General features: G+C 44.0%; 28 protein-coding genes and 2 long non-coding RNA genes across 50 annotated transcripts; 14 read left to right on the top strand and 16 right to left on the bottom strand.

Moving 5' to 3' along the window:
* Positions 1 to 6,141: 6,141 nt before the first annotated feature.
* On the bottom strand, positions 6,142 to 8,432 carry LOC6903247 (uncharacterized). Its single transcript, XM_002132910.3, has 3 exons — positions 8,189 to 8,432; positions 7,993 to 8,129; positions 6,142 to 7,936 (listed from the first exon to the last, which is right to left on the bottom strand). The coding sequence occupies exons 1-3, from the start codon at positions 8,308 to 8,310 to the stop codon at positions 6,216 to 6,218; spliced, it is 1,980 nt and encodes a 659-aa protein (XP_002132946.3). The 5' UTR covers positions 8,311 to 8,432; the 3' UTR covers positions 6,142 to 6,215.
* A 221-nt stretch (positions 8,433 to 8,653) lies between these two features.
* Positions 8,654 to 76,990, bottom strand: fipi (factor of interpulse interval). The gene is made up of 7 exons (XM_001357037.4): positions 76,550 to 76,990; positions 12,383 to 12,577; positions 11,741 to 11,851; positions 11,510 to 11,650; positions 11,252 to 11,404; positions 10,139 to 10,633; positions 8,654 to 10,079 (listed from the first exon to the last, which is right to left on the bottom strand). The coding sequence occupies exons 1-7, from the start codon at positions 76,590 to 76,592 to the stop codon at positions 9,859 to 9,861; spliced, it is 1,359 nt and encodes a 452-aa protein (XP_001357073.3). The 5' UTR covers positions 76,593 to 76,990; the 3' UTR covers positions 8,654 to 9,858.
* A 2,126-nt stretch (positions 76,991 to 79,116) lies between these two features.
* Positions 79,117 to 80,937, top strand: LOC4817686 (U2 small nuclear ribonucleoprotein auxiliary factor 35 kDa subunit-related protein 2). 2 transcript variants are annotated; one of them, XM_001357035.4, is made up of 4 exons: positions 79,117 to 80,010; positions 80,072 to 80,175; positions 80,290 to 80,446; positions 80,503 to 80,937. In XM_001357035.4, the coding sequence occupies exons 1-4, from the start codon at positions 79,184 to 79,186 to the stop codon at positions 80,915 to 80,917; spliced, it is 1,503 nt and encodes a 500-aa protein (XP_001357071.4). In that variant the 5' UTR covers positions 79,117 to 79,183; the 3' UTR covers positions 80,918 to 80,937. The 2 variants fall into 2 exon arrangements, with proteins under 2 accessions (XP_001357071.4, XP_015036444.2); XM_015180958.2 differs by lacking the exon at positions 80,503 to 80,937 and having other exon boundaries at positions 80,072 to 80,200; positions 80,320 to 80,446.
* Positions 80,938 to 86,785, bottom strand: slf (C-type lectin domain-containing protein slf). The gene is made up of 3 exons (XM_001357036.4): positions 86,656 to 86,785; positions 84,248 to 84,383; positions 80,938 to 81,984 (listed from the first exon to the last, which is right to left on the bottom strand). The coding sequence occupies exons 2-3, from the start codon at positions 84,381 to 84,383 to the stop codon at positions 81,422 to 81,424; spliced, it is 699 nt and encodes a 232-aa protein (XP_001357072.3). The 5' UTR covers positions 86,656 to 86,785; the 3' UTR covers positions 80,938 to 81,421.
* A 13,511-nt stretch (positions 86,786 to 100,296) lies between these two features.
* BicD (protein bicaudal D) lies at positions 100,297 to 132,350 on the bottom strand. 3 transcript variants are annotated; one of them, XR_004469262.1, is made up of 8 exons: positions 117,638 to 118,692; positions 104,209 to 104,574; positions 104,005 to 104,142; positions 103,096 to 103,943; positions 102,814 to 103,031; positions 102,497 to 102,751; positions 102,144 to 102,434; positions 100,297 to 101,944 (listed from the first exon to the last, which is right to left on the bottom strand). XR_004469262.1 is itself a non-coding variant. In XM_033380158.1 (8 exons), exons 2-8 carry the CDS (start codon positions 104,389 to 104,391, stop codon positions 101,827 to 101,829), a joined length of 1,935 nt encoding a protein of 644 aa, XP_033236049.1. In that variant the 5' UTR covers positions 104,392 to 104,574; positions 132,156 to 132,350; the 3' UTR covers positions 100,297 to 101,826. The 3 variants fall into 3 exon arrangements, 2 of the variants coding, with proteins under 2 accessions (XP_033236049.1, XP_002132942.3); XM_033380158.1 differs by lacking the exon at positions 117,638 to 118,692 and adding an exon at positions 132,156 to 132,350 and having other exon boundaries at positions 102,260 to 102,434; XM_002132906.3 differs by having other exon boundaries at positions 102,260 to 102,434.
* Positions 105,326 to 111,958, top strand: Ugt317A1 (UDP-glycosyltransferase family 317 member A1). Of its 2 annotated transcripts, none has more exons than XM_015180959.2 (4): positions 105,326 to 105,442; positions 110,236 to 110,385; positions 110,440 to 110,527; positions 110,596 to 111,958. In XM_015180959.2, the coding sequence occupies exons 1-4, from the start codon at positions 105,341 to 105,343 to the stop codon at positions 111,930 to 111,932; spliced, it is 1,677 nt and encodes a 558-aa protein (XP_015036445.2). In that variant the 5' UTR covers positions 105,326 to 105,340; the 3' UTR covers positions 111,933 to 111,958. The 2 variants fall into 2 exon arrangements, with proteins under 2 accessions (XP_015036445.2, XP_002132943.3); XM_002132907.3 differs by lacking the exon at positions 105,326 to 105,442 and adding an exon at positions 109,924 to 110,087.
* Positions 115,821 to 117,541, top strand: LOC26534127 (uncharacterized). 4 transcript variants are annotated; one of them, XR_004469265.1, is made up of 3 exons: positions 115,821 to 115,959; positions 116,531 to 116,790; positions 116,966 to 117,541. It is a non-coding gene; the product is annotated as an uncharacterized lncRNA (long non-coding RNA). The 4 variants fall into 4 exon arrangements; XR_004469264.1 differs by lacking the exon at positions 115,821 to 115,959 and having other exon boundaries at positions 116,130 to 116,790; positions 116,966 to 117,203; positions 117,287 to 117,541; XR_004469266.1 differs by lacking the exon at positions 115,821 to 115,959 and having other exon boundaries at positions 116,119 to 116,790; positions 116,962 to 117,541.
* On the top strand, positions 121,440 to 124,600 carry LOC117184074 (zinc finger protein 501-like). 2 transcript variants are annotated; one of them, XM_033380170.1, is made up of 3 exons: positions 121,440 to 121,522; positions 121,607 to 122,622; positions 123,416 to 123,543. In XM_033380170.1, exon 2 carries the CDS (start codon positions 121,611 to 121,613, stop codon positions 122,589 to 122,591), a length of 981 nt encoding a protein of 326 aa, XP_033236061.1. In that variant the 5' UTR covers positions 121,440 to 121,522; positions 121,607 to 121,610; the 3' UTR covers positions 122,592 to 122,622; positions 123,416 to 123,543. The 2 variants fall into 2 exon arrangements, with proteins under 2 accessions (XP_033236061.1, XP_033236060.1); XM_033380169.1 differs by lacking the exons at positions 121,440 to 121,522; positions 121,607 to 122,622 and adding an exon at positions 123,215 to 123,345 and having other exon boundaries at positions 123,416 to 124,600.
* Positions 122,986 to 134,239, top strand: LOC6903241 (zinc finger protein 239-like). The gene is made up of 3 exons (XM_033379901.1): positions 122,986 to 123,056; positions 123,200 to 123,284; positions 133,012 to 134,239. Exons 1-3 carry the CDS (start codon positions 122,986 to 122,988, stop codon positions 133,987 to 133,989), a joined length of 1,134 nt encoding a protein of 377 aa, XP_033235792.1. The 3' UTR covers positions 133,990 to 134,239.
* LOC26533837 (gastrula zinc finger protein XlCGF52.1-like) lies at positions 125,153 to 130,068 on the top strand. 3 transcript variants are annotated; one of them, XM_033380160.1, is made up of 4 exons: positions 125,153 to 125,293; positions 125,364 to 127,442; positions 127,498 to 128,093; positions 128,175 to 128,291. In XM_033380160.1, the coding sequence occupies exon 2, from the start codon at positions 125,379 to 125,381 to the stop codon at positions 126,672 to 126,674; it is 1,296 nt and encodes a 431-aa protein (XP_033236051.1). In that variant the 5' UTR covers positions 125,153 to 125,293; positions 125,364 to 125,378; the 3' UTR covers positions 126,675 to 127,442; positions 127,498 to 128,093; positions 128,175 to 128,291. The 3 variants fall into 3 exon arrangements, with proteins under 3 accessions (XP_033236051.1, XP_033236050.1, XP_015036443.2); XM_033380159.1 differs by lacking the exon at positions 125,153 to 125,293 and having other exon boundaries at positions 126,676 to 127,442; positions 128,175 to 130,068; XM_015180957.2 differs by lacking the exon at positions 125,153 to 125,293 and having other exon boundaries at positions 126,676 to 127,442; positions 128,164 to 130,068.
* LOC117184073 (gastrula zinc finger protein XlCGF52.1-like) lies at positions 130,529 to 132,118 on the top strand. The gene is made up of 2 exons (XM_033380164.1): positions 130,529 to 130,639; positions 130,693 to 132,118. Coding segments are annotated over exons 1-2 (1,218 nt in total). The 5' UTR covers positions 130,529 to 130,637; the 3' UTR covers positions 131,909 to 132,118.
* LOC6903239 (zinc finger protein 239-like) lies at positions 132,430 to 142,912 on the top strand. Of its 4 annotated transcripts, none has more exons than XM_033380167.1 (2): positions 132,430 to 132,620; positions 140,408 to 142,912. In XM_033380167.1, the coding sequence occupies exon 2, from the start codon at positions 140,412 to 140,414 to the stop codon at positions 141,534 to 141,536; it is 1,125 nt and encodes a 374-aa protein (XP_033236058.1). In that variant the 5' UTR covers positions 132,430 to 132,620; positions 140,408 to 140,411; the 3' UTR covers positions 141,537 to 142,912. The 4 variants fall into 4 exon arrangements, with proteins under 4 accessions (XP_033236058.1, XP_033236059.1, XP_033236057.1 ...); XM_033380168.1 differs by lacking the exon at positions 132,430 to 132,620 and adding an exon at positions 140,187 to 140,323 and having other exon boundaries at positions 140,392 to 142,912; XM_033380166.1 differs by lacking the exon at positions 132,430 to 132,620 and adding an exon at positions 140,199 to 140,323.
* Positions 135,123 to 139,572, top strand: LOC6903240 (gastrula zinc finger protein XlCGF57.1-like). Of its 3 annotated transcripts, none has more exons than XM_033380163.1 (3): positions 135,123 to 135,230; positions 135,312 to 135,428; positions 137,944 to 139,572. In XM_033380163.1, the coding sequence occupies exon 3, from the start codon at positions 137,949 to 137,951 to the stop codon at positions 139,242 to 139,244; it is 1,296 nt and encodes a 431-aa protein (XP_033236054.1). In that variant the 5' UTR covers positions 135,123 to 135,230; positions 135,312 to 135,428; positions 137,944 to 137,948; the 3' UTR covers positions 139,245 to 139,572. The 3 variants fall into 3 exon arrangements, with proteins under 3 accessions (XP_033236054.1, XP_033236052.1, XP_033236053.1); XM_033380161.1 differs by having other exon boundaries at positions 135,312 to 135,616; XM_033380162.1 differs by lacking the exons at positions 135,123 to 135,230; positions 135,312 to 135,428 and adding an exon at positions 137,561 to 137,847.
* Positions 142,785 to 145,503, top strand: cass (apoptosis inhibitor cassowary). The gene is made up of 7 exons (XM_001357034.4): positions 142,785 to 142,982; positions 143,090 to 143,251; positions 143,322 to 143,855; positions 143,919 to 144,119; positions 144,185 to 144,387; positions 144,455 to 144,641; positions 144,709 to 145,503. The coding sequence occupies exons 1-7, from the start codon at positions 142,914 to 142,916 to the stop codon at positions 144,943 to 144,945; spliced, it is 1,593 nt and encodes a 530-aa protein (XP_001357070.1). The 5' UTR covers positions 142,785 to 142,913; the 3' UTR covers positions 144,946 to 145,503.
* A 587-nt stretch (positions 145,504 to 146,090) lies between these two features.
* Sgt (small glutamine-rich tetratricopeptide containing protein) lies at positions 146,091 to 147,339 on the bottom strand. The gene has a single exon (XM_001357033.4). The coding sequence runs from the start codon at positions 147,229 to 147,231 to the stop codon at positions 146,167 to 146,169; it is 1,065 nt and encodes a 354-aa protein (XP_001357069.2). The 5' UTR covers positions 147,232 to 147,339; the 3' UTR covers positions 146,091 to 146,166.
* A 2,283-nt stretch (positions 147,340 to 149,622) lies between these two features.
* Positions 149,623 to 152,279, bottom strand: fws (four way stop). 2 transcript variants are annotated; one of them, XM_001357032.4, is made up of 4 exons: positions 152,183 to 152,279; positions 151,456 to 152,121; positions 150,319 to 151,401; positions 149,684 to 150,262 (listed from the first exon to the last, which is right to left on the bottom strand). In XM_001357032.4, the coding sequence occupies exons 2-4, from the start codon at positions 152,059 to 152,061 to the stop codon at positions 149,684 to 149,686; spliced, it is 2,268 nt and encodes a 755-aa protein (XP_001357068.2). In that variant the 5' UTR covers positions 152,062 to 152,121; positions 152,183 to 152,279. The 2 variants fall into 2 exon arrangements, with proteins under 2 accessions (XP_033236046.1, XP_001357068.2); XM_033380155.1 differs by lacking the exon at positions 152,183 to 152,279 and having other exon boundaries at positions 149,623 to 150,262; positions 151,456 to 152,061.
* On the top strand, positions 152,220 to 152,858 carry Lamtor3 (Late endosomal/lysosomal adaptor, MAPK and MTOR activator 3). Its single transcript, XM_001357031.4, has 2 exons — positions 152,220 to 152,363; positions 152,433 to 152,858. Exons 1-2 carry the CDS (start codon positions 152,320 to 152,322, stop codon positions 152,773 to 152,775), a joined length of 387 nt encoding a protein of 128 aa, XP_001357067.2. The 5' UTR covers positions 152,220 to 152,319; the 3' UTR covers positions 152,776 to 152,858.
* Positions 152,803 to 154,899, bottom strand: GCS2beta (glucosidase 2 subunit beta). The gene is made up of 2 exons (XM_001357030.4): positions 153,775 to 154,899; positions 152,803 to 153,703 (listed from the first exon to the last, which is right to left on the bottom strand). Exons 1-2 carry the CDS (start codon positions 154,790 to 154,792, stop codon positions 153,066 to 153,068), a joined length of 1,656 nt encoding a protein of 551 aa, XP_001357066.3. The 5' UTR covers positions 154,793 to 154,899; the 3' UTR covers positions 152,803 to 153,065.
* A 605-nt stretch (positions 154,900 to 155,504) lies between these two features.
* On the top strand, positions 155,505 to 157,435 carry LOC4817679 (mitochondrial inner membrane protease ATP23 homolog). 2 transcript variants are annotated; one of them, XM_033380156.1, is made up of 3 exons: positions 155,505 to 156,266; positions 156,336 to 157,265; positions 157,334 to 157,435. In XM_033380156.1, exons 1-2 carry the CDS (start codon positions 155,601 to 155,603, stop codon positions 156,534 to 156,536), a joined length of 867 nt encoding a protein of 288 aa, XP_033236047.1. In that variant the 5' UTR covers positions 155,505 to 155,600; the 3' UTR covers positions 156,537 to 157,265; positions 157,334 to 157,435. The 2 variants fall into 2 exon arrangements, with proteins under 2 accessions (XP_033236047.1, XP_033236048.1); XM_033380157.1 differs by having other exon boundaries at positions 157,314 to 157,435.
* A 411-nt stretch (positions 157,436 to 157,846) lies between these two features.
* Positions 157,847 to 169,783, bottom strand: qua (villin like protein quail). Of its 2 annotated transcripts, none has more exons than XM_001357028.4 (7): positions 169,568 to 169,783; positions 160,748 to 160,957; positions 160,488 to 160,690; positions 159,513 to 160,425; positions 158,426 to 159,445; positions 158,172 to 158,372; positions 157,847 to 158,108 (listed from the first exon to the last, which is right to left on the bottom strand). In XM_001357028.4, exons 1-7 carry the CDS (start codon positions 169,592 to 169,594, stop codon positions 157,995 to 157,997), a joined length of 2,688 nt encoding a protein of 895 aa, XP_001357064.3. In that variant the 5' UTR covers positions 169,595 to 169,783; the 3' UTR covers positions 157,847 to 157,994. The 2 variants fall into 2 exon arrangements, with proteins under 2 accessions (XP_001357064.3, XP_015036437.2); XM_015180951.2 differs by lacking the exon at positions 169,568 to 169,783 and adding an exon at positions 163,636 to 164,194.
* Positions 169,784 to 170,378: 595 nt separating this feature from the next.
* On the top strand, positions 170,379 to 198,751 carry Dhc36C (Dynein heavy chain at 36C). 3 transcript variants are annotated; one of them, XM_015180950.2, is made up of 26 exons: positions 170,379 to 170,572; positions 174,241 to 174,784; positions 174,841 to 175,065; positions 177,242 to 177,404; positions 177,473 to 177,706; positions 177,766 to 179,345; positions 179,423 to 179,545; positions 179,802 to 179,955; positions 180,034 to 181,329; positions 181,388 to 181,834; positions 181,890 to 182,003; positions 182,065 to 183,578; positions 183,659 to 184,445; positions 184,518 to 184,700; positions 184,775 to 185,121; positions 185,185 to 186,024; positions 186,087 to 186,452; positions 190,081 to 190,368; positions 190,431 to 190,846; positions 190,908 to 191,086; positions 192,114 to 193,490; positions 193,656 to 193,664; positions 193,745 to 193,762; positions 193,848 to 194,220; positions 197,849 to 198,000; positions 198,139 to 198,751. In XM_015180950.2, the coding sequence occupies exons 2-26, from the start codon at positions 174,249 to 174,251 to the stop codon at positions 198,643 to 198,645; spliced, it is 12,228 nt and encodes a 4,075-aa protein (XP_015036436.2). In that variant the 5' UTR covers positions 170,379 to 170,572; positions 174,241 to 174,248; the 3' UTR covers positions 198,646 to 198,751. The 3 variants fall into 3 exon arrangements, with proteins under 3 accessions (XP_015036436.2, XP_033236043.1, XP_033236044.1); XM_033380152.1 differs by lacking the exon at positions 170,379 to 170,572 and adding an exon at positions 173,860 to 173,987; XM_033380153.1 differs by lacking the exons at positions 170,379 to 170,572; positions 193,656 to 193,664; positions 193,745 to 193,762 and adding an exon at positions 173,860 to 173,987 and having other exon boundaries at positions 193,971 to 194,220; positions 198,139 to 198,749.
* Positions 171,031 to 172,346, bottom strand: LOC4817677 (uncharacterized). The gene has a single exon (XM_001357027.4). The coding sequence runs from the start codon at positions 171,901 to 171,903 to the stop codon at positions 171,160 to 171,162; it is 744 nt and encodes a 247-aa protein (XP_001357063.3). The 5' UTR covers positions 171,904 to 172,346; the 3' UTR covers positions 171,031 to 171,159.
* On the bottom strand, positions 172,475 to 174,111 carry mEFTs (elongation factor Ts, mitochondrial). The gene is made up of 3 exons (XM_001357026.4): positions 173,532 to 174,111; positions 173,210 to 173,458; positions 172,475 to 173,142 (listed from the first exon to the last, which is right to left on the bottom strand). Exons 1-3 carry the CDS (start codon positions 173,703 to 173,705, stop codon positions 172,612 to 172,614), a joined length of 954 nt encoding a protein of 317 aa, XP_001357062.2. The 5' UTR covers positions 173,706 to 174,111; the 3' UTR covers positions 172,475 to 172,611.
* On the bottom strand, positions 194,222 to 197,794 carry LOC117183167 (uncharacterized). Its single transcript, XM_015180948.2, has 3 exons — positions 197,360 to 197,794; positions 197,044 to 197,281; positions 194,222 to 196,985 (listed from the first exon to the last, which is right to left on the bottom strand). The coding sequence occupies exons 1-3, from the start codon at positions 197,628 to 197,630 to the stop codon at positions 194,291 to 194,293; spliced, it is 3,204 nt and encodes a 1,067-aa protein (XP_015036434.2). The 5' UTR covers positions 197,631 to 197,794; the 3' UTR covers positions 194,222 to 194,290.
* On the bottom strand, positions 198,738 to 202,122 carry LOC6903237 (cilia- and flagella-associated protein 91-like). Its single transcript, XM_002132900.3, has 3 exons — positions 201,706 to 202,122; positions 201,411 to 201,648; positions 198,738 to 201,348 (listed from the first exon to the last, which is right to left on the bottom strand). Exons 1-3 carry the CDS (start codon positions 201,992 to 201,994, stop codon positions 198,858 to 198,860), a joined length of 3,018 nt encoding a protein of 1,005 aa, XP_002132936.2. The 5' UTR covers positions 201,995 to 202,122; the 3' UTR covers positions 198,738 to 198,857.
* Positions 202,123 to 203,259: 1,137 nt separating this feature from the next.
* On the bottom strand, positions 203,260 to 206,093 carry LOC117184072 (cilia- and flagella-associated protein 91-like). Its single transcript, XM_033380154.1, has 3 exons — positions 205,930 to 206,093; positions 205,635 to 205,872; positions 203,260 to 205,572 (listed from the first exon to the last, which is right to left on the bottom strand). The coding sequence occupies exons 1-3, from the start codon at positions 205,997 to 205,999 to the stop codon at positions 203,580 to 203,582; spliced, it is 2,301 nt and encodes a 766-aa protein (XP_033236045.1). The 5' UTR covers positions 206,000 to 206,093; the 3' UTR covers positions 203,260 to 203,579.
* A 605-nt stretch (positions 206,094 to 206,698) lies between these two features.
* LOC6903236 (cilia- and flagella-associated protein 91-like) lies at positions 206,699 to 210,190 on the bottom strand. The gene is made up of 3 exons (XM_002132899.3): positions 209,844 to 210,190; positions 209,530 to 209,770; positions 206,699 to 209,457 (listed from the first exon to the last, which is right to left on the bottom strand). Exons 1-3 carry the CDS (start codon positions 210,097 to 210,099, stop codon positions 206,760 to 206,762), a joined length of 3,195 nt encoding a protein of 1,064 aa, XP_002132935.2. The 5' UTR covers positions 210,100 to 210,190; the 3' UTR covers positions 206,699 to 206,759.
* A 19,394-nt stretch (positions 210,191 to 229,584) lies between these two features.
* Positions 229,585 to 229,984, top strand: LOC117184188 (uncharacterized). The gene is made up of 2 exons (XR_004469433.1): positions 229,585 to 229,684; positions 229,738 to 229,984. It is a non-coding gene; the product is annotated as an uncharacterized lncRNA (long non-coding RNA).
* Positions 229,985 to 232,587: 2,603 nt separating this feature from the next.
* LOC4817672 (casein kinase I-like) lies at positions 232,588 to 234,073 on the bottom strand. Its single transcript, XM_001357024.4, has one exon. The coding sequence runs from the start codon at positions 233,922 to 233,924 to the stop codon at positions 232,800 to 232,802; it is 1,125 nt and encodes a 374-aa protein (XP_001357060.2). The 5' UTR covers positions 233,925 to 234,073; the 3' UTR covers positions 232,588 to 232,799.
* A 974-nt stretch (positions 234,074 to 235,047) lies between these two features.
* Positions 235,048 to 236,031, bottom strand: LOC6903235 (casein kinase I-like). The gene has a single exon (XM_002132898.2). It carries the CDS (start codon positions 236,029 to 236,031, stop codon positions 235,048 to 235,050), a length of 984 nt encoding a protein of 327 aa, XP_002132934.2.
* Positions 236,032 to 243,793: the final 7,762 nt, after the last annotated feature.

The raw sequence follows: 243,793 nt of genomic DNA, 5'->3' as shown, positions 1-243,793 counted from the left end.
AATCTTCAGAAGGCTATATCTCAGATAAACAGGGCCAGATCGATGAAGGACCAACTCTGCCAGGATCGTGACGATCCAAACGGTCGAACGGCATCAAAATCTCGACTACGAAAATGAGGCCAATTTTTGTCAAATTTAATGATGGTTACATCATGATTTTTTGCGAAAATCGTGAATAATTGTAAGTCCTTTTGTCCGATGGCAGTCGATTGGCAGGACTTTCCCCATTACGGAAAGACATGCCACTCGCCGATCGGCAAATAAATAGCCCAGATATAGCCTCAGAAGGATCCAGGATTTGAATGATATGCAATCCTAATCTTCAGAAGGCTATATCTCAGATAAATAGGGCCAGATCGATGAAGGACCAACTCTGCCAGGATCGTGACGATCCAAACGGTCGAACGGCATCAAAATCTCGACTACGAAAATGAGGCCGATTTTTGTCAAATTTAATGATGGTTACATCATGATTTTTTGCGAAAATAGTGAAAAAATGTTTGTCCTTTTTTCCGATGGCAGTCGATTGGCAGGACTTTCCCCATTACGGAAAGACATGCCACTCCCCGATCGGCCCATAAATAGCCCAGATATAGCCTCAGAAGAAACCAGGATTTTAATGATATGCAATCCTAATCTTCAGAAGGCTATATCTCAGATAAATAGGGCCAAATCGATGAAGGACCAACTCTGCCAGGATCGTGACGATCCAAACGGTCGAACGGCATCAAAATCTCGACTACGAAAATGAGGCCGATTTTTGTCAAATTTAATGATGGTTACATCATGATTTTTTGCGAAAATCGTGAAAAAATGTTTGTCCTTTTTTCCGATGGCAGTCGATTGGCAGGACTTTCCCCATTACGGAAAGACATGCCACTCCCCGATCGGCAAATAAATAGCAAAGATATAGCGTACTGAATAATCTAGGATTTGAATGATATGCAATCCTAATCTTCAGAAGGCTATATCTCAGATAAACAGGGCCAGATCGATGAAGGACCAACTCTGCCAGGATCGCGACGATCCAAACGGTCGAACGGCATCAAAATCTCGACTACGAAAATGAGGCCAATTTTTGTCAAATTTAATGATGGTTATACATCATGATTTTTTGCGAAAATCGTGAAAAAATGTTTGTCCTTTTTTCCGATGGCAGTCGATTGGCAGGACTTTCCCCATTACGGAAAGACATGCCACTCCCCGATCGGCCCATAAATAGCCCAGATATAGCCTCAGAAGAAACCAGGATTTTAATGATATGCAATCCTAATCTTCAGAAGGCTATATCTCAGATAAACAGGGCCAGATCGATGAAGGACCAACTCTGCCAGGATCGTGACGATCCAAACTGTCGAACGGCATCAAAATCTCGACTACGAAAATGAGGCCGATTTTTGTCAAATTTAATGATGGTTACATCATGATTTTTTGCGAAAATCGTGAAAAAATGTTTGTCCTTTTTTCCGATGGCAGTCGATTGGCAGGACTTTCCCCATTACGGAAAGACATGCCACTCTCCGATCGGCAAATAAATAGCAAAGATATAGCGTACTGAAGAATCCAGGATTTGAATGATATGCAATCCTAATCTTCAGAAGGCTATATCTCAGATAAACAGGGCCAGATCGATAAGGGCCAACTCTGCCAGGATCGTGACGATCCAAACTGTCGAACGGCATCAAAATCTCGACTACGAAAATGAGGCCGATTTTTGTCAAATTTATGATTTTTTGCGAAAATCGTGAATAATTGTATGTCCTTTTTTCCGATGGCAGTCGATTGGCAGGACTTTCCCCATTACGGAAAGACATGCCACTCCCCGATCGGCAAATAAATAGCAAAGATATAGCGTACTGAAGAATCCAGGATTTGAATGATGTGCAATCCTAATCTTCAGAAGGCTATATCTCAGATAAACAGGGCCAGATCGATAAGGGCCAACTCTGCCAGGATCGTGACGATCCAAACTGTCGAACGGCATCAAAATCTCGACTACGAAAATGAGGCCGATTTTTGTCAAATTTATGATTTTTTGCGAAAATCGTGAAAAAATGTATGTCCTTTTTTCCGATGGCAGTCGATTGGCAGGACTCTCCCCATTACGAAAAGACATTCCACTCCCCGATCGGCCCATAAATAGCCCAGATATAGCCTCAGAAGAATCCAGGATTTGAATGATATGCAATCCTAATCTTCAGAAGGCTATATCTCAGATAAACAGGGCCAGATCGATGAAGGACCAACTCTGCCAGGATCGTGACGATCCAAACTGTCGAACGGCATCAAAATCTCGACTACGAAAATGAGGCCGATTTTTGTCAAATTTAATGATGGTTACATCATGATTTTTTGCGAAAATCGTGAAAAAATGTATGTCCTTTTTCCGATGGCAGTCGATTGGCAGGACTCTCCCCATTACGAAAAGACATGCCACTCCCCGATCGGCCCATAAATAGCCCAGATATAGCCTCAGAAGAATCCAGGATTTGAATGATATGCAATCCTAATCTTCAGAAGGCTATATCTCAGATAAACAGGGCCAGATCGATGAAGGACCAACTCTGCCAGGATCGTGACGATCCAAACTGTCGAACGGCATCAAAATCTCGACTACGAAAATGAGGCCGATTTTTAATGATGGTTACATCATGAATTTTTGCGAAAATCGTGAAAAAATGTTATCCTTTTTTCCGATGGCAGTCGATTGGCAGGACTCTCCCCATTACGGAAAGACATGACACTCCCCGATCGGCAAATAAATAGCCCAGATATAGCCTCAGAAGGATCCAGGATTTGAATGATATGCAATCCTAATCTTCAGAAGGCTATATCTCAGATAAATAGGGCCACATCGATGAGGGACCAACTCTGCCGTTTAATGGGACGTTTTATGGGCAAAAACGTGAAATTTCAGGGCGTTTAAGGGCACCCTGTGTTCGAAAAAATGTGCCTTATTTAATTGAATCCTTATCAAGGATCAAGAGCATTTACTAAGATCAAAAATATTTTGTTTTCTCTGCTATTTGTGAACCGATGTGGGCGTGCCACGCCTTTTTGTAATCGCTATAGTTTCCCCGATAAAGGATACAGCAAGGATGATTTTTGAATAGCTTTATTATTCGAAACTTATCTTAGTATAAATATCAAATATACAAAATTCTCGTATTTATATATAAACCTAACACCAACGAGATCTACCTAGAGTCTAGTATACCGCGTAGCCCCTCCTTGGTGACCTTGGTCGAAGTCCTTAATGTCGACGGCAAGGTCGAGGAATGATGGCTTGTTAGGTTCGGATCTTGCAATGCGCTTCTGTCCTGCTGGGATAAAATTCTGGGATGTTGTCTGCTAAAATCAGGTACGACTCGACATAAGTCCTCTGTGAAGTCATTACGCGTCTTGAAGCTGAAGCCCAGCGGTTTATTTGGCGGCGTATGAATGGGCGTCATGACTGACTCATGATGACTCGACAGTCAGTGATTATATTCATATTTTCTAAAACTGTTAAATTTTTTTGCGTTCAATCAGATCTGATTCAGACTCGGCAATCTGTTGGGTATAGACTCTATAGTTACGGATATTCTTCAAAATTTTGGGAGCCCCCGATTTTCGTCGTTTGTGCGGGCGGAAGAGGGCGTAGTGCACGAGTAATTGTGTGATTTAACAGGAAGTCTAAATAGCTCTAGCCCTTTTAGTCTCAAGAGATATAGGCGCTAATCGGGACGGAAAGACATACAAACATAGCTATATAGACTCGGCTATTGATATTGTTAAAGAATATATATACTTAATGGGGTCATAAACGCTTCCTTCTGGATCCACACGTCCAGTTTCACCACTACTCTAACATACCCCTTTACTCACTTCGAGTTTTGGGTAACTGGCATGGGTATCGGATAAAAATATGTATGACTGGAGGCGAAAACTAAGTATTTAAGGCTAGGAATGTTGACTGCGGCATATGCAACAAATTTCCTTGTTTTCCTTTCCTTTAATTTCCATATTTTCTTTCTTTTCTATATCTTGACTGTTTATGGACCGATCGGTGGCGTGGCATGTCATTTTGGGATCGAGAGAGTCCTGCCAATCGGCTGGCATCAGACAAAACAGACGTCCAGAGGACGCCGATCGTTTGGAAGCAGTAAGGATATTGCCTGTTGCCATTTCTCATCCGATCAGGATCTGTGCTGATTTACCAGCCAGATGGCATAGTTCTGTATCCATTTGAACAACGACCTTTAAAGAAGGTCGGGTATTTCCCACACATTACTTTAATTCGAAGTTGCACCGTCGACTGAAAAATTTCAGCATTAACTATTTACAAAAACTTGTAGGAAGTATAAAATACAAAAGTATGCTGACAATAAATATGGTACGTAACATATTATTTAAATTATTTCAGTTTAAACAATTAGTCAAGGAATCATTGAACTTTGACAATAAAGTCTATTTTTCTTTTTCCGCTCACACTTGATTTCAATTTAAAGGCCAGCCCATATGCGGGTGAAAGATGTTGAGTGTTGCACTATCGATAAGCCAAATGAAACGACGATGACGAAAAATAAAAAAAAAAAGAGAAAAAGAAATGGAAAGAGAAAAGGCGGCCGCCGACATGGAAATTGCATTGCCCGAATGGACAGCGCCAGTTGCTGATGTCCTCTCGAGTGGCTTTAGATGGCGGATGGGAAAATAAACTGGTGCCAAGCGTCGATTTGGTCTGAAAGCCTGCGCGGTGCCTGACCTGAGCTAGCCATTCGTTTGGATTCAATTGCCCTTTTATACCCCATCTGTGTCGGTCGGAGGTGGAGTGCCAGGGTATATCCCAACGGGATTGTGCTCAAAATTACCTTCCTTCTTATAGTAGGTACGGGTAGAGAGAATGAGAACACAAGAGTTTGTTCTGTTCAATTTACAGATTTCATTCTAATAACCGTTAGTTTGTGGCTTTAAGCTGCTGCAATTTGTCAGCTTTTTGTATATGAGAATCTCTTTGCTTCGCCACGTACTCATACCGTGGACATACACACACAGACCAACGACCAGTCGTCACATGGCAATCCGTTAAAACCCCCTGCCACTGCTCGCTCTCGCTCTCGATTGCCGCCTGCTGGTGTTTTTTCGCGGCAGATAGGTTTTTCTATTCCCTTTGTAATGGCCAGAGATGGTTTAAAGAGGTCGTTGTCGGCAGAGTCACAAAAAAAAAAATATTCGGACTTTAAAACGATAACTTACGGAACTTCACAAGAAGCGGACTGACTGGGAGATATAAAGACTGGACCCTTAAAACAACACTTTAAAAAATGTTAGCCATTCAGTGAACGAATAGAACATAAAACATTAGAAAGCATTAGCAGAGATACTTAATCTTATGAAATCGCCTCGCTAATACCCCACTATCCGTAACAGACGATCCGCTTGTTAAATTCAATCTTAGCTGATGTTCTGGCAATATAAAACAATTTTCCAAAATGTGTGCATGTGCGTGGAATTAAGAAGCGGGCAGATTGTTTTGAACCGCGCCTATTTTCAGACTAAATAACGTAAGCGTCTATTGTTGATGGTTCATTGTGATGCGAATGGTAAATGCGGATTGCAATTCAGCTGCTGATGAGACGCATCCATGGCTATGTCTATGTGTATGACTGGTAAATAGGAACGGGCACAGAGAAAATATTTAACGCGTGGTCTGGCAATAAAAGTCAGTGCGCACAATATGCCATCGGAGCCACAGATGCATCCGAATCAGCAGCCGTCGTTTGGAATTCATCTGATTTATGCGGCTGTCAGCAAAGGCAGCGGATACAGACATATGCGGGTCTTCGGTTGAGCCCAGTTGACGTGGCTGATTGACAAACCGCTGTTTGCCAAAATGAAGAGTTTGACATGCGGTCGGGCGGCCTAGAGGTCTGGTGGTGCGGTGCAACAAATCAAAAATTGCTGTTATTCGACGGCAGACACTGACAAAGGTGAGGCAGTCAATATTGCCACTTGGTTTGATTGCATTTGTGGTGATGTATCTAGGAGGTGCAGATATTCCAGTTATTGAACTCTCTGCTAACCATGCAACACGGCTATTATGAATTGTACTTAGGTAAACCCTTTACACTACTACAACTTAACAATTACTAGAGATGCATGTACTGCTGGAATCATTTAATCTTTAGTTTTTTAGTCCTTCAGGTATCCGTCTCCACAATACCCTCGTTCTCCCTCTATCGCCTCACGTCTGAGTACTCGAAAGCGATGCCCAGGGGACGCTTTCTTGGCTTGAGTGTGTTTCGCAAATCGACCACACTTAATGTCAATGTCTGTTCGAAGACACCCAGCTTGATGGCCTCCTCGATGCCTTCATCGGTTACCAAGAAACAGCCCAGGACCTTATCGTGGATCATGTCATGAACTCTCACGTGGTAGACATTATCGCACCGCAGCAAAACCGACATCAAAACCTCACTGAAACTGAGGCCGCCAATCAGCTCGATAAGCTCGCGGTGAAAACTGTTCAGAATTGGTAGATTCTTGTCCTTACAGAACACGCAATGACTCGATGAACGATCCTTAAGTTTCGAGTTTTTCTGATTTGACATTTTCTTTAGCTCAGCTGGCCTCTTTGCATCCATTTGCTTGTCCTGAAACTCCCGATTGAGCGATTTGACATTGGCGATGAGGGAATCCATATGATTGCGTATATCGAATATCTTCGTGATGTTCAATCTATCCAATTTCTTGTTCAGCTCGAACAGCTGCTTGGATATGGCAGATATTAACCCAAATTCGGAAGGATGCCTCTCGGGATCCGCCTGTGTGGGATATGAGCACGAGGGCTGTAAAAACTGGGAATCGAGACGGGACTTGTCTTGGATTTTCCCCTTGATATCGATTCGTTTAAACCACTTATGTTTGGTCTTTGATGGGGAATAGCTGCGAGGATCAATTACTGTATTCTTTGGCCTGGGTAGCTCCTTGGATATTGCAGATATTAACCCAAATTCGGAAGGATGTCTCTCGGAATTTGCCTGTGTGGGATATGAGCACGAGGGCTGTGAAAACTGGGAATCGAGACGGGACTTTTCTTGGCTTTTCCCCTTGATATCGATTCGTTTAAACCACTTATGTTTGGCCTTTGATGGGGAATAGCTGCGAGGATCAATTACTGTATTCTTCGGCTCGGGTAGCTGCTTCGATATTGCAGATATTAACCCAAGATCAAAGGAATAACTCTCGTGATCTGCCCGTATGGGATATGAGCAGGAAGAATCCTGAAGGTTCTCCGTCTGTAAATACGGTTGCACAAATTGGGAATCGAAAGGGGCTTTTTCTGGTTTTTTCCCCTTAATATCGATTCTTTTATACCACTTCGGTTTGGCCTTAAATGCGGAATGGACGGGACGATCAATTACTGTACTCTTCGGCTTGGGGCCATTCTTCAAGTGTGGCCCTGGACCTCCTTTCCCCGCGGCCACTACTATAATAGGTCTTTTGGGCAAATGGCAACGGGTAAATGATTTTTCTTTCTGACTAAAAGTGTGGGTTTTAGATGGTAGAGTGAACGTACAGTGCGAACAGTTCGAGGATTCAGATATCGACTCTAGCAGTGGCACTGCTCTCCATTGAGTCACTGAATCCGGATGTGGCTCTTCGAAAAATTTGCGAACGGGCTTTGCTGCAGAATTTGATTCAAAATGGCCACAGTTTTTTTCTGGTTCCGGATAAAAACTTGGCTGATGCTGGGGCTTGGCAGGTACATCGGTCTTGTATGGCGATATGACTGTGTCCTGCGTTGTATTTGAGCTCGGATTACTATTGCTGGATGCGCCACCGAATATACGTGGAGGGTTGACTTTATGTGTTTCTTTTTTCGTAACTGCTGAAGACGATAAATCCTCTACGCGCTTCAATACTGCATTGTATCGATTATAGATTGCTTCAGAAACTGTAAACAAGCTTTTTAGAAACTCTTTCAAAGTTTTGGCTTTGTATCTAGCTTACCCGAGACAGACCCTGAACCATATCTGTATTGTTTATCAATGTCTCTGTTGCAGGTATTTACCTTCCTCTCGTCATGGCCACCGTGTTCAGCCACCTTAAATCCTTTGGAATTGTCAGGTTTTGTTGCACAGCGGTCACTGAATGAAGAAAAAGGGATAGTTGCGATTATAACGCCTAAGACGTATGACAGTCACACCTTTCATGAAGCTTCAGCCAATCTGAATGGTATTTACTATGCTTTTTGACTTTATTTTCATTCGGAACGCTTAAACAATGAATTCCCATTGATTTTTTAAAAGGATTGTCGACGATTAGCATTGTTTGCAAATTTGGGAAAATACCAACAATTTTTAGCACACAATTTGTCAAATGGATACCTGAAACTATTCAAAACGAAAGAGAAACAGTACACAGAAACAATTTGAAATGTAGAAACAGGCAGATCCGATGATAGTTTAAGTGGCTAGAAATTAAGTCTTCTAAATAAAAGGCTATTCAAAGTGAACATACATACATAGTATATATATGTAAATAAGCATCCAATAAAACCCATCGATCCAGCTAACACACTCTTTCAATATTTATACTCACCTCATTGCCCACCTTACCTTTGTAATGCAGAATATTTTATATTATTGCCGCAATATGCACATGAACAACGTTTATGCTTGGTATCCATAATAACTTTTATTTCGGCTCACACACAACTGTCAAAAGAAAACCACAAAATATTTAATCTTTGGCTAGGTTACATTCGTCTTACACTCCTCTTGAAGTGTTGTATCTCATAAAGGTTGAACTTTTTTACCCAAATTGTAGTTTGTAATATATATTCGTGTATGGTATACGGTCATTTGGCATCCCCTTTTATTGTGAGATACGTATTTCTTTATATAAATTTATGTTTTCTTTGAAATGGTCATGTAGAAATGTTGGCCTTGGCTTCGGAACATTAAAAAAGAGAGGAGGGTATATGTAATACGAAAATTCAAATGCTTTTTAAGCTCTTTTATGCTCTTATTTATTGTTTGATGCGCTCACACGTTTCTTTTGAAAGAGATTTTGTGGTGATAGTTTACTATTTATGATCTTTAGAGGAAGATTTTAAACGATTTATCTTCTTTATATAGATTATGAGTGTTCTTAAGTTGAAATGTTTATCGGAATTTTTGTATCAGTTTCTCTTAAATACATATGTAGAATATATTATGTTTTTTTGGCAACTTTTGAAATAGATCTTTTCGGTTTGGCAACTTTATTGATTAAATCTTTATGATTTGGCAACAAAACATCTTGTGGGCGCCAGGGCCTAAGCTCAACAACGAATAATTTTAGTTTTGGATAATTATTCAGCTAAGATTTATTTTCTGATTTGCATACCGAAAAAAGTTGAGCAAACGTTATGATAGAGGCTTCAGTTGGTACTTTTTTGGGAAGCTTGAACAGCTTCTGGCCCACTGTATCGCAAATCTTAAGTTGCAGTTTGGTATTCCAGTTAAGCACTATGAGGATTTGTTTAAATATAAATATTCCTATGTGTTTTGCATAAATATTTATCCTTTTCAACTATAGTCATAATCCTTAAGAAAGTTCAAAGCTAATGAGAGAGTCGTTCTAAACTTAACATAACATTGGTTTTTGGGTTGTATCAACAGTGGAATAAACCAAGAACTTAGACCAAGCAAATCAGACAGAAATGTGCCCACACGGACACGCCTTAAAGCTAAACAAAGCACATGGGGGTTAAGGGCTCGCCACGGTTCCGCTAGGTGCATCACCCGTCGAAATTCATACGTCATACATCGGCCATCATCCGTCATCCGTCATCTCTCATCCATTATCCGTCATCCGCCTGCAGATACAGATTCAATATCCCAGCCGTAGTGTCAGACACATCAAAGCCATCAAACCGAAGCACAGAGATGTGGATTGGGGCAGCGGGTGCGCCGAAGACACGCGCGGCTCCAGTGACAGCGTCTTGTACTTCTCTACTTTGGTAAAGTCACTAAAGCCGGCAAGGTTCCGGGACGCGGCCCTCATCAGGTAATAGGTGTCGGGTTCCAGGTTGGTAATGAGGAAAGTGGCACCTGTCGGGCGAAACGAAGCGTGTGACAGGCATTATGGTGAGGGTACTCGTATCACTTACCCTCTTCGAAGGGGAAGTCCTTGCGCCTGGCATTGGTCCACTTGCCCGCATCCGACTTGAACTCCAGCTCGGACATGTACTCGATCCGGAAGCCGTTCACCTCCATGGGTCCGCGGTCCTCGGGTCCACGCGGGGCACTAACATCCACATCGAAGGTGTTCGAGTTGAAGCCGCGTAGCTGGAACGTGATGGGCGATGGGGGCTTCTCGCCCTGCTCTAGGCGTTTTGTCCGCTCGATGCTGCCCAGATGATTGGTGGCCCGGCAGCGATAGTTGTCAAATACACTGGCGTTCAGCACATGGACGGTCAACCGGGACCAGTAGTGGTCTCCCTCGATCGTGTAGAGCCGCTCGTTGCTGTGCAGTCGCTTCTGCTTCCGATGCCACGTGAAGGTGGCCGGCGGCTCTGCCTGGGCCTCACACATGATGGACGCCGTCCCGTTGATGTACGCATACTGCATGCTCACGAACTGTTTGTGCGTCCAAAATGGTTTGTCTGTGCGGAATCAATTATAGCTTGTTTTAATTAAATTTCACCCACAATTCTGCAGTAAGCAGAACAGAAGCCGAGCTCCGTTGCAACGAGCCTGAGGTCTACGTCTACTGCAGTGGGGATGAGGTCTGCTGACAGCTGACAAGTGACGCTCCCGCTCAAAGGTATGGCAGGAAAATGGAAAAATCATGTGCGCCAACCATAAATCACGGTCTCGCTGCGGGGTTCGAGCTTTTTGGCCAAGTTAAGCCATTAGCTGCATGTGTGCCACGCCCCCACTGACCAGGGCAGACAGACCTCCCAGCGAACATCAGCATTCATCAAAAAGCGGCTCTAAGCGAATGTAATTCCAGCATTTTTCGTGCTCAAAAACTATTTACCGCCCAATGCGCCGCATACAAAGCGCACACACAAATTTTATATCCATCATCCCACAGAAAAGAAATCGCATGACGCTCAAGTAATTCCACTGCAACCCCCAAAATATTGCACACTGGGACAAGATGGCGGTGAAAATTCGTGCAACATATGAAGGTACAGCTTTCCTTCCGATCTCATGATCGCCTGGTGCTGGTCCCAGAGTGCCATTGGTCTTGTTTGGAAATCATAAATCACACTCACGTTCGATTTTCATCAAAACTGTGCGCTCCTGCATATCGGAAGCAATCGAATTCACTTGGTATGCCCGGCACGTGTACTCGCCGGTGTCACTCTGTGTTACCTTGTTGATGAGCAAACCATCGGCCAGGATGCGATACTTGGAGCCATCTGCCGCTGCAGGGGGAAATGGAAAATGGGCGAAATGGAGGGAGGGAAAATTGAACGTTTGGTATTTGGGGTCGTGTAAAATGCAAAGCTCATTATCGTCGGCCAACTCACTATCCACACTAATGGGCTGCCCATTGAAATGCCAGGTGATATTTGGCTGCGGTTCTCCCTTCACCTCGCACAATATAGTCTTGTCCTTGTCGCCCTCTTTTACGGTTATCACGCTGACGTTCTCCGTGAACGTAATTTTCTCTGTGTTCGGGGCAAGAAAACAATGCAATATTAATGACTGCCCCACCAGTTCCGACTGTGGTCGCCCCTGTGGACGATTCCAGCACTTACGATATACAATCAAATCGAAGGATTTACTATGCAGACGACCCTCAGCAGCTTCGCAGCTCCAATTGCCCTTGTCCGCCAGTGCGATGTGGGCGAAAACGATTTTCAATTGTTCTGTGTGGCAGAGAAGAAAAGCAGGAAAGTAAAAAAGGACCAAATTGTGTATAGAGTATATGTTGGAAAAAGGTTAAATGGGGCTCGAAAAACAAAGGCCAAAGCCCGAATGCGTAGAGTAAAAAAAATTGGAATGAATTGCTTAAGAGACGACGAGAGGATACCCATTGCTGATCGAATTTGAATATCTCTTAACTGGAAAGCACCACTGTCAGATAAGTGAGAATGCTACAAAATGGGTATATAGATCTTTAATACATATTTTGAAGTGGTTTTGAAGAGGATATTTCACTAATTTATTTTGGAATACTTTAGTCCCCTTTTTGTTTCCCACTGGACTTCATGAATTCCCTTTTGGGTTCGAGAATTCAGATGGAAAGAATGTAGTTGGGGAATTGCAATTAATTGCGTTTGTTGTGCTTGTGGCATTGTTTACTCTTGCCCTCCGTCCATCTGGCGCACCTGCCTTTAGTGCTTTGCTCGATTTTATCTATCCAGCACCCCACTTGGGGTTCTGACCCCGATTCTCACCTGGCGATGTTTGCTCAATGTGGATGCGTCCTTTGTGCTCTCGTATAATTTCCCCTTTTGGCGATTTCCAATGCAGCTTTACGTCCGGATCGGGGCTCCGGCACTGCACAATGAGGGATTCGTTTGTGTAGCGCACAACGCTATGCTCCGCCGGACTCAGCGACAGGCTCTCATGGTGATTGCCCAAGACGACAGCTGCAAGAAGAGATACGGAAAGCGACAAAGGTTTAAAGACTGGGTATACTCTAGTTAATAGCTTGTTAATTGCAGTGGATGGGAAGGGTCGGGGTGGGGTGGATCGGGGTGTCTGCAGCGCGTAAAATGGGAATTGAAAAGTTAAGGCCAAGTTTTTCCGTTGGCAATGGCTGCCATTGCCACTGCAATCGCATTTGCATAACAACGAAAACAGTGCAGCCGTGCGTTTTATTTTCTTAACAACTCAAACAGTTTTTCCTGCCATTACGCTCACACATTTCCTTTGAAAAGAATTGTCAATATTAAGAACAAAGAGAGACAACCCATGATTGCAAGACCATCTTTAAATATGTGCATGTGGATTTTTCTCAAATTTCAAGAAACTTTCTATCATATATTATGAGGCAGCTCAGCCGCTTGTGAATATTTTTTAATTTATTCGCCGTGCCATTTATGTCGGGACTCGTTCCGTTCCAAAATGGCTTTTAGCATGCCTCACAGCCTGTTATTCGGGCCACACAGCAAACTGCACTCAACGGATGCAAATTCCTGCCGTGGCCCGTGCTTTCTACTTTCACTTCATGTTTGCGCCTTGGCAAAAATGTTCATTGAAATTTATCACAAGAAACAGCAATTTCATTTTGCCAATTCATGTCAATCTGTGGAGGAAAATGGGAAAACGGGCTGCAGTCTGTAGACAGAAAAACAGAAACAGAAGGAGTGGGAATGGGAATGGAAAAGGGGTTGGGAAATCAACCATCTCCAAACTTCGGCTACGACCGGATACCTCTGCAGCCCTGTGGGTATTCTGGTAAAATGTATAGATGCAAAAATTTCTTGCATACTTTTTAATAAAGTTTGTTGCATGCCCCAAAGTGGCAAAGAACGAATAAAACACACAAACTGCGAAACACTCCCCGAGTCGGAGTGAGGGAAACATGATTGCATCGTTCATTTCGTTGGCAAAACTTTTCCATTGCCTTTTTTCTGCTTTGCAAATTTTATTGGCAACAGTATGGACATATTGAAATTATGCAGCTACATACATATATAATGAAATACATATATACCCCATTACATGCAGCTAGCAAAAAGGAGCCACAAGAACCCACAGCATGGCCCAAAGTGAGAGCCATCTAAGTGGAATATTATGAACAATGTAGCTAAAGCAAAGGCGAGGGCAATTACGCTCAAACTGCAAGAACTTCATTCATATTAATTAGCAGTTCTGACGCTTTCTGTATTGAAAAATTGGAAGTCGGGGAAAATATAGGCAAAGTTGGGTAAGATGAAAGTTTTGAAACAATTTGATAGCCTTTTAGTGATTTATAAAATAGAGAAGGGTTAGAAAGTTGTACATACAAGAAGAGGATTGATAGACCCTGACTATCAATAGCAAAAATATCTCGCTCTACGACTCACTCATTGCATTCCACAAGTCTCGTTTTAGTTTTCCCGTATAGTTCAAGTTCACATCTTTTAACATCAGTTGACATACTCGTATACATTAAGCCCTAATGTCTTCATATAACAACACTCTGGTTGTTTCTGAAGCCCAGAAAATAAAGGAAAATCAATGCCGACATCAGCTAAAGTTGCCAAACAATGGGTAAACATTACTTTTTATCGCGCTCTTGGCACTCCTCATACGAGTATGGCACCGCAGATACACCTCTGATACGAGTACACCTATGTGCTATATAGTTATGGGGGCGATACAAATATTTGCATTGTTTGCCTTCACCTGCAGACGCCAGTGCCAGTGTCACTGACTGATGCATCTGTCTCTCTGCCCGTGCTGTCGCTCTGGTTTGGGCTCCTGTTGCTGCTCCCTGTCAGCGGATCCGCTATCTGCTGCTGGGGAGGCGACGGCACAACACCCGTCATAAAATTTCATGTACAAACCAAAGTCACGGCACATGCGAGCTTAATGACAGGGCCACAAAAAGACCGAGAGCACGAGGAAGCGAGAGCTGGAGTAAGCGCGAAAATAAATGTAAAGCATTGCCAAATGTGAGAAAAACAAATAGTTAGCGGTAAATGGCATTACCAGGGCCAGCCACAGGAGCAAAATGAAATTATCTGCCTCGCTCTTGGCATTGTTCAGCGGCCTTTATAAATGCATTATGCCAGGTACTCGTGTGCACTGCCAGAGCCAACGAATGTGAGTGGAAAGAAAAATAGCAGGGAAGAACGGAGAATGATTTGGGATTGGGATGGCGAAGATAGGAATACCCTTAAAAATGTAGTTGTATTATTCCGAAAACGTAGAGATCATCAGTTTTACAAAAAATTTCTGTAGAAAGTCTACAGAAAGACAGATTTATGACAAATATACAAATGTTTGCCGGAATGCTTTCTTCTCTTCATTAGTTCCAAAAAAAGTATGCATACCCTTTGTAAAGGCACTCAAAAAATCGTATGCAGCTATGGAGTGGTACAAGATGGAGCTGTTGAGCGGTAGCACGTGCAAGCTGCCAAAAAGTGCAACCAAGCATGCAACGCGTGGGCGACGTCCTGTGAACTGACGTGTGATGCCAACTGGTCCAGCCAGGACCCCCTTTAGGGGAGGTGGCAGCGTCAGGACCAAGGGTGCGTTGTCCCCCCTTTAGGTGATGTTGGAGCGTGTTAACCTGGAAATTTCGTTATGTGGAATTCATTATATGTTTCGCATTCCTGCGTGCCAGTTTATTTTCATTTGCCAGCTTTAGTCTCAACAATGCCCTGTACATACATACATTTCTCGCTTTTAAAATATTTTTAAAATATTTAAACGAATTATGGCTTATTGAGCCATGGCCGCAAATTTTTAACAACAAATGCGGAAAATGCGGCATAAAAAACTTTTTGTTTCCTCTCAATAATATGAAAGTCTCAATGAAAATCCGTAGAAATTTTATAATTTTCTGTTGCAGAGTGAAATGCAAAAACTTGTGACATCATTTGACATTTAGTACTGCTGCACGGTCCCAGCCCCGCCCCGGCCCGGCTAGCAAATCAAGCTCGAACTGTATTCATTTGTTTTTAAATTATTCAGCATGGATTTTAATGAAATTTGGCCATTCTTCAAGGCGAGCTGGCAATTCAATTTCCATTAGTTCGACGGCAAACTTTTTAATTATTTTCCGATGCCTAACGGCGGAGGATGGGGTCGGTACGGCATAAACTTTTTGTTCGTTGGGAAATGCTGCAAGCTTTCCTTTTTGTGCGACAATTTTTGTTTTGCATTTACTCCGGCAAAAAAGTTTGTTATTATTTTTGGATTTTTTCCTTTACATTGCCAGTGCGCACGCATGCTCTCAACTTCAATAAAAAAGTTTTAATTTTCCAGTTGTAATAGAGAAAGCAATAACCACGCATCCATTCTGAGTGTATTAGCATGTGAACGAGTGTGCATGTGGGTATTTGAGAGCGCATGTGAGTGCATGTATTTGAGTGTGTGAGTGTTTTAATGTCAGCATAAACGCACATGAAGCGCACTTAACCTGAATTATGCGCGGCTTTGCTCAGACACGCACAGAGGAAGTCCCGCTTGTGTCGCATTCTGGTCATAGCTTGTATTTTCCATTCCCCTTCTGGCCACCATTACGTAAGCCACAGGAGGGGGCTACAGTCATGTGAATGAGATACCCAGTACTCAGTCAGGCCTTTTCTTTCCGTTAGGCAAACACACAGTTCTAGATCCTTAGATGTGCTCTTGATGCACGAAGGTGTGCTATGCGCATTTTTCAAAAGCCGTTTGTCGTTGATCCAAGACCTTCAAGCCACCCTCTGACTGTTACATACATGTCCAGAGATTCAATATACCTTTTTACTCCACATGTACTGGATAGAAAAAACGGGGCAAATAAAAATGCTCGACACTCGAGCATGCAAATAATTGCAGCATTTGTATGAGCTTAACCCATTTCTGTCAGTGGATTGTACCTCCTACATCCCCCGCCCGATACCCATTGGCTGTTGGGAGGGTGTAGAAAATTTGCCCGTAAAGTTTGGGAAATGAGGTAAAGTTTTTATCAAAAGCCAGACACAGACGAACTGCCAACAGATCAACATTTTCCATTTTTAATTTCAATTGAAAAACAACCCGTTAACTGCATACCGGAGCAATAACCTGGTTACTAGCTACCTGGTACACATAAAAAGTGTAGTTTTCAGAATTATATTTTATCCACATTCAGATCCAGTGGTTTGACATCTCCAAGTAGGGAATTTATGCGAAACGCACACAAAGGGTCTAAGGAGTGCCCAGTAGCTGCACTGGAACAGAGCACGTAATGCCAAAACATACATAAATCATCACCGCGTCTCCGCATAAGAATATATTTCCGCTATAAAATGGACGTTTCCGCATTTTCGGAGCATCGTCGGTGCAACGTTGGAGCTTGGCACAAAACAGGAAGTCAGCTTCGGTTTTTGGTTCTGGGTTTTTGGATCCTCCTTTTGCAGGAGGTGGCTTTTGTGGCCAGCGGAAATGCAGGTGGGGTTCCCTCGGAATTGCTCCAGTTGCAGGAGCTGCTCGATTTGTGGGTGCTTCGTTATGTCTGTTTCCCAGAGATGCCTTTTTAATAGTTTTGCAGCTGACACAAATTTGGTTGGTACTTGCGCACTCCCAGTTTTTGTTTTAGTTCAGCAATTAATTCTTTTTCCAGCTGCAGTTAGTTCATAAATTTTCCATTATGTGAGTGCGCGCCGGAAAATACATTTATGCGTTTTTAAATGCTTGGCAGCATATAATTCTCTCGGCACTCTCCACTCCCGACTGGCTTTTGAGGAAGCTGCTGCATATAAATTTGCAACTGTCTGGCGATAAGAACTGAAAGGGAAGGAGTCTGACTCCTGGACTGCTGGACTACTGGTCCAGTCCTACTTTTACTCCTACTGCTTGTTCTTTTTCTAGAACTGCCACTGGTTCGGTTCTGCCTTCAACTCATTCATCAAAAGTGTGCGCCTTTGACTTTTGAAACAAAAGTTTGACAAACTTTGCTTTCTACTTCTGAGGAGGACACGGAATCGAGCCGGCGGGGGAAGCAGACAATTTAAAATGACGTTGTCGCACAGCTCCATAAAACTTTGGGCTACTTAAATATTTTAAACATTTTATAGATAAATCTGCGAACAGTGGATCAGTGTCAGTTGCGATTGCGATTTGTGTCAGAAATATAAAATATTCCCCCAGTGCTCCCGCAGGCCAAGCGGAAACAGATAAATTGGCACGAGTCCTGAAGCTTTTTGGTGTATTTTAGGGATGTGTCAACAAGAAAATAAGTTGGATGGATTATACGAGAATTCATTTCGGGGCTTCGAAGTTGATTAAAATATTGCTGAGAACTGTAAAGCAATCTTTAAATGAGAGGCAGCAAACCTTTGAAGGAAATAAAAGCCCAATACCATTGTGCCTTTGCCATTGTTCGCCGAAATTACCAACATTAGTTACAATAAATGACAATTTTAAGCGAAGTATTCACATACACAAAAGAATGCAGAACAAATAAATCCCAGGTTTTTACAAAGAAAACAATAATATAAACCATTATTCATAGCTCATATCTTCACATTTATCAAAACAACTTTTTTTTCCTTCCTTTTGTTATTCATTTCCACTCATTCCGGACACTCGGACCACTGTGACATTTCCCATTTTCACTTTTCCATCGTCCCCCGGTGAAGTTGAATACATTATTACTTGTTCTCCGGGTGTGTCCATCGCTTAGATCATTTGTTAGGCAAATTTGCGGAAAGTTGCAACATGACAGGCGTCGCATTAATCATGGACCATCAAATCGTTGTAATCGAGGTATCAAGTGTCGGGACGGGGCTAATTGTGTAAGGTGAGATACGTGGCACAGAAACGAAAAGAAACTACACCAAAGGTGGTTCTTTTTAGACTGCCACGCTCTGCCGCACCTTCATGAAGTTGTAATTGAAACTGTTCCGTGCACATTGCGTATACGCAGCGTGTTACGCGCCACAAGAGCACAAGCGCCCTGACATTGCGATGCTGTAAAAATAAAAATCAAATTTCGCCTCCTCTACTGTTCAAGTTGCTGGCATGCAATTTTTAGTTAAAACTTTGTCTCGTGTCGCTGCTTAAAATTAAAATCCAACTGAGGGGCAACAAAAACGGCTACAGGATGTCCCTTTGGGAATTTGTATACCCTTCGAACAGGGTATAATAAGCGTGAAGTTCTCATCTGACTGAACGTATAGATAGATTTACTTCTCATAAGCATGAAATCCCTGGAAGATCTATGCCTTCTTCTTAGAAATCAAAGACTCAATGATTATGACAGCAAATAATATGTGTAGCTGCTACACGGTACTGCCACGATAGATCCATAAGAGTATCTATAGATACGGCTCCCGAATCTAGCCTCCCATTCTTTTTCTTATTTTGGGGCTGCTTTTCAGTCTTTTGCTAACAACTTTGCTGCTTGCACTTTGTCGTAAAAATAAAGTTTTATACACGTATACGCGAGTTGCTTTTTCTATTGTATTACTTACTTGATGCCATTGTGCATGGAGTAGCTACGTGTGTGCCACTTCTTCTGCTTCCTACATGCCACATTACAGCACAATAACAGAAACAACTGGCCCCAACCATGGGTAAGCTTTTGTGGCCCTGCCCCGCCTTTAGTGTCTTCATTTTTAGTGCGCTATAAGAAAAACTTGTCAGTTTTGTGGATCCAGATCCACTCGAATTGTTTTCGTTATGCCAACAAATTGCGGAACATTTGTGCGGACAACCAAGGACTTAACTGGGGGCATGGCCTCATAATAAGCGCAGGAACAGGAAATGGAATGTCAATGCATTCAGCGTTTATTGCTTATCTTATTGCTTTCAAAAAAGCGGATATTGAACTGTAGATAAAAGATGTGTGATTATGTCCGTATTTAAATTTGCAAAACTAATGTAATAAATAGATAAACAAATTTTTGAATGCTAAGATAACATGCTCGTCAGGTTTATTAATGGTCCACTCAGAATATTCCACTTGAATCTCAGAATAAGTGAAATTTTGTTCTTTGTGTACACATATTCATGCATGTAAGCATTTAATACATGTTGCTCGCAGTACTAGCATACTCGTATATGTGTTTCTTGTGCTTGAACGTAAGCCCCCTAATTTGTGTAATATGGACTGTAGTTAACGCCAAAGTAAACCGGCAATACTGCTAATTGAATTTCAATTTGACCAAACAAAGGACACGCCCATTTCTTTATAGCCCACAATTCCGGTGAGTCCCTCTCCCTGCCTTCAGTGCGCCCTTCAGAGTCAGGGACGTGGAGAAATTCCTGGCTCATGGACGATTAACTCGCTTAGGAACCTGAGCCGTGGCACTTAGTTGCATTTTTCATTAGCATGCAGGCGGAGGCACTTTTAATCCGGCCCAACAACAATACGGCATGGGGTGCTATAAATTTGCCTGCGAGCATGAGGAACGCAAATTGCTTTCCAAGTTTCTAAGAATTGTTGCGGGTGCAGATAGCTGAGGTGCTCGGCAAAAAGTCTCCCGCTGACTGGCTGACTGGCCTCGCTGCAATTTATATCCGGCATCGTTGCAGCTTGAGTTGCGGCCCACAATTAATGCGCTTTTAATTAAACTTAAGTGTGCATTTCGCAATTGCAAAATTTCCTCCAACTATTTTAACTTCGTGGAATCTGTAGGCGTAGAGTGGGAGTCTCTCTTAACCCCTAAAATAGTTTACTGAAGTGGAGACCTTTTTTTGGAGTGGAGTATGGCTTGCATCGTCTAATAGAGGCTTCAAGGGGCTTTTATTTTGATGAAATTTCAACCTATGATGTGGAAAGGGAAATTAAATTAAATTTACCTTTCCGCGGCACAATGACATCAGGGGGAGGCAATTGTGAAATTTATTTAGCGATTTATTAAAGATATTAATTTAATCCACAACTCTCTCTTTAACCATGATTAACATACACTCTGCAGAGTCTATTCCATTAATTTATGCTCCAAACTATTAGAATCTCAACCAAAACAGGATGTTTCCACTCGCATACAGAATGTGTGCCCCGCTAAGAGTATATCTAAGCTTTTAACGGTCTGTGGCTGTTACGAGTATGAACAGCCAAAGCCAACATAAAGAGTGTAACAAATTGAATTTTTCATACCAGCAGTAAACTCTCTCGCACACACCTTGACACAGGGAGAATCTATGGCCGAAACACACACTCTGGCATATAGAGAGAAGCTCTGGCTAACCACACACTTAACAAGTTTTTGTGCAGCGGAAAAGCGGGAAAGCGGAAGCTGGCATATTGAAAAATGCGACAATATTTTCCACCGCCAACTAGAGTCAGCTCCCAGGCATTGGCAATGAGGTGGGCCGTGGCTGTGGGTGGGTGAGGTGTGGTGTGGAGTGGAGTGGCGTGGGTGTAAGGGGGTAAGGTTAAGCTTATGCCTTAACACTATCTAAAGCAGATGAGCGAGTGGAAATGTTGTTGGGCCACGGTGCGAAGAGATTGCGCATGCTGGGAACCTTTAATTTGCGAGCGCCGTGCGCTACAGGATATTCGAAGGATATGCACCCTTTCTATATATATGTATTTATATAAATTTCCGTGCAAACCCTTGGTGGCTCCTGTCCATGCGGTTCATTAGGGACGGGCCTGTAGACAGCACAAAAGAAAAAGGAAGCAAAGCCTTTGATGACTTCAGGGTATATTTCAGCGCACTGCCAGGCGTATACGTAGACGTAGACTAGGACCAGGACCAGAACATCGACCACAACCAGGACCGGATCACCCAGCGGCTCTGCTGGTCCTCAAGCTGCAGCTAATTACAGCGCCATAATGAGTGCCACTATTACCAGGTAAGCAGCGTGAAGTGAAGTGAAGTGGAGTTGAGTGTGAAAGAGCCATTAAAAACAATTTACTGACGGAGAAATCCCTTAAATTATGTAAATATGTGTGGCGAGAACTTAAAATTTGTGTTCATAAATTGTACCGGCTGCAGAGATACTCGCACATCATTTTTGATGAAAAAATGCATGTTGATGAGTGAATAAAATGCTGCTTTTTTGCGTGTCCACATATTGACTGACAAGCGAGGTTATCAACGCTAAAGGATACATTTTTGTAATGAAAATCGCAGTTTCCCTTTTTTAATTGGTTATCGAGACTCTATTTAAATACAAAAAATATTGCAAAATGCTATAATATCACCAATGCTCGTATTTAAAATATTATTTGCTTTCCCAGAAATACAGCATGTAAGCTCGTATCGATCTGATAAACATGTTTTCTCTTTAACATAGAGTTCATATTTATTGGAAAAACGTTTAATTGCAGGTCGATATAATAATATTTAATATACAAGTGTGTTAAATGGTCGGAAATGTTTAAAAATATATGAAATGCTCAATTTTGATAGATTTAAGAGCCGCAATATACTCAGTTCAATGTGTTTCCGCTTCAACATAGTTATAGACGTTGATGCTCGTACACTTGATCAAACTTTTCCAACATTCGAAATACTTGACTTAAACCAACTTGCGTCCAAAGCATCTGTCATACAAATTTGTTTTTCCTTTGATGATGCTTTCACATTTATTGCAAGCTCAAAAGTTATTTACCATTTATTTGACACAAACTTCATCTCAAGTTGTACTCTTTTCACTTCGGCTTGCATTGAATTTCCTTTTGGTGGGAACTCTTTTCTCCACTTTTCTCTACTTTTCTCCACTTTCCGTAATGTATAGCAAATGCACTTTCCTCTGATTTACAGCGTGAATGGCATGACTTTCCAAATAAACGGTTACCGATTCGTCTTGATCATGGTCTCTGATTTAAAAATGAAAATGCACTGCACTCCGGCAATCCTTCTCCGGATAAAAAGGATGCTGTTGCATTAACTGGAAGTCGCTTGTCGCTCATTTCAAATCGAGCCAACAAATGCACACAAATTCACATCTCATCGCCCGAGCGGCACGACCTTTTTCGTGTTCTTTTTTGTGGGGGAAGCCCCCAACCGCATGGATGGGGTCCCGGATCGGGGGCCATATGTCTTGTTGTGTGTGCGGTGGGCGAGGGACTTAAGTAATTCATTACTTTTGTCATGCATTGTCATGCATGTTTGCCACGCTTTCTTTCATTCCTTCCCTCTTTTTTTCGTGTGTTGTGCTTGGCTGGCGTTGAATTTTTATAGAATGTATCGTGGCTGGCAGGTTTGCTCCGGTTCTTTAGCCCTGTCTGGGGCCCTGTTATGGCTGGGGGCTGGGCTGCACTGACTGCTGTTGCAATTTGTATGCAAAATTGTTTTACAAATTGAGCAAGAAAGATGGCGTAAGCAGAAGGCATACACTCACACACGTGCAGACCCTCAGTCGCACAAAGGAGTCAGGCAAACAAACAAGCAGCACGTTGACTGCCAAGACAGCCATAGACAGTTGCATTTCACTTTTCGTTGTTGCTTTTCTATAAATTTTTGAATTTCAGCATTTTCCAACGCACATGACACACTTGTGCACGGAGAAGGATGCTCTACTTTTGCTCCATTCAGCTCTTCTCTCAGGTGAGAGCAAGTGGCGGAGCTTCACAATGTAACGACAGAATATTTGCATAATTAATCGAGTTTATTTTTAATTTATGCCAAACAAAAGGCCAACTGATTACAACACACAAATATTTGCGTATTTATTTGCGCTGATTACTGGATTATTGTAAAAGTTACAAATAAAAGAAGATTAATTACAATTTAACGAAAGCCTCCGGGTCAAAGGCAGACAGCCCGGATTTGGGCCATCGCTCATTGTTTTCGCCTCGCGGTCGGTTGCGCAATCACACCGCATAATCATTAAAGCCCGAATGCCCCTCACGACCCCTGGCTATTTTTACAAGTTTTTCTCCTTGCCATCATCTCCTGTGGGGGTAAACTTTTTAAGCCTCCATGCTGTTGCTTGTGAGCCACTCTTCAAAGTGTAGCAGAGCAGGTGTTGGCGTTAAAAAAAATACAAGTGCAGGTAAATAATCCCTACAAGAGTAGGGAGTAAAGTTTGACGAAGGTAAGCGCTGGAAAGTGTACCACAATTTTGTATTCCCATGTTTAAATCGCTTCACGGGGCAAGACGATATTGAAAGGTTTATATAGAAAGTGTTCTGCTTAAGCTAAAGACTTATAGTTCCTAGCGATGTCACGATTGAGAGGAGAGACATATGGTTTCATAAGCCGTAGCTACCCGGTAGATGGCTTGAATAGGTTCTCAGAGGTTCGGGAAATCAATGAGCAGGACTCACATGTGATTTATCCCGTTTATCTTAAAACATCAGAGAGCGAACTGCTTTACCATAAAATTTGACACTTTCAAAGATAGACAATCAAACTTCCCCGACTAACCCATGAGTTAATATCTACTATTTAAACATTATGAACTAATCCACTTTGATGCCGTTGCTGAAAAAATACACATAAACTTTCCAAAGAGAATAATAGAAAAAGCCACTAATTTGAGGTTTAGCTCCCTGATCCACATTCTTGCTGCACAAAGCGATGGATTGTGGTTCGGTTTGCGGTCATCTAAATTATAATTAAAATATAAATATGGCTTGAGTGCTTACATATTTGCAGAGCTCTTGTCCCAGCAATTTGCGTATTCAAATATTGACTCAAGTTGCTCCAAGGAGATTGGGATTGGGCCAAAGACTACTTTGTAAGTTTTATCAGCAGTGTCGCAGCAATTTGTGTGCCTGGCCGGCCGGCCACTTTTCGGATTCGAATTGTTCAGCGTTCAGTGTCCAATGTTCGAGTGGAGACCCGCATGTCCTTCATTTGTTTGTTGGCCAAAGTCCACTCGACGACAACTGGGCCCCAGGATGGGATGGCGATGCAGAAGAGCAGAAGCCTGGGGAACTGGTGTGGTGGAATCTGGTCCATTGAACGAACTTTTCCAAAAGTGGAATTGCATTTGCTTTGCTTGAAAAACTATTATAACTTTGGCCACGACGCCTGCCCCATGCAAGAGTTTCAGTTCATCCAACTATGAAAGTACTTTATGTGAGCTAACAAAAATATTTCTTTTATTGAGTTTCGCCAGAGCCTGCATCAGCGGCAGCCAGAACCCCGGACCAGAGCTTCAGAAGGAAAGTCAAGTCCTCGATTTTAGGCTGAGTGGATCTGTCCGGGAGCCCCTGCCCAACAGCAGTAGAAGCAGCAGCAGGAGCAGCAGCCACTTGAATGCCGTCCCAAAACTTTTGTTCTCAAAGCGAAGCAACAGAGGGCCAAGTCTCCAGTTTCCCGCCAAGTGCCATTGTTGGCCAAGTCGAAGACAAGTTGATACTGAATGGGGCCCCAGTTGGTTGGTTATATGATATATGCCATTTTAGAGCTACAACGAAACCGTTTTATTTACTTAAATTAAGTTCTGCTACACACAAAAGGCATTAATGGCTTAAACTAAAAGAAATATTATGAAAGAGAAGTGCGTTTCGTAATCGAATCCAATTTGCCCTTGCTTCAACAGAGTGATGGTTGATTAAATTATTAAGAGCATATATTGTAAATCCTTTCCACACTTTAAAACTCCCTACCGCTCCTTTGATGTGCCCATCCATGTGTTCCACCAACTTGTTTATCAAATAACTCGTGCAGCATTCAAATGCAATTATGTCAATTCGTTTTATGGCCAGTTTGTGCAGGCAGAAAACTATAAAATTTGATTTATTAACTACACAAATTAACCGCAAGTATCTGCTCGTAAATTTTGAAACAGCATTTTTATGCAAATTGCCCACTGATGCGACATAAATTGTGCAACATTTGCATTTAAAATGTCACGGCAAAACTATAACTTTAAAGTTATACATTAGCCAGGCAAATAAACCTGTTCAGGGGCCCTTCCTTTCGCCACGACCTACGAGTAAGAGGTCCGGACAAAAACCCATCATATGTAATTATCCTGTGCGCTTTTCGGGTGTCCAGAGGTATATTGAATTTTTGGAAAGGCATGTTACAGAAGGAACAAAGGCTCTATGTATGTTCTCTATGTCTATAAAGTAACACATTTAGGCCCTTCGACTTGAAATTTGTATAAAAGTTGATATACTAAGATTAATACTAATTGCATCAATCTATTAACAGGGCTTTCATTTTAAGAGGTAATTTTTGACTAAAAATTCAGTGATTTGCTTTGTTTTCCACATCAAAATGCTAGTACCGGGTATCTCTGAGTCGTAATGTCAACTGTAGCGCTTGTTTTTAGTAGTTTGTGGCATACACGATAAACACACACGCAAACAAGCCGCAGACTGTGGCATATGGTCGGTGTTTTTGTGTGTATTTTGTGTGTCGTTGTGTGTAGTTCTTGTTGCTTTCCTGATGTAATATTCGTTGCTGTTTCTGTTGTTGCTGCTGGTTATTGTTTGTTGCGCTAGTTTTGTGGTCGCGCTTTGTTTTGGATCAGACAATGCAATTGCAAAAACCATTTCGAAAAATGTTGCTTACGCAACACACGCTCCCAGTCCCATTCCCAGTTTAAGCTCCAGCTCTATTCCTATCCCCAGCTCAGACATTGTTCCACTCCCACCCAGCTCCCAGCTGTAGTGCCCTCTCTATGCTGCAGCTCCCACCTATTGTTGCAGCGCCTGTAGTTGGGCAACAAAAAATGCATTCCTATGCAACGTCAGCGCCAGCCAAGTTTTAATTACGTAAAATATTTTTGCGTAGCCTCGATCTCGCTCTCTCTAATCAACTTAAAAGCCGGGAAATAACAGCACCTCAGTCCCTAGCGAAATTGCAATTCGGCAACATGGTCAGAAATGTTGCAGTACGGGGAAATGCGTTTTGCAACTCTCGCGCATCTCCTGCAGCGGCAACACTTCAAAAGACCCAAGCCCTGGCCAGTAGCTTAAAAAAGTCAGACAGCAGTGCAGCCAGGGGAGTCTAATAATTGCAACATACTTTGGGGCAAGGCAGTTAGCTTGTCAGTCAGTCAGTCAGTCAGTCAGTGTTTCATTCACTGAGTTCCTCAGTCACAGAGTCCCTCAATCAGTTGTTGCACTCTGACACGGTATTCAGCTATTGCTCTGGAGTTTCCAGGGAGAACAAGAATACTGTTCTTGCAGGAAGTAGATTTTCCATAGATGACTCTTTCATTTTGCTATTATTATATGTTTTTCATTCAGTCATTACCTATTTCTTACAGCATCCTACTATTCAGGGCATCTAAAAGTCTGCCTGTGGCACAAGGCTGTTTCCCTTTTTGGTTTGTTGTTATGTAATTACTTGCTGAGTGGCGTACGCAAACTGTTTGAGCTGTTGCCAGAGTTGCCGATGCGACAACCACAGCAGCAGCAGCAGCAGGAGGACCAGTAGCAGGAGCAGCGCAGACAGAGAAACAGGAGTCCTAAGTGCTTTTTGACATGCAACTACATACTTACATGTGCATTTATGAATCCATTGGTGTACTCGTAATCGTGTGCTGGTCCGTAGGTGGGAACATTTATTAACATGCATGTGGCAAGAGAGGCAGCATAAGCAGTAGCAGCAGCAGTAAAAGCAATTTAGTTTACTGCAAATGTTAGCCGGCGGCTACAATGTTCTGCTGCCCTCAGCATTTTAGCTGATTCATGGCTAAACGTTTTGCGGCAAACAGTGCGTATGATTGATATCGCCCGGGAGTCAGGCAGCCAGGCGGCCAGCTCAGTGCTAACTAGCAAGTAGTGTACGAAAATTGAATTCACAACTTACAGAGGAAATTCTGTGGCCACTCAACTGCTTGGATCCATTAATAGTCGAGTCGAGTCGAGTCGAGTCCTGGCCCCACACTTGAGGGAGCAGGGCAAACAAAGTAGATACAACCAAAGAGATACACTAGCCGACATAAATCACAAGTCACCTAGGGTCGCTTGTGGGCTGTTATTTTGGCCAGCAATTGTTAATCAACTGCCGACATGACAGGCACGAATTATGCGAGAGCACGACGACACGCTGTCAGACCCAGGGCCAAGTCCGAGTCGAGAAGCCAACATTTTGCTCAACAATGCCACTCAGGTGGAGATGCTCATCCAACGTCCTGCGACATGTTTGCTAATCTGTTGCGTGAATGGAATTTATTATCTTCGAGCCGAAGAGCAGGCTATTGATCAACCCAGACTTCTGGCCGGAAACCCATTTTGTGATCAGCGAAACGGAACGAAATGTTTTCAATCGAATTAAATTTTCATAAATTGTGACATTTGCCAATGAGCACACAAAAGTCAATGCAATTATGTGCAAATTGCATTTTATTTGATTGGATTTGAATAGATTCGATGCCCTGATTGGATTATGCAAATGTTACCTGTAAATGGCATAAGCACACAACTAATGGCAGTACGCTGACAAAAGTTCGAGCACAACTTTCCCGTGCCAGGTGTGGGTCTGGTCTCCTTTTCGCAACTGGCAGTGAAACGATTGAGCAGAAGCTATTCTTTTCGCTGCTTTTTAATCAATACAACTTTAAGGCCACCCAATGGATTTGTGCATCAGACAAACTTTTCCGTTCTGTTCGGCATCTGTCGGTACTTCCAAATTGAATTCGTGCACATTTGGGAATTTTCGGCAAAGAACCTCAAAGCATAGACTGGTGCTCAGCAGAGGATACTCTCGTACATATGTTTTAGTTGATTTGGTTCTTGGGGATTTATTGGGGATTTTAAGAGTGGTTTCAATTACAGCTTACCTCATGAATGCTTTGGAAATGGTAGCAATAAGAACTTCAAAGAGGAATTTAAAACTCATAGAGAATGCGGAATAAGGTAGCCACATAGCACACAGAACTTTAATGTGTGGATATTATTCTGCTAGTATGTCTAAATGTGACCCCAAAACATTACGTATTTATGGAAATGATTCCCCTCCAACCTGCCATAATAATGCTGCTATGTTCCATTAACCAGTCAGCGGCATTTTCATTTTCAATTAGCACACGGCTTTGATGGCCGCATTATGCTCGGGCGTGTGCGTCTGCATTTTATCCATATGTGCCAAACAAAATTTCGAGTGCAATTACAATTTCAATTGGGGCCGCATTTGCAATCACACAATATTTCGGATGCTTTTTAGGACCCACGATTGTCGGATGTCGAGCCATCTAATTGCTAAATAGTTTCCTGTTTGTGAAATAATCAACGCGCTGCCCTTTTAAATAAATCATTTGACAAAGGATTTGGCGAGGCCTGCGTGTAGTTTGTTATTCGTACGAATAAACACCATATGCGGTACACCGCAGTCGCTAATTGAAGTTTCGCCCAGACACCCGGTTCGTATGCGTAATGCTGTTCATCGTGTGAATAATGTCCGTGGGCCGGTACTAAAGGGCATTGACATTCACGGGGAATGACATTCATGGTTTTACGGTTCGAAATTAAAGGTGTTTGTTGGCACGAAATGGGGAGACATACTTACTATCAGCAAATCACTTTCAAGACCTTGATCTTCCACGTCGGATGCCTGTACCATGGATAACACTCGGAATTTCTTCGCTTAGAAAAACTGGTAAAAATCAACGAAATTTCAGTGAAAAACTGTACAAGACAAAACTATATTTCAATAAAAGCCATTTCCAATTCTGAAATTAAATTCTGAGAACTGCCTGCACACATCAAAAAAGTAACTTTCTCTCATTCCTTTGATTGCTTTCATTTAGTCGGAACTTAGTTGAAACTCAGCTCTGTGACAAGCTAAATTGTGCATGTACTCGTACTCGTGCATGTTCTCGTATGTACATGCATGGGAAACTAACTTGCCTGAAAATGGCTCCACTGATGCCTGCAATTGTCACTACAACTGGCTGCCTCTAATTGCAGTTTGGCTGCAGTTCTTACTCTGCCATTCGCATAGCATCAACTTGACACAATTCGGCAAGCTCTATGCCTTTTTGCAATTTAGAATGTCCTGGCTAATGTCGGCCTGTTCCCTGGGAGCGTTGCTTTGTTCATGGGATATGACATGTCATGGGTCACACATAAAGAGAGAGTAGTAGTTGTCATCTGGGTTTGTCATTAGCTCAAGAGAACATATCATGGGGAATTTATGTAAACTGCATGTCAAATGGGGAGCGATTTGTCGCTTGAAAACGAAACAGGAAACTTGTGAACTACAAGGAAATTGCTGCTATTAGAGTTTTAAGAAATTGATTTCCAACAAAAAATTCAATTCCAGTAGACATGTGGGTGAAATATGGAATGGTGTACACAAACTGGACTTGAAAAAGCTTGGACTTGAAAATGTCACAAAAAACGTTTATTAAGGTATTTTGGTTTGTTTATTCAATGGTAAAATATTATTATCCGCTCGCTGTGGCACTTACTCCGGCCTTAAAGCAATACATTTTTCATTGACATATTTCTCATATTTTTCATTAGCTCATTCATTTACATATGTCTACCAAAAACAATTGAATTGAATTTGCCTATCGATGTATCTAGAGGGAATCTTCCCTCCTTCCATCAGTTGGTTACAATAATTGATTGCTTTTTTTGGGAGAGGACTATATTCTGCCAGAGGGAAAAGACACATACATATTTCATTCGTCTGACATTCTCGTATTGCCGCCAAAAACTCCACTCTACTCAGACTCCGTACTTTGTGGTTCCCTACTAATTGGTCACTTGCCGTTCTCTGATTTATGTGTTCTTGCTAGCCGGCAATTTGTCCGGGTGTCCAGCATTTCGGCAAATATTGTCTTCCCAGACAGCAGAGAAAATATCATTTTGTTTTTTTGCAGGAAAATAATTTTTGAAAACTTTTCATACACAGCCCTAGTGTCGAGAACTGACAAAAGCAGGACCAGCCCAACACCGACATCGATAGCAGGATACCAGAGACCAGAGCCCAGGGCCCCAGGAAGGAGACCAATGCGTAACACTTGGGCCAAACAAACTTGTTTACACATTTTTGGTTGCTCAATTTCTACTGTCAACAGGCAAGCCAACGACAGCACTCCAACAACCAGAACCAGAACCAGAACCATAGCTGGACCCAATCTCATTCCATTTCTTCCAACCAGCAAGTTGTTTGTCCTTGTTGCCCTTGCCGGTCTGTGGGTGGTGGCAGCAACAGCCTCTTGGCCTTCTCCAAGTTACTGTGGCACTCTCTTTTCTCTCTTTGTTGCCAGTGCACTCAGCAGCAATTGGTCTACCGTTTAAGCAGAAGAATGCACTAAAAATAATTCACGCTCGAAGCTTGCCAAAGGGGGGCAACCTCCTTGACCATGTGCCAGATCCAGAGGATTCGGTTCCGTTCCTGTTACTGCTGCCTTGGCCGCATGCAAATGAGCTCCCGGCACGACTTTGCCCTGCTTTATGGCCTGATGCAGTTTCTTTTTTTACGAGTGCAGTGCTAAATTACAGTCGCGCATTAAGGCTAATCCATTGCAATGATGACGTTTAGTGGCCCCGGCGACAGTTGTGAGAAGTTTTTATGTCCCATAAAAATGCCACTGCACAGTGGGTGCCACTTGGCATTATACATATAGTAGAAAGAACACTACTTAAACGTTACTTTATTTTCACATCATAGCTACATATAACTCTTTATATACCTCTGCCAGTCCGAAAAATGCAACGTGTATTTATTACCTAGTGTGATTTTAAAAATATAACCTTTTATGTTTACCGTATCCTGCAATTTTCTATGCTTCGTCCCACTGTCTCTACTTTTTACTGGTTAGATCCTGTCAGACCACATTAAATCCAAAATCCCAGAGCGATTTATCTTTCTGAAAGTTAAGTAAAAAATGACTCCAAATAATAATTATACCAGCTTTAACTGAATGTTGTGCGGTATCAGAATCGTGACACTTCTTTCAGATTTGCACTTTTTCTATTTGGCTTGATTTCATTCCACTGTTGCTGCTTTTTACTGGCTGGATGACGGCAGTCTTGTGCTAATTTCGATTTAATTTTATTTCAGCTTATATTTTTTATAGTCCACAACTTGGGTTGCAGTCGTGCAGGCGTTTGCCCTCACTGCAGACCCGCCTCGGCCCACTCCTCCTCCTCCTTCTCCACCCAGACCACGAACTCATACTCGTACGAATATGCCATGCATTTAGATGAACATTTTCTGGTGTGCGAGAGTTTTTGCTATTCCATTCAATTACGGAGCCAGGCATGACCTGGTATGCCTATGTCTTATCGTCGGAGTCGGAGTCGGTGGGATGTGTGAGACCCAGGCTTTTATGCCTGACTGGAGCCTGTCACATTTGCTTATGCCTTGGCTTAGGTCAAATTATGTTTGACTATAAACGGCATGCGAAATTTTCGGACAAAGCCCAGGGCACATCAATTTTAATCAAAGGCCCCGAACGTGCTCTGCATGCCCAAGCGAGGATGGGAAGGCAGGTCCAATTCCCTGATAAAGGCCTCATCATATCGTCGCATCAGGCGCAAAAGTTTGCAGCTCGGACAACACTTTTGAGAAGCCAAAGTGTAGCAGTAAATCAAAGCTAAGCCTCCAGCGTTGATGACCGTTCAACGTCACTTGAACGGGAAATAGAAGAAAGAATCGGGCGGTCAGAGGATGGGCCCAAAGGAGGGCAATGAGAGGGAGCTGTCTCACCCATTCTCGGGAATTGCATCTGTTTGCGAACTTTGAACTTGCACTGGCAGCGCCCAGCACCAGCTTAACCCTTTAATGCCTTTATCAGCTTTCACATTTCACTGGGCGGGCTCCAGTAGAGAGGTTGTTGGGTTATTATACCCTTGAAGAGGGTATATACAAACCTCTAAGGAATGAATAACTATTGCCGCCAAGATCGGATTACTTAAACATGCGAGCCATGTAAATGGCCTAGATGATAGATAAAAACTTGCATTATTCTCTAGATATTCCACAATTAAATGCATTTCTACATAGTGCAATCCAATTGAATCTAAACGGAAACATAGCCCGGAAGGGTATCTACTTTGTCATCCCCTGCAGCTATCCTCTCTCTCTCTCTCTCTCTTGTTTTGCCCTGTCTTGCCTCGAGCTCCGGCGATTGAACACTTTTTTCTCATCCTCCCGGGGGCTGGGCACTTGACCGCTGAAATCCCTTTTCCTAGACCAGACATTTGGTGAGCTTCCTTTGAGTGGCGCCTGCAAGGGCAAATCAATGTCGCTTCGGCTTTAGGGTTTTGCCAGGAAACTGTTGCCTCTTAAGAAGTGAACCGAATATTTCGGACTTTGTGTTGCATAATCATCATTCCATTTGGATGGCAAGCTCTACCAATTTGTCATCACGCCATCACTCACTCGTCCTGTAAGGCAAACCTACCGACTAGGGCTTAGCCCCTTGTGCTGTCCTCGCCCCATTACCTTACTATGACTTCTTTGCGCCTGTCGCGTGGTTCTCGGAACAATGTGTCCCGTCTAATCCTTTTGTGCGACTATCATTACCAGCTGCAACATAGTTGTGGTTATGCTTGACGAACCAGCACCGGCCTTCGCTAAGCAGCTTAGTCTTCGCTCCCTTCTGGCCCTGGCCACAACTTTGTCTCAATTTCAGCAATTGACATTCTGTTTCCGGTCGCCGCTTTAATATTTATAAGCTCACGGACAGGACTTCAAAGCCAACTGTCACTGTCTGACATTGACATTTAAATCGAGTGAAACCATACTTTATTCGGCCAGCAATCTGTCAATGTCCCCAAGGGCAGGCTGTTTAACAAATGTTTCTTTTTCCCCATCGCTACTTATTATGATAACTAATAGTGTGCTTGGGGTCATTTGGGTAGGCCGTTAGCAACTAAATCACACACAAAATGTGTTGGCCATTTGAATTCATGCATAAATATGCAGTAATGGACAGGACGAGTAGTTAGAACTCACCCAGAACTATATCGAATAAATATTTAAAGTAAGATTCACTTTAAATGAAATCAAACGTCTTTTTTAACAACACAATGTCCCTTAAACAAATCCTCCCGCCGCAGCCAGGCATGTCTCTAAATTTAAGTTAACTTTTCAGGCATCCCAAAAATATACACTGTGGTATGGCCGTTTAAGGGATCCGAACTGTTTGTTTATATAACGGACAAACCGCAAAAACCATCGAATTTGGCAAAATGTCAGAATGCGGTTTTTGCCACTAAACTTTCCGTATTTGCAGCCAAGGCAAAAGTTCAAAGGGCTGCGGTGAATGGATAAGTTTGTTAGCCATACAGAAAAAAAAAACATTGACAAGGACGCAGAGCAGAGGAGGATGCTGGCTGGTACTGGTGCTGGTCTTGGTGTTGGTGCTGGCTGAAAAGTTGCGCCAGCAAACATGTGTTGCAATGAGTTATAGTTTTCTTAGCCCTCACCGAAAATCAATAAACCAGGAGTTGCAGTAGTGGCAGACACAAGAGTGGAAGCCTGAGTAGGGGCAGAACCTTCCTCTGGATCAGGACTTGCAGTAACAGTTTCCCATCCCGTACTCGTAATTTTCGAGAAGTCCAAACCAATTGCATTTCCGTTTGGCTGACACAAGCAGCTCCCAGGAGCTGCCCCTTCGCATGTGTTTGTGCGTGTGTGTGTGTGCTAATCGTTGCATATCAGTTACGCGTTGCACGTTCCGTTCCTGCCTTTTGCCGCCATCTTTTTTCTGCAGGTTGCAGGTTGCAGGTTGCATCTGCTTATTGCCACATAAATCAACCAATATGCTAGACAGAGTTGCATGCCAAAAAAGGCATGACTCTGCGTGGATATGTGTGTGTGTGTGTGTGTGTGTGACTGTCATGCCCCCTCCCCACCTGGAAGGATATTCCGACTCCGCAGACTCCAGACGAAGCAGGGCACGTGTTCCATCTCATTCGTAATATAAGTGGAATTCTGTCTGTTCCATCATTGGGCCCCTTAACCCCTCGTCTTAGCAATATCCCCTTTTCAAGCTTCATCTTCCAAAAACATATGAAAACGAATGAACTATAAATCCTATAAAAAGTCGCAATCACTTAATAGTTTCCTCCTTCAAATTTCCAGTGACAGCAACGTTTGTGGAAGACAATGGAAGCGAGGTATCAATTTGTCAAATTTTTTAATGAATTATCTGTTATGCAATCTTCAAGGGAATTATCTGACAGCATAGGACCCAACAAAAAACAAAAAAAAAACAAAACGCATAAACAAAGTTTCGCTTGCACACACACCCCCTCTGGCAAACACAGCCGAAGGGAGGGAGAGCATCACTCATGACAGACAGTAGTCGCATATATCCGTACATCAAACCAACTCGGCGTCACCGACACGGAAGTTGCCTTTGTATTTCCGGTTGTCTCACTGACGACGTCGCCATTGCCTCTGCTCTGCCCCTGCCTCGACGTCGTCGCCTGTTTGTCGCCTGTCACACATTCACCCAACTTTCTCACAGATACGCTTACATACAGTTGCAGAAATACTCGTACAAATGTCTGCAATTTGCTGGCGTTCGCAGCAAATGAGATGCCAAAATAGTTGCGTTTATGGTTAACATTTGGGAGGTAAATGAGTTTTGCCCATCCACTTGATGTTTCAGCCCGAGTTTCGGGTCTGTTCTGCACTTTCGGTTTAATTGTGGAGCTTTTGTGTGACATTTGCCAAAAAACGTTTGCACAGATCCCAGTGCCATTCGCTGGTGATTAAATTTTAAGTTTATGGCTTCATTTTTCCCCAGTCACCTCCGGGTGTGGAGCAGCTCACTAATTGAAATTGCTTTTTCGAAAGCATTTTAGGCATGCAGATACAAAGATGTCGTCATTTGGGACCACCAGCCCTTGGCATCAAATTAACTGATTATAATTTTTGGGGTCGAGCAGAGGAGCTCAAAACTGTCGCCGTTTGGCATGCCTGTCTGTGGCCTGCGTCCTGAGTCCTCTGCCATGCCATGCGAGTCCCTCGACAAATTTAGTTTGCCGCGCGGCCAAATTGAAAATCTGTTTGGGAAAACTAAATTGCTGTATAAATAGTTTAGTCGAGCTACAGCTGTGACCCACAAAGCCTGCCTTCCGTACCCGTACCCGTACCCGTACCCTTACCCGTACCCGCACCCCTGCCCAGAGCGTAGCTTATTAATCACCGCAGCCATGTTGATAGCCCACGGCTGCCAAATGGAGCATCCATCCAGCTATCTATTGGTGCCCTCCAATCCTTCCAACCATGCAGTGTGCATTAGATTTTAATTGCACGTAATTCAACATGACTTGCTGCTGATGCGGGCTTCGGATGTGATGCTGCTCCTGACGCTGAGGAAAGCCGCATGTGCAATGGAATGTTGAATGCAGCAAGCTGCAATCGCCAGCGACAAGCGCTGTGGCAGCGGATTTATTACTAAGGAAATGTGATTGACGTCAAGCACTTGGCATGGGTAATGTGCCACAAAATGAAAAGATTTTCTACCGCATCCTATCACACACAGATACAGACACACACACAGAACAAATGAAACGTGCATGGCAATAAAAGCTATCAATAACTCTGCTCTAGATGTCAATTGATGGAAGGAACTCGAGGCATTCAACTACAAATGCTGGCAGAGACCGGCAAACGACGAGTCATATGGCTCTGTGCAGAGAGTAAGCCAAGTGAAATCTGTTTTATAGGGTAACGTTATGCCAATCAATTACAAAGTGGGAAAAGAAGTAAGCATGTCATCGTGCCGATAGAATAACAAATTGAAGTTCAAACAAGCTACGAGTCTTTGTTTAACTTTGTGGAATTCCTGGCTTCAATGAATACCAATCTGGCTCAAACTCAATTTAGCTCTATACAAACACATGGGCCATTTTATGGCAATCAAATAATATACAGAAAATTTACAAAAATATCAAAATGGTGGTTCATTCCAAACAAACCCAAATACCAGCACAAGCCAGAAGACTCAAGCACTATAAATATAAGCCTTCATGGGAGCCTTAAAGTCCAAAAACTAATTTTTATATCAACTTTAAAGCACCATAACAGCAACAACAGCTATTAGAGCTCGTAAAAAACTTTCCTCTAGCGAGCTGCTTGCAAAAATTCTGTTCGACACAAAGCCATGAATGGGCCAAGCAGTTTGACAGCTGCTGATGGATATGGGAGAGAGCTGCAAACAGGACTATAACTATCCGTGTTGCTGGTACTTTCGCCTGCTACAACTTTAATGCTGGGGGAACGGGTGCGGCACAAGAGCGAAATCAATACTGGATCCTGGATCATGGTCCTCGTCCTCGTCCCGCTGCTAAACATCCCTGAGCAACACATAGAACCCGATAACAGGGCGCGAGATTTATTCCCAGCCAGGCCGGCAAAAGAATGGCTGCAGTAAAAATTGGCAGTGACAAGGAGCAGTATACGAGGTGGAAGCTGCCAGTGGCACGGTTTCTGTGGCAGTGGCAACAACTGGTGGCGCCACGAAACTGCGACGCCATTTGTCTGCCGAAATAGGAAGCAACACACATACACAGAAAATAAGAGAAGGAAAACCGTCTGGGCGTGACCTAGAAAAATAAAGTTGAGGAAACTTCAGGACTGGGGAAAGGAGAGTGTCTGCTGGAGAATGGGTAAAGGACGATGTCCGGGAAGGTTCCTTGAGGAGTGGGCATCGGAGGAAGCCTCATGCGTGTGCGGCTATAATGAATTGATTTATTAGCATTCAATTTTTGCAGTCTATAATTAGTTTTTGCTTGTGCAAATTGATTGAGCGTTCGATTGATGGTGAACGCATTCATTAAAGCCAACTGCCGTGGCCGCGTAATGTTTATAATTTAATTAGTTTTCATTGAAGCCAATTTACGCAGGAATCGACAACTGTTTCCAATGTGCCCTGGCATGTCTTTGGTTTGTGAGTGAGAAATCAATTTTAATTAATTCTGATTAAAAGCATTTTAACACCAGATGTGTGCAACCGCCATTAAGCCATTCACAAGAGTTCTTTTGATGCACATTAAATTGGTTTATTACCATGTATATTTAAGGACTTTTTGCGGGAAATCGTGGAGATCCATAAATTACATTCGAGATAAATCGAATTATCTTTTGGAAGTTAACTTTATTGAGTTTGAATTTAGTTTATGTTCAAATTCATCCCACAAATTTATTGCATAAGAGATCATTAATTGTGTTTCAGTGTGTGCTCTCATTCAATGATTTAAGGGATTTTTGTCCATTAGGCCAATTCAAATAAAAACCAATTTTAACATTTAAGGCCCTACTTTTTCAAGGTCCTGTTTGCCCCGATGAGGAAAAGCGATGTCATCTAGGGCGAACTCTTATGAGACTGTCCAAAGAAAGATTCAAATTTGGAGTACTTTGAAAAGCCATTTTGCTTTCTTTGTTCTTTTTTATTCCAATTCCAAAATTCCCTTTTTTCATAAATCTCTTTTAATTTGTATATTTTATCAAGCATCTCGTTCAGTCGTTATTCAAAGCCCCCATTTAAGCAATGCCCTCACAGGACTTCCCTTTAAATATGTTATAATTTTAGCTGCATGACTCCATTGCGTTATTATTGATTTCCCATGGCTGCCAAAAGTTCTATAGAGGCTAGCCTCTTCAATGCCAGGAGGAGGTTGAGGGTCGCCTGGCGCCGTCTGGTCGCGGCGCTCCGTGAAGAGCAGAAAACAAATTGTAACCTTAACAGAAGAGGTGGTCGTTTCACCCCCAGAGCCCAGACAATAGACAGACAGGGACGTTCATTACGAGAGACGAAGCGTAGGAAAAACAAACAAGTTTTCCTTTGGCGACGGCGGCAGTCCTGCAGATAAAGCATAAAAGCTTTGCCAGCTTATTCTTTCGAAAAGGAAAATTGAACGCAGGAATAGGAATGGGTATTGGGGTTCATAGTGCCCTTCGGGAGGTACGAACCCAAGTTGAAAGGTCGAACCGCATTTGGCCAAGACAATTCTCGTGCGCGACATGTTGGGCGTCATAATATTGCTAACACAATGGGCAGGATTAAGTGGGTCCAAAGTGCAGTGGGCCTGTGCCTGTGGCCAGGCCGTCTGCCGTTATTGTCCTTTGTCATTGCAGTCCCCGCCTCAGGCTGTTGCTTGTTTGTTGCGCTTTTGTGTCCACAACAACAGCAACAGCCCGGGCAAGAGGCAACAGTGGCAACTGCAAGTCCTTGTACGAGGAAATGGCGACATGTGTTTGCCTTGTTCATTCTAGTGGTTTCGAGAAGTGACGACCCGCCAGAAGCGTGCAAGTCCCTTCCGTCGACTTTCAATACCGCTTTGCTTCTATATATTAATGCGCTTTGCAGTGATTCTCTGCCTGATTCGCATTCCAATTGCAAAGTAAATGCCTTAATGTGCTTATCCTTTTAGCAACGGTTGGGCATTCGCTTAGAGTTTTGCCCTCCACTCTACATTCTCCACTATGCCGTTTTAACATTTTCCTCTTTAGTCTTGTTTTTTTCTCGCCGGCTGTGCAAATATTGTCCCTATCGCAGTCGTTTCGGTGTAACAATAATTTGAATTTGTTGTGGCACAGTGGAAGTGAGACCTGAGAAGGGCATTTAACTTAAAGCTTAACTAAAATTAACTTCAAGCTAAAAATAGATCCGTGGTTTAATTTTAAATTTTTCCAAAGTTATACTTTATGTACTTATATATATAAATTGAGAAGAACCTTCGAAATATACTATGATACTCTTGTTCTCGTTCATCCTTTTGGCACTCGTTTCAAACTGGTTCACTCTTTTGTTTTCCACTTTTATCATTCCCCTTTCTTTATTTTCCCTTTTGTAATACAACTCTTCTTAGTCTTAGTCCTATTCTTCCTCTCCGTTGCCACACTTTCCTGAGAAAGTCTTATTCTTTGTTTCTCCCTCTCTGGTCATCCTGCATTTAATCTGCTTTTAATCTTCTTCCATCAGTTGTTATTTTGCTGTCAAATTCAATTTATACTTTCAACTCTTCCGCACATTTTTCAGGATAAGTTTCCCCTAATGAATATATGTAAGTATGATTCACCGCAAAAGTTTGCTCATTAGCATAATATCTCAAGGAGCAAGTTAGCATCGATAATAAGTATCCATTGAACCACAGTGCAGATACTCCGACAGTTCCACAGTTGCGAGGTAGGATAGGCACTTATGGACCGGCATGGCATGTTTGTCTGGAATTCTCGTGTATATAGGCAGCGACTAAAATCCCGTCAATTTTCTCATTCTCACGCGTCACCGACCGATTTGGGATCCGATTGGGGTTTCAGGGGCCCCGTGTGAGTGTGTACAAGGAGCCAGTGAACCATTCAGCTGTCAAATATTTGCACTGTTGTTAAATTCCATCAATGGCTTGTCACACCGGAGTGACACACGTCACTGGCAGCTATACTTCTTCCCAAACGTTTTAAAACCATACCCTCCGTTAACTCATACATATGTACATACATCCGCATACCATTCGAAACTATGCTAATTAACAAGCAATTAAGACAGCATGGAAATTTATTTTCAAAACACAGCTGTGGTGCGCAGATGATGAGCATTACGGACAACTATGGCAAGCAGAACTTTGCAGCGCCAGCCACAAAATGGAGGGCGGGTGACTTCCGCCCTGGCATTCCCTTATCGTCTAAGTGGCCGCCCACTTTGGCCATGGCAGAGAGCAAAAGTTTGGCTTATATGTATGTATGTATATACTATATAGCGAAGGGAATGGCGGAGTCGATGCCGAACGCCATTGTTTATTTAAGCCAATATCCGTTATTTAAGTTGAGCTTCCTTCCGCCCGACGTTTTGTTGTTGGAGTTGTCAGCTGTTTGTTCGGCTTTTGTTTGAAATATTTAGCGCTGGTGGAAAAGCAAATAGCAAAGAGAGCCTAGCCTCTATTTGGACAAAAGTTCAACAGACACAACAACCATATGGCCCCGACGGCTCGACTGTGGACAAAGTTTGGCCAAAAGGAAGTGTGAACTTTGCTGCCATTATATAAAGTTAGCTCCAAAGGAAACTCAAAGAGGACATGGCACTAAATTGGCGCCCCAAAATCCTTGACAAATTCGCCAACATTTGACCGCAAATTAGTGCAATTGAATAAGGGACGCAAAAAGAACAAATTATTCCACAAACATTTTAAAATATTAAAAACACACTTACCGAAGCTAACAAAAACAATGCAATTATTTTTGAAACACAAAAACAGAGTAAATCGTCAACGGTGGCGTGGAATATGGAATAAACTTTCTAAATTTCAAGCAGGCCATATATAATACGTCAGGTATTAACTAGATTCATATTTCATGTTCATTCCCAACCGGATATTCAAGCGTGCAACATCGAAAATATTTATAAAATATATTCAGCAAAAAGTATTTTCAACATGCCCCCAAAACGTAAGATGACGAAGATGGTTAGTATTAATGAAGACAGTCAGTCGGAGCTCACCACAGACTCGGACGAATCTTGTACTGCTGTAGAAGGGAATAAAAAACGAAGGCGATCTTGCAGCAGCTCCGACGACTTAGACCAGATGGCATGTACTTCAGAATCGTCCATAAGCATGCCACTACAGGCTAAACGGCGCAGGACAGCCGCAGTCAAGCGGAGGCCGCAAACCTCCTCGGATAGTGACGATTACTCGATCGAATCTATCCACAGGACCCCAAAACGGACGGGAGGAGGGAGACCCAAAAAAGACGTTAAGAAAGCCCTCCCAAAGCGGAAGACTTCTGTTAACAAACGCTTGCCATCGAAAAGTGCTGGGGCCCCATGTAGCACCAAAAAGGAACCATCTCCATCATCGAAGTCTAAACCGAAGCAGCCAACAAACCGTTCATCCAAATCGTGCAAGCCCATATCAAATCAATCTGGAAAGGAAACCATGCCGAAACCGGGAAAAACTGAAATGCCAAATGATAAGGCCGGAGCGCAGAAAGCAGCAAAAACTGAACCAGAAAAGAAATTCCGTTTCTGGCCATGGAGCCAACAGGAGTCAACTCAGAACAACGAAATGCTTTCCGATGAACCCGTCGCGACCATATTGATGGACGGTGCTCATCTCAGTGAGGCGAAGCCCATGACAGAAAATGATATGCCCGAGATGACAGGCGAAGAAGCGGCCATGAAGCTGGATGTAATGAATCCAGAGAAAGCAGACTTAATGCATCCGGAGATGACTGAAGATGACGAGACAGAGGCCCTACCCGTAGACAACAAAAATTAACGATTCTCGACAGAACACTGGTGAAAAAGTTCAAAATTGTACAGTTTTCTTTGGAGTGAGTTTCCTCCTGCTAATAATTTGTCTCTCAAAATCGAAAATTTTGAAATTTATAAGTTCTCTGGAAGTGTGTAATTTGTAGCTGTTGTATTTTTGTCAAGTTCAAAATTGTGAAATATGTATTGTCTTTGGAAAATTGGAAGTTGCATTTCAGACTAAATATTCGACTTTAAATTTGCATTTGTTTTTATTTACCCATAGAGAGAAACCGCCTTAGTCCATTCATAACTAATAATTAATTAACAAATTATTAAATTAATACAATAATCCGCTATCACTGTGGGATCACTTCAGTTCAAACACTTCAAAAATTCGGTTGATTTACGCACATGTCCAGATTAAGCTTCAACTTCGACAGTAGAATGTCATTTGTTCAAGGCGAACACTGACCAACTTTAGCACGTATTCAGCACTTTCGACCTTTGGCCGAATTGCATAATAAACACGCTGCCAGGCTGCCAAGCAGCCAGGCAGCCCATTATGTAGCAGCAGACTGCAGATGGCCAAAAACTTTGCCGTTGCCTGGATTTCCCGGATCCTGGCGGTGGTACCGTGGGTCAACATGTTTTGGCTAATTAATGTCAAAAGCCGTTGCGAAAGATAACTTGCCGTGCTAGACCGCCCACACCAACACACACCAACTCCCCTGTTCATGAGCAGGCAATTGAAATTTAAAGCCGGAAGTTTATTGTTGCAACAATAGAGCCTGCTTGGCAGCGGATGCACCACCATCTCTGTCGTGTCCAGAGAACGGACAACGCTCGGCCAGAACTAGTTCTCGCTGGGCATTGTACAGAACTTTTTGTCCGTAAATAAATCCCTTCGAGTATAAATGAAATGCAAACTTTTTTCCGGTAAGCTGACGTTCTAATTGTTGCCAGCTCCTGTTGTTCCAGGTTATCTGCCCCCAACTGCTTCTTTCTTTCGGCTCTTCATTACAATACCCTGTAGCTGTTGAAAATAAGGGTATGTTTCATTCCCTTAAGAGGTGCTTAAGAGCAAGCAGGTGCTAGTGCCACCTTGATCGATAGATGGTGTTTCAAGAACCTTCGCAATCGAAAATGTATTGAATACGGACCTTCCAGCATAGCGTAAATTTCTTTTAGGTAAAAGCGTACGCCATTGTCCTATGAAGGCGCATTCGGAGGTTTACCCCGCGATATCTCGGAGTCGATTCACTCAAGTGGTGTATTCCCTCTTGTTCGCATTAGTTTTCATTTTCTTTCCTAAATTATTTAGAACGAATTTGCCCAGTTCTTACTCTCAGAGCACCTTTAAATTGAAATCCTAATGAGCCAACCACTTGAAAGTGCTTGAAAATTAAATGGAAAATGCGCTGCATTGGCAATGCTCGGCATTTACTTGTCCGTGCCAGCATAATTGCGCTTAAAATCGTTTAAGTGTTTTATAATCCGCCCTTATTTTTTTTCTCTCTGTGGCCGCTTTAAACGACGTGGCATCCATCCACGGCGGCACCCTGGCAGCGGACCAGTAAAAACACCAAAATGGCTTTTTAAAGCGTTTGCCAGGACAGATCCCTTCAGTCGTTGGCTGTTCCAAAGAGGGTGTTTGTGTGTGTGTGTGTGTGTGTGCGTGTATTCGCTTGTGTTGGTCAGTTAAGGCTCTTTTGGACGCACATTCACATCCAGAAAGCCACACGTAGAGACACATGTGTGTGAGCCATTAAAAGCGGAGAACATTTTTGCACGCCGTTTGCGGATTGCTGGCGCTTTTCTTTGTGGCCACCAGCACCGCATTGGTGTGCTTCGGCTTTGAATACGGCCGTGGATCCCGCTGTGCATCCCTCTGCCACGGTGATTTGCCAGTGGTGCAGCAGCCATGCAAGTGGGTTAATTACGATGGGGGTCTGGTCTGGCGAGCAAAGGGATCCAAGAAAATTAGCCAACTTGAAAGAGATGTGTAAATTCCAGGTAATTAATTCAATTACATTTCTTTGACAGCGTATGCCTTTCGTGCTATGAAAACGGAGATTAAATCAAAATTATTAAAAACAAAGTAACTTCCCTCTTCTGGTCAAATTCTTTGACATTGCAATATCGTTGCACCTGAGAGGCTCCCACTTGACTCCCTTTCGCCTGGTGCATCTCAACACCTATAAGACCCCCCACAAAAACCGAAGCAAGAACTGAATTTAATTTATTTATTCATGGGCTGCATAAACACATATACTTGTGCAACCTTTGAATTTCCGCTCCATATACACATAACTTTGGGTCCAATTGAGGTCACAATTGTGTGAGAAATCCGTCTGCGGACCCAAATACATACGAGTATACTATACAATTTCTCCACTACTTCCAGGAGACCGCAGCGGTAGGGCGCACCTGGCTGGGAAACCACTTGAAGAGGCCACCACTTGCTGGATTTCAAAAAAAAAGTTCCACACTTACCCCAGAACTTAAGATACTCAAGTGCACACATACACACAGACAGGCCCACATGCATATAGATACAGAGTTGCGGATTGCGGATTGCGGATTCATATGCAAATACAGGGCCTGGGCGCTGGAAAGCCACTTAGGGGGCTGTATCTCCTGTATCTCCTTCCGGCACGGCCCCGGATACCTTTGGCTTTTTATGCATAGTACGTACCTGCAGGAGACAAACAACAAATAAACATAAGTAATAATGTCGAGCTTCTCTGGTTAGTCACATGAATATGAATGGAGTTTCTTCTGGTTTCCCCTTTTTTCTGGCTTTGGCTGGGAATTATGCTTATTTAAATGTCAAGCAAATAGACAATCGGGCAGGAGGACTGCCACCTTCTAGTCGGCTCCATTTTTACGCAGGGAGTTATGCAACTGAAACTGTCGACAACTTCCCCATGTAGCCCTCGCACTCGAGTTCTGTGAGGCGTTTGTAGAGCGCTTAAATCTTTTGAAAATATCTAAATTGTTCTCTATGGCTTTTGTGTCAGCTGTCTCAACCATACAATGCATGTGTGCGAATCAGTGTGTGTGTTTTTGTGTACATGTGTCTATGTGTGTGTGCGTGACATGCATTATGCTGTTTTTGACTTTGCCACAAACTACGTAAAAATGTCTTTCCCATTTGTCTCGTATGCCTGTGAAATGAACTTCATTGTAAGCCGCTCCGGGGATTTGCTGTGACAAATGAATTTATAGTTCTCCGATTCCCCAGCTCCTCTGACTGCCCCTGGACAAAGCTGGAAAGCCGCAACGCTGCGAATCTCTGAATGCTGGAAATCTAATTCATCTTTCAAATTAGCAACGTATTTTTCTGTATAATCTGAGGACATACTGTTAGTAGGGTGTATATGACATGGGTTAAAAATGTATGAAAGAGAAAATATTATATATTATCTCTAGTGACTCCCTTGAAACTATTCGATGATCTTATTACAGGGTATCAATCCACCAAGCCTTTTATAAAGATGATTCGTTCTTGGTTTTTGTTAAGCCCCCAACCGACAATGCTCTTTTGTGCACATGTGACATGAAGCCCCAAAAGTGGCATAAATAAAATTTCATAGCATACTTTTTTGCGCTGCCAGATCCACAGTCACACACACGGAGACGGAGGCCCCGCCAACCCTATCCGTCATCTATAGCTGGCCCCCCAACTAAAATATCCTTTTATGTATACATATATCATTCACATTCTGTTTTATCCCCGAAAGCTTTTGGCTGCTGCTGCTGCTACTGCACTGGCGTCTATGGCATTGGCTCAGAGTCATTAGACTGATGGCCTGCATGGGGCCCTTTAAATTTGTCAAAGGCAAGGGTTTCAGAGAGAGAGGCAGAGAGATCGGTAGGAGAGACTTTAATCATATTTATCAAAGGGTATGTAAGGGCCTGACTGACAGCTGTTTGTGGTTGCAAGGCTCGTGGTCAAATAGCCTGTTGCACCCGCCTGATGAGGGAATGTATGACATTGCCCCATCCTGCTAATCTAATAACTTGCCTAACAAACCACAGAGACAGAGCAAGACCAGTCTGCCATACAAAATCCAAGCTCGAAGCACCAGGGTGCGGTTATGTCAGACGACCAACTATTCAACTATCCAACATATCCGAACTCCAACCTCCACCCAGCCCACGACTCACCACTTCAACCATTGCATCTGAGTGTGGAAGCACTCCATTTCAATATGCCCTTAAACAGGGTATCCCATTTTTGACTAGTCGTTTGCAATACCTACTCCATAAGAATATTATATGTTCTTGATCAGTCTCTCGACTTCAAGTGCAAATATGTCGCTGAATCTTGCGGCAATTCCATAGAAATGATAGCTCAACAAGGGTATCCAATCCTTCGGTTTCCGAATAGGTTTCACTTCCATCCTTTCTTGTTGTGGTTAATTTTGTAAGAGACAGCCCTGTTGATGTTGCGTGCACTTGCGGTAGCTCTAAGATTTGATTGCAAGTGTAATTCAAGCACGCTCGGCTGCCCAGTTGCTATTTTGCTGGTTCAACCCGTAGTCTCCTTTCATTTCGCTTGACTGACTGCCAAATTTCATGTAGAGCTCGCCTGCATTTGTTTTAAAATTAAAGTGCAGTGCAGCAGAAGACAGAAGCATCAGAAAGCAGCTGCATCAGGAGCTGTCTTTGTTCTCTCCTGCACAGGAGTATCTCTATTCCGCAGGACCAGAGGACCTCCTGCACAGGGGTATTCCCCATTTCCAGGGACCATGGGGCGCCTCCTCGTCCGTGTTTTGGGATGTGTCTGAGTTATGTGCCGCAGCTAGTGCTGATTAAGCAGAGCATCGCAGCGCCGCGGGCATTCGGACTGCGGGCGGTGCGGAATGGATGCCCCCGTGTTTGCTTTCCTCCTATTGAATGGAGCCCCTAAGTATGCTTTGTGTTCCCTCGGAAATATATGAACATTGTAATGTTCAAGAGAAAACGAAGCTGAGAGCACTGGAGCCAGTGGAGAGGACCCTAGAAGCTGAGTGGCAAGGAGCAACACAAAGAAATTGAGGTGCCAGGAATTCTTGAAAAAAAACAAACAAAGTTTCTCTGTCTCTGTTGAAAATATATTCACTGGGCACAAAACACGACAAGGTTTCAGTAAATGCCAGCTAGATTTTCAAAGTGTGCGGGGTTCAATACCAGAACCGTATACATGTATGTACATATATATTTAAGAACCGTTCAATAATCATAAAATAAACATTCTTTGATATATGTAAACCGAATATTTTTTGCATAAAATTGAAATTTTTTAAGTTATTACAAATACAATTAGCACACACAATAAATCAAAAAATACTGATTTAAATGTATCGCGCAAAGTGTTAATTATAGAAAAGCTTACTCAAATTTGCATCAACAAAATAATTGCTATTTAAAGGATTATTAACATTATGCAAAATGCTATCTCTACTTTTTCAAACAAAACTACTTTCGCGAATATTAAGCTTTGACACTTTACCTGACAAAATCATTTAATTAGATAATATTCTAGTAGAATTCATTGAATATTTACATATGTCAAATCCATGGCAGACTGCCCACAAAGAGCGTTTATTTAATTAACAAACAATATAGATTAAAAACAAATATTTGCAAAAAAAAAAATTTAATTAAAATTAGATTATATAGAAAATACTTATCCAAACATTGTATTTGTACATTAACCCCATTTAAAACACTGGTAATGTTTTGAGCTTAGCATTTTTATTGGATGCAATTGGTGGTGTTGCCATAAAAATGGAAACCACATGAATAAATAACTAATTGGGCTTACAATGTCATTAACAATAAACGACCACAGGGCGAGAAAAAAGAGGCGAATATACGTAGTGCGAACAATAAATAATTAAACGGACTGGTGAACCTAAATTCTGTGTAGCTCTGTGTACGACTAAATTTCAGTTGCATGTTTTGCTAGTACCTAGTAATCGGAGAGAATAAAGGTGTATTTGAAACGTTTAAATGTGTATAAGAGGCAGACAAGTTCCTGTGTTCGACATAGTTATTTTTGCCATCTACTTGATTTGCATTACCCTCACACAGGGAGTATCTTTCAGTCGTAATACCCACCATAACGTTCTTAGTTGTTTTGCGGCTGTTAATGTTAATTAATTTCAACTAAGCGGCTTATGCATATAAATAGCGAATGGCAAATGGAATACATAGCAGGCAGAACAGCAAATGACATTGAAGCTCTTTGGAAAGCCGACAAGATAATTATTAGTTATTTAAACATCTCTTGTTGCATGTTTAATGCAAATCCGCTGCGATTCGTGTAAGGCATGGCGCTAACAAATGACAAGAGAATTGCAGTGCCCAGAGGCTTAAATTGATTGGTTTTCCAATCCCTCCCTCCGCGATGGCATCACATGACAGAACAATAAATACATAAAGGCATGAATCATTTAATTGCCTGACCCCGATGCAACGTTTTGATACTGAAACAATGAGAGAAACATGATTTTTCTAGGAATTCGCCGGACAAAAGATCGAAGGCTTTAAGCTCTGTGCCTGCATCGCCGCTTCCTGCTATTTTTCCCCCAACCAACTTGGGATAAATCAGGGACCAAACCAAAGCAATAAATAATAAATCAGCGCTAACAATTTGCACAGCATGCGCTGCTTTGTTCAGCTGCTGCTGCTTCCACGGGGAAGTGCCCCGCTGATAACTCGAAACCGAGCAACGGGCAACGGGTACCGCGTACCGCGAATCGCGGAGTCGCGGAATAAGGAATGCGGAATGTGGAATGCGGAGTGGACTCGATTTTGCCATTCATGAAAATTATGCATCGAGATGAAAAATAATGAAATTAATTGCTCGGAAAACAGACAGGGAGCAAAACACTGCGCACTGCCACCAATGTGAAGCTCCTCTGAAATGGACTGAGCGGGGTGGAGGGTTTTAAAAAGAAAATGGAAAGCAACTAAACAGAAGGTCACTCAGGCAAACACGCAAACCGAACACAAAATCTGAAGCTGTGGGTATTTTCCCTATCCAGGAAAGCGATCAAGCCGTGCGCCGCTGAAACCTGAATTTTTGCTTCGTTTCCCCTTTAAAAGGAGATTCAAGTTTACTTGTGAATTGTAAAAACCCTCAAATACAGATAGGAATCAGCTTATCAACAGAAAAGGTGTAGGTTCTTCCCATTTATTTGTATGAAAGAATCAAAATTTCCCCATTACAGTCCATGAAATTGCCGCCACTAATAGCTTAAGTGAAAAATGCTGTAAACACATCAAAATTCTGAATTGCTGAAGCATTCACCCAAATGCAATTTGTTTGCTCAAATCAGAACTGTGGAAAGGCCCTGGCTGCCAGCTCCCACCCGGCGAAAAGCCCGTCAGTCGTTAATCAAAGTTAAAATGCGTTAAACAAGCGAAACAAAATGCACATTTCGACGACTTCGCAACTGGAAGGCACTGCCCAGCCTTGGGTGGTGACTGTGCTGGTGGGTTGGGGGGCTGTGTCCCGAGTGCTGATAGTGTGCATTGCATTCGACTTCCGCTTCCTTTGCTGCAGCAGCAGCCGAAGCAGCGATGCCTTTCCGCTGGCATGGCCACGGCGATCTCAGCTATGCATTTCCCTCGACGTTTGCATGTTTGCAAAATTTAGCAGGCGACGCGTTATAAACAAAGTTTATTACAACGACGGGCCTGGCATCGGCTCAGGATTTGGTTTTGGGTGTGTGCTTTGGATCCCTCTACACATAGAATTGAGTTTGGGTTCTGGGTTCTGGGTACTGGGTTCTGGGTTCTGGGTAATGGTCGTGGCATTGTTGCAGACACACTCGGGCACTTGAGGCGCATAACTTGTCGAAAACTTTATGCGCGCCACGTTGCTGCTGACAAAATGGCGACGGCTCGACAATGTTGTCCTTTGATATGCACTTCGTGACCCCAATTACGGACACGTCCCAAACCAGTGGCAGTTCCAGCCATCCCTCGCACACACCTCCCCATACCATATCCATCCCATTGCAGGGCACTTGCATTGCAGCCACATGGTCTGCTCATCCAGCTATTAAACCAATCGTCTGGCAATTTGTCAAACCCAAAACTATGCAACTTCAATAAGGAAATTGAAGTCGGACAAATTGGCATCGTTTGCAATGCCGTAAAATGTTGGAATGTATGAGAGATGGAAATGGAGCCTGTGAAGTATAATCAAATGAATTACTTCTTGAGCAATGTAATTAAGTGCACTTATGCTGTATTTATAACTATTTTAAGTCAGTTTTGAATTGTGTGATATGTGTTAATGATAGCTGATAGCTTTGTGTGCTACGAAGATGTACATCTTTCCATGCCCCTTCCATTGGTTTCCGTTTTTCCTCGTTCTTTCCATTTTATTGCTTTCTAGAGCCCGCTTACCATACAAGCTAAAGACCTAAGTAAGTACATTTAATAGATTTCCTTTGGCCTTAAGTTTCGATTTTATTGGCAGCTTCGAGGATGCTTTTCCGCCGTTTTATTAACGAAATTGCTACTCTGATCTTGCTCAAACGGGGCGTAGTCCTAAGGAGCTCATCGCTTTGATTGCATCAAGGTTTTTCGTCTCCTGCTTTCCAGCTTCTGAAGCTCGCTTTCTTTCCAATAGAATTTGATTAAATGCTGTCTATTGATTTTGTAGCCCAAAGCCGCCCACAAAAGTCACAGCAGAAAAAAAGCCAGCGAAGAGGAGAGAAAACTTTCAAACTACTATGTATTTTAATTAGAATTTGCAGCCGGATGTTGTCGACGTCGACGTCGATTCTCTGATGAGACTGTCAGTCAGGCAGAAGCGCAAGATATTTAAATTAGTATATATCTGTTTTATGCCTGGCTAATAGTGCGTGTACCGACGAGTATCGGTTGCTAAACAGCATTATAGCAAAGCTAATTGCTACGAGTCTGGCCCAGACAACATGACGTATACGTGATACGTGCGCTCATTTAATGAATTTAATTAAGTGGATCACAAAAGCGGCATATCAGCAGCTATATAGCAGAATATAGCTAAGCATTACTCTCAGCAAAAGTTTCGTGCATGTGTGTGTCCTTCTAAATGGCAACTTGGGGGTCCTTTGCAGTTTAGCGAAACTTCCACTCCCTTCCGTTTATTCGCCGCTCATCTTAATTCTGTTCGTTAAAAGTTCCTAAAAGTTTACTTTTTAGCGTCTGTTGGGTTCTGTTTGTGCTCGAGCGACAGACCAGGGACAGGGACATGCCATGCACTTGGCACATTGCCTACAACATGAATCCTTGACAATTTTTCAGCTTCTTTCAAGTTTTTCGTATTTAATGAAATTCCGAAAAATATCTCTAATTAAAACTACATACATATGGCTTTCCTAAATGCCATTTTTCCGCATGAACAACTAAACGCCCGATAGTTGAGATTACGACTATAAGATACCTAATATTCTTTATCAGAATATATCAGCAACAACGAGTCTTGGAATCACTCGAATAGAGGAGTCTACAATTAAAGGTAATTTTAGTTGGCAAAGATACTCTATTGGCTCTATTTCTGCGGTAGCTGCCTTGTTGCCAACATTTCCTCAGACACAACATACTCCTATCCCACTAGTACCGGGTATAAAAAGTGCAATTAGTGCTTCGAGTATTGGCCAAGTTGCGCATTTCTGTTAGATGTCTTTTCTAAACTTTATGACGGGTGTCATCTGGCTTTGGTAAGCTGTTGCCAAGTAAGAAAAAAGAAACGATTAGTCAATGAACAATAGCCAACTGAAGCATGAAATATGTCCAAGAAATGTACAACCTTTTGTTTTTCTTCCTTCACTTGTGATATTTTATTCAGAAAATTTGTTTTCTCGTACAAATTGCCATAAATTGCATAGCTGTATTAATTTACAATTCAAAGAATTCCTGTCGGTCTTTTCATTATCAAAAGATGCACAAATGCCACAGAAACTACTCCCTGGGGACATAACCCAGTTCCGTGTCAAGTTTCCATGCGAAACTCTCGGCAAGAGTTACGCAATTTCCTGCACGCATTTGGTTGGATCTGAAGCTGAGACGGAGGCTAAGAAGGAGTCTGAGGCAGGAGATAGAGCCTGAACTGTATCTGGAATGCCACATCCTGATTCGGATCCCGGCCTCCTCATGCCATAAAGCTGCACAAAAGTACTATTTATGCAAAAAAGAACGAGGCAAAAATTTATGGCTACCCTGGCGCACTTCCTTCCAGAGGAAACCGAAGAGTGGTTCCGTCTTATCAGGAACTTGGCAACTGCAACGCTTTGGCACACACAACGCATATTTTCGGCTCGCATGGGTTCGATATTGAAAGCGCATTAAGCAAAACTCGGTCGCACTTAACTAAGCCGATTTTGACATGTGGAAAATATTCAAATAGAGGCAGGCAGGCCGGCAAGCAGGAGACTCAAAGGAGGCCCGAACGAAAACCCAAACGAAAATTGCAATTGCAATAAAATGGCTAAACGCACTTGAGCGTAATTGCAGTAGAGCCATGAAGACCCTCGTGTGAGAGCGTTCCCCACTCCTCCCCAGAGGCAATAAGCCCAGCCAAGTGTGGCATGGCAAAATGCATTTTGCAATAAAATATGCGTACCAATTTAAATGAAAAGTCTGCCTCGGCAACAATATAATTTGGAGCAACAGCAGCAGCATCCCCAATGCCTCGACTCTCGAGTGCAGACTTAAAGTGTTGGCCAGGCTCTGGCTCTTGGCAAATGCACAGATTTCGCCGGGCTGCATAAATTGAGGCTGGCTGTGGTTTTTGGCTTATCTCCTTAAGCCTTCGATGTCCCCATTCCCATCCACATCCACTCCCAGGGAACCGGAAACTGGGAAGAATGTGCCATGTCTGTGTTGTGTTTGTCACTTGGGCTGAGGATACGGATGGTAGGACCATATACGAGGCGCTAAATGGCCACTTCCAAGAGCAACAGTAAAGATTGCCAGCGGCCCAAGGATCACAACATACGAGAGGGATTTTAATGTGGCCTTAAATTAGCCCTAAAGCCAAGTACTAAAGGGTCCGAATATCTTTGTCAGATGCACGTAACTTTACCCGCTGCCAGGCATGTACAGGATGCGATAGGCAGCGGAATGGGTTCCGCAGTATTCCGTTTATAACAGGTGTATGGCAAGCGTCGTGTAAACATACACAAATAACAAACAAATCAACAAATTATAATTTAAATAATATCTGCTAATAGCTTATAGTGTCAATAAAATAATTAATGGTATAATAGTTAATTAAAATTATATTCCGCTTTCTGGAGCTGACATTCAACTCATTTTTGTTTACCTGTCAAAATTATTTAATTCGAGTATTGTCTAGTCGAATGCGTAGAATATGTGCATTAATTGGGAAATTGGAAATGAGATCATATAGAAAAATTAGACTATAGTTAGTGAATGGTGTAGTTTAAGAGGAAACCACTGGACTAACTAACTAATTGGGCTTCAAAAAGGGTAAGAAGGAGGAGAAAATCTCATCCTTATCCTAATATATTTCAATTAAAAATAGTTATTAGGTTCCACTTTCCTAGAAATAACTTAAAGCTTTGCTTTTAAATGTGGCAAAAGGAAAAGTCGTACAAGAGAAAACATGATTTTGCATATTTGATGTGCCTGAGAGCTCTTGTCGTCCGTGTACCGAAAAAAAACCCCACTGTAAATATAAACACATTTAATTTTTTTTTAATTTTCCAAACGAATACACATTTTTGAGGCTGGCAAAATAAGCAGGGCAGATGGCTGCTCTGGCTCCTGGTGCTGGTGCTGCTACTAGCTTCGCTAGGCACATGTCGCAACCGGCTCGGAGGCTTTTTGGCCGGGAAGTGGCAGGCAGTGTAGCAACCACAAACACGGTGCGGCACGGTCCCGGCCACAGCATCAGCCACGCACAGACTCGACACAACTGAAGCGACATGTGCCACTGAGAGAGAGAAACAGAAACAGAAAGAGAGAGAGCGGGAGCGGGAGCGGGAGAGGGAGAGGGACAGAGCTCTGTGCACTGCAGAAGGAAAACATATTGTTAATGGAGTCGAGCATGTGAAACAACAAACAGGACGAACCGTTCTCGTCCTGCCACTGCCGCAAAAATGTTTGCCACAAGTGCACCGAAATCGAATCGGCAGTGGGTTTCACCAGGAGAATATGGGGAAGACTAAGCTTTAATTACTCTGATCACCGTGGTGTTGGTAATACAAAAATTAATTGAAATTATATCAAAATGTATGCCTAGTTTTCGTGCGATTCGCTTTCAAAATGAAATAAGTTGCTGTCAAGCTGCTGTCGGTTCCTTTCTTTTCAGAATTTCAGAATAAACGATTCGTGTTTGTTCTCAGGAAGCATCGATAAAAAAACAAAACCTGTAACAGGAGCTTTAAGTAAAAGTTTCCTTTCCACAATAAGGAGTGTCAGCATCATCCTTTCAACTTTTTTAACATTAATAAGCATTTAATTGACGCTTTCAGAGAGCTAAGAAAAAGTTAAACAAAAGTTTAAGGTGTACTCACGTGCCTCATCATTTACACGGCCTCTGCCGGCAAGGCCTCCGAGGTGCGTCTGTCAGTTGCCAAAAAGTTTGCCTCTTAAGCTACGTGCCAACGAAGGACCCGGCGCCATTTTAAATACTTGTACACACTTCCCCCATTTTCTAAGCGGCTTTCGGATGGTATGGGTACTTCGAAAACAATAACCATCACTTGAGAGTCTGACACAAACTGACAAGCCCCTAAATCTACATTCATTTAACAGCCATTGCGTACATATACGTAGATCGCTACGTATACATAGTAGGAATAGAGATAGAGTTAGAGTTGCCTGAGCTCCTCGTTATCCTTCTGCAGTGAGATTTGCATGCATTTGAATGAGGACTGTGCTTTATTTTTCATGCCACGTAAACACTTGATAAAATTCGCATAAATTTCTATCAATGTTGGATTCGATTTGACTTTACATCAGACCGAGCTGGAGCCCGCGGTAAAAGCCGCTTGGCCCATTTAACTGCGCCGCGATTCGAGCGCAAAAATCGCGTTTAGTCGGAAAACAAGCTAAAAATAAAATAAATAAAACGGCATTCCAAACAGAGATAGTACCCGTATGCATGTGTGTCAGTGGCTGGAGCCAGAGCAAGTTTTGCCGACAAAAATTGAAAATATTTCCTTAAAAATACCCTCACAAAGCACGGAAGGTGTGTGGAATATGACATGTTATGTAATTAGAAAGAATGTCTAGTTTGTGGAGTAAGCATCTCCAATAATCGTGCTTCTATGTAGCGATTTTTTCTGCTTTAAGTATAAACAATTTGACCTAGAAAGGTAAGTATTTCTTCGGAAAGGGCATCCACATTTCTGTTGGTTTTTTTTACAAAAGCCTTTGTTCGTATTTTTGTAGTTTTGATAAGGCCAACAGCAACTTTCAATGCAGATAGTGTGGAAATATTTTATTGCCTTTGGCAAAAGTGAACAGGAATGTGTTTTAGTTATATTTTTATATTTTATTTTTCAACATTCAATACGAAATGAAAGACACGGCGCAGGAATGTTTTGCTTGCAACAATGAAATGTTTTTACAAATATTTTGTGGTTATGGGAACGATACAGTTTTCAGCCTAACGTGAATCTGCAAGTTGGTTCAGATGGTTTTCCGAAAAATATACATTAGCTAAAGGATTAAATGTATAAAGAATAATTTTCAAATCCTAAGCAATTTCCGATCCCTTGGATTCGTTCGAAAACTCTGCCGGCATCTATTTTCCTATGTGGGTTGCACCTATGTATCTTCTCATCCGTGAATTTATGGCTACAGTTTTTATTTTGTTTAATATTTTTAGTCAGGCTCAGGTGCTTTACGCTGCGGCTTGTTGGCATCAATAAAAATAAATCTACCGCATTTACACCGCCTGGCTGGCTTTTGCATATTTTATTTTAGCCGTTGGATTGCGTTTTGTTTTGGGGCCATGCACGAAATTTTTTCCCGGTGACTATTGATTTTTTGTTGTTGTTTGGAAGCGGCTAGTTCCTGGGTTTCCTGCCGTGGCTGCACCTCTGAGATAGAGCCTAAAACGCATTTGTCGGCAAATGGCTGAATGGGGGTTTGGGCCAGCTGCTAAGCCACTTTGTGCAGCATGCAGCATGGCAGGGGCAGTGGCCTGGGCAAAGGCAATACCTATGGCACCGGAAATGCAATAAAAACGAAAGCCGTGCGCACAAACAAACCGTAAAAACCGCATAGAACATGGGGACTGCCCGCTATTTCGTTCCCAGTACACCACAGGAGAGTGCTCTCTGCAAATATTTACCTGTACAATCAAATTTAAACCAGGAGGCACACTCCAGGCGGCATGCTGAGGAATTACCAGTCTAAATATTTTAGGCAATTAGTGGGACAGCACACAGGGGACAGCAGTCGCAGGTACGACTCTTACAAAGAAAAGTCCTTAGCGAAACGGAATAGGAAAGAGAGTGCTTAGTAGTGGGGCTGAGGAGCACCAGGGCTGTCACAAACTTGCTTCATTTGCATGGGATACTGACACTGGCCCCGGCCCTGTCTGTGCCGCATTCTATTCGGAGTGGGGATGCACTCGAGACCTGGGAAAACTTTACCAATATATCAGATGCTTGAAAACATAAACAATGCAATAACAAAAGGATCCTTAGTGCCCCACCCAGCCCATCCTTATATGTATGCTAAGTAACAGTGGGATTTCGGTGATTCTAAGCCAGACCAAATGGTATGCCGGAAAGGTACCAGTGAATCATTTGGGGAATATTTAATTACACAAGAATGTGAATCCAACTGTTAATTTGTTAGATGATCAATAAACTGTATTATATTTGGGAACATCTAGATTACTTTTTACTTCATTTCATTCCCTTAATATCCCACACCACTGTGCTATCCGATATATGGCTTTTGCAACTTCAGCAGACACGCCTCCCTGCATATTTTCTCGCTCTTCGTGCTACGCAAATGAATGGGGAACTCTTTCAACTTTCAACTTTGCCTGGGAGGAGGAGGCGGAGGAGGAGGCAGACAATGTGCGAGTGTGTCTAATAATGCAGAGTTGTAGGTGTGCAGTGTTTTTGCGTAATTAAATGAGAATGCAAATGGTAGGGAAAATGAAAATTAAGTGAGTGCTAAGGCGACGCATAAGCCATTAAGTGAACGCGAAGCCATCATGTAAATGCCGGTCCTTGCCCTAATGGCTGGCACTTTAATTGAACCCGGAATGGCAATAGTGTAATGGATAATGGGGGGGCGAACGAACCGAACCGAACCGCGCCCAGATACGGCACATCACGACAGATACTTTGACCCAAGTTAGATACGTGTGTATCTATGTTTGTGCAGTATCATAACCTCTGTCAGCTCATTTGCAGCATTTGTTGCAGGCAATGTGGCACTGGCAGTCGCATGGAAGGGAAGTGAATGGCGGCGAACGCCATTAGCCGCAGCGTCGACAGCTCCACAACAAGTTGACAAAGCGTTGCGTATGCGCCGGGTGGAACAACCGACTATTTCCAAGCTGTTGCACATTTTCGAGCTCGCTAAGCAGCAACACCTTATTGGCCACATGCCACTCTCGTCTTAACCATCCCCTCTCGCTCCCCTGGAAACCATTGTTGCGGCAACAGTGGATATCCTATTGCACTCCCACGCTTATCCTGTCCTTACCTGTATATAACGCAATGTATCTGAGGTGTTAGGGTTTGCTCCATTTAAACTTAAATTGGGCTTAAAGTTGGACAGTCTTTCGAAGCTGAGAGATAATAAGATGGATGCATCTTCAGGGATACGTCCCCAGCCTGCGTGTCTCATTTTATAATCCCTTTCACTATTACTTTCAGATGCACTCATCTCTGATAACTCAACTGCATCTCTCAGCGAGACTCTTTCCTTGCGAGTATATTTTTTTGTTATATGGTGAACAGTAAGCAGCTTTTGACAATTTGTTGAGTCCGTTGGCTGCTTTTGCATCTGCTTTGCCATTTTCTATACTGCATTCTCTACGCCCTAGTGTTGTGGCTGCTGTTTGCATAAATACATTTAAATAGCCCGAGAGCAATATGTTACGTATACGCAATGTTGTGCGAAAGCTGCTTTCCATTGTTGTACAGTGCTGTGCTGTGGTTGGCCCCGCCCAGCCATGCATATTTTTAAGCTGCTCGACTTTAATAATGGTTTTTGGTCAGTAGCCCTGGCCACAAGCTTGATGGTTTTGTGAATGGGCCAGGACGCCGCAAGCTCCCAGCTCCCCCAGCTCCCTTCCGGCTGCAGCCAGAGACAGAGACAGAGGCAGAGAGACAGAAGCAGCTCCGTGCCCCGCTCGTCCCGCTCGCCTCTGTCTTAATGAAGTGGCATGCAAAATGGCCCCCAGCCGGAGCCAGGGCCGGAAGTTTGGCATTACCTGCAGACCCGCAAGACCCTGCAGGCCTGCACTCAGTGATGCAATGCAATGCAAGGCAATGCGCAAGTTATTTACTACCCATAAACCTGAATAAATACCAGAGAGCCTTGGAGTTTCTTTGAGTTCATTAGTGTTACTCGAGCTACGCATACTTTGTGGTCTGACAATGGCTCTGACTGCTGGCCGCCCCCGAGAATCTAGTTTCGAATGCAAATGAAATGCAAAGATTCTAATTTCAATGAATGTGGCAGGGGGAAAATGCCTTGGCAAAAAATGCAACTCATTTTTAATATCCTGCGGCGTGCAGATGTCGACAGCAAACGTGGCAAAAAGACGGCGGAAATTAAAACTCAATATTCGAGTGATTGCGCCGGGCAAAGAGGAATTGTTTGAACCATTCCCATTGCCATTGCCATTGCCATTGACTATTTGACTTGGACCACACAAAAGTGCGCAATTGAGGCGGCAAATCAAATGAAATCCAACGGAACGAAACGAAACGAATCGAAAGGAGTCGAAACGTGCCACGGCGCATACACACGCATCTCTCCTTCGAAAAATCCAACTCAAACAGTGCTCTAGACTTTAGGATGAAACCCTGCCATAGCTGCAGACGTGCAATTTTCACAGACGTTCTACCAAATTGTTTGATTTTGGCCAAGTGCAGCTGCGTCTCCCTCTCCGGCATTTTGCTATCTTTTGCCATTGCCGTTTGCTAAATGTTAATGCCATTTCAATTGCTCCCCTCACGCCTCTGTGTGGCCTTTTCTCTCCATCAGCATCGCCATCTCTGTTGCTGACAGACAACTTATTTCGCACTAGGATACGCTTTCTAAACATTAATACCATGGTTTTTAAATGGGGTTTGATGCTAGAGTAGTGTGGGAAGATAATCGCCTAATCCTCATATGTTTTTGGTAAGCAAATATTAAATTGTATCTTGAGTGTCCTCTTATAGATGTCTGTCTGCGTACAACCACTTTGGAAAGAGTATTCCATCTTCAGCTTGTACCCCAAACTTTAATCTCTCATCCTATTAATTCTTTTTCTTTCCTTTTCCAGGCACAATTCAGAGCCAAGTGCAGTGCGCATATCGCATATCCCGTTTGTGGGACACTTTTATATGTTTGCCGAGAGCTCTGCGGCCTGGATAGTCAACCGGAGTCGGAGATGCTCAAGGCTGTGTCTGGAGTGCCTGGAGTGGCTTCAGGAATGGATTTGACTTGGCTACCCTTTTGGGGCTGATGAAATTGCTTCATAATTTGCACATAACCATTTCATAACGTTCTCATTTGCCATTTCCCATTTTCCATTTGCCAACCGAATGTGTGCAGCAACCACATGAGATGATGAGATTCTAATAAAGCTGTCCACAGCCGGGTCAGCACATTCCGAAACCAGGTGAATGTGGCATGGCAATGCGGTGCTATCTGAGCATGTGGAGGAAATAATAATATGAAATATAATGCATCTGATTGTATCAGCAGAGGGGATTGCATAAGCAAACTAAAATTTAACTCTGATGAAAGCTATAATTTGCAATTTCCATAATTTGCCAGCGGACTTATCCAAATTGACTTCTGATTATGGTTTATTTGCCATTAGCTAAACCAATTTCTTAGCTTCATAAGTACTATATTTCTGGCAGATATTGTGGAGCAACTTCAATATTGGCTACACGCCCGCTGGCATTTGCAATTTGGTGAAACAGTTTAAAGGAAAGGAAAGGAAAAGGCGAAAAATTTCACTCGATTAGAATGACGCGCACGTCCGAAGCGGAGCGCATTGATTGATAGACTGACTAAATGGCTTGAATGGCTGATTGATTGACTACCACTCACATACGTCCACACGTACACACGTACGCGCGTACACACTCACAGAATCCGCTTATTCCACTGAAACAGCGACGATAGATACTCTCTGGAAAACGTTTAGACGGATGATTAAATTCCTATCGAAGTTGTACTCTTTGGAATGCAATTGGATCTACAGTTTAAAGGTTCCGCACAAACCCCACTGGATACAACTCTATCCTGAGCTCTAATCTCTGGAAGCCATCACAAAGGGTATACACCTTCGGATCTGGCCTTTTCCGGAACCTACAATTGCTTTTCCATCGAGCATTCATTTGTTCCCTGTGTGATTTGTTTTAGGCCGAATTGCATAAAGCATTCGCAATTGCGAGGCTTGTGCCCGGACCTGGAAGCCAGTTAAACCTTATTTATATTCATTTCAGACACGCCCACACACGCACTCTGCTGCTTGTCGGCCAGGGCAGACCATGACGGCGCTAGGCCGCATTCAGGCCAATAATGAGCCCCATAGACAGCAACAACAAATTAGCCAGCTTTGGCGGAATGAGGGCCCATATCAAATAGAGCCATGACCAAGTCGAGCTGAGCCCGGTCATAACCGCAGCTGATTACAGCCCTAGAATATGGCCCCAAGTCAGGGGCTCATGCATAACACAAACTTGATTAAGATGCCGGTGCCGGTGCCAGTCCGAGTTGTCAGACGCCATTCGTCAGGCAGACTCCATTGCAGTGGGCGATGGGGTGAGGTGTCAGTGTCAGCGATGCATAAATAAATCAGACATATTGCAGCCGCCAGCCATCGGCACATTGTCATTGTGGGCCATGCGGCTCCTGCTACGGGTCCTGCGGGTCCTCTGGTCCCGTACCCAACTTGGTGACCACATTTTATTGACAGCTCCAACAGTGGCATCAGTGGCAAGGCAGGGGCACAGGTGTCGCCAAATGGGTTCATTATATCCATGCAGACAGTATGATCATTTCAACCCAATCATCAGGTCTTTGCAATTCTATATCTCCATCAAAAACCTTGAGGCTATAGTTTATATATACACGTATGGGAGCAAGGGCCTATACTACCCTTCTTGTGATTATTTCGCAGTGCACTTTCATTTGCATGTTAACATCGTATATGTTGGTAATGCTCGCGAGGACAACCATTTAGGTCTCCACAGCTGGCTCTGGCAACTGGCAACTGGCAACTGGAACTTGAATCGTGCCTTCTCCAATTGCTGACGCGTTGATTGCTTTGAAGGCGAAATGCGATGGCAGGCAACTAATTAAAAAGTTATCCGAGAACTGGCACGCCTTTAACTTTGGCCAAAGTAATTAAAGTTCGCGCGGCGCCAAAGCCCAATGTGTGTTGCATGAGTCTCAGTGTGTGTATGTATCTGTGTGTTGCACGGTATGTCTGGGTGGTGCATGAGTTTCGGGGGGTGTATGTGTGCCTTACGCGGAGTCAACTCAACTTAAGCGCAGTTACATTTCACACCTGCGCGTGTAAATTTGCCGCGAAAGACCCCCACGCGTAAAAAGTTAACACACAAAAGTTGAGAAAGGGAGTTAACGAACAAAAAAGAATTAAGCCATTTTTTATTGCGTAACCTTTAGGCGCAGGCAGCTACAAAATGAAACTTTCACAGTGCTCGCATATGAGTTGTGCAGGATTTTAATTGTTATTTATTTATTATTTAATTACTCCAGAATTATTCTTTCTTTGCTGAGTAATCACGATGTTGAAACGCAGAAAATGCTAGCAAAAGGCGACTACTTTCTGTACACAGAAAATTAACATATGAATACTGAAAATAAACAGATTCAATATTTAAGAGCTCCACCTCCTTGTATCCACCATAACCCACACACAAAACTCCCCCATTTTTATTAGGGATAATAGGAATAAATACCGCATTGCAAGGAATCAGAAGTCAGAGTTACATGGGACCCTTTTGGCTAAGCCGGTTAGGATTTCAAGAGAAATATTTTTCCATGTAGACAGATACCCATCGAAACAAATCCTTCTTGTCCCGGCATTCATGCACAAGAGGTGTGGTTGTGCTTCCGTTGATTTAAATCTTGGAAATGTATCCGATTTGTTGCCCATATAGCATTTCACTTAGATATGCAAATGTGGTCTGTATTATTTACTAATTAAAACATAATTAGTTGTCCAAAGTTGTGCATAATTACATGACAATATCCGCTGAATGCCTCATCCATACAGTCCATTCAGCATGTCCACCGGAGGCTGAAGTCTTGCCAGCAAATGGCAGCGAAAACATGTCAAGCTGTTGGGGCATTATTAATGAAGACGGTCTCCACCTTGGGGGATTTATGGCCACTTGGCCGTGTCCCTATTGCCATTTGAGCTTAATTAATTTTGTGTCTTGGCTAGTCGCTGGAATAAGCGGATTATAGAGCTGATCAAAGGTGCCCTGCAGCTCAGAGACAACAATATCCTCGAATCCTCTTTCGCCACCCTATAATGTCTTTGTTGGAAAAGATATTGTGATCCTGCCATTAAACAGCGGGATTTTTTATAAGAAAGTTCAATATTTATCCCACCTTCTATACGTCTCCTTGGACATTTTTTTTATGGCCAAGACGTTTTTATGCGCCAAAGTCTTTGTTTAACAATCAATTTCACTCGCAGTGGCCATTGTCTAGACCCTGGACTATCGCAGCGCTCTATTAGCGGTGCAGTGAACTCTGTCGGGCCACTTTCCCAGTAATTACTGTCATCAGGCTGGATAATGACATTAGGGGCTGGGACTTTGACTGGGCGGCAACAAAGTTGCCCAAAGGCGGCTAATGAGCCACCGACAGAATGTCCCTTTCGATAACTTGTTGAAACATCAAAGGGATCTATCTCCAGGCAGCAGCTGCGGCTCACAAAATGCTAATAATTGGGGCCGAGATTAGTGTTATTATGCGGAACAAAGCTGGAACACGTTTTGTTTGTGCTCCTTTTATGGGAAGCACAGAAATTGGCGACAGCCAGAGACATGTTTGATTATGTGTGCCAAACTTCGGTCGAGACATTAATTAACGAAATTTAGAACCCAGTAAAACTAGCGGAGATTATCCATGGAAGAGAACTCCCAACTTAAATCTGTATAATTACAAAAGCTGTTCAATAAGAGCAGATTTAATCGAATGTTTTCTTTAAATAGGAAAAGTGAATTATTGGCTCTGCAGTTGCCATAACTCCTCTGAGTGCTCCGCCACCTCGCACTCCTTATCCAGAGCAGCTCTCTCGGGAATTGGTTGAGCGCGACAGGAAGCGGCGACACGGCTACCGCCGCTGCTGCAAATGCAGCAGTAGTTGTTGGACCACGCTGCGTATGATTAACAATTTAAGCGTGTGCATATTTCACTTGGCCCGGGACCGGGACCGGTCCGGGACCCACGCATTCGGGCAGAGTGAAAATTGCATGCATAGACAATGACGAATGGGGGGGGGGGCCTTAAAGCGGATGATACATCCTTTATGTTGGAAATGCTTTAAGTGCACTCTTTCAGGAGCAGTGTTTCTCCTGCTCTCCTGCTCTCCTGATGTCCTGCTGTGCGAGAAAGCCGACCCGGCATTGTAGTGCATTTCGGCAACACTTTTATAAAGCAACGGGCATTAAGCAAAGGACATGTGCCCCGGAGCCGAGAGGCACAAAAGCGAGACAGGATGCCGGCCAGAGATGGAAAGGCTCTTGACGTGACCAGCAGAACCAACATCAGAGCCACCACCACCAGCACCTCCACCGCTGGACGTTACGCAACGAGCACTTTTAAGTGAGTTGTCACGATGGTGCCTGGCCAAACAAAGCGCGTCTCACCTAAGCACCGAATGCCTAGACTCGGACCCGCACCCTTACCCATGCCCAAACACATACCAATTGTTCTTCGAGGGACCTGCAGCTGGTGCAGTACTACCACCTGCTATGCCTGATTGACGTGCACATGGATGGAGGACGTGCAGGACATGCATAGACTGGAGCACGGTTGCCTAATAGCCGGTGACGGTCGCCCCTTGTAGGACAACGACAAGGCAGCAAATGCAGGGAACAAGTGCAACAAGCGCTTCAATCATCAATCCATGCAACACTTCACAAGCACCCTCTGCAGACCTTCTCTTTATGAACGAAAAAGTGGGTCTAAAGGCTACCTCCTGCGTTCTGCCTTCGACTGGTCCGACACATTAAACGCATTTGCTGTGGATGTTGTTTCGGCTTCTCCTCTTTCGGGTGCCTCTCGGATGTTGTTCTGCATTATTAAGAGTCACTTATTGATAGAGCAGCTACAGCAGCAACAGCAGCAGCACCAGGGACCAAATGTCCTTCACAGACACTTATTTCGACTCGCATTTGCCAAATGGAAGCTGTTAGTGCGAACAATTTGCAAAGGAAAACATTTTACGATTATTAACAGCAGTGCGACAGCATGCAAATGATGGCAGGAATGGAATGGGAATTGGGATAAGTTAGCTGAAGGAGTGACATCGAACGAAATGGTTACTGCAGCTTTCATTCTGAGAAGCGAGACGAAAGAAGAGGCAAGCCACAAAAGATAGATGGGAAATCAGACTTGATAATAGGTTAAGTCCTGGAAAACTAATAGACGTAGATTCAAAGATAGATGATAAGAAATATGCACCACTGACACTGTTCAAATACAAGCTTGATTAGCTTTCCACTCAGACAAAAGAACTGATACCTGACTAGACCACTCTTCAATCCAGCCCAAGAAACCATATGCCAAATAGTTACATAAATCATGCATTAGAGCCTACAATAAGCTGCTCGACACCAAATCGAGGAAGGTAAGGTAAAACAAACTACTTTCCGTCTGGCAAACTGTTGACCTTTCTGAGCCATTAACAGATCAGGCCTGAGCCTGCGCCAGGCACCTCGAGTGGCCATCGTGGATGGGAGTCGCCTCCTGATAAGTAGCCAGTTCATTAGACCAAATGGAACAAACACACGATACTCATACACTCTGCATAATGTGCAAGATTAAGTGAGTCGTGGGAGCTGGCAGTGCATTAGAGATTCAAGTATAATGCCACTAATTGCATATCTTGATGTTTCATGTTTGATTTTGAGAGTGTGCTAGAACTCGTAAGTATGATTGATTTGGGCTGGGACTGGGATTGCTCCTGGAGTGGACTGGTGGAGTGCTGGAGTGGTGGAGTTTACCTGCTGCTGGATGCGGACTCGTACTCGAACTCGGACCTTAACTAGGTTAAGTCACGCAGCCTGAGACTCATTACAAAGTCACGATGCAAACTGGGCCAACTTGGACTTATGGACTTATTCAGGGCGCAACAACTGAAGCAACAACATCTATCAGAGGACTAGTACCAGAAGCAACAGCAGAGCAAAAGTAATTTTATTATCAAATCCAACTTTAACAACTGCAACAAACCTTGGCCCCTTGGCCCCTTGGCTCCTCTTTCTGTGCCGCTCTACCTCTCTATCGTACTGCTGCACCTCTATTTCTCTCTCTGGGCCCAACTTGTTATTTGGCTTGTAAGTTACAAAGTCTTGTTCGTGTCCTCGGGGTAATAAAACAAAACTTTGTGTTGAAAATGAAAATGTACAACGAGCAAACGAACAAACGAATGCGCCAGCCAGCCCAACGCAAGGCTGCAGTTCTATTTCCGTTTCCGTTCTGGCCGTTCGGCCCCGGCTGTAAGTGCAAATGACAGGCGGGCCAAAGGATTAGTGGGGAATGTAAATGTAAATTCTATTTGCAAAGGTTCTCCGTTTCATCTGTCTGTTTGCAGTTGTCTAATTACGAGTTGCCTAATTTCCATAATACGAAAGCCAGAAGCTCTTAGCAAATGGCAAAACAACCTTGACCAACACTATTAGGCTTTGTTCTTCCCCGAAAAACTTCTCAGCATCCCATTCCAGGAAACACTAGACAAAAGCACAAGACATTGTTATGTAGGTGGGATGTTAACTGGGATAAGACATCTCAAAGTAATGTTTATTTGCCACAGATACACCAAAGAGCTACTTTCGGTAATGAATTTTGATTCTAAAAGAACGTCCTCGCACATGAAACTATCTTTTAAAGGTAAACTTAGCTAGGGTGGGATGTTTTTTCTTTAGACAATTAAAGTATTTTGTAGTAAAACCAAAGGACAAATTACATTTCTGATAAATGTAGCTGAAGATAATCCACGAAACTTGCAAGCTTTATGGCATCTTTTGACCCGGGCAGGATGTGCTTTTCCACAGCTTAAGAGATAATTAGCAATCTGTCATCCGGTTATAAGTCATACAAAATCTTCCTGGTCGGAAAAGATACATATATCCAAGCTGAGAGCAGAGTGCGGCCCGTTTTCCCACCAAATCTTAGCCCTCTCCTGTGTGTAAGCGTCTGTGGGGGGCCAGGTAAGATAAACGCTTTGCCATTGCCATTGCCACTGCCAGAGCTACCAGCTCTTATCTGCCAGGCCATTTACTACGACTTGCACTTCCTCTGCCAGTTTCGCCACTCCACTCCACTCCACTCCAACCCACTCCAGTCCTTTTTCTAGTCAGTATCCACTCTCTTCTGAAGCCGAGGCGTTTTCCCATTTCACAGCTTATTGTTATTCAACAGCCAAAAGTTTTTTCCTCTGCTAGCAAAAGTCATAAGAAGTTTGAAAGGTTTTTCCCTCAACTCGTTTTGGCGCTGCTGCGTTACTCACTAGAGCTCTCGGCTGCTGCGACGCCTCAATAGTTTTATGAGCTGCCGGGGCGGACTCGGTCTCCCACTCGCACTCACACTGCGGCTCCGGCTCGGGCTCGAAGTTAAATGCATTTTTAAATTGCAGCGAAATTGATCTTTAGTGGTGCGAAAGTAGTGTGAGAGTGGCAGAGCAGAGATGGTAGGGCTCTGGCAACGTGTAGCCATCAAAATCCGCTTTGCTTTCCTCAAGCAGCTATTAAGGCAAGGACCTGGCAAGTGCCATATAAATCGAGTGCATTTATTTTTTGAAATCCGTAAAGGACACGAGATGAGCATGTGTGTGCACTCAAAGAAAAACTACCTGCCGGTCTTCAGGTAGAAAAAGAGCTTAAGTAATACACGGCTGAGTAATTATTACATTCCGACGTCGATTCATATATTTATTTGCCTCAGTGTGCGCACATATGTTTTCATTAAATGGTAAATCCTTAACCAGAAAAAGGAAATATGTTATGCCGTCTCCCCATTTCTTGGAGTGCTTTTCCGATGCCTGTTCCAGTTTCCATTGCTCATACGCCATGTAAACACACAGTGGCAACAATAAGTCATAATGATGGCAGCACCACAAGGAACGGCAAGCGGCAGACAGGAAGAGAGTGCTGTAATTGCAGCACGCACTCCTTTGGCATCCTTCGATGCATTTGTCATGGCATTTATTAACTGTTCACGTGCAACTAACAAATGATATTTTCCTCCCTTTGCCTTAGCTCTGCAGCTTTTCCTCATCGGTTGTTTGACTCTGGTTCTGCGTCTGGGTCTGGCTCTCGGTCTGGTTCTGGTTCTGGTCTGGCAGTTAGACGCGTCACATTGGCAGGGAAGAATTAAGCAAGCATTCAGCATTCCCTTCGTGACAGCATCTTTTTGACAAATTGAATTTGCCCGGGGACGTGCTGTTGTTTCATGGCATGGCCACGCTCCATTTACTGCTCCTCCGCTCCGCTCGCTCCTACTCCTGCCGCCGCTCTTGTTGCTGATGCATTGATGATGCCTGACTTGAGTTGGCTCGGAACCCTGCAGTTGCGGCTAAGTCAGACCCTAGACCAAACCTCTCTCCTGGCGTGTGCTCTGAAACTTTTCAATTACATTAGGTTCTCCAGTCGATGTCTGGGGTAGGAGCAGGACGATGAGGTAGAGAAACCTAGGAGCAGGTCCTCAAGAGCACTACGATGAGGAGGAGCAGCACCGGAAACAGCAGCAACATGTGCACGGAGGCGCCTCGCTGACAAGTCATTAAAAGTGACAAATTGCAGGAGGGCGTGGCCGAAAGTCGTTGCCAAAGTTTGGACCACATTTAATTAGACTAAACTTTTCGGTCCATTCGCAGGCTAATGCAATTCATTAAATATTTAATGCCCCAGACCACAACTTTGTTGGCCATGGCCAGCAAACAAGTGCACTTATGGTTATGACATGCAGGACCCCAAATGGCTTTTCTCCATGGGGGTTATCCTTTGACTTTGTATAAAGTTGCTTCCTTTTTGCATAAAATATCACCATTTATTGCTGGTATTTTGTATTAACACACACAAGCACAAACAAAAGGTGCGAAAAATAACGAGATCGTGCCTTAAACGAGCCTTTCAAGTGCTCCCCTCCGGCTATAATTCAGCTTCAGTTTACAGAGAATTACACATACGACCCATTATCCCTCAAGGAACAGTGGGTTTCCGTGTACTCGTACAAGTAGTTCCCTAATTGGATAAGGGGCTCGAATGCTTCAGAGTTACCATTTTATTATCCATTATTTACTGCACGGCTTTCTGGATATTCTGGGAGCTTGTTTTGATATTTAGGGAAATGCTTTCCCACCAAAACCCAGACCACTGTGCAGACAAAGCAATTTACAATGACTGCGGGCGGGTTCCTTACGACTTTGTCATTACAAGGCACCAATGGACATCACTCCACTCCCAATCCTGGTCCTTGTACTGGTCCTGGCAAAGTCAAGCCGGTTGTGGTAAATGGCAACTGTCAGGCGGTGGTCCAGCGGCTTCGTATTTACTGATTGATAGACTTCAGCTCAATAAATTCAATTGTCAGTGGTGCGGTACTGCTGCAGCTGCTGCTGTTCCCCAGCAAAGGCTGGACCCTCTCTCTCGTATGGGGCTTACGCCCACCCACCCGGGGCCAGTAGATTTATACGCTGTCTACCGCCTGTCCCTATGTAGGCACTCTCTGACCGCTTTTTTTGACGACAAATTGGTAAGTTTCATGACTTTCCGAGCTCGTTATATAAAGCGCACATATGACAAGCAATTTGTGTTTATTGCGTGGCCATAAAGACTTTGTCATACTCCAGAGATGGCTTATGGCTGGGAGCAACAACAATAGTCAGGAAGAGGGGAAGAGAGACACCATTAGAGGTAACACAGACACACATTCTGACGGACTCACACCCACACATTCGTGAGCAACAAATGCGCCACACGATTTGGTCTATCATTAAAGGTTCATAACGTTTTTTTCCTCTTAGGGCATGACGCCCCTTAGGTGGTGGGGCATATATGTAAGAGCTAAGGATGTTCCCAGAATAGCTCGATTCTCGAAAAGTATTGGGTTTTCACATGCTTTGGGCAGGTTAAATTCCAAAACCGATTCGAACTTCGGCGTCTACATTGTGTATTCCATACACTAAAGGGTATCATAGTATCTACCCCTAAAGAAAATTCCATTCTTTTGCAGCCTAGCTGCCTCACTTGATTAATATGCAATTTCAGGATAGCAGAGTCGCCATTAACGCACACAGACTCGTGCGAGTGGAGCTAAAACCGCTAACCCGCCCATATGTGCGTATACAATTGCATGCCACTGTTCTAGGTGAGTGCTGTGTGGCAGGAGCATTTGACTCTCTCTATCTCTCTCTTCTTTGTCGAGCGGAAAAACACACTGGTGCAAAAACAAAGGGATAATTTAAACTCTGTCATAAACTAGGTTGGCATCACTGCCACACTGGCCCAGAGATGTAGATGCACAACCTCCCACTCAAACACACACCCTCACACACACACAGAGAGTGGAAAAGGACACCGTCTGGCTGCCTTCTTTATAATAACTGTCGGTCGGTCGGTCGGTTTGGAGTTTTTCTTCATCAGCTTTTGTTGCTGTTTCTCCATTTTTTTGCGCTTTATTTCCTTTCAGTTTTTTTCCACATTTTCTCTTCTTTTTTTCCAGACAATACGCGCATTTATTTCATTCAGTTTTTTCGCCTTCTTTTGCATACATGCCTGTGGGGGTGTCATGTGGGCGTGCCTCGGCCGGGTCAGGCGGCATTATGTGGTGCATTTTTTATGAGTCGCTCTGCCTTTTATCACATATGCATACACATGCCCGTAAGTACAGGCCCCATCCCAAGCCCCACTCCCGTCTTTCATTGCCGGAGAATCGCAGCCGCCACATAAATTGGCCGCAGAGTATAAAATACTTTTTTTCGCATCTACCGACGGAAAACGTAAAACGTAAAACGTTTCTGATGAAAGACTTTTGGTAAATTATACTTAAAAAGGTTTACTCTGGGGGTTACTATGGCTGGGTTCTTCCCTTTGCTGTGGAATATTTAACTGCCAGGAAACCAAGTAGCCTATTAATACTTAGTTTCTGTCATATACATATCTGTACATAAAGCGTATATAAACGCAGGGACATAAACAATAATTGTTTATGTTACACATTCCCTTTCCACAGCAACAAGATCTGCCTCTTGAGCGCTGATCTGCTAGCTGCCCAAACTGCTGATCAGGCATTTCCCCAAAAATCAGGCAGAACCCAAACGCACTGATACTGCTGCTGTGTGTTTTTTAACGCTGATCATGCATTTCACTTCATAGGATGAATGGGAGAACTCTCGGTCTCCGATAAACATAGGCACAATATCAATAAAAATTCATATTCAACCCTTTTAAGCGAATTAATTAGTTTTTATAATGGATTAACTACAAAAATATTGCAAACATAACATAACACAAAATATGCATAATTTCCAGTACTCCAATTCATTCCTTAATAAATACCATCAACATTATTAAACATAATAATTAAATAAATAAAATGCATGAAATACTCATATGTACATATGTATATGCAAAATAAATACAAGAAAAAAAGCGTTTTCCCATTATAGTAAACCTTTTCCGGAGCAGAATTTCCTCACTTTTCTCTTGCCGCTCTGGGATTATTGATCTCCAACAAATTGTGTCGTCAAACAACAACGACCACAATGTATCCACATTTAGGTATTTGCCGAGGGAGCATTTTGCTTCAATTTGTTGACACATTTTTAATTCATTTTTTAATGTTTTCCATGTTAAACGAATAAATCCCCGCCAAGGCAAATGGGTTAAAACAAAAGGCGGCACAAACAACAAATAAAACCAATGTCAGGCCGTGCCATAAAATAGTTGGTTCGGACACAGCGATTAAATTGCGGACTCCCAGTCCCCCACCATCGGCATCGCCTGAGCGCCGAATACGAGTATTTATTTTCCTTTTATTTCTTTTGATTGAAAACACACACAAATCGATTATTATTAACGATTTTTTGCCAATACTTTTTTGCAGTGCCACTGCCAAGGTCTGTGCCCCGATGGCCAATTCATTTCGATATCCAGGCATAAACATCAATTAAGTGCGCCTGAAAAATTGGCATGTATTTTAAATGGGCTGTTCTTGTCGGAGCAATAGATACGGATGTATGCAGATATTTTTTTAAACATTTAATTAAATTACCCACACAATCACCCACACATACATACTCGTAGTACAGTGCATTCAATAGGTGTACAATTTCTGGCTTTTTTTGAGGGACTTTAACCCCAGGCCGTGGCGCCGCTTGACTGACGTTGCCTCACTGACCAACGGCGTGGTTCTCATTCATATGTACACATGAGATGTGTGGCTCTACCAGTAATTCCCCCACGGGGTCAGAGGTTAATTGATGATAAATTCACCATGTGTGAGTGAGCCACACAAATTGAACCATCGCCGCCCCCTTTCTCCGTAGCGAAAGAACTGAGAAATAAGCTGAAAAGGCATTTAATTAATGAGCAATTGATTAAATCATAAACAAAGCAGCGCACGGACACCCCAGCGACACCAAATCACCCAGTCACACAATCATACAATCTAAATTGAATACTCAACAATGTCATGGCATTTTCACTTCTTTTTTCCCGTTCTATCTGCATTTTCTTTTCGCTTTTCCCCCGACATTGTCTCTCTCTCTCTGTCTCTGTTTCTCTGACAAGTGCAATGATTTCTGGACATGCCACATCAAATGGACGTCGACGTTTGACTCTCGGTGCGTTGTAATTGTTGCCGCAATTTGTTGAAATGTCAGAGTGCCTGCCACTCCGGACTGTGCTGCACTCGAACTTGTCAGGCCCCCACATTCCACCAGGGGGACTGGATAATGAATGGGACTATGACGGTGACGGTGACGGTGCTAGTGACGGTGACGCTAACTGTTAATATAGTGCAATGGTTACTCTTACGGGGCACGATACTCTGGGCTTTAGTTTTATTATGCCAGAGGCAGTAACTTGTCTGGGTGTTTGGCTGCAAACAAGGGTCGAAGTGGATCTACTTATGATGGTAATTCCAGCAGACTTTAAGTGCGGATATACTCGTACTTTTTATGGTCTTAAGTGGATAGATAGGTGTGGCAAGAGAATCTAGAGCAGGCTCTGTAAACTGTGAACTAGATACCCTTTGAATATATATAGAAAAACTCACTCTCATTAAATCCTATTCTTCTTATGAATATTCTAATGGAAAATCTTTCAATTGATATCATTGAAGAGGTCGTAGCTCTCTCAGTTCCAGCAGAGATGTCACGAGCAGCAAGCTCGTAAGATGCTTAAATATTAAGATTGGCCTCTGGCCCTCTGGGGCTATCTGTACACCTATTAAGTATTCAGAAAGTATCTCTCGGTGGAAACGCTCGTTCTGCGTGGCACCATAGATAAGAGGATGTGCTGTGCAGAGGCGGGAAATGGGAAATGGGGCGACACCTCGTGGTGTCACTTCCACACTCAGATGCACGATGCACGGCCCGACACCTGACAGCCACTCAGCAGCGAGTGCTTGTCGGATTTTAAAAATAATAACAAAAACGAACGGAAAATGTCAAAAAAAACAACAAAAACAACAAGAATGGAAAGCAAAAATCATGCATGCAAAATGAAAGCGAAACGGAAAATGGGAAAACATGACTGGCGCTGTGTGGGAAAGGGGTGGAGGAAAACAGTAGCAAAAGCTACCAAGGATGACAGGACACTTTTGAATGTGTCAGTTAAATGAAAAGCCACACACCCAGCCGCACAGAACAATGGCTAGTTCTTTAAGATGGCCTTCCAGACGGAAAATTATTATTATTATTATGATTTAAAGCAGATCTTTGCCAACGCAAACAGGTAAGGTATAGGTATGTCTATATTGTAAAGCATTCATAAGAACGATGGATCTGCAAGGGTATCTGAAGCTTCGACCTCCGAAACTATTATTTCTTCCTTGTCTTGTATTTTTTGGGTCTCCCGCTGCTACTAGAGAGCCGGAAAACCCGAAAAACTTAAGAGATGTCAAGGTTGATGAGTTTGTATCTGTGGAAAACATGCACCCACACACACACGTCTGCGAACCCCAGGCACAAGTCAAAGTTCGGACAAAAGTTTTGCAAATTCAATAGAGCAGGCGAGCTGAAACCATTTTGTGGCTGGCTATGATGGAGAGGCTGTGTGTCGCCACTCTGCCAGCCCATCCCCGATAGCCCCTCCCGGGCATCTCCGATGACAGCACAAATATGCAAAGTCAAGTGGCAATTTATCATGCAATGCAGCGCAGCGCCCCGCGCTGCCAAAGGTGGCGGGCCGGGACCCGGGACCCGGGCCCCACCGCTGCGAGGGCCACAGTGTGGGGTTAAGTGGCAAACTAAATTGAAACGGCAGCGCCGCACTATGCGTGGGCTGCTCTGCTGACACGCCCCCAGCAAACGCAGCGGCAAACGCTGCCGCTTGAGCCCCCTGGACATTGAATGCAGGGTGATTTGTGTGTACGTACATATATCTCATAGGAGAGAGAGGGCTGCATTTGTGGCACCTTTGCGAGTAACAGACATTTGTGTATAAATCAATTGTTCCTTATCAATGAATGGTTTGAGGTTTATTTACTTCTTGCTCAGAAAGTAAACAATTATTTATGGCTCCCATAAATGGACGATGTTGTTTTAGTGTTTTCTAATGTCTATGATGGAAAGTAGTTCTTTATTTACCTTTTCGATTACCTCTTAGCTAGATTACTTCTTACTCTGTGTTTGTTTGCAAATAAAATCAGAATTTTACATATCGCTTTTACACCCCGTTCCCCTTACCTGTTCTCAATAGTGTGCACAAGCCCCATTCCACTTCATATCGAATATATTTACAAGATATAATAACTTATCCAAACATGTCTTGCTGTTTGTCTTGCCATCCTACCATTTCTGTTTGTCTTAATGTTGAGTTTTCATTACGATTCGGGGATTATTGTCCCCTCCTCCTCCAACAGCTGAGTAAAAACAGTAAAAATCTCCATAAGCTGCACACCATTTTATTGGTACACTATCTGCCAAAACTACCAACCTGCTACAACGATATCACAGCGAATAGAACATTTGGATATTTACACATTTTCCGCTCGCCTTTCTTCCGGCTGGCATGGGGCCGCGTGGCGCTGTTTGTTTTCAGTTCGTTTGGCATTAAAATCGATGCGGCGCTGACCTTTCCCTCAATTAAAAGCGCACACATACGAACGTAATGCAGGCACAGTGCCGGCGAAAAGTAATGGGACACTTTTTCAGCAGAGGCGTTGCTGTCGACACTTTACCTCATTAGCGACAGCAGCCGCTTGTATAATTAATGACTGTGCCCCGTTCCCGTGCCTGTGCCTGTGCCTGGGCCCGTGCCTGGGCCCGTGCGGGCTTCATATTGATTCTAATTTGTGGAATTTACTGGATAAATATGATAAATACAGGAGAAGGAAAGGCAGCAGGACTACTCGAGCGGAATTCCACCCGACTGGCTGGCCAGAGTGCAACCTGATCGGGCGAGAGAGGAACACTTATCCCGGCAACCGAGGAAAGTAATTAACCAGCCCCGATTTGGCTGAGCTTGGCTTTGTCACTCTGCTGGTCAATCCGAGGCAGTTGGTCACTCGACAATCCCTGGCGGAAATGCTTGACAACCGCAGTGCGGTTGACGGGACCCGACCCCGGAAATGTTCTCTGCTGCCGACAAGCCTCAAGAGATCCCAACCAAAGACACTCGTCCTCGTCAGTAAGTGACCGCAGCAGCAGCAGCAGCAGCAGCAGCAGCAGCAGCAGCAGCAGTGGCAGGAGCCGCAGCAGTAGCAGAAGCAGTGGCAGCACCAGTGGCAGCACCAGTGGCAGCAGCCGTGGGTGGTCGGTGTGGGAGGAAAGGACAGGCGTTGCGGTGGAGTCGGAACGGGTTGTCAGGGAACTGGGAAAGACGGAGTAATATGCGTAATTAAACAAAACCGCAAGTGGGACACAGCAACAGGAATAACAGCAACGAGTTCTTGGGAGCAGAGGATGCCGCTGCTAAGGGCAGATACGTACATATACATCGTATATATAATATATAAGTGCGGATAGTCCGAGTACAAAGGGAATAAAGTTTTCGGAAGGGGCAGATGCAGTGCACTACTACAAGCGAGTCATCAATGTTGCACACTGATGAATGATTACTCTCACTAGAGGCTACAAAATATAAACAATGAAGGAGCAATGTAGACTCATTTCAACTTCTAAAATTTGTGTATATCTTTCTATATCTGTATTCCCAAAGTGGAATGGTTTTACTCACTCCTTTATCCCTTCGACTCTTCTCTGCTTCTTAATTGCACTACAAAGTGTGACATAAATTGATGATACCCTTTGGCAAGAGATGACACAGGACTTAAATTAAATATTTGTAGGAACAATTCTGAGGCTGAGGCTGAGGCTGAGTAAGAAGAAAAAACAATCAGAGCCAGAGAGAGAGAGAGAGAGCAAGTCATGGTAGGAGAAGGAGATAAAATCAAAGGAAAGAGTCAGAGAAGAGAGCAAAAATGCAGTGCCACATAAATGTGGAGCATGCAGATTGAAGTGTCGGGGCTGTGTCAGCCAGAAATGGGAAAATGGAAGCGCCGGCCCGTTGGAAAATCAGCATGTGCCAGGCGATGGGAATGCCATTCAAAGGGAGCTTAATATTGAAGTCCCACCCAAAAAAAAAACCAGCCCCCACGAACTTTTAGTGCCGTAGAAATTGATCCAAAGACAGAGGGCAAATATCGCCACAGCAGAGTACGAGTCGAAGTGCAACAGATACTTTCATATCTGTTAGATACAGAGCAGAGGCTTCATATGCAACAATGTGGCATCGATTTTCTATTAGCCACGAGACACTTGAGCTAGAAAACTAAATACCGACAGCAAATATTGATAAAAACGGAACTGGTGGAAAATGAAAGGAAAATTGAAAAAATTGCAACAAAAATAAGAAAGAATATTATTGATGGTACGACGAAGAAATACCCTCAACAGGAAAACCTGTTCCTCATTTCTTTTATATTTATACAATTCAACCAAGTCTTATCTCCATATCTTTCATGGATTGTGGTTGTACCTTTGTGATCTTTTAATATTACTCGTTCTTTCTTTTACACGTTTCCAAGGGGTATACCCTTAGTTCTTAGTACGAATATCGGGTGGAAAACAACAGCAATATGAATGAACCTAAAACTCGTAACTGTTCAAAGGCAACGGAAAGAACATAATAAAGTCTGTCCATGAGACCGAAAATAAAACAGAGAACGTAACGGGAAGGAGGGACGGGACCCCACCCCACCCCACACCACACCACCCCAATGTCAGGCCAGGGCTGGACTGGCTGGGCCGAAAAGTCACTCACCTGTTAGGGCTGCCAAATTTAGCATAAATCCAATTAGCCGCATCGCGTTTTCCACTTTTACTGATTGTTATTAATAATATTTGATGTGGCTCTGGTTCTAGGCCACAGATTTCAGTTCCACTCGCAGTGCCCGCGGCGGGAAGAATTATCTCGTTTATCTAATATCAAAATTGTGCCGCGAGAATTTCACTTCAATTGTTTTGGCTTAGTTTTGCAGTTTATGTTGTTTGCCTCTTGTTGTTTTTTGGATCCGATCCACCGGAGAGTCGGATCCGAGCGAAATCTCACGACCAGCTTAGCCGGCGAGAGCGAGACGGAGCCACCGGACAGAACGAGACGGCGATACACTATATGTGGGGGAGTGAGAGAGACGAAGTGTACAGAACCAACGCGCACAAATTTCAGAAATTGAATGTGATTTTTTTTTCTCCGAGCATTTTCTCCCGTCGAGCCGAGCAACATTTGGGGCATGAAAGTGTTGTTGCAACACAATCGCAGTTCGAAATGAGGGGCAAAGTTCATGGTGAAAAGCTTCAAGCTTTGAGGAGATATATAATTATAGCACAAATTATAGCAGCTATATAACAATTGCAAATAGTATAACAGTATAAAATCTGCTATAAAACCTGATATAAAACAAGGCGCAAAGATAGGCGCAAACTTGGTTATATAACAAATAACACTGTATAGTACTATTTTACGCCAGGTGGCTACAGTGCAATGTAATAGCTCTAAAGTAAAGCCTATATGGCGGCTCCGTTCCATTTGTCGCTCAAATATATAAAGATATACATATTTTGAAAGCCCACTAACACTTTGACGCTTTGCTATTGCAATACGAGTTAAATTACGAATAGTTCTCCTACAAACAAGTACGTGGAATTCCCGAGTCGGCTTAACATTAACATATAACTTACATGTTAAATGCAAGCAAACGCTAAAATATAACAGCTCAAAAAGTGCAAAAAGGCGCAACAATTTTTTCGTTGGTATATTTCGGTATTTTTGTCAATTTCATCAATCTACTAAATTTCTTAATTGAATTAAATTATAAATCCAATAAAAGCAAGTATTTCGAATAGACCAATCATGTATAGAATTGATTTATCAATCGTACAAAATTAAGTGGGCATGGCTAAATGTTCTATATAGATAGTATTATTCAACGGAACAAAGAATTGGTCGTTTTTTGAAAAAAAAAATTTGGGAAATATTCGGTATTTTCCGGTGGTATTTTAAAACATGAAAATTTCGTGGAAAAAAGAAGAAGAAGACGAATTCACAGCAAAATCACAGCAAAATCATAGCAAAATCATAGCAAAATCATAGCAAAAGGAAGAAGAAGAACAGACCGCGGACTGGGGGTGGGGGTGAACAGCTGTTCGGCTAAAACGGCAACTGGCGTCTGGTGCGATGGAAAGACGTGGGGAATGGGGCATGTTCTCGCGTCGGTCCGATGCGGAGGCTCATCTCATCGAGATCACCCGCGTGGATGGCAGCCGTCGTGCTTTGTGGAAGGGGGGTGGAGAAGCCGCGTTCCCTCGTCCTCGAGACGCGTCGCGGGTGCATTACTTGAACAGAGTCGCCCCGGACTCCATAAGCCGCGCCACGATGGACGAATCCGAGCTGCAACCATAACCGGGAGCTCACATTCAAAAAAGTTCGATTTGGCGCGCACCACTCGGTATATTTTTCAAGTGAGACCGTATATACTGTAGAAACTGGTTTTCGCCGCGCTCCCATGAGGTGTTTTTTAGTGCTAAATGGTATTTTTGTCATCTATTAATTTAATTTTCAATGTTATATAGAAATCCAATTAATGCAAGTATATCGAATAGGCCAATCATGTATAGAATTGATTCATCAATCGTATAAAATTGCGTGGGCATGGCTAAATGTTCTATATAAATAGTATTATTCAACGGAACAAAGAATATGAGGAATTTGAATTCGCCGCAGTTCACCGCAGTTCGCCGCAGTTCGCCGCAGTTCGCCCCACTTCGCTTTAGCAACAATGAGTCTCATTCCATACACAAACATGTTGCTAGTTCCAAGCACACATACCCTGGGGGAAATTGATGTTATAGAACTGTGAATACGTTTGTCTTCCAACGCTCAGTAGGTATCAGGATCGACATAAATATATACAAGATACTTATAATGTACTTGAATATGTCTAAAGAATATCAATTTGAGAAAAGGTCGTAGTAAATTGCGTTTGATCTACATATAAAATTAACGAAATAGGGTATACAAAGACCTATACACGCATCATGTCATCAAATACCAGCAACATTGCGACTGTTTTTTTTGTTGAACTATTTTGTTTAAACCTTGTTTTAGTCAAAATACAACAAAAGCAAGGACTTAAAACTAACCAATTGTATAGAAAATTGATTCATCAATGCGTTAAAATTATGTGGGCACGGCTAAAAGTTCTATATAGCTAGTAATATTCAACGGAAGAAAGAAAACGAGGAATACAATAGAACTTTCATTCGTCAGTATATTTACGGTATATTTTTTAAGTGAGACGGTATGTTTCGGTATATCCCGATATTTATCGATAAGTAAAATAATAAAAACAATGCTGGTAAATAATTTTTTATAAAAATTTTTAAAAAAACTTTTGAAATGCGTTCCAGAGCCCGACGACTGATAAAGAAGAAACAAAGGCAACGGCGACGACAGAAGCATGCCAAAGAGCGTGACAGGGAGGAGCAAGAAGCAGAAGCCAGGCGACTGGAAGACCCCGAATACCACAAATGGCTCCAAAAGCAGTCGGAGCTGGAGAATTTCCAGCGTTTGGCTACCGAGCGCCAACAGCAGGAGGAGGAGGAAGCCTGGCTCCGACGTGAAGCACTCGCCCAGCGGCAATTTCGTTTGGATGCGGCCAAGCGGCGCCAGGAGGAGGAGGAAGTAGAACGCTTGAAGGATGAAGAGGCAAAGGCGCTGACTAAACGAAAGGAGGAGCAGAAAAAGCGGCGCCAGGAACGACAAACGTTGGCCGAAAGAGCTGCCGACGAATTTGAATCGATGATGAAGAGCATGGACGAATATCTGCACAACGCAAAGCTGGAAAAACCTCCGGATCATCTGTTGCGTTTGGTGGAGACGCACCCCGAAGAGCGACCATGCGAGTTCTTCACTCGCACAAACTCCTGCCGCTACGGCCACAGCTGCACCTTTAACCACAGACGCCCCATGCTGGGAAGGATCTTGTTAATCCGCCACTTTTTCAGCCATTCGCTGCTGCATGACAAGAAAGTGCACAAGGAGTACGCCAGCGGCGATGAAGGCTTGGAGATGACGGAGCACGATCTGCGCAGCGACTATGATGAGTTTTTCAATGACGCCGTCACAGAGCTGGAGAAATTTGGGAAAATTGTAAATTTTCGTGCTTTGAGGAATACGCTGGAACATCTTAGTGGTCATGTCTTTGTGGAATACGCGAATGAGAAGTTTGTCTATCCCCTCAATCCATAAACGAGTTCCGTTAATTAATTTACTCTTCCTTTTAAGGTGTGCCTTGCGTGCCTTTATCAATCTGCAAGGTCGTTACTATGCGTCCCGGCGCCTCAACGTGGAGTTCTCTAATCTTCACACCTGGCGTGGCGCGGTCTGCGGTACGTGAACTGCATGCCAAGAGCCGTATCCTTTGACAAAACAAACCAATCATTTGCAATCACGCATATCTTATTTATTATAACATTTTTATCAAAATCTATTGATTCTTAAAGGTTTGTCCTTAACACGCAAATGTCCCAAAGGTAATAGCTGCGGCTATCTGCATTTGTTTCGCAATCCGAACAATTTGTTCAACAAGGATTTGGAGTACACGACTACACCAAGAAGTGTCCGCAATTCAGGAAAGTCTCCCATGCCGAAGACTCCAAGGTAAGGTCATATATAGTTCGTCCATTCTATAATTACTGAATGTTTAATTTTTGCAGCTGGAATGACGGTGACGATGATAGAGCCAGGAACTGGCGCTGGTCGGAGAGTCCTGAATTAGAACTGGAGAACTCCAAGGGATTGGGCAATCATATTCAGACGTCGAGAAGAGAGCACGATCTCAAGAGTCCCCGCCGCAAAGAGCATCATTCCAGATCAAGAAATGGCAGTTATCGTAGGACAGACTGGAGTTCATCCAGATCTAATCGTGAATACTCTTCTAGAAGAGATCGCAGCTCATATAAATCAAATACTGATTGCCACTCCTCCAGATCGAATCGTGATAGTAGTCCTAGCCCTAGAATATATGGTGAAAAGTCCCCCACATCGGTTAGATCCCACCAGGAATTGAGTTTCCGCAGCGATCACTATCGCTCCAGATCCCCTCAGTTCCATCAAAGATCTCGAAAATAAAAACCACGGTATTTATTTAATTTTGTTTTATGGGACTTTACAAAATTTTATTCAATCTCTTTATGGGAGGAGGTGGAAATATGAGTGTCTCAAACAAGAATACTAAAGAGATTCAATTTCAATGTGTTGTATAGATGAAAGTAAGAGCAAAGGTCCAGTATAAATATTTCGTCACTTTGTGTGTGCAGTGGTCGGAAATCGACTCAATTGTTTACCACGGAAGGGGGTTCTACGTGTAAAATTGGCAGTTTCGGAACGATAAAGTGAAATATAGTATAAGGGAAGGGAGTACGAGTGCGTGCTGGGGGTGAGAGAAGGAGCACATATACATATGTGGTGGTAGTGTGCATGTAGGTGGTAAGATCGGAAATTATAAATTCTAAAGTCTATTTGTCTTGCTTTCTTCCGTTTTCGTCGTACACATACAAACAAAAATTATACAAAAACTCGTTTAAGGAATATTATAATAAGTAGCTTTAAAATTAGGCAAACAACACGACCTTCTTATAGACGAATGCCAGGATTTGTGGCAGCCACATAGCGCAGCAGCTCCTCGTTGTCCTCACAGATTACGGGCTTCTCGTGGTAGCAGGCAACATCGTGCCATGCGATGCCATCGTTGTAGACGTTGTTCAGCACGGACAGACACTGCTCCTTGGTCTGGTTGATATCGTACTCGGCATTGTCGGGCTGTGGACGCTTCTTGTGGCCGGTCTGCGACCAGGGATTGTAGCCCCATCCCTGAGGAATGCGGTTGGTGGCCTGGATCTTCTCGCGGGTTGCGGACCAGAACCATCCATAGACGCTCTTGGGCTCCAGATCGGGACGGTTCTCGCAGCCAGCAAAGTCACAGATGCGGCCCGCTGTCCAGATGTATGGGACGTCGTTCTGCTGGATCACACGGAAGATCAGATTGTTTTTCTCTTGGGTCTCCAAAGCCACCAGGTCCATGCAGTATTCGCGGCACAGGTTACGGCCATCCAGCCAGTCGACCTTCTTGTTGGCCAAAGCGGGCACGTGGGTGGTTAGGAACATGTTTTTGCCGCGGTAGGAGAACTCCTTGGGGCCTGCAACAAAAGATAGAGAGTGCGATTAGCCTGGGTGTGGCTCAAGACCGGTTATCATCGTCCCGAGTTCAATTTCAATTTCAATGCGAGTCCCAAAGCAATGGACTTGTACCTGTACCTCTGTACCTCCGATGCCTCGTCGGATACCTCATCCATTGGCGAAAAGCAAAAACGCCACGGGCCTTACACAACTTCCCCACTCGGGGCCCCGAGAGGTTACGCAATCTTCGCAATTTATGCAGCATGCTTCTTTTTTGCGCTGCTACTGCTACTGCTGCCACACCGAGAGCTGGAGCTACTGTCTGCCTCTGTTTTGTGCATCGCAAAAGGTTTTGTGTGCCTTTGTTTGTCTACGGGGCAACAATGGGAGGCGAGGCCCCCGCGCTTCCTAAAATCCAGTGCTGGTGTTCGGAGGCACATCTGTGGGGCCATTGTGCCACCAGTCCCCGTCCATGTCTCCTGCTTCTTCTGCTCTTTCTCGAACTTGTTTCACATCGCTGCCTCCGTTTGGCTACTGCACCTTTTCGCCAGCTTCCATTTGATTAGCTATATGTGCGATATGCCACGCCCCAAGCCCACGCCCCACGCCCCTTGCCCCTGGTCCCTGGCCCCCTCTAGCCTATAGCCTCTTTTCACTGCTGCTGGCACGCGTCATTAGCCGCGCCGCTCTTTAAGCCGCTTTTACGGGCGGGCGGCGCAGTTGCAGCCGTCACTTTTGCAATTTCCAGCCTCTGACTTCACGTCAAATCAGCTTAAGTCCCCGCATAATGGCCTTATTTGCCATTGTTTGCACATTATTATTTATTTAAGCTGCCGCTTCCAATTTCCCCATCGCACATTTCCAGGCTCCTTTGTGGTGTGGTGTGCTGTGCTGTGGTGTGGCACCCGGGTCAAGGCAATAAACAAAAAGTACCCAACATTCAATACTCAATGCCTCACTTTCTTCGGCTGTATACTATTTTCCTCTAGCTTGAAAAAACTTGCATAATAATCAGGTAGTGGCACTAGCGCTTGCAGCATTTCAGTTTTTGCGATTGGCATCTGTAAATGAGCTGTTAATTTCCACAGAAAACCCCCTTTTCGTCTCTCGAACATGGCTTAGAAAAAGCCCCAAGCGCCTGGTCGAGTAAACGTATACCTTAGAAATACATACGAAGCACCTCGTCGAATATGACTTAGAAAAACCAGACCGTTTTCGAATGTTAATGATTAGGCGAATGCATGCCTGGGAGAGTGCTATTGTTGTTCGTCCACAAAAGGCAATTAAGTTTTGAATAGTTAATCAGTTGATTTAACTATTTGAGACCTACAAAAACTTGCGCCTGTATAACTGGAAGTTTCTAAAAAGATGAAAGATCTAAATCGCAGCAGCACCCAAACTGGAAATGCAACTTTGTGACGCCCCAAAATTAAGTTGCATGTTTAACTGCTCGACCTGTATATGACTGCACACCACACATATTGTATATGTATTTTCCTGTGTGGTTGGGTTTGTGTTAGGGTTTGTCTAATTAGCAATAACTGCAAAGTGTTCATTAGTGTACCGGATATGCAGTGGTGATGATGATGCTATTGTTTAAGCGTTTTGCCTGGCCGCCTGGCCGCCTGCCCGCCTACCCGCCTACCCGTCTGAACCCTGATGCAATTTGTGCAATCTCAAGCGATGACTGGCAGCACCGATTACGTACAGCAGGCAGCTCTTGCACTGGAATTAAGAGTGTTTCGCACAAGGACCTAGTTTATTCAGTTCTTGATAGTTTCGTTCAAACTATGCCGTGCCAGATGAAGCAGAAACGATTAGGTATTACCATGGAGTAATCAAATATAACAAGTTCTCTTTCGAAAACATACGCAATTGATGAAGAAATACTCCGCAACTGGTTCTGCGTGTAGGACCCGCTCCCGTTGAACTAGAGCTCACATCAGAGCCCGCACCTAAACAAGCTTTGTGGAATTTAATTTTTAAAAATAGCCAGGCAAAGAAAGTGTGTAAAAACTATTAAAACAAATGCTAACAAAACACGTCAGCGACCTTCAGGCCAGCCCCCGCACCACTGTGGTGCTGTGGTGCTGTGGCGCTGTGGAGCTGTGGCTACACCCACACGTCGCATTGCCCAACAATTTCAAGTGCAAACTTGGAAAACGATGAGCCGACTGACAATGGCTTAATATTCTCAACACGTCTCCCCACTTTTACTTTTCGCCCAGTGCATTTTTGAGGCCCATTTATATCTAAACTTTAGATTTGGATTGGGATACTTACGGCTGGCGCACTTGGCGGGCACGGGCAGTGAGAGGAAGCGACCCGGCTTGGTCGCTGTGGTCGTTGTGGTGGTTCTGGCCGCATTGCCGCAGGCCACCACCACGCAGAAAGCCGCTATCGCCAAAGTGACTTTCATCTGCAAAAACGAAGACAAGAATGGGTGGAAAAAGCGTGAGTAAAACGTTTGTAAATAAGTCAAAGTAAAATATGGTAAAACCAGCCATTCATTTGTCCGATTTGGCAAGTTTTTCGTACAGTTAAAGATGGAGATACGGCTACATCTACAGCTACAGCTACAGCTACGGATATGTAAATTGTTAACACGTTGTCATTAACATAAATTTGTACACGATTATTGAGCGATAAAGATGCCATTCCATTCCGCACCGCGCCCTTTTGTCCGCTTCACCAATGCGTGCGTATACGCAATTTTGTATAATTTTTCAACTCGATGGCGAATCAAAGATGTAAGCTGGCGTGTGAGATCGGTTTTTATGTCAAGGATGCGCAACCGGTTGCCCCCGGGGGCACTTGAGAGCGGCCACTGACACACTGCCACACTGACTACCAAGCGCCGATGGCTGCTGGCGTTGGCTGCTGGCCGATGGCTGATGGCTGATGGTGGCGACGACACTTGAGACTTTATTATTTTTATTGTGGCGCAGCGGCAACGTGATCAGCATCGAGCATCGAGCATCGAGCAGCGGCCAGATCATCGCCAGCACATCACATTATTCATAAGAAACATAAATGCGTGTACCGCAGCAAGAGATACCCTTGTAGAGCCCGTATTCCTAAGGGAGCTTTCGATGATGTTTTACAAGCCACCTCTAGAACTAAGGGACCAGGCGGTCTCCATCTGCATCACATCGGAAAGTGTTTCCTTCTCTGCCTGACAAACGCCACTTCAAAATAGTTATGGCCTGCACAAAGTAGGGTGTACAAATTCATTTAGCATCTGCATCAGCTTTAGCGGCAGCCACAGCAAACATGTTGATTACACAAGCTGGGGGCTTTGGGGCTCTGGGGCTCTGGGGCTGACCTTAACTGGTTTTATTGACTTTTTATCGCCTGCTTTCCGACGTTGCGTGTCTGCAGGTCCGGCCGGGCTAGAACCTTCCACGTCTTTAGCATTTTAATTAAACTCTAAGCTGTTTCTATTCCTTATGCTAATGCAATGCAATGCTCATTCATCGGGGCTCAATGTCCCCAGACAGGGATTGATCTATGAAATTAATTAAATTCGCTTCGATTTGATTGCGTATCTCCCATTGATATTTATCGCGTTTATTTGACCGCCTGCTGTCCGCTGATTTGGCAACTATAAATCATTAATGACTCCGCTTATCAACGGCGGCCAGTGGCTGGTTTGGAAATTCAAAGAGATCAATTTCATGCATAATGAAAAGTGGATTTCGAAGCATGGCCTGCCCATTATTTATTTCATTTTCGACAGCGACATTTTCGAACTGAAGAGTTCAAACGTGAAACGCGCCTCTCAGTCCGTCCATCAGTCCATCCATCGGTCAAACAAACGCGTTTGGAAATATGCATTTCAATATCTACGGGTATTTTTGTTTCTTTTTTGGTTTATCGTTATTTTGTTTGTTCATTTGTTGCGTTTTGTAATTTGTCCATCAGCGCCTTGGCACTTGATTGTTTCCCACTCCACGGTCCCCGTCTCCCATGCCTCGTTTCATGCATGTTAATCCATCAGTCGACGCGGCTGATGATGCATTTAATTATATAGATTGGGCTCTGGGGTTCCACAGATCACTGCCGTTCCGTCAGACGTCAGTCAGTGCCCTTTACAGCCCGTGGTCGTACATAATCGTGTGTTTCTCTTTTTCGGCCCTTTTCTTCGAGAGGTTATGGGTTATGAACATTTTCGTTTGCAGCTTGCGCAAACTTTTCAATTTTCAGCCATGGAATGTGTACTTTTTAGTGGGAACAGAACTGCTTAAAGTTTGAACAGAAAGATATATGTGTATAACTGGGAAATTCTTGGAATCTTTAGGCTAATTTTTCATTTTAAGCTTCTTTCTTTAAATGATCAAGATCACACGTTCCTTGTTCTTGGAACAGAACAGAAACATTAGCATTTCAACAAATGACTGAGGCAACGAACTCGTTTTCTGAAGACTCTCCCGTGAAATCAACTTTAGTTCTCATTTATTCTGGTCTTTCAAGTTCTGAATGGGGTTTTTTTCATTTGTGTCGGGATGGGAATGGGTTTATCAAGCTTCCATATCATATCCTTCAACAGCTCACAGCACTACAATTGTTTCGGGTTTAGGCATATTTTATCACACACTTGTCTGGTAGTCCTTTGATTGTTCACACACATACACACACACAGTATGTATATAGAGACACTGTATATCCTTGAACGCGGGTCTGGTGCTTACCTTTGCTTGCTTTTCGGGTAACACTTCACACCGCTGTATTGTCCACTCTTTCAAAGGGAGACAACCAGACGAGACCAGACGCAAACGAAAACAAAAGTCAATTGGCAGCAGCAAAGTGTTTTATAGTCGAGATCCCCCTGCCAGGTGCCACTTCGTGCAGCTTGAAAAGCTGCGATGGTGACGGCGTTTCAGAGTTCGGCTCTCGGCCTCAGCTTCGGCAGCGGCAACGGCAGCAGCAACGGCAGAGCCAGAGGCAGCTTCGTCAAGCTTTCTGGCTTAAAGCAACAAAATCTCCACGAGATGAGTTGGCCAGAACATCTTTTAGACGATGGCGACAACTCTTGTCTATAAATATTTATACCCCCAGACGTTCTTTTTTTTAGCGTTTTTTTTCTTATTTATTTACTTTTTATTTAAAGCAAGCTTTTGTCTCAGCCCAAACTGTAGTTTGATCGTTTTTTATAGCTCGGATAGATCCATTAAGTAGTGATCGTTGTAGTGCCTGGCACTCGATTCGAGCCCGAGTATATCCCAATATTTTGTTATAGTATTCACGAATCGATTTATGCAAACACTTGGCGCACCTTCTGCTCATCCATCTCCCTGCCTGCCACATACCATATATCAAATTTGTTTTTTTTTTTTTTTGGTAGAGTGTTTTTGCTAGGCCTTGATCTTGAAAAGCCTTTCGAAATGCCATTAAAACAGAAAACACTGATGATTTGGCTTCTTTTTTCGGCTTGTGGCTTCCGCGCTCGGCCTTTGCGCACGCGCTGAAAGCGGTTCGATTGGTCGCTTCTCCATGGGTTTTTTTCTTTTTCCTTCCCAAAATGCTCAAACAAAAATTGCCCATTTTTGTTTAATTGCCATGTGAATGAACTGGCTGTTTTGTGGGGGAAAGGATGGCCCCAGAGACTGGGTCTCGTAAACGCCCCCGCTTCGATGGGGCCCCCTTGCGTGCTTGGCAGTGCCAGCCGGATCTGAGAATTATTCGGGTTTTGTTCTTAAAAGGTTGTAGAGTTTTATGTTATGTGTTGACTTTTTATTTTCGCTCATAAATATGCAAATTAATTTCTTGATTATGTAATTTATTATGTGCCTGTGTGCGAGTAAATCCCCTCAGCCACTTCCCCGCTGAAATCATTCGGGATTGATTTGGTTCGCATTTTGTGTCGCAAGACGCATCTCGGGGGCAAGTTCAAGTCGAAAATCCTGTTTAATTGTCATCATCAACTTGACATTTGACGGATTTTGAACCCGTGACTCTTGGACAGCTCTAATGTTTAACCTTACAGCCAGCGACTGGGTGACTGGTGACGGGTGACTCTTTTGACTCCGTCTTTCATTTTCATTTAGGTATTTGTGTGCGTTTTGTTACTTTTATTTTTGTTATATTTCTGTTGTCTGCTAATTGACCATGAAGATGTTTCAGCCAAGTTGTTTGGGCGGCACTTTTGTTTGCCATTTAGTGGCATTTAATAGCGAACTAATTTTGAAAGCGGATTTGAAGTTCGAACGTACAAAAGGAGGGGCTGCTGACAGACACACAGCCACACAGCACCTCCAATTCCAGCTGCTCCCTCTCCACGGGGAGGAGCTCAGCCCTGCCCCTTTGCATATTTTAATTAGCCCTATTAATATATTACTCTTTTAAAGTCCGGCAGTCACCTGCCTTGGGGAGGGGCCATGTGCCAAAGCCCTGAATGGTGTTGGCCCAACAGATTAACACCGACACCAAATTAATTACACTTTTAGCTGTTCGGTGCTAAGTTCAAATTGCCAAAAAATACAAAAGAAAAAAGAAGAAAAATACACATAATACTTGTGCGATTGGGAAACATTTCGGTTGGTGACTAGCACGAAGGCTGGTCACGTTGATCAAGGATGGAATCGCAGGGGAAGTACAAAGGTATTTGGCCACATAACTCTCAGACTTCGCTCAACATGTGATACTACATTCATCGTTTTATTTGGGCTATAATTATGTTTGTAACCTAAAAAAACCCAAGAAAGTTTCTTGTTGGTGCACGGCCGGAGTCCAGTCGTTTCATCAGATATCGATTCTTGGGCGGGGCTCTCACGGGTGCTTCGGACTTCTTGGGGGTTTTATTGACGGTTCTTTTGAGTTCTTTTGAAGGTCTTCCGTTTCCGAAAAGTTCGATTGACCGATTCGGAGAACATCGATTCCTCTGGTGATTCATCGACGCATTCCAGTTATATCTTTGCCTACATCATTCCTTACCTTCAACATTGAAAGATTTGCCTTTGAAAAATCTCCTCTGTTTTCTAGACTATAGATATATGTAATCCTTCGATTCAGAGAAATCGGTTAGTGATTCGTCTCTTTCTTTGAAAGGACATTTCGGCGTAGATTATTGCACATGGATTAAATATAATTATGTTTGATTTTTCTCCGTTTGCTATGAAATCTTCGTAGCAAAACGCTGTGGCGCTCTGCAATTAAAGAACTCAACAAAATGCCTCTGATTCCCTTCCCAAGAATCATCTACAGCCATTGTTTCCACTTAATAATTTGAATGCAAATCGACAATGTTCTTGACGCTTCTTGAAGCTTGCATCCGCAAATCTCAACATCTTTTTGCATCTGTTGCATCCGTTGAATGTTTTTCCTTCCTTTTTCCCCTTTTTTTGACGTCAGTTATTGTACATTTTCGCCCTTGAATCTGGTTTTTGAATTCGGGTTTTTGTGTGTGTTTTTTTACAGATGCCTGCACTTCCTGCGGCTCTGCCTTCGCCAGCCACCGATTGACCTTGTGAAGTTCAAAAGCCGCTGGAAAACGAGACCTGACAAGCGTCAATTGGAACAGAAGAGGCTATGTGATACATTCTGGGCAAATCGGTTTAGTCATCTCAGGGAGATCTCTTCTGAAAAACATTGCTAATACGCATCGTGAGCTAGTCATTCAAAAAAGCAAATTGATTGACAGTTTTATGCGATGCCCGACCTTCGCCGAAACATAAAACCTTTTGCAACTACAATGGCACGCGAATGGCTATCCATGCTTTATTTCTGTATCTCTATGTATCTACGCAGATGTGGCCCGCACCGCATTTCCATAATCTGAAGCAAAACATGAAGAGCGGTTCGAAAGCAAAAAAACTTATACAACTTTAAACAAGATCAGTTTGCCCTGAGCGCGGAAGCACCCGTCGACACCAGAAACAGCAGCAGCACCAGCACCCAGCATCACCAGCAGCAGTATCTTAAGATCTGAAGCAGATTCCGCGAGGCTTCCGCTTCAATGCGATGCGTTGCGTTTGAGCAAAAATAAAGAAACAAATACATAATACACACATCACAAAATCACAAAATCAAGATGCAAATTGTCGAGTCAACAATAGCACAAATAGCAACAAAAATAATCAATCTATTTAAACAACAGACACAAGCCAAAGAATAGCCTGAAGCTGACCTTAGCTTGAATTATGGGATTTGATTGGATTGGATTGGATTGGATCGGTTTCGGACTTCGATTCGGACTCGGTCTCAGACTCGACTTGAAGCTGCTGTTCAATTTTTGAATTGAACTTTAGTTCACTTTTCGTTTTATGCTTGCGGTTTTTTTGGTTTTGGTTAGATAGCATTGATTGGCCATATAGAATTTCTATCATTAACATTGAATGGGTCAGCGTCAGCACTGCGGACCTCAACTCATCTGGGGAATGCGTGAAGGCTGTCCGGGGCCCGTGCGTAATTGCAACTTGTTTTACGGCCAAGAAGCTCTGCTACATAGCTGTAGCCATCAAAAAATACAAAAATCAACAACTAAACATTAAACGAGAGAGAAAGGATAGCTTAGGGAGTCGAAGATTTAAACACTCTTTCAGATATAATATAATATAGTCTTGGTGATGGTGCTACTGAAGACGTGGCTGTTTTCTATAAAATTGGTGGGATACAGTTCTCCGATTTCAATCTGACTGGCCTCAAAAATGATATTGAATAGAAACGGGTAAACGACATTGGTTCCCACCTACTTCTCGAACTTATATCGGGAGAGTAGTAGATGTAATGGTACCCACATATTTGCTCTCTCTTTCACCCTTCTTCGCTTTCCAAACATATTCTCAGACTCATAATACCCTCTTTGAGGGTATTAAAAATGCTTTTTAAATGCTTTTGCCTGATCATCAGATGGGAAATGTTGCCAAATTTGACCCCAAGAGGCCGGCCGTCGCCTGTTCATTTGCACATTAGTTGAGATTTAAATGCAGCAACAAAAGTTGTTTGTCTCTTTGTGTGTGCGCTGTGCGTTGGCTGTTGGCTGCTGCTTGTTTGTTGTTTGCTGTTCAAGTGTTGGCGCTTTTGGCTTTTGTCGCACCACACGAAAAGTGATTGGCAACAAATTAATCAAGACCTTGCCGGGGCTCGCGTCAGCAGCAGCGGCAGCCCCATCCGTAGCTCGGTTCCGAAGCGCCCAGCCGGAGAGTAATCATGAAACCTTTTATTCAGGCGCTAGGTGCGAAGCCAAGAAGAAGAACCTCAGCCCCCAAAAAGAGTATCTCCCAGAGATTACGCAACGAGCGAATGGATCGTAAAATCAAAAATCCAAAAAACAACCAACAAAAATAAAGAAATATCAAAATGATTGATGTCTGCAATTTAGCGCATCTGTGTAAAATAAGAAGACGAGAAACGGACCGACTGTTCGTTGTGACACAAAAGAATTAAGTGCCCGGGCACATTTTAAATTCGTCACGGAAAACGTGACAAAAATTTTCCATATGCGAAAAGCTGAAACAACATCAACGGCCCAAGAGATGATTGCGAAAATTCACAGTACAACAAACTTTGACACACATTTGGCATACACACAGAGTGAGATACAGATACCGATACAGCTACAGCTAGAAGAATCTTTGTATCTGAAAGCTGTTTATGAATGAGTCGCCCACAACACACCACCCCACCCCACCCCAGCCCAGCCATGCCATCCCATCCCATCCACATCTGGCTGTGGCCATATTAAATGCTGCCAAACACAATGCAACATAAAGAAACGACCGGCGGGCTAATTGCACAAGACTTGGGCCCAGAGTGCAGTGCCTTGTATTAGTTCATTTAGAATCGCCATTTGTCTAATCAGCGCCATAAATCCGACAAATTATATAAACGTCTCCAGCAACTCCACGGGAAAAAGTAGGTGTGTGCGGAACCCCACTCGACTCTGGGTCCCGTCCCCAACAGCCAGACGTACAGCAAACCAGACAACTAGACACCCAGACGATTCAGTCAGTCAGTCAGTCAGTCAGTCAGGGGCAGATGCGGATGTGGCAACGTTGAGATAGCCGTACCATAGAATGCGCCACCCAATCCGAGTCCAGAGAGGCTCCGTGAATATGCAATAGCTCAACTTTGCATAATTTGTGAGTGTTTTACATTCAGTATTATATGTATATATGTATATTTTTGTAATTTTTACATCATCATCATACCATCCGGCAGCGGGCGGCGTTCAGCATTGTCGTCGTGGAGGAAGTTGCATATTTATAAGGCAAGAAATTGGTTTTTGTTGTACGAGTATTCAGCTCTGGGGTGTCATGCTTATGAAATCAATTGAACATATGTTTCGGCCAGCGCACGGCAGTGTACACTCGTACACTCGTATAGTCATAAACCAGAAGCGCTTAGTCAGACAATTTTCTACAGCACCCCACAGATGAGAACCGCCGCCAGACAAAAGACTTAGGCAACGAACGCGAACTTCTCTCGCTCTTTTGTCTGCTGGAGGGCACAAGTACTGCTGCAGGTCGTTAATTGAAACTGGATAGATGTTGGAGACTTTGGGACTACAGGCTCCAAATGAGGTTGGTCTTCTGCGCCATTGTAATGTCCGCTTCTCGGTTGATGTATCTCAATGGTGGCCCTAAATGATCGGATTCTTTTCGCTTCTCCCCATGCTTGAATTGCTCTGGAATTAGCTAACTTCTTTCAGCTTCTCTCTTCGAATTTCAAGTGCTTTAGAATTTGCTAACTAGTCCATCGCTTTTCTATACCGCAGTCTATGGCTATTCTTCTCTATTCACCTCCAAGTCCAATGTAAAGCACCTGATGTCTATGTCTGTGATTCGAATACTTCTTCATACAGTAGACCCTAAAATCCAATTGCTAACTCTTTCCTACGGAAAATCCCTGCCTCGAGGTCTACCCAAAACAAAAACAGTCGAGATTGATGATCTTTTCTTGCTGTCTGGTCAGTTGCAACTTGGGTTGTTGCAACGCACTTGTTGCACAGCCAACATCAGTCAGTCTCACTCCACCCAACCTCCACCTCTGCTAACCCCACAACATCCGCGGCTGTCCGCTCAACCCAAAAGCAACTTGCGTTGTGTAAAGTTCATGGGTCGCCGGGTATTTTGTAGATGATGTTGCTCATGTGGCTGCTTCAGATGTGGCTGCTGCTGCCGCTGCTGCTGCTGCTGCGGCTTCTGATGTGTTTTTGTAGCCTGCTCGGGGGACTGCAGTTCGCTTAACAGTTTCAGGGTTGGCTGGTTTTTTTCTTTCTGTTGGCCACAACTGCGTCACACGACCTCATCTGTCAGCAGAATTAGAAGCAACATCTACAAACATCGGAACGCAGAGAGGATCACAGCCGTTTGTCAGATCTTGTCACATGTCTGCCCCGACCCCTTTGGCAGATGCGTGCCAAGTAAAGTCAAATTGTTATTACAATTTTGTTGTTACAAAAAAAGAAACACACAAAAAAAATTGAACACGCAGCAGACCTGTCCAACTTGTTGTTAGGTCTGCGGTCAAACAAGTGCACTTTAGAAATTGTTCATAAATCATAAACCCGAACGCGAGAGAGAGACGAACGACAGCGACGAGCCAGTTTCAAATGTAAAACGTTCAAGAAGTGCTAAGTGCATTCCGCACAGTCATTAACAATATTTTTATTGTTTACAATAATGTACAACACACAGAGAAAAAAAAAAGTAATACATCTAATACATCTTTTGGTTGGTTTTTCAAATGAAAACAAGAATGAAAACATAGCTTACTAGCCCTGCAGATGCTGTACCCTTTGTACCCATTGAAATGGATCGTCTTTTTTCACAGTGTACTCGTACAAAGAGTACAAAATGTACATAGTACACACAGACTCCATGTGTGGCTTTTGATCTGCCCGATTTAGTCTTCAGTTCAAGGACAACTTGAAGCCCCAAATAGCCCACAAATCTTTCTTTTTGGCTAGATTTATGTGACAAGCGAAAGGCTTCTAGTTCTTCAAGAACATCTTCTTTGGCTGGCCATACTCTCGGAGATATTAATTAATCCATGGAGACTCGACTCGTGCCAAGAGGCGACCACATGAGACACAATCTCGCATCTCGGACCGCACTGCTCTCGACAGTTTAGCGGCTCCGACCGACACCACCAACAATGTTGTGGATGGGATGTGGATGTGGATGATGATACCAGTTTGCCTCAACCTTGAGCGGAGCGACAACAACATTTGCGTACCCGTACCCAGTGCGAGGTACGAGATTTACCAGTACCCTGAAGAGCACTTCTTGAACCGTCTCCATCTCCATCTCCGTCTCTGCCGTCGCTGGTAACGTTGTTGTTGCTGTCGCCACGATAACGCGGATGCGAAAAAAGTGAATGTTTAAGCCACTCGATGACGTTGCCCGAGAAGCGAGAAGATGCCGCCTTTGCCGCTGCCGCTGCCGCTGCCGCTACCGCTGCCGCCTCCGATACGTGACAGAACCATTAACCAGCTTGTGACTTGTTCCGCTCTGAACCTAAATAATATTTTTGGATCTCAGCCATCAAGATGGGCTCTGCCTGAGAAGTGGTGGCGATGATACGGAATACGGAAAACAATGCATTGGATTGTTGTTGGTAACAGTTTCAAGATGAATCACATTATATCGTTCATTGATAAGTAAGAAGTGTGGAAATTTTGATCCTGAATTTAAAGAGAATCACTGATCGTAAATAAAGTATATCTGAAGGGCATCAAGAAAAAAGCAATCAATCAATCAATGAATGATATCTGTAGAGTCGAAGCAGGAGAACAAGAAATACCTATCTGCAAAAGAATGCAACTCCGGAGAAATCGATCAGTTCTCACTGCAGGATTTGGCATCTTAAATTCTTGGAACAATACCATTTTTACTTTAATCAAAATCTACATACAACTACGATTAACGAACCATTTCCATCATATCCAAATAAAGATATCATTTCAATAAGCTTATTCAAACCGATACTTTGCAAAACTTTCCATCAATTCCACATATATTAATATTTCAGTCCAGTCAACTTTCTGTAAAATGAAAATAATGGTATTCTTAGCATTTCCAAATTTGAGAAAGTGCCTTATAGTTCATTGTACCTTTTATGTCCATATGATATCTGCCACATTCCATCATTTAATACGCCCCATATTTCAGTTTTATTTAAATAACGTGTAAACCTTCAAAACAGGTTGGAAATTCGAGACCATCTCAATGAGATAATATTTCAAACACCTACACGTAACATAAGTAAATCAAATAAACATATCTCATGCGATATTTCATTAATATTTATAATACATACTCAAGAAATAAATAATGTAATCAAATGCAAAGTCAAAATAAGGCAACAGTTTGAGAACAACCGCAATAAAACAATGAAAAATGACTGTCAAGTGGGAAATATTTGTGGTAAAATATAATACGCATAAATATTTGTATATTATTAATTAAAATGAACAAACAAAGATACATAATAAAACCAACCAAATTAATACAATTTATAAAAAAAAAAAAAAATATATGGTATGTATACGTTTCTATCAAATTGATTAGTTTAAGTTGACGTTAATATGCCCAAAAGGGAACCTTAAATCGCACCTTTTTATTCATAGTTAATCACGTCTATTAATCAGTTCTTGGATACCCTGAAACACCGGAAACTAAAATGCATGATAAAGTATATAATCCTGGCAATCCATCGATAACACTTACCTATTCTATACGTTGCAAATTGGTAAACACCTCTATCACGTTTGATCTTAAAAACCTTAAGAGCGCAACGAATCCACTTCCCACTTAGGCTGGGCATCTCAAAGTCTCTGACTATTTGAAAAATCCCAAAATAACATAAAAAAATACATAATGGAATCATTTATCATGTGTGCCGCTTGACCTTAGCACATTCTGGGGATTGGTGGTGCGGTGGTCTACGCTTCAGCTTTCAATTTTGTTTAATTAAATTTGAGATGCGTTAAATATTTGCAGTTGTAAATTTGTATGACTTCTTTTGCCGCTTGATTAAATATTCATTTTACTTGTTACTCAAAAGTGTGAATATGGGTGTGATTGACTAAGGGATTGTTTCAAATAGTTTAGGCCCAAAATACTTTTCTATTACCCGATTTCGTTTATACCAATTAATAGTATTAGATTTTAGCTTCTGCCTTTTTCAATGCACTATCTATATCCAATAGATACCTCCTCAAATCCGTATTTTTTCAATATTTAAAGCTTTTACTTTCAGTTGCGAGCTTTCCATTTACCCAAGACACACACCACACAAAGCTGCATCATCAGTAAGGCTATCCCGCTCTAGCGCACAGCTATACATATATATAATATATGCTGCAAAACTATGGTCATCTCGCTCTCGAAACAACTGCGGCGACAAAAATTTCTAAAAATGGCCTGCTAAAACCGCTGCGCGCCTGTTAAATGACGCGCGATACAACAAATCGCACTACACAAATTTGAGGCGGAAAAAGTCGCAGCCATCGAGCAAACCGTGTGTGTGCCAGTCAGTGGCTCAGTGTGTGTGTCTGTGGTGCGAGAATTTTTGCTGCTTGCCGCATTTTTCTAACGCCAAACACTTACGTGTCTCTGCCCCAAAAGACTGCTAACCTGTTGAGCAAAATGTGGGGTAGGTAGCCAGGCCAAGGCCCCCACTCTCATGCGCCGGCGAGAACTCAATCAGACACCAATCAGGCCCAATTACAATTGTGATTTCCAATAGGCTCGGGGACCTATCATCGAATGCAATGGCCAAAAACAATGGCCAATGCGACATGATATTCGAACTCCACCCACATAATTGGGGGGCTTTGAAAGGAGAGGACCATTGCTACATTGTATATTTGTACTGTTGCGACTGTATACATATATGTATGCGACTGTTTGCAACATAAACCTGTTCCTTGGCCCTGTTCATGTTCTTGCAGCACCAACTTGTCGAATAAAAGATCGCTTCGATTGCAGTTCCAGAACTTTTTCCCCCTCTCTGCCATTTGTTTAATAGAACTTATTGGTTCCCGGTTTCGGTCCGTCGTTTTGGGCCACTTTGGCCAGTAATGGTTTTATCCCTCTTTAAAGCATTTCTGGTTGGTCTGCGCCCGTCGCACCAGTCACAGTAAACAGCTGACGCCAGCCTTGACGCGCTATCATTTAAAAGCAAGAGGGAAACGAAATAGTTGGAAGTATCAACTGTAAGATACCTGGTAGTCAGGGGAGGCCATATATAATTAGCTGTACATTTTGCGAGTACATAAAGAAAGATAAAGATTCTATACACTAAGAGTAAAGTCGATTATAAATCAAAAGAATCAATGGAATGGGAAACACTTCCTCCATGACTGTCGCATATATTCCAACGAATACAACACACCCTTGTTCTGTGAAATTACCCAGTATAACAATCGCAGCTGTGACGGCAGCCAATAAGAGCCGCTATCCAACTATGTGAGGGCAACCACCATCTGCATGTCGCTGTGCGCCTGGTATTCGGTTTCTGCCATTCGACCAACACAAATTTTTCGAACTCCCGCATGCAGGCACTGGTCGACCAATAAACTGTATAAACCCACCAACCGAAGCGGCGACGAATAAAAGAAGCAGAAGCAGAAACCAGGCACAAACGCCCGCATCCATCCGCATCGCTTCGCAATTGGAAACGTCACGTACGGGCGGGCGTCCCAGCGGCATGAATTTTCAGACTCACTGCCAAAGTGTGTGTGAGTTTGTTTATCTGTGTGCCGTGTGGTGTGTATCCGTGAGTTTTGTGTTTTCATTTTCGTTTGGATTCGATAGAGCACGTCTCCTCCATCTGCGGGTTTATGTTGGCCTGGCTGAAATATCGGTAGTTTTGCTGGCCGCGTGACATCGCCATTGATTGGAATCGGTATCGATAAAGTACATGATGTTGCACTCCCCGATCATCATTTTTTGGCCATCATTTGAATGTAAGACTGATCGAGTCAGGCATCTCTCGGATATCATTAAACGATTTATGGCGGAAAGCCATGGGAAACTCTTATTTTAAAGCATTTTCTTGAGAAACAGAAGCACGAGATTGAATAAACTGAAGCAATTGTGACGGCATTGTGTTGTGCATTCCTTGTGATGATCGGAGTATTTTCCATTGTATTTAAACTACAGATGACTGCAATTTAGTAAGAATAAGCGAATGTTGTAATAATTCTGATTATTTTGATAATCGCCCTATAGCTTCGTTTTCTATACGCTACTAAAAGTTATCTGGGTTACTCAATGTGAGTGACTTTCCTGCATTCTCTATTTGTTCAGACAAGTAAATATTTATTTGCATTATTCCGCATTTTTAGTCAGTTTCAAGGGAAATTACATAACCATAGCAGATATCTTATCGTAAGGCTGTAACGGGGAAAAAAAACTTGAGAATACGATAAGTTCCATGGCATATGTATAACAAACTTAATACTTTTATAGCTTATAAGCACCTGCAATGATCCTTTTGTAATTTGAAAGGCGTTTTAATGCAATGCCGTATCGCAGTATACGCTGTCTTTTCTGTATATAAATTATTAGCTGTATAATATTACCCTGTGTCTACGACTGTGCACTGTGATTTCTCAGTATACATTTCTTTGTTGTTTTCTACCTCTGTTGGAACTCATATTTGTCTCTGTCTGTTTGGCTCACCCTTACCCCATGCAAATGTTTATCGCTCGTCTGCTTTAATGCACGAGTGTATCGAATTTGTTGTTGTCTTCTCGATAGGGCCAAGGTCGTTCATCTATGCATTTCTGTTTGCCTGGCCGAAATATCGGTAGTTTTCTTGGCCTCGTGACTCCCACATCGAGTTTTGGTAAGAATCGGTATCGGTGACGTGAAGTGAAATGAACGATGATTCATGCAAGAGCTGTTTTGACTTATTTATTGTCTACATAATGCTTAAAAAATCCTCCAACAGCAGTATTATCAAACATTCCAAGCATATTATAAATTTTGCTTCAAAAATATTTTCTTTTTTATTAATTTCGCTAAGAAAATTTCGATAATGGCAGACCGATAATAAGTGACATTCAAAATCGAGGTGATTACAGAATTTAAAATGTAATAATCTCCACCATCCATTCCGAAACTTATCAAAACATATTACTCCCAGGTTCCATCCAGCAATATATAACATATCTTCTAGATATTTCCCATAGAAATAAGTAAGCAACAGCAAACAATACTCTACTTCCCACCATCTGTCAAATGCACATTTCATTGTTTTCACCAAATATTTAAAAATCGCACCGATAAGAATCACAGACGAACATCGTGGTGATTAAAGATATTTAAATATATGTACTTTGTACAAGAATACCCACATATCATAGAGCAATTAACTACTTAAATTCTTAGTACCGACGTTTATGCACTGCATTTCTCAAATCGACACCATTTGCATAAAGTCATTTAGGTTAGACAATAACCACAACCGTACGAAGGTCTCCTTTCAAAAATGATTGAGAAGAAACTCGTAATTGAATGCTAGATAATCCACAACCTGCTTCCAAATAAAACACTAAAATGTATTTGCTAATTTCTTTATTTCCACATATCTTGTAATAAGTATTTTGTATAATTTATGCTCAGCTCTCCGTTTATCCCTTGCACATTGGGTTTGCACATTGCATTTCTCATATGTCCACAGCTGCCACATGCAAAGTTATTGCAACTTGCCGGCAATTTATCGTAAAACTTACATTAATTATCCTTCAAATCTTAAATTCAATTGCTTTACTCTTACATTCGGTGTGTTTTGGTTTTGGGGAAATAGAAAACTATTTGCTTTTTGTGACGCCACCACCACCACCTACTCCAATCTCTCTGGCGGCGGCTATCATCCATGGTCGCTACCCGCAATTGAAATGTCTTTATGTCATATGTATGTATGTATGTTTTAATATAGTATCCATATTGGCTATCAATATTTTGGCTGGTTGGATGAACGATCAATCGATGTATGTACGTAGTTTTATGGTATTTGAGTAGCTTAATATATGATCTCTGATGAACTGAAAGTTGCATTTTTTGTTCGTTATTGGTTCAGTGATTTGTTTTGTTTTGCATAAATAGACTTTGTATTTTTTAGTTCGTTCGCAAAAAGGGACGGTAAAAATTACAATAAAATCATTATTTTGAAATATGGATGCATTTTCTGTTTGTTTCTGGCTCGATATCTCTACTAACTTTCATATGTATATAAATATATTTACAATTGGTTAGAGTTTGGTTTTCTTGTTTCATAAATAATTTGTTCATAGGCAACTCCTGGGAGTTTTTATCTGTGAATGCATGAATGGACGTTGTGTGTGTGTGTATATCTGAGTGTGTGTGTGAGTGTGTTCAGTGTCATTTGTGTACTTTAAATATAAATTCAATTTAATGGCTCGGTAATTTACACAATATACGATCTTGTATATATAAATTTCATGTAGAATCTCCACCTCTTCCGATTGACAACGAAAACGAAACATCGTGAACCCAAAAAGAAGCAACAAATTTGTAAGTTTCCATCTCTTGTAGGGTAGAGGGGACGGGGACTGCTACTAGATAATGTGCTCTGGTTGCTGGACACTACTTTCGTGTTTAATTAGCTACGATAATAATATTTATTTAAACTTTAACGCTTTGTCTTGCTATTTTGTATGTTGGTTAAGCTGCTTGGTAATCACCATAGTTATTTATTTTGTGTGTGTTAAACCATATGTATATCATATTAAGGCCATTAGAGCTTGTTGCTGCTGAAAGAATACATATATGACAAAAGGTTCGTCTAATGGTCTCATTGGGGGACGTGGCACAAGGAATTGTACATTTTCGTACAGCAACAAACACAAAAACTCATTCGAAATGAAAACAAATTCTTAACTACTTGCTTGATAGTTTTATGTGTTTTTGATATTTTTTAATTGAATTAAATAATAATGCACAAATCATATGTTATTTCTGCAATTAATGCTAAGTGTGAACCACAAAAAAACTACGTTTTTTCTTCATTGCAAACAATAATTAATTTCCTACAATTCAATCATTTTGGCGAGGCCCCAGTGGCGCTCTATAAATACAAATAATCATCATCAGAATCGTCTTTGAGACTTTGTAGACTGTTTGCTACAGTGTTGGTACTACAATGGCTTCCAAACACCATCGATAATATACATTTCGGCGAGGAGGGAGGGTCTCCTCTTGTTCATGTTACGTACGTTTTTAGGGGTACGACTGTAAACCCGTGTGAAAATACTCTTGGTTATCGGGCAGGGCAGGCCAATTAATACATGATTCCTCAATTGCCAATACCATTTCGTTTGTTCAACATCAACATTCTTTATCAACTTTTTTCGTTTCTTCTTTTGTTTGCTTGCGCACAGCGTTGATAACAAAAATCAAATATTCAACGCGAAACTTAACAAAACTCAGATTGAAATCAAACTAGGACGCTATCGAATCGATATGGTACATTCGATTCGCATTTATAAAAATACAATTCGTTACGTTACATCTTCTCGTGACCTCACACTCTTCTTTCGTTTTCATTTTAATTAAATTAATTGGACGTTTAAGTAACTAACCGTTAATAACCATTTACTGCTTCCTGCTTCCTTTCGATCTTGTCTAACACAAAACTTTCATTCTAACTAAACTTTCAATAAATACAAATACAATAGAAACAAATATATAGTTATAGTAGTTAGATGGAGAATAGTTATAGCTTCGTTCTCAATCTGCAATCCGCAGTTCATTTTTGTGTATTGCTGCAGGCTGCAGCCTGATCTCTTTATATATGATCTCTTTCTCTCTGAAGGAACTCCAACGAACTTACAACTTAAGCAAAGTATAAACTAAAGCCAAAAGTTTACGCTGCACGCTGATTTTATGTTAGAAGGGATTGGCATTACTGCTCGCTGGATTCCTGCTCGATGGACGTGTACTGAACGACGATTTGCCGCGTGTGCCGCTCTGCGGTGGCATCGGACGACGAACATGACGCATTTCACTGTTTGGGGGAAAGGAAACGAAGAAAATTTGTTAGTTTGTGAGTAGATAGGAGATTAAAAAGGCAGTTTTTTAACAATTTAAATTTTGATTGCGCGCAGCGGGATTTTCTTGGGATTAGGTGGATTCCAGCAGCGGGTTAGCAGGCAGGCAGGCGGCAGACATGCAAAGCCTTTTGGTTGCAGTTTGCAAATGCTTACCGAATGCTGGAGTCTCAAAAATTGGGAGGGATACAAGGGAGAACATAAACTTTATGACAGTAACAGATGTGTGTAGGGGATTGATGGCTGACTTTTAGCGACCCAAATGCACCCACCGATCCATTTCCATCTCCTCCAGACGCTGGGTGAGGGCCAGCTTCTGCTGGACAGCCAGACGCAGCAGCTGATTGAGAGTCTTCTTCTCCTCCTCGGCAGCCTCCAGCTGGCGATTGAGATCATCCACCTGAGTGACATACTCCTCGCAGCGTGCAGCAAACATGGCACGCAGACCTAAGCAACAAAAAGCAATGATTAAATACGAGACGTACAGAAACCTATTGCTGGATAATTACTGGAGAAGGTGGCTGCATCTTCTTTGAGCAAACGGAGCTCGTTACGCAGCTTGGACATGGTGTCGCTGACAATGATCTTCTCGTTCTCGTACTTGGACTTGAGATTGGTGAGAGCCACCTCGGCGGTTTGTTTGTTTGACTTGAGCACATTGCGCAGGGTTCCGATTTGTTCGCGTTTCACCGACAGCAAACTCTTGAGCTTGACTATTTGCTCCTGCAACTCTTCCATTTCCTCGGTGTTGCCCTTTTCCACAGCTGTAATAGATGATAATCCCTATAAATTATGAATCTTTGATCATATTGAGAGGCCCACTCACCATCTCCACCCTCGGAGCGAACTTTGTGTTTGTTCAAATCGATGGTATGCTCCACAGCTGTCTTCAAATGCTTGATCTGGTCGCTGACCGTGTCCACATACCTCTTGATCTCCACCGAATCAGCCAAACCCTGTAGATCCTCAACGATTTGAGGACGAGCAATGAATACATCAGACTTGAACTGTGATTGGATGGCAGTAAGCGAATCGTTTTCAAAGCTACCAAGAGAACAAAATACGATTTTAAGCAACTATTAAATGATATTTGTGATGCCAATCTAACCTCATATCATCGCTCTTATGATCCAGTAGGACACGCGTGGGCGTCTCCCCATTGACAGTGCAGACCAGATGATAAAGCTGAGCCAGATCATCGCTGAGGGCCACCAGAGTGCTGCGCGCCGAGCCCAGGCTCTGGCCGGCATTCTGGGAGATGTGCGTAAGGGTCTGCACATCGCTCTGCAGATCCAGGGACTTTTGCTCGGTGGCCAGAAGCTTGTTCTTCAGATTGGTCACCTCGTTGCGCAACGTGGTGGTGGCATCCGTGTAGTTCAGGCCCTTTTGAAGCTCGGAAATGTCAGTCTTGAGGCCATCGATCTCCTTGGCTGAGAGCGTAAACCAGTTCGCGTACTGCGAGATGATTGCCCGCAGCTGCTGCTGCAGTTCATCCTTCTGGTCCTCGCCAGCCGTCTGGTCCTTGACATCGATCTGCTTTTTCAGCTGCACCAAAGCATCCACATGGGCGGCCAATAGTGCCAGGCGGGACATGAAGTTCTGCAACTCATTTTGTGACTTGTCCAGACTCGTTTGTGCCTCCCGTAGATTGGCCGTCAGATGGGTCTTCTCGTTCTCCATGCTCTCCAGCTGCTTTTCGAGCTTCTTCAGCTCGTTCAGATGGATTTCGGAGAAGAGATCGCATTTGGTGCCATCGGGAGACTTCAGTTCGGTGCTCAGGTCAGCCTCCAGGCGTTTCAGTGCTAGATTCTCCTCCTCGCCATCCGAATTCTGGCTGACATTGTCCTCCATATTGTTGCGTATGCTGTAGGCCAGATTGCTGATGTGATACATGGACTCGCGGTTCAAGTGGCCATCCAGCTCTTTCTTCAGCGCATACTTTGCCTCGCGTTCCCCCTATTGGAGAATGGTATTAAATTTGTATTTAAGGACACATTTAATCATTCAAATGCTGCACCTGCAATGCCTCCAGCGCCTCCTCCATTTGCTTTTCGGCAATCTTCTTGAGATTCGCCAGCTCATCGACCTGTTGATTCAGCAGCTCAACTTCCTCGGTGAGACGACGAATCTCGTGTTTGGCACCTTCAAATTCCACCTGAGGGAGAACACAAATCGATTAGCTATTACATCTTTCTATCGCATAAATATCTGATGGACTCACCTGCGAGCTCCGCAGATTGGAAACCTGCTTCTGCAGAGATATGTTCTCCTCCTCCAACTCCGAGTACTCGCTAAGCATACGCGTCTCGCGGAACTTTAGATCCTTCAGCTCGGACTTGAGACGGAGTCGCTCCGCCTCGTTGTCGCTCTTGTCCCGACCAAAGTCCGAGTTCTCCTGTAGCATTCGATCGCGCTCGTTCCGCACACGCTCCAGCTCATGGCGCAGCTGTTTCGTGTCGTTCTCCAGGTCAAAGATCTGCAGATTGAGCGAGGTTTCCCTGGCAGCGGACTCGTTGAGCAGTGCATCCTCCTGCTCGATGCCCGTCTTGTTGGTGACCTTCTGTGAGCTCTGGAACTTTGTGAGGGCCTGAAACGGATAACAGCAGAACGGACAAACGAGATGAGCGAGGTGTCAGATGGGGCGGGGTAAAGACGTGGCTGATGGCACACCCCACCACACCACGGTAAGTAGTAATCATAAAAGTTTCCTTCCAGCAGCCCCAGCCATTGGATTTTTATTGCAGTCATTTGCATGTGTAAGTTACGTGGGGAATGGCTGCACGGATGGGTGTGGTTCGGTTGGGCTGGGTTGGGTTTGGTTGCTTCGAGGAGAGGCGTTTGCCACTAGGGACCTTTGCTGTGGCTCACTCCCTCCCTTGCACTTGGTTTCGTTTTTCATTAAATTTCGTAGCACCAGTAGGCTTGGGTGTGTAAGGATCGAGAGGGAACTGGTCGAAAGTGAAGGATAGTTGATTGTTGAGGTTCTTTTTTTATATTAGTATAGAAAGAAAAGAGGTTTTTTTTTCCAGGCAAATGATTTACAATCGATTCCCCTTAAATATATTCCATTTAACATCGTTTCTCCACAATTCAAAGACCCCCTTGTAGGAAAGAGTATATCCATTTTCAGATTAAAAATTGTTTCCTTAATCATCTTCGCTTATTTTTTTCTCCTCCCACTGCAGGGCATTGCAGGTCTCCCCAGAGGGGCAGATGCAGCAGCTAGCTCTTCCCTGGGATTCCCGGGACTCAGTCGTCGTCATTTATTGGATTTTCGTTAATTGCGAGCCTGGGCAGTGGCAGAGGCAGTGTCGGTAAGCGCATTAAAGTCGCTCGGAAGCACATAAAGGTTAATGGGGGCACACCCAGTACCCAGTACCCAGTACCCACCACCCAGTGCCCAGTACCCAGCACCCAGGACGACGAGAGCCATGGCCGTCTGTTTGGCCAACAAGGTAAATATGTACGAATATACGAGGAGTATACATAATGTTTATGGGGCCCGGCCAGGCCAAGCCAAGCCCTTAACTGGGCGCTGGAGACGCCACTGACTGTTGGCATGCGGCATGTCCATATGGTCAGGGAGTGGGTGGACTGATTGGGTGTGTTCCTCCCGTGTTCGGGGGTGTATAATCCTTCTGGCGGCTTTAATTGAAATCTCAAACCCCGTCTGCCCGTCTGATGGTCTGCCAGTTTTCTATGGGCCCATTTCGAGTACGTGCTTCACAAGTTTCATCATCAAAACGCGGCCAGAAATCATGAGTGGGACTTCTGCAGGCCGACCTCAGAGCCAGAGAGGCGGCCAGAAAGTGGGAGCCACAGAGAAGCACCGCATTGCCCCACGAGGAGTGACCACGAAAAGGAAAGCGAGAATAGCGGAAACTGCATTAAGGACCAGTAACAAGTTTCGTTCGGGCTTTTCTTTTGGGTCCTCTCTGCTCTGTCTCTCGTTTTAAATGCTGTGTAATTAGCAGGCGGCGGAGGCAACCAAACGACGCCAGTCGTGTCTACCCTTAACCCGTTGATAAGCCGGGTCTCGCTGGCCCGCTCTTTTCATTTCCCTTAGTTTTCACTATGGCCGTGTAATTATCGTTGACGGCTCTGGGGCGACGTCAACCAACGCCTTTCCTCTTGTTGTTTCTGCAATCTCAATTTGACAATCGCACACACCCACAATCGGCCGTCTCGCGGCCCTCTCTAGCCACTCGGGCGGCAGTCGGCTTTAAGCCAAGTGCATTCCGTTAATTAGTGTAATGTGAAGCGGAAGGAAGGGGGGTTGAGGGGGCGAAAGGGGCTGGGCCAACCTAAAAGAGAAAGCAAACAAAAGGCCAAGGCAAGCGTCGGATGGAATTTCAGCTGCCTAAAAGCTGTCGCACGTTCGTTCATGCAACCGAATTGCAAGGCGCCTCTTAGGTTAAGAGGGGAAAGATATAGAGAAAGAGAGATGGCTAGAAGGGGAGGAGATGGGAGAGATGGCGGGGCAAGTGTGAGATAATCAACCAACAAAGACTCTGAAATGAGGGCGGATTTCAGAAGCATTTCATTCAAATGCAACCGAGTGTACTATCCATATAATAGAGATATATCTTTATAGATATTCTTCGAGAAGGTGCATATCATAACATTCTTATAGATGGCACCTCTTATTTTTAGGAGTATTTTGTTCATTCTTAACGGCAGATGTTGCACATCCAAACAGGATTTTCCATCCATGGTGAAAGATATATCAATTAATTGAGATCCATACATTATTCAACGAGAGCGTGATGGTACAAGGTATAAAAGGCGTGACAGGCAGCGGAGAGAGAGGTAAATAGACACCAGGTGCAACATCCAGCATGACATTGTACTCTTTTAAAACCAAATTGTTTTATTCTTGTGCAGATCGGATAACGTGTACGAAGTATAAAATCTAATAGAGATCTTAACGGTCTTCAACAACCTTTGTTTCTATGGAGACATTTTCCAGAGTGTCATCACGTTACGTGCTCTATAAGTAAACCTCTCACATAATCAACATTTACATCTCAGAGATAAGGAAAGCATGCAAAATATTGTAAGCAACGAATCTAATTTTCAAGATTGTAAAATTAAATTCCATTAATTAACCTACGATCTCTATTCTATCTGGGACACAACAAATGTATGTTTTCAATCGATTTTTGGATTCTTTAGGATAGTCCTAATCGACCGCTAATTATTTATTGTAAATACTCAGGAGTTGCCTTTTAGAAATTAAGAAAAATTAATTCCATTTTACATATATTTTAGTTTAAACTTCGGAAATATTCCATGTGCACTCCATAAATGGAATCCCGTATCCTCCATTCGTTCTGCCATTCTTTATATTCCCACAAGAACCCTACATATTTCTCACAGTGCACCCTCACTATCCATGTAAAGTGACGCCATGTGCCGGGCAACAGGCCACAAACAAATGGCGGCATAAACTTTATGCAAATTAGAAAAGATTTTTAATTAAGTCGAGCAAATATTAACACAGTTCAGAAGAGGCCAAACAGAGAGGCAGGCACTCCACATAGTATGGCGCCAGACCAGACATTGGGCCTATGCCCCCATCCCCGTATCTGATGGAACATTTCACAATGTATCTGCGGTTGGATTAGACGCAGCGAGATCCCGTTCAAGTGAACTGAGAGTGGGGAGGCAGGGACAGGAGGCAGTGGCTGCAACAGCTGTTGCCGTCATCTCTCTCTGTCTCTCTGGGTGGAATGATGTTGCAATGTTTGGTTTCCCACTGCCACAGCTCCTCCTGGCCGAACAGGCACTAAAAATAGACCAGATTGCCCACATTATGACGGCGATGAGCAGAATTTTGGAGCGCACTGTTGCTGAGCACTTGGGTGGGAGCAGCAGGGTAAGGTCCGTACCGGCAATGGACGACCATAACAATTTTCCTCCTCCTCTCCCTCTGCCTGCAATTCCACGGTTACAGAGATACGGCTACGAGAACTGGATGAGGGTGGGTCTGTTATGGGTGGTTATGCTCCCCAATGTTGATAAAGTATGCCATGAATGACTGAACAGATTGTATATATTGTATATTCCATGGGGGCGACACCACGCCCATCTCGTTAACCGACGACTGAGGCGGCAACGGCCGCTTCACTCTCGTGGAACGCACCAGAGTAAATTTAAATCTGGTAACAGCCCAGGAATAAAGCACAAATAGCTGTCAACAATAAACTGTTTTCTACACAGGGAAAGTACGGGTGAAAACACCCTCCACATATCTTAAATGTTGCACACACTTAATCCATCAGAAATCTATACTCCATCTATCTAAAAACTATTCTCAAATGATCTTCCGTCCCTTCTTCTTTCCTCTATATTCCATTTATCTTGAAACTATTTTCAGATTATCTTCCATTTATCTTTACACTATCTTTAAGTAATCTAGATGGAAGATCAAACAATCTTTTAAACGTCTTTAATCCTTAACATCTATCTATCTCTTTTCAAGATATGTATAAATATATTCCCAGCATGAACCTTAAGAGCTTTCTAGCGAAAGATTTTCCCTCAGTGTACCGTTTGTTATGGTCTCCGGCATAGTCTCTAACCCCAACAAATGCACAAACAAAGAGAGAGAGAGATCCACACACACTCTGGATAAAGAGAGAGAGAGAGAGAGAACGGACTGACGCACATTTGTAGCCATGTCAATGCACGGGCATGACACTCTCTGAATTTGAAATGCCGCCGAAAAGAAGAAAAAAGAAAACCCACAAAAAAGAATAAAATAAAATGAGAAAAGAAAACGGTGACCAGAATAGCGAGAAAACGGCAAGAGAAAATAATGTGTGTTTTTTTCACACTCTTCCACACTCCTGTTAGATCTCACTATAAAACGTACATATATTTCAAAATTTCGCCCCACCCCCTTCCGCCACCACAAAGGACGAAAATCTTTGGCATCCACAATATTGTAGATACGAGAAAACTAAAAACGCACAATCATAGAGAATGACCGTATCTATGAGATTGATGAATCTGGATCAGAACGGATCATTTGTATAGCGAAAAGGAATAAATTAATTTGCAGTGGCTAAGCAGCGCCCGACGACATGTTCAGACACGTTTTCTATCTCTCCCACACGCACACATTGTCGGTCAATTTAGCCATACTGGTATGGCCATACCCATACGGGTATAAATGTAGAGTAGCGGTCGCCGCCGCAACTCACAACGTTCCCCCTCGTTTTTATGTTCCGTTGGCAAATACTCTCAACAACTATTCAACAGTTCTACGTAAAGAAACGGCATTCAACTCTTTTGTATGAGTGTCCATCTACATACATATTTGCGACAATTAAAAGAGCATACAGCTGGTATGTACATATGTATGCTTAAATTTAAATAAACCCAGTGGAGACTCGTGAGAATTGATTGAAACAGGTGCAAGGCCACATTTTAGGGGAGTTGCCAGTAAACAATTATAATGAAATGGGTTCTCATGAGAAGAGACGATGATTAGTTAGTATTTTTAGTAAATGCACATTTTTTGATGAACTTTCATTTTCCAAGGCAGCGAGCAATCGAGTTCCCAGACAACTCAAATGTACGTAGCACATGCTCATATGTACATACAATATATGTACATATGTTCGGGCTCTTCATTTGAGCGAGAAACAAACGACTCGAAAGTCGATCTCATATCGCTCAACTTGAAGGAATCGTATGCCTCTTCTATACGAGTGTCTGACTCAGTTAGTGCAATTGTGTTCTACCCCATTCGTTCCCATATTCACTCTGTATATGTATGTATATTAATGAAAGCAATATAGGAATCTACATATGTGTGCCTGCATGTACACATGTGTTGGTGTCTGGTGGCAGTCGTCTCATGTGCCACATATGTTTCCTCCATAACCACAGAAATTCTGGACGCACTTCTAAGATTATTTTTCTGAGCACAATCAGTTTTTGTTTGTGTGGAGTCAAGGCGTATAGAGATAATTTCAGTTTGCGTAGGAACTGGGCTCTGGACAGAAGCGGAAGAACTTGCCAGGGAAATTGCAGTTGGGATTCGGCTGGATTTAGCTATAGTTTCTGTAGAGGTTGAAACATCTTAGAATGGTGGGTAATGCGAGAACAAAAGTTCATTGAGGGATCAATCAATCCGCTCAGCTGATAACAAATGTTCGATCATCTTCCGTTCAATGATGATGTGTACCAATAGGAAGTTGAGTCAGAAAATGTATGTGTATAAAAAATGTACCCACAGGAAATGCAAACTAAGGTGATCGTGCTCTCCCTGATCTGTCTGTGCTCCGGCCAAGCAGCCAAGATTCTTGTGCTCTTCCCACATGCCAGCGAGAGTCATTTTGCGGTGATGCGCACTCTGGTCACGGAGCTGGCCAGCCGGGAACACAATGTGAGTATTCTATGGGCGAAAGAACGATTATAACTCATTTGAAATCTCCAACAGGTTACGGTATACACTGGGCACGGTCTGGGAGAGCGCTTGGAGAACGTGTCGGAGACGATTATTCCCGAATATCCATTCTGGAGCAACTGTGAGTAAGCGTCGAGAGAGAACTACGAGAACCATAAGTCTCAGTGCGTTTCTTCTTTCCATGAACAGTGCAAAAGCATGCAGCACCCAAAGGTAATCTGGCCGATCTGGGAAGATTGTCAGTTCCAACTCTTCGCAAGTCCCTGGCTGTCGTTGGAGCCAACGCCTTGGACCACTTCCTCAGCCAAGAGCCCCTGAAGAAGCTGCTGCAGCAGCCCCCATTGGACTTCGACTTCGACGTGATAATTTTGGACTATTTCTACACGGAGGCACTACTGGCTCTGGGCCAATTCCACCAGAAGCCTATCGTTGGCATCGTGAGCACGGACTTTGGCAACTACATGGAGGCAGTACAGGAGTCCATGGTGCCAGCGGCATGCTCCCCCATTGACTTTGAGCATTATGTTCCTTCGCTGGGATTCTCGGCGAGATTGGGAAACATCCGGGAGTGCATCTCGCGCAGGAAGCAGTTCGCAAAGGATCACTTCGGGGCACAGGAACAGCTCATAGCTAAGCACTTTAAAGTGAAATCGACTGTGCCAGAGCTGCAGGCGAATCAGCTTTCTCTGCTCTTGGTCAACAGCCACGTGCCCCTGATGACGCCTCGTCCGAGTCTGCAGCACATTGTGCCCGCCGGTGGCCTTCACATTCGTGGTCCGCGGGAGCTGCCATGGAATATTAAGAGGTTTCTGGAGGAAGCCCGTGCCGGAGCCATATACTTGCAGCTGGGAAACGAACAGCCATGCGGCGAGCTGCCCAAGTTGAAGTTGGAAGCGCTCTTAGGGTTCTTTGACTCCCGCAAGGAAAGGTTCATTTGGTCCTGCCACGACGTGAAGACTTTGGACGGTCTGCCCAAGAACGTGATGATCCAGCATGCGGTGCCGCAGATCGACATCTTGGCCCATCCCCGGGTCAACGCCTTCATTATGAACGGAGATCTGCTCAGTCTGCAGGAGGCAATCGTTAGAAATGTGCCAACTCTGGGGCTGCCAATATTCCAGAACGAGCGGCAAAACATGGAGCTGGCAGTGAGACTGGGTGTTGGCCTGAAGCTGGAGCAAGAGAATGTCACGATTGCGTCCCTGTCCTGGGCGGTAGACAGGCTGCTGCTGGAGCCGCAGTATCAAATTACGATCCGGGCTGTATCGCTCGAGTTTCGGGACAGACCTCTGGGCGCCCTGGCCAGCGCTATGTTCTGGGTGAACTATGTGGCCAGACACAAGGGGGGGGCTGCGATTAGAACCCGAGGTGTTGGCATCTCTTCGAATCAGTTGCACCTTTTCGACCTGTTTTTGTTCTACTTTGGAGTGGCGTTATTTTTTGTTGGCCTGCTGGTGGGTCTGTGCCTTGTGGCCATATTTTTTTGGCAAAAGAAAATTTCTACCAAGAACACCAAATTAAATTAGTCTGAAATACAGTGTATTGAACGCCATTTCATTGTGGTTTTATTTAAATTACGTCAATTTTAAAAGGTATAGGGTATAGAAACTTAGCTCTTTCAAATCGGCTACCGCCGCTCCATCATGAGCCAACCATCCCTCCAGTAGCTCCTCGTCCAATCGCTTCAGTATCGAGACTTGTATATAATTGTGGACATATTCTAAAATATGTATATCTTCCTTCACTGGGGACTTACATATGTATGTAACCTACGCTTTGCCACAAACCGAGCCGTATCCGATTTCCCCCCGCCAGACGGAGTCCTCTCCGAGCATTACCGAGGCGTCTTCGTGACAGACCGAGTCTTATTCCACCCACACAGAATCGTATCCCCGCAGGACAAAAGTGTGTGTGTGTGTGTGTGCGGAAACTGTGGCATAAAAGAACTCAAATTACGCCCTCAAAGAAATGGGAATCCGTGAGATTTGCCAACTGCGAGGGCAAGTGGAATGTGGCATACCCTCTAAAGTGCCAGGACGCGAAGGGAGTAATCCTGTTGAGCTTAAGCATACCTGGGGGAGTCCTAACGTGTCCATACAAGTGGAATTTCAAATTCCTGTCTTATATTGAATATTCTACGAGTCCTAACGAATATTTATTTGGAAAAGAAACTAAAGCTCAAGTCAAAGCTGAAGTTGGGGCAATTGGAGGAAATCGAGTTTTAAATTCATCTCTCTAAAAAGAGATCCATTGGAGCTCTATGCACTTTAAATTTTTTAAGGCTGCAGGAACTCTTAAACTCTTAGAAAGAGTACTGGAACTTCCGCAACCTAAACAAACCCGGAGAAAAAGTGCGCTCTCAAGAAAAACGCAGGAAATGTGAAATGGAACACAGCGGGGGGCGGACTGCCACAGATCCTTGAAAGAGCGGAACCACATAAAACGAAATAATAATAAATATTCCGAATGCAGCAGCGTTCTCTTCCGCCTCCTTTTGCTAGCCAGCCTCACAGTAATATCTATTCTGGCAATGTGTGTTGCATAATGCAGCGAATGCGGGAATCCTCGCTCCCATTTAACAGCCAATAGTCATGGCGCGTTGCATCCATCTGGTTGCACATTTGCACAGTGTTTCGAAAGCGATGTGGAGATGATTGCCATGCAAATGTCATCTGGCAGGCATCCAGCAACGGAATGGCGGAATGGCACCACTCGAGGTCAAATTAGGAGACAGAACCCTAACGGGGATGCGCCAAAAAGTATACGCAAACAAATGGCACAGTTATTATGCAGGAAAACCAATCTAGGGCTCCCCCAAACCCCATTCAGGATTCAGAGATATCTTTCTTGCACAGCCACCTCCAGGAGGCAGGACTATATCTCTCGGCCAGACCCACAAGCAGACAGATTTCCATCTCTCAAACGAGCCCCATCCTGGGCGACAGCTCTCGCCCAGACGCCCTCCAGGACTTGCGACTACAAAAGTTCAATTGTCACAACAGTTGTCCTGTGTGCGCCCCAGCATCCTTGCTGAGATTTTGCTCATCATCGTCACAAGTTCTGTGTACTTTACATTTTCATTGCTTGCAATTCATTGCAACGGCCTCTGGGGAAATGGTAGGGGGCCGGTGCTGTCTGGCTGTGGGGGCTTGGCGGGAAATACAACACATTTTTCCTACTCATTTCCTTTTGCCACTGCGGCTCCTGCCACTGCCACTGCCACTGCCAGTGCCAGTGCTGCCACTGATGCCAATGCAGCTGTCTGACTGCGACGGAAACATGTTTTGTCAGTGCTCAAGCGCCACATTTAACCCCTTGCAACCCATGGCCTCCCCTTTTGTGTGGCATCCACTTGCAGTTGCGGCTCTTCCTCTTATTGTTGTTGCTGTTGCCAGTTTGATTGCCGTGGAATTGCAATTTGCGCCAAAAGAACAGAACATCAGTGTCAAATCATTATAATTCTCTCCCTTTTTTTCGTTGTCTGCTCTTAATCCTGCTCCTGCTGCAGATCCTGGTCCTGGGCCTGGGCCTGGTCCTTTTCCTACTCCTACTTCTGCTTTTGTGGCTTTCATGTTGCTGTTGCATTTCTAATTGTAATTGTCTGCCTAGGATTTCGCTTGGTTGAGCATTTGGCAAGGATTCGCAGGGCCATGCCATAAATTAATGAAGCCTAAGCTTAAGGTTATTCAAGCACCACTGCTGGGGGGATTATATTTATGGGACTGATTGGGATTTGATTTGGAAATTGTTTATGCGGAGAGAGCCATTAATTAGGATACCAATTCGAAGTCCCTAATGGGAAGTTGAATTCGTGAATTTTCCCAATTCAAAAAAGTGTAATTACGGCTGTTATAGAGTAGCACTTAGTAGAAGAGGATTATAATGATCTCTGAAGTTCTTCTCCGGTAAATCCGTGGATACATGGCATTAGATCTATGTGAAAGATCTAAATTTTATTAGAGAAATATATAGTAGTTATATCCAGATATGTTCAGTGCAACAGCAAAGTGGCTTCGTTTAATTAATCGAGGCACATATATATAGTTCACATAAATATGTATATGTGATTTTAATTTTCTCTATAAGATAACGTAAAAATTTTATTTCGAAAATTCACTTAAATTCTTTCATTTCCACCTCTTGTCACTTTTTCAACATTCCACACGACATTCCTTTGCTTTGGGAAATTCCACACGAAACCACGACAAATAATGGCATTAATTATTAAATTTGTATTAAAAACTTTTCGGTTTCGACAACGGACCAAAAAGTAGCAAAGTTAACACAGCAGGCCCCGCGACAGGAACAGAACCCACAGAACTACGGCGGAATGTCCTCGGTGTGGGCCATAAATTATGGCCATCACACACACAGAGCGCCCGGACAGCACCGAACAGGACAGGAAATTCATGTACGGGGTGGATGGGAGGAGTGCTGCGTCCATCGTTCGCTTTATGGCCCTTGTTTCGGAGCCCATTTTAATTGCCGCAGTTACAAACGTCCAAACAACATCGTGTGTGTCCCTCTCCCTCCGCCCGCGCGTTGGGCTAACTCTGATTCCCTCTGAACTGAATAAATTGCCAAATGGGCAACTGGCTCTGTGGCTGACAGGTTTTCCTGCCCAAATATTTGTTCTGTGGCTGCAGTTGTGGCCAATTTGCAGTAACCCCGAGACCTAATCGAAACTCTCATTGCATTAAAACCCATTCAATGGGAAAATTTTCACCTCCGGGCCAAGTCTCATGCTAAATTTTCGATTATACGAAATTAATTTTAGTAAGCTAATTTCACGCCCCGGGCACAGGTCTCTGGAGCCACAGTAGGGCGGAAACTTTCCATTCCGTGCCGTACCGTACCATTCCCCTCTGATTTGTGTCATTTCACGGTGAGGTCGCCCACGGCTGATATCTTGATTACAAGTGGAAATATGTTCCCCCCTTCTGATGCGCCACAGTCTCAGCCCCAGCCCCAGCCTCAGCCCCTGAGTTGCAGTTAGCGAAAAATGCCCGCAGTGACGTTGTCGTCGACGTTGCGAAAATTATTATACTCTTTCGGAGTATTTTCGTGTTAATGAGAGGTTTGTAATTCATAGAACGAAATATATTTCATTCCATTTATATGAGACGGTGTTTTTCTTATACTAGAAAAAATACCTGAAAAATACCAGTAAAATACTACATAGAAATCAATATATTCAAATGATTTTTGAAATTCAAGAAGATGAAAAGTGAACTTTCACTGGTCGTCCAAATGAAAGGGTATGTTTAAGTCGTTGCGCATCCATTTAGCTTTTTGACATTTTTTAATTTTAAGCATCCGTTAAAATGTGTGAGTGGGAGAGAGTATGAATGTGTTTGTATAACTGTGTGCATGGGAGGATGAAAGAGGTAGGCGGCATTCAGGGGGTTTTCCCCTCGCACTCGTTTTTTTGTGTTCTCGGAAAAGTTCAGTTGAGTTCAAATCCAACAAGCTGGAAACTATCAAGCGGGGCACAAGTACAAACTACAATTAATTGGCATTGGCAGGCTTTTTGTTATTTTCCTGAATATGCAGGTGTAGACGTCCCCTGGGGGAGTGTTACCCCAGATCTTTGAACTTTGCATAATTGAAAAGTTAATCCTGCAGTTATGTACGATATAATTAAAGCCAGAAACAGTGTAGGGGTATTCATATTTTGTGTTATAATTTAATTAAAAAACTTTAGGGCGCCACTTTATTTTCACGAATGTGCAATTTCATCACAAAATGTATCATTCCTGGCACTATATGCTTGATTGCGATGCTGAAAATTATCATAATGTGCATATTCTGAACTATCTATGATTCGTATGTGTTGATTATGTGGTTTGAGTTAGCGAAGCTCTTGGTTTACATGCCAAAGTCACTTGATTTTCCGTTCCATTCCATTGAAAAAAAATTCGAAATTATCGCATAACTAGCATTATTAGCCATTCTTTATCTCCCCTGATAGTCAGTGTCCTCAAAAATCGTTTGCCTAAGCAACCGCTTTAATTATCTACAGAAAAAAAAGAAAAGTAGACTCCGAAAAGGCAAGCAAAAAAGAGAATAGGGAAATGTTAATAGAAGGCAGAATGATTATTGTTCCCCCATTTGATTTTTGCAGACGAAGGGACAAAACTTTGCCTGTCGTCTGGCTATGCCCGGTTCCTGTCGTTTCCATCCAGCCGCCTAGGGCCCCAAACGGTAGGAATGCCAGCGGAAATGCCAAGCGGTAGCGACGACTAATTGGCAGAGAGTTTATCCATACTGAATGGCATGAGTTGAGCGGGGTAAAGCGAGGGAATACAGCGCTAAACGTAGGTGCAAAATGAAACGGCAAAAATAGATTGACCGTGCAAAAACAAGAGAACTGAAATAATGGAGGTATTCTTGACAATGTTTTTCATTTTTTTTTTTACAGTAACCTACATTTTGTAAGTATTTAGTTTATGAAATGAATTATGCAGAAAACTGATACTGATTTCAATTACATCTAATCGATTTATTCCCTATCCCTTATGTTTATTGAATTTTCCAATTAACCGCGATTACAAGAGAGAGAGAGAGAGAGAGCGATACAGATCGAGAGTTAGAACGCGTAAGGGAGACGAGTGCGGCGTTCACTGAATCGGTTAAGAGTACCGCAAGCCCAGTTTTGAAAAGCAGCACGTGACCATATGGTCATGGACGTCGGACTCGGTTCGATCGGCGATTATTTCAGCTAGACCTGGCAGACAAGCCAAAAGAGAGCGCTGCAAAAGACAAAAGCGAGACTGAGGAGAGAGACTGGCCAACAGGTGAGCGAGTTAATTTGCCAGCAAGACAAATTGACGGCGATTGTGAAAAAGCTTTGCTTTGTGTCTGTGTGCGTGCTAAATAGTTGGGTGAGCAAGATAGCAGACATGCGGCGGCAAATGCCTGGAAACAGATCAGAATGCTTTTTGCAGTGGACACTGGCTAAAGAAGACCCCGGCATTATGTATAACGAAGATGTTACGAGAACATTAAATAGTCTGATAAGAACTTAGCCGAAAGGAGATCCGAAATGTAATTACTTCTGAACAATGAATTTTAAAGAACAGGAAAGACTTTCACCTCAATTAAAACACATTTCTCATACCGATATTTCACTGTATTAATTGAGTATTCATTTTCTCCTCGACTCTGTTGTACAACTAATCGATGTCCCACTCTGTATTCACCCATTTCCCGACCACCTCTTGCCTCTTACCTCTTGCGTGATGTCCAGCTCATGCCGTGTGTTATCGTATAGCGTTTCCAGCTCCTCGCACTTCTGCTCCAGCGCCGACTTCTCCTCCAGCAGGGACAAGCCATATTGCGCCGACTGGGCGCTGGCGGAGGAGACCTGGTCAAGCTCCCGGGTCAGACGCTCCACTTCCATGCGCAGCTCCTCGAGGGATTGGCTCCCCTCCGTTTGGCTGGGACTGGACATGGCTGGTGGGCACGGGGGTGCTGCTTCTGGAGGGGGGAATGTGGCTGGATCGGACGGTAAATGCAGCCCGAAGGCGTGGCAGCGGCTCCTCCTGTCTCTCCTGTTGCTTGGGCGGAATCGTAGATTTCTTGTTCTCCCTCTATTTTTGTTTTTGGAGGGAAATCAATAAAAGTTGTTCCTTTCTCTTTGTTTATCCCGAACGTGGAGTGCGGGGGGTTGTGGGAGCGCTGCTGGAGCTTCTGCTGCTTCCCGTTCACGCACACACACATGCAAAATGTGGGGAGGCGTTCATAACTCCACACACACACACACCCTGTGATGTTCTCAGCTCTGCGCTGCGCTGTGTGTGCGTGTGCGTTTTACCTTTTCTCTTTTGTGCTGGTCTTCAGTGGAGTGGAATGAAAATTGGAATTTCTGTTCAATTCAATTCTTTACCCACAAACCGAAATGTGTTTGTCTTTGCACTTGTCGCACTTAAAACAACAATTATATTCCAGGCGCGTGTTGCACACTCGCCCACACCCACACAAAAGCAGTTAGCAGCGCAGCAGCGCAGGAAGTTATTTCAATTAACCAAAAACGGCAGAGCACAGTTTTGTCGCCAACATGACATCACACGATTTCCACTTTCATTTTAGTACAAATTAGTGCCCATATCTTTTATTTTGTGGCCTGCAGCCAGAGTGCCGCTTCGTTTACGATTTTCGTTGCACAAGTTCGATAAAGACGGATTACGAGCAATATTTTGTCCGAAAAATCCAAAAAACAAAAAACTTTTACCGCAATCACGTCCAGAGCAGTGTGACCGCTATACCGTGCGACCCTCAGAAATATACCGACATATACCGTCTCACTTAAAAAATATACCGTAAATATACTGACGAATGAAAGTTCTATTGTATTCCTCGTTTTCTTTCTTCCGTTGAATATTACTAGCTATATAGAACTTTTAGCCGTGCCCACATAGTTTTAACGCATTGATGAATCAATTTTCTATACAATTGGTTAGTTTTTAGTCCTTGCTTTTGTTGTATTTTGACTAAAACAAGGTTTAAACAAAATAGTTCAACAAAAAAAACAGTCGCAATGTTGCTGGTATTTGATATACACGCTATACACGCATCAGTATATGTCTTTGTATACCCTATTTCGTTAATTTTATATGTAGATCAAACGCAATTTACTACGACCTTTTCTCAAATTGATATTCTTTAGACATATTCAAGTACATTATAAGTATCTTGTATATATTTATGTCGATCCTGATACCTACTGAGCGTTGGAAGACAAACGTATTCACAGTTCTATAACATCCATTTCCCCCAGGGTATGTGTGCTTGGAACTAGCAACATGTTTGTTGCAATAGCGAAACTGTGGCGAATCGGGTATTGCCTATATTTCAAGCTATATAGATTTGCCAACTTAGCTTTATCCCATAGATAAATGCATTTTCTACAAGATTGCTTCTTTAAAATACCTTTAAGTATTTTATTTTGACCAAAAAACGGGTTTCAAGTAAATGTTGCCGCAACTTTTGTGTATGGAATGAGACTCATTGTTGCTAAAGCGAAATGGGGCGAACTGCGGCGAATTAAAATTCCTCATATTCTTTGTTCCGTTGAATAATACTATTTATATAGAACATTTAGCCATGCCCACGCAATTTTATACGATTGATGAATCAATTCTATACATGATTGGCCTGTTTGAAATACTTGCATTAATTGGATTTCTATATAACATTGAAAATTAAATTAATAGATGACAAAAATACCATTTAGCACTAAAAAACACCTCATGGAAGCGCGGCGAAAACTAGTTTCTACAGTATATACGGTCTCATTTGAAAAAAATACCGAGTGGTGCGCGCCAAATCGAACTTTTTTGAATGTGAGCGACAAGGATTTAAATGTTGTCAACCGGGCCTTTATCTCTGCCCACATCATTTTATACGATTAATGAATAAATTTTCTACTTAACTGGCCAGTTTTTAGTCCTTGCTTTTATTGTATTTTGACTAAACAAGGTTTAAGCAAAATAGTTCAACAAAAAAACAGTTGCAATGTCGCTGGAATTTGAAGACATTATGCGTGTATAGGCATTTTTATACCCTTTTTCCTCAATTCTATAACATCCATTTCCCCCAGGGTATGTTAGCAACATGTTTGTGTATGGAATGGGACTCATTGTTGCTAAAGCGAACTGCTGCGAATTCAAATTCGATTCAAAAAACGACCAATTCCTCATATTCTTTGTTCCGTTGAATAATACTATCTATATTGAACATTTAGCCATGCCCACTCAATTTTCTACGATTGATAAATCAATTCTATACATTATTGGTCTATTCGAAATACTTGCATTTATTGGATTTTTATATAAAATTGAAAATTAAATTAATAGATTGATGAAATTGACAAAAATACCATGGGAGCGCGGCGAAAACCAGTATTTCTACAGTATGACCCTCAGAAATATACCAAAATATACTGTAAATATACTGACGAATTCGAGTTCCATTTTACATATTCCTCGTTTTTCATATTCCGTCGCATATTACAAGTTATATAGAATATTTAGCCATGCCCACATAATTTAATACGATTAATGAATCAATTTTCTACTTAACTGGCTGGTTCTTAGTACTTGCTTTTAGTGTATTTTAACAAAAACAAGGCATAAACAAAATAGCTCAACAAAAAAACCGTCACAATGCTGCTGGTATTTGAAGACATGATGCGTGTATAGGCATTTTTATACCCTATTTCGTTAATTTTATATGAAGATAAAACGTTATTTATAATGACCTTTCTCCAATTGATATGTTTTAGACATATTCATGAATATTACTAGTATCTTGTATATATATCTGATACTTATTCTTGGTCTCTGCAAGAAGACAATAAGCCGCAAAATATCGTTGAAATAGCTTTGAAACAGAGACTGACTAGTTTCTGCGTATGTTGGAGCTTGAGATGACCAACATTGTCTCAAACCTATAACATTCATTTCCAGGGTATGCAGAATGGCGCTCGATTTCTCGGCACATGAGTCTGGCCCATACAAATTGAATGTTGCCAGCAGCATAATACGTAAGAAAACGTAGGTGAGTATGGTACGTAGGGACATTGTTGAGCTGACCAGGGACATTGTGGCGAGGAAAAATCCCTCCACAAAAAGAGGATATCCACTCACAAAATAGAGAGCAAGTCCCAAAAAAAACAGATCAAGACCCACCAAACTTGAGCGCGAAATATAAAATTGTTAAAAGTGAATGCGCGACAAGGATTTAACTGCAATCCACTGGGATAAATTATGGAAGGTTTTGGGTTTTGCTCGTTTCCCAATAATTTCGCCCATAAATTTTCATATCATATCATGATTTCAACATTCTTTCTATTATATATTTTATCAAAATCCAGACTGAGTCTCTGTTGTATCTTTACCATAAAAGTACCACAGTCATATACAAAAATTTCAATTCCAAGCAAATCTATTTCCTTTTCAGGCATACCCATATTCTGCAACAACCCCTACGAGCTATTCCGATAACATAACAGATATTTTTGGCGCCTAACAGCACAGTTTTCATAAAAATTTTCTTGAAACAAAACAAATTGGAGCAAGGAAACATTAGAAATTCGGAGAAGCCGCACAATTTGGTTGGTTATTGTTATGTCGACTCGATTCCCGCAAGTAATGTTGCGTTCCTAGACTCCCTTTATTGAAGATTCATTTACTTGCAGGACAATGGAGGAAATGTGCAGAGTTTGCATGGGAAACTCCGGAGCACTCGCAAACATTTTTGATGAGACACACACATGGGACACTTGCATTGCTGACATGATAGCACAGTGTACTGGGTACGAGGTAAGGCGAGGCGATTTACTATCAGAGAACATATGTCCGCCTTGCCTTGAGGATGCTGTAAATGCATTCAATCTTATAAAAACCTGTGAGCAAAGCCATCAAATTTATTTCCCGGTGGTGGAGAAGCATATAGAAGATAGCTGCTGTGATAATCTGAACGGCGAGGTCTGGGAACCGTCAGATAGTGAAACTGAGCAATCGATCCCATTTGAAACCGATGTAAGAATACATAAAAATGAAGCCGATAAAACGGATTATCTAGAACGACCCTACAAGTGCCCCGACTGCCCAAAAACCTTTCAAAAAAAATACCAACACACCAGACACATCCGCACTCACACAGAGGAGCGACCGCATAAGTGCACTCTTTGCTCGAAGTCATTTAAACGAAAAGACAAACTCAAGCTACACGTCTGGACTCACACTGGGGAGCGACCGTACAAGTGTACTGACTGCTCCAAGTCCTTTATAAGTCAATGCGAACTCACAGTACACATCCGTGTTCACACAGGGGAACAGCCCTACCAATGCGACCACTGCTTGAAGTCATTTCAGCGGCAATCTAATCTCAAAAGACACAGTCGTATCCACACGGGAGAGAGACCCCACTTGTGCATTTACTGCTCGAAGTCATTCAAGCAAAAACACCATCTCAGCGAACACATCCTTACTCACGCTGAAGAGAAACTATACACCTGCTCTTACTGCACAAAGAATTTTAGGCAAAAGTCTTCTCTTGGAAAACATACGCGCAATCACGTGATCCAAATGGATGCTTCGCAATTCCAAATTACATTTAAAGATGAAAGTGAAGATACTGATAATGTACGATCTCCTCGAGCACACACCCGTCATGAATAGCGATTCGTCACATAATTGGGATCCCAAAAAGGTATTTGTTAATCCATCTATTCTATATAAATGTATGGGATATCGTCAATTCAGAACGGCTGGGCTGATTTAGCTCAATTTTAGTTTTAAATAGCCGGACTGAGTACTTGTGTGCAAACTTATACAGTTGGCTGTTAGTGGGCTTGTACAAGGTCACTGCCAAAATTGCTTTTATAAAAAAAAGTTAAAACCAATTCAAGGTGATCAAATGTGTGCTAATGTTTAAAGCTATCCAACTAAGCAATACATAGCCGCCTGGCAGGGCTATGAACTCCACCACTGCGTTTCGAACTAAAGTGATAAAACGTATTTAACTGAGGGGAAAGGATGCGAGATCAAATCACTTGTAAATATCAATATTACTATGTATCCCGTTCTTGTAATCTCGTTCTTGACCTGCCTCAAGCCAAAAATCAAAAACGCCTGGTACGCCTGGTAGAAAGACATCCTTTGTTCGAAAAGGTTTATTGGAGTGTAATTCAAATAATGTGTTCCAAAAAAACTTGTAATTCAATCGAATCATTTATAAAAACACTATTTCCAAAATAATTAAATTCGATAACAAAATATTTATACAGTACTCCGATTTCGTTCGCGCATAACAGCACAGAAAAGCAGTCATCTGTTTTTACTTTGCGCTTAACAGCACTATCCGTGTGCTCTGTGGTCAACACAACAAATTTGTGAAGAAAAAACATTTGCAAATTATAAAAGCCATATCGTGGTTTGTTGTTTGATTTATATTCCCGTCAATTCGTTATTGCGCGTACTGACATCCGTTTCTTTGACATTAGTTTATTTGCAGGAAAATGGAGGAGATGTGCAGAGTTTGCATGGTCAAATCCGGAGTATTCGTAAACATTTTTGATGAGACACAAAAATGGGACACTTGCATTGCTGACATGATAGCCCAGTGTACCGGTTACGTGGTTAGGCGAGGGGATTCACTGCCAGAAAAAATATGCCCGCCTTGCCTTGAGGATGCTGTAAATGCCTTCAATCTTAAGAAATCCTGCGAGCAGAGCCATCGACTATATTTTCCAGTGATGGAGCCAGATGTAGGAGAAGATCGCTATGATAATCTGGAAGACGAGGACTTTGAAATTTTGACTTGTGGAAATGAGCAGTCGAAAAACTGTAAAGCCGATGAAATGATACAAAAAGATGATGTGGATGAGGTTTATCGGTTCAAATGTCCTCATTGTCCGAAATCCTATATGAGAAAATCATGTCTGCCACATCACATCAGAACGCACACAGATGATCGACCCTACAAATGCTCCTTCTGCTCGAAATCTTTTCCACACAAATGCAGACTTGATGCACACACCCGTATTCACACAGGAGATCGGCGCTATACGTGTTCCGACTGCTCGAAATCCTTTCAACAAAAATCACATCTCATTGATCACACCCGTATTCACACTGGGGAGCGACCATATAAATGTAATCATTGTTCGATGACCTTTTCCCGAGCCGGAGTTCTAAGCGATCACATCCGCTCGCATACTGGTGATCAGCGCTATCAGTGCTCACACTGTATGATGCCTTTTAACAACAAACAGATTTGGATAACACATGTACGCACTCACACGGGAGAACGACCCTTCTCGTGCTCTCAATGTTCGAAGTCATTCAACCAAAAACACCATCTCAGCGAACACATCCTTACTCACACTGAGGAAAAACGTTATACGTGCTCTTACTGCACAAACACCTTTAAGCAAAAGTCTTATCTTCGAAAACACATTCGCAGTCACACGTGTTCCAAATGGATGCACCACCAGATAGATAGCCCTTCTATTGTTTCGACTGCAATTCCAAAATGAAGAAACGATAACGTTAGGTCTCCAAGAGCACACACGTATAATGAGCAGAGATTCGTGACATGATTGCGATAGCCGAAGACATGTAAGCAAATTGACTGAAAGTCCCAAAAATGTATTGATAATTTTAAATACAATACAATTAATCTGAAATTGATTTCATTTGAAGCGTTATGTTTGGTCGTGGATATTTTCCATTATTTTCATCTGTCGTATTAGGCCATCATAGCATTATAGCCGGATATACATATTTGTCCCTAGTTGTTGGCTTGAACAAAGTAGCAGCATTTACTACTGCAGTTCTGTAATGTTCGCCTCAGACCTTGCACTCGACGATATTTGAACCTTAAGGCAAGAATGCATTTAAGAGCGGAATGGAAATCGTTTCACTTGTAAACACCAATATGATCATGTATTTATCTATGCTCCCGATCCACTAACTAGTCTTTGCTCCCAGGTACTTCCACTAGATAATGTGATGCGCCAAAGGATTCCCTTCCTTTCTTTTTTGGATTGGTACGAAATCCCAGGCTGTGGTGTTGTACATATTAACAAATATTAATCCACAGTAAGGAATCCTTTCTTCGAAGACGTTCATTGGCTTTAAGGTCAAAACCTATAATAATAAATATTAGGTTTTTTTATTATTAAAAACACTATTTCCAAAATAATTAAATTCGATAACAAAATATTTATACAGTACTCCGATTTCGTTCGCGCATAACAGCACAGAAAAGCAGTCATCTGTTTTAACTTTGCGCTTAACAGCACTATCCGTATGCTCTGTGGTCAACACAACAAATTTGTGAAGAAAAAACATTTGCAAATTATAAAAGCCATATCGTGGTTTGTTGTTTGATTTATATTCCCGTCAATTCGTTATTGCGCGTACTGACATCCGTTTCTTTGACATTAGTTTATTTGCAGGAAAATGGAGGAGATGTGCAGAGTTTGCATGGTCAAATCCGGAGTATTCGTAAACATTTTTGATGAGACACAAAAATGGGACACTTGCATTGCTGACATGATAGCCCAGTGTACCGGGTACGTGGTTAGGCGAGGGGATTCACTGCCAGAAAAAATATGCCCGCCTTGCCTAGAGGATGCTGTAAATGCCTTCAATCTTAAAAAAATCTGTGAGCAGAGCCATCAACGATATTTCTCAATGCTTGAGGAGGATATGGAATATAGCTTCTTAAATAATCTTGAATACGAGGACTCGGAAGTTTCAGGTAAAGAGCAGTCAAGAAATTTTGAAAGCGACGAACAAATTTATAAAGATGATATGGATATGGATCTTCCATTCAAATGTTCTCGTTGTCCGAAAAGCTATTCGCATAAATACAATCTAAAGCGGCACACAAAATTGCATACGAATGAACGACCCTACCAATGCTCCCACTGCTCAAAGTCTTTTATACAAAAATCACATCTCATCCATCATACCCGTATTCACACTGGGGAGCGACCATATAAATGTAATCACTGTTCGATGACTTTTTCGCGAGCCGGAGTTCTAAGCGATCACATCCGCTCACATACAGGTGATCAACGCTTCAATTGCTCTTTCTGTACGATGTCATTTAACTACAAACACCAGTTGGAAACACATTCACGCACTCACACAGGAGAGAGACCGTATAAGTGTTCGCACTGCTCTAAATCCTTTACCCAAGCTGGAACTCTCGGGGTTCACGTCCGTACACATACCGGCGAAAGAGCCTACAAATGCTCCGAGTGCTCAAAGTCGTTTATACAAAAATACGAACTCAAATTACATATTCGTACGCACACTGGGGAACGACCGTATCAGTGCAGTCAATGTTCAAAGGCGTTTGCACAACATAACAACCTCCAAGCGCACATCCGAACTCACTCCGAAGATCGACCTTTCCAATGCTCTCACTGCTCCAAATCATTTAAGAAAAAATCTGCCCTCAGTGTGCACACTCGTACACACACTGGAGAACAGCTGTACCAATGTCCTTACTGCGAAAAGGCCTTTACACGAAGCCACCATTTGGAACTTCATACCCGTACTCACACAGGTGATCGACCCTACTCGTGCTCTCATTGCTTGAAGTCATTCAAGCAAAAGCACCATCTCACCGAACACATTCTTACCCACACTGAGGAGAAACTGTACACGTGCTTTTACTGCCCAAAGACCTTTAAACAAAACTCTTATCTTCAAAGGCACACCCAAACTCACACAAAGAAGTGTTAAAATTGGATAAATGTTATTCTGAGTTTTTAAACTATCTCAACGAAATATGGCATACACAGTGTTATATTTTACGGATTTCCTAATAGTTTGGCGGAATCTGGCGAGTCGGACATTTCGATCTAAGAGTACATACATAAAAAAGTTGTTCTATGAAAAAATTCTTTGCTGTTAAAGATAATCAGCCCAAAAATCCTATTTCTGTAATTATACACATGTTTGTACATAACATAATTATATCATCCTATAGTTTCCATAGTAATGGTAGATATCATCACCTCGCTTGCTGAGGCATGCTCGATCAAAGCTGATCTGGGAGAGCTTTTTAAGTTTTCAGCTCAGCGCAGTTTGGAGTGGGACATCCCTCAGCAAAGGCTTGCATAACATATTATACCTGGAAAAAAGTCGCCAATGGTACAGGGCGATGGTGAAGCTAAGGACGATGGCCAGAATATATAGCTTATGTTCTGTGATGCCCACAGACATTGCACACGTCGGTATTTGGCAGCAGCGTATTCCTGATGATCTATCGAATGAAATACACTGTTTTTGTCAGGCGATGACAGATACTTATAAATCGATCCACTTACATCGTAGAATCTGCCACAAATAGTTTGCGAAATGCTGATTGGAGCATACCGGGGTATTATTCAGATATCAAGAAGAAGGCGAAAATCAAATCAATGCCATAGGCACAGAGAGTATACGATGCGTGAATTGGCTCATTGTAGGTGAGACTCAGAGCCCAAATAGCTTACAAGAAAAGAAAAGGTAAAAGACAATTGAAGGTGACAAAATTTGTGCTAATGTTCAAAGCCCTTTTCAGCTATCCAAATGAGCTAATACATAGCTACCTGCCAAGGCTAGGATCTTCACCAACCCTTGGCCATCCTTAATAAAAGATTGTAGGAGAATTCAGGGCACGGCACCTATTGGATACTGCGTTTCGAACTGAAGTGAAAAAACGTGTTTAACTGCGGGGAAAGGATACGAGTTCATATCACTTGTAAATATCAATATGACTATGTATCCCAATTGATAATCTCGTTCTTGACCTGCCTCAAGCCAAAAATCAAAAGCGCCTGGTACGAAAACCCAGGCGGTGGGGATGTGTGTATAACCCATCTTTATCCACAGAAAGACATCCTTTGTTCGAAAAGGTTTATTGGAGTGTAATTCAAATAATGTGTTCCAAAAAAACTTGTAATTCAATCGAATCATTTATAAAAACACTATTTCCAAAATAATTAAATTCGATAACAAAATATTTATACAGTACTCCGATTTCGTTCGCGCATAACAGCACAGAAAAGCAGTCATCTGTTTTAACTTTGCGCTTAACAGCACTATCCGTATGCTCTGTGGTCAACACAACAAATTTGTGAAGGAAAAACATTTGCAAATTATAAAAGCCATAACTTGGTTTGTTGTTTGATTTATATTCCCGTCAATTCGTTATTGCGCGTACTGACATCAGTTTCTTTGACATTAGTTTATTTGCAGGAAAATGGAGGAGATGTGCAGAGTTTGCATGGTCAGATCCGGAGCACTCGCAAACATTTTTGATGAGACACAAAAATGGGACACTTGCATTGCTGACATGATAGCCCAGTGTACCGGTTACGTGGTTAGGCGAGGGGATTCACTGCCAGAAAAAATATGCCCGCCTTGCCTTGAGGATGCAGTGAGTGCATTCAATCTTAAGAAATCCTGCGAGCAGAGCCATCGACTATATTTTCCAGTGATGGAAGAGGATATAAAAACAGATCTCTGTGATAATTTTGAACAGAACGACTGGAACATGTCAATAAGCAGAAAAAAAGCGCCGATTTTGGAAACTGATGAAAAAAAATGTAAAGGTGATAAGGATGTGGATCTTCTGTTTAAGTGTACTCACTGCTCGAAGTCTTTTAAACGGAAATGCAATTTGCAAAATCACATCCGTATGCACACGGACAAACAATCCTACCAATGCTCTCACTGTTCAAAGTCGTTTAATCGAAAATCAAGTCTTCAAAGTCACATGTGTTATCACACGGAGGAGCGACACAACAAATGTGTCCACTGCTCAAAGTCATTCGTAACCATGAGCGCACTGAAGCGGCACTTTCTTACTCATATCGACGGACAACCCTACAAGTGCTCCGACTGCTTAAACTCCTTTAAAACTGAAAACGAACTCAAAGAACACATCCGTGTTCACACAGTGGAAGAGCCCTACCAATGCCCCTTCTGCTCGAAGTCATTTAAGCTGAAATCGATTCTCCAAAGACACTGTCGTACCCACACTGCGGAGAGAGCTTATAAGTGTTCTGACTGCTCAAAGTCCTTTATTACTCAAAGCGAACTCAAAGTACACATCCGGGTTCACACAGGGGAACAGCCCTACCAATGTCAGCACTGCCCAAAGTCATTTCAGCGAAAATCTAATCTTAAAAGACATAATCGTATCCACACGGGGGAGAGACCTTACAAGTGTTCCGACTGCTCCAAGTGTTTTTCCATCGCCACAAATCTCCAGGCTCATATCCGTCGATGGCACACAACTGACCGACCCCACAAGTGCACTCACTGCCCGAAGTCGTTTACAGAAAAATCTCATCTCCAGATACACATGCGTAAACACACGGGGGAGCGACCGTACAAGTGTACCCAATGCTCAAAGTCCTTTACTCGAACCGGATCTCTCCGGCGACATATCAGTACGCACACGGATGAACGACCCTACAAATGCACCGACTGTTCAACGCTGTTTCAACAAAAATCCCAACTTCAAAAACACACCCTTATGCATACCGGCGAACGACCGTACAAATGCAGTGACTGCTCACAGTCCTTTCTACAAAAATCCCAACTTGAGGCACACATCCGTACTCACACGCGACCTTACAAATGCTCCCACTGCTCGAAATGCTTTAGAGAAAAATCCAATCTTAAAAGACATACCCGTACGCATACGGATGAACGACCCCACCAATGCTCACAATGCTCGAAATCATTTCAAGAAAAATCGAATCTCCAGGTGCACATACGTTCTCACACAGGGGAGCGCCCATTCAAGTGTACCCACTGCTCAAAGACATTTAGATATAAAAATAATAGCTACCAGAGACACGTAATTACTCACACAAGAAGTGACAAGTATGCCATTCCGGCACTTTTCGAGATCACTTCCATAAGAACGCTGAAAATGGAAGGTGTAGAATAAGATTTTTAAGCTTTTTTTGAACATAAGCTTGGCATGTTCAATTATTTCCACTATCTTTACTGCGAAAATTCTTCATTAAAAAGATGTATGAAGATATTGAATCGCTGGCGGATGAATCTGTTTCAATGTTTTTGCTTTTGGCGAAGATGAACAATGTTCACCACTCTGTTTTTCATATTATATGGGGCCTTTATAAACCGGTTTAAATTTTAATCCCAATAAAATAATTTTACAAATAGGATACAAAAAAAACTTTTTGTAAGAAGTATTTTTAAAAGACATAAAATTGTATGATATTTGTGTACTTTTCAAACGAATTTTGTTCGTTACTCAAGAGTTTCATTACCAACTGGGCATAGAGAAAATATCTCAACTGCCCTAATCAAGAATTATCTATTTACAAATTTTTAAAATAGATTGTACAACGTTTGATATTGTGCGTTGTTATCACCCTATGAGAGTATGTTCCAAATCTCAATTAAGCATTTTTGGTGAACACAAAATTGAGATGCCTCAACTAGAATAAATGCTAGAACTAGAATGCAAAAATCTGAATTAAATTTTTTAACAACAAAATAGTCTAAAGAGAAAATAAATTAGAGGACTAAACATTTTGTTACATTCGATAATACATTCGATTAGATGCATTTGCGCCTAACAGTACATTTCGTGTATTTATTTTATCAAAACAAAAACAATTCACGCCAAGGAATCATTCATAATTTTGCTGCTTGTGGGTTTGATTTTTCTGATTTCCCATGTATGTATATAAATATCGTTGTATTCCGTTTATTAAGATTCATTTACATTCAGGACAATGGAGGAAACGTGCAGAGTTTGCATGGGAAACTCCGGAGCACTCACAAACATATTTGACGAGGCACAAACATGGGACACCTCCATTGCTGACATGATAGGCCAGTGTACCGGGTACGTGGTTAGGCGAGGGGATTCACTACCAGAAAACATATGTCCGACCTGCCTTGAGGATGCAGTGAGTGCATTCAGTCTTAAGACCACCTGTGAACAGAGCCATAAACTCTATTTCACACTGAGGGAAAAGGATAAAGACCTCTCTGATAATCATGAAGATGAGAACACAGAAATTTCAGGTAGTAGAGGCGAGCAGTCGGATTTTTCTGGCGATGAAAAAATACATCAAGATGATAAGGATGCGGACTCTCGGTTCAAATGTCCTCAATGCCCGAAGTCCTATATGCGAAAATCCAGTCTCCAATATCACATCCGTACGCACACAGGTGATCGGCCCTACAAATGCTCCTTCTGCTCGAAATCCTTCCCACAAAAATTCAGACTTGATGCACACACCCGTACTCACACAGGGGATCGACCCTACAAATGCTCGTACTGTTCAAAGTCGTTTATACTAAAAGCCGAACTCAAAGTACACATCGGTACGCACACAGGGGACCAACCCTACAAATGCTCCTACTGTTCAAAGTCCTTCCCGCAAAAATCCACGTTTGATATACACACCCGTGCTCACACTGGGGATCGGCCCTACAAATGCGACGACTGCTCAAAGTCGTTTAAACACAAACACGAACTCAAATTACACATCGGGACACACACAGGTGACCGACCCTATAAATGCTCCTTCTGCACGAAATCTTTCGCACAAAAATGCAGACTTGATGCACACACCCGTACTCACACAGGGGATCGACCCTACAAATGCTCCGACTGTCCAAAGTCGTATATACATAAACATGAACTCAAATTACACATCCGTACGCACACAGGTGATCAACCCTTGAATTGCTCCTTCTGCTCGAAATCTTTCGCACAAAAATGCAGACTTGATGCACACACCCGTACTCACACAGGGGATCGACCCAATAAATGCTCCGAATGTTCAATGTCGTTTATATACAAACACGAACTTAAGCTGCACATGCGAGTGCACACTGGGGAGCGACCGTATGAGTGCAATCAATGTTCAAAGGCATTTACACAACCTAATATTCTCAAAGCGCACATGAAAACCCATTTTGGAAAACAGCTGTAGCAGCGTGCTTATGACGGAAAGTCCCTTAAAGTCAGTCGATCTTCGAAAACACAATTATACCTTTACTATTCGAGAGAACATTCGTGGTGTATGAACGGTTAAGAACGGACATAAAAATTATATTGCTAAGAAAAAATCAAAGAAGTTGATTTTCGAAAGTCCAAAAAATATATTGTTAATTTGAAATGCAAATTCATTATATTACAAATACTTAGAAATTGGTTTCATTTCAACAGGATACTCTTACCAAGATTGTTTATTTCCCCTTCCTTTCATCTGTCGTAATGGGCAGTGGCTCCGAGTTGGGTGTGCAAAGACCCGCTTGCCAGATTTAAAGGCCTGCAAAGCATTATGGCTACTGGTGGACAAGGTGGCTCGAGAAGGTCAAAATCCGTCAAATCTTCCCGCTCAAGATCCTTGCATATATCCACAGATCTGTAGACGGATTGATTCAATCGTAACCTACAAAAGACGGGCGAAAGGTTTAGATGCAGATGCTTTCGTTTCCGTTTTTATTAATCCAAAAACATTCCTAAATAACTTTAACGACTACCCATATTCTTACCCGATCTAAAATCTCCGAATATTCGATTGCACGGTCCTACAGATGTTATTCGCGCGTAACAGCACATTTTGTTTCTCATTTTCTCAAAACAAAACAATTTGTGCCTAGCAATGTAGTTTTTATAAAGGCCGTAGAATTTTGTTGCTTGTGCGTTTGATGCTCCACATAGTTCACAAATATGTGTATATTGCTGTATTCCAGACATTAAAATTAATTTACTTGCAGGACAATGGAGGAAATGTGCAGAGTTTGTATGGGTAACTCCGGAGCATTCACAAACATTTTTGATGAGACACACACAGATTGCATCGCTGACATGATAGCACAGTGTACTGGGTACGAGGTAAGGCGAGGCGATTTACTGCCTGAAAACATATGCCCGCCTTGCCTTGAGGATGCTGTAAATGCATTCAATCTTATAAAAACCTGTGAGCAAAGCCATCAAATTTATTTCCCACTGATGGAGGAGGATATAGAAGGTCTCTGTGAAAACATTGAAGACGAGGATTCTGAGATTTCAGGTCATGAAGGCGAGCAGTCCGATTGTTCCGGCAATGAAAATATTCATGATAAGGATGCGGCTCTTCTGTTTAAATGTAGTCACTGCCCGAAGTCCTACATAAGAAAGTCAAGCCTACAACATCACATCCGTACGCACATAGGGGACCGACCATATAAGTGTTCCGACTGCCCTAAATCGTTTCAACAAAAATCCCATCTCATTGAACACACCCGTATTCACACTGGGGAGCGACCATATAAATGTAATCACTGTTCGATGACTTTTTCGCGAGCCGGAGTTCTAAGCGATCACATCCGCTCACATACAGGTGATCAACGCTTCAATTGCTCTTTCTGTACGATGTCTTTTAACAAAAAACAGCATTTGGAAACACATGTACGTACTCACACAGGAGAAAGACCGTATAAGTGTTCACACTGCCCCAAGTCCTTTTCCCAAGCTGGAACTCTTGGGGTGCACGTCCGTACACATACCGGCGAACGAGCCTACAAATGCTCCGAGTGCTCAAAGTCGTTTATACAAAAATACGAACTCAAATTACACATTCGTACGCATACTGGGGAGCGACCGTATCAGTGCAGTCAATGTTCAAAGGCGTTTACGCAACATAACACCCTCAAAGCGCACATCCGAAGTCATTCCGGAGATCGACCTTTTCAATGCACTCACTGCTCAAAATCATTTAAGCAAAAATCTGGCCTCAATGTGCACACTCGTACGCACACTGGAGAACAGCTGTACCAGTGTTCTTACTGCGAAAAGTCCTTTAAACAAAACCACCATCTGCAAATACATACCCGTATTCACACAGGTGATCGACCCTACTCGTGCACTCACTGCTTCAAGTCATTCAAGCAAAAACACCATCTCACCGAACACATCCTTACCCACACTGAGGAGAAACTCTACACGTGTTCTTACTGCCCAAAGACATTTAAACAAAACTCTTATCTTCAAAAGCACACCCGAACTCACACAAAAAATGACCGTTAACGTGTAAAAAAGGGAAAAATGTAATTCTTCATTTAGCCACTCTTCGACATAAAATCTATACAACACCTAAACCACGACCTTTAGGGCTAGCGCACACTAGAGTGTGCAGCTGAAGATACTGATAACGGATCCCCTCATCATACAATGCAGAACGATTCGATAATTTATTTAACTTTAGTTATTCCCGAAAAGACAAAAATGTATTGTACTAATTTAAATACAAATTCATCACGCGATTGGTCTGTAGTAATCTATTGTCCATTATTTGTATTTGTCGTATTTGATTTGGGGCTCGGAATCCGATTTGGAGTGGGCCAAAAGGCTGAATATATAACATTATATATTATACCCGGACTTACATATGCCCCCAATGGCATGGTGATGGTGATGTTATGGACGATGCCCAGCATATTTTTCTTATGCTATGTGATGCCCCCAGACCATGCCCTCATCGGGATTTGGCTTATAAACTATACAGTGTTATTGACGGGGGATGACAGATACGGAAGAATCTATCCACTTCGTAAAATCTGTCAGAGATAGTTCCCAGGATGCTGATTAGCGCATACCCTATTATCCATATACCAAGAAGGACGCGACTATCCATTCAATGCCAAAAGCCCAGTCAGGACTCGTCAAAAGCCAATTTAAGGTGACAAAAGCTCTACTTTTGCTATCCAAAGGAGCTAAAACATAGCTGCCTGTCAGGATTAGGATCTCTACCGAACCGTAGGCATCAATAACCAAAAGATTTAAGAAGAGTTCAGGGTATCTATTGGGTGGCAAAAACGTCCCTAATTGCGGGCTATGTATGCGAGATCGTATCACTTTTAAATACCAAAATGACTATGTGTTTATGATTACTTCAAGTTCTTAAAACTGCTAATCTTGTTCTTGACCTGTCCCAAGCCAAATTCAAATGCGGTGGTTTTGTGCATGTTAATGAATCTAAATTCACAGAAAGACATCCTTTGTTCAAGAGGTTTTTTGGAATGAAAATAAAATAATTTAGTTCTGATTTGTGCAAACGAATAGTTTATAAAAACACTATATTCAAAATAATTAACTTCGATAATAAAATATTTATACAGTCCTCCGATTTCATTCGCGCCTAACAGCACATAAAAGCAATCATCTGTTTTACACTTTGCGCTTAACAGCACTATCCGTATGTTCTGTGGTCAACACAACAAATTTGTGACGAAAAAAATATTTGCAAATTATAAAAACCACACGACTTGGTTCGTTTTTTGTTTTTTATTCGCCTCAATTCGTAATTGTGTGTTTTTAAATTCCGTTTATTCAAACTTCATTTTTTGCAGCACAATGGAGGAGATATGCAGAGTTTGCATGGACAGATCCGGAGCACTCACAAACATTTTTGATGAGACACAAAAATGGGACACTTGCATTGCTGAAATGATAGCCCAGTGTACCGGGTACGTGGTTAGGCGAGGGGATTCACTGCCAGAAAAAATATGCCCGCCTTGCCTAGAGGATGCTGTAAATGCCTTCAATCTTAAAAAACTCTGTGTGCAGAGCCATAAACTCTATTTCCCAGTGATGGAAGAGGATATAGAAGAAGCCATCTATGATAATCTTGAAGACGAAGACTGGAAAATGTCAGGTAGTGAAAGCGTGCAGTCTGATTTTGCCACCAATGAACAAATATATAAAGCTGATGAGGATTTGAATATTCGGTTTAAGTGTCCCCATTGTCCGAATGGGTATAAGCACAAATCCAACTTATATAGACACATAAAATCTCATACGAGTAAACGACGCTACCAATGCTCCGCTTGCTCAAAAGACTTTTTTCACAAAGACGAACTCAAATTACACACCCGTATTCATACTGGGGAGAGACCTTATCAATGTAGTTACTGTTCTTCGTCCTTTTCCCTTGCCGGAACTCTTCGGGATCATATTCGTGTGCATACCGGTGAGCGACCCTACCAATGCACCCACTGCACCAGATCTTTTTCTCAACGTACACATCTCAGAGACCACATTCGTACACATACCGGCGAAAGGCCCTACCAATGTTCCCACTGCCTTAAGTCTTTTATAAAAAACTACGAACTTAAATTACACATCCGTACGCACACGGGTGAACGACCCTTCCTATGTTCCCAATGTGGAAAGTCTTTTACGCAAAATTTCGATCTTCAGGTACACATCCGTACACACACGGGGGAGCGACCGTATAAATGTAGTCTCTGTTCTAAAGGCTTTGTCCGATCGGATTATCTCGCAGCTCATATCCGGACACACACGAATGAACGACCTCACCAATGTCCTCACTGTTCAAAATTGTTTCGTTTGCCCGAACACCTAAGGGCTCACATTCGAATGCACACAGATGAACGACCCTACAAATGCACCAACTGCTCAAAGTCTTTCTTACAAAAATCCAAACTCGATGCACACATCCGTACTCACACAGGGGATCGACCGTACAAATGCTCCCACTGCTCGAAGTCATTTCAACAAAATGCCCATCTCCAAGTACACAGTCGGACGCACACGGGGGAGCTACCCTACAAATGTTCCCACTGCTCCAGGTCATTTAAATACAAAAACAAAAGCTACCAGAGACATATTCTTACTCACACAAAGAACGACAAGTGTGCCATTCCAGCACTCTTTTAGATCACATTTGTTCTTGAAGTTCCTTAAAGATTTTAAAAATTGCATCTTTATGATCAGATCAAACAAATTAAACTTTTGGGCTCACGTTCGAATGAGAGAGAATTAGTAAAACTATTCAAAGGGAATACACCGGTAATTTAAGTATTCACAGAAGGAACTAGGGAACTGATTTTAGTATTGTGAGTCGTCTTTGTTGAGAATACGCAGTATTCGTGTTGATAACGAAATAAATATATGCATTTGTGTAGTGGCTGTGAGCACAATATAGAAAAAGTGATTTTTATTGTGATTGCGCCGTCATGTTACCGGCTGTGGGCACCCTTGTTTTTAAACCCGATACTCAAAGAGTGTAGGAGTATTTTAGATTTAGAAAATTATATTATATTATAAGCATTTCCGACCCCATTAAGTATATATATTCTTGATCAGCATCAATAGCCATGTCGGTCTGTCCGTCTTCATGAGCACCTAGTCTTTGAGACTATAAGAGCTAGAGCATCAAAATTTTCTATCCAGACTTCTGTGTATCCAGACACTGTTACAAGTGTATTTCACAATTTATTAGTATATTCATTTCATACCCACTATGGCCTAATCTGAACGGAAAATTTTAAAAACATATGTGTTTCATCGATGTTTTTCTATCAGAACATCGAAGGCATCGATGTCCGCATACATCGGTGTTTCACCAGCTTCTACAAAGTGATAAAATTTACACGATAGTGCCGATTATTAGTGATTTTCATGCCCATAAAAAAGAAGCAAAAGACTGCTCAGCACTAACGCATTAAATAGGCACACATTTGTCAAAAAGCATGTACAAAAAATCAGTATTCTGGAAATAAATTCGTTATATAGAAAGCGTCGTATGGAAGTTCGACTGTTCCAAGTAACATGTGTGCTATTTGCGATAGTATCGACTATTTTTAATCGTATCAAGTACATCACAACAGGGAAAAACTTCCCATCTCTAAGAAAATATAATGATATTTACAAGTTCTTTGAAAAAAAAAACAACGTCAGCGCGTACCAAGAGTTAATGAACTTAAAGATTGATGTCAAATGCTAACATCTACTATTCCTTGACTTGGTAATTTCCACCTTCGCGGAGGCGGGCGACCAAATAATCTCACGTCACTCAAGGGGCGCGAGGTAATACAAATCCATAAAAAGATAAAATTAAATACAGAAAAGCTGCACAATTTGGTACGTTGTTTATGTTCGCCTAAATTCGCTATTGTGCGTCCTGAACTACGTTTATTTATATTATATATTTATTTATTTATATATATTTATTTACAGGAAAAATGGAACCTAATAAAGATTGGAGCGATATAATGTGCGAGATTTGCTTAAAAGGATTTTTGGACAAAGACGAATTTGAATTGCACATCCGTAAGCACACTGAAAAGAAGCCCTATAAGTGTAAGCACTGCTCTAAGTGCTTTGCCCAGGCTGGAACACTTTCGGTTCACATCCGTTCACATATCGGCGAGCGACCCTACCAATGCTCCGAATGCTCGAAGTCCTATCCACGAGAATGCGATCTTACAATACACATGCGTAGCCACACTGGTGAAAGACCCTACGAATGCTCGTTATGCTCGAAAACCTTCCCGCAAAAATCAAATCTTGAAAGACACATCCGTACGCACTCGAGTGAACGACCCTTCAAATGCTCTGAATGCACAAAATCATTTCAACAAAAATCCTATCTCACAGAACACATGCGTACCCACACAGATGATCGAACCTTCCTATGTTCCCAATGCGGAAAATTTTTTAAGCATAACTACGAGCTCGAAAAACACATCCGTACTCATACGGGAGAGCGACCGTTTAAGTGTACTCACTGCCCTAAGGCCTATGCCCAATCCAAGCACCTCACAGTGCATATCCGCACGCACTCGAAGGAGACAGAAGAACCTTACAAGTGTCCTCACTGTTCCAAACTGTTTACCTTTCCAGAAAGCCTACGAGCTCACATTCGAATGCACACGGATGATCTACCCTTCAAATGCAGCGATTGCTCAAGGTCCTTTCTACACAAATCAAAACTTAATGCACACATCCGTATTCACACAGGGGATCGACCCCACAAATGCCCTCACTGCTCGAAGTCATTTCAACAAAACTCTCATCTCCAAGGACACATTCGTACCCACACGGGGGAGCTACCCTTCAAATGCTCCTTCTGCTCCAAGTCATTTAGATACAAAAACAAAAGCTACACAAAACACATCCTTACTCACACAAGCGATGACAAAATGCACACGGATGAACGACCCTACAAATGCAGCGATTGCTCAATGTCCTTCTTACGCAAATCTAAGCTTGTCGCACACATCCGTACTCACTTAGGGGATCGACCCTACCAATGCTCTCAATGCTCGAAGTCATTTAAACAGAAATATCATCTCCAAAGACACAGTCGTACCCACACGGGGGAGCTACCCTTCAAATGCTCCTACTGCTCCAAGTCATTTAAACACAAAAACAAAAGCTACACAAAGCACATCCTTACCCACACAAACAATGACTTATGTGTCATTCCTGAACCCTACGAGTTCTTACCCTTCAAAGATGAACCGGAACCTCTTTAAAGACTTCGAAGATTCGAATGCGAGTGAATTATTGAAACTATTTGAATGGGATACAACGCTAATTAAGGTACTTTAGGACGGTACTGAGGAACTACTTTATCTAGATGGTCAACAATTGGGATCCTCAAAAAAGATCCGTCACAATTTCAACCTAAGCTGACTACATATAACAAACACAATACAATAGAATATGGAAAAATAATAGATTAGATTTATTATTCTGAACAGTTTCGATTTAAAGAATAAATACATAACATACATGTATGAAGAAAATTAATTTATGGAATTATATACGTATATAATAAATCTTACAAGAAATCATCTCTAAGCCCGACTTGTAGTAGATTTTAATTTTTTTCCAAGAATGGGTCCGAAGGCTTTCCATTTATCAATACGACATAATCTCGCCGCTCAAGATACGACCTAAACCAACTGAGCAGGCAGGAATGAATCCCCAACCGATGCAGCTTGGCTATTAAAGCACAGTGGGAGACTTTGTCAAAGGCTTTAGCAAAGTCAGTATACACAACGTCGACTTGAGAGTGCATTTCAAAGACACGAGTGCAGAAATTACTGAAAGCAATGAGATTAGTGGTTGTTGATCTACCCGGCGTAAAACCATGCTGATTTGGGCTAATGTACGATTTCATGAGGAAGGTGATCTTTCTGGCAATGATTCGCTTTAGAAGTTTTGAAACATTGCTGAGTTTGGCAATTGGTCTATAATTGGAAATGAGATTTTTGGTACCTCTCTTAAAAATTGGCGTAATCGTGGCAGCTTTCCACTTACCAATAAACTGACCCGTTAACAGCGAATTTGTGAATAGAATTTTGAGAGGTTCACAGAACGCTACAACACAGTTGCGAAGCAGGAAGGCAATATTAATACCAAGCCAATCTAATTCATTTTCAGGCATACCCATATTTTAAAAGAACCAGCCCATACGAATTATTCCGCTAACATAATATTACAACAGATGTTTTTGGCGCCTAACAGCACAGTTTTCGTAAAAATTTTCTTGAAACAAAACAAATTGGAGCAAGGAAACATTAGAAATTCGAAGAAGCCGCACAATTTGGTTGGTTATTGTTATGTCGACTCGATTCCCGCAAGTAATGTTGCGTTCCTAGACTCCCTTTATTGAAGATTCATTTACTTGCAGGACAATGGAGGAAATGTGCAGAGTTTGCATGGGAAACTCCGGAGCACTCGCAAACATTTTTGATGAGACACACACATGGGACACTTGCATTGCTGACATGATAGCACAGTGTACTGGGTACGAGGTAAGGCGAGGCGATTTACTATCAGAGAACATATGTCCGCCTTGCCTTGAGGATGCTGTAAATGCATTCAATCTTATAAAAACCTATGAGCAGAGCCATCAACTATATTTCCCAGTGATGGAGGACGATATAGAAGAAGATTTATGCTATAATCTGGAAGACGAGAAATGGCAAATGTCAGCTAGTGGAAGTGAGCGGTCAAACCATTTTAAAGCCGAGGCCATGATGTTCAAATGTCCTCATTGCCCGATGAGTTTCAAACAAAAATTCCATCTGCAGAGACACGTACAAATGCATACAAATGAACGACCCTACCAATGTTCACACTGCTCAAAGTCCTTCATCCAAAAATCCAATCTTGAATCACATACCCGAAATCACACAGGTGATCGACCATATCAATGCTCTCACTGTACAAAGTCATTTCAACAAAAGTCCCATCTCCAAGTACACAACCGCACCCACACGGGGGAGCGACCCTACAAGTGCACTTACTGCTCCAAGTCCTTTACTCGATCTGACATTCTTCAGAGTCATATTCGAACGCACACTGGTTATCGACCCTACAAATGTTCGCTCTGCTCGAAGTCCTTTATACAAAATTCCGACCTCCAGGTACACATCCGAACACACACCGGGGAGCGACCATATAAGTGCACTCTCTGTCCTAAGTCATTTAATCAAAACTACTATCTTCAAATGCACACCCGTACTCACACAGGTGAACTCTCGCCACACCAGTGTTCGTATTGCTCGAAATCTTTTAGCAAGAGAGGAAATCTCTTGACTCACATCAGGACGCACTCAGATGAACGGCCCTACAAATGTTCCTACTGCCCCGAATCTTTTAAACTCAAAGGTATTCTTAAAAGACATACCCTTATTCACACAAAGAACGTGTCATCCTTCCCTCTTTCCGAAACCCTCGACAACATATCCGCAAGCACGCTGAGTGTCGACACTACAATTTCTCCTGCTGCAACCCTATATAATGATCCTCTGTAAAGATTTTTTAATTACCTCATAATTAAAACATATCTAGCAAAAAAAAAAAATTGTTTATCATATTTAGCTGAGCTTTGGAAACATCATTAATGAATATGAAGCAAATCAAAAAAAGCGCTACCATCCAGTTTATATGTAGATCGAAAGTACCTTTTTCGGTATTGCTATCGAAACGGTATTTTTTGAGTTGAAAATTGAGCAGACGGTATACATACATATGTACGCTATATTGGTGTATAATGGCATATTTGATAAATTTCATCAATATATTACATTTAATTATTAAATGTATATTAAGGAAGATAGGGTATAGAAACTTCCATTCGCAGGTTTTTCGCTACCAAATCGTCCTCGCAGTACATTCCATACTCACTGTTGTCACCATACATACTGTTTTTGTTGATCTTTTTTGTTTCAACTTTGTATTAGACAATATATAATGAAAATAAGTACTTAAAATTAGCTAATCTTGTAGATCAGAGGGTTTTAGGTAGTCAGCATTATTCAACGGTATACCAAAATTGAGAAATTGTTTGTCTATTTTTTCTAAAACCCTTTTTTACGCAAAATCCAATAAAAGCTAGTAATAAGAGTAAGGCAGTTAAGTAGAAAATTGATTCATCAATCCTATAAAAATATGTGGGCATAGCTAAATATTGCATCTAGCTTGTAATATTCGACGGAACATCAAAATTGACCAATATGGTTTCCAATCCTTGACGGAGAACGATTAACCTGTTATAAGCGATAGGGGTATTTCAATTTTTCACCGAAAATAATGAACATTTAATAATTTTAGCGCAGTTCAGGTGAAAGTTAGTGCTGTTATTTTTAAGTTCAGATGAAAGATGGCAGGAATCTACAACAATAAGTTACAATCGCAAGTATTTTCAGCCATTTACCTGAAGTAGTTAAACTATTGAAATAGAGGGCTGTGGAGTGGGCTAAGTTCGGTTTTTCATCATAACGAGACGCTACATTGTTGTTGAGGAGCAAAAACAACAATCGTCGCATCAAGAAAACAAGTAAAGTATTTAAAAAGATCTAGTCAAGTAGAAAATTGATTCATTATTCGGATAAAATTATGTGGGCAGCGCTGAGAGATCTATTTAGCTAGTAATATTTGACGGAATATTAGAATCGAGGAATATTTAGAACAGAACTTGAATTCGTCAGTATATTTACGGTATGTTTTTAAAATTGGACGGTATATTTTGGTATATTTCTGGATTATATTTTATCGACAATCTGCTCACCATTTTGGAATTAAAAAAGTGGAGTGGGGACTTTGTCGCTTATAAAATTCGTTTATCTGTGAAAAAGTGACTGCAAAAGTGTAATTTTGTTGTGATTATTGAAGTATATTGATTAAGAAAGATGGACAACATAGAGCGACTTTACAAATGCTACGAGATATTGTCCGAGGCGGGCGATAAAATTTCTGAGGTACGCGGCTCGGTCCGCCATTGCTGAAAGACGCGGCACTACAACTGTAGTTGCTATGTGGAATTTGGCGAGAAATAAATATGTTATGTTCTTGCATTTCATTACAGCACGTGGATGAGTATAAGGAAATACTGAAGGCTGTAAAAGGCTCGTCAAAGGAGAAGCGCTTGGCATCGCAATTTATTGGAAACTTTTTTAAGCACTTCCCCGATTTGGCCGAAACAGCTATTGATGCACAGTTCGATCTTTGCGAAGATGATGACAACCAGGTTTGCACGCACATGAGCTCTCCTCGTTCTCGATTAACTTCATTATGTTATGTTATGGCATATTTTCCAGATTCGCCGTCAGGCCATTAAAGATTTGCCCAAATTATGTCAGGGAAATCCGGATGCGACTACGCGCGTGGCCGACACTCTCGCTCAGCTGCTGATACTGGACGATGCCACAGAGCTGCAGCAAGTGAACAATTCACTGCTAAGTATCATCAAAATGGACACAAAGAGCGTTGTAACCGGTATATTCCAACAAATCAACACGGGCGATGAGCCCACAAGAGAGCGCTGCTTCAAGTTTATTTCAACCAAGTTGTTGACCATGGGTCCCACTGTTATAACCAAGGAGATTGAAGAATATATTGTCGAGGAGATCAAGAAGGCCCTGCAGGATGTCACGGCCGATGAGTTTCATTTGTGTATGACCATTTTGGGTGCCACAAAACTGGGCAACACCATTACCGGACACGCCGAGCTTGTCAAGCTGGCAACGGAACAGGCAGAGCTCAATAACACAGATACAGATATCATTGCTGTAGATGATGAGGTTGTGGAACGTTTCGTTCAATGTGCCACTGCTGCTGCACCATACTTTTCGGTGAGTAAAGGGACTTGCATTAAGTATCCACAAATCTAAACCTCTTCTTTATGCTACCCATAGAAAACTATCAAATCGACTGCTTTCGTTGCCCATGTCTGCGACAAACTGTTGCCTATTCCGACATGGAACATGATCGCCACAGCAGTGTCACAAGATCAAATCCAATTAAGATTGCTTAAAGTATTTGCCGAGATGATAACCAACACGGACAAGCTCGAGAATGCTAACGAACGCATCAATAATGTCTATAATGTATTACTGGTTGGTATTTCAAACATACTTCATCCAAATTATTTAATTTTTAACGCCTTTTGATGATTTTACAGGAGTACATGCCATTGCCCAAGCTGAGCGAGGTGGATCTGGTAGATGTGCCACCCTCGTTTGAGTTTTCGCATGCCGAATGCCTGCTCTATGCACTGCACACGCTTGGCAAGAAACATCCAACTAATTTAAGTTTTGTAGAAGACGCTGAGAAACTGAAAGACTTTCGTGCTAGATTGCAATATCTAGCCAGGGGAACACAGGGGTAGGCATCACACTCGATACAGACATAATCAATAGAATGATTACCAATTTTCCTTATCTTTTGGCAGGTATATTAAAAAACTAGAGGAGGCTTTAAAGGGAAAATCAGCCGAGGAGTTGAAGACAGAGGAGAATCAACTGAAGCAAACGGCGCTGAAAACAACATCAAATATCAATGTATTGATACGCGATTTGTTCCATTCACCACCCATATTCAAGCATGATATTGTATTATCCTGGATTGTGCCAAAAGCTGTAAGAATATGAACAATTTATATGATTCTGTAGCTCAAAAAACTTCAAACTATCTGTTTATATCCAGAACAAGCTGGGCAAACGACATGCACCCATCACATTCGGGGAGAAACCCGAAGCCAACGGCAAGGAGAAAGACCAGGACGTAGAGAAGAAGTCGCGACCATCCAACGATCAGAAATTTTATTCGCCACCATCTGGAAAATACTCGCACAAAGTTAATCCAAACTACGGCAACAATAACCGCGGGAGGCAGCGTGGCGGTGGCGGTGGTTACAGGAATCGACGCTACAACAGATATTGAAGCACCAGCCACTCTGCACCTTTCTGCATGGATTGTCTTTCCTAGTCCTAAAACTAAAATCAATTACCAGAGATTAGAATATCCCAAATCTTCGTCCACAATAAAACAACTTCAATAGTCCTGACTTTAGGCCAGGGTCTACTACAACAAAACAAAAGCAAACGAATCGACTTCTCTTGGCGGCGGCTGGTAAGTAATGTCAGTTTTCCAATTAACTTTCTCCCTTTGGTTTTTTACAGAATTGCACAATTTTTCCCGGAGTGTAAGGGCAAGCAACATTTTTAAAAAAAATTCAACACTAGCTCTCATTGCTTTTATTGTTTTGTGAAAGATTTTTGGCTATAAAATCTTTAAAAACCGCCAAGCTCCACGTTCATTCTTCTCATTATCATTACTCGTGCGTACGTTGCTCTTGTTTCAAATTACATCACGCTCCACCAACTCGATTCTGTCTATTATAAGATTTAAAAATAGAGCCAGCCAAAAGAATTCTTGCAAAATCAAACTATAAACTTAATTAAACGTAATCCATAATTAAAGCCACATAAATAACAATAACCGCATAATCTTGAAACCCGATTCTTTGTTCTCCAACGAGGCATTGCAACCAATTCTATTTGTGTGCCACGGAGTTTTTTGAACCGGCTTTTGTTTCTTTTACAAGCAATACGTGCATAATTATTAGTTTTTATTTAACATATAATCAATAATTGTACCACTTAGAGAGCTGCAAACCGCAAAATATAAATTTTTTGAATCCAATAAAAGCAACATTAAAGAACGAACACTTACAAAAATCAAAGCCGTTTTATTGCCAGCCCTTTGGCGAGGGTATTATGATTTTCTGCCTATGTTTGCAAAGCACAGAAGAAAACAAGGTGCAGTTAAGTAATGTGTTTCTTCAACTAAATTTTCAAATTAAAGCAAGAACGATATATTGGGAAGGGTATCAAATGCTTCGGCCATTTATATTTTCTAAAAGGAATATATTTATGTTTGGCAGAGGGATGAATAAGTAATATTCGCTGAATTATGTAATCTCCATGGAAAAAGTTTCTCATCGAAGAAATGTTCGAGAAAGTTCTATGTTTCTCTGATAAAATCATATTTTTGTAGGTATATATTTATTACCATCAATAAAAATATATATTTATGTATATGTATGTTATGTGTAATCGAAACTTTTTAAACATTAAAAATACAGTAATTATAGTTTGTTTTTCAGATGCTCGGGGGCGGCTGGTTGCCCGGCTGTTCTCCGTTACCAGCATTAGGATTGCCGGCGCCTGGGTTCTGGGGCCCCACCAGTTGGCTGGCGAATGCTTGGAACAGCTGCATCATATCGTTGGGCATGGGTGGGATCTGTGGAGCGGCGCCACCACCGTCACCGCCAGGGCCAGCCCCACCGGGAGCAGCGGGTCCTCCGCCGACGCCTGGGGTGCCCATGGTGGCAAACAGTTGGCCAATAGTGTTCATTACCATGGGATTCTGGGTCATCGATTGCAGCTGCGTGAGGTCAATCTCGGCGCTACTGAACAGATTGCGGATCGTGGGATTAGCCAGCATTGCGTTCAGGCCGTCGGTTAGGTGCGAAAGTTGCGGGGGCTGATTGCGTGAATTGCGGTTCACTTCCAGGTTGTTCCTGTAATCGAGATTTTCCGGCTCCAATTCAATGGCCTTGCGGTAGGCCTGCTCCGCCTCGTTGAACTTTCCCATGTTCGAGTAGGCGACGCCCAGGCGGCTATAAGCCTTGCTGTAGTTGTTGTTGTAAAGAAGGGATGACTTGCAGTCGGTGACAGCGCGCTCGTTGTCACCCAGACGGATGTGGGCAGCAGCGCGGTTGCAGTAGAATATCGGGTTCTTGGGGTCGAAGGTGATGGCGCGGTTGTACTGCAGCAGGGCCTCGTTGTACTTACACTCCTTCATCAGGCGGTTGCCCTCGTTCTTGATTGACTCGGCCAGCGCCAGGGACTCTGGATTGCGTTCAATGTACAGCGACTGGAAGAGCTCGAACATGTCGATATTCTTGGTGTTCACGGCAGTGGTAGAGGATGTGCTGCTACTTGTAGCAGCTGCATCTGTGCCGGGCTGTGAACTCGTTGTGCTCTGTGCGGTGGCTTCGATTTGCTCGGCCTCCGTTTCCTCTTCGCCGACATCAAATGCCGCCTGCAGGCACTGGATGGCCACCTCAATGCTCTCGCTCTGATCGGGGGACATCAGATCCAGCTGCTTCTTCAAATAGTCTATGAAGGAACGGACAAAACTTTGCTGCACGGCGTCTGGCATCTTGTTGAAATTATTAAACTTTTAGTTTTTATTTGGTTAAATCGGTAATTTGGAAAAAAATTATGTTGGCATGTCACTCTGGCATATCGAAAAAAATATACCGTCTAACCTCAGAAATATACCGAAATATACCGTCTCTTTTTCAAAATATACCAGAGTATACCGATGTAAAAACGTGGAACCGTGGAACCGAAAATAATACATCCTAACTTTTAACTATTAACAAAATAAACCACGGTATCTTTCACCTGATCTGCTGATCTGCCCGCCGGCACCTGAACACTGGGCCTTTTGGGTCCGCTGTTTTCTCCGACTTTCCAGTCACCTCTGCGTCGGTACCTCCTCCGCGGGTGATTCCGCCGTAGCTCCTTGTCATTTCGGGAGGTCCAAGGTATGTGCTCCTGGCGTAATTGTTGGTGCCCACTACAAGCCCACTAGAAATAATGTCAGCAACCCCCCCATTAAAATGCCATCGAATCAAACGCTGGGCTTCCCCTGCAAAACGCGTAAGTAATTCAGTATATAACTTTGGATATATTTTTAAATACTATATCTTTCTTCACAGAGGACTTTGAAGACGCTTTGCCGCAAGCCGAGTTGTATCCGAAGACCTATCCAAGCATTACCGAGGCGTATTTGAGACAGACACAGTCCTATCCCAGCAGGACAGAACCGCACACCCTGCAAGATCAGATCGTAAAAGGCCATCGTCAAGGGAGGAGCTACGCGGGCTAGACTCTAGACATATCCTGTTGTTCTTATGTTTAAGGATATACGCGCTCATTTAGATAGTAGATACACATTTTTTCCACTTGTTTATTTATTTATACTGATAAATAAAAATGTTAAGAAATCATCCTTGCTGTATCCTGTTTCGGGGAAACTATCCCGATAAAAAAGATCGGTTCACAGATAGCGGAGAAAATTTGATATTTTTTATTAAGGAAAGTTTCCTTGATCCTTGATAAGGGTCCATTAAATCAGGGACATTTTTCCGAACACAGGAAGCAATGACACGCCCCGATACGGCCACAAATAAGGGAGAAAACAAGATATATATGTCTGGAGAAAATATCCTTGATCCTTGGTCCTTGATAAGGGCTCCATTAAATCAGGGACATTTTTCCGAACACAGGAAGCAATGACACGCCCCGATACGGCCACAAATAAGGGAGAAAACAAGATATATATGTCTGCAGAAAATATCCTTGATCCTTGGTCCTTGAAAAGGACTTCATAAAATCAGGGGCATTTTTCCGATCACAGGAAGCCGTCGCATGTCCCGTTCGGGCCTCAAATAACCGAGAAAACATAACGGTTTTGTAATTTTTATTTTTAATATGTAGTTCAAGAAGTCACCGATAGAGGCGACACCGTACAAAAAGAACTCGCGTCAAATGGCTGGAATACCAGGCGAACAGAAATCAGTGGCAAGCAACTGTAGCAAATGCAAAAAACAGTGTAGCATAGTTTTGGGGCACTTAAAATTAAAGAAATCAGCTACCTTCTGCTGATTTATGTTCGCCTGGTATTCCCAGCCGATTGACGCGAGTTTTTTTTTGTACGGTGTCGTCTCTATCGGTGATTTCTTGAACTACATATTAAAAAATAATAAATTACAAACCCGTTATGTTTTCTCCATTATTTGAGGCCTGATCGGCGGTGAATTGGCCCGCCATGATCAGAAAAATTTCCTTTATCCTTCGGTAAGGACTCCAAAAACCTAAACCATACATATTTAGATTTCTCGGCAATTTGTTGCCCGATCTGGACATGCGATACTTTCCTGTGATCGAAAAAATGTCCCGGAGTTAATGGAGTCCTTATCAAGGATCAAGGACATTTTCCTAAATCAACTATATTTAGTTTTCTGCGCTATTTGCGAACCGATCTGGGCCACGCCTTTTTTTAATCGGGATAGTTTCCCCGAAACGGAATACAGCAAGGATTATTTTTTAACATTTGTATTTCTCATAACTTTGCTTAGTATTAATAAATAAACAAGTGGAAAACATTTGTATCTACCCGTACTATCTATATCCTTAAACCTAACAACACAGAGATCTATTTAGAGTCTAGGCCGCGTAGCTCCTCCCTTGGTTGCCATAGCCGTTTTCGATGGCCAGGTCGAAGAATGACGATAGGATACCATCTGGCGGGGGGAAATCATAAGTACATAAGTCCTCTGTGAAGGAAGATATTTTTAAAAATATATCCACAATATATTATGATATCATGCTTTCCTTTATAGCTTAGTCTTAATAATATAAAAGGATACATTTGTCTGCATTATTGAATTTTCCTAGCCGGCTGGCACTTTTTTGCATGATACCCTCCATTTTTGTTGTGCTTGCCTGCTTGCTGCTGATTTTATGAAGTGATTTCAAGAGATTTTTAAAAGGGTGTTATGAACATAATTTATTTTAAATATTTTATGATCTATAAAGAAAAATTATGGAATAGCCTTCAGGGCCTGTTCAAAATAATCCACCATCATGGGATAGACCTCGTCATATTGTTGAATATTCTTGCGCCTGGCATTATCCCTATATCTTTGTAGTGCCCCAGATATCAGCTCCAATTTCTCCCTTTCCGCCGTATGTCCATCCAACCACTCGATCAGACGTTCATTTGACCAATTGGCGGTGGTGTGTGGCGACTGAAGGTCCGCTCCGGCGTGGCCAAACAGGAGCAGCAGCACAATGTAACTGGGAACCAGAGAATCTTCTCCGATCGTTTGCTTCACCAGCTCTTGCGGGCTCTGAACGATAAGCAGAGACATGGCGCGCAAAAGTCGCGAGGGCTTGCCAAGTTCGGCAAGATTGGCACAGAGCGGCCTTAGGCCCTGATCCATATGCTGGCAATCCTGCTTTAGCCGCTGCCTTCCCGCTCTGCTCAGGGGACGCAAAATGCAGACATTGTGTAGGAAGAGCTCTATGCAACGCTTTGCCAACTCGTGGCCACATTTCGTCGTCATGGGCTTATCATCGAAAAGGGCAATGTGATTCGACCAGGAACGGCTGACAAACTCCTACAATCAAACGATTTTTTAGCAGAAGGAAAATTACAAATCTAAGGATTACTCACTTGCAATTCCTTCATGTACATTGAGGGACCCGTGGTCGACAGCCTCTCCGAGTTTAGCCCCGGCTCACGATGCATGCTCAGGATAATTATGCTTATAGTTGTAATGATTGATTCCATAATCTGCTGCAAAATGGTTCCAATAAGCAAATCTGCCTGCTCCAGGGAGCGGAAAATATTGTCCCTAGCCGTTCCTGGGGTCTTTTCGAACTGCACTTGCAGATCGCTCAGCATGCGTCGTACTGAATCTTTGTAGTAATACAGAACATTTGCCAGCGTAGTATTCTGCTGCTGCTGAAGATTGGGCAGGTCCACCACCTGCTTGGAGTCGGCACCTAATTTGATTTGCGCCTCCAGTTTGGTGCACAGTTCCTTGCCACAGGCGATAAAGACATTCGCTATCGAATTTGTCAGACGCCCATCAATCAAGGCAGCACTCAGCTCAGTGGAAGCCACGCGTATAAAGTTGTCCACTGTCTCATTTCCTGGCAAATCAACGCCGGCCAGGCAAGCCTTCATGTTGGCAGCGCACTTGCTCACGTAGCCCACCTCCAGTGGAGCAAATAGTTCGTTCTCAAACTTGAATTCTCCATTTAGACGCTGCTCCAGGCCGCGCGCCGAAGTCAGCAACTTGGACAGACCCTCCTGCAGGGTCTGGGTGACATGTTGTGAGCACTCATCGAAGGATTTTCGCAGCAACTGTTGCACTTTCTGCCAAAAGCGACGGGGTATGTATTGATCCGAGGACTCGGAAGTGTAACCAAACTGATTAATCTGCTCCAGAGCCGCTTTGAGCAGTTTGATCTGGGTGCAACTTTCGTAGAGCTCGTCGTACAGCAGCCAGTGCAAAGATTTCCAGAATTTTGCTCGGAAATTTTGCGTTGTAGTCAACTGTGGCGTCTTGCCCGGGCCACGGGATGCAGCAGGTTTAACCGTGGAGCTGCCAGTTCCTTGCGTGGGCGACTTGTTGAGCACCGAAATGTCGTTTCCGGCAAAACACTCCTTGAGGGATTGCTCCATGTCGGCTATGAATGTGGCCAACAGGTTCTCAAGGGATTTCTCCAGTGTATTGAAGTTCATGAAGATCTAAAATTAAACAATGATTATCTGCAGGTCCACCAATACTGTTCCAATACCCACCTTCAATGCATTAACCACTTGATTTTGATTGCGCTCCTGGAGTCCAGTAACCAACTGCATCTGCGTTAGATTCCGAATCTTCTGGCCCGAGCTGATTACAAAAGCACGCTCCTTTTGCACAAACTCAATGTCCTTCAGGTCCTTGTCATCTATTAGCTGCGCCAGCTCGAAATGGAGCTCCGCCTGACGTAGCACATCTTTGGTGCTCTTTAATTTGGCCGTCAGGGCAAGAAGCGTCCCGGCCGAGCGCAGTAAATGGCTGACATCATGAAGGCGACCCAGCACTTGAGTTTGATTCTCCACCAATTGGTATTGCGTATCCACTTGGCCCTTGAGGCGATGTCCGGTCTCTCGTACCCGCTGCACTTCGTCCGCTAGCGTATTGAGAGCAGCATCAAAGCGTCCTGCATGGGTGGCCTGCTGTAGCAGCGCTCCGTGCTTGTCACGCACTTGCTGATGCAGTTCCTCAGTGGTGTTTTGCAGCCGCTTGGACAGCTCTTGTATCTGCTGGCCGATGGTGAGGTGGGACATGGATGATGTGTAGTCGTCATCATCTGAACCGGCTGAAGATGTGGGCTTTGTGGCCCCGGGATCTCCTGTCACCATAGTGGAAGTTACCTGAAGCTAAGGGACTACTAGATGACTACTTTAACCCGTTTTCGAACGCTAAGAATTTAAGAAAAGTAAGAAAAAACTATTTTCCACGCAGCAGTCCGCGGTCTCTTACCGATATATATGTATAATGTATATCGATAGTTGGATCAGCTGTTTCTTGGTTTGTTTTGTGTAAATAGCTGTGAATGTTGAAAAAAAAGTTAAGTTAACAGTTTGAAGTCTTCTCCGTCGCCATTTTGCTCATTATCCATGTCGGACGACATTAAGACGTACTTCAATGGCCTTCTGGAGAAGTATGTCCCGCATCAGTAATGTATCATTGCTGAAACGACATGTATCATTATCCGCCTCTCCTCACGCAGGGTCAGCGGGCTGCACGTCATACAGATAACAGATCGTGACGGCGTTCCACTCCTCCGTGTGGGTCAGGAGAAGAATGTGGATTTCGCCCTGATGCCCTCGTTTATACCCACATTCACGACAGCCTGCGATCAGGCCAGCAAGTTGGGCTTGGGTCGCAACAAGACCATCATATCGATGTATTCCAACTATCAAGTGGTCCAAATGAACAAGCTGCCATTGATCCTGACCTTTGTTGGGGCGGAAAACTGCAATACGGGGCACATTCTCGCCCTGGAGCAGCAGGTGGACGGCTATCTAGAGGACATCAAGCAGGCCGTCACCGAGTCACAGACACACGCATAGACACAGATTTACTAAATAACTAAAATATCTTTTAAAAATACTAACTGTTTACACTTTATTCAAATTGAAACATGTTTTCTTAAGTTTTGCTTAAATGCATAGACTGAATGATTTCACTATATTTCTTAATGACGTTCGCCCGCGCTTGGCCGCCCTCGCTCCTTTCAGCATGGGAATGATCGCGACAAATATGATATTTCAAAAGAATCCACTCTCTACAACTAAAATACAATCCTCTTCAAATCTCTGATCTTTTCGGGCTATCGACACATTTACGTTCCATCGTGTTCTCAAAGTTCGTCGTGCACGTTCTCCGCCTGTTGAGCTTCGCTATCGCAGGCGGCTGGTGTCTCAAACTCAAAGTAGTACTCGCAGCGATTGGGCTCGCCAACTGACGTGATACGTGGCTCCAGAGCGCATCTAATGTCGATAATGGCCGACCGCTGGGGGCCGTTCCAGCAGGCGGCTCCATTGCCGTATTTCTGCTTTGAGTACTTGTAACCCTCGCCAATCCATTGCTCCCAGCGACCGAGGGTTGTCTCGGCTCCACCGTTTCGGGGCTTCTGCGAGGCCCTGTCGAACGGACACAAAGTGTAAACGTATTCACGATCCTCAAAGTTATAGCATTCGCCGTCCAGCACTGCCCATTCTTCTTGCGGGCCGTAGTCTTTGGCACTCTGCTCATCAATCTCCTTGACTTCCTGTTCGATCTCGCGTATGTTACGCTCAACCTCGTCCAGGGCATTGCGGGCCTCATTGGCCTGTTCTACGAGACGCTGTGTCTCTGGATCGTAAATAGGCGGTGCAGGAGCTTCCACTTCCGGCGAGGCTTCCCCCACACCCACGTCTCCATCCTCGTCATCGTACTGATCTTCGTCGCCTTCTTCATCAGCCTCCCCATCCGTGCTATCTTCCATGTCGACTTGTTCTGTAAATTTAATTCTGATTAGATAAAAATGTCTAACGATGGTGATAATTTTCAAGTGAAAATCTTCCTACCTTCGGTTTGCTGGGGCGGCGTTGGCTGGACTCCTTCAGTGGTCGCCTCAACTGGCACTTCTCCGACTGGAGGAACCTGCTCTTCCGCATGCGGGGGCTGGAACAGACCCTCGGCCAGCATTTTCAAGGGCTTGATGCGTGGCCAGGCCAGGGTGACGAAGGCATCTAGATCCACTCGCTCACGTTCATCCAAGAAGTACTTGGCCTCTTCTACGGTGACCACGCCGTTGCGATCGCGGTCGAGATTGATGTCCACCATCAGTTCGGTGACCTCCACGAAGCCATCTTTGTTAATATCGTACACCGCAAAGCTGAGCGAAGCTTCGTGGCGCATTTGCTGGGGTTCCTCTTCGGCCTGAACGGTATCCGCATCCAGCTCCCGTTGTTGCTCCTTGAAGACCTCCAGAGCATCGCTTTCCAAGGCCTCGGCGTTGATCTTAATCTGCTGCTTCTCGGATTTCAGAGCCTCCTGATCCTTAATACGTCGCTCCAGCTCCATTCGGCGTGTTTCCCTATCTGCTCTCAGTTGTCTACCCCGTGTAATCATCTCCAGTCGCTTCTCAGCACCCTGCCTGTGGAGCTCTGCTTGATTCCTGCGCTGGATGGCAGCTGCAGCGCCCAACTCCGCACAGGTGTTTGCACACCCAACCACCTGTGACTCATCGCTGCCGTCGCAGCAGTCACACACGCCATCCTGGACACGCGAGCTGGGAATGTCCACAGACTCGTGGCCCTTGTTGAGGCAGTGAAATTGGCCCTGCGCGCAGGCGGATGTGCCTGGCTCATCGCTCCCGTCGGGACAGTCGCAGTAGTCATCGTTCACCTGTACAAAAGGAATCGTTTTGCTACCATCCAAGCAGGTCCAGCTATTGTCGCCCCCTCGAGGCTGATACAGCGCTGCCTTAATTAGAGATACTCCGCGGGGGCGTGGAACTTCGGTGGCTACACACAGAATCACGCTTAAAGCTAATATCGCTGCCAATATCGCTAACAACTGCTGGCTTATTGCACGGTGCATATTACTTTGTGTGATTGGGACTAATGTATGAGTGTGGAATGGTAATCTTACGTGGTATTTGCTATAGTAAATGCCGGCAGCAGTGCCGACCAGTGCTGCCGATTAAGCTTTTTTCCCGTCAGATCTGGCTTTTTGTGAAGACCAAATGCGGGAAATATTTGTGAATTGCGGGAAGCGGGAATTCTGGATCTTTTGATTTTGCCACTTGTTACACAAAAGAAAGAACCTTTTTCAACCTTTTTCCGTTAAAATTTAATTAACAAAATTTTGGATTACCTTAAAGTTGAAAATATTCCAAAATTGATTTCAAATATAATAAATGGTTTAATAATTTTCAGCTTTTTTTTTTCGTTTTCTTCAAGTTAGAAACACATTTTTTCCGATAAAAAGTCGGCAGCACTGGTGCCGACTCTCGGAAATATACCAAATTATACCGCCTCATTTTAAAATATACTGACGAATTCAATTTCTATTATACATATTCCTCGTTTTTGATATTCCGTCAAATATTACTGGCTAGATAGATCTCTCAGCCCTGCCCGCATAATTTTATCCGATTAATGAATCAATTTTCTACTTGACTGGCGTATTTTAAATGCTTGACTTGTTTTCCTACTACGGCGATTACTTTGATTGTTTTTTCCTGAAATTTGTTTCCTCAACAACAATATAGCGCCGCGTATGATGAAAAACGAACTTAGCACTCTTAAGCCCCTTCTATTTAATTTTGTAGCGGTCTGGTATCGCTGACCAAATCAGCTGCCGGTTTGTTATTCAACCAATTGGAGATTTAGAAATCCTCTAAACTATGGATTTTCTGACAAAAGTGTGGGCCAAAGAAGCGCCCACGCCTATAGATATTGAAACGCCCACTGACACAAAGGCAAAGCCACCAACTCCACCCGTCGTTGCAATCGATTCCCAGGATGTTCAGGACGCCAACCGCTCCAACGACCAAACGCCCAGCAATGAGAGTAAGGATTGGGGCTATGATCTGTATCCGGAGCGACGCGGCGTAACCTTCAAGCCCAAGTGGACACGCATCCTCTTTGGTATGGAAGGTCAGGAGAACATTGATCGCTATAAGTGTGAACAGAATGTCTATTGGTGTGTGAAGAACGGTCCACTGGTCAAACTAATGATGGGAGCACTGAAGAGTTCCGGGTGCCCCATCGACCTGCGTCGGCACATCTCCTGCGAGGTGTGTGATCCCTCCGTGACTGGTGGCTACGATCCAAAGTTGAATCAGATTGTGGTCTGCCAGAATATGGCCAAGAACAAAAGCATGGTGCATGGCGTGCTTACGCATGAAATGATACACATGTTCGATTACTGCAACAACGATCTGGACTTCCGAAATGTAGATCACCTGGCGTGTACGGAGATCCGAGCGGCCAATCTGGCCCATTGCTCTTTTTTGAGTGCCATGTTCCAGGGCGATGCCTCACCCTTTAACGTTAAAGAGGCGCATCAGGTGGGTGAATCAATTTCAAAGTAAATTCGTATGCTAAATCGTTTTATCTTGATCTATTATGATCCCTAGAACTGCGTCAAGACCAAGGCCTTGGCCTCTGTGCTGGCTGTGCGGAATATAAGCAAATCAGATGCCATTGCGGCTGTGGAGCGGGTTTTTCCCAAGTGCTATGCGGATCTAGAGCCCATCGGCAGAAGAATCCGTCGCAATTCCACGGACCAACAGAAAGCCTACATGGAGGGACCCATGTACGGCTATGACGTTTATTGAAATGGCTGTAATGGATGTGTTTGTTTTTAATAAAACTATGTTTTAATCTTTAAACGTTTGGAATATCATGCTGAACCAAAATAATTGTATTTATAGCGAAATGGATTGCCATTAAATGAAGTATGTACGATTAGCCATGGAAATGTACCAAGTTCAAAACAGATAATCGTATATACATATAGTACATACTATAAGGCCAAATGTATGACCAAATTGTATATAAAACCATTGTTGAGGGCTCTAAGGTTTAGTAAAAGTTTGTAAATCATAACGGCGAAGTGATGGAGAACTGTGAAATAATTGGAATGATATTGGAGTTCATTGGAGACGTATTATTCGGCTGTAAGTTGGAGGATATAGGAGAAGAGGAACTGGATAAGTAATATATAAAATCAACACTAGTAACATTCGATTTTCCTGATTCGACATACACTAAAACCATTTCAAAACATTACTGAATTTCCAGCTGAAAGCAGCGATGACGATTACAACTCTTAGTGCGATAGGAATCATTATAAAAATGTCCCATAATAAAATGCTAAAATGAATATTATAACATTTATTAAATTACTCCTAATAATGGTCATCCAAAGCATTAACCTTCAACGTTTATCTACTATAAATACAAAATCCCGCAAGTATCCAGAATTATATCATACACCATGGATTGCTGTGAGCTTATTGAAATATTTCTGGCTTTCCTCAACGATTTATTCTTCTCCGATATAAGTGAGTAATTTGCGTAGTATCTCTAACTGTAGTTGGAATTGTAATTAGTAATACCTTATTTCTTAAAGCGGACGAGGATTACTTTGGTGATTACTATTACGACTAAAATTGAAATTGAATCTGAAGAACATGATGAAACCAAACAAATAAATTTGATATGACCACTTAAATGCTTTTCAATAGGCCATGATTGACCTAGATCATGCAATCGCTAGGAATTAAGCCCGAATTACTCTTCCGTTTTTGGTCGCGGCTCATTAAATGGGGTCTGGGCTACATGAAATCAAAATCAAACTCAAAATCGTTTCCGATCCGTAATGTCTTTGCACTTAGTTACAAAACGTTGAGCACAGCAGATCGAAAATGTTTTGGGATCTACTTGGTGGAATTTTCGAGTTCATTTTCGGGCTTTTGTTTCCCAGTAAGTTGTGGGGATTATAATGTGTGGAAATTTGCGATCTGTGAAATGATGAAATTCTCTGTTTGACCAGGTTCGGACAGCGGGGATGAGCCGGATTCTGAGGAGGTGGAAACCACCTGATGGTTCTAGCAGTTCACTTGATTTATATTTCTCGTTCTTGTGAAATTCAAAGAGTTTTCTTTATTATATCTACGTAAAGTGTGTATAGTATGTAACATAAATTGCTCCAAATATGTTTTACTATTCATTCATGTGGATTATGTACAGTGCGCACTCGATACACGGATACACTCAATCGGCGCGTTGACTTAAAACAATCTGTACTGTTTTTTCAGCTCGGTCTTCTTCCATTTGGGCAGCTCATCGAAATCGTAGAAAGACATTTTGAAAACAGAAACAAAATCATCATGAGTGAGGTGCACCTGGAGGGAGAAAAGGAAGTTTCAATGGGGATGTTTCTGGTTGATTTGAGTACTGGAACAGACCTCTCGCTTGAGCGGATTAATCTCGGACGGCAGCATATCCATCTCCTGAGTCAGCACCGGCAATGGGTACTTCTTATGCCCATCAAAATCCTTTTGTCTATCGTCCAAAATGAGCGGAGTGGTGCCATTGACTGCGCTAATATTACTGGGAGCTGTGCTGCTACCCAGCTCCTTGCGCATTTGCTCGTAGGACAGGAAGTTCTGCAACAAAATCTGATTTTATTTCTGGAATAGTTGAGATATCTAAAGCTTACCTTTCCGTAGTTATTCTGCCAGGATTCGAAAAAGCCCTTAAACACATTTGGCTCCTGATACTGCCGCACCACGGCCAAGGCTGTGGCCGAGCGTCGCCCGAACGGGGCATTCTGGACATAGCACTGTGCAATGGACGTGTATTTTTCCTGCTGCTGGGCCTGGGCCCCCAGCCAGACATACGTGAGGGTGCCAGTGTCCAGTATGTAGGTGCAATCCGCACTGAGATCCTGCTGCTCAAAGCCAATGATCTCCTCGTAGCGCAAGGAGTTCTGCTGCCACCAGACAAGAAACAGCTGCACCGGTGGTCTTGGCTTAGACGGCACGCAAGTGTTGAGATAGCAATTGTTGCTCAATATGGGGGAGACGTTGCCACCGTTGGAGCTTCCGTTGCACATGCTGCCGGCGCCACTGCTGCTGCTGGTGGTGCTGCTGCCGCAGGAGTTGACATGGCCATTGATGACGAGTGCCTGGTTGAAGTACATGGCCACTGACTGCCAGAACTCTTTGCTCTCCTTGCCCTCGAGGATCAGGGTGTACTCTCCCATGAGAGCACCCACCGACTTGGCCATCTCGCGGGCATCTCCAGTGCTGCTCTGGCCACACCAGACCCACACATGGCTCGTCTTGATCACGTAGCAATCTTTGGAGGTGATCGAGGAGAGCGGGTGCTCTTCCACTGCCTTGGAATTGTAGCTGGCGTCTCCGTAGACCTTCAGCAGGAATGTCTCTAGCATCACATTGGTCTTGAGGTCCCCGTTGTTGTTGTTGCTGTACAGTATGTCGCTGCGCTGTCCCCGCATGATGATGAGCTTGCCGTCGAAGATCTGCAGGAAATGCGGTGGCTCATCGAACTCGTAGAGTTGGACTAGCATTCCGGGTTCCTTGAGCGCCTCAAATGCGACCATGGCAATTTTATTCGCAGTGGCAATGGATTCAGCCGAGGCCTCCGAGCCGTTCCACTGATAGATGATGTTCTGAATTCCCACCGAAGCCAGATCTGCCGGCACAACAGTTGCGCACTGCAGATGGAGAAAGAATGTCCTAGTTTCAAAGCTGATTTAAGAATGGAGTGCAGTGGATATTTACCTGCACACTGTACTTGACCACATAGCTGGCATTGGTGGTGAAGACCACCGTCTTTGAGACTGGCAGCTCCTGCACCTGGTCTCCTAACACTCGATACACCACTCGCTCTCCCCTGCCATCGTCTACCAGCTGTGTGTCCGCTGCCATCTTAGGACGCTCGCACAGCGAATGGGCATCCAGTTTGCCGAACTTTGTGGACACCGGCTTGTGGCCACGTGTATTCTCCTGCCACACATTCAACCAGTTGGAGAACAGACGCTTAAACTCAACCGGCTCGTGGCCCTCTACGACGCGGACCACCAAAGTGTTGTCCGGATACTTCTTCTTCTTGACAAAGGCACGGCCATTGCCCATGGCTGAGAGTGCTTCCGCCTGCGGGGCCTGGGCACCCACCCAGAGCCAAACGCTCTGGCCATAGTTATCCAATAGGTAGACCCCATGGGCATCGCTTAGATCATCCTTGGCCGGCAAGCCCACATCCAACTGATCCAGATGCAAACGTCCACGCAGATTGCATTTGTAGATGCGGAGTTTGTTGCTGCTGCAGTCCGTATAGTCGGTGACCAGCTGGCTGGCCTGGCAGACCATTCGCTTATGCAGCGGCAGCAGTGCGTTCCACAGCTCCTTCTGTGGCGCTGTCATGGCCTGCTCGTAGCCATCATCCACAATGACAATGGGACAGCCGTTAGTCTGCCTCTGCACCCAGGACAAGGCGCCGCGCCGCTCGATGCCCGAACTGGAACGTCCGATCCAGACGAATGTCGTGGTCTCCGTTTGCAGAACCATTATGTAGTCCGAGTTAAAGTGCGACCACTCGATGGTGGCCAACTCAATGGAACGCAGCCATTTCCGAGCACGCAACTGATACAGGCGTGGCCTCTGTGGAGAGTTGATCAAAGCTCCCGAAAGAATACTGAAAGGGATTTGGGATTAGAGATCATTATGACTGGGAATCTCTATCATAGATGGGCTTACTCATATCCTTTTTTGAAATAGGACAAAAAACGCGGACTCTCATGGTTCTGTGTCTCGCGGTAGATGGCCGCCGCATTGCCCAGATACGAGTCCAGCTCTTGAATCTTGTGCATCACATTGGAACGATTCTGTTCGCTGACATTTCCGCCCAACCAATAGTGTATGTATCGTTCCAGCACCACATTGGGCTTCTGTTCGCGTGTCTAAAGTGCAAAATCCTATTAGAACGACCATTAATGTGGATATTTGGGGCTACCTACGATGGTCTCGTGATTGGCATAGTGCCCCACCAGATTGGCTGCGTATATTATGTAGGCGCTGTTGTCGTAGAACGTTCCGTACTGTGAACGGGCAACGGCCTCTAGGCGATCCTCATCAATTTTCCACAAGGAAAAGGTAATTGCATTTTTGGCCACTCTACGGAAGGTGGCATCTACTTTTGGATCCGGTATGGTGTTCGGACGGACCTCCTGAAAAAATTTAAGAGAGGGGTTTTATTTTATTAAGTTTTTATAAATTCGATTTAGAAGTGTTTGTAGTGGTGTATACTCTTTTTCGCCATCGGCAGCTGTCTCTCAGTGAGACTTGCACTCGTAAAAATACCCGTGAACGGACATAAACGTTCCTACTGGTTTATATTTGCTGCAATACTGCTCTAAAACTTTGTAAGAGGATAATGCATTCGAAATGGCCTCAGTTTTTAGTAAGACGAAATAACTAGATGGAATTGTCAGTTAACACTAAGGAAATATAAATCTTAAGTCTCACATCTTGTACGCTTTAAATAATATACATATATTCAAACGTGCTAGATCGCAGAACTCGTCTCAGCTCTTCACTGAAACTTCTCTTATTTCTTGCTTCAGTTTGAAGTTCAATCCCAAACACGTAGTGTTACTCGACTCTCTTCGATGTGAGCAGGTTTTGATTTGATGAAATTTCATCTGCAATTACCATTCTATATTTTCACCGCACATCGCCAAAGGTGGACAATGCCTGGGATGACGGGCCACTCGAACAGCATTTTCGATCGACATTAAAACACCTTTCAAATGGCCTCCAATTGTCACTGACATGAGACAATTTTCGAAAAAGCCTCAAAACAGGCGCCAAGGATCTGCACACCACGCCACTCCGCACCACACCGCACCACACCAAAAGAAAAGAAAATCCGACAACAACAACCCACTTGGACAGGTCTTGGGGAAGTGCTCTGCATCTGGCGGCTGAACAGATTGCGTCCGATTGCCTCTCCTCTGCATATTCGAGAGCTGGTGGCCAAGTGATAGTGAAAACTGAACCACATTTGTGTGGTGCGCGGCGGCCGGCGTCTATGGTGCGGTTTCAGGCCAGTTTTTGTTTCGAAGATTAATTTTTGTTGTTTTATTGTATTTATGGAACGCAGCTAAGTGGAAAGTGGTTGAGAGCACTGGGGGCTGGGCTGGGGTTTTGGGGTTTGGGGCGTCTGCATTTTCATCTCGATCTTGGCTAACGGTTGGGGGTCATTAGGTGGCCGTTGAGTAATTAATGCTTTGACTCTGAACCACCATTCCATTTGGGGGTACACCTCTAAGCCACAATCATTTGATTACAGCTCTCGTGTTCAGAGACCAAAAACAAGTTCATGCTCCGCCTGGCAGTGAATTCTGCCCCGCTATAGCGACATTTCATGAAAATCACAATCATAATTGTTGGCTTTAGTTTGTGTTATACTCTAGGAGAGGGTATTCCGATGTGGAGAACGAAGGGATGGCAGCCGTTTCGTAGCAGTCATGTGCATTTATAAAATGTGTGTTTATCTGGCTTAAGCATTGCACATGATACAAGTTGATGCTCTGTGCAATGTTTGATCTTGCAAGGGTATCAATGCCTTCGGCCCACGCATTTTGTCGTTCGCTTCTCATAAATAAGCAATGTATAAAATGTGCAGCATGGAAACATTTTAATTATTGTCTGCAAATGGGAAAATAACTCGGGATGGATTGCTTTGGGTGGGGGCTGTGGCTGGGTTAACCAGGTTTTCCAACGATCATCATCAAGATTGATCGATCTGCACTGCGTGTGTTGACAGCTAAACGACATTTGTCATGGCACCACAACCACAAAAACTGGTACAACGGAATCTCTTTCTTCCAGATACATATAGGAAATTATAGGTATATTTTTTGTTGCTTTTGTCTTTGCAAAGACATTGCCCCCAAAGAGAGACTTTCACAGCCACCAATTAGCGACATCTGCATGGAAAGCCATGAAAGTTTGATTGATGCCCAGCGTCCAAGAAATGTTCTCAGCAGAATGCCAAAAATTTAATATAATATTCTCATAGATCTCTGAAGAGGAATACAAGCCATTAGTTTGAGAAATGAACTCAAAATGGTTAATTGCTTGCTTTAGAAGATTTGTTTTATGGAAAAGGAAAAAAAACAAGAAAGTTCAAAGCAAAGTTAAATTTTTGTTTGGAAAGATTCCTAAAGTCAATGTAAAGTGAGTCCATAATGAAAGGGAAATAGCGGTACCTTTTAGTATCTACAATCTTGCAAACATGGGGACACTGCAGGTAGAATCATAAATAAATCGGATACAAGAGATGAATGTAGGTGTAGGTGGGCCTCCGCAGAAACATGGGTTTTGATGGTTGTAATAATGTAGTAAAGGAATTACGAAACCATGTGAAAGCTTACAGACAATTATGGAAATTAAATGTGTAATAGACAGATCAGCCATAGGCATAATAAATTACAAATGCCTTGTTCCTGTTCTACTCAGAGCTCAATGCTCATTATTACAAAAAAATCGGTAAAGCTACATAAAATGTAAAGATAAAAGTGAAAACCCAATCAAAGCTCAATAATACAATAATCTCCTCATAAAATACAGATATCATCATTCAATTCCTGTTCTCCAATCTCTACTATAGATCTCCAAAGATATGAGCATCATAATCAGGAACCAAAATGATGGTAATGGCCAAACAAATAATTGTCAGCTCGTAATTAACAGCTGGAAAACGGAAAACTGGCTAAAACAGACCCACGACGCAATGGAAGACGGAGGAAAATGTAAAAGAGTGAACGAATGGAAAGAGAGAGAGAGAGAGAGACAAGGGGAGACTGGACTGTTGTATGCATAATGAAAAGCCTGTAGTTACCGTTTCTTTTGGTGACAGCGATAGCTCCATTTTGGACAGACCGAAGACCGACCCAGAGAAGAAGCTTGAAGATTGGAACTGTTGCTCGGTGACGATCGGAGGCAGCCTTGAACTAGTTTTGGCTCACAAATTGATGGCAATTCCAATTGCCGGCTCTGTTGGCAGCGAGCTCAAAGTGAAATCCTTTTGAAAAGCGAATGTCGCGACGGACACCGACCGACCGATCGATCGAAAGCGATCAATAGAAATTTCACGAAGCACAGCACCACACAACTCAGAATTCTGTATTTTTTGTATTTTATCTGACTTTGAAAATTTTGAATCAACAAATTTTACGATAGATCCGATAAAGAATCGAAAAGACAGTAAAAGAAAATCCCATTCGATTCGATTTTCCTAAGCTTAGTGCCCTGGCCTGTGGCCGATCTGAGAGCGCACTCACTCGCGTGGAGAGCCTTTTCCCCGGTTCAGAGCTCTGATCAGACGCGAATACCCGTAGACGTAGATCTTCAAGATGTGGCTGCACGACTTGCTAGGCAGAAAGCCAAATGCAGACTGGTCGACGCAAAATGCGGCACTCCAGGTTTATGGCCGGGCCAGCAGCAGAGCAGCCGCATTCGAGAGGGGCCCCGAGCGGCCGAACAGGTGGGAAGCGGTGACTGTGACTCAGAAATCGGCTGTGACTTCGGTACTGGAACATGAATGAAAATTATCAGTTATATTGTCGGTGGTCTCTGTCTTTCGCTGTCCGAGACTGCGAAATGAAGAAAAGCAGAAAGCGCAGCGCATTTTGTTGCGGTTTACTGTCGCCTGCCACCCCGGTTTGAGCCAAGTTGCGGGGCTCCGAGTCTGGGGTTGGGGTTGGGTTTGGGTCTGGGCCAGCGTTAAGCCAACGGAACTTGGAACTTGGCTGCGGGCAAAAGGCCACACGGAAGAGTTGGCAAAAGGGTCTAAGCAAATTCTTTGCTGGTCTTTTGCTAATTCTTTCCATTAGCCATGTGTGGACAGACACACTAGTCTTTATGAGTCGGTTACTTGGGTTCTTTAAACGATTTTCTACTTCTTTCGGTTGAGTGACCACAAGAGGAGGATCTAGGGCTTGAGAGTGTTCGTCTTGGGGTGAAATATGTAGATTTTGAAAGTGTAGATTGTGATCTATATGCAAATACGCATCATGTACATGAATATTTCAAGATATTCCATTGGTACAATTGGTACCTACTCAAACTTTCATGTGGAATCGGAATGATGCTATCAATTGGTGCAAAATGTTGTCATACGATATTTAGCTATAAAATTATACTCCAGTGTATTCCTGGAATAAGTAGGCTTCCACTTCTTCTGAAGAAGAAAGGTGGCTAAATTTTGTAGGCGCATTCCCAGACATTCCCTGGAAGAGTGTTCACTGAAAACATTTCAATGTAAGAGAATGTTTTCCATTTCCTACTGTAACTAATATTTCCACATAGTATTTCCACGAGTTTTAGTGGGTTCCTCCTTCAAAGAGTATCCCATCTTCTACTTCTGAAACTCGCCTGCTTTATTTTCTTGCCTAGCTGTCTCCATCCACACTCCGATGTTGCATTGACATTCTCTAGAGGCAATCAAGCACAAAGAGAGAGAGGGAGGGAAGCGTCAAACATCGATGCAGCAGACACCCGTCCGTCGATTTGCATCTCGTGGGTTTCCTCCTTCTGCCTTTTGTCAACTGCTGCCTCGCTTGACTGCCTTGAGTCTTCACTTTTATGATTTATGTTTTGAGTGGCAGACAGGCGGATTGTGGCATTTGTGTGGCACAATCATTAACAGCCAACGGGCCTCAATTGGAGTCGAGCGAGGAAAGTAGTCAAATTATTTCGACCAACTACGAGTATTTTGCCAGTGATTTGTTCAACATTTTCATACTTGGACTTGTACTTGTACTTGTACTTGTGTGTTCATCTCTGTGAAGGCCCCCGAAAATGTATGGTAATGGTTTTCCAAAGTGTGTGTCTTCCAAAGCGTGAACGACGCTAATGGGCCCTCCTTCCAGGCTGACGGGAGAACACTGTAAGTATCAGTATCTCGGGGCAACAGACAATGCAGTGCCTTTCAAAACACAAAACGAAAACCAAAACAATCGCAGGTAACTCTTTCTTTCTCCGTCATGAACCATGCCTCATGTTTTTCCGACTCAAAATCTCTGACAAGTTCAATCAACCGTTGAGGTTGAGGCGTGAACTGGAAAAAATGAAAGCAAATGTAAAAATGTAAATGTAAAATGCGGATTGCGGATTGCGAAATGTGAGATACGATACGAAATGCAAAGAGCATTTTCCAGGACTGACTGAAAATGTGCGACTTTTAGCATGGATGGAAATGCAATTTTACAATTTTAAAATTTATGATAATTACACACGTCAACTTGCAAAAGACAAACGACGCCCCGTCCAAACAATTGACTTTTCCTTTTACCAAATAAAAGGCGAACACAAAAGGCGAACGCCTGAAACAGTTTGATTGTTTGCTGTGAAACCCCAAGCCCATTAAGAGCGTTTTGTGTGTGTTTGTCTGTGGCACAACACACGCGACATTTACGTAAACTTTGAGACTAATAAAAAAGCCAGCACACAAAGCAGGCACAATGCAACATTGACTTGTGGCATTTGCCACATCTGTAGCTGCAAACTGCAAGCTGCAACCGGGAAACGGGCCAGCAATGTACCGCTTCAGACTGCTTTATTTCTTTTTTCAGTATTCCTTCTCCGTCTGCTGGATGGATCCCCGCTAGCGGTGATTGTGCCGATTTGTTTCTGCCTCCCCTTCCCTGCCGCGAGTCTCTGATGCTCTTTTGCTGTCTTTTCATTAGCCATGGAAGATGCAGCAGACTCTGGCTCTGAAGATGGCAAAACTATGGCAAACATGCTGCTGCTGCAGCTTCTTTTTGCAGTTTGTCTTCGTCGGCCGGTCTTCGGGCTGGAAAACAGCAGCCCACATTAATTGCCAGCGATTCCAGACCACAAAGCCAGCTGACTTTACAAAATATGGTGTTCTCCGTCATGGGAATGGGATGCTCTTCCTTTGGGACTGGGACTGGGACTGGGGTAGTGATAGGTTTGTAGGAAGATTTGCCTGCAACGGAGAAAGCGTATCAGCAATTGATCAAATATAAATCGTTTTGGGAATGTGTTTTTGGGAACACATACATATAGCATAGGATACATGCAGACACATTTTTCAAATGTCGTGGATTCGCTGTGAAAATTTCTCATAGACCGACCATTCGGCACATTCGAAATATCGTGTGCCTCGACAAAAACGTACCGCATTCACGAGTGAACCCTGAATGATAAGAATGGAACTGTAGCATTACTTATGCATATGTATAAATTATCTGTTCAATCTTAAAGATTCTTTGAAGTGCATCCGATGGCCACGTCGCTGTTTCCTTGCAGAAAACTCCCCGTCTGGTGGCCTTTTATGAGGCCACTGACAAAACACTGCGGCCATGTAGAATGGTAAAAGCAAAACGGCAATATCAATAACAATAACAGGTGTTTTGGCTGGCGATGCATTTGATTTAGCATTAATAAATGGTTAATTAACGATGATAACATGGAACAAATGGCGATCATTAATCAAAATGGATTTTGAAAGGCGAGGCCCGAATGGATTTTCCTGCGAAATTTCACAAAATTGCTACCGCAAATGTTGGTTTTTTAGCTGTACTTTTTGTTTGGCTTGGATTTCCTTTGCCATTCGTAATAACGATCTGGAATCGAGTGAATACTCGTAAAACGAGACGCGGTAGTCAGTCGCAGTCGACAGCTTCCCACGCCAGAGGCCATTGGCAGAGGTGTGGGTGAAGCCACGGAGTAACACGAAAAGTTCAAAATAATTTCTTCATTAAAAAAAGAAAGAGACAATTGCGGAGAAAAGGCCGGGACAACAATTGCGATGGAAGCTGAACAATTTTGGATGAACATTTTGGGGGCCATAAACAAACGCGGCAGCTGCACGAATAACTGTTATTTAACTGTTGGTTAACATGCAATTAACCTCGCGTTAAATACTAAAAAATGCAAATATGTATGGGCCAGGCCAGCCTCTCGGTTCGGGTTCAGCTGCTCTTGAGATGAGATAAGCCCCAAAATGTGGAGCCCGAACTATCCATAAAATGTGGTGCAATAACTTTCTAACCAGCCATAGACTCGGGGTCATTCATCTTAATTATCACACGGTGAGGAAAAGCCACGAAAATTAAACAAAATGTTGCCTTAATGCTTGGAAATTCATTAGGCAGAGCCCCCAAAAACCACTCGTAATATAATCATAGTATTCCCCCCCGGGTTGGTCTGCAGCTTCTTAAACACTGTCCGTTGACCCATTTGAATTTGTTTGGTAAGTCCAAGATCGGACCAAGTCTCAGACAAACGATGTTTGTGGTGCCTCAAATTAGTGGAGAAAGAAGAAAGCTCCGATGGGTGGGGTGGGGCAGGGGTATTCTTTATGGGTATGGTATGGGTTTGCGTAGAAATTGTTCCCACCTTTATGGTTTGTTTTGGGCCTTTTCCTTTCTTTGTTCCCAGCATGGGATGCCGTGTGTTTATTCGTGGTTCTGGGGTACCTCCGTTGGTCTTGTTTCTGACATTTAATCACCGGAAGCCATCTGTGAGCCGAGCATCTGAAGAGGCAAACTTAATTACAGAAAATCTCTTTTCGGTTGTCTTATTTCATCTCCAGCTGGGCCCCTGATTTGGATAAATCTGTTTTCTATTCAAACTGATTCACATCCACAGACAAGCCTATGGCTTCGTTTCCCCTATTATTTGCTTTTGAATTTCGGCCAATTAGACACGTTTCTTGTCTGTCGCTTGTCGTTCACTGGGATCCATTATGATTGATTGTGGAGAATAATGTGTCAACTTCTATCTACTATCTTTCGTGGCTCTGACGCATTCGTTTGTCAGTGCTGTTCTACTTTTATCGGTAGACTAGTGCTACGCGTATTCTAATTAATTGGTTGGAGTTTCAGTGGAAACGATAGAGAGATGTAATCATCAAATAGTACATAATTGCAAAACGATTTCTATACGCAGAAAAGAAAGAACTTGAGCTCGAGATGTATCAAATAAAAACAATTTTCCCCCATAGGATATACGCAGACTGACCCTATAGGAACATAAATATATACCAGTATTCTTTTCATACCAGAAGCAATTTTCGGAAGGAGATTTCACAAACAGACACTTTGAACCATAACGGGGTCTTTTGAGCCATGGGGCATTCTATAGGGGGCAAGAGTTTACCTAGTTTCTCCTGATCTGGACAGAAGCAACGATGTTTCTCTGCGCAGATGCTTTCTTGTACTGGCTGACTGTACGAATCTACAGAGGGCGATTGTTTTTGTCGAGTCTGAAACTGGAATGTTCCCAAATGCTGGATCAATATCACAATCCTAATAGAATACTAGAATAGAATAATACTAGAGTATTTCTACTGCGTTTAGCTGGTAAAACATATTACTCCACGGATGAGCTTGGTATCGAAACCTACACACATATTCATGCGTGTAACCAGTCATCTGCCAGCCTTACCAAGGCGTCTTATTCTAGTTACAACATAAAGGTTAATACATTTTCTATGCTAATTTGCATTACACTCATAAACTAACATAGTTTTTCCAATGAAATTAGATAGAAAACATTTTGTTGGGATATTTCTTGGTATCGATACCCACTGCAATCATCGTTGCAGTTTGCCAACAAATGTCTGTTAATCTAGTGACCACATAAAGGTTAATTAATTTTCCATGTTGACATGCGACTTGACGCGCAATAAATGCATCCACACACTCGTATGCGCGCACACTCGTATGCAAAATGCAAATTGAAACATTTAAGTGCTACTGTTCACACCAAACATTTAAATGCTACCCGTTCACACTCCTCACCTGCTTGATGAAATTAAACGGCGGCATTTTGTTGTCCAATTTGTTGCGGCTCCCGCGACGCAGATCTCTGCGATATGCAGCAACACTAATGCAGCTTCGGTTTTCTTGTACTCTTGCGCCGGCGCTTTGCAACTTTAAATCAAACAATTTTAATTGTTTCGCACTTACACATTTGCTTCGTTTATTGCTGTCACCTTCTTCTGCTGGCTGCGCGCTCTATTTGGCTGTTTTCGCTGATTTGCTTTCGGCGCCTTCTTCTCCCACTTTGCTTTTGTCGTCTTTTTCCTTATTCGCTCTGGCCACTTCTGGCAGTTTACCGTTTAGCCGAGAGAGAGAGACTGGGAAACACACCGAAGAGTGAAAGAGCCCGGGAGTCTGTTTGTGTTTTGTTTTTTCACTCTGCAATTACCGCCCGGCGTTTCGTTAATAACTTTTTGTGGCTTGCAAAAATACGAAAAACTCAAAAACTATTTGCCGCACTTTCCAAACAAATTAACCCGAATTACGTATGTATTTGCAAACCGGAAGCAAAAGCCAGCGGTAAATAAGGCAGCGCAGCTGTTCCCGCGCAGGAGTGAAGTGAAGCCAGGTATTAGTACTGTGCGTGCGATCCGGTCGCTACAGATCTGGCTTTAACCCCGTGAAAAGTCGGCTTACGACTGAAGCCCCCGAACTGGAAAACTTCAATTGAAGCGGCGCGATCGCATGGCAAGGCAGCGGGCTGGGGCAACGACGCTGGCGTCAGTGAGTGGAGTGGTGACCCTTTCCAGGTGCGGATGTGGCCGGGCAGTGGGTATATTAGGCAAGTGGAATGCAAAGTTAAGTGTACTTTTGTGAAAAGTTTCGGCTTGCTTTTGTTGAAATTTATGCGTTTTTCAGGAGTGCAGTAAACGTGTAATCGTATCCCTGCCCATCGATATTTGGCATTGTGGTCCTATGGCACTACACTTAAAGAAAGTCGAAGTAGCGTGGCACTATTTTTGCCTAAAATATGCCCCCAATGAGGTAAGTCAACATTTCTACCGCTGCCCTGCCACCTTGTACCCCTACCACCCTGTATGACATTAGACTAGCTGCTGAAGCAGAGACAGCCTTTATGTGAAAACAATGCAGTAAGAGTGAGATATGTATATGTACATATACATACATGTATATATGTGCTTCAATTCTTCGGCGGCTGCGAACATTAATTTCAGCAATTTTAGCAGATTCTTACATATGTTATAACAGCTTTAGGAATGTCTGTTGTGAATGTACGCAAAACAAGAGACCAATATAAGCTAGTTATCTACATTTGGAATGGAATACCAATACAACCAAGGGTACCATGGAGGCGACCCCAACCCAATTCCCCTTACAAAATAAACCATTCATGAGGGACAAGTTTTGCGCTCCGCTGCTCGCTAGTGTCAAAATGCCGGCCACTGCGCTCCAGAGACATTACCATCTATACACAAACCAAACTCTTTTCATGTGCTGACTGAGGGTTCGCAGAACTCCCCGCTTTTTGTTATTGTTTTATTGTTCTTTTACTATGGCACTCACTGAAAAATGTCGTAAAACGAGTGGCGGTGAACCTGCACCGGATGACGTCACTCGTCGGAGGGAGTAACTGAAGTATCCAGTTCTTCGCGCTTTAGAATTATTTGACCCGTCTTGACCACGAGACGGGCATTGGTTATCTCATGCAGCATACGCTCCGAGGCGAACCGCATCCCCATGACGGTGGGGTTCAAAACGGCCTTCATCTTCCCCACAACGGACATAAGATTGTCAAATGTGTCCACAATGTTCCCTTGGACATCCTCGTCGGCAACGACGATTTTCTCCGATGTCATCACACTATTGTGAGCTGCTCCGGCGTTATTTTGGCCCTGCGATGCGGACAGCTGCTTCAGCTTGGCCTGCATGAACTTCGTGTAATCCAGTTTAGCCATCACCTGCTTGTACTCGCAGGCGTAGGCCAAGGCGGCGGCAGTCTGCTGCCGCGATCGGGTGCGCAAGGAGCCAGACCCGTCAGCAGGGGTCGATGGGGATGGTTCCAATATAGAACCGCCGCGGTGGTTCGATGCAAATACTCCAGAGCTGGGTCCGTGTGCTGGTCCGCCAGCAGAGAACGATGAGGAACCGCCTAAAAAAGTTGATGTGGGGGGTCCGTATGCAGTGCCATTACCAGATGTTACACGAGTAATCTCAACGCGTGGCGGTTTTTCCTCCACAGTTGCCATCTTGATGTCCTCTTCGTTGGCCTTCGTTGATTCCTTCTTCTTTCCGCCAGGAGGCAAAGCGGTGACTGTTAGATCGCTATACTTTGAGCGAAACGATTCTAGGTCCATATTTTTCGTATTTCTCGTAAATTATGCGTAATTTAATCTTTCAGTTCGAGCAGACTAAATGAAATGTGAAAAAAAAACGTACCCGACTGAAAAAATTTGACATTTCGGAAAAAAGGTTGCGAAGTACGCTTCAGATTCAAGCTGGCAATGACACAAATGGCAAATGACACAACGCTATTATATTGCATAGAATCGTATCCAACTTTATCCAGCCATGGAATTCTTGTTTTTACATCAAGAGATTCGAAATTCATATAACATTGATTTCCAGCTTCATATGTACGCCACACGTGACCTGAAGGGCTCATTGAACTTGTGGTGGCGGTCCACGTCCAGGATCGTCCAATACCTGTTTGGCTCTTTTCCCCTTTTTGGCTGACGTGCTGATAATTACCGGCTACAGAACAAAACACGTTCATAAACAGTTCATTCTACTGTCCAGTCTTCTGCTGCTAGTGCTGCTGCTGCCGGCGGAAGGCGCTCAAGCGTGCTTCCCGTGTTGCGCAGGCGCACGCCAGCATGTTACCCCAATTTTTTGCCATGACTCATGGTATTCAAAGTACACTTTGGGTTCGTGGTAGTTATTGTTCTTACTCAGCATGCAAATTTTGTCCAGAATTTCGGTCTAACAATCATGGTTTGTGTGTGTAATGTTATGTTTGGTGTATAACAATGTTGTATGCTACAGTCGTCTGGTTTTAGATCTATTTAATTGCTACTCTGCTCTCGGGAGCGAAGAATTTCGTCGAGATTGCCCTTGGTCGCCTCGCCGCACTCGTACCGCTGATAGTCGACAACAGTGGTCTCGTGCTCCTTGAGAATTTCTCCGACAGTTCTGTCCGCGTCCAACAGATACTCCTGATGAATGAGGCACGTCTCGTCGTCCTTGTTCTCGACCGGCTTGTCCTTGTCGTATTCACCAATCTTCTTTGGCTTCAGGCCCACAATTTGCTGGCAAATGCTTTTTTGGAACTCATAGTCCGGATACTTAATGTCGGAACGGAATGCCATAATGGTACCGTATTTGCCCACTTGTGTGGTGTCGTCAGTGGTGCCCACATTGGTGGGTGCTGGATGTGCATAGCCGCACAAATTAATGTCATGTTTGGCCTTAAAGCAGATGGCTCGCTTGATGGTGGCATTCTCCCCCACGGCGCCGATAAGTAGGGCCAAATGATCGCCCAAATTGCGGCCTTTATCCGTAGGAAGATTCCTCAAAGCCTCTGATTCGTAACCAAGCTGATAAAATAGAGGTTCGAAGTGTTAGCAAACGAAAGATGAACAAAAAACAGGAATGTATAATTACCTTCCAGAGATCTCCGTCAAATTCGATAGCTTCCGTGTATTGCAGGCAGATCCGTGCGACATGGTCCACGAAGCGCTTGAAGACATCATTGCGTGCCACAAAATCGGTCTCACAGTTGAGTTCCACCATAGCGCCCAGATTGCCGCGTACAAGAACCCCAACGAGGCCCTGGGCAGTGGCACGATCTGCCATTTTCGTTGCCTTGGTCCAGCCGAGACTCTGTGCCTGTGCATGCAGCCATTTCTCCGCCTGTTCCAAAAAGCGAGAGAGACTGGTATTAAAATCTCTGCGAGAATAGAGTTCTGGATGATTGGGCACTCACCTCACTGACATCGTTGTTATGCAACTCCAGGGCCTTCTTGCAGTTAGCGAATGTGTAGCCGGTCTTCTTGCGTAGGGCGGACAGGGCACTCTTCTCCAGGCCGGCGCCTGATCCACTGGCATACACCATTCGCGTGGTGTGCAGGGCACGCATGTAGAACTTTTGTAGCAACATTGCAGGTTTTTATTTGATTTTTCTTTTACTTTTTTTCTGGTAGAGACCTAGGGGTATGGTATGGGGTGACTTGTTGCTCTGGGCCGGCTGCTGCTATGGGCAACGCCGGTTGCTTGTTTTTCCGACTTTTCCAAAATCAATTCAAAATAAACAGGAAACGTGTGGCATTTGCATTTGTTTTCAACACGTTCTCGTATGCTCGGATAAAATAAAAGCCGAAAAAATCGCGTTGCGGCGCGTACTAAATAAACAATTTTGTGTGCTGCAATAGAATTACGACTGGTAAGTCGATGTTTTAACCTAAACTAAGTGAAGTAATTTTAAAAAGAAATTTATAATTTTCCGGGTTGCACAATTTTGTGGGTGTTGGTGGTGGCAAGGCAGCAGCCGGGTATCATGTGTTCGACAGCTGATTGCTATCGATACTATTGCAAGCCGGCGTTGCCACCCAGCAACTAGCGAAGACTACAACCACCACTTTCCTCATGAACCGGTTATAATTTAAATGTAAATTCAAATTCGCTTCTTGTTACAGACCGCAACATGCAGAACCGACAAAATCCCAACCGGGATATACCCAGTTTTACGTCCATTTGCGGCGCCCGCCGCATATGCGAAAAGTCCAAAATGCTCTACACCCGGCCAAAGCCGGATGTGCTGCAGAGTATCCTCCAGTCGAAGGCCAATCCCGAGTACAAATCCCGGCGCCTCTGGTACGAACTGAATATGCCGGAGTGCACGAGTGGGCTACTGGATGGGAAAATGCTCTCCGAGCTGCCCGAAAGCATACTCTGCCCCAAAAAGCGTGCACGGCGCAAGCGGGAGGAGAAGAAAGCGGAGACTGAGCGGAAAGGCAAAGCCAACTACATGCTGATGCGGGTGGAGCGCGAGCTATTCCGCCGGAAACTGGTCGAGTTGATTCTGCACATGGACGATGATCAGGACGCGGAGCATGTGGGCGAGTGTCAGATACCCTTTCCCGACAAGGACGAGAAGGAGACCCTGCGCTACTATTACTACATCAAGCATGGCATCGACACCATCCATGTGTCGCCGCTCAGCCGAAAGATCCTCAAGAGGTGCGAGAACCCGTTTCGCAATATATCATTCCCGTTGTATCCATCTTTCTTTGCAGGATTACGGACCTGGTGCCGGCGTTCCTGAACAAATGGCAAACAGCTCTGAATGAGAACATTGCCGAGGTGCGTGCGGACTATGTGTTTGCCATGAAGAAGGCCGTCGTTGACTACGTGCTACGTCACACGGCTCTCGATCGGCTGACAAAAGAGGGTGCCACTAAATTTTTGGAAACCCCAGAGCGTCGTGAAGTGAAGCTTTTGACAAATCATTGGCGTTTTCGGTGAGTTTTCTTTCGTAATTATAAGGAAAAAAAGAAGGTAAGCACCATTTTTATGAGAAACTTAAACGCTGAACGCGTAAGGGATCGATGCCAAATATGAAATATAAATCCAGATTTCCCCATCATAAATCGGAAATCATCATATTTGAAATGAACAAAGGATCTATAATCTCTTCTGATTAAAAAGACTAAAGCTTTTATTTTCATTTCATAAGTTTTCGCCATGAATTGAGAATCGAAAATGAACTTCGACCTTCCTCTGAAAATGCGAGATTCATTTTTTTAATTAAAATAAATTATACCCATACCCAGCAGCACCCGCACCAGCCGCAAGTAAATCGTGCGCTTACAATGAGCCACAAAAAAAAAGTAGAAATGAAAGAAAAAGTTGCCATAATTGAATGCGAGCGTTGGGGCTTCCCCTTTTCCGAAAAGAAGCGTGCAATTGACATGCAATTACATCCACACATCCCCACAAACACTCGAGCACACCGGATCCGGATCTGGATACCACCCACATGTGTGGAAGTGTGCTGGCTGGCTTCATTGTGGATTAAAATCCCAATCGGATTTTTATGAAATGAATTGCCGCCCTTTGAGTTGCGGCAACGCGCGAAATCTTATGAAAATAACCTCATCTCAATTTGCGCCGGCAGTGACAGAGACGCTGACGCTGACAAAGTTGCCCGGAGATCCTGCCTTCTGCCTCTCTCTGGGAGTGAAAATAACGAAAGTCGCGCGACATTATTAAAAGCTTCTTGCAATGGGGAAAACGCGAGAAATCGCTTTGCGGCGTGCCAAAAACTTTTTAACCGCACTTTTTCAACTACAATGCCACGGAAATGGAAAAAGCAGTACCAAAGCATCAGGGCCAAGGCAACAACAAATTTAAAGAACGGCTAGAAAAGGGGGTCGAACCGTGAGATACTCTTAGAGATCCTTGGATCTTAACCACAGCTTACAATTGACGATTAAGATTAAGACTCCGTGTCAAGTTTCAGACGGATTAGACAGATTTAAAACTAAGAAATACGAGTTTGATGATGGATAAGGACTAACCACAATGGGGTCGCACATAGGTCCTTCCGTTCGTTGCAAACTTCTTGTAAAATTCATCAATACCTCTTCAAGGGTATTTCAAACAAAAGCAAAAGCAGCGGCAACAGAAAGTTAAGTCCTCCTGTGTATTGGTTTGACATTTGATGAGCAACAGTAAGCTGACTGGAAGTTGCTGGAGGAGGGGAGGCGGAAGGAGGGAAGCCCAGAGAAGATGGAAGATGCTGCTTGCTGCGAGTTTTTGGGTTGGGATTTGGTCAGGAGCAGGAGCACGGGAGCACGGGGGCGAGACATAAATTGCAAAAAGGATATGCTTAAAAATGAATTGAACTTGTTTCTGACACTGAGTAGTAAGCCGCTTGGGGTGGGTGGAAGTGTGGCTGGGCGGTTCTTGTGGGATACATCACCGCATGTTGAGGGTATAGTTTATAGTTGTGTCGGCTAGCGATGTGCAAGAGTTCTGAAACGAGATGACAGGTAGATCGATAGCATCTAACCACTAACCATACACTATAAACATAGATGAACTGTATCACTTCATAAAAGCGAAATGTCTCAACAGAACTTTTAGACCTCTGGGAGCTCTTTTCTCGCCTCTTTGCACCAGCGAGTTTGAATGTGTGCGTGTAAGCCGATTCTCACAGCATGGTCTTTGCATTCGCATCAGAGAGCGAGAAATGGATGAATAATTTGTAATTTAATATGCAATCGGTATAGCCCATTTCATACCTCATCTTTATATTAGATATCTTTGTATATATGTATGTATTGTTTCATATTATTAGCTATAGCAAAGTCTAATGTCATAATACCATTATCAGGCGCTCCTAAGTGGGTCGCTTGGCAAATTGGGCGACGGCATATCGATGTATATGTGTGGAAGCCCCGCAGCCGTGTGAGGTTCGCTTCGGTAATTTATGGCCCTTTGAGCATTTGGCATCATTAAGAATGCCTCTGGCGTCTAGGTTGCGTGGTTGCGTGGGTGCTGTGGAATGGTTGTGGTTCCCTGCCATGCTTAATGGGCTGTGACGAAGTACCTCGAGTGAAAAGTTTTAGCGAAGACGATAGCAGATAATTTGCATAGCCAACTAACGCCACGCTCTCGTCCTATCTCCTCCAGCTATGATGAGAACCGCAATCGACTGATGAAAACGCTGTTCAGCATACATCGAAGTGTGGCCAGCATTTTGGAGCTGTGGAGCGTGAAATATATCAACAAAACTTTGGTCGACATTCAGGAGCTTAGCAAGGCTGAGGGCCCATACACATTGTTCGGATTTGCGGTAAGATTAGAGCAGGGATTACCGTAACAATCCACCTTCAAATTGGTTCCGTTTTTTTCGCCTGGCAGTACCAATGTGGAACTTATATAGATACAGTAAAGACCATGCTGGATGAGACATGGTATGGGGAGATACACTCGACTCTGCTGAAGGCCAGCAAGCGCGGACAGTTGCCGGATATCAGAAGAGTGACCCTGGTGAAGCGTTTCTTCAACTGCGTGGCGGCACTGATGACCCAGCAGCTGGAGGACATCTGCATCAGGAGTCTGAAGGCCTATGCCGACTTTGTTTGCGATTTCGGGGTGAGTAAAGAGCAATTCGTAAGGTTGAATAGATTAATGAAGTGCCATCCCCTCGACAGCATCTAAATCCTGGCTTTGAAATCTCTGTGATGCTTAGCGATGAGGATACCATCAGCTTTAATCCGGGCTTTTCAAAGATCCAAAGCGAATTGCTACGTGTCATCGATTCGATTGTGATGAGTGTCACCATGTTGCCACGGATTGAAAGCAAGCTCTACACGGATCTGGTGATATCCAAGAAGATGTTCCTCACGCCCGCCGTGCCGGATAGTATAGTGCAGGACACAAAGAACCGGATTTGTTCCCTTTTGGAGGAACAGCGCATTGGGCCCGAGCTGCGGCTGCAGGACTTTGATCAGTTCATCGATCTCATTAATGGAATCGACGCGGAGCGTGTGGCCAACTTTATGGAAGGCGAGGCCACCTTCGATCAGTATGCCGAAATGGTATACGAGTACAAAGAGAAGGAGGATCGCATTGCTAGGGAAGTGTGGAGCGTTATACGCATGGGCCTGTACGAGTTTCATCGCGAGAAGTTCATTCTGCATCTTGAGACACTGGCGAGGCAGCTGCAGAACGAACTACTCACCCGAATGGTGACCGATCAGCAGCAGAGAATCTCCCGATTGGGCAAGGAATACGATGCCATTGCAAAGAAGGCCCTGACTGTGCCGAAAGACACCGCAGAGCTTATGGAATTGAAGGCTTATGTAGTGCATGCAGAGGAGAATCTCGTGCCCGAGATGGAGGCCCGTCTGAAGGTCAATATGGGGGAAATTTTGTGGCTAATGGATCATACGCTATACTCCCCGCTGGAGATCAAGAACAACAGCAACTCCTTCCAGTGGTACCTGAAGCTGCCCTCCGTATTCGAGCAGCACCGCGCCATCATAGCCGAGAAGATGATCGAGTACCAGGAGCTGCTGAAGAAGCGCATCGACCTGTTCCGGCGCGAACTGCAGAACTACTACGAGCAGGTGCAGACCTACGACACATGGGGCGACATCAAACAGCTGCAGCGGTACAAGAAGAGGGCCAGCCTACTGGATCAGCGTCTGGTTCAGGCCATGGAGACTATCGATCAGATCAACGAGGAGGAAACTTCCTATGGCTGGGATCTCTCGCAGTATCCGATGCGCAAGAAGGCCCACGATCAATTGAAGCCCTACAAGAATCTCTTTGACGCCGGCCAAGACTTTATGGACAAATATGACCTGTGGATGCACTCCCAAGTGGGATCCTTCGATCCCGACGAGATCGATACCGATGTGTCCAACTTCCATCGTATCATCCAGAAGCTTGAGAAGCAAATGGGAGATCATCCCACCACAATGCAATTGATACTCGACGTTAAGGAGCAGATTGAGGCCTTCCGTGAGCACATGCCGATCATCAATACATTGGGCAATCCGGGCATGAAGGCCCGTCATTGGGAGCAAGTGTCCGAGATTATTGGCTTCCCCATTAAGGTGTCGCCGGAGCTGACGCTCGAGAAGATTATCGAATACCAGCTGGATGAGTATGTGCCCAAGTTCGAGGCCATTTCGGAGAGTGCCACCAAAGAGAACAATCTGGAGAAAGCCATGGCCAAGATGGTCAACGAATGGGAGGGCGTTGAGTTTACCATTTCGCCATACAGGTAACCACAGTGGCAGGGAGGGGCGGGGAGGCACTATGTTCATGTCCATGTTACTGTAATTGAAATGTCTCCCACAGGGACTCCGGAACCTTTAAGCTGTCTTCCGTGGATGACATACAAATACTGCTGGACGATCAAATCATCAAGACGCAGACGATGAAGAGTTCACCCTACATCAAGCCATTTGAGGCGGATATACTGTAAGTATGTTTGAGGTTCTGTGAGCTCTTTTGGAGTAGGACAATACTTGGGAAGCGTGGGGATATTAAGGAGGTACTTATTATATTCCACAAAATGTTAATATTCTTACCCCTGGGTGTGTAAGAGTGTTGCAGTGCAATCAGAGTGTCGCCGTGGCCTGTCGCTACTCTTCTCTAACTTCTACATCTATTTATTGAGCTGTCAATGCCAGAGGCACACAAGTCACACATGCTAACCATTGTTGGCCTTTTGCAGGAAGTGGGAGGCCAAACTCATGCTGCTGCAGGAGATCCTGGACGAATGGCTGCGGGTGCAGTCGACTTGGATGTACTTGGAGCCCATATTCAGTAGTCCGGACATTCAGCAACAGATGCCAGAGGAGGGGCGACGCTTTAGTGCCGTGGATAAGGTGAGTGTGTGCCGTGCCCCATCCCTAAGAGACTTTGGCATCCCACTGCTTTTCTTTGTGGTTGTGGTTGTCTTGTAGATATGGAAGGAGCTGATGAAGCAGGTGGCCTCGGATCCACGCGTCATGACCGTTGTGCAAATCGACAAGATGAATGACAAGCTGAAGAAGGCATACAGCTTGCTGGAGATTATCCAGAAGGGGCTGAATGCCTATTTGGAGAAGAAGCGTCTGTACTTCCCGCGTTTCTTCTTCCTGTCGAACGACGAGCTACTGGAGATACTCTCGGAGACGAAGGACCCTACACGAGTCCAGCCACATCTGAAGAAGTGCTTCGAAGGCATTGCAACGCTGAACTTCACCGAGGAATTGGATGTGACGGCCATGCGCTCCTCGGAGCGTGAGGAAGTGGTCCTGGTGGACGTCATCTCAACGTCCAAGGCTCGCGGTCAAGTCGAGAAGTGGCTGCTGGAACTGGAGATCGATATGAAGAAGAGCATACACCACAAGATGTCCGAGGCCTTCTACAGCTACCTGAAGATTGTGCGCAATGTGTGGGTGCTCACCTGGCCGGGTCAGTGTGTGCAGTCCATATCGCTGACCTACTGGACGCTGGAGATCACCGAGTGCTTCGAGAGTGACGACCCGAAGGGGAACCTGGCCAAATATCTGCAAAAATGCATCCAGCAAATCAACAAGATCGTCGATCTGGTCCGCGGCGATCTAAACACACAGAACCGCATCACACTGGGCGCCCTTGTGGTGCTGGATGTGCATGCTCGAGATGTCCTGGCAGACATCGTGGACAAGGAGGTGGAGGATCTACAGGACTTCCAGTGGCTGTGCCAGCTGCGATACTACTGGGAGGAAAATAACCTGGACACGAGGATGATAAACTGCTCGCTGCCATACGGCTATGAGTATTTGGGCAACACCACCCGACTCGTCGTCACCCCACTGACGGATCGTTGCTATCGCACCCTGTTTGCAGCCCTGAATCTCCATTTGGGTGGTGCCCCCGAAGGTCCTGCGGGCACTGGCAAAACAGAGACCACCAAGGATCTGGCCAAGGCCGTGGCAAAGCAGTGTGTGGTCTTCAACTGCTCGGACGGCCTGGATTACCTGGCTCTCGGCAAGTTCTTCAAGGGTCTGGCCTCTTGTGGTGCCTGGTCTTGCTTCGACGAGTTCAATCGCATCGATCTCGAGGTGTTGTCGGTCGTGGCCCAGCAAATTATGACCATCCAGCGGGGCATCAACTCTGGCAGTCCCACTTTGGTGTTTGAGGGCACCACGCTGACCCTGGATCCCACTTGCGCCGTGTTCATCACAATGAATCCTGGCTATGCTGGTCGTTCCGAATTGCCTGATAACCTAAAGGTAAGGTTTATCTTTCGATTTGAGTTTTCTTGGTTTAAATTTCTTCTTTTCTGTTTAGGCACTCTTCCGTTCTGTTGCTATGATGGTACCGGACTACGCTCTCATCTCTGAGATAGAACTCTACTCCTATGGCTTCCTCACGGCGAAACCTCTGTCTGTGAAGATTGTGGCCACCTATCGTCTGTGCTCCGAGCAGTTGAGTACTCAATGTCACTACGATTATGGCATGCGGGCTGTGAAGTCGGTGCTGAAGGCAGCGGGCGCTCTAAAGCTACGATATCGCAATGAGAACGAGGACATACTCGTCCTTCGCTCTATCAAAGATGTCAACTTGCCCAAGTTCCTCAATCAGGACATTCCCCTGTTCCAGGGCATCACATCTGATTTGTTCCCGGGGGTAACATTGCCGGAAGCCGATTACGTGCTCTTTAATGAGTGCACCCAATGGGCATGCGAAAGGCAGAACAAACAGTGCACTCCATTTGTCCTGGAGAAGGTCCAACAGGTGGGTGAACAAGATTGAAGTATTCTTCTATATATTCTTCTTCCGTCTTTGACAGCTCTATGAAATGATTGTGGTGCGGCACGGACTTATGCTGGTGGGCTATCCATTTGGAGGAAAGTCTACGACATATCGTGTCCTAGCAGAGGCTCTTGAGTGCATGGAGAAAAAGGTAAGGGCGCAAATATTGATTTAAATTAGATGTTGCATTCAATTTCCCCGAAACTTCATAGGATGGTTCCGAAAATAAAGCCATATATACGGTCATCAATCCGAAGGCCATTACCATGGGTCAACTTTACGGACAGTTCGATGCAGTCTCCCACGAGTGGAGCGATGGCATTCTTGCCGTCAATTATCGCATATTCGCTGTGTCTGATTCTCCCGACCGAAAGTGGCTGATCTTCGACGGGCCAGTGGATGCCATTTGGATCGAGAATATGAACACTGTACTCGATGACAACAAGAAGCTGTGCCTGATGTCCGGCGAGATTATCCAACTGTCGAATAGCACAAATCTGATATTCGAGCCCATGGACTTGGAGGTGGCCTCACCGGCCACAGTGTCGCGTTGTGGAATGATCTACTTGGAGCCGAGCTCCCTGGGTTGGGAGCCGTTGGTGGCTTCATGGAAGAATACCTTGCCGGCCGCCTTTCACACGGTCAGCAAGCAGTTGATCTCCACCATGATCTCGCGCTTCTGTCCTATCTTGCTATACATCGTGCGAAAGGGTCTGAAGGAGATAGCACCGACTTCGGATGCCAATCTTATGGTGAGCCTCATGAACTTTTTCGAGTGCTTCATCGATGACTTCAAGGACGAGAAATACGTGACCAATATATCGGACCTGGACTTCCGAGCCCAACTCGAGGGAATATTCTTATTCTCAGCCGTTTGGTCGCTCGGCGGATCACTGGATGCCCCCAGCCGGGAGAAGTTCAACATCGTCTTTCGGGCTCTGATGGAGAAGACGTTCCCGCAGAGTCTGTACGACCTTTATGGTGTCACACCCGATCTCTATGTGGATGTGCTGGCAAAGCCTTTTATTTTCCCTATACCAAAGCAGGGATCTGTCTTCGATTATCGCTATATTAAAGAGGGAAAAGGCAAGTGGAAGCCCTGGCAGGACGACGTGAACTCGGCTCCGCCCATTCCTCGGGACATACCCGTCAATCAGATCATTATACAAACCAACGAAAGTATTCGCATTGGGGCCATTCTAGATCTGCTGGTGCGTCACGCCAAGCCCCTGATGCTAGTGGGACCCACGGGAACGGGCAAGAGTGTCTATGTGATCGATTACATGCTGAAAAGAATGGACTTGAATGTCTACAAGCCGCTGTTGATCAGCTTTTCAGCCCAGACTTCGGCCAATCAGACCCAGGACATTATCATGTCCAAGCTGGACAAACGGCGAAAGGGTGTATTCGGTCCTCCGCTCAATAAGCGCTTTGTGATCTTCGTGGATGATGTTTCCATGCCGCTCAAAGAGAACTACGGGGCCCAGCCTCCTATCGAGCTGCTTCGCATGATGCTCGATCACATGATGTGGTACGACCGGAAGAACATAGTGCCCATGAAGCTGATAGATCTGCAAATGATTACGGCCATGGGACCGCCTTCGACGGGCAATACAGTGACACAACGATTCCAGCGATTCTTCAATGTGGTGTCCATCGATGACTTCAACAACGAGATCATGACCACGATCTTTAGCAAGATTGTACTCTGGCATTTGGATACCAGGTGAGATTATAAGCTAAAAATGATATTTGATTCGGGAATACTCATGCTTTACCTTGATTATATTTCCTGCCTGAATTTAGGGGCTTCTCCAAAGAATTCGATCCCTGTATAGATGAGATTGTGAGTGCCACGCTGACCATTTACAATGATGCCAAGCTGAATCTGCTGCCCACACCGGCCAAGTCGCACTATCTGTTCAACCTGCGAGATTTCTCTAGGGTCATACAGGGTGTGCTACTGTCGGTGCCCGAGGCCACGGAGGACATGAACTCGATGCGTCGTCTGTGGGTGCACGAGGTATTGCGGGTCTATGGGGATCGGCTGGTGGAGGATGCCGATCGTAGCTGGTTGTTTGAGAACGTTTGCACCACTGTGATGAACGCTTTCAACATTGATGCCTCGAAGCTGTTCGGGCGGCTTGTGAGCAAAGGCAAGAAATTGGAGGAGTCCGACTTCCGTCAGCTGATTTACTGTGACTTCACCAATCCGAAAGCGGATACCAAGAACTATGTTGAGGTGCAGGACCTGGAGGAGTTGCGCAATGTGGTGGAGGCCTATCTGGTGGAGTACAACAACATGTCGAAGAAACCCATGAATCTGGTGCTTTTCCGCTTCGCCATCGAGCATTTGTCGCGCATATGCCGCATCATAAAGCAGCCACGTAGTCATGCTCTGCTCATTGGGGTCGGCGGCTCCGGACGCCAGAGCTTGACTCGTCTGGCTTCGCATATATGCGACTATGAGCTATTTCAAGTGGAAATTACTCGATTGTATGGTCCCTATGAGTATCACGAGGATATCAAGACAATCTTACGCAAAATTGGGGCATCCGAGATGCACGGTGTCTTTCTCTTTACGGACGTACAGGTGGGAACAATTGGCTGTGGACTGCTCTCTCCCTGGGGCTTGGTTTCTCTAACCCGCTTAGACTCTTTATAGATCAAGGATGAATCGTTCTTGGAGGACATCAACAATCTGCTCAACTCGGGTGAGGTTCCCAATCTGTTTACCAACGAAGAGAAGATCGAGGTGGTCGAGAAGATGGCACAGATCGACAAGCAACGCGATAAGGCTGTCCAAACTGATGGCAGTCCCGTGGCTCTATTCAATTTCTTTGTTACGGTGGGATCACAGAACGAGCTGTAACCAAATATGTGCTTTTCAAACTAATTTTCCCACCTGAAATTCCTCCTTAGACTTGTAAAGATCAGCTGCATATTGTGCTGGCCATGTCCCCCATTGGCGAGGCCCTGCGTAATCGTATTCGTAAGTTCCCTTCTATAGTCAATTGCTGTACCATCGATTGGTTCCAATCCTGGCCGGAGGATGCCCTGCTGGCGGTATCGACGCGTTTCCTCGCCACCGAGGATCTGACTGCCCTGGAGCGAAGCACAGCCATTGATATGTGCATGGAGTTCCATACCTCCACGCAGCTGCTATCAGAGAAGTTCTTTTCCAGACTGCACAGATACAACTACGTGACCCCCACTTCGTATTTGGAGCTGATCCAAACATTCAAGTCCCTCCTCAGTCAGAAGAGAAAGTAATTGGAACTTATTGAAATTCAGTTCTGAATGAAATCTTGAATGTAATCTCTCTTTTTCAGCAACATCACAACCAATCGCAATCGCTACTTGACAGGCATCTCCCAACTGGACATTGCCGCCCAGCAAGTGGGTGTAATGCAGGAGCAACTGCAGGCGCTCGAGCCCAAATTGAAAGAAGCCTCTGAAATCGTGGCCGAGCAAGTGGCCAAAGTGACGGCAGACAGTAACATTGCAGCCGAACAGAGGGAGATTGTCAAACAGGACGAAGAGTCGGCCAAGGAGCAGGCGGCTATTGCTCAAACGATTAAGGACGAGTGCGACGCCAAATTGGGCGAAGCCCTGCCCATTTTGAATTCAGCTCTGGCCGCCCTGAATACTCTAACCACGGCGGACATTGCTGTGGTCAAGACAATGAAGAGTCCGCCCATTGGCGTGCGAATTGTCATGGAGGCCGTTTGCATTCTCAAAGATGTTAAGCCGGACAAGGTGCCCAATCCGAGTGGCTTGGGCACTGTGGAGGACTACTGGGGACCCTCCAAGCGAGTGCTCAGCGACATGAAATTCCTGGACAGTCTTCTCAACTTCGACAAAGATAACATTCCGCTCGAGGTGATGAAGAAGCTGCACCAGCGTATCCTCAACAATGAGGCGTTCGATCCGGATAAGATTAAGACGGCCTCCACAGCCTGCGAGGGCCTGTGTCGATGGGTCATTGCCTTGTCCAAGTACGATGTTGTGGCCAAGATTGTGGCGCCCAAGAAAATAGCCCTGGCCGAGGCCGAAGCTACCTATGATGCGGCCATGAAGACGCTCAACGAAAAATTGGCACAATTGGCCAGAGTTGAGGCCAATCTGGCGGCTATTCAGAAGATTCTCGACGAGCAGCTTAGGCAGTATGGGTAAGTAGTGGAATCTATCGATTTCTATTGATTCATTTTGATGGTCTCACTCTCTTTTCTAGCGTTCTGTTGGCCGAGCATGAGGCTTGTACTAAGAAACTACAGCGCGCCCAGGAGCTCATCTCTGGCTTGGGTGGCGAACGCACCCGTTGGTCGGAGACGGCCAAGATGCTGCAGGGTAGCTTCAAGAGCGTTACCGGCGATGTGCTGATCTCCTCTGGCGTGGTGGCCTATCTAGGGCCTTTCACCATCGATTTTAGAGTCAAACAAATCAAGAAATGGGTCGTTAAGTGCATCAATTATGGCGTCGTCTGCTCACCCGATTTCCAGCTGGCTGTTGTCCTGGGCGAACCGGTGGAGATTCGTTTCTGGAATATCTGTGGCCTGCCCACGGATGCGTTCTCCATTGAGAGTGCCATCATGATGAAGTGAGTAGAACTTACAATTCTATTGAGTCGATATGGAAGAGTATTAGTGGCTTTGGTTGCCGAAATTGAAGGACTTTTATTGTTTCCTAGGGTAATACAATCAAACATTTAGTCGTAGTGTAGAAGTGTTACGAGGAAGAGCCCTCTTCGTTGATTCAATTACTTGTTTGTGTCTTAAAACAATTTTGACAGATGTAAGTCGTACTGTGGAACACCACCATGAAACAATGTTCGATTTTATGTCATATTTTGTTAAAGTGCACCAGAGGATCTTCTTGTAGTTGAAGTTTCTTTTTACTACTCCAAGTTATGACAACATCTGGCATCTAATCCTAATCTCATCCCTCCCCTCTGTCTTCTGTTCGCATCAATTAAACAACCTGACACGGTAATTATGGGGCCTGCCCTGCCTCGTGCTTCATTCCTCCAATGCGCTGGGCTGCCTGTCAGCGACACGAAGCTGGAGTTTTTGTTTTGCCTCTTTTCTAATTACGAAACATAAAACGTTAGAATTCACGCATATTAGGAAAATTAAAGATACGCCTCGTGCAGACGTTGCGATTGTGAGTGTGAGAACAGCACCGGATGCTGCACGGTAGCCGTGGCAGTGGCACTAGAACTGGAAGGGGAAGGGGAACCGGAACGCGAAAGCAAACGCGGTCTCAAATGGGAACTGGGAACAGTAGCTGGGGGTAGGTAGGTGTTGTTAGGGAGGGTGCACCCGCATGTGGCCAGAACGAGTCGTTGCCAGGACACGCCATCCAGCAGCCATCAGCCAGCAGCCAGCCAGTAGCCTGGTGGTTGTAGCTCAAGGTACAAAGGGCACAAGAAGCTGCAAGGGGGATGGAGGCAGAGCAGAAATTTCATGTTTGATGCGTGTATTACGCATCTGGTGGGTTTCTCTGAGGTCAGGGAGCAGGGCCAAATGCCACTCCACATCTCCAGTCTTTCGTCTTTCTTCTTTCGTCTTCCGTCTCTCGTCCTGTCGCTGGTCGATTTAATAAAGGAAATTCCTGGCTGCTGCTTCGGCAGCCGCTTTCCATGAAAGTGTTCAAAGTAATTTGGAGCATGCCCGAAAATACCTGAGGGCCCCAGAAGTGAGTGAGTGAACGCGACCGCCGGGGCATGCGGGCTGCCTCGGCTTCAGCTTCAGGACCACTCTCCCTCTATAAGCAATTGATTAATGTGCGCCCAGAGCGGATTAGGTTTAATTTTTACATCGACCCAGGGGTAGCAGCAGCAGCAGCAGCAGACGATTGCACATCCTTTGGGACTTACACTGTAGTTTCGGGGCCTTGGTCTATGTGTATAGTACATACTCGTATAGAGAAATTTGTATTTGTATTTGGCAAATATGCCGAGAGCCAGGAGGGTTGGGATGGCTGGGGTGTTCGATAGAACTCACTGGGCTCCTTGTGTTGTCTTTACTATTAACATTCATTTGCTTAATATTCCGGGTGACACGTAGCACATATGGTGACCTCTTTGCCCCAGTCTTTTCCTCTGACTCAGCCTATACCTCTACATCTACCTCTCCAGCTTTCTCTCGTCAGCATCATAAAATGCTATGTTCGTATATTGGGTATCAGGTGTAGAACAGGTTTTTCGGGTCATGCCTCTATGCGTAGGTTTGGGAGGCATGTCTTTGATTAAATAATGTTAATTTGAAAAAGGGAAAAACAATTTGTAGACCTTCGCTTTGGGTCGCCATGTTCTAGACCTTACAGAATGCGTAATGAGCTTGAAGTGAGGACATGGTTTGCTCCTGACTGCGTCGTTAGTGTTGGTAAATGGTTAGCAGCAATTGGAAAGTGAGCTGAAAAGTGCTGTAAATCTTTAAACTATGAGAGTGGAAGGCTTACCTAATTGTATTAAATTATCAACAAAATTTTAAGCTGTAACATATTTATCTCTCCCCAAAGTATGCAATCCATAACAATTCCTATAGCTATCAACTCTCGCTCCTGAATTTGATAAGGTTTTTTTTTTTTAAATATTGATTCTCTTTTTGGGTTTTATTGCAACAGTGAAATTCCCCAACACCAGTCAACGGATTCTGCACAGATTTGCAATGCTGGATGCAGTTGAATGGCATATTTGACTGTGTTCACAACTATTTTTCGTGCAAACTTCCTTTTTATTCTGTGACAAACAGTTAAAAACCGTATCTCTAGCTGGTCCCACGGGTGGTGTGCTCTGAACTTTAGCAATTTTTCATATGGCAACTGCCTGCCCATTGCACAGACGGTCCCACTTCTATGGGGTTCTATTGTATAGGAGTTTGGAGCTGGAATTCGTTGTATAAAATTTGTTAAATTTTTTTTTATCGTGGGTCCCCGTACGGGAAACAGGCAGCGGCCTAGGACTCCTACCGGCAGCGGCAGCGGCAACAGCAACGGCACCAGGACCGGTGCCGGGACATTGCTCTTTTGTTTTTCCATCAAATATTTTTCATTCATCAAGTTTTCAATTTACAAAAATGTTCATTCATTCGCACGAGCAATTTGTATTCGGTGTGAATTTGTCATGTGTTGGCCGCTGCCGTCGCTGTTGCCATCAACGTTGCCACTGCTGCAAGTTATTGTTGTTTTTCTCGCTCTATCTCACTCTCTTTATGCCACTGCCACAGCCACAGCCAGTGCCACAGCCAGTGCCCGTTCCCATTCCCCTCTTCGTTTTTGCCACTCCGGCTCTGAGTTATCGCAATAGCTCCCTCTCTCTATATGCAGTGTTCCAAACACACACACAAACAACCACAATCGCCGTATGCACACATATCCATAAATATATATATTTGTATATATGTATATACATATATCATTCAGGGGCGCCCCAAAACCCCCCGTTGGGGTGTTAAGTGTCTTCCAATCATTATTTTAAAATTTCAAATATTTTCAGTATGTTTATTGAGGTCATATTTCGAAACATTTTATAGCAAGCAATCGGATAGTGCTTTATACTTTGTGTATTTCGTGGGCTCATATTTTGAAACATCATAAAAAAGCTCTCGAATATAGAGAAGATAAATGTTCAATCCCATAAAATCTTTTCTAATGTACATTAGGAAATTACAGTTAATTTTCCAGCTAAAGATAGATAGGAAGCATCATGACATTTTATAAAAACAAAAGGACTTTTCATTAGTAAGAACATGAAATGGGTATCTCTTTTTGAAACTGTCCAAAACCCCCTTGGAAGCCTAAAGGCGACTACGCTCCTTTTGTAATATAGTTCTGTCTGTGGCTTAACGTTTGCGTTTGCATGATGTATTGGCATATTTGAAGCCAGAGGTTTGCTTCCATTGCAAAACCCACAAAACCCGCACGACAGACCCCTCCACCTCCACATCCACCTCCACCCGCCCACGAGTACATCTCCACATAATGCGAGCAAAAACATTTCTATAGAATTATTTACGCTTATGAATTATTGACGTAAATATTGAATGTGTATTTATGCGGTGTTTTCCTTTTTAATATTCCAACTTCCAACAAAATGATGGGCTCGTTGGAGTCCATGCTGGGTGCATGTTGACAAATTGCCTGCATTTGTAATATCATTTAAAGTGCGTGTTTAGATACGAGATTATACGTGTGTTCATTCATTGATTTTGTGTGTCTGTTTACAGGAATGCACGTCGCTGGCCACTGATGATTGATCCCCAGGGCCAGGCCAACAAATGGATTAAAAACTATGAGAAGAACAATAAGCTCTGTGTGATACGTCTCAATCAGCCCGATTACACTCGCGTCATGGAGAATGCCATTCAATTCGGTCTGCCAGTGCTGCTGGAGAATATTGGCGAAGAGTTGGATCCCATTTTGGAGTCGGTGCTGCTGAAGCAGCTCTTCAAGCAGGGTGGTACTCTCTGCATCAAGCTGGGCGACTCTGTGATTGAGTATAATCATAGTTTTAGGTGGATACGGAATTCGATTGGTTCCTCCCGATATGCAACATTAAAATGATTCTTTATTTCAGATTCTATATGACAACGAAGCTGCGAAATCCGCATTATCTACCCGAGGTGGCTGTTAAGGTAACCCTACTAAATTTCATGATTACCACACAGGGATTGCAGGATCAATTGCTGGGCATTACGGTGGCCCGAGAACGTCCCGACTTGGAGGCGGAGAAGAACAACCTAATTGTCCAGGGAGCTGAGAACAAGCGCATGTTGAAGGAGACTGAAGACCAGATCCTCGAAGTGCTCTCTTCTGCTGATAATATCTTGGAAGACGAGACGGCCGTACAGATATTGAGCTCGGCCAAGGCCTTGGCCAATGACATCAGTGAGAAGCAGATTATCACGGAAGCCACCGAAAAGCAGATTGATATAGCCCGGTTGAGCTATGTACCAATAGCCGAGCACTCCACAATCTTGTTCTTTACAATAGGTAATCCATTCCATCTACTGTATATGTAATCAATCTGTCTTACAGTCTTCTTGTATTTCAGTGGAATTGGCCAACATCGATCCCATGTACCAGTACAGTTTGGTTTGGTTTGTCAACCTGTACATGGCCTCCATCGACAACACGGAGAAGGTGGACGACATCGTGGCCCGTCTGCAGGACTTGCGGAATCATTTCACCTACAGCCTGTATGTCAACATCTGTCGCAGTCTGTTCGAGCGTGTGAGTGCCCATGGCTAATGCCAATTATCGTCAAGCCTTCCAGCCGTCTATCCGTCCATCCGTTGGCTGTAGCCTTTAGCCTCGTTAGCCCCGTAATTGCGCATAATCTAATAATGTGACATTTGAAGCGTATTCCTTTGCGTTGCGTATCAGTTGCTTTTGCGGCTGAGCTTCGTGCTCTACTTGACTTGACTTGCCTTGACTTGGTTTTAAATAATATTTAAGTACTTTTACTTCCAAGCACATTGTACTTGATGCCACTTCAACTGACAATGAAAGGCAGCGGCTGCAACTGCAGCCACCGTGGATGTTAACTTCTGATTGAAGGACAAAAATGTAGATTGTAGGAAATAGGAAATTATCTATCTGTAGCTCTCCTGACTAACCCCAGAAAAGTGCTGCTAACTCTTATTTTCTTCCATAATTCAACTACCTATACTATCCTTTCCAATTTTCCATACTTTTTGAAACGAATTTGTGATTCTAATAACCAAAGACCATCTCTACCTCGCCCACTGTGCAACTTTTGAGCTGCTCGAATAACATTATTACGTTGCTGCTGCAATCAAAGGATGTACCTTGCCAAAGGAAAGTGGAAGAAAAAAAGAGGAAATAAGGGAAATAATAATCCAAACAAGTTCTAGCTAGCTTTATGCTGTTTTCAGTCAATTATGCCATGCCCTTTCCCTATACCTTAACCTTCCACTGGCTCCACGGCTCCTGTCGCGACCCAGCCATGAGCTAACCTTTGATCCCGGCCTTTTAATTTTCTTTTGCAAAAAGTAAAAAACGAGGAGAACAAAATTGCTATCAGAGAAGCGTCATCGCCGCTTGGGTTGGTTCGGAAAATGCTTTGATTTCAGAGGGCAACCTTTTTGGCTTGCTGTAACCCATTTAATGCGAGAGCGAGCCCCAAACGATGACCCTGAGCCTGAGCGACCCCACTCACACATCCCATCCTGACATCCCTGACTTGAGTTCTCGTTTTTTTTTTCGTTTTTTATGAAATGTCTTGGCCTTTGCACAGGATAAGCTGTTGTTCTCGCTTATATTGAACATCAACCTGATGAAGCACGATAACTTGATTGACAATGCCGAATGGATGTTCCTGCTGACTGGAGGCATTGGTCTGGAGAATCCGCACAAGAATCCCACCTCCTGGCTGGGCGTCCAGAACTGGGATGAGGTCTGCCGGCTGACCAATTTGCCCAACTTTAAGGGCTTACGCGAGGATTTGGTTGCGAATCCGAGCAGTTGGAAAATGTTTTTCGATTCAAAAACGCCTCAGGACAATAAGGACATACCCGCTGCCTGGAGCAAGCGCATCTCCGTCTTCCAGAAGCTGTTGCTGCTGCGGGTCTTTCGACCGGATAAACTGGTGCCAGCCGTACTTAACTTTGTGTCTGGACAGCTGGGTGCCAAGTTTGTCGACCCACCGCAATTCGATTTGATGGCCTCGTTCGGTGACTCGCACTGCTGTGTACCCCTGATTTTCATTCTGACTCCTGGCTCCGACCCCACGGCCACGCTGCTGAAGTTTGCCGAGGATCAGGGCTTCGGCACGAATCGTCTGTTCTCTCTGTCCCTGGGCCAGGGCCAGGGACCCATTGCCATGAAGATGATCGATGAGGGTGTCAAAATGGGCAACTGGGTGGTTCTGCAGAACTGCCATTTGGCAGCTAGTTTTATGCCCATGCTGGAAAAGATCTGCGAGAACTTGCTGCCAGACTCGACGCATCCGGACTTTCGTCTGTGGCTTACCTCATATCCGGCCGATCATTTCCCGGTGGTGGTGCTGCAGAATGGCATAAAGATGACCAACGAACCGCCCAAGGGTCTGCGCTCTAACATTCTCCGGTCGATGTTAAGCGATCCGATCAGTGACCCGGAGTGGTACGAGTCCTGCACCCAGCCGCGAATCTTCAAGCAGCTGATCTACTCGCTCTGCTTTTTCCATGCTGTGATCCAGGAGCGCCGCACCTTCGGTCCGATCGGCTGGAACATACCTTACGAGTTCAACGAGACCGATCTACGCATATCCCTGATGCAGCTGCGCATGTTCCTCAACCAGTACGAGTCGGTAAACTACGATGCTCTGCGCTATCTCACGGGCGAGTGTAACTATGGAGGTCGTGTCACCGACGACTGGGATCGCCGTACCCTCAAGACCATACTGGACCTCTACTACTGCCCCGCGGTGATCGACCTGGAGAAGCCATACTATCTGGACGACTCAGAGTTGTACTATATCCCCGTGTTCAAGGAGGTCGATTTGTATATGACCTATACCCGAGAGCTGCCACAGATCTCGTCACCGGCCATCTTTGGCTTCCACGCCAATGCGGACATTATGAGGGACCAAAAGGAGACGGACATGTTGCTCTCGCACACTCTGCTGACACAGGTAAATCCATTTCTGATCATGCTTTTAGAGAATTGCATAGTTTTTATACTTGAAATTGGGGCTTGGAACATTCGTATGTCCTCTCATTTACATACGATTTGTATACTTTTGTTATGAAACACTCCTACATTGCTTTTTTATACACATTCATGCTTGCCAAAAAAGGATCGTTGGGTAAGCTTCTTCAAAGTATTTCTTTAAGTTCAAAATGTAATAAATTTAACGCTTTAATTGCCGCATTGCATTCGAAACAGGACCTCTATGAGAGACGTGTAAGTGCCAGCTAATGCTTGATAGAAGCTTGCTTCCTTATGGATATTTTTGCTTATTCCGCTCCGCCAACATGCCGCATTATAGAAACTGGAGAAAACACAAAGGGTCTATGTAGAAGTGCTTAGTAAACGCTTTCCCGAGAACCTATCCCTACCCACTTATCCCACAAGTCCCCCCTTCCTTGCCCTGTACCCATTGCCCCTGAAGGATACGAGTGCCTCTGCCGATGACAAGGAAGACTCGAAAGCCCTCACACCCGAGGAGGTGGTGACCAATGTGGCCACCGATATTCTGGATAAACTACCCAAGCTCTTCGATCGAGATGCGGCCCTGCTCAAGTATCCTACCATATACCATCAGAGCATGAATACTGTGCTGGTGCAGGAAATGGTGCGCTTCAATGTCCTGCTGAACACCATCCGCACGAGTTTAATTACACTGAGAAAGGGAATCAAGGGTAAGTTTACGCAATTCGAAAATTTATTTCCAAATTTTTTTAAACACGTGAACCAGAACATCTTTGCGCCTTATTTACGCCGCGAACGGTTCGACCCAGTATCTGAGGTAGCCTTTTCAACTTCATGGGAGGTGGTTGGCTTTGTGGGGAGAATTTGATCTGAGCTTCGGTGTTCTATGGTTTCAATCAAATTGTATTCACTTGCCACACGGCTAGCCGATGTGTTGAAGCTGGTTTTGAAGACGGACCCGCCGGGCCTAAGGTCAGCCTCATGTTCTTCCGGATCGAGAAGCTGTATCGGTGTTTTGTCGAGATTCTCGTCATCTTCTAGGGTAATAATCTTAACCTGGGACTTCTTTTTTATTGTCGAGCCATCAAGTTCTGGCACCTCTTCTTTGGGAGATAAATGTTCTTCTTGTACTTCTTCATTATATGTGTCGTATTCAAAATGTTCAATTTCCAGCTCATCATCGGCTTCAGACATATAATAATAAGGCTCAAAATGACCCTCAACTTGAGCCGAAAATTCAGACTTTGTTTCAATCCATCCTTCAGATTCTTCTTCAAACTCATCCTCAACCAATTTTTCGGAATTTTCTTCGCGAACCTCACTTGATTTGATGAGAGGGCTGTGCAAAACCTGAGTTTGTATATGTACATCGGGATCTTCTTGGACGTGGTCATCCTCATAGTATTTGTCAACGGTTTCCAATTCCCTGGTGATCTTGTCGTTTGTCATTCTCTTAAACAAGTTTAGCAACTGAATCCGGAGCAGTTCTGTGTCTGGCAGTGACGGCTGATCTCTGATTGCCTGATAGTCAATATTTTCTAACTTACGAATGTCGTCCGTTATGCGGATTCTACGGTTTGATACGATACTATGTAAAGGTATCAATTGAGAGGGTACAACCGGTAGTGGATTCTCGATCTTGTTCATGATTTCTGCGAAGACATCATCGAATAGATCGTTTTGGTTCTCGTGCACAATGCGTTCGGTTTCATCTTTCCAACGTTGTCCGGGGACTGCCTGGCGGATAAGCTTTCGTATAATAGCCTTTGCCTCGTAGCTTGATGTTTTCTGCGGTGTGTCACTTTCGCTGTCCGTGGAGAATAGATAGAGATCGTTGTCGATGAGGCGATCAATGAAGTCGCTAGTCAGGGTGGTGGATATGTCGAATGGTTCTAGCTCCTCCCACACTCTGCCAAATATTACGTCCTCAACAATATAATTAGCGATAAGAGCCTTCTCATGACGATCGAGAGCAGCACTCATGTCTGGGGAGACCATGTCACGTAGCATGACACGCAGTGGAGCATAGGTTAGTGGCGTCTGAATGAGCTTGAAGCTCTCCAACCAACGCTCGATATCGGCATCAATAACTTTTGCAAGATCGGTTACGGTTTCAGCAGCGTCATTTTCAGCTATGTGGCTCATATCTGTTGTAAGAATGGTATTGAGATACTTATCGCTAACTTCTCTGTTGGCCACATTGCACTTCTGGAACAATTCTTCATAGAGCTTTCGCATTTCGTTCTCCTTCTGCCGAAGCCCTGCCTCGCCCGCCTCACGTCTCCATCGCTCTTTCTGGACCAGAATGGCTAATAGGTGGAGCCTTCGGAGCTCCTTCAATCGTCCCGCCTCTTCGGTTAGGAACTCCATGACCCAACCAATGTGGGTACCTTCGTACGTGTGCAATAGCTTCTCTAGTTCCTGACTGCTTCTCTCATCTCGCATCCGCTTGCTGAACACTGAGCTTAGTGTTGGTGGAGAAGACTTAACTTTATAGGGAGAGGAGGATTGGTATGGCGTTAGGATCTCTGAGGAATCTTCCTTGGCGATTCGCTTGGTGCCGTATGTGGCAGTTGGATCTTGGTATTCAAAATCATAATGTATCGTGGATTTTCTCTCAGCATTGGGTATCAGTCGTTTCTTGAGACATTTTGGTTGTGACTTCTCCTTCCGCGCCATTGTTCTCAAGCCCTTCAAGGAGTCGTAGAGCTTTTGCAAATTTTTATCAGAGCAGAAGTTCTGTTCGTGCTCCTTGATACTCTCTTTAGGCTTTGACCATTCCTTGAGCTTTCTGAACGGACACTGTAGTTTCTGCATGTTCACTCGCTTCTCCAGATCGTCAATTCTCATGTCGAAGGCCTTGCTATTGGTGCCAACAAAGCTGCGACGTGCCGGATCAACACCGTGTCTAATGAGTGGTCCATAGAACTCGGAGCACGGTGATCCCAAAGCATACATAGGAGTCTGCCTCTTCCACTTTTGGGACGTGGGATTACGCTTGCTTTCGAGACGATGCTTGCCACGCAGATACTCCATCTTGTTTTTGTGCAGACCCTCCTGCCTGCGTTTCTCGATTCGTTCGCAAGCGATTTCAATGCGCGTCTTGGATGCTAAATGCATCTCCTTCTCGCGCTTGTCGAACATCTTTATGACGATCTCCAGTCGCATCATCTGACACTCCTGTATGTACTCCTCCCGCTCGATCCAACTCTCCCATTCAAAAGCTTCCAGTATGTGCTTGTATTTGGTTTGCATTGTCAACTCCCGAGCCGCATGCAATTGTTTCATAAAGTTTGTCTTCACTGCCTTATTGAAGGCCCAGCGCTTGCGGGCACGCTCAAGGATCTCGACTTCATGGAGTCCCGGTGGCTTATCTCCAGGCAGCAAAGACGGTAGGCAAAATAGCTCCAGATGCTCATCTATCTCCTTGTCCATGATCTCTGGCAAATAGGCTACCGTTTGGGCAGAGGACTCCCTGGGAATCAGACAGTATAATGCTATCATCTAGAAATATAGACTTTCCTTCGGCTTACCTATAGAGCGTTTGTGTTCCCTGCTCCTTGAATGGCCGCTTGTCCACATATTTCGGGAAGAAATCGCATTTGTTCTTTAAATTCTTCACCACAGGCACCGAGGGACTCATCTTGACTTCGTGAGAAGTTACATCTGTATTTCGTTCTATAAGAAAGTCAATTCCCGGTGCCTTGAAGTGGCATTCACTGTCTGTACGAGGCAGTTTACCAGTAGACCGATCGGCCGGGTTGTTAGCACCTGCAGGGGGTATCAAGAATGTGTGAAGGTTCAAATAGTGATCAAGAGAAAACATGCCTGCTTCCGTTTTGCACTTACCGGCCGGTAGTCGACGATCCAATGAAGACCTTGTGATCAAACAAGATGTAAGTCCCTGAAGGCAGGCGTCTTTTGGGATCTGTGGCGACTCTCCATGAGACCTTTGCTTTCTGAATGTGACCCGTTTGGTCTGCCCTGGCGACTGCTTCCTTTGGCGTCCAGGTGAATATGTGGAAGCATCCACCTTTGTAATTGTATTTCGTTTCTCTTTTTCTTCGAGGAGGCCCATTTGTTTTTGGGCCCCGTTCAGTTTCTTTTCATGTGCTGGCATTTTGAATGAGACCTATCTATATATCTACCTGTCTTTGTAGGGTCACCGCGAAATTTTTCCGCAACACACGATTATTTTATGGTGTATTGTTTAAGTGTTTGGGGATTGACGTGTTATTTATACTAATTTAATTTTTAGTTTTCCATTTGGCATATGCCATATGTTTCGTGAACAGCCTACTGTATTATGATAACTGGTGCTTTTTCCATTCAATGCAGGTTTGGTGGTGATGTCTGCCGCTGTGGAGGCCGTCTACAAGTCTGTCCTGATAGCGAAGATACCAGCAATGTGGGCTGGTAAATCGTATCCCAGCCTGAAGCCACTCGGCAGCTACGTAACCGACTTTCTGCATCGCCTGGAATTCCTGCAGGTAAGCGAAGCATTTTGCCAGTTAGCAACGGAGGCGCTGCTAGGGAGCCGACATTTGTTTGCTAGGCCAATCGATAAGAGGTGCCCTGGTACGGATAACGGGTACCTGAAATAAACATATGTGTTCCATCCATTTCAGCACTGGTACGACCATGGCGCTCCCTCCACCTTCTGGCTGTCTGGATTCTTCTTCACCCAGGCCTTCCTCACTGGCGCCCAGCAGAACTATGCACGAAAGTATGTCATTTCCATAGATCTGCTTGCCTTTGACTACGAGGTGCTCTCGCTGGAGGAGAACCAAATCAAGGGTATCACTGCACCCGCAGATGGAGTCTTTGTGTATGGGATTTACCTGGAGGGTGCCCGTTGGGATCGCACGGCCAAATATTTGGCCGAGTCGCGTCCAAGGGAACTGTTCGACCCCATGCCCTTGATATGGCTGAAGCCCCTTAAGCGGACCGATCTCCCCGAGCGTCACAACTATCTGTGTCCGCTCTACAAGACAGCCGAACGCCGCGGTGTCCTCTCCACCACGGGACACAGTACCAACTTTGTGGTGGCCATGCTGCTGCTCTGCAATCCAAATACCCCTACGTCCCACTGGATTAATCGTGGCACGGCGCTGCTCTGTCAGCTGAGTTTCTAATATTCCAGATATATTTGATTAAATTATATATTTTCTACATCTATGTCTTAGAAAGTGCCTTTGGAAGCTGCAATAAAAGTAAAAGTCAAGTGTTTAGTTACATACATTATAACGTATTTTTTTATTCCACTACAACCACTGCACATGTATGGAATTAAAGACAAAGTTCCATTTTCATGGAAATTAATAATAACTGTCACGAAATTTAAAAATCATCTGAACTTAAATATTTGAGAATTCGCCACGATTGTCTCAGCGGTTACCGAGGCGGCTTCTTCCTTGGGAAAATATTCATCTTCCACATTTTCAGTGCCTTCTTGAGAGGTAAAAGGAAGACTAAAGTCTTCCGGTGTCGCGTGAGCTCTAGAATCAGTCTTATCGGACATATCTTTCTCTTCTTTATATATACCTTCTTCTTCCTCGAAGACCGCCTCCTGGAGACTGCTAGGGTCTTCCAAAAAATTGACCGGTAGGACATGAAACTCTACTTCTACTTCTAATTCTTCTTTGGCATGCTTCAGCATCTTAAAGTCCTTCTCCTTGCTTAGATCTAACACTCCAGTGACGCCGAACACATCCTCTGGTACGTTTTCCTGTGAGTCATTAATGATGTTAAACACCTCTGATTTTATAAACACATCCAATTGTTCAGGTGCATTGTCATCTCCATGGTACTTATCGAAGGTCTTCAACCCAGCGGTAACATTGTCCTTTTCAACTTTTTTTTGTAGAGATAGTATTTGAATGCGCTCCAATTCAGAATTTGGCAATGAGTTTTGGAACATTGTGAGGTCAATATTACACAACGATCGAAAATTGTCAATCTTCGAAATGTGACCCTGAGATTGACACGAATGGACACTAATTAGGTCAGACGATTTCACCGGTGGAGGATTATCGATTTTATTCATGATTTCTGCGAAGACATCATCGAATAGATCGTTTTGGTTCTCGTGCACAATGCGTTCGATTTCATCTTTCCAGCGCTGTCCGGGAACTGCCTGGCGGATAAGCTTTCGTATAATAGCCTTAGCCTCGTAGCTTGAAGTTTTCTGCGGTGTGTCACTTTCGCTGTCCGTGGAGAATAGATAGAGATCGTTGTCGATGAGGCGATCAATGAAGTCGCTAGTCAGGGTGGTGGATATGTCGAATGGTTCTAGCTCCTCCCACACTCTGCCAAATATCACGTCCTCAACAATATAATTAGCGATAAGAGCCTTCTCATGACGATCAAGAGCAGCATTCATGTCTGGGGAGACCATGTCACGTAGCATGACACGCAGTGGAGCATAGGTTAGTGGCGTCTGAATGAGCTTGAAGCTCTCTAGCCATCGCTGGATATCTAAATCGATTTGCTTGGCCTGCCCGGTCACCGTTAGCGCGGCCTCGCTCTCTGCTATGTGGCTCATATCTGTTGTTAAAAGCGCGCTGAGATATTTATTGCTGACCTGATAGTGGGCCCCAATACTCTTCTGGAACAATTCTTCGTATAGCTTTCTCAGTTCATTCTCCTTCTGCCGCAATCCTGCTTCACCCGCTTCGCGTCGCCATCTCTCCCTTTGGGCCAACATGGTAAAGAAGTGGAGCTTTCGATATTCCTTCAGCCGCCCCATTTCCTCAGAGAGGAACTGCATGATGCCACCAATATAAGTGCCTTCGTACGTTTTCAGTAAATTCTCAAAAGCTTCGTTTCTTCTCTGAGACTCCAAGTGCTTTGCATACAATGTGCCTCTTCTTGTTGGAAAACGACCGGGCGTCTGCGTCGGCTCTGGCGGTTGAATCTGTTTTGGCGCTGCCTGATAGAAATCTATGTGGGTGTAACTTGGATATTTCTCGTACTTATCCGAGGTCAATTGCTTTCTTTTCTTAAGACACTTCGGTTCGGTCCGGTTTTCCATAGTCGACTGCGTTCTCAAGCCCTTCAAGGACTCGTATAGCTTTTGCAAATTTTTGTCATTGCAGAAGTTCTGTTCATACTCCTTAACATACTCTTTGGGCTTGGACCATTCCTTGAGTTTTCGGAATGGACACGTCACGTTGTTCATGTTCACGCGCTTCTCCAGGTCGTCCATCCTAATATCGAAGGCTTTGCGGTTAGTGCCTAAGAAACTCCGACGTGCCGGATCTACACCGTGTCTGATTAGTGGTCCATAGAACTCGGAGCACGGTGATCCCAAAGAATACAGGGGACTCTGCTTTTGCCATTTCCGGGATGTCTTTGCGAGTTGTATATCGAGCCGGCGCTTACTTCGCTGATACTCTATCTCGTTCTTGTGAAGACCAGCTTGACGGCGCATCTCGATGCGTTCGCAAGCCATTTCAATGCGTTTTTTGGATGCTAAATGCATCTCCTTCTCGCGCCTGTCGAACATTTTTATAACGATCTCGAGGCGCATCCTCTGACACTCCTGTATGTACTCCTCCCGCACGATCCAACTCTCCCATTCAAAAGCTTCCAGTATGTGCTTGTATTTGGTTTGCATTGTCAACTCCCGAGCCTCATGCAATTGTTTCATAAAGTTTGTCTTCACTGCCTTATTGAAGGCCCAGCGCTTGCGGGCACGCTCAAGGATCTCGACTTCATGGAGTCCCGGTGGCTTATCTCCAGGCAGCAAAGCCGGTAGGGTAAACAGCTCTAGATGCTCATCCATTTCTTTGTCCATGATCTCTGGCAAATAGGCCACCGTTTGTGCAGAGGATTCCCTGGGAATCAGACAGAGTAATGGTCTCATCTAGAAATAATGGTCAAAGTCATATAGGCTTACCTATAGAGCGTTTGTGTTCCCTGTTCCTTGAATGGTCGCTTGTCCACATATTTCGGGAAGAAATCGCATTTGGTAGAATCAATCCCAATCAAAGTCGCCGAAGGACGCATTTTGATCTCATGGGTTGTTATATTAGTATCCCGTGATGTTAGAAAATCGATTCCCGGTGCCTTGAACTGGCATTCGCTGTCTGTACGAGGCAATCTTTTCACCGACCTTTCGCCAGGATTGTTGGCACCTACATATTAAGGGATGAAGAATAAATGGAAGAATAAAATGTTGATCTTACACCCACCGGCCTGTAATCGTTGGCCCACCGGTGACATCGTGATCAGACCTGATGTGAGGCCCTTTCCAGCTTGCATGAAACCTTTTTTGGCCTTCGGTGGTTGGTCATTACCTCCATTGCATAGTTTGTTGCCAAAAGTGACCCGTTTGGTGTGACTTGGCAATTGCTCCTTTTGAGGAACGGGTTGGCGTAAATGTTGTGCACTATCGAAACGGGTTGGTCCGGTCTGGTGATTGTCATGGAGCACCCGATGGCCTCGAAGCTCCCTTAAGGTTCGTTTCTCCTGCTCTGGCATTTCTGTGTGGCTCCCTAATTACTGGGTAAACTATTGTCTATTGTAATGTGAGATATATCGTGAATGTTTAGATGTTTGATGTTTGATGTCTGATTCGTGATTGAGTTGAATGTTTTTCAACCAGCATACTAGGTAAAATTCTCTTGGCAGCTGTGCTACCGACTTTCTGCATCGAGTATTCGGAGGTAAGCTAAACATTTGGCTTGTAAGTAGATCAGGCAGTGGGAGGAAATCGCCAGCAACCGCTGTGCTATTTTGGATGTGTGTAACATTCAGAAGAAAGCGTTTCCGATCCCATAAAGTATATATATTCTTGATCAGCATTAATAGACGAGTCTGTATAGCTCTGTCTGTCCCGATGAGCGCTTAGATTTTAGAGACTATCGAGTCTCCTATGATATCGCACTGTTAGAAGTGAATTTCAGTTCGCCCCGCCCAAACAGATTTTCGTCCTTTTGGGGGCGGAAAGGAGTGTGGCGAAATTTTGAGATATACGTTTTATAGTGAAATCTAACAGAAGTGCGGATAACAAAAAAAAAAAAAAAATTTGGTTGCCCCAGATTTTTATCCTTTGCGGGGGCGGAAGGGGGTGCGACGAAATTTTGACACAAAACGGTCAAGGTTCGATATCACAGGAGTGTGGATCCTAAATTTGGTTACTCTGGCTCTTATAGGTTCTGAGATCGTTGAACTCACATTTTGCAATTGGCAAAACCGACCATGAAACCTACGTGTTAGAGAGAGACAGGGCGAGAAAGAATGAAATTGTTTTCTTGATTTTGGCTATAATAATTATACGATCTGGTTCAGATTTTACACTCTAGAACATACAGTCATTCTCTACGATTTTCCGTTCTCTGATTTCTCGTATCTTTGAAATTGTGGATGCCACAGGTTTTCGCCCTTTGTGGTGACGAAATTGGGCGGGGCAAAGTTTTGAAATATATTTGTAACAGTGACACATCACAGAAGTCCGGATATAAAATGTCGTTGCTCTAGCTCTTATAGTCCTTGAGCACTAGGCGCTGATAGGGACGGACAGACGGACAGACGGACGGACGGACAGACGGACAGACAGACATGGCTCAATCGACTCGGCTATTGATGCTGATCAAGAATATATATACTTTATGGGGTTGGGAAACGATTCCTTCTGGACGTTACACACATCCACTTTTACCACAAATCTAATATACCCCAATACTCATTTTGAGTATCGGGTATAAAAATACTATGAACTATTAAAAGACATTTCGTTGTGTGTATTAATTGGTAGAAACGTACAAATATATTTGAACTGTAACTGTACTAAAATGTGAATTAAAGTTAACCAACAAATCCAGTTATTTCAGAGCTGCTCTTTTTTAACCAATTCTTAGATAGAGACAACGTATCCAGTTCATCTTCTTCTTGAGCTTTTTAGAAGAGGTTCTCAATCAGATTTTGATTCAATTCTTTTGATGCTTCCATCTTATCAGGAGGCTACATTTCATAGTTTCGTCTTCGGAAGCGTTTTCAGTCAGACTATGATTTTTTATTTTCTACATCTTTATATCATCTACCATTTTCCTCTGCATCTTTACATCTATATTTGCCTTTTTTGTAGAGATAGCGGTTGAATGCGCTCAAATTCAGAATTTGGCAATGAGTTGGGGAAAATCGGGAGGTCCATAATATCTATAGATCGAAAATTGTCAGTCCTAGAAAAGTGACCCTGAGATGGACACGAATGGACAGTGATTAGGTCGGACGATTTCATCGGTGGAGGATTATCGATTTTATTCATGATTTCTGCGAAGACATCATCGAATAGATCGTTTTGGTTCTCGTGCACAATGCGTTCGATTTCATCTTTCCAGCGCTGTCCGGGAACTGCCTGGCGGATAAGCTTTCGTATAATAGCCTTAGCCTCGTAGCTTGAAGTTTTCTGCGGTGTGTCACTTTCGCTGTCCGTGGAGAATAGATAGAGATCGTTGTCGATGAGGCGATCAATGAAGTCGCTAGTCAGGGTGGTGGATATGTCGAATGGTTCTAGCTCCTCCCACACTCTGCCAAATATCACGTCCTCAACAATATAATTAGCGATAAGAGCCTTCTCATGACGATCAAGAGCAGCATTCATGTCTGGGGAGACCATGTCACGTAGCATGACACGCAGTGGAGCATAGGTTAGTGGCGTCTGAATGAGCTTGAAGCTCTCTAGCCATCGCTGGATATCTAAATCGATTTGCTTGGCCTGCCCGGTCACCGTTAGCGCGGCCTCGCTCTCTGCTATGTGGCTCATATCTGTTGTTAAAAGCGCGCTGAGATATTTATTGCTGACCTGATAGTGGGCCCCAATACTCTTCTGGAACAATTCTTCGTATAGCTTTCTCAGTTCATTCTCCTTCTGCCGCAATCCTGCTTCACCCGCTTCGCGTCGCCATCTCTCCCTTTGGGCCAACATGGTAAAGAAGTGGAGCTTTCGATATTCCTTCAGCCGCCCCATTTCCTCAGAGAGGAACTGCATGATGCCACCAATATAAGTGCCTTCGTACGTTTTCAGTAAATTCTCAAAAGCTTCGTTTCTTCTCTGAGACTCCAAGTGCTTTGCATACAATGTGCCTCTTCTTGTTGGAAAACGACCGGGCGTCTGCGTCGGCTCTGGCGGTTGAATCTGTTTTGGCGCTGCCTGATAGAAATCTATGTGGGTGTAACTTGGATATTTCTCGTACTTATCCGAGGTCAATTGCTTTCTTTTCTTAAGACACTTCGGTTCGGTCCGGTTTTCCATAGTCGACTGCGTTCTCAAGCCCTTCAAGGACTCGTATAGCTTTTGCAAATTTTTGTCATTGCAGAAGTTCTGTTCATACTCCTTAACATACTCTTTGGGCTTGGACCATTCCTTGAGTTTTCGGAATGGACACGTCACGTTGTTCATGTTCACGCGCTTCTCCAGGTCGTCCATCCTAATATCGAAGGCTTTGCGGTTAGTGCCTAAGAAACTCCGACGTGCCGGATCTACACCGTGTCTGATTAGTGGTCCATAGAACTCGGAGCACGGTGATCCCAAAGAATACAGGGGACTCTGCTTTTGCCATTTCCGGGATGTCTTTGCGAGTTGTATATCGAGCCGGCGCTTACTTCGCTGATACTCTATCTCGTTCTTGTGAAGACCAGCTTGACGGCGCATCTCGATGCGTTCGCAAGCCATTTCAATGCGTTTTTTGGATGCTAAATGCATCTCCTTCTCGCGCCTGTCGAACATTTTTATAACGATCTCGAGGCGCATCCTCTGACACTCCTGTATGTACTCCTCCCGCACGATCCAACTCTCCCATTCAAAAGCTTCCAGTATGTGCTTGTATTTGGTTTGCATTGTCAACTCCCGAGCCTCATGCAATTGTTTCATAAAGTTTGTCTTCACTGCCTTATTGAAGGCCCAGCGCTTGCGGGCACGCTCAAGGATCTCGACTTCATGGAGTCCCGGTGGCTTATCTCCAGGCAGCAAAGCCGGTAGGGTAAACAGCTCTAGATGCTCATCCATTTCTTTGTCCATGATCTCTGGCAAATAGGCCACCGTTTGTGCAGAGGATTCCCTGGGAATCAGACAGAGTAATGGTCTCATCTAGAAATAATGGTCAAAGTCATATAGGCTTACCTATAGAGCGTTTGTGTTCCCTGTTCCTTGAATGGTCGCTTGTCCACATATTTCGGGAAGAAATCGCATTTGGTAGAATCAATCCCAATCAAAGTCGCCGAAGGACGCATTTTGATCTCATGGGTTGTTATATTAGTATCCCGTGATGTTAGAAAATCGATTCCCGGTGCCTTGAACTGGCATTCGCTGTCTGTACGAGGCAATCTTTTCACCGACCTTTCGCCAGGATTGTTGGCACCTACATATTAAGGGATGAAGAATAAATGGAAGAATAAAATGTTGATCTTACACCCACCGGCCTGTAATCGTTGGCCCACCGGTGACATCGTGATCAGACCTGATGTGAGGCCCTTTCCAGCTTGCATGAAACCTTTTTTGGCCTTCGGTGGTTGGTCATTACCTCCATTGCATAGTTTGTTGCCAAAAGTGACCCGTTTGGTGTGACTTGGCAATTGCTCGAAACGGGTTGGTCCGGTCTGGTGATTGTCATGGAGCACCCGATGGCCTCGAAGCTCCCTTAAGGTTCGTTTCTCCTGCTCTGGCATTTCTGTGTGGCTCCCTAATTACTGGGTAAACTATTGTCTATTGTAATGTGAGATATATCGTGAATGTTTAGATGTTTGATGTTTGATGTCTGATTCGTGATTGAGTTGAATGTTTTTCAACCAGCATACTAGGTAAAATTCTCTTGGCAGCTGTGCTACCGACTTTCTGCATCGAGTATTCGGAGGTAAGCTAAACATTTGGCTTGTAAGTAGATCTGGCAGTGGGAGGAAATCGCCAGCAACCGCTGTGCTGTTAGACCCCGATTAATGAACGAGCAAGAAGGGAATATGAAAATCTATTTTGGATGTGGATGAGTGTAACGTTTCCGACCGAGTCTATATAGCTCTGTCCGTCCCGATGAGCGTCTAGATCTCAGAGACTATAAGAGCTAGAGAAATCTAATTTTGTACACTATTAGATTATAAGCAGTATTAGAAGTGTATCTAAAAATTTACTTAATACATACAATCTTATGAAAAAAAACCTATGAACTATTAAAAGTCATTTCGTTGTGTGTATTAATTAGTAGAAAAATACATATATATTCGAACTGTAACTGTACTAAAATATGAATAAAAGTTAACCAACTAATGCAGTTATTTCAAAGCTGTTCTTTTTTAACAAATTCTTAGATAAAGACGACGTATCCAGTTCATCTTCTTCTTGAGCTTTTTTGATGAGGTTCTTAATGAGATTATGATCCGATTCTATTGAGGCTTCCATATTATCAATAGACTCTATTTCATAGTTTTCTTCATCGTATTCGGAGGTTTTTTCAGTCAGACTAGGATTGTTAATTTTCGGCGACTCTACCTTTTCCACCATCTTTCTACCCATTTGCACATCTATCTTTGCCTCCATCTTCATCTCTTCCTCTAAACCAATCGATATTTTGTCTTCAATTGATATCGCCATTTCCTCCTTCACTGTCATCTCCGTTTCAGTCACTATGTCTGTCTCACCCGTTATGTCCATCTCCATCCCCATCTCCATCTCATGTTCCTCTACATCATCTTTTTCGCAGACGACTATTTGCGATGGAAAAATATAGTCATTCAGTTTGTATTCCAATTTGGGAAGCCCGGTTCCTTTGAGCAAATTAAAGTTCTTCTCTTTACAAATATCAACAATCCCCATAATGCTGTATAGGTCAGAATCTAATTTCGGATCAGATTCTGGAGGTCCGTAGCTTTGTGACTTCATGAATACGTCTTCGCCCATTGGAATGGTCTCATCTTCAGTAAATAGTTCGTCGGTCTCCAATTTTTTGGTAATATGATCCACCGTAATTTTTTTGAATAGGGATAGGATTGTTGTTTTGAGTTCCTCCGAATACTGTGTATGGATTTGATCTCTCATGGCCTCGAACTCTAAAATCTCCATGGCTCGAATATTATCCTCCGTTTTAATGACAGTGTGCGATAGCCTTGGGCCGACTTCGATTAACTGGGAAGGTCGCACCGGTGGTGGATTCTCAATCTTGTTCATGATTGCTGCGAAGACATCATCGAATAGATCGTTTTGGTTCTCGTGCACAATGCGTTCGATTTCATCTTTCCAGCGCTGTCCGGGAACTGCCTGGCGGATAAGCTTTCGTATAATAGCCTTAGCCTCGTAGCTTGAAGTTTTCTGCGGTGTGTCACTTTCGCTGTCCGTGGAGAATAGATAGAGATCGTTGTCGATGAGGCGATCAATTAAGTCGCTAGTCAGGGTGGTGGATATGTCGAATGGTTCTAGCTCCTCCCACACTCTGCCAAATATCACGTCCTCAACAATATAATTAGCGATAAGAGCCTTCTCATGACGATCGAGAGCAGCATTTATGTCTGGGGAGACCATGTCACGTAGCATGAGACGCAGTGGAGCATAGGTTAGTGGCGTCTGAATGAGCTTGAAGCTCTCCAACCAACGCTCGATATCGGCATCAATGTCTTTTGCAAGACCCGTCACCGTTTTAGTGGCCTCATGGTCTGCTATGTGGATCAAATCTGTTGTAAGAATCCTTTTGAGATACTCATTGCTAACTTGTTTGTTGGCAGGGTTGCACTTCTGGAACAGCTCGTCGTATACCCTTCTCAGTTCATTCTCCTTCTGCCGCAATCCTGCTTCATTCGCTTCGCGCCGCCATCTCTCCTTTTGGGCCAAAATGGTAAAGAAGTGGAGCCTTCGCTGTTCCTTCAGCCGCCCCATTTCCTCAGAGAGGAACTGCATAATCCAACCAATATAGGTACCCTCGTACTTTTGCAACAGATACTCTAAGTCTACTTGCCTCCTATCGTCTTGTAAGCTCTTGGCGAGTGCACTCGATCGATCAAGTTCAACTGTATGCCCCTTTTGCGGTTGCTCCATCCTTGACTTTTTAGGATTGTAGAACATAGTGGTCGAGCCTGAAAAAGAGCTCATGCGTGCATCAACTGAATGAGCGGGTGGTTTGTGTCGTTTCTTCAGACTCTTGGGAGGATTTTTGTGTTCGTATTGCTGCTTTCGTAATGCCGTCAAGGAGTCGTAAAGCTTTTGTAATTTTTGTTCAGAGCAGAAGTTGTGCTCATACTCCTTAACATACTCTCTGGGCTTGGACAATTCCTTCAGTTTTCGGAACGGACACGTCACGTTGTTCATCTTCACGCGCTTCTCCAGGTCGTCCATCCTAGTGTCGAAGGCTTTGCGGTTAGCGCCTATAAAGTGACGACGTGCCGGATCTACACCGTGTCTGATTAGTGGTCCATAGAACTCGGAGCACGGTGATCCCAAGGAATACAGGGGACTCTGCCTTTGCCATTTCCGGGATGTCTTTGCGAGTTGTATTTCGAGCCGGCGTTTGCCTCGCTGATACTCTATCTCGTTCTTGTGAAGACCAGCTTGACGGCGCATCTCGATACCTTCGCAAGCCATTTCAATGCGCGTCTTGGATGCTAAATGCATCTCCTTCTCGCGCTTGTCGAACATCTTTATAACGATTTCCAGACGCCTCTTCTGACACTCCTGTATGCACTCCTCCCGCTCGATCCAACTCTCCCATTCGAAGGCCTCCAGTATGGATTTGTACTTCGTTTTCATGGCCAATTCTCGGGCCTCTTGCAGTTGCCTCTTTAGGTTTGTGTTCAGTGCCTTGTTAAATGCCCAACGTTTGCGGGATCGTTCCAAGACTTCTACCTCATAGAGTCCCGGGGGCTTATCGCCAGGAAGAGCTGAAGCCAGTCTGAAAAGCTCCAGATGCTCATCTATCTCCTTGTCCTCAGTCTCCGGCAAATAGGCCAAGGTTTGTGCCGAGGCTTCCCTGGGAATCAGAAGGAGTACAAATTTTAGCTACAAAGACCTACATAGGTCCTCGTTTAGTATTGAGCGTTACCTGTAGAGCGTTTGGGTTGCCTGCTCCTTGAATGGACGATTGTACACGTATTTTGGAAAAAAGTCGCACTTGTTCCTTAAAGGTGTTTTCCGAGGATAAACCGAGGAATCCAGCTTGACCTCATGGGTTGTTGTATTAGTATCCTTTTCTGTGAGAAAGTCGATTCCCGGTGCCTGGAACAGGCACTCACTGTCTGTACGTGGCAATCTGCCGGTGGACCGCTCCGCTGGGTTGTTGGCACCTATAGGAAGACCAAAGCACACGAGAAATGGGATTAGCAAACCCTTTTTGATATCAAATCCTTCCGTACCTACCGCTTTTCAATCGTGGCCCCAGCGGAGACCTCGTGATCAGACATGATGATAGGCTCTGGCTGCTTCCACTGTAATCGTCCTTAAGATGTGCGGGCTCTCGATTCTTGAATGTGGCATTTCGGCTGAGTTTTGGACTCTGCTCCCTTTCTATTCTGAGTGGAGACGATGGGCTGCTATTATTTCTCCTCGTTTCTCTTTCTTCCTGCAGGAAATGAAGCATTCGCTTTCTTCGGGGAATCTCCCTCTGAGCTGACATATTATCAGGTTGATATATCTGGTGTTGGAGGTTTAAATAATAAGACAGATCTCGTTTAAAAGTTGTTGATGTAGTCTACTTGATTTGGGATATTTACTGTAACGATGGCACTATTTGCAATGAAGTATCTTTTATTTTGTTTGTCCTCAAAATCATTGGTAAATGTTTCTCAATTATAATTGAATTATATTCCGCAAAAGGGTAAATTTGGTACTGCAAAGCCCTGCCTAATGGGCAAAGCTCATCAATATCAATTTAAAAACATTGAGTTGGCCAACATTTTGGCGGCAATCTCGACAATCCTCGAGCGGAGGAGGGAGATGCCATACCTAGATATATACAAACGACCTCCCAGGCCCCACCCAGAGTCTCGACAGGACGTTAATCATTTATTATCCTACATGTCTGTGATTATTTAGCTTTTTGTCCTGGCCCAGCCATATTTCATGTTCTTCCTCGAGCTTTAAATTTGTTAAGTCCTTTGAGATGTTTCTCCCTGCACTCTTCATCTCCTTTCTCCTGTATTCTTCCATCGTCCTTTTCCTCGGCTGGTGTGCAACTAATTTTGTGTAATAATTTATGAGCAAAGTTGGCTTTGGGAGAGTGGGAAATGCTCTTCGATAAGAAGTGTTTTTGACGATTAAGCGCAACACTCGAACAAGTTGGAGAGCGTAAATTGTTGTTTTGGCCCCCGGCCGGCGGGTCATGGTCTTAAGCATTGGGAGTTCTTTTGTGTGCAATTTAATGCTATTTTTGCTCGTGAAAGTTTTGTTCAAAAGCCAAGAGCCACCCACAACAAGAAGAGGTATCAGATGAAATCTGGTCGGACCTGACCCGCTTCCGACTGCTTTTTGGCAGCTTCACAGACTGGTAACTTTTAATTGGCTTCAATTTGATATCAGCTCTGGCGATAGCGATAACCTCCTCCACGGTGCCATTCGGAGTCTCATGTTCGTGTTTAGAACGCACATTAATTATCACTGGAGGGCCTCGTTTTTATCTCAGTCTAGCTCCATCTTGCTTGCACTTTCCCATTAATTACCTTTGCTAAGCATTTGCCTATTTGTCAGGTCCAGGTTTGGCACCCCGTCCTCCTCCTACGGCCTTCCGGCTGTAGTATTTTTTTGCTGCCTGCGTGACCCCATCAAAAATAATGATGCTAATTAGGCAGCAGCATTTTCACCAAATGTTTAAACCGATTAACCGAGCAACTGTCAAAATCCAGCCTATCTCCGCACAAAATCCACCCCGGAAAATCGTGATTATACCCGATACTCAAAATGAGTATTGGGGTATATTAGATTTGTGGTAAAAGTGGATGTGTGTAACGTCCAGAAGGAATCGTTTCCGACCCTATAAAGTATATATATTCTTGATCAACATCAATAGCCGAGTCGATTGAGCCCTGTCTGTCTGTCCGTCTGTCCGTCCGTCCGTCTGTCCGTCTGTCCGTCTGTCCGTCCCCTTCAGCGCCTAATGCTCAAAGACTATAAGAGCTAGAGCAACGATGTTTTGGATCCAGACTTCTGTGATATGTCACTGCTCCAAAAATATTTCAAAACTTTGCCCCGCCCACTTCCGCCCCCACAAAGGGCGAAAATCTGTGGCATCCACAATTTCGACGATACGAGAAAACTAAAAACGCAGAATCGTAGAAGATGACTATATCTTCTAGAGTGCAAAATCTGAACCAGATCGTATAATTATTACAGCCAGAATCACGAAAACAATTTCACTCTTTCTCGCTCTGTCTCACTCTAACACACAGGTTTCATGGTCGGTTTTGCCAATTGCAAAATATGAGTTCAAGGATCTCAGAACCTATAAAAGCCAGAGCAACCAAATTTGGTATCCACACTCCTGTGATATCGGACCTTGACCGTTTTCTGTCCAAATTTCGCCACACCCCCTTCCGCCCCCGCAAAGGACGAAAATCTGAGGCAACCACAAATCTCAGAGACTATTAAGGCTAGAGTAACCAAATTTGGTGCACACACTCCTTTAAGATGTCACTATAAAACGTATATCTCAGAATTTCGCCCCACCCCCATCCGCCCCCACAAAGGACGAAAATCTGTTGCATCCACAATATTGCAGATTTGAGAAAACTAAAAACGCAGAATCATAGATAATGACCATATCTATTAGATTGATGAATCTGGATCAGATCAGATCATTTTTATAGCCAAAAGGAACAAATCAATTTGCAGTGGCTACGCAGCGCCCGACGTCACGCTCAGACTGATTTTCTGTCTCTCTCGCACGGCGTCTGCCGGAGGAGACCCATACTGACTTAGTATCGGGTATAACCGTAGAGTTGCGGTGTCCGCAGCAACTCACAACGTTCCCCCTCGTTTTATATTCCAAACCTGTACAAAGGATACCCTTCCAGTGGGATCGAATCTCTGTTTTAACTTCAAGGTTTCTCCATGTGAGAAGTTTTTGGCTCTCACCAGGTAGGTGTACTGGTAATTTTTTTTATATTTATATACCTTTTCTGAAAAGTATACTTCCATCTTCGGTTAGCAGCAATTAGTTTTTTCTTCACTTCCTTTCTTTCTTCATTTATTTTTCCCATTTTTCCGTTCAGCCTTAGGGAAGGCGCTTTTCTATTTTCATTTTCCAAATAATGCGTATTTATGAGTAAACAATGAAATTATATTTACTTTCGCTCTGTCAATATTTGCATGCAATTAATTTTCCAAGCAAAAACCATCATGACCATGACGAGCAGCGAAAAATCAGAGCCAAACGAAGCGTGGAACGGATCGGAGTGGAGCGGAGTGGAGCGCAGGCAAAGTGCCGTAACGTGTGCGGGAGAGCTTCCGTGCTGCCCCCACTCCCCGTTCCTTTTGAAGGCTTCTCCTTTTTGCCGCAATTTACTTTAAAAGTATTGCTATCGAAGGAATCGAAGACGACGAGTGGCTGTCATATCTTTTCTCTCTGGCATTGCCTTTGCCGTTGCCTTTGCTGTTGCTGTTGTTATTGTATCTGTCGGGCCTGATGATGGGCGATGATAACGATGCTCCCAAGAATAAGTTTTCCCAAGTTTGCCTTGCCTTGCGCTGCCTGGCGCTGCCTTTGCCCGTCACTGTTGACTGCCTTTGGCGCATCCTTTGTGGCGGGTATGCCACCAGCCCTCAAGAAGTTCTGGCTTATGCCAGCCGAATCGTGCCTTCCACTCCCTTTAAAAAACTTCGTTTGCATGCTCTCGACTTTTTTAATTAAATCTTCAAGCAGAAGACCAATAGAATTGGCCAAAGTGCGGCCGAGTATTGGGAAACAGCCGTCTGAACCCTGTCCCACCCATTCCCCCCGAAATAAAGCCATTAAACTACATCCAGCTCGGCCCGCTTAATGGCCAGGCCGTTTAAATTTCCAGGGCTGAACCGCAACGGCACAGCACGACCAGCAGGCCAACGGGAAAGGGATCTCGCTCGGTTTGATTTTATGTTATCAAAAATATTTTCAGGCACTTAAATTAATTTATAGCCCTGCAGAGCCCATCCGAAACAGCTAAATATCAGTGGAGAGGCTTTTATAGGCCTCCCGCAGGCAGATGCTTAGGCGGGGAGGGGCTGCTAATAAAATGCGTTCGGAATGTAATCAAATTTGTGGGGAATTTGTAGCTAAGTAAGACCAATTCGAACTTTATTAAAATCCAATTAAATATTGATTTGATACTCATAATTTTGGTGCTTTTATCATCACTTATTTATCCTCTGTTTGTTGATCCTTTTATAGCGACGCCTCTGAATTCAGATAAATTAATGTTCTAAGCGCAAAAAATTGTAAATCAATATTTATTGTAATGCACATTGCTTGTATTTTATGCCCTACCATCAGGGGTACTATAGGTTTTAACCATGGTCAGAGACGGTAGACAAATGTTTCAAAAACTGCTCCGTCTATGGCTAGCGTAGGCACACTAATATGTTTTTCAGTCAATGACCAAGATCGAATATCATTATACTCTATACGAGTACTATAAATATCCCTCTAAGGGCATTGCTTCTTCGCCCTCTTGACGCTGGACATTTCCTATTTCCAATTTCCTTTGTCCTTCCATTTTTTGGGTTGTTGGCTTTTGTGTTGTTTTGCTTTTCGCGCTTATGTCGTAAAATTTATGACACGAAATGTTTTGGCATTACTTTTGGGCGGTTTATCTGCGGCCATGTACCACTCACAAAGGTAGGCGGTGGTGTTGGCGGCTTGTTAGGCGTGGCATGTGGTTTTGTTTGCCCTTTTTTCCCCTCCTTCCCTTCCCCTCTCGGTTATTTTCGAAATGGGACATACTCGTACGTACACACGTATACATATGTTTGAAAATTGTTAGATTTATGCAGGAAAATTTACATTTTTGCCTTTTTTATGCTTTGTTGCTGGGAATGGAGGGGATTTGGCTTTGAGAATTCCATAACATTTTTCCGTCGGGGGCCGACCATCGTCGGTGAGCCATTTATCAACTACTGCGAAGGAACTTTTCGGGGCCAGAACATAAAATTGCACTTATGCAGCATCCAGCGAAGCAACCAATCTAACCATAACCAACCAGCCATAACCAAAGCCCAGCCAAGTGCATGGGGGTTGCTCAGAGCCCGATTCAGAGCCCGACCCCGACCCAGACCTTCCACATCCTTCCTTCCTTCCCGGTAATCCCTCTTTTCCCACTCCCTGGGATACGGAAAAACTATTCTCGCATTCAGAGCGCACATCTTGAGTGTGTTTGTTAGGGAGTCTAGTGGCGGTAGTAGTCGGCGGTTAGTCCTATACCATTTGCCTTGCCTTGAGACCGCATAAATTGCTTTAGCACCAAAGGGATTTGTGTCAAAATCAGACCAAAACAGCCCTCTCAAACACAAGAAGGCTCCACTTAACTCTGCCCCCCCTCCCCCTTCGTTTGGAGTCTATAATAGAGGAAGTCCGTGTGCATTGTGGGGAATACTTGATCCTCTTCATAGAGTCTGCTGAGGCTGGCTGAGGCCCCATCTACTCGTACCGTTTGTTAAATTGTGCGATACTTAAGATGAGAGACAAGGCAATGACAGTTCCATATAGTTTTCCATATTTCCATGAACAGTTTTGGGGACTCGAGAGCATTTCTCTAATAAGTGATCATACCCCCACCTTTGTGCAGGATACAGGAGTCCTTGAACAGGTTGGGATGAGAATGCAAAAAGTCCTCCATGCTTGGCTAACGAACGTGTTCTACCATTCTACAATATGGAAATGTCAAGGAAAGCCCTCGCCCCAAACGAGTGTATCCCTTTTGTTGGCTGCCCAGCAAAGTGGCAATCTGTAATAATATTTATGTATTCCCTTTATTTTGCGCACTCATCCAAGTTCATTACAAATGCATGATGCTCTCCGTCCAATGGCATCGACAAAAAAGGGAATACTTGCCAAAAGTTTTGCCTTAATTTGGAGCATTTTCTGTTGCTGCTCCGACCAAAAAGTTTTTCTACTTCAATGGCGACTGCCTCATGTACTCCTTGGGCCCAGGCACATATGTGCACAGCAGAGGAGTGCGAGGATACATACACATGTACATACATACATATATACACATGGGTTTCTGAATGGTCTGAGTGTGTTAGGGGCGGCCATATTACGGTCTGGCAAATCAGCTTACAACTTAAATTGAGGCACTTTCGTTTAGCTTTACTTCACTTTGCATGCCCGCCTCCCGCTCTGCCACCGTCTCTGTGTCCGTGCCACAGATCCTTGAGTGGTTCGAGGCCTTTGGAGTAGGCACAACAGAGAAGGAGATACGGAGCTTCGGAGCTTCGGAGAAAGGACCCGCCCCGGTTGAAAGGAAGCAAACAAACCGCCGGTGGCACAATTTAGTTCCTCAGGGAAATGCTAAAGTTTTCCCTCTTGTTGTTGCGTTTTTCTTCTTTCTTTTCTTTGGTTGTTGTTGTTGTGCGGTAGAACTTTTCACTTGCTCTATTTACCAGGATATTTCTGCCTTCTGCATGTGTGTGCGTGTGCCCGGGTGCGTGTGTGTGTATGGGTATTAGAAATAAATCAAGGGATTTTTGGGATTTCGGTTTTTTCTGCCACGTTTCATACGGTTCATTCATTCGTACTCGTACTCGTACTCTCCCCTCGACTCTCTCGACCATTTTTGTGGGGCATACTACGAACGCTCGCATGTGTGGTTGAGCTCCCAGTGCTCCCAGGGCTCCCCGCTCCCAGCGGGGTATTAGTTTGGAAAATTGTTTAGTCCACCGCAGGCCCAAGCAACAACTTGTTTGGAGTTGGTCAAAGCCCAAACACAAATACAATGCAATTACACACATTTTTCCCTGTCGATCAAGTTGTGTTTACTTTAAAATGAAAAGCGACAGAAGTGTGTTGATATTTTGATGGAGGTTTTTCCAATTATCGCATTTGTTTGATGTTTTTTTTCTCGAATATTTCCAGCTAAGATGGGCTCCAAGGAGCTTAGGCTGAGAGAAGTGCGGACAAGCTGTTCAAACCGAGCTGACAGCTGGTTGACGGTACTCGTGTGTATACAGAAAATCTTCATCTTCCATTTGTGGCAGCCACATTTAGTTAACCTCCAGTGCATTACACTAATTACTTGGATGGATTCAGGGAATGGGAAAGGCAATCGGAATGGGAAAATAAAGGGCATACACCACAGCGTTAACAATCGAATTGATTTGACTCGATCGAATGTGACTGGTTTCGCTTAGTGTTAATTAAAGCAACAACCGCTGCGAGCTCCTTGGTTAATCAACCGAAGAGCCAACATAACGTGCAAGAACAGAACTGAACAGAACGTGGAGCTTGGGAGGACGACCAGGAGGACAAACAGAACCACGAACACAGGCGAATTGCTGTGCATTATTGATAATTTGGCGTATGTCAGGGCACGTCTAATTAGTGGGTGTGGGGGGCGAATGCCTTTGATGTCATACCGCAGCCCCTGCAGCAGAGACAGTGGGAGGGGGGGAGGGATGCGCTCTTGCTCGGCAAACGCGGTTAATTAAATGTAGTCACATATTAGCAAGATTATTTGAAAACATTCCGCTGAAACAGCTGCCGCTGCTCTGGACATGCTTTTGGACATTTCATGTGGCTGCTCCTTGTGCCGGCGAATGTCTCATTACATTACAAATTAACTAGAAAATTACTTTTGCCATTCATGTGATAATAAACTGGCAAAAAAAAAAACCAGCACCGAGGTCTGCAGAAGTATGAAATGAATGAAAAATACAATCATTTCAATGCAAATAATTGCACAGGACATTTCCTGCGCTTTGAAGTGGAAAATGCGCCACAAAAGAGGTTAAATGGAAAATGAACAAATTGCAAAACGAATTTCTGACAGCACACCGCCCCCTCCCCACTCCTCCCCCCCCTCAGTGCATACATATGTCTGCACAAATGATTGCCAGAGGGGCCGTGAGCACTGCACTTGGATGGATGCGAATAAACGAGCAAGCACACATATACTCGCTTACTCGCTTACTCGTGTACTCGTTTACTCGCACTCGAATATGTATTTGAAATTGAAAACTAATTCGTTTGCGGGGAATATTGTGCCCGGATGGACAGGGTTTGGGTGTGCAAATTAATTAGTTCATAATTAAATCCGTGCATGGCAAAGCGATGCCTGGACGAACGGTTCTAGTCGAGGCCATCATTGCGTATGCGTGATATTTGTGCACATTTATACAGCCATTATTCCAGTATTCCACCGTTTGAAACGGTGGTCTTACCTTTTGGGCCAAACAATGAACTACTTACAAATTTGACACATTTTCCATTTATTCTCCCCTTCACTTTTCCAAGGAAAAAATCAAATTACACGTAAACGCGCATTCAGTGCTCGTTTCGAATACTGACAGACAAACGAAATGGAATAAATCAAATATGTTCGGGGCCAGTCCAGTCGGGTAAAGCCGCCAAATGTTGTTCAAATCAAACGAACTGTCGGCCAGCATTTGACATTTAATTAAATAAGAGCCGCAGTTGGTCGAACAGGGCGAGGCAGGTCCAAATGGAGTGGTGGGGAGTGGTGTGGAGTGGAGTGGGTTTTTTTGGGGGAAAGTGCATAACTTTTCCACCTACATTTTGGTGCTCATGTTTCCCTTTTTTGCTTTTTTGTTTATTTGGCTAACTTTTTTCATTTATTTGCGATGCTGGTCACAGCTGCGTGAGTGCGCACTTCCTTCTTGTTTATTATATCCAGTGATCACGGAGCAGGAGGGTTAGATGGTTTCTCTGCTCAATAGATGCAACAATCGAGACTATCTTATGGGGAATACCCTTGAGAAAACTCAGATACTACAGTGGAAATTTGTTCGGACTCTCGCCTTTTACCCTGCCCTGTCACTGGTCTCCACCAACTACCGGGTATCCCAATGTCGAGGCATTCCTCTCGAGGGTTTTTTTTTTGTTTTTCCTCTCTGGGTTCCTTGTGCTTTGTGACAGCTCATAAAATGTGAGCGACACGCATTAAAAGTGTATGCCTCCAAGTAGCACAAGGGAGAGACCGGTTGGGGGCACAAGACCGTGCGTTGGATTTGACACTGAAGAATGGCCTTTGGCGCACTGTTCCTGGCCCTGGCCGTACGCCTGGCCCTGCCCGCTCCTTCGTGCTGGTCCCGAAGCTGAAGCTGAGGCTGGAATGGGTGCTTCTGGGGCAATATTATGATGAGCCGGTAAAGAGCAATATGAAAATGAGGAAAAACATTGCACACTGGCGCCGCAGGCTGGCAGAAAAGGTCCTGCCCCGCACACACCCCCAGAAAGATATTTCTTAATAAGCAGAAAGCCTTATGGAGACAGTAGATGGCTTCGGGCCGGGCTAATGCCCGCCTATAAAAGCGGATTGAACGCACTAAATAGTCGTGGCATTTATTTAATTGAAATCTGCGAGAGAGCCCCCATTAAATGTTGCCACATTTATCACAGCAAAAACAGGAATATTAAATCTGCTCAAGATTATCCGGTTGTTTATGGAAACTAAGGGGCATTAGGGGGCGGAGGCCTTGACAAGCTGACTATCGGACTTCAGAAAAAGGAAAAAAGAAGGCCAGGCTGGGTATCATTTTAAGCGCTTTAAACTCTTGCTGTCCTTCCCTTTTCTAAGATGGTTTTAGTCTGGAAGTACGTGCCTATTAAAGAATATAAATAAGAACCCGGTTCCCTTTTTGGGTAGGAGTACCCCCTTACCCCTGAGGATTACTAAGTGCACTGCCATGGGTACAAATATTACACTCCCCAACAAATGCCAGACTGGAAACATCCGCCGTTTAATAATATGCCCCCGAATGATATATGCGCACACGTCCTTCTCCTTCCTTCCTCAGGCACATCCGGACTTTATTTTATATTAATTATTACGCTATTGAAAAACGAGATTTTTGGTGTTTTATTTTATTTTATGTAATTTTTGTTCTGGTTTTTTTTGCATTATTTTTGTATGCCTCGTCTGTCCTGGTAGCCATTTTGTGCGCAATTAAATTGCGTATGCGTTTATTGCTCCCGGGTGTACGCGTATATTTACATATGTATGTACGGGTGTACATATGTACATATATGTGGAACATGGTATATGGTATATGGTATATGGATAGTATTGTGTATTATGCGTTCAATGTTTTTATTTTATTTTATTCTTTTTTTTAATTGGGTTCGTTGGCGGCGGATTTGTGTGTTTGTATTTTTATTTCTGTATTGCTGTATTTCTGTACTGATGTATTTCCGTATTTCTGCATCATAATGAGGCAAGTTGCTATGCAGCATTAATGAAAAGTGCTCACCTTTTTAATGGCAAGGAAACTCGCTCCCACCACACCTGTGGTGCGTTTTAAATGAAGTGTTGCTTCATTAAATATGAAAATTAATGCTATTTATTTTGATTAAATATTCATGCCGTTGCATTTCCCAAAAGCCAGCCATGTATGAACATATTATCCATAACATTGGCAATAATTTTTGAAGTGTGATCTGTTTAGGCAAGCGGAACGAAAATCCCATTCAGATGTATCATAATGTCGTCTGTGAAAAAAAACACCCCGACCCCATGAAGCGAAAGATCAAAACGTTCTCTATAAAGACACATGCATACCTTCCTATAATTATATTCTGTTCGTTTTTGTATGTCATTTCGGATGACAAATTTATGCTAAAACTTTAAACGAACTAACTTTGTCATGCAAATTCGGAGGAGTGCCAAAAATGCTTCCTCACTTTTATTTTTTCTGCCAGAGCTTCGACGATACATTAATCAAGAGCCCACAGCTCTGGAGAATACTTCCTGTCGAGGAAAAGGGGAACTTAAGGCCTTTAAAGCCCCAACCACTACCTACTCTTTGGACCGTGTTTTGTTGCCAAGGCTACACTTTTATGAAGCGCGAAGCATTGAAAATCATATGAAATTTCCGTTTGACAAGGCACAAAGAGCCAGGGGCGGCGCACTGGGGGGGAATAACAGAGAAAAACAGAGTGAGTGCAATACCGAACCCAATCGAGTAACCCAAGCTCTATTAAGGCCCACGGCGAAATGGCTCTATGTATCTGACAACTGTCACCAGGATACCGCCGACACCCTCCGCAGTGAGGGACGCAGCATCATCAAATGCAGACCGATTCCAACCCTTGCCCAATCCTTTAGCCATTCGAGCTGGTTAGATACGCCCTCCCAACCCCACCCCTGCCCCTCGTATGCAAAACTAGATTTCAAATAAGTAAAGAATGCCGTAGAAATGGGCACTCCGTACCGACTAGAGGATACCCACTAAACGGGGAATTCGTTTTAGTATCTCTGCAGGAAGAAGTCCCCTTAGGGGACTTTCTGGGACTGTTGCACAGTCAATATCCTCCTGAGCTTCACGATGACTGGATAAAATGGCTCAAAGAGTTCGCTTTCTTTCGGCGGCTGGCCAAGAGTTGCTTTCCGCCGCTTGTTGCAGATGTATTTCATGTGTCCAAGTTCTGGTGACTGCAAATAATATGCTGCCGCTGCCACTGTGGCTCCGATTTGCTATATAATATGCCTTTAGCTGCAGAGATTCTGTTTCGCCAGGCAACCATGCAACAGCCATGACGATGGGATGGACTGGAAAGGATTTTGAAGAATTTTCAATGAAAGCGGAAAAGGGTGGAAGCTGCAAATATCTTTCTATGCACGGCATTCTTTGAGCAGCTCTGGCTTCCAGTGGGACAGTGGGATAGACTCGCAATGAATTGGATACAATGATACAGATATCCGTAAGCATACTCCCCTATTTAATGCCCCGCCCTCGCCCTCAATGCCCACTGTGTGGACCACTGTGCAATGCAATCCCTACTTCTGGAGCTAATTAAATTCAGTTCATACTCTCGTTATGGTTCGTCTGGCGTTTCATATTTCCTCCAGTGCTCTCTCTCTCTCTCTCTATTCAATATATTATTATGTATTCTGGTTAGTTGATATTTCTGGGCGTAAGTAAGCTTCATCTGCAGCTGCTGCAGTCCACACACCCCTGCACAGCCCTGCACAGCCCAATCCAGCCCTATGTTCGGTCCATCAGCACCATCACTATCACTACCAGGGCCGCCTCCCACTCGGTCTTTGTCAGGGCTGCAGCAAAAGCCAGAAGAAGTTGGGAAAAAATATTTAAAAGGTATTTCAGTGCAGACCATACCCGCACTCCCACTCGCACTCCCACTCGTACATAGCCAGAAAGGACCGATAGGAGGGTGGGAGGCAGACACACACGCACACACACATACTTTTGAGGTCGTGGCCCTGGACCGAAAAGCTGGTCCCACAGATCCATTCCACACCCATGACTCTCTCCACACCCGACTGCTCCTGTAATCACGTTGCTGCACAACGTCGACGTTTACTTTTTGACTGCCAGAGGCAATTGCTTTATTAAGAGTTTCTGCTCTACTTGATACAAGGGACCCATCCCAGCCCACACCCCATATCCACACGACCATAACATCACATAGGACCGCACCACACCACCCCATCTCTCCGGGACTTCTCTCCTTACACATTTGCACCCTGCAACTGGCTCTCTCTCTTTCTCTCCCCCTCTCTCACGCTGTACTGTCTGTATCTGTATCTGTGTCTGTAGCTGTAGCTCTATCTGTGTGTGCACAAGTACATATGTGTTTGAGCGTGGGTAAAGCTTAATCTTACTTAGTTAACTTTAAATTAAATCTTGATATTCACATATCGTTGCTTCAGCCTCCAGTCGCCAGCCCTCGGTTACCACTTGGTCTCTCTGTGGCACCCTGGCAGGGAGTTTCATTATTTTGACCAGGTGTGTGCAAGGCAGAGAAGGTCCCAAAAAGTATCCCAAATATTCCTGATCATTTGTCGGAAAAATTACACTTCTTGGACCACAGATCGTGTGAGCAGATCCATAGATCCATAGTAGATCTTCCATAGGGACTAAAAGTATATTCTTTAAAGTGTATCCACATCTTCGGCTGTGCTTCTAGCCTACTATTCATGTTGTGATATCTTTTTCCACTTGCCCAAAACTGGGGGTTGCAGGGGCAGCATGGCGTTGTTTTAATGCCCCTCTGTGTGTGTGTGTGTGTGTGTGTGTGATGCCAATTTTAATGTGGTCTCGTGTTCACCCTTCTGCCAGACCAAAACAACTGACGAGGCGGGGCGTGGGGGGGTGGCCCAGCTCGTGTTTTTGCCATCAGCCAGACAATTTCCCATTTTATTTTATTTTCTTTTATATTTTTATTTTTTACAATACACGTGGGCATTATTTGTGTGCCAGTGTGTGCATGTGTGTGCCAGTGCATGCGTGTGTGTTGGCGTCGAGCGGTAACCATAGAAATTTCATTTTAATATTTTTTTAATGAGCATGCTAAAAATTTAATACATTTTTCGTGCAGGCGGCCACGGCCATGTTTCGCTCTCTCTTTTTGTGTGCCACAATACTACGCTCCTGTCAAGGGTATTATGCCATTTTCTATGGACAGAATGTCTCTATCATGTAATGAAGCCTTTCAGAATTAGCAGGATATTCCTTGGTTGTTATTTATGAGTGAGAGGCTTTTCCCTTTGGGCTTGGGGAAAATCAATCATATAATTAAATTTATGTATGTGGAATAATATCTGGTCTGATTTCCGTGAGAAAACCTTCCCGTGTTCATGCAAATAAACTATTTTTAATAAGCTAACTATTCTAATAGGAATTTGCATAGGAAACACGAACGAATTCCTACAAAATATGAATAGATTGAATTTTAATAAACAGTAAAACATAGTTCGCATTATATACATTTTTTCCCCCTTTTTTTTTGCTCTTCTCCTTATTTTAATTTGCATTTGTGGGGTTTCGCCATTTTATTACATTCTCGTATTGCGAGCATACTTTTCTATGGATGCCTGTGTCCGGGTTTCCCTCCGTTCGGGCACGGGCCTTTGGGTCTGAGGTTTTCCGGGGGCTTCTCGGTTAATGTAAAGTTTTGGGTGCAGAAATTTTGCGCCGGCATGTTTGCTATTTAAAATTTTCTTTTCATTTTTTCCCCCAAATTAAAGTTTGGGGGAGAAACTTCAATTAAGCAGCGTGGACGTCGGCGGGTGTTCGGAGGGGGGGAAAATGGGGGTGTGACTGGAAAACGAACCCAATTGGAGATTCTGCGAAAAGAAGAGTAAACTTTATGGTAATTATATTACGGTTACTAATTTGGACTTTCCACCAGAATAAATATGCAGCCAGCTAATGAAACCCACAGCCGACAGTCGACTGCCGACAGCCGACAATCATATGAGCAAACACCTCGTGCTCTGAAATGAAATTTCAGCACAATTTCCGCGCTAATAATTATGCAAAATAAATTAAGTCTGGCAAAAAGGAGAGTTGAAGTTTAAAGCTCTTTAGAAGCGTTAGTTTTTAATTGAAGGCCATTTAATTGGTACTTCCAAGTATTTGTATTGATCATTGGGGTCGAGTATCTTGCAGCTATCTCTAATTGATTTATGCGGCTTAGTCCTGCCAATTTCTTGGTATTATTTTCCATTTTTCCCATTCGAAATGTCAGAGAGCGATAGCGACTGTCTCGGTCGGTTGGGCTAAGCCCGTGAGATCCCTGACAGGCCGGGGATGTGTATACTCGAGCTTAATGCCAGCTCTAGCACATGTATTACACTAAAACCATTTAATTGACACATCGATAAGGCCAACAGGGAAAATGTAGGAGTAGGAAGTGTTCGCGCAAAAAATACACACCTACACAGAGCGGCGGGGAGGGGGGGAGGGGAGGGAGCCATTGTTGAGGAGCTTTCCTTTGGCCCCTCACTTTTTCGCACAGAAGTAGAAAGCAATTTCTTCAATGGCAGCAAATTTGTTGGCAACAATTTGAAACGCTCATTTGTTGAGGCATTCAGAGACCGCCTTTGATGGTGCCGGTCCTTCTGCTGCCTTCTGCTGCCTCTGCTGCAAGTGAAAACCCTGGCAAAGGAAAGCACCCACCGGAGGGGGAAAATGGCCAAAGGAAGATGAAGCAAGGCTGCCGTGCTCCCGGTGAAAAGTAATGCAACGGCAACGGCAATGGCAATGGCAATGGCAATGGCAATCGAAATCGAAATCGAAATGCGAGCAGAGAGCAGGCGTGGAACGGGGAATGCGGCACGTACTAGTAGATACATTGTGGCACCCAGATAGACCCCCACTCTGAGTGGGTGTGCAATTTCTTGTAAAAGTGTTCAATGAATCGAAATTAATTAGTACGGGAAGCTAAAGCAAACCAACAAAGCAAAAGACAAAGAGAGAGCGGGGAGCGGAGAACGGAGAGCGAAGGAACCTAGGAAAAAATGAATCAAGACAAGGAGAGAAAAAGGAATCTAGGGAAAAAGAGGAAACGAAGGAAAATTAGGGAGAAAGGCGCCAAATGAGGCAGAGTCACTGCAGGAATTCGTAACCTGAAGGAAGCGCAAATAACGAAGGACGAAAAATTAAGATTTCCTTTTTATTATAACCATTTTTTTCTTCTGTCTAACAGCCACCCCACCAGCGACCCCAGCCCAGCCCACTCCACTCCACCCATCCATCGTCTTTTCTATTTCTTTTTCAAGTTGGCTTTTCTCGTTTTCGTTTGGGGTTTTTGGCTTTGGCTTTGGCTTTGGCTTCGACTTCGGTTTGGGGTGAAACACGGTTTGAGGACATTTTACACATTGCCAGCGCTTTGAAGTGTGGAAATTTAATTAAATTCAGCTTGCGAAGGACAAAAAAAAACACAGAAGAAATAAACTAGGCGACAACACAATTTTCCAGGACGAAGGCTCTGGATGCTGCGTGTGCTAGAAATTTGCACTTAATTAGAAATGCGATTACCAGGTCTTAGCTGCTGACTTGTGCACTCTTCTCTTCTGGTCTCTTCTCCTTTCTTCTGTTCTCTTCTCCTCTCTAGTTGCCACATTTGCCCTAAGTAAATTAAATTCTTGGATGCCGTGCCCCTGCCCCTGCCCCTGCCCGTGTCCTGTCCCTTCCACACATAAATTTGCGCTGTGCCGTTAACATTTTATATGTTAAGAATGTGCCATAAAGTCAGCGTAATTAGCTTCTTTAATTGTTATATTATTTATATTTTATTCGGGTTTAGTCTCAAAATAATTTCCAAGTATTCTGCAAGGGTTTAAGGGGTATATTTTAAAGAATTCTCTTCTTTCTTTGGTTCAAAATATAGAAATATCCTGTTATGCTTTCCACCATCAAGAGCTTGGCCACTGCCTCATTTAAGATATATATAGTTCCATAATTTTGTCCATAGCTTAAGAACTCTGTCCCATTCAATTTTTGTCAAACTTTGGAACTTTTCCAATTTCTCAGTTATGGTTTCTATTCTGTGCTGTTCTCAAAAGAACATTTTATGGACTGCCAAAAAGTTGTACATCGAAAGCTTCCGCTTTGGGCTCAACTATAAAATCTAAAAACATTCTCCCAAAACGGATGCCGACCGAAAATGAACCCCAAGAAGGCAATTCAGAAACTCCTATTTATTTGCATACTTTAACGAGATTCTCCCCGACATTTGGCTAGTTTCAACTTTATTTTTCTTCTTTGGCAAACATTTTTGTTGCCGAACAACAACAATTATTGTCAATGGCTGGCCGACATCCTGCGTGGCATGAAAAATTTCCGCCCGACCGCCTTCGAGGGCTTCCGAAATTGTTATTACGATTTCGGTAGCTTCTCTCTGGTATTTCTCGTGTCTTGAGCTTTAAGTTAACAAATGCTGGCGCCTCGAGAAGAACGCACACTGGGCACGGACACGAGCACGGACACGAGCACGGACACGGACACGGAGGTGGACACGGACGTGGACACGGACAGTAACGGCTTGCAGCTGGCAAAAGTTATTCGCCAGCAATCTAAATTACTAATGCCGGTCCGAGCCAGTAACTAGCAGAAGTCCAAGTCAGTCGGGCACTTCGCACAACCCCCGACCGTGGACCCAGGACCCTGGGTTCGTCTCCACCAAGGCCCTCGGCAACGGCCAAGAGGCACTTATTTTTATTAACTTTTTGGCAACTAAGTGCACTTGAAAGTCGGTTGTGTATGTTCTGGCGGTTGCCATGTGAATGGTTCGTCCTTTGGGCGGCAGTTAATTCCAGGGGAGCGGCATGGCTCCTTCTTGGAGCCTGGACTTGGGGATGGGGGGATGGGAATCGCCAAGAGCTTTATTTTTCCCTAATTCGCTTGCACGTGTATTCCCGTTATGAATTGTGTATTCCTCACGAAAGGAAATGCATTCTGCTGCCAGAAGATGGATGGCAGAAGTTATCAGGGCCCCCCCCCCCCCCCCCTCTGCCGCCTGCCCCGCAAATCTGCACACAATTCATGGCAAATGGAAAATTTCATATCGTTGATTTGGCAGTCAAAGCTGCCTAGACAAGCAAAATGTTACAGCTCCAAACAAAAGGGCCCCGTGGCGTCCCCTCCCGTCCCATCCCGTCCCCCGTTCGATCCCTCATATCGATGCAACTTTTTGGCTGACTGATGCAGAAAATTCTGTACGCTTGGGTTCGATTCGAGACAGGTAACCTAAACCGTAATGGGCAAAAAATAGGTGAAATAGGGCAGTATATGTTCGATACCCTGTAACCGTGGAGTGTTCTGGGCAGTGGGGAGGCCATAAGAAAGGGACAAAGTGGAATATGAACGAGGATCGATGAGGTATTCTTCAACGAAAAGTTGCCTTTTTTGATCGATTTCCCTTCCTCTCAATTACCCAGTATTCCCTGCGTCTAAAGACCCCCTAAACTAATCGGAATGGCTGGCAGATGAAAGCCAAAGCTCGAAGGGACGTGGTCTCCATTTGCTGGCTCTCATATGTTTTCCCTTTGCATTCTGCTCCGCCTACTCTTTCGGCAATTCAGCTGGCAAAAAGCTGAAATTGAAAACCCAAAGTACATGGAATGGTATTGCCATTATGGGTGCCATCTACAAGTAGGAGCACGACTGTGTACGGCGAATGCTGAAACATTTTGTTGCCTGCATATGCCCTGTGTATATGGTTTTTGTGTGCGGAGCAGAGGGCATGAGGCAGAGGGAGGGCAGACCGGGCCAGACGTTACTGTACCACCGATGCGGATGCTCCTGTGGCAGGCTAACAAACATTCAATTAATGCATACTTTTGTGAGTCTCAAAATGGCCTCGCCGTTTTTCACACTGTTGCTGCTCGGTGCTCGGCGCTCGTTGCTCGGCGCTCGGCGCTTTTGCACGGTCAGCATTGCTGGAAAATTTCCCTTTTTATATTGTTATCGGCACACTCTTTCGGGTAAGTTGGGCTTGCAGTACGATAAAGGAAGAACATCCATGGGAAAGTATTAGCCTAATAAAAACTCCCAGCTGCAGGATGTCTACACAACTTTTCTGAATTTTTGTTGAATTTTCTTGCTATGAGTGAGCTGTGGAGATCCTCTGCTTCGCACAAATTAGTTTAATTAACCTGTTTGTATTTGCACAAAGTTCAGACCTGTGAGGGCATCCCGGCTTCATTGCCATCGCCAGGAATCTGTTTACTTAGGTTTTCCTCTGAATTTTGTTTTGTTTTTCCCTGCAGTCACCGACCGGCTTTGTTCGTGTGTGCGATGGCTTCATTTAGCACACAAAAAGCGTTGCATAGAAAAAGGAAAACCCTGACAGAGTAGGGAGGAATAAAACGATAGCCGCCCACTCGTAGGTGAGCAGGGTGCTCGGCTTTCAGGTGTTCCAGGTGGGTGTGTTTGTTGTCTGGATTTGTTGCCAGAGTGTTGCCTCTATTGTGGGTCTAGTTGTTGCTGTTGCTGTTGCTGCCACTAATAGTTTTTCAGCTCGTAAAAGCTTTCTTGTGCCTCTGCTTTGGTCCAGGCACTTCGATCTAAGTTGGCTACTGGCTTGACTTGGGCTGGCGTGGCTGCTTGGCTGCTTGGCTTCTCCAGAGTTAGTTCTCTCTTGTGCTCTTGTGCTGTTGTGCTCTCCACCTTTCTCCACCTTTCTCTCACTCAGCCTGAGTGTCTATGAGTGATGCTGCTGCCGCTTGTGTGCTTACCACGGCGGAAACTTGCCAGGCAATTTCCGCTTTAAGTACCATTAAATTCGTATTCGTTTTAATGAGCTCTCAACATGATGCTTCGAGCCCCCCCATTGTGGTAGTCTGTCCATCCGTCAGTCGCCTTTTAATGACATTCGATTCCTGTGTGTCTATCCCATGGCCCAAAGCCTGCTTTGCCTTTTGTTTAGACAGCATGAGGCATTATTTTTGGCATCCCTTTCCCGCTTTCCCCTTTCCCCCTTCCCCGCTCTGCTTTGCGGCCACTTTGATGGGCTTTTCATTTTCATTCCGTACGCTTTTCGACCAACAGACAGTGAAATCTGCTTAAGGTCTACGCCCGAGCCGCCGAGCACCTGTGCTCGAAAATCGATTCCTCGAGCAGAGCTTCGCACACACAAAAGCCGGGACCAGGACAAAGGCAATCGCTGCTGTTGGTAAACTAATTAATTTTCATGTCTCTGCCATGTCTTTTCGGAAAATGGCATTGAACATTGCGCATACGCCACATTGCACGTAATTACTTTCTTCTTCCCGGAGAAAGCACTTGATAAATAATTCGGGCTGCATGTGAAACCGAAAATGGCACAAAGAAGGAGTGGAGCAGAGGAGCAGGGGAGCGTGGGAGGGGGGGGAGCAGAGGGAGCTCCTCTGTTGTGGGAGCCAAGCAAAAAACTAACAGAATTCGCGCTACTTCTTAGGGTTTTTCGTCTACCTTGCGACTTGTCCTGGCAAAAGGATTATTGTGCAGATAAAAGGGGTGCTGCCCGGGTTGCCTGTGGAAATCCCCATCTATTAGTGCAAGGTAAAAGCAATTATTTGAGTGAAAACTTTGAGGCTGCCGCTGGAAGTTAAGAGTTGCCGGCACTCTACTCTGCGGTGCTTCTGGTTGTGTATTATCTCATTGCGTTTCACGTTTTCCAGCTTTCACAACAACTTTTTCCGCCCCCCCCACCCCCACCCCCTCCTGCACTTCCACTAGTTCACTCCTGATGTTAATGGTCTACCTGAACGCTGAACGGATTCGGATTCGGATTCAGATGCGGATGCGGATGAGGATGCGGTTCGAGGAAGGTATGTAGTTTCCACCGCAAGTTGTCGAATAGATTAGTTTTGCAATTTTTCAGCTCAACACTTTCGAGGGAATTAAGCGGGCCGAACGGCACAACAATGGATGGCCGCTGCGAATCTAATCCGGAAATTCATTAAAATGGATTTCTGCACATTTAAAAAGCATTATTCGCCGCCGCTTGGATCCGACACGAACCCATCAATTTAAAAGAGCTTTGTTCTTTCATAAATCTCCTGCGCGAATGGACTTGTTTTATATTTATTGAAAAAAATCAATCTATAATCCATTCGCGAAATGTGAAATATTGCACTAAAAAACACAGCTATGCGGTCCATTCTGTGCCCTTGAGAGGGCAGCTTTCGCTGCGATACCTATACAAATGTCTGCTCCATCCACTTAACTAAGTATTTTACGGGGCGAGCTATCGTCTTTCGATTATACTATGTAGGGGAACGCCTTAGGAGTACCAGTAGTACCTTTACCGATACGCTGACCAATCCCTGATATTAAGCCTTAACCAATAAGTCTAATGCGACACTTTACAGCTGAGCACTGAGCACATCGATATATATACGGACGGCTCCAAGGCGGAGGACGGAGGCGTAGGAGCGGGCCCATACTGTACAGACCCTGAGATAAGGCTGCAGCCTATTCCAGGCAGAGGTTTTTGCCATCAGGAAAGCAGTAGAGGTCGCACTTCTCGGCGAAAAGATCCTTGCAGTCGTCCGGGGTCAGTTCCAGAAGTGTCTTGGCGAGCAGGGAGGCACTAGATACCCTAAGACGACAAAGTCAGTGCGAATCTACTGGGTTCCCAGCCCCCAGGGCATCGAAGGAAACGAGACGGCGGACGTACTAGCTAAGGAAGGCGTCGAGCTGGCGAATACGAGAACCGAGAACGTGCCTGTCTCCCTTAGAACTAGAAAAGCAGCCCAGATCACAAACCGAAAGTAGGTCGACTACCACCGCCTGCAGAACCTCGAAATCATGTACAAGGACCGCAATGAGAAACTCAGCCACTACCATGTGGCTGTACCTACCATGTGGGGCTCCGCTGAGGGCCGTCCGGGTCAACCTAATCAAACCTACTTTACAGCGATAAGTTAGATATGCGATTGATTCAGCGATCGACAAGAAGTGCGAAAAGATATGCCACTTTCCTATACGATCCCCATATTTCCCAAGTACCTTGTGGAATACATTTCTTCACGTTTCTTATTTAAGGTCTCTTTGTACTCTCCACTCTCCTGGTGCCTTGTGTGTGGGGCATGGAAAAGTTTAAATTACGTTTTCGTCTGCTTCTTCAATGTCATTGCATTCTGCTCACATTTCACATTTCACATTCGCAGCCCTTTCGCCAGTTTCGATTTGAGTCCATTTCCATTTGTATTCTGCACCTTCCACTCACTTATTTTAGTCATGGCTAACTATTTTCCATTTGGAAAGGGATGGTAAGGGAAGGGAGGGGAGGGGAAGGCAAATACTGGAAATTGTCACATCCAATTGGACAAACTTTGAATAAGCAAATGGCATACACGTAGTCACCATTCATTCGGCCAATTAAATAAACACCTCCCTTTGGCATTCACACAACGAAACGAAACGAAACGAAATGTGCAATTACATTACTGAACGGGACTGTACGTACCCGTTCGCCCATTCAGGACACAGGTGTCAGCAGGTGGCAGGGAGCCGGGAGGAAGGTGTTTCCATCAAAATTACCATACCATTCAAGTCGGCTGTCAGTGGAGCGATTCATCATACGCTCACATAGCAGCTGTCATTGCCAGGACCCGCGAAAGGTGTCGCCGCCAAGACGAGGAGCGGCCCAGACACAGCGCAGGACAGGCAGGACCACTCACAGTTGTCTGGCATTTTGTTTTGCACTTGCCACTCGTCAAGCCGCTTTATTAGCCACAATTCTAGTGCGATTTTCCCCAATGGAATTTGCAATTTTTCCCGTTTTTCCAGTGCCCTTTCTCCTTTCTCCTTTCTCTCGCGTTCTGTTGCTCTGTTGTTCATCAACTGTTTGTCATGTCAACTATGCACCCAACTCAAGACAACACTTAATTATGTTTTCTGTTTGCCGGGAAAAGTTTTCCCTCTACAACAGAGAGAATCAGAGAGAAAGAAGAAAAATTACTCCAAATGGCAAAATGATTCCGTCGCTTCCTCCGCTGCTGCATCATAAATTATTGAAGTTTCCAGTCTGTCATAGCCAGAGTCAGAGTCAGAGCCATAGCCATGGCCATGTAGTTTTTCTCCCGTTTTGCTATGGTCCTCTGGGAATTTAATTTGGCGGCAGGTGCCGTGTCGCCACCCCGTCTTTAAGACAAGCCTTTGTAACAGTCACAGAACTGAGTACATCAAATAAATATAGAAATGGAAAAATGAGAGGTAAAGTGTACCCAACTTTTCCACTTATTTCCGCTGCCACAAAAATGGAAGCCGCGCAAGAGGAACTAATAAAATGGTCTCTGCGGTTGGCAGAACTGTATTTTGCCGGGTTTCGGCGTGTGCAGTGGGAACTTTGGTGGGGTTTCCACTGTGAAACCACCATAGTTGGTGTTCCCATAGCTCGGGAATGTTGTGGTTGCACTCCACTATCCTGTCCGCTGCTCGCTACTCAATAAATAAGTAGCGTAAATAAACCCGGCACTCTGGCCTCCGGGCCAGTCCGGCGACTTCCTTTCGAGGTGGAAAACTTTCGGTTGGGTTGGCAGCCCTGTCCCGTTTACATGACAATTTGACAGTTTATTAAGTTCCCTTTCCACGGAACCCCAGGGGGACTTTCGTCTTAATGGAAAACCCAGAGAGGTGTTCCCCATGGAGCGGGGAGCAGCATGAATACTTACCATCCAATATTCAGATGGTTTCCCTTTCAACTTTCAACTTTCAACGACAACTGCAGCCTACTTCGATTAGCTTTAATGCGGAATATAAATAAGAAAACACAGTTGAATCAAGTGTCCACCGATTGCCAGCCTCAAGCTCCTCCAACACTCGTGTCAAGGGTCCCGAACAATTGAACTTTTAAATGATAAATGAAAATACTGTATCTACGTAAGAACTAATTTTGAGAGTGTCTGGGAAGGCAGTGTCTGGCGTCCCCGCCCACAATCACTTTCTGATGCAGGTTGTCGAGCGATCGCCCACGGCACAGTGGCTGAACTTGCGCCCGGAGCCGAGCGGCAAGTGGTCGCCCTTCTTGGCCAGCGACAGACGCGCCCCGGTGATCCCACGGGCCCGCTCCTGGTCGCGCTCGCGCTGCCGCTCCAGCTTCTGCTGCTTCAGCAGCGACCAGTCGAACACGTTGTCGTACTGGTAGTTCAGGGAGCGCGATAGGAGGCGGAACAGCTGACGCATGTAGTTGTAGTCGGGATCCTCGTTGAAGCGCATGCTGCGGACGTACTTCATGAACACGGCGAACTCGGAGGGGAACGCCTTGCAGAGCTCCTCGATCTTGGTGCCGCTCTTCTTCTCCAGAATCATCTCGTACTTCTGCTTCTTGTTGGCGGCGGTGATGCCCTGCCACGGCAGCTTGCCCAGATTGAAGTACATCAGGCAGTGGCACATCGACTCCAGATCGTCGCGCCGCGACTGCTCGATCCCCTTCTGGGCGTTGACGGACGCGTAGCGCACGGTGCCCGTCAGGTTGCGATCCTTGCGGAAGGGTATGTGCAGGAGCGACTCGGCGTCCAGGTATCGCTTGGACAGACCAAAGTCGATGAGGAACAGCTTGTGGGCCTGCTTGCCCGTGCCCATCAGGAAGTTGTCCGGCTTGATGTCGCGGTGGATGAATCCGATGGTGTGGAGGTTCTCCAGACGGGACAGCAGCTGATCGGCGACCATCAGCACCGTCTTCAGTGAGAAGCGGCGCTTGCACGTGGAAAATAGCTCCTCCAGCGAGGGTCCCAGCAGCTCGATCACCATGGCCTTGAAGTGCTGCTCGCAGCCGAAGTGCTTGAGGGTGGGAAACCCCGGGTTCTTGGCCAGCTTCTGGTACACCTTCGCCTCGTACGCCAGCTGCGGATACTTGGCCTCGTTCCTCTCCACCTTGATGGCCACCTCGGAGGCGTCCTTCAAGCAGACCCCCAGGTAGATGTCGCCAAAGGAGCCCGACCCGATGCGCTTCACCACCCGGTACTTGCCGCCGACCAGCTGGTTGTCCAAGTGCAGCGACGGCTTTCGGTTGCGTCCAGAGGGAGTGCTGTCCTCCATCGGTGCTTGTGTCTGAGACTTCATCTCGGTTTCGTCTGAATTCTTTTTTTCTTTAGCCACAGCTCGCTCGCCGACTGAATTGCAATCTACTGAGCTCTGGCCTTTTTTATTTGGAAATAATTTTATACTTGTACGGATTTTGACATTTAACACATGGCTCTGGCTGTCAAGCTTTGCTGTTGTTTTGGGCAGCAACTTGTGAGTGGGGGAGCTCTGGTCACTGTATTCGTAATCAAAGAAGCAGTATAATGGGCTAGTGGGAGTCTAGCCACACTATTGGAGAGGAGAGACATTTCTTGAAAGGCCTAAAAGTCTCACTCCAAAAGGAAGCGTTTCCGGGCCCCACAAAGGCCCCACTTCATCAGCATCATCATCTATCGATATAACTATGTCTGCCTAGATCTCAGAGACCATAAAAGGTAGAGCAACCAAGTTTTGTGTGCAGACTCCTGTGATACCACGCTGTTACAAGTGTACATCAACATTTCGTCCCGACTCCTTCCGCCACCCCAGAGAATGAATAATTATGGCATCCAAACGGAGAATCATAGAAAATTACCTTATCGAGAAGAATGCTGAATCTTGGCTGGATCAGACCGAAACAAAAGAAACTGCAGTGGCTACTCTCCTTCCGTGTGCTTACTCTCCCTCTCCATCACTCCCACACACTCTTCCTCGTGCAGTGTTCGCCCTCTGGCGGAGGAGAGCGAGTAATAACGTCTGCTGCTGGTGTGAGAAGGGAGGGGAAAGAGAGAGGGACAGATGTAGCGGCAGAAGTGGAAAACAGGAAAGAGTATAAACGGAGTGCAACAACTAACATTGGAGCATCCACTCCTCATAGAGAGAGAGAGAGATAGAGCGTGCTCCTGGAAATTTAGGTATAAAGTATAAATTTTATATGTTACTTAAATCATAAACTCACTTATACACTGGCCCGGTCGAGCCGCGGCCCTTGCCGCGCCTCACAGCGCTTCCGATAGTGCACTAATTTTTTAGTTGTATGGAATTTTATTGTGTGGAAACCCATTGCTAGCCCTAAGACAAACGGGAATGTGTCCTCGAAAACTTCTTCTCTCAAAACAAAACAAAGTTGAATCGTAATCTGTGTTTAATGCTCCGGAATCGATTCAAACCCTGCCTTCAATAGTCAAACACCTACATCTGGGCTGTTGAGGCAAGACCTGTAGACAGAGGAAGACTGTACCGTGGATTCTGGTTCCGTTGACTCATGGTCTCTGTTTTGCTGCTCCTCCAGCTGGGTCCAATCGAATCTGAGGTCGTACACGTAGGCCAGATCCAGAGAGAGGACGCGGAGCATCATGCGCATGTACACGTAGTCGGGTTCGTCCTCGAAGCGCAGGTTGCGGATGTACTTCATGAGCATGGCGATCATGGGCGGAAACCCGCCGCACAGATCGTCGATCTTCGTGCTCCTCTTCATCTCTGCGACCATCTCAGTCTTCTGCTTGTCGCTGGCGGCGGAGAGCCCGATCCACGGCAGGCCCTTGTAGAAGTATATCAGGCAGTACATGAGGGACTCCAGGTCATCGCGACGCGACTGCTCGTTGCCGTTCTGGGCACGGACGGATAAAAAGCGCAAGGTGCCAAATATAGAGCACGTCGGGGAATAGACAATATGCTTGTTCGTGGCGAAATCCCTGTAAGGATGCGACATTCCAAAGTCGATCAGAAACACCTTGTTGCACTTGTCGCCCCGTCCCATCAGGAAGTTCTCCGGCTTGACGTCGCGATGGATGTATCCGATGGCGTGGATGGCCTCCAGCCGGGCCATCATCTGGCTGGCGAGCATCAGGATGGTCTTCAGGGAAAAGTGGCGGCTGCACTTGAGGTAGAGATCGTACAGCGATGGCCCCAGGAGCTCTACCACCATGACCTTGAAGTTCTGCTCGCTGCCGTAGTAAAAGAAGGTGGGAAACCCTCGACTGTCGCCCAACTTCTGGCACACTATGGCCTCGTTCGCCAGCTGCGGGCTCTTCGAATCGTGTGGCTCAATCTTGATGGCCACCTCGGTGTTGTCCTCCACGCAAATGCCACTGTATACCTCGCCGAAGGCTCCCCCACCGATTCGCTCGATCGCCCGGTACTTGCCGCCCGCCACTCGGTTCTCCATGGCCACTCACAGGATCACAGGACAAACGACTGCTTTATACGAACTAATAGGTGCCGGAAGTGTTTGTTATTAAATGTAATTTCCGTGGGTTTTATTCTCGAAATTGTACTAATTGATTTTGTCGTTGAATTCAATGTTGTTTCACTTCTAAACTTGTAACAATCCCAGAATTTCAAATGCTACCTGGTTGTTTTTATTTGTGGCATTAAGGCCACAGCATCTTTAATGTGGAAAGCTTCAAAACAGAGTCTAAATCTACAGCTAAAGGTCGCCCCCCTGGAATCATTCAATATTCAAGACCATAAAACGGGAATTAAATATTGAAAGTTTCAATGTAAAATGCAATATTTTAATGCAGCATCATTATAATGAAAATAGCCGGGATATAAATATGAAATTAGATCATTAGCTTTACATTTGGCAATTTAACTAAAGGCTCACGGATGGCAGAGGGATGGCAGGGGGATGGCACGGGGCGGGGGACGTAAGGGGAGCGAAACAGGTGTGCAGCGGCAGAAGAGTGCGACGGCAGTGAGTGAAAATTAAGCGCTACTAAAGGTAAATAAATAATGAACAAACACACGTAAAATGAAGCATTTATAAAGCCGCTTACAATCATGATAACGATGGCCACCACCAGCACCAGCACCAGCCCCACGATGGCGATGGCGATGGCGATGATGATGTTGATGATGATGGCGTCTCTCAAGTGTGTGCGTGTGGCAGACAATGCCAGTGCGGGGAACAAAGCAACTTAACTGCAAGTGTGTGTGTGCGTGTGCAGGTGCATTAAATGCTATTACCGTGGGTCTTTCTCCTGGAAGCCCCGAGTGGAAGCAGTCCAGAGCCAGACCCATCGAAAGCCAGCTCCCACCCGAGTCGGCGGATTGCGGAAGGCGGAAGGCGGGCGGTTGTCAGGCAACGTCCATTGTTAATAATTTTGAGACAAAAGGCCACACTAAAACAATAACTAAGCACGCATTAAGTAGTAAGTAAGTAGATGACAATGTGAGCCAGGGACACTGCCAAGGACCTGCAAGTGTCCTGGGCACGGCCAGAAGTTAGTTACGTGCACACCAAAGTACTCACCCACCCCCCCTCCGCCACAAAAGCATAGGAAATAGACATAAAAGCCAAAAGCGAAGGAGAACCAAAAGTAGCAAAGAAGCTGCTGCAAACGACGAAGACGTGGCACCAAATAAAATAAAACAAATATAATGAGATTTCGTGCAACGTCGAAATGGAAGCAGGAGCGTGGGCGGTGGCGGGGGCGGGAGCGGGGGCTGGGGCTAGGAGCCTCCAAACAAGCGTAGCATACTTATCAGCGCGAGAGCAAAGCAAAGATGGCGTCGCTGCTATCTTTTGTCTGTCTCTCTACTGGTTCCCCTTGTCTGTGTACGACTGTATTCGCGTCTGTGTGTGTGTGTGTGTGCGTCGCTCACAACAACTAAATTTATTTTAGTTTTAACTATTTGCCCGGCACAAACGGCGAAACGGGGAAAAATCCACGCTAAAAGTAAAAAGCGCTGGGGCACTAGTGCGCCTGTATCTGTATCTGTGTATCTGCAACTGTGAACCAAAGAATTTGCAGCCGTGTTTGTGGCAGTGACAGTGTTTTTGTGTGGAGCAACGAATTTGTAGCTATATCGGTGCTCTGTTGTGGACCAAAGCAGTTCTATCTCCGCCAGTGCGGACCAAAGTGGCTGTATCTGTGAGCACACACACACTGTACGGCTCTCGGCCCGCGCGCATGTATGTGTGGTACACGCTCACACACACAAAGAGATACATTTTCACTTTTCACAGAGCACAAAAGCCGGCAGAGGACAAAGGATATTATAAATTACATACCATGTTCCCCTCTCCACTCTCCCCTCGCGCTTCCCCCCACCCCCTCGCCTTTTGGCTCCTTCGGTCTGCTCGCCTGGTCGTCCCCTGTCACTGTCAATGTTCGCCTGTCGCTCCGTCGCTCCATCGCTCCGTCCCCCTCCGTTGTGTGCCGTGTAGGTGTGTGTAATTTGGTCTCTTTTTTGCTTTACACTAGTTTCAATTTTTAAGCCCGCACCCGTGCCCCCGCTGCTGCCACCCCCCAAGTGTTATTATAATTTTAGCAGTTTATTTTCTTTTGCTATGCAAACTTAATTCCATTTCTATGTTTATGTGCTTACACACTTGTTAAACATAAATATGGCCAGGTACAGGGTGCCGCAAGGTACGTATCTAATCTTTAAGCAACAGAAATATCAGATTTCTATAGTGGTACGATATGTGGATCTTCAGCACGGCATTGTGGCTATCAAAAGATGGACTTGTTAAGAAGTTTCCTTCTGGAAAGTTTTCAGTTTTCATCAGCTCAAAAACTCCAATCCTAATCGTTTAAAATCCCTGAAGGCACCCTGTTTTTTTGCAATCAAAGAAGAGCAACATCAACAACAACAACAACAATAACAAGCCTGAGTATCGGGAGGCACAAAAAAGTGGTTACCCCGTCGCACAGTCAAAAGTCTGTTCGTCTGAGCAGATCGGACGGACATTATTGCTGCCGCTGCTGCTGCCGCTGCCGCTGCTTCTGCTGCTGTCCGCGTCGCAGCCGCTGCCGCTGCCGCTGCTGCCAGGCGACTGTACCAAACGTAGTACGTACGCAAACAACACACACCGTGCCGCACATCTATGTAGAATCTAAGTGGAGAGTAGATGTACATACATATGACGGCATATGGCAACATTCCACGCGCCCGTTCGGAGGCACTCCACAACAACAACAACAACAACCTCGGCAGCGCCGCCGAAGAGGCAGCCACAGATTCTGCTGCAGCAACAGAGGCTGTGGCAGCGAGCCTGAAGTTCGTGTTGACGTTGGCAGGCAGTAAAATTTCATACATTTTTTGGGAACCACCACCACCATCGCCACCGTCGCCACCATTCACCACCAATATCCTAGCCCCTTCCAACCTTCCACCCTTCCCATTCCACTCCACAAAATCTGTGTTTTTTTTTGTTCTCCCTATCTGTGGGGGGTTGTTTCTGCCCAACGTCCCACAGGCAACAGTCGCTGGGTCCACGGGCTCAGTCGGGACTATAAAAATGGATTTTTATTATACCTCTGCTGCTGCTGATGCCGTGGCTGCTGCTGCCGTGGCTGCTACTTCTGATGGCTCTGCTGCTGCTGTTATCTCTGCCGGCAGAGTTTTCTCTCACCTTGGTGTTTTGTAGGTAAAAGCCAGATACCAAAAACTTTCCTCCAGCTCTTCCGAGCGCCACGTACATAAAAAACGCTTTTTCGAGTGAGTCCGGACTAAAGCTCCTTTTCGGGGGCGGAGGAGCTTTGAGCAAAAGTTTGTTCATTCATCTGGGTCTTGGTAGAGCCTTGGGAGGTCCTTGGGCTCAAGAATGAATGGGCAGTGGCAGAGGGGATCGTCGAGGCTGGGGGATGATCCGAGGTGTGAAGCAGCATAGTTCATGGACAATTTTTGGCAGTTTGAGTGCGATATATCGAACGATACATGGATCTATTAAGACCCTACGAATTATCACCACATTTTTGGTCTCTTGGAGGGCTATATTTTATATCTATGTGTCCTTTCAAGGACTTTCCTTTGAATCCCCACTAAAATCACATGTTAAGCATCCATAATTGGAGTGTTATAGTCAAAAATCATAAAACAATGCCGAGTGCTTCTCAAATTCCACTCAAATCTCTCTCTCACTCAAAAAAGCTCGGCCTCAACGAGAAAGCCGGCAGCAACAGTCTGTCTATATATACGCCGTGCACACAGATACACGGATACACAGATACACGGATACACGGACACGCATACCCACACAGAGGCCAGCGGAGTACATAAGTAACTATGTAATAAAGAGAACCGTGCCCGGGTGCTGGTGCTCGGGCTGATGCTGGCCAGGGGTGGCCACACCACACCCCTTGAAGCAGGACACTGTTGGGATTAAGTCGACGCGGCAGAGGCTGCGTTTGCATTTGTGAGAGAAGGATGCTGCATCTGTGAGAGTGGCCAAGCTGTATCTGTGTGTGTGTGTGTGTGTGCGAGCGTATTTTGTATTATTTTGTTTTTGCTTTTTGCCATTTTGTACATAAATCACAAAGCAGCGACAGGAGACCGAGACCGAGACTCTGACTCTGACTCTGACTCAGACGGAGAGCCGAGGCGGATGCTGCGCAGTTGCTGCTCTGCTCTGCCCTGCTCTGCTCTGCTCAGATACATCTGTATGGGTTCACTCCCAGCATCACTGTATGCATGTGTGTGTGTACCGCCATTTGGAATTTTTCGAAATTGGGGTTCGCTACAACAAACGCATTTCGTAGTAGACGTTTAGGCGTCAACTAGTGCGCTTGGTGCTGCGCTTACCCGTAGACACGCGCTCAGCCGAGTGCTGAGCGAATCTGAGCCACAGAAGAGCGTTGTATCCTGGCACCATCTGCCGCCAGGAGCTGCCTGCAACTGCCGCAACCACTACTCACAACATTCAGGACACACAAACACCATAAATCGAGGAGCAGGCACCATGTAACGAAGAGATAAAAGCTATTAACTGTCCGCAGCATGGTACCCGGACACACAGACAGACGGACGGACGGACAGACAGACGGACAGATAGAGAGACTGTCAGACAGACAACAAAGAACAAAGGAGCGACCGCCGAATGATTAATTTTAATTTTCGGAGACCGATACAGCCACATATTTTTTGCCTAAACCTCCACCTCCGACCCACGACCCCCGACCCTCGACGCCAAAGGAAAACCGTATGAAAAGCGAATCCAAACGAAAAGTGAAAATGCTGTGCAAATAATTCTAACATAAGTTGATATAAAAGTGTACAAAGGCCCAAGGCCGCCAAGCAGTGGCCCAATGCCACCATAAATGATTAAATATTTAACTCAAAATCCGTTCTGAAAAGTGCGCGTTATGTAAAAATCACTGGGGTATGTACTTGATGTTGTAATGGAATATGCTACTACTACGTCTACTATTTGTCATGCACATTTTTGGTGTCGTTTCGATGTCAATGTCAATGTCAATGTTGTCAATGTTGTCACTGTTGTCAATGTTGTCACTGTTGTCCATGTTGTAATTGTCGTTGTTGCCTAAATGTTAATCGTATCGTAAATACTCACAAGATCCCAAGATCCTAACTATGATCATGAATAATATGATCAATATGTACAACAATAGCTTGAGTGAGTATCCACCAATTATTTTCTATGAATTATTCAATTTTAGTTTAGTTTAAGCCAAGTTTTGACGATTAAGAAGATAAGCAATAATTTAAGATAAGATAAGAGAGGTTTGGGCCTGCGGATATTAGATAGTTTTTAATCTAAACTTAGTTTTGTGGTTGGGACATTTGTAAAAATAAAACATATTTTTAATGAAGGATTAGGCTTATAATCAAGGTCAAAATAAGGAGAAAAGTTGTTGAAAGGACAAAGTATTATCAACTAAAAATCACCATTGAACCAAAAAAATTTGACCTCTCTTGAATGCCTCCTAAAAGCCATCAGATGATAAGGATCCATCTTCCTAGTGTTTTATTTGTTTCAGTTCATTTTAAGAAATGTAGTTTTAAATTGGTAAAAATAGTAGATAAGATATCATTAGACCATTTAAGAATTTAAGGGAATTTATATTTTGTATTATATTTTTTAAAATATATTTTATTACATATTTATTTTATATTTAATTGATGTGGTGGAATACCCCCCATAGATACCATAGTCTTATTTAAATTTCCCCATAAAAATGATTAATTGAAGGAGATCTCCTACTAATGACCTAAGCGAAATGTTATTTCAGCAAATTGCGTGGGCAAACACAATTTTCTGCTGAAAGTACAAATCAAATGTAACCTCAAAAGGGAAGGAAGAGAGTGGGCTGAGGGTGCTAAGGGGGGGGGAATACTAGAACAAGACCAAGAAAAGCAGAAAACTGCAAACAGAAAAGTTTCAACGAGCTGAAATTGTACAACTCATCAAATATTCCTGAGGCCAGGGAACCCACACCACACCACAGCACAGCAGAGCACAGCATAGCACAGCACACCGTGTGCTCTGCGAGGGCGTTGGGTTGAAACTACCAGAACTACCAGAACAGAACCGGCAAGGACAGAGCCGGCATCAACATCGGCATGGCCATCGTCTGCCGAGCTCCTGCCTTGCCTTGCCCTGGTCCATGGATGGAGGATGGAGAACGGAGAATGGAGGCAATGGGGTCCTGGTCCTGTCGTAAAATCGAGTTCATCGTGAATTCGAAACGAGAAGCCGCAAACGGATGGCAACCCTGCGAATCTCAAGCACCCACCCAGAGGCATGCCATCCGAAAAAGCACACACACACACAAACACACTTCCACCCACACACAGACACACACACAGATGAGTGTCATGCGTCGTACGCGATGTCAAGGACCGCACCCAAAAAACTTTTTTCGCCACGCGAATTTCTGACGAGCTCAGGATCTGATGGATGCAGAAGGATGCTTGGGTGCTTGGGTGCTCCGCCCGACTGTCGATGATTTGTAGGGGCAGTTTTTTCGAGGGTTTGCTCATATGGGAGCATTTATGGGCAGGTTGCACGGAGCGGAGGCGTACGCGAGCGGAAGGAAATGACATTTTTATGTGTCTCCCAGAGAGCGTCTCGCCTTGGCCCTCCGCCCGCCGCCCTCCCGCCGCCCGTCCAGTCCACACTCGCACTCGCTGAACGAGTATATCCTCCGCTAAAGAACTTTTTGCTTGGGTGCAAAAAAAAGGAGTGAAACGTGCTTTGCATAAAATGCGAGCTACGAGCTACGAGCTGCTTGTGTTCTATGCTTTACTCTCGCCGACACCCGCAGACACGGACCAGAGCAGTCGCACACAGTCACAGATACCTTAAAGCCATGTCAGAGCCATCCAAAGCAGGCTCTCACACAGATACACAGACACACAGACACAAGTTGATTCAGTCCGCTCTTCGCTATCTCTTACGCTTCGCTGGCATACAAATTTGTTGGCTGCCTTTTTTGCACACATTTTTATACCCTTTCTCCCCTCTACCCTCTCCCCTCTACCCTCTGTTTTCGTACGAGTGGTGCTCTACCATCTCCGGGGTTCATTCGGGCTGCTTTTTTGTTGTCTGCACTTGTTAGGGCTTAGCTTTGTGCGTGGTCCAAATGGTTTTCGTGCACTTTTCGTGCAGGTGGAAAATAGTTTCATTCAGTTTGCTTTGAGAACAAAGTTGTTCAAGTTTTTCAAGTATCTGCCTTTCGTTTTTTGATGGATTTAAAGGGTAATTGAGGGGGAGCAACCGTCAGGCTAGAGGGGATCGTAAAAAAGGAAAACCTGCACATAAAGAAGCCAAATCTGTTCATAATCAGTACTGATAATAAAGGATAACCAGAAAATATCTTCTCTATTAGGGATTTCCTCTTCTCCTCTTGGTTGTACATATTTCAATATTAAAGATACTGTCGCCGCAGATACAGACGTTCCTAGGAGGACCAATTCATGACTATCTGTAGTGCCTTTCAATCCTTCTGGGTAACCTTAACACACTTAAATTGCCCACCCTGTTGGCCCCCTCCATTAGCAGGCCATAATCTCGCCATAGAAAACATGTTCACTTCCTTTCAAACCTGCAAAAAAAAAGAAACCCACAGCAGCCCTGACATCAGCATTGCTCATATAATAGCTTTAAAAAAAGAACCTATAAAAAGAGTGCTATGACCTCTAACACTTTCATCTTCTTTGCTTGCAAACAAACTGCC

Source organism: Drosophila pseudoobscura, chromosome 4 (assembly GCF_009870125.1).
Source record: "Drosophila pseudoobscura strain MV-25-SWS-2005 chromosome 4, UCI_Dpse_MV25, whole genome shotgun sequence".
Lineage (NCBI taxonomy): Eukaryota > Metazoa > Arthropoda > Insecta > Diptera > Drosophilidae > Drosophila > Drosophila pseudoobscura.
This window is presented reverse-complemented; position numbering and strand designations above follow the sequence as displayed.

Coding starts and splice junctions, on each gene's coding strand:
- LOC6903237 (XM_002132900.3), bottom strand. CDS start 201,994: ATGCCAGAGCAGGAGAAACGAACCTTAAGGGAGCTTCGAGGCCATCGG. Junction 201,649..201,705: donor GGGCCAACGATTACAGGCCG/GTGGGTGTAAGA, acceptor CTTAATATGTAG/GTGCCAACAATCCTGGCGAA. Junction 201,349..201,410: donor GGAACACAAACGCTCTATAG/GTAAGCCTATAT, acceptor TCTGATTCCCAG/GGAATCCTCTGCACAAACGG.
- LOC4817679 (XM_033380156.1), top strand. CDS start 155,601: ATGGATTTTCTGACAAAAGTGTGGGCCAAAGAAGCGCCCACGCCTATA. Junction 156,267..156,335: donor ACGTTAAAGAGGCGCATCAG/GTGGGTGAATCA, acceptor TATGATCCCTAG/AACTGCGTCAAGACCAAGGC.
- Ugt317A1 (XM_015180959.2), top strand. CDS start 105,341: ATGGGGGCACACCCAGTACCCAGTACCCAGTACCCACCACCCAGTGCC. Junction 105,443..110,235: donor CCGTCTGTTTGGCCAACAAG/GTAAATATGTAC, acceptor ATGTACCCACAG/GAAATGCAAACTAAGGTGAT. Junction 110,386..110,439: donor TGGCCAGCCGGGAACACAAT/GTGAGTATTCTA, acceptor AATCTCCAACAG/GTTACGGTATACACTGGGCA.
- LOC4817677 (XM_001357027.4), bottom strand. CDS start 171,903: ATGGACCTAGAATCGTTTCGCTCAAAGTATAGCGATCTAACAGTCACC.
- LOC4817686 (XM_001357035.4), top strand. CDS start 79,184: ATGCGTTCCAGAGCCCGACGACTGATAAAGAAGAAACAAAGGCAACGG. Junction 80,011..80,071: donor GTGGAATACGCGAATGAGAA/GTTTGTCTATCC, acceptor CTTCCTTTTAAG/GTGTGCCTTGCGTGCCTTTA. Junction 80,447..80,502: donor CCCATGCCGAAGACTCCAAG/GTAAGGTCATAT, acceptor TAATTTTTGCAG/CTGGAATGACGGTGACGATG.
- BicD (XM_002132906.3), bottom strand. CDS start 117,859: ATGTCCAGTCCCAGCCAAACGGAGGGGAGCCAATCCCTCGAGGAGCTG. Junction 104,575..117,637: donor AGCTGGACATCACGCAAGAG/GTAAGAGGCAAG, acceptor TATCCGTTTCAG/GCCCTCACAAAGTTCCAGAG. Junction 103,032..103,095: donor CATAAGAGCGATGATATGAG/GTTAGATTGGCA, acceptor TTCTCTTGGTAG/CTTTGAAAACGATTCGCTTA.
- fws (XM_001357032.4), bottom strand. CDS start 152,061: ATGGTGACAGGAGATCCCGGGGCCACAAAGCCCACATCTTCAGCCGGT. Junction 151,402..151,455: donor AAGTGGTTAATGCATTGAAG/GTGGGTATTGGA, acceptor GTTTAATTTTAG/ATCTTCATGAACTTCAATAC. Junction 150,263..150,318: donor TGTACATGAAGGAATTGCAA/GTGAGTAATCCT, acceptor GTTTGATTGTAG/GAGTTTGTCAGCCGTTCCTG.
- mEFTs (XM_001357026.4), bottom strand. CDS start 173,705: ATGTTGCTACAAAAGTTCTACATGCGTGCCCTGCACACCACGCGAATG. Junction 173,459..173,531: donor ATAACAACGATGTCAGTGAG/GTGAGTGCCCAA, acceptor TTTTTGGAACAG/GCGGAGAAATGGCTGCATGC. Junction 173,143..173,209: donor TTGACGGAGATCTCTGGAAG/GTAATTATACAT, acceptor CTATTTTATCAG/CTTGGTTACGAATCAGAGGC.
- LOC6903236 (XM_002132899.3), bottom strand. CDS start 210,099: ATGTCAGCTCAGAGGGAGATTCCCCGAAGAAAGCGAATGCTTCATTTC. Junction 209,771..209,843: donor GGGGCCACGATTGAAAAGCG/GTAGGTACGGAA, acceptor GTCTTCCTATAG/GTGCCAACAACCCAGCGGAG. Junction 209,458..209,529: donor GCAACCCAAACGCTCTACAG/GTAACGCTCAAT, acceptor TCTGATTCCCAG/GGAAGCCTCGGCACAAACCT.
- LOC4817672 (XM_001357024.4), bottom strand. CDS start 233,924: ATGAAGTCTCAGACACAAGCACCGATGGAGGACAGCACTCCCTCTGGA.
- fipi (XM_001357037.4), bottom strand. CDS start 76,592: ATGCGGCTAATTGGATTTATGCTAAATTTGGCAGCCCTAACAG. Junction 12,578..76,549: donor AAATTTGGCAGCCCTAACAG/GTGAGTGACTTT, acceptor CTCTTCTTGCAG/CTGTCGTCTTGGGCAATCAC. Junction 11,651..11,740: donor CTTCGATTTGATTGTATATC/GTAAGTGCTGGA, acceptor CCCCGAACACAG/AGAAAATTACGTTCACGGAG.
- qua (XM_015180951.2), bottom strand. CDS start 163,665: ATGGAGCTATCGCTGTCACCAAAAGAAACG. Junction 159,446..159,512: donor TGGTCAAGTACAGTGTGCAG/GTAAATATCCAC, acceptor CTCCATCTGCAG/TGCGCAACTGTTGTGCCGGC. Junction 158,373..158,425: donor GGCAGAATAACTACGGAAAG/GTAAGCTTTAGA, acceptor ATTTTGTTGCAG/AACTTCCTGTCCTACGAGCA.
- LOC26533837 (XM_033380159.1), top strand. CDS start 128,026: ATGCTCTGTGGTCAACACAACAAATTTGTGAAGGAAAAACATTTGCAA. Junction 128,094..128,174: donor ATTATAAAAGCCATAACTTG/GTTTGTTGTTTG, acceptor GTTTATTTGCAG/GAAAATGGAGGAGATGTGCA.
- LOC117184072 (XM_033380154.1), bottom strand. CDS start 205,999: ATGCAAGCTGGAAAGGGCCTCACATCAGGTCTGATCACGATGTCACCG. Junction 205,873..205,929: donor GGGCCAACGATTACAGGCCG/GTGGGTGTAAGA, acceptor CTTAATATGTAG/GTGCCAACAATCCTGGCGAA. Junction 205,573..205,634: donor GGAACACAAACGCTCTATAG/GTAAGCCTATAT, acceptor TCTGATTCCCAG/GGAATCCTCTGCACAAACGG.
- LOC6903240 (XM_033380161.1), top strand. CDS start 135,160: ATGTTCTGTGGTCAACACAACAAATTTGTGACGAAAAAAATATTTGCA. Junction 135,231..135,311: donor TATAAAAACCACACGACTTG/GTTCGTTTTTTG, acceptor CATTTTTTGCAG/CACAATGGAGGAGATATGCA. Junction 135,617..137,943: donor CGAAGACTGGAAAATGTCAG/GTAGTGAAAGCG, acceptor ATTTATTTACAG/GAAAAATGGAACCTAATAAA.
- Dhc36C (XM_015180950.2), top strand. CDS start 174,249: ATGCAGAACCGACAAAATCCCAACCGGGATATACCCAGTTTTACGTCC. Junction 181,330..181,387: donor AATTGCCTGATAACCTAAAG/GTAAGGTTTATC, acceptor TTTTCTGTTTAG/GCACTCTTCCGTTCTGTTGC. Junction 194,221..197,848: donor ACTGAGAAAGGGAATCAAGG/GTAAGTTTACGC, acceptor CATTCAATGCAG/GTTTGGTGGTGATGTCTGCC.
- GCS2beta (XM_001357030.4), bottom strand. CDS start 154,792: ATGCACCGTGCAATAAGCCAGCAGTTGTTAGCGATATTGGCAGCGATA. Junction 153,704..153,774: donor GCCGCCCCAGCAAACCGAAG/GTAGGAAGATTT, acceptor TTAAATTTACAG/AACAAGTCGACATGGAAGAT.
- cass (XM_001357034.4), top strand. CDS start 142,914: ATGGACAACATAGAGCGACTTTACAAATGCTACGAGATATTGTCCGAG. Junction 143,252..143,321: donor GCGAAGATGATGACAACCAG/GTTTGCACGCAC, acceptor CATATTTTCCAG/ATTCGCCGTCAGGCCATTAA. Junction 144,388..144,454: donor CTAGCCAGGGGAACACAGGG/GTAGGCATCACA, acceptor ATCTTTTGGCAG/GTATATTAAAAAACTAGAGG.
- LOC6903235 (XM_002132898.2), bottom strand. CDS start 236,031: ATGGAGAACCGAGTGGCGGGCGGCAAGTACCGGGCGATCGAGCGAATC.
- Sgt (XM_001357033.4), bottom strand. CDS start 147,231: ATGCCAGACGCCGTGCAGCAAAGTTTTGTCCGTTCCTTCATAGACTAT.
- LOC6903241 (XM_033379901.1), top strand. CDS start 122,986: ATGTATCCCGTTCTTGTAATCTCGTTCTTGACCTGCCTCAAGCCAAAA. Junction 123,057..123,199: donor AAAAACGCCTGGTACGCCTG/GTAGAAAGACAT, acceptor ATATTTATACAG/TACTCCGATTTCGTTCGCGC. Junction 123,285..133,011: donor CAGCACTATCCGTGTGCTCT/GTGGTCAACACA, acceptor GAAGGCGAGCAG/TCCGATTGTTCCGGCAATGA.
- LOC117184074 (XM_033380169.1), top strand. CDS start 123,431: ATGGAGGAGATGTGCAGAGTTTGCATGGTCAAATCCGGAGTATTCGTA.
- slf (XM_001357036.4), bottom strand. CDS start 84,383: ATGAAAGTCACTTTGGCGATAGCGGCTTTCTGCGTGGTGGTGGCCTGC. Junction 81,985..84,247: donor GCCCGCCAAGTGCGCCAGCC/GTAAGTATCCCA, acceptor CTTTTGTTGCAG/GCCCCAAGGAGTTCTCCTAC.
- LOC117183167 (XM_015180948.2), bottom strand. CDS start 197,630: ATGCCAGCACATGAAAAGAAACTGAACGGGGCCCAAAAACAAATGGGC. Junction 197,282..197,359: donor GGATCGTCGACTACCGGCCG/GTAAGTGCAAAA, acceptor TACCCCCTGCAG/GTGCTAACAACCCGGCCGAT. Junction 196,986..197,043: donor GGAACACAAACGCTCTATAG/GTAAGCCGAAGG, acceptor TCTGATTCCCAG/GGAGTCCTCTGCCCAAACGG.
- LOC6903247 (XM_002132910.3), bottom strand. CDS start 8,310: ATGCTAATCGTCGACAATCCTTTTAAAAAATCAATGGGAATTCATTGT. Junction 8,130..8,188: donor TGGCTGAAGCTTCATGAAAG/GTGTGACTGTCA, acceptor TTCTTCATTCAG/TGACCGCTGTGCAACAAAAC. Junction 7,937..7,992: donor TGGTTCAGGGTCTGTCTCGG/GTAAGCTAGATA, acceptor GCTTGTTTACAG/TTTCTGAAGCAATCTATAAT.
- Lamtor3 (XM_001357031.4), top strand. CDS start 152,320: ATGTCGGACGACATTAAGACGTACTTCAATGGCCTTCTGGAGAA. Junction 152,364..152,432: donor TTCAATGGCCTTCTGGAGAA/GTATGTCCCGCA, acceptor CTCCTCACGCAG/GGTCAGCGGGCTGCACGTCA.